Source organism: Scleropages formosus, chromosome 7 (assembly GCF_900964775.1).
Source record: "Scleropages formosus chromosome 7, fSclFor1.1, whole genome shotgun sequence".
NCBI classification, from domain to species: Eukaryota; Metazoa; Chordata; class Actinopteri; order Osteoglossiformes; family Osteoglossidae; genus Scleropages; species Scleropages formosus.
This window is the reverse complement of record NC_041812.1, coordinates 17,019,788-17,274,150: the sequence shown is the minus strand read 5'-3', so window position 1 is coordinate 17,274,150 and position 254,363 is coordinate 17,019,788. Positions and strand designations below refer to the sequence as shown.

The following is a 254,363-nucleotide window of genomic DNA, read 5'->3' as shown; positions in this document are numbered from 1 at the left end:
ACACCGAGGGGAGGAAAAAAAAAAAAAAAAAAAAAAAAAAAAAATCAGAGAACAATATGCAATCATTTCCAGAAAAGACGTCCTACAACACATGATGAACCGTAGCACATGGACCAGACTCTCAGGTCTCCCCCTCTAACACTAAAAAAAAATCTCTGCTAAAAGTTTTGTGTGGAAGAACTACCAGGAGGATGAATAGAACAACCTAACCTTCACATAAGGAATAAACTAGTGACCAATGACAAAAAGATCTGAGAGGGCATTATTCCCACAGTGGATTCTCAAATGGGAAAAGGCTAGAAAATGGACTTCCATGTTTTGCTCCGGGGAGCACTGCATCCATTTTCATGAAAAAAAAGAAAAAAATTGCACTAAAAATCATTGTGTAAATCAAGACATTTATTGCAAACACATTTCATGACAAGACAATTTTTTTAAAATTAAAATTACACACGGAAAAATGTGTACCATTTCCATTCAAGGATGTTTCAGGCTTATTAAGAGAAGAACTATCACTGGATAAAATTAAACGGTTCCAGGGCCCAGGGCTAAGAATTCATCAATTTACTGTAACCAGTGGAACAGCCAGTCATGAAAATACATGAAAATTAAACATACCCATTTCTCATATAACAGGATTATTACTTCAGTAAAACTGCCTGGCCAGATGAATTCCAGTTGCAAGGGGACGGATTGCAATTATTTCTTTAGGAAAATAAATCAGTTCCTGGGTCACCTAAAATTAACTAAAATAACATGTAAAAGCATGTCTTTTAATATTACAATTTTAATCATTATCACTAAGCTTCCTGTTCTACATAAGACTGATAAGGTGTGAAGCAGGGTACTCATGGACATTAATGATATGAAGTTGAAAAGGTCACTGCCCGTCTTTTGCTCTGCAAAGCATGCGGACACTATGCTGTAAGAGGTGCTGTGCTGCATCACTAATAATGTTTGATCCCTGTTCCTACTGTAGCACGGTTCATCAAGGTAGGCTGGTAGATAAAGTGCTGTCGAGTAAAATTCAACTGATACTTGTCATGGTAAAGGAAGGTACGAATGTTGTCCACCATTGCTTTCTCCTGCACATGTCTTTGGGTTGTGAACACAGGGAGAACATACAAACTCTGGGCCAGACTTGAACCTATGCCCATCTAAGAAGATCAGAACCTGTGAGCTGCCAGGGCTACCTGCTGCATCAGCATGCCTTGATCAAGGCACTTACCCTGTGATACTCCATTAAAAACTACCCTGCTGTATAAATGGGTAAATCATTGTAAGACATTTATTAGAAAAGTGTCAGCAAAATAAATAAGTAATGACGATTATGATACTGAATCTGCTATTTTAGTTGCAGTGTTAAACTTTAATCAAGGGCTGTGATTGGTGGAGGCCATCAGCGTGAGGATGTATGACATTGTGTACAGTGGTTGGTTTTGTTATAGAAGAAGTATTGTGTCCTTGTGCTGTACAGAGTGAAGGACATGGCAGGCAATGAATGAAATACCTGTTCTGGAAATCAGATAACTGCACAACCAAGCAAAAACGCTGTGGTAAGCAATAATAAGCCTGCTGTACGAAAAAAAAAAAAAAAAAAAAAAAAAAAAAACTATATTTTCACAAGTTTTTGCACAAATTTCTCATTTTATGGGACACCGTTATACGAGAGATGAGCGCAACTGAAAACCAGTATGTAAGAACATGCAACACAACATCAAGCACTGTATGCCAGTGATGCCCCGTCCACAATTTGGGTGAACATACTGACACAGTTTAGGGAAGAGGAGTCATACAGGCCTCACATTTTAACTAGTTTCCCCAATTTCCTCAAAAGGGACAGACAGGTAACAGTGTAACAACAGCAATTATTTCAGATATTAGTCTTAGGCCGTGTTTTGATCATAAACTGTATGCTTTGTTCTACAGTTCCAATATTCGGTAAACTATACTGTAAGTACCACATAATGTGCAATACATTAACCAAACAATTTAATTACTTGCTGATTTCCTTGTCAACATGGGAGATGCTGTCGGTTCGAGAAGCGTCAAACAACGCAAAACTGCTGAGACACAAACAGATGGGAAAATAAAGTGGATGCAGCAATCTTTGTATCCTCCCTTTAAGTACATATAATTCACTTGGACTTGTTTAAAATCTTATTTGCTCACTCCCAATGTACCTACAAAGTAAAGCAGAATATAAATACCCACCAGCAAATTCACACAGACAAGTCACTGTATCCATTCATCTTTGTAAACATCTGCCAAACCAGTACTTAATCCTACATATTTAAATTATGCTACAACAGCTGAAAGGCGCGAGTTCCTCCTTGCCCGTCGCCGGGCTGACGTAATGTCAGGAAAAGAGTGCGCTTTGTGAACTTTTTCTTTTTAAACATCTGGAGTCTGGAGGTCAGGCAAGCAGCATCCTGCACAACAAGTCAATGGAACAAGAGCGGTGAGCAGGACAGGCTGCTCAGTGCAGCTCAGTGCTCCTCCACCAGAGGGCGCCGCAAATCAGCGATCAAAAGTGCCTTTAGTCAATGACCATTTTCCACGTGGCCTACAGGGTCAACAAAACATTAGGGACGTCCAGACCTACATCAATTCTAAGACAGGGCCGCGGGGTCCTCGGGGGACAGGGACAGGAGGGCCCAAGCCTATCCCCTGCTCGGCGTGGTAGTTTTGCGAGGCAGCCAGGTGAAGCGGTAGTGCTTACGTGACTCCACTAGGTCCAGGTCCAGCTGCGCCTGCTCCTTCTTGCTGTCTACAAGCCGATAGCCCAGCAGGGACATGGCGCCCTTGCAGACCTCCTGAATGCGCTGCACCTTGTCGTGAGGCAGAGTGGTGCGCCAGGCCTGGGCCACATCCTTTGCGTTGCGCGATGTGATCTTGAAGGCCTCCTTCCTGGTGCCCTTGCCCTTGCCATGGGTGATCCGATAAATCCATTCCTGGAGCTGCATGTTCATCTCCAGACCGGCAAAACTGTACATGCTCTCTATTTCATCCAGCGGGTTGAGCACCAAGTCCTCGTAGCGCACCATCTTGTAGCGCCCGCGCAGGAAGTCCGGGGGCTTCAGCGTGGCCGTTTCGTGTATGCGCACGTGGCTGCGGCAGACCTCCTGCATGACGCGGTACTGTGTGTCGATCACCTCAGCGTCGCCCTCCTCCAGCACCAGCGCATTGTCCCTCATGAGGGCCTTGACCGCCTGCTCGCGGGACTTGACCACAGCCCGCGGGTCCCGTATCAGGTGGATGATGCGCAGATCAATGGCGGGATCACGCAAGAGCGGGTAGAGGGAGACCAGATCGAAGAAGCGTACCTCTTTGACCACCACATGGCTGTAGCTGCGGCAGGCGTCCTCCGCCCCCTGCAGGCCGCGCGTATCACAGCGCCGCTTGCACTCGCTCTCGTTGCTGAAGGCCCGCCGAGGCGTGAGGGGGCAAGCAGGCGGCGAGCACAGGGCGCGACTGTGACTCCACATGAAGAGGTTGGAGACGTTGCGATGTTCCGGTGTGTAGGCCTCGAACACGGAGAAGTCGCACTGGAACACGCTCCGCACCAGGTCGCGCACAGCCATACGCAGGGCCCTGGCCCCCGGCTGCTGCAGCGTTGTCCACACGTGCCACGCCGGCTCCATCAGATAGAAGACGTCCGGGTGCTGGCTGAAGACCTGTCCCAGGAAGGAGGAGCCCGAGCGCCAGGACGACAGCAGCAGCACGTGCACTTTGCCCTGTGTCGGCGCCCTGATGGATGGGAGCAGGTTTCCATACCAGCCGACCAGCAGCACCACGGCAACCCCCTGCAGCAACACCAGAAGCACCAGGGCGGGGGGTGTCGGTCTGCAGCGAAGCATGCTGGCAGATTGTTATACCTGACATTGAGAAGAAGGAAGAGCGTCAGAGACCAAATAGGAGAAGAGTTCCTGCATGTAAACACACGTTCTCCTCATGTTCACGTGGGTTTCCTCCAGCTGCTCTGCTTTCCTCACACAGTCCAAAGACATGTGTTTCAGGGACAATGGTGACTCTAAATTGCACATAATGTGTGAACGTGTGAGTGAACGACTGTGTTTGTAACTGGATGAACTGATGTCCAGTATTATATTGTGCCTTTCACCCTGTACTTCTGGGATGCGCTCTGGATCACCGTAAACCTTCTCTGGGCAAGTGGTCATTGGTAATGAATCGATGAATGGACAGTAAATGTGGAGTCTTGCAGAGATTTACGGCTGCTGTCCAGTCACATGGTGTTTTCATGAGACATTTTACCGTGACACTTTGTTAGCAGCCAGTCCAAAACCCATGGTAGCTATGTGAACCTTGAGTGTAAAGATGCTGATAAAATATTAATATATTTAGCTAATATAATTTGAACTATAACTTGTACAGGGGATGTGGTGGCGCAGTGGGTTGGACCACGGTCCTGCTCTCTGGTGGGTCTGGGGTTCGAGTCCTGCTTGGGGTGCCTTGCGATGGACTGGCGTCCCGTCCTGGGTGTGTCCCCTCCCCCTCCAGCCTTACGCCCTGTGTTGCCGGGTAGGCTCCGGTTCCCCGCGACCCCGTAGGGGACAAGCGGTTCCGAAAATGTGTGTGTGTATAACTTGTGCATTTTAGTTAAATTTTGATATAAATGCCACATGTGATTCTTTAATAGCCTCATCTTAATGGATGAAAAGCAGGGATAAATGAACTGCATGGTGGCACAGCGAGTAGTACTGCTGTCTCACAGTCCCTGGGTGGTGTGAGAGGACATGGGTTCGATCCCCACTCAGTCTGTGTGGAGTTTGCATGTTCTCCCCGTGTCTGTGTGGGTTTCCTCCCACAGTCCAAAGACATGCTGTTCAGGTTCCCTCATAGTGTGTGAGTGTCACAGAGTGAGTGTGTTTCACTGATGTATGGATGAGTGACCCATTGTAAGTAGAGTATCTAGCAGTGTAAGTCACCTTGGTGAATAAGGTGTGTGGGCTGATAACTGAATAGAGTTCATTGGAAGTTGCTTTGGAGAAAAGTGTCTGCTAAATTAGTAAATGTAAAAAGACAAGGATTTTCAAAAATGTTTACATTCCAAGTGTGTTGTTTTGTGCTTTCAATCCACTTTCCTGAGCTAAAAATAACAGGAGCAGGACAGACATATTCATTCCAAACAATCATATTTAACAGTGAGCCTTCAGATGGCTTCCGAAACAAAGGATAAATTGCATTACCACAAAAATTCCTTACTACCCTTATTACTTAACATCTAAGCGGTACTGCACAGCCAACGGCTGAAGGTATTTACAGCAATGTTAATAAATAAGTGTCATTTTTACAAAAATTTGCATACGTGTGTACACACACACACAGTTTGAAGCCAGTTGTCCCAAGCAGGGTTGCGGTGAGCCAGAGCCTAACCCGGCAACACAGGGCGCAAGCTGGAGGGGGGAGGGGACACACCCAGGACGGGACGCCAGTCCATCACAGGGCACCCCAAGTGGGACTTGAACCTCAGACCCACTAGAGAGCAAGACCTGGTCCAACCCACTGCGCCACCGCACCCCCTGTATGTGCATATGAAACATTAATTTAACACACTTAAGCACCCACACAGCCAGAGAATCCACAACCACTCAAGAACAGCAGTGACACGCAGCATATGTGGAAGGACACCCAGGTCATCGCCAACCACAGAACAACATTACCTGTTTGTGAGAGTGATGCCTCCCTTCCAGATGCACTGAACGACTTCTATGCTCGGTTTGAGGCGCACAATGACGTGGCGGTGAGGAAGACCACCCCTCCTCCCAACGACCAGGTGCTGTGTCTTATCATGGCTGATGTGAGGAAAACTCTACGCAGGGTTGACCCACGGAAGGCTGCTGGACCAGACAACATTCCTGGCAGAGTGCTCAAAGGATGTACATACCAGCTGGCAGATGTTCTCATTGACATCTTTAACATCTCCCCGAGCAGCGCCGTTGTTCCAGCGTGCTTCAAGGCCACCACCAGAAGTCTTCAGTGTCCTGCCTCAACAACTACCGCCCCGTTGCACTCACATCCATTGTCATGAAGTGCTTCGAGAGGCTTGTCACGAGGCATATTAAGACCCCGTTGCCCTCCTCACTGGACCCCCTACAGTTCGCATACCGTTCCAAGCGCTCAACAGATGACGCCATCGCCACCACCCTCCATCTGGCCCTCACCCAGTTGGACAAAAAGGACACGTACGCTCGAATGCTGTCCATTCAATACAATCATTCCTCAGCACCTGATTGGAAAGCTGAGCCCGCTAGGCCTGGAAACCTCCCTCTGCAACTGGATCCTAGACTCCCTGACTGGGAGACCTCATTCAGTCCAGATCAAGAGCAGCATCTCCATCACCACCACACTGAGCACTGTGCAGCAGTGTGGTGACTCACGACTGTGCAGCAATGCACAGCTCGAACCACATCATCAACTCCGTCGACGACACGACCGTAGTCAGTCGGATCATCATGAACAACGTGTCAGCATACGGAGTGGACGTGCAGCGGCTAACGGACTGGTGCAGAGCCAACAACCTGTCCCTGAACGCGGACAAAACAAAAGAGATGGTTGTTGAGATCAGGAGAGCCCGGATAGACCTCACTCTCCGCTGAACATTGATGGTTCCTCCAAGGAGATTGTCAAGAGCAGAAAATTTCTAGGTGTTCACCTGGCGGAGAACCTTACCTGGTCCCTCAACACCAGCTCCATAGCCAAGAAACTCCAGCAGCGTCTCTTCTTTCTGTGAAGGTTGAGGAAAGCCCATCTCCCACCCCCCATCCTCACCACATCCTACAGAGGGACTATCGAGAACATCCTGAGCTGCTACATTACCGCCTGGTTTGGAAATTGCACCGTGTCGGATTGCAAAACCCCGCAGCGGATAGTGAGGACAGTTGAGAAGATCATCTCTCTCTCCATCACAGACACATCACACGCTGCATCCGCAAGGCCAGCGGTATTGCGGATGACCCCCCACGTACCCCTCACACGAACTCTCGAGTCTTCTGCCATCTGGCAAAAGGTAGCGAAGCATTTGGTCCCTCATGGCCAGACTATGTAAGTGTTTCTTCCTCAAGCCATCAGACCCCTCAATACCTAGAAACTGGACTGACACCAGCCCACACACACACACGCACGCACACACACTCCACTGAACACCATTCCACTCCTTTTGCAATTTTTTGCACTGTTCTACTGTACTGACCAACTGTATTTTTTGCTGCAAATTAGTATGTTTCTATCTATAATATTTATTGTTATATTGTAATATCTTCTGTTTTTTACTGTGTATATTGTTTTTTGTTTAGTAATTACTGTACTGTCTTGTGCTATTTGCACACATCTTGCACACATGCACTTTATGCAGTCCTGTGTCGGTAGCTTTGTGTTGTTTAACGTAGCACCGTGGTCCTGGAGGAACATTGTTTTGTTTCACTGTATGCTGTACCAGCTGTATACGGTTAAAATGACAATAAAGCTGTTAAGTCCACGCCCACAACTGACAACACCTGACTCTGCTCCAGCACCTGATGAACTGCTCACCCTTTAAAAGACCCTCCTCAGCTCCCATACCTTTGCGGAATCTCGTCAGGGACAACCACCCTTCCTTGTGACTCCTTGCTCATATGCATCTCCAGTTCTCAGTTCACGTTCTCTGGTTTTGACCCCTAGCTTTGTTTCTCGACCACGTCCACGGATCTTCGTTTCAATTCCGATCGCCATTCGACCGACTCTTCGCTTCGTCTGCTGACCTCGCCCATGGATTCCCGCTCTGACCCTGACCGTCGATCGACCGACCCTCCGCCTGTCCCCGATACCAAGAACTTGCCTGATCCTCTGACTCCAGACGAACGACTCCGCACTCGGGTCTTTCCGTCCCAGTTCTCTCGGCCTGTCGTGACAAAAGCGTGACAATAAAGCCACCCTGACTAACAACCAACAAAAGCTCATACTGATAGCCTTGAAGAACCTCCGTCGACACAGACATTAGGTTACATCATTTTCAAGTAGATTCACTGTGTCAGAGACAGACACCCGGCTGGAGGGACGCAATAATAGATAATAGTAGACAATAATAATAATAGGAACCCACATCATGAATTAAGGATAAACGACACACAGCCAAAAAACAAATAAATATTGAAAATTTTAAAATATGGTTTTGTCTGAGGAAAAATTAAAACTTCATATTTTAGCTGAATGTAGGATCATTTTTTTTGGAATATAAAATACATTTTATTGACTAGGTCGAAAGAACAGCTGGCATTCGATTTGTGGGACAACTTGGAACTGGACACTACGTCAATATTTAGCAACTTTTTACATAGTGCTACATGACCCGCCCTGCCAAATATAAGTAGTAACCATTTAAGTTATGTACCTGTATGTTTTTGGAATTTGCATTTTCCCAGTATGTTATCTGGTAATGATGATATGAGATCAGATAAGATGAGATAATTTATTGTCATTCCATGCAATGCAACAAAACTTTGTGTGGCAGCCCTCAGAACAGCAGCAGCAGAAAGAAAGAACACTTTAAATAAATAAATAAATAGTTTTGTCTCTATATTGTTATGGCCCAGTTTTTTTGTTGTGCTGTATTGCTATGGAAATATTGTTTTTTTTTTTAAAAAAAGCAAACATTTCAACTGCTTCACTGCAGACTTTACACACAGTTATGTCATGATACTGTAGCATCCCTCCACAAAGCTACTAGAAACAGGTTCACTGTAAAAGAAACATTCTCTTTATTTACAGTATTTTTATTTTTAACGTCAACTTAGTTAGAAAAAAAGTTATTAATATTACAGTTAAAACCCACTTCATTAACAAAAGCAATAGTCGTAACAAAGACACCACATACAACACAAGGGAGCCCCAAAACACCAGAGTGTCCCCTGAAGTCACCCTGAGCCCTCCAACCACGCCTCACGGTTAAGGGGTCACTCCTAGAACTCCCCAGAATTCCCCTCGTGATGAACTGTGCATGAACAACAAACCAACCAATCAAAACGGAACACCAAACTACGTACAAATATAGACATTAATCACAACTATTTGCACTGAGCAGGGGGTGCGGTGGCGCAGTGGGTTGGACCGGGTCCTGCTCACCGGTGGGTTTGGGGTTCGAGTCCCGCTTGGGGTGCCTTGCGACGGACTGGCGTCCCGTCCTGGGTGTGTCCCCTCCCCCTCCGGCCTTACGCCCTGTGTTGCCGGGTTAGGCTCCGGTTCCCCGTGACCCCGTATGGGACAAGCGGTTCTGAAAATGTGTGTGTGTGTGTGTATTTGCACTGAGCTATATCAGCTCTCCTCAGCTCCGTTACAACTGAATGTGGAGCGCGCGCCACAGTGCACCCGCTACCCTTAAACTTAAATGCGTTATAATATGAAGGCGAACTGTGCCGAAATTGGTAAATCGGTTCCGAAAACCTCGCTTCTGTGACCTAAAAGCACTTGAAGAGGTGAGGGGGGACTGGGCTTCACAACTTGCAGCGGCCGTGTCCGTGCGGCGCCCTGCTCTCCGTAATGGCGAATCGAGGTTCTGACACGGCGCTGTGGACACAGACACGAGGCCCCGCACACGGACACAAACACACACAAGTTCCCCGCGGAGGTGGGACTGTCCCCACACACTTTTACAATTATTTCCTCCTAAAACATCCCGATAGTACAAATTGAGGTTCGGTTTCTTAATCTTTGTTTGTCCACACTTCCTGTCACCTTAAGTTAGGGGCCATTTGCCAGCCAATTTGCGCACGTCCCAACTGGGTCCCAAGGTTCAATAAAAGTATCCGAACGGGCTGACAGCGGTGAAAAGTGCCGCAGATGAACGTGCGTTTTACTGCCCTACACGCGTGGGAAGGTGAAGGTGCTGCTCGAAAAAAGAGCCCCGCGCCACAGCGGCGGGATGCGCGGGCTCCTCCTGCGCCCTCCGTTTACACTTCGCACCAACAGGTCGTGCGCTGCCCGCCGCGCAAACCACCACCAGCGGCCCCGCCAACGAACGACCACTTAAAACGGCTTTTTTTCAGTCTCAACGCGTCGTTATGAATTTAAAGCGTTGTAACTGTTTCGTTCAGCTGTTTGCACAAACTTTGTCCCCCATTTGTGAGGCGTTTTGCCACTGCCGCTTGTTCGTCGAACTGTCCGCGCGGGCTGCGAAACGAACGAGCGGCTCTTCACTCACCTCGCTCTTCGCGCGCGCTCGCCTGTGTGTTTTGTTGGACCGCTGCAGGGGGTCCAAGCCGGCGGATCTTCAGAAAAAAAGCCGAGAGAGGAGACGATCGCTCATATAGAATAGAATGCAGCGGAGTCCCGGGTCCGCAGAAGCGCCCGGAGCGGAGGGCGGTGAGCGGCGCGTAGGGACGTGGCTCTGGGTGGCCGTGGGTACCTGCGGGGCGGGCAAGCGTGACGGGGGGGGGGATGGGATGGGATGGGATGGGATGGGGGGGCGTGGAGCTGGTCTCGGGCACGAGCCACAGACATCCAGAAACACGATAAACAGACCAATCTTCCACGTCGGAGACTAAGACTCCCTTAGTGCAACAAAAAGGCAAACAAGTTGCTTTAAGTTTTTGCATCAGGATGTACGTTTTCAGCATAATTAATCTTGTGCGGGTCTGTTAGGTAGGCAAAAGCTAGGTAATCATTAGGCGATGGAGGGTTTTAATCATGTTGAAATATTTGCATAATTGTGCACTTGGGTTTCCGGGGGAAACCTGCGTCTCTGCTCGGGAACAGGGATCAGTTATTAATTTTTTATTTCGGAATGTAAGATTGGATTATAAACATCTGTTAAGGTATTCAAATGCTATAGATATTATTTGAGATACAGTATTACACTCACCAATGTGCCACCTTTAGTAACTAGAGTTGGACTGCCCCACCCAAGCACACTGGACCAATTACAATGTCACTTTAAGCATTCTCATTCTCATTCTCACGTTCTGAATTCTCAGGCTGTCTACTGGTATTATTGTTATTATTTTTACCCTTATTTATTGTTATTGCTATTGCATTACTCACTGTCATTGTTTTGTTTCCTGTAGTATTTCTATTATCTTTGTCGTTGTCCATAGTCTTTGGAGAAGCATTCAAAAAGAATTCCATGATACTTGTACACGTAACACGCCGGTACTTGTACTTATGACAATAAACCTGAAACTGAAACTGAAACTGACAAGATGAGTCAAAATAAAAAGTACAATAACAACAATGAAACACCGCAGTACAAGAGCAGAACACCGGAGCTCCAGTGAAGGTGAAGTGATATAACGCAGCAATACACCGTCACAAGGATCTATTTGACTGCATGATTCTCAGAAGGGTTGTTTTTTTTTGTTGGAACATCTGAGTAGGTGAAAAAGTATGAGTTTAATTTTTCCAACTCCACATAACAAGAAAGGACAAGTCATCATCAAGGACACCACACACCCCGGGCACCTCCCGTTTGAATCTTTGCCGTCTGGCAAACAGTTCAGGACAATAAAATCCCGCACCAACAGACTGAGGAACAGCTTCTTTCCCAGAGCTGTGGCCTCATCACACCCTCCCTGCCCAAAGCTGCCTCCACTATTCCCCCCATCCACCGTCAATGGATGCTAAGGACCGAGGACTCCAAAGTTCAATAGAATTCTTATTTGTTTGTTTGTCTGTCTCAAGTGTTCTTTCTGCTGCTGCTCTTCTGGGGGTTGCCACATGGAATTTTCTTGTATTGGATACGGTGACAAGAAAGTATGTTATCTTATCTTGAAGGACAGAGGTCCAATAAGGTGACTGTTTCTTTTTTCACCAAAGTGGACTTCCTGTGTTTGTTCAATGTGGAACCAACAGGATTGGGGTTGGGGGTGACCAAATTGCTAACAATATAGGGGTGGCATGGTGGCACGGTGGCACAGCAAGTAGTGCTTCTGCCTTACAGGGCCTGGGTGGTGTGAGAGAATGTGGGTTTGATCCCCGCTCAGTCTGTGTGGAGTTTGCATGTTCTCTCCACGTCCATGTGAGTTTCCTCCCACAGTCCAAAGACATGCTGTTCAGGTTCCCCATAGTGTGTGGGTGATGTGGAGAAAGTGTGTTCCACTGATGTATGGATGAGTGACCCAGCGCAAGTGGTGTATCTAGCGGTGTAGTCACCTTGGTGAATTGGGTGTGTGGGCTAGTAACACTACATAGTATCCATTGTAAGTTGCTTTGGAGAAAAGTGTCTGCTAAGAGAATAAATGTAAGTTCATTAATACCTCCGAATTAAAAAACTTTTTTGCAAATGCCTCCCGGGAATGGAGTTACAAACATGGATTTTGTGTAGGTAAGATGCAGTAGTTTCTAGCATAATCATCAGGAGACTGCAGCTGAGAGTCAAGCTGGATAGTGGAGAGAACTGTAGCTGGACCCTGGTAAAATGAGGTAGCCTCAAAGGCTGCCAGGATGACTGAGCTCACTGCTTGGTACAGGACCAGAAAACTAAAGCAACAGCTACGTGTTTCTGTGTGAGCGTGTGGGTGTGTGTCCCTTCAAGCTGCGGGCACAGTAACTAAGCAAGGGCTGTGTGTGATGTGTTTTGGTGCGTGGGATCAGGACAGAGGGCACATTGCCGGACAGTGTGCGTCTGTGATTTGGTAACAGGAACTGAGACCGCAGCTCGAGTGAGTGAGCGCTGTGTGAGCGTGTGAGTTTGTGTCTGGCACTGGACCAAAACAAGGGAAGAACGAGTGCTGCATTAATGGGGTCTCTGTTCCAGAACCCAATTGTATCACTGTGGAAGGCCTTGCCGAAGCACTGGCAGAATGAGAAACAGATGCTTACACATACAGCGGAGCAATGGCAGCGCACTAAAATAGTGTACACTTTACACAGCAATGGCAGCGCACTAAAATAGTGTACACTTTACACAGAGGAGTGTTGTAGAGCAAATGGTTGCTGGAGCAACACAGGGAGGTGCATGAAGATGAGTGTCCCCACCTCTGTATCTCCCAACACAGATGTGGGTGGCTATCAGGCAAAATAAACTTGCTCTGCAGCTGTACAGAAGACGAGGTTAACATGTCTTGAAGTAAACAGATAGGAGTTTCTGTCACTTATGCAAACAGAAGGAATTATGCTTGTCTTAGTTTTACTTGTAGCTGTGGTTAACTGGGCTCAGTCTTTCATTTATTAACTAGTGAGGTCACAAGGCACCTTCAAATATCGTCAGGAGTAACAGCACGTATGAGCTACGAGTGTGTGTGTGTGTGTGTGTGTGTGTGTGTGTGTGTGTGCGCGCACTGTGTCCTCAAGTGAAAGTTTCCATACTTCAGTTAGAGGATTATTACTAGGCTCATTCCTATTTATTAGCAGAAAAAAATACACATACTGTAGCTTCTATGAAAATTATTATCAGGGACAATTGTTCATTTTAGAAATGAATCCCATAATATTTATCTTTCCATTTCTATATGCATGCAAGTAGGTGTGTTTACCTCTGCAGTGTTTTTTGTGATTCTTTCTGACAGTGTGGGTAAGAGAACAACTTGTGTATTGCGTAGATTGTATGGTTCTGTAACTTGAATGGGACAGGATGTCAGATCAGGATTGTGCTTGAAGGTTCTAGAAAACAAAGCTCGGGGCCAGATGAGATCAAGGAGATGATGCGTACTGGTTCAAAATTCTCAAAAGAATTTCAAGGAGAGGGATGGGGGACAGCACATAGGATATAATCATTGTTATAATAAATAATAGAGATATTTTAGAAATTTTTTTGCGGAAAGACATTCCGAACTATGATGTGAAGGACTTCACCTCCTCAGTGACGTATTTGAGGTTGGAATCATTATAATTAGCAGTAAAAATTCCTTTGTTACCTACTAGGGAAAAAAAGTTCTCTTATTATTGTTATTATTTATCGTTCTGTCAGTTCGGACACTGATATATCTAAATCAGTTTGACTTTAAGTAGCCATCCATATTTGTTGCCTTGCCTTAAAGACTAATTACTGAATTTCACAGATCTCTGGACATCAAAATTGTCTAAATCATCAAGGTTCCGGCAAATGTTCACAGCACACCTCTTAGAACTCATCAGACAGAAACTTTCGCATACATATTTAGCATACTTTAACCATTACTAAAAATAATTAACTGAAAAAGGCTAGACAAAAATATTAAACTTTATACTACATAGTTGTAATAGTGTGTAGAAGAGAAAACCCATTTCCTCATGAGAGCAACATTAAGAAAGTGGAAAAACAGACTTTAAATGGCTTCAGTGAATGGCTACTCTGCCCTAACAGAAGGACTTTAGAGATGATACACATATGGAAAACATTCTGTTGTGTTTTAACTGGACTCACTGACAGCAACTGAATGTGACTGAGCGTCACAATGTTTGAGATATTTCTAGGGAGAACTCCTGGCTGAGCATTAGTTGCTTTTGACAATAAATGCCCTAGAACATCTTCACCCATAATGATTATCATCCCCTATGCAACTCCCATTGACAATGAATCAAATAGTCAAATAGTTGTAGAGTATAACCACATTATTTGAGTTATTCAAAACAGTTCTGATAACATGAAATCTCAAACACACAGTCACCTAGGAGGGAAATAATGACGATACAATCAAACAGAAGGCATATTATATAATATTTTGCTGAGCTATTTTACATTTTACATTAACATTTACATTTAATATTCACTTAGTCTTAGCAGACGTTTTTCTCCAAAGCGACTTAACAATGCGTACTTCTAGTCATGCGCCGCTTACAACGTTTCCCTTAATGACTGAACGCACACGACGGTGGTCCCATAGTACCATCATTATAATCATTACAATCTAATGGAAAGAAAACTTCTTATCGAGCAGAGCGTCGCGATGTTGTAGCGCCCTGTTACTCACGCGTCCTGGTGGTGCTGGTGGAAACAAACCTACTGTGCTGCCAGTCGTAAGTAGCACATTCAATTACTTACACTGTGTAACTTACAGTATACTTGGTGATGATAAACATCTAGGTTTATGTACGTTACTGTACTGTAAAACAGTGTGCTGTGTTACACCGGCAACAGCGTCATAAATCTCGTGTTTACCGCGTCACTGTGACTTCACGCAAGGCTATAGGTTTGTATAGTACACTCTGTAATCGAGGCTATACTATAGGGTTGTATAAGTACACTCTGTGATCGAGGCTATACCATATAGGTTTACATAAGTACACTCTGTGATCGAGGCTACACCACCTTGGTTTGTATGTTACTTTGGAGAAAGCGTCTACTAAATGAATAAATGTAAATGTATAAGTACACTCTGTGATTGAGGCTATACCACCTAGATTTGTATAAGTACACTCTATGATCGAGGCTATACCATATAGGTTTGCATAAGTACACTCTATGATCGAGGCTACACCGCCTAGATTTGTATAAGTACACTCTATGATCGAGGCTATACCATCCAGGTTTGTTACACTCTGTGATTTTCGCACAACGACGAAAACGCCTAACAAAGCATTTCTCATTATCTTCATCATTAACTGCGACGCATGTCTGTATAATACAAAGACCGGAAACCTATTATCTGTGGGAGAACATATCCTCCATTGTCCCATGGCATTAACATTGTCCATGTTTCTAGTGTTGGGAGGAGGAAAAAGGTCAGAGAACAGTATTAATTAGATGAACTGATGGTCACATTTACATCCTCAGATATAACATACTATACAGCAATACTGGATTTACCAACAATATCAAATCAAAATTCTACACTTCTTTTTAGAAAAAGGTACAGCAATTTGATGTTTCTCACGTATCTCCAGGAATAAATGTATAAACTTGTGATGTTTCATGCAATACATTGACTGTGGGTGATAATACAAAAATAAAATAGTGTCAACCAACTAACCTATGTCTACAACTGCTTGTCCCAAGTGGGGTTGCTTTGAGCCGGAGCCTAACCCGGCAACACAGGGCACAAGGCCAAGGGTGTGGAGGGGACACACCCAGGACGGGACGCCAGTCTGCCGCAAGGCACCCCTAGCAGGACTCGAGCCCCAGACCCACTACACAGTGGGCACCAGCCAAACCCGTTGCGTCCCCCTAAAATAGTGTATTAGACATAAATTTATATTCAGGATATTTTTAGTCCTCAACCCTAGGCCGAAGCATATTTCATCAGCTGTGAACATGAAAAATTATCAAAAATTTACTGGTGTCGGTGTCAGAATAAAACAATGAATTCAGTTCCTTTGTGGAAAATTAACTGAAAAATACGTGCATGTATATAAAAGATATTAATTAGACATGTAAAAAACAAATAATATATGCACGAGGCTTCATCTGTGCGTTCACTGATATCCCAGTGAAAGAAACTTAAGAATTAATTTTAAATGCTACAATTCCATTCATTGGGTTGCAGGGAGCCAGAGCCTAACTTGGCAACGCAGGGCGAGAGGGGACACACCCAGGATGGGGCGCCAGTCCGTCACAAGACAGTCCAGGCGGGACTCAAACCCCAAACCCACTGGCGAGCAGGACCTGGTCCAACCCACTGCACCACCATGCCCCCCTTCGGAGAACAGTGCCAGCAAAATGAATCAATAACTAAGACTACTTCTAAACAGGGAACAGTAGTAGAAAAGATTCTGTAAAACAGCTCTATAGCATGCTGTGCACATTATACAACACTGCACTTGCTCTACAGCACAGTGTTATCACTTACAACTGAAGCACTATTAAAATATGGCTAAATTTTAACTCACAAGTTTTAAACACATGTGAAGAAAAAGCTAAAAAAAACAGACAGATGTCCAAGAGTCATGATTTATAAAAAACAAGCTGAGGTCTCCTGAAATTCACCAGGTGACCCACAGTTCTGCAGGCTGCAGAGAAACAGCATTTTTGTCTCAGTTAGCATTAAACACAAATCAAATTTCAAGGCAGACATACATTTTTTCAATGTGAAATATCAAATACTGCACCCTGACAGCAGAAAAGATGAATGTTGTGCTATTGGAAAACTATGAGGAGCAGCTCAATTCTACAAAGAAATCAATAAAACTTGCCATAAGTTTAATATATTACAGCTTTCTGGTCCCACCGCTGTTTTACTAGATAACAATCTGCTACAGGTCATACTGAATTACCTAAAACATAACTGGTGAGTAAGAGTATGACTGAGTCAAGATGGAAGTATGCATTCTTTATTTATATACTTGATGGCAGGCAAACAAAAAGTGCGCAACTTCAAATTTTCCCATTTATTCAGCAGTATATGTACCTAAACCCCATAATTAAATTTCACGAACATGTACAACATGTTTCTCAGGCTGAGAAAAACATTAGTCCCAGACTCATTGCATTATTCCCACATGAAGATTTGAGGCACTAAAAGATCATAAAATCTGGGTGGCTTCACGAACAACTCATGGATTCTGGGACACTACTGGTACAATATTAAAAGATATGAGGCTTTTTCTGCTTATAATTAAGCAAAAGGCTACACTGCCATGTTAAAATTTTCTCAGTTCTTTACAAGAAAGTTTTCTGCACCCACAAATGTCAAATAATTTACTTTAAATTGTTATTCCCCTTATAGGAGCAATATACCTACCACAAAAAAATTCTTTAAATTAACATGTTACTTTGTTCTTCAACAGGTTACACGGCATGTATTTACATGTCATTAAAGGAAGCCTACTGTCCCAACTCAAAAACTTAATGGAGTCAATGGTCTGTAAAAACTGAACCAGCATTCTTGTCTCAATCTCCCCATATAATTGCCGTGAGAAAGGTATATTTTTACAATGTATTACACATATCACATGTACAAACTATATGAAAACCAAGCGGCTATGTACCCGTAATATTTGACATACCAGAAAAAAGTTTTTTGCATTCCAGCTTCAGAACCCAAGATTTACTATTACTTTTTTCTGTTTGTTCCAGCAGTAGATATATAAAATGAGAGAGTATCTACACCCACACACAATGGACGTAACCGCTCGTCCCGAACGGGGTCGCGGCGAACCAGAGCCTGACCCGGCAACACAGGGCACAAGGCTGGAGGGGGAGGGGACACACCCAGGACGGGACGCCAGTCCATCACAAGGTACCCCAAGCAGGACTCAAACCCCAGACCTACCACACAGCAGGCCCTGGCCAAACCCCCTGCACCACCATACTCCCAACTATCTATACTCCTTGAAAAAATGTGCGGATAATTTTTCAACTGAAAAATCTGGAAGGCTGTTTTATTAAGATATGCAATAGAGACTCAGGAAAGGAAAATGTCTGTGACTCTATAACAACTGGGTAACATAGCAGATAAGCCTGTCTAGTGTTACTCACAGTGAGTTGGAGTGAAGTTTTCACTGCTGACTGGGCCACATGTCTGGTGTCTGGACATTCTGGCCTGGGGTTTGTGCATTAATATTTACATTTATTTATTTAGCAGATGCTTTTTCCAAAATGACTTCCAATGAACTCTGTGTAGTGTTATCAGCCCACACACCTTATTCACCAAGGTGATTTACACTGCCAGATACACTAGTTACAATGGGTCATTCATCCATACATCAGTGGAACACACACACTCTCTCTGTGACACTCACACACTATGGGGGAACCTGAACAGCATATCTTTGGACTGTGGGAGGAAACCAGAGCACCCAGAGGAAACCCACACAGACACAGGGAGAATATGCAAACTCCACACATTTCACATTCCCTGTACACTAAACAGTACTCATAATGTCACATTTCCAAGGGCATTTGTTAAGTGGGATGTATTATTTCTAAGGGTGTCTGTTAAAGCCAACATGTGATGTATTTTGTGTGGAATACACACACATTTTCAGAACCGCTTGTCCCATACGGGGTCACGGAGCCTACCCGGTAACACAGGGCGTAAGGCCGGAGGGGGAGGGGACACACCCAGGACGGGACGCCAGTCTGTCACAAGGCACCCCAAGCGGGACTCGAACCCCAGATCCACCAGAGAGCAGGACCGTGGCCCAACCCACTGCACCACCGCACCCCCTTGCATGGAATATTTTTTTTTTTTTTTTTTCCAGAACCGCTTGTCCCTTACGGGGTCACGGGGAACCGGAGCCTACCCGGCAACACAGGGCGTAAGGCCGGAGGAGGAAGGGGACACACCCAGGACGGGACGCCAGTCCGCCGCAAGGCACCCCAAGCGGGACTTGAACCCCAGACCCACCGGAGAGCAGGACTGCGGTCCAACCCACTGCACCACCGCACCCCCCTGGAATATTTGAAATCAAAAAGAAAAAGGAAAAAACAGAAAAATTCAGAATGCAGTATGTCTGACTGGTGACCCTAACCCTACACCTTGCTCCTTATGGGTTGCTGTGCGGACAGATTTCCCCGCCCTCTTCAAACCTGTAAGAGGACGAGAGGGAAGGCTAAATTAGCCCAGCTAGAGTAATAATTATTCCAGCTGAGTGCTCAGGTGTGAGACTAAATCTAACACCGGATTCGGTGTGCTACAGACTGCCAAGATCAGGATTAAGACCTACAGATGTATGAGGCTTCATTGTAGTGAATGGTTTCCATATTACTACCTTAGAGACAGGCCAGAGCAGAAAGAAATCAGTGATACTACATTAGTTGGAGCTTAACGTACAAAAAAGAAAAGAAAACTCTTCAGTCACCAGAATATAGACTTTTCCATAATAATTTACTCTATAAACAAATATATGAGGGTAACTGGAAAAACAAATATAAGGGTAAGTCAAACAGTAACTGCAATTATGTCATACAACTTTTTTAATGTATACAGTATATTGCAAATACTTCGTTGACTTGTGTTTGTCTCCAGTTCTCCGGTTCAATTAAATTCAATTAATTTTTATAATCTGGGTTCCCTTTGTGTTTTGTTCGAATCCTATTATTGCTCCTGTACTACTTCTGAATTAATACTTAAGAAGGGCCTGCTGAATAAATCATTGTAAAGTTGTCTATCTGAGTGTGTAAGTCACCTTGGACAGAAGTATTATTATTATTATTATTATTATTATTATTATTATCACTGTGTGTTTTGTTCGTTCTGCGCGAGGCTGTTTACGTCGCTCTCCCTGTGACGGAGGCGTTTCCTCGCGGCCTCGTCAACTTTATGGAACGTACTACCGCTCACTTTTTCACACATGCCCAGAGCTTTGGAAATATTACACATACGCTTTCTGTGTCGCGCATGTCATTGAAATGTAGGTAAAAAAAAAAAAAAAAAAAACAGGTGTGAAGGCGAAGTTAAAACGGAAAAGCGCTGCAGCTGGAACGAGATGGCGCGAGGACGCGCTCGGCACTTGGTACGGCCCGCATGACGTCATCCGCGCCTACGAGTCGGCGCTCTGAGCCTCGTTTTCCGACCTCTCTGCCATAGTCCGTCGGCGTTCCGTTGTTGTTGTTTTTGTGCGCAGTCGAGGAGAGCGTGACTCTGCCGGAGCTTCTGCTTTCGCTGTTCGACTGTGAGCGTCGGCAGGCAGCGCAGGACCCGCAGACATGAAGTGGATGTTCAAGGAGGACCATTCGCTGGGTGGGTGAGCGCTCGGCCGCTGAGGCGACGGCGACGACGACGACGACGTGATCATGATGCGATCGGACAGCTAGTTTTTCACGCTTCTTTCTTTGTTTATCTCTCTCTCCTCCCTCACACACACACACACACACACACAGATAGATACAGGGAGAGACACACACACACACGCCGCACTTTGTACCGGTCCAGTGCCAGGCAGGTTGAGGTTTCAGCGCTAGTGGTTTTTGTAGCGTCGTCCGCGGACGCTGTGTTTACATTATGTGACGCAAAAACTGCAAGTTGTAGCGTCATCCGTTCAGATCGCAGCTCTTGTTTCGCTCAAGGGTTCGTGTTGAGCACATAAATCCGTTTTTTTCCCCTTTGATGAAAAAGGCTCCGCGATAATAAGTGACATCGGTGTTTCCAGAAAGAGCAGAGGGACATGATGATGATGATGATGATGTCACTTACCCACTTGTACCCTGTCACACTTAACACAACACTTTCCGCCTCTTCTCTACATTTTCCTGTAAATCCTTAATAATCTATAGGTATATAAACTGTAAGAACAGAAATTACAGTCCTTGTGGTGAATCTGCTTCAGCTGTGTGGACATCTTGGAAGAAGAAGTCACAAAACGTGATTTTGCGGAGCTGAATATGTCAGTGAATGGCCTGCAGAGGTTTAAGTTTAATTTATGGTGGTTAAAAAAAAAGCAACTATATAAATATATTTGTCCGTAAATGCAAAACAATGTTATTATGATTAACTCACCAGTTAGTGCAAGGAATCAGATTTATTAATGCATTCTTTAAAATGGAGCTATGTAAATACAAGGGTTTCTGCAACTTCCACAGCTCTGGAAAGCTTCAGCCGAAAGGTGGGGCGCAGGTTTGGGAAACTCGTATCGATTCGTTCATTTATTCATTAACGTTTTCTGGCTCGGGCCTCGCGGAAGCCTGGAGGAAAAGATCTGTCTGATGGATTTACAGCATTAACTGAAGTGGATTAAAAAGTAATGATGGACTTGGTGTTGCACTCTATTAGTGAATAATGTGAAAAATGCCTTCTCTTGCTCAACACGATTGTGTTATGACTGCTTCGGTTCACGTAACGCCTGGGCCACCAACGTACACGTCCGCATCCTGCAGACGGCCCGCGCCCTAATGAGCTTCGCACCCTGAAATTAATTTGAATTGAACACGTCCTTGGAGAAGAAAGGCACGGGCGTGTTTTTCTTTAAATAGTGCTCAAATCTGGGCTAATGAAACAAAATGCTGTAGGCTCCCTGTGGAATCCCGTCCACTGGTGACTGTGGGAACGTAGGACACCGAGGAACCGAGACAAACACTAGTGCTCTGTCACCTGGACCTTGCATGACCCCGAATAAAAATCTGTCAGACAAAAAACAGCATTCTAGATATTTTCCAAAAAAAAACTAATGAAAAGCATGAGCTGTTTTTGACCTGCGTTTAATTTAATTCAAACCATTTGTAAATTTGCCTTGATTAGCAAAACTAGTTTGTTGGCATTTTGGTCCGATTGGCACTCTCGCGTATTGCAGGTCATCTACGATGTTCATTTCCTCTTGTATCAAGAGTGTACATCCCCTCCCTTGCATTTAAAATGGTACAAAACCCTGTAACATCTTGTGTCGGAGACCAAACGCCATGGTTCAGGGTTGACGGTAAGAAACCGCAAAAGAAGCAGAACACTTGAGGATTTATGAAAACAAAATTATTAGCATACGTGAAAATATTTAGTTCACTTTACATAAAAGTGCCTTGAGAAAATATGTACACCTGGGGATTTTTTTTTTTATAAATCCTGTGCGTTCATGCTGCCATTTCCAAAATCCTGCTGTCCTCCAGATCATCCCTTTGTATCGGTTCTGTCTTTCACAGACCACAGGTGTGTGGAATCGGCAAAGATCCGCAACAAGTACCCTGACAGGGTTCCGGTGAGTGAGCGAGTGAGTGGGGATTGGGCCTCTTGTGACGCCTCGACGTGTGGCATTTTAATACAACTACAATAACACATAGATGGCAGCCAATCATAGGCAGAAGGATCAAAGATGAAATATCACATACTACATCGAGTGGCAGCACTGACACCAATATTGGCCAGTATCGCTGTGTAACATGTAATGTGGAAAATTGCCACAATTTAACAGCAGGGCATAGAATTGTGTAACATCTCTACATTCGCTGCCAACCACTTATTTATGACATTTTATTTTTATTGGCAATATTTGGTGTGAAATGCAAGAAGTTGAGAATTAAGACATGCTTTTGGAAAATAAAGTTTATTTGAACTCGGTGTGAGTTGCAGGGTGTAATTCTGTATTTTGTTCTTGTTATTAGAACGGTGCTATCAATTTCTAAGCCGTTTTGCTGTTTTAGGTGATCGTGGAGAAGGTGTCTGGCTCACAGATCGTGGACATCGACAAGCGGAAGTACCTGGTTCCGTCTGACATCACTGTGGCGCAATTCATGTGGATCATCAGGAAGCGGATCCAGCTGCCCTCCGAGAAGGCCATCTTCCTGTTTGTCGACAAAACTGTCCCGCAGTCCAGGTCAGAGACCAGGGGGTGGAAACGCTACGTCCTTTTCCGAGACAGATGTATTTTCACTTTCGTGTGGTTTATATGGGATGAATACCTATTGCAGTTAGTATATTACCACTGGATTACTTGGGAATTCCGAGTAAATATGATATATAATGGTGTACATAAGTCTATGTTTAATCATAGATTGATGTCATTATGAATATTATACATCCTGGTAATTACCAGAAGGGAGTGTTTTGTAAGCTTGTCTGAAAAACATTTCCCACTGTGCTGCATTGATTGTGAAAGGCCTCCATGAAGTGAGATGGCTGTGGTGCTACTTGACATAACGGCCACGTTTGATTGTATTTTTGTTACATCACTATATGATGAATAGCAGTTGGCAGGAAAGGGGAAGGTGAGCCCTTGTGTTTCCGATCAGCCGCTTGTCCCACCATCAGTGCTTTCGAACTCTTGGCACTTGGTGGAATAAATAACTTATTCCTCATTTATTTGAGCAGACAATATTTATTTAGTACTTCTAGTGTAAATTATTCAAAATCCACATTTACGTTTATTCATTTAGCCAATGCTTTTCTCCAAAGCAACTTGCAATGTTAAGCTACTTAGTTATTTATGCATTTATACAGTGGATTTTACTGGAGCAATTTAGGGTAAGTATCTCAAGGGTACTGCAGCTGGAGGTGGGATTTCAACCTGCCACCTTTGGGTCCAAACTGCTGTATAGTACCAGCTGCCCCTATATCTGTCATATGTGTTGTGCTGCAGTTAGAAACATCTATTATAATAATCAAGTATTACATCTATAAGTAAATACAGGTACTGGTGCCAGTTTGATATCAATGACAAAGTGTGTTAATGGCACAAAGAGTCATGAGCGGTTACATCGTGGAAGTAGGGTTTTCTTTTGACAGTCATCTGCAGTCAAGCGATTACATAAAATTTAACCTACATGTTTTCAACTTTTGCTATGACCTATATACAAGGTGTCCCGTTCACTTTGTTTTGCCATCCGTTATGAGTTTCATTAGTATGGTAAAGAGATTCATTTGGGATCCAAAGTGTGTCCTTCTAAACACAGACCGCTGTAAATACTGATTCTTAATGCAGCCCTAATTGTGTAGTCAGAGGTAATATTAGACCCAAATTTCTGCATTCCAGAGAAAAGTGATCAGAGACAGAACCACAATTGTTCGTGCGTGTGGATGTCGAAGGGAAGCCGTGGGGAATCGTGCTCCGGGATGACCGCAGCAGTCGTGGTGGTGCCCTGATTTTCCTGAGAGCTGCTGCTATTGTTTGGATAGGAAATAGCCCCTGGGTATTTGCTCGCTAGAAAGTTCTTCAGTCCGTTAATTACTTATACCTGCAAAAGCCAGATTTTTTTTTTTTGTGCAGATTTATTAATTGGCTGACTTGGGATGTAGAGAAGATGGTCCTTCCTAGAGTCCTACTGCCGTACCATGGTGTGCACTGTGTCCCTCACTGCTGCCCCCTTCTATCCTGCAGCCTGACGATGGGACAGCTGTACGAGAAGGAAAGGGATGAGGACGGCTTCCTCTACGTGGCGTACAGCGGAGAGAACACTTTCGGCTTCTAGGCCCGCACGTGACCCTCGCCTGCACCGCTCTGCGCCCCCCGACCCAACGCATCCAAACTTAGTCACTTTATGCTCTCTCACAAGCTTGATGGTACCATATAACTGGTATGTGGAAATGAGAAGAGTAATCACTAGAACGCATTTGTATCTTTGTTCTGCGCTGCTGTGTCAAAGCTGTGTACATTAGATTTCACAACTTCTGTTTAGTAAAAAACCGAGAACAAATAGTGACCCCCCCCCCCCCCCCCCCCCCCCCTCGGATCTTAGTGGTTTTGTTGTAATGCCCCATGTATTGATATTTTTATTTAATATCATTAACTTTTGTTCCACTGTTATTCGGAGACTTAAGAATATATTTCAAAGGACTTAAGTTAAAATATTTGAAAGGTAAGGTAGCTGGATGACCTAACCAATAAAAAAAAATTTAAACCCACTTTAGATTTTTTTTTTTTTTTTTTTTAAAAACAAATGGGACAAAACAGCAGCCTTCAAACACATACACAATACAAGAACAGAGAAGGCATTACACCTCTGCAGTTCTTCCATCAACGATTCCTTGATCATTCTTCCAAGTCTCTCTCCACGTCCTGTGATTTTCCCGACGAACTAAAATTCGTGCATGCACGTTTGTCCTTTTAAACTCACTGTATCAATGCACCTTTATGCCCGTGTGGGTTCTTGTCAGCCCCTCTTGCACCCGTGTCCAGGTGTGCTGCGTTTTACTTGAACTGCAGCAGCTGTCGGGGGCTGCGTGGCCACAGCGGAAAGGCCTGCGTGCGCAGCTGCAGCCAGGCCTCCTGGTACGGCTCTGCGGCCTGCTTGTAGTCCCAGTATGTGTGCAGCTCCTTGCCCCTGCGAGTAAGAGCACAGTCAGCCACGGCCCCTTGGTCCTGCAGTTCCCCGCAGGAAATGAAGGGCTTTGTGTGGAGAAGCGCCGCGATCGTACTCTCCATCGTTCTGAAATGCATTCTCTCTCAGCCAAAGCTGGTCCTCATCAGCATCGCCGCATCTTCGCGTCTCCCTGGGTTAGGATTTCATTTCCTGTGTTCGAGCGATGGCATGTGGGCGACGCTGCACGTGCATCTGTCTTTGTGAGAACAGGACCTTTTGTGCAGACTCGAGTCTGGTGCTGTGCTGTTTATACTGTGTGTGTGCAGGATAGTCTGTGTGTAATAGCCTATGGAAATGGACAGTTAGCAGCTCCTTACAGATGACTGACTAAGCAAAACATTTAGCTCTTATGCAGTTTTAACAGCAGGCGCATTTTTTTTTTTTTTTTTTATAACCTGCTGTAAACACGCTGGCACTTTTCGTATGTGCGGCCCGAGCAATCGATTATTCCGCATCAACACAGTGTCCGTTGTTTTATCACCTTTATCGCTGCTGGCAGGTGGGCTTGGTGCAAGGTTACCATTAAATACCAAGGGGAGGGCAGGAGAAGAATTATGTTACAAGAGGTACAGAACAGGACAGACAACCTTTGTTCGGGCAGAAGGATAGGAGATCAGCCATGTCTCAACTACAAATATTGAATACACAGGGCAGCTATGCTTACATGATGGCTGCGTTTGAAAACCGACCAAGAGAACAAAATATAGCTGAGTAAGAGACGTTATTAAAATCATTCTTCCCCAATCCAAAAAAAAAAAAAAAGGGCAGTAAATAGTAGACAGGGTTAAGAGTACGTGTGGGTCTGGACCAAAAAAAACACATTGAACAAAACATGAAACTCTCACCTGAGGGATGCTGGGATTTGAGAGTCTGGAGTGGCTGCCAGGAGAGCCAAGAAGGCGCGGAAGAGTTCGGCTTTACAGATCAGAGACCTGGAGAGCGACAGGGCGGCAAACGGGACGAGGGTGACGCCGCTGAACGGGAGAAGCCGAGAGGTTGGAGAAAGCCGTGCGCTGCCCTCTAAACCCATCAGACACACGCTCCAGGAAAGAGAATTTATGGCACATTTTTCCATTCGGCAGGCACGCGCTGCAGCGCCTGCATCGTGCCCGGTGCCGTTTCCATTTATGCTCGTAACCCTGTGCTCAAGGAAAACACGTTCCTGTATAAGTTTGGATTTTAGAGCGCCTACCCCTACCTGTACCTTTCTGCTTTCGCCTTTCTCAAGAAGTTTGTCAGGATTGAATACATTTTTGAGTCGCCTTAACTGTGAATAAAAGTGAATTTTAAAACATCTGTGCTAAAACGGAAATTGTAGATACTGTATTTACCTCAACGTTATTACCACATTCATTTGTGCTCGGATATGAGCGGCCAACATTTCCAAAGAGTAACGCTAAGTGGGCGTTTTGTGGCAATCCCCTCTTTTTTGAGATGCCCATTAAATCATTTCCCAGGATGTTTGTATCTAGGTGCCTACTGACTTGATCTGAAGACAATCTAGATGATGATGATGATACGGGTGCACCGGGACGTGCGATTGGGTTCTGTTCCAATGACCTTCCTGTAAGTAGACTCTCGTAAGTCACAAACCCCCTTATAACTGTGCAGTATAAACCATAAGGATATATAAATAACATCCATGAATGCTATAAAAGGTGTTACATTTTTTCCCACTAATTTTGCACAGTATTCATGTTCAAATCATACTAAAATAGAATAATAAAAACACAGTACAGTAACTGCATTTCTCTTTCGTTTCTAAATCAGATTTTTTTTTCCTTTTCAGCACCATTAGAACACACCTTTCCTTTTTCTAACCATTTAAAATCAAAAGTTACTTGAACAGAACTGTAATAGTTTGCACACAAAACTAACAGCCTGTTAAACCCCAGCTCTCCTTAACAATACAGAAGAGAAAACTATCTGGGCCTTTTGGTCCACAAGCTTTCACTCGACTGACAACCGTTTGCCTGAAGTTCTTAAAAGTCCAGTACCTATCGAAGGTGCTCTCCCACTCTGCTGTCATACAAATATGTTGTGCAAAATTGACCCACAGCAGGTGCCATGATTCCAGTTTGGGCCACGGTAGGAAGCAATTCTGACACCCATGGCTAGATAAAGGCAAGATAATTAACATATTCTTATATATGTTAATAATATTGCTTGAGTTCTTCCAGCAAGAACTTCCGTTCGAGGGTTTTAGCTGCTTGACCTACCTGGTGGAAAACTGGTTAGACATCTCGCACAACTCACACACACACTGACTGAAACCACTTATACCAAGTGGGGTCGCAGAAAACCGGAGCTGAACCCAGCAACACAGGGTGCAAGGCTGGAGGGGACACACCCAGGACGGGACGCCAGTCCATCGCAAGGCACCCCAAGCGGGACTCGAACCCCAGACCCACCAGAAAGAAGGCAAAGGCCAAGCTCGCTGCACCACTGCACCCCGTCACACAACTCCGATTCCAAAAAAGTTGGGATAGTATGGAAAATGCTAATAAAAAGGAGCGATTAGTAAATTAACTAGTATTCCAACAACACAGTATAAAAACAAGGTATTTCATATTTTACCTAATCAGCTGCACTGTTTTTTTGAAGATACTCCTTTATTCTGAAATTGATGCCTGCAACACATTCCAAAAAAAGTTGGGACGGGGGGTAGTTCGGGACTAATAACGATGTGACAAGTTGAAGAAAGAAGGTGATGATAAACAGGTGAGGCCATCATGTTACGGTACATACGGAGTCCTTCAAGAGCAAGGATGGGTGGAGACTCGCCAATTTGCCAATAGATGCGGCAGCGAATAATCCAGCATTTGAAAACGACATGCCCCGAAGACAAGTCAGTATTTTTGGCATTTTACTCTCTACGGTGCACAATATAACGAAAAGGTTCGAGGAATCCGGTCAAATCTCGGCGCGTAAAGGGAAATGCCAAAAACCACTCCCGAACGCGCACGATCTCTGAACCGTCAAACGTCACCGTTCTTAAAAACCGTCGCGTGTCTGTAACAGATACCACGACACGGGCTCGGGAATACCGTGGTAAATCTTTGTCGGCCAACGCCGTTCGTTGACGCACCTACGGATACGAGGCGAGGCTTTACTATGCAAAGCAGAAGCTGAACATCGATGTTGTCCAGAAGAACCGCCAACTCCCGCGGGCTCGGTCTCATCCGAGATGGACGGCAGCGCAGCGGCGTCGCGTTTCGCGGGCCGACGAGTCGACGTTTCGAACGGTTTTTGGAAAAAACGGCTGTCGTGTTGCGCGGGCCGAAGAGGAAAAGGACCGTGCGCGTCGTAATCGGCGTCGGGTCCAAAAGTCGGCGTCTGTAATGGTACGAGGGGCGTCGGTGCCCACGGCGTGGGTCGATTGTACATCCGCGAGGGCGGCGTTAATGCAGAAACGTACGTACCAATTTGCTGCCGCCGCCACCCAGATTCCGGCTTTTCCAGGGACGTCCGCGCACCTTCCAGCAGGACGACGCGAAACCACGAACCAACGAAGGCCCTGTACAATTGCACAGCTGAAGACCTTTGTACCGAATGAAGGGGGGAAAATTGCACTTGCCTTCAGTGCCTTTTTTTTTTTTTTTAAAAAGCCTTTTCCATACTGTCCCAACTTTTTTGGAAGTGAGGTTGCGTGCGTCCGTAAAAATGGAAAAATACCTCCAAGTGTGGTTTCCGTGTACTTTAACGTATCGATGGTGCGCGAGTTAAATTACGAACAGATTTTACGGTCTAGTGCTGTGGGGTCTGTTGCCGTAGTAAATTCCAGTATGGCATCTTTGAGTTCCACAGCGGTCGCTTCGGATCCTTGTAACACGAAGTCGTTCTCTGCGTTTCTACACACGAACGCAGCCGTTTCCACGGTGGACTTTCCCTCCGTCTGCGTTACGCGTCCACGCTTGAGCCACCCGCGCGCCGAGCGTGAGCGTCCGCACCCGTCGCGCTCCGTTTGAGCTCCGCCTTCCTACGATGCGTTACGTTCGTTCGCAAACGTCTCAGACACACGTTTAAACAAACGGGACGTCTCCGCGATGGGGGGGAAAAACAAAACCACAGAGTTAATATGTTATAGTTTAAATTTAGTCCAGAATCAAAAGCCCAAAGATTTTCACTTTGGTCTCTCATGTGGTAGAATGACTTCCTTCTCTCTTCAGAACTGCTGGATCCTTCCCGACGTTCAAGAAGGGTCTCGAAACAAATTTCTTCTAGACTCGCTTCTCCCCCGATCTCCTACGTGCTCCGCAAACTCCATACCACGTTAGCTGTACTAAAAAAAAAGCTGCACGTACACATGATACAAGGAAGTCGTACCACGTACGGTTGCAGGATCGAGAATTGCCGCGTCTGCTTGCCCCGCCCAGCTACGCATCCTCGAAACGCAACCCGACACAACACAAAAAAAGGGTCTCCACTTCCTGGCGGATCCATCTCACTCAACAACCTGAGACTTGACTGCCAGCCACCGCTGTGAGAAGAGGGGGACTACAGGGGTTAGGAGGGGGATGGACACCTGCTCTTACCTGGCCTGAGTTGTACCCAGAGCCTTCTTGGTCACCCCCTGCTTGTAGCCATTTGCAGTGACATCCAGCGGCCCGTCGGCGACGGCGCACCAGCTGATGGCTGAAACGGAAAGCATTAGAAAATCAGCGCGGTCGCACGAAGCCCCTACGATAAACACCCTCATCCTCGCTGCAGACTTGATTATAAGCGCGGCAAACGAGCAAAACCAACAACTTTTTCATCTTCTGCAGCATACGGAAATTGCGTCTCGTCATAAATACCATGCCGCAGGTATCATAATTTGTGACGCTTCGATTTGCGAGCAGCGGGCTACCGCTTCCTAACGCTTTTTGTTGCCGAGCTGACGTCTCATCGACACTTTTTAAAAAAAAAAAAAAAAGGGGGGGGGCTACAAAGTGCAGTCTAATCACACACAAAGCACTTAGCTCATACGTTTTCCGCATAATGGCCGGGTTACATTCTACGGGGAGATATTAAACTGCGAGTACAGTTGTGAGGAATCGGCGAGCGGAACCGTAACTGCGGCACGACGGCGCCTGGGAGCGGAATATGTAAACACCGGCTCCCAAAACTCCCAGAATTTACAGAGATGGGACTGGAAATCTGTTTGTAACTCAATTCCTTCGTAACTCCAAAGTCACTTTAACCACACAGTTACAGTCGACTAAGACTACGTAACACAGACAATCCCTCAACTAATTCAAAGGTTGCGCTCTGTAAAAACCTCAGATACAGTGTAATAATAAGTCAAAAAATAAAAACTTGCCCCATCCATAATTAATAAGTACTTAATTTACAGTGCAGGGTAATGGTGGTACAGAGCCTATTCCACAAATAGAGGGCACAAGGCTGAGCACACCCTGGACGGGATGCCATTTCACGAGAGCAACGTGACAAACCCCTGTTCGGCCTCGAATTACGGCTAATAGCGGGTAACGCCGGCGCCTCCCGTTCCCGAGCAAATATTAATGCCCGGTGACGTTCGATTACCGTACCGAGGTGGCCTGTGAAATACTGGCCAAGGAAAGGAAATGCACAGTAAAACTGATGGCGGCGCAGAGAGCGAGGCACATGGGGGCGATGACTTCCTGTACTCTAGTAAATATCGTGACGTAAGCCCTTTGCCGCCGCCGCCGGAGGCTCCGCCGCGACCTCTCACCTGCTCCGCAAGGAGAAACCCTGCCCAGAGAGGGCCGTCCCGCCTGCCGTCGCCCGTGGCCGCGGTCCAACCGCGTGCGGCCGTGCGGAAACTCCAGGCCGGACTGCAGCAGCTGCGGACGCCGCGCGGCGAAGCCGGGGGGCAGGCCGGTCACGTGCGAGCACCTGCCAACGCACACACAGAGGGTTCGCGGGCGTCGCGCGCGCCGAGTCCCCCGCGACGGGCCGGAGTTCTCCTCACCTCGCGATCAGCGCCCTCTCCATGGCCGGCGAGCTGTACGGACACTTTCCCGTCACCACGGCGCTGAAGTAGATCGCCCCCTGCAGGTAGTGGGAGAGCAACGCGCCCTGGCAGCCGAGCACCCCCCACCGAGCCAGCTTGTCGCTGCAGGAGAGGGAGAGCGTGGGATCCCCGCGGCCGGGCTTCACCCGCAGCGCGCCCACGCCGTGGTACCCGAGACCGGGCCCCCGGGGGTCTGCGGGAGCCCCCGGCACGCACTTGGCGCCTGTGCGGCGCACGTCCCGAGGCTCCGCGTTCTCTTCCTCCCGCTGCGCCGCTTTGAGGCGCTTCGCGGTTTCGCCCCCCTGCTCCTCCGCTCGTCGTTTGAGTCTCTTGCCGCCCTCCTCCTCCTCCTTCCCTTCCTCTTGCTCCACCAGAGCACCAGTGATCCCAGTGCTGGAGTGCTGCGCCGCTACAGGCCAGCAGGGCTGAGCCTCGGTGCCCACCATGGGAACGATGGAGGCGTCTCCACCTGCAGAGGGACAGCCGGCTGATCGCGCACGCGGAGACGACGAGCGCATCCCACACGCTCGATCCAGGGTCCGAGCGGAAACCCCCCCCCCACGCGACGCTTTGCCGGAACTACGCTGTCGGCGTCGTGTCCGAATGCACCGGTGTTGTGTCGGCGGGGCCCCGAACTCACAGGGTGTGTGACTGGTGAAGAACAGGAAACGCACGTCCGGCCGCAGCCTCCACTTGCCCTTCTCGTCCGCAGGCTCAAACACTTCGGTGCCCCGGTCACGCACTGCCCTGCGCAGCTGCTCCGTCAGGTACCTGCCGGCAACACGCGCCGGTGAGAGGACGGCAGCCGTACGAACGCACGCCGACACGCGCTCGCACGCAACAGCGCTGCGTTAGCGAGGACTCCTTCCCCCTCACCTGACGAAACCCCTCCGGGCAACGACCTCGGCGTGGCTGTCATTGATCACGTCACCTGCGGGGGCGGGGGGGGGGTGGAGAACAGGTGAGAACTCGGTCCATATTGTGCGCAAGCGAGCGGAGCAGGAGGATCTTCGGGCGACCTCCGGCGAGGGCCAAGGGGCCTCACCTACCCCGGGGACTCATGGCCGACCGACCGATGCATTTGGTGCCGGTTCCTAAGGACACGACCTCCTCGAGGGCTGCGGAGAGAGCAGTCGGCGAGACCGGTCATTTTTATTTACTATTATTAATATTATTTTGAAACAAATAATGCTGTTTTCTGCCATTATGCTGCCTGTCAGGTGTAACCACTGTAAGTACTGCACGGCGTGGTCCAGGAGGAACCGCATTTCACCCTGTCCCGTACACCGCGCTCAGGGCGGAACGGCTTGAACCCGTAGCAACTTAAAAAGCGGGTCATTTAAATACCCCGCTCGGGCTTTTTTCAGTCGGAAGGTGGCAGCTCTAACCGTTACGCCACCTGCTGACCTGGACATCTTTATCCAACGTGACTGTTAGATGATCAATTTTACCGTGATTTACCCCATTTGTACAACAGCAGCAGGATATAATTCCTAGGTTTTCAATTCACAGAAAAGTACCCCTATCAAGTACTAGTACAGCATGAGTGGGAATCGAACCAACAACGTTCAGGCCACAAGGGGACAGCCCTAACTACTGCAACCCCTTGCTCTGCCATGGGGGGGGGGGGTAGGATCCCACCTCCCTCCGCGGACACGCGCACCACGGCGGCCAGGAGGCTCCACTCCCGGTCCGTCTCCGGTTTGCCCCTCTTGGGCAGCTCGCGGTAGCGCTCGAGGCAGAGTCGCGCCACCGCGTCCGCGCTCCACATCGTCACGTGTCCCCCGCCGGCTGCTGCTGCTGCTACTGGCACTGCTGCGTTCGAGTCCCGGCTTTTCGCTACACTGCAGAACCACTCGCGCTCCAGTCCAGTCAGTTCGAGTGCCCAACGTAGCGATCAATCATCAATCAGTGATGTCGGTCACTTCCAGGTCTCACACGCCGCACTGCCCTTCATCTCCATCTCACACACGGCCAACATGAGACAACAAGTGTTCGGAGCTCCTCCGCGTTCATCCACAGCGGTGCATTCGGGCCGTTCCGATCCGGCCTTGTCAACTCATGTCTGTACAGCGCCGCATTTCCGCGTGTCTTCAAACTCCGCGCAAACGTACGGTTGACCTCAACATGGCAGCATTTTCCTCCCTTGAAATTTCACAATAAAAGTCACAAGCGCAATAATAGGTGAGATGCAGCACTGTGGAACTTTCATTGTCAGAGTCCACGGAAATTTAGCTCGATCCATCCAGCAACGTCAAAAACAATTCACTCATCACGAGGAAAAAAAAAAAAACACGAGGGGGAAATCAGATAAACAAATGCAGCCTTACAGAGCTCATTAAAGTGCCAGTGCTTCGAAAAAAAACTGATTTGTAATGTAACCGAGCCGCGTTCTTGCACGGTTCGCCCAGACACTTAGCTTAGGGACTCGAGAAAATAGAAACGTTACCCGTCCAGGTTGGTTTCAAACACCTTCAAAGTTTTTATTGGATGCAACACGTGTGAAACTTACAAGAAGGCTGGCTGAACCTCCCACCTATGGCAAACCCCGAGGGAGAAAAGACTCGTCACACACACATAATGCACCACTACTAGTGAACAGTCTTTGTCACCACATCCAAAATTGAGTCTTTTACAGTAACATTTTCGTAATTGCCCATATAATGTTGTCGAAGTGGTGTTATTAAAAATTAAGTAGAAAAATCGTAACATCATTTAGTAATACATAATATTTACAATTATTGAATACTTTTGTGATTTTTAATAACAGCACTTATTTTCAACGAACACAATATTTATGATGGATATACTACTATCTATGTTGTTCTGAATACGCATCAATGGTCCGATGTTGACACTCGTCAGAATTTCTAAAATAAAAAACCAGCCGTATGGTCTCTACATACAGTATAATATGTGACTCATATGAAGAACGTTTTTGGAAGACTTTTACTGTGAAATTTTTCCTGCGTTAATCATCTAACCGCCGTCATGGAGCGTCGATTCGTCTTTTCGTTTTCCGGCAAGACTTATGGCGCCACCTACTGTGGTGGAGTGTAAGTTTCATAGAATATTCCTTACGCTTTCAAAATTGTCCTGTCATTACGCAACGAAAATACGACATAAACTAAACGTTGTTTCGCTGCACTCCTTTACAGAATCTAAACGTTGCGACGCATTAATTTACAAGCTCCCAAATTTCATTAAGGGAAACAAGACAGTAGTCTATTGAAAATCCATCTCTAAGATTACTGGGCTACAGGCCACTTCCAGTCTCTCGGTTCCCAAGAAAGTCACAGGAATGTCCAGTGTTGAATACAGTATGGCCCAGGGAAACAGCTCTAATCATGGTCTTGGTGCACCGTGAAATGGTGCAGGGTATTTACCACAGTACGGACCGGCCCTAGTTGTGCCAGGAACGTGTCATTAATGACCCCGTGACCCCGATCTCCGCTACACGCCTCACGGCTGCTGTTTCTTCACGTTATTGCAGCACAGGCTGCAGAAAGTGCATCGCGATGCAGTACGGACCGAACGGTGCGGCCCCGAGCATCAGTTCCGGAGGTTTGGCGATTAATCTGAACAGTTAGCAATTAAAAACGCATAAGAGCATTGAAGAGAACTCGAGATTTACTGTAATTAACCTTCCTTTTACTACGAAAGGCCGGAGGGTCGTGCTCTTCACAAGGGCAGCAGGCTGATGTATGCCAATCCAGCCCAGCATTCTTGCAGCAAATCCTATTTTTATTTTTTATGCCAATAAGTCATTTTCAGTTGGAGAACTCTTAAAAATTAATGTACATTTCTTTGTGCACTATCTAGCCCCCCAGTCCTTACAGCATGTTTACTAACCCCACTAGAAAGTTCTTGACAGGGTACCACACACACACACATTTTCAGAACCGCTTGTCCCATATGGGGTCGCAGGGAACCAGAGCCTACCCAGTAACACAGGGCGTAAGGCCAGAGGGGGAGGGGACACACCCAGGACGGGACGCCGGTCCGTCGCAAGGCACCCCAAGCGGGACTCGAACCCCAGACCCACCGGAGAGCAGGACCCGGTCCAACCCACTGCGCCACCACGCCCCCCGACAGGGTACCAGTCGTACAGAAATCAGATTGTGTCTGTTGGCTTTTGACTGGTGGATAATTGAATCATATTTCCACAAAAATGAGTCATGACTTGAAATAACACAAACAATGTGGTTACTGAAAAAAATGTTTGAATAAGCACCTCCCCAAAAAGTTCACATTAAATTAGCTACACTAACAGTGCTGCTGAGCCATCTCCCAGTTTTCCGTATTCCCCCTTTAGTTTCTGCAGCACTGGAAATTATTAATAGCGCATCGATGTATTGATGATTGGGCTCAATGGGAATTATCAATTGCAAAGACTACGCTGCATTGGAAGGTTTCGGGCGGCTAATCTTGTACTGTTATTCCAGCACAGTCCACAAGAGGGCAGTAAATAGCACATTTAAACAGCCCACAAAAAAGGTAGATCACACTACAGCAGGGGTATAGTAAACTTACACGCACCATGGGCTCCACGTAGAAATAGCCCATATAAAACACACAATTTTACACATTGCTCTTCTTCTCATTTATTGATTTATTACATTTACAATGAGACTTTGCATTATGAGAAAAAAAGAAAATTGTTTATTTCAGTAAGATTCCACCTGCTTTTATGAACAATTCTGCTGCCTCAGTTTATTTCTGAAAGATATGAATATATGATACATTAGCTGCAGCTGGGTTATTTGCCGTCAATACAATGGTTTATATTTGCGGAAACTTTGTGTATTGTGCATTTTTACATCTTGGTGAGTAAGGAGGAGCTGTTGCCAGAAAGTGGAGGAAGACAGAGGAAGAGATTGTGTGGGGTGTTGAGTCCAGAGATCACATCCTGATGCTGGAGACCAGTGGGAGGTGAGTTGTGAGGTCCAAACCCTCTGAAAGATTCCAGAGGGACATATGGCTTGTATGTGAGTGCACGCAGTAGCTACTCAACTTATCCCCATCCCTACAGCACCCTCGCTCTCCATCTAACCCTGCCTCCTCCCTCCTGGCCCTGCCTCCCACCCCCTTACTCCTGCCCAAAGCCCTCTGTCTCCTCGATGGCAAACAGCAGCTTCTCTCTTAGTTGCTCCAGGCTCCTGTAGGGTGGCAGGTCCAGACGATTGAAACTGAAACAGAATCAGAGAATTCGAGAGAGGCAGAGAGGAGGAGGAGGAGGAGGGAGGATGACAATTGGCAGAAGGATGGTGAGACATCGACAAACATGATCCATATATGTTCCAAATATTCCCCAGTCAAAGTGAGTCTGTAACCAACAAACCTTATCCAGTCGATGATACTGTAACCTGAGACTGGTGACAAACACTCACCAGGTATGGCTTCTGGGTAGCCAGGTTTCCTTTCCCACCTTATCGATGCAGAACTTCTGTGGCCCATTGCTCCCTGCAGTAAAAACCACGTGGGGGACACCGAGTATGTAACAAGCACAGTTGTGACCACATGGCCTGTTCACAAAGACACTGCTGATGACCACGAAGCAGCGCAACTGGAGTGCTACCACACACCTATGAGCTCCGCAAAACCCCCGACGGGCAGACGGCACGTTCCCGTCACAAACTGCAGCAGCCGGATCCGCTTCTCATTGTCCATCTCCTTCACCACCTGCCACAGCAGAAAGGTCGCATGCAGATGATGTAGGCCGCATGTGTACATCTATCATATGAACAGACTATACAAGTGAGCAACAGGAAGCAGCAAAAGACAATGCAGTTAGTTGTATGACATACGTACACACAAGAATGAGCAAAGGCAACTCAGACATGTAGTTATGTAGGTAAAACTCACAAGAGATGCACGGACACAAACAAGTTGTGCTGTAAAAACACTATTTGGACACATGATGTGGGACAGGTTGGTGTGACAGGTACTACCTGCCAGAACCAGTGGATCTGCTTGCTGTTCTTGGTGTAGTGGCGATAGATGGTGTTCTTCTGCCAGTCGCTGAGATCCACCTCCTGCATTCCGCACAGCATCAGCTGAATAGGAGATGAAACAAGAGTGAGTGGAAGGGCATGCGAGATGTGGTGAGAAAAAGGGAGGGAGTGGGAGAGAGAAAGGTGCAAGGCTTTTGTTCCACCTGTGATATCTATCAGAATGTGTTTGTCACATGTCCACATTGTGTACATCTGCACTGATTGTTGTCACAGAGGACTCCAGAGAAGCTTCCAACACACAGCGTTAGCTGTAGCCCCAGCACCTTGTGCCCATAAGCCTCTCTCACCTCCAGCTCCTTCTCGTCAAAGTAGCGGAGCCACTCCAGAGGCACGACCTCATTGAACCCATCCAGGAAGGCCTTAGTCTGCTCCTCCACCCCGCGGGTGAAACGCCAGTCCGTAAGCAGGCTAAGGAGGGAGGGACAGGGGAGGGACAGAGATGGGTGTATTAACTGGCAACATATCTTCCTGTCGCACTTCTGGGGGGGGGGAAAAAAAAAAACCTGCCTCATGTTCCAGAATTAATGTAAACAGGACAGAAGCCATTATTTTAAAGAGCAATCAGACAAGATCACAAATGGAGCTTGTTCCCATGTTAACTGAATAATTATATTGCGATACAAAGGTATGATGGATTGCTAGCTTTACAGCTGGGTTGATGGACATATCGACTAAAAGAGAGACAGGTTACTAAGAGGTTACCTGATATACTCCTCCTTGTTGTCCTCGGTTACCAGCTCGTTCTCGCCATTGTCCTTCAGCTGGTGCGTGGACACTTTGCCCAGTATCTCCATGTCCTGAGCAAAGTACAGCTCCACTCCACACTCCTCTAGATTGTTCTCCCTGCACAAACATCAGAAACACAGATTATCTATTATGACATGAAGAGAAAAGCAACTTTTAAAAAAAAAAAAAAAAAAACCTAAAGCTAAACCCATTTCTGAATAGTGTACTGATTGCTTGACTTGGTCTTGCCTTCTTTGTCAAAGGGAGGAACAAACATTCCAAAATCTGGATTTATGTGTTCATAAGTGTAATTTTCAGTGTTGTTGAGGAACGATAGATTTATTTAGTAGGATAGCAAATGAGTTCGTGACAGCAGGTTCTCGATATGACTTAAAGAACGCAAAGAAGCCAAACTGGTGCTCGCTGTGCCTGTGTGAACGTATAAAACAAAATGTTATCTCAGCCTGGAAGAAATTAACATGTGCTTAGCTTGCAAACCAATGAAAAGAAAATAATGTGTGGAAACATTTCAAGCAGAAGCGATGTGCGTCGCCGGTGAAGGATTGCAGCGCTTTAGCGGTAACACCCCAGTCTCAGGGGTCATTGAGCGAGGCACCATCCATCTATCTGACAGGAAAATAGCCCAACAAGTGGGCCACTGTGCACTGTGTTTCACACCAATTATGTAATCACAGCAAATGATCAAACTAGTAACTAGCAGCAGCCATTAGAATTATTTCTTTTGCCTTTTCAAGAAAAAATCTAAATGTTTTAGCTGTTTTACAAATTTTTTCCTGCAAATGAGGGAAGGTGCTGACTACTGAAGGCAAAGGTACATTTTTATCATTTGTGGTTTTAAAAACTCACAAACATCAGCCCATTGATACATCACAGTGACAAATTATATACCGTAAGTGATTTGTCACAGACATTATATGCACATTCTCCATTCCACCGCAATGCCTGCACACTGTTCTTGGTGCAGTCACACAGACAGAGTGTGACGGAGAGAGACAGAGGGGAAACACGGGAGAGACGCGCAACAAAAGACAAGACATGCAGAGGTACACAAAAACAAGCTGAGACGGTGTACTTACTTGACCCACATGATGGAGTTATAGAACTCGGGGTCAATTGACTCCAGGTCCTTTAGGGTCGGCTTCTTATTGAGCATACGCTTGTAGAATGGCAAAGTAAAGCCTGTGTCAATGAACTTCCCATGATACAGCGCCTGCAAACGTGTGCCGGTGGGGAATGGGGGTCCGGGTCGGGAAGCAGAAGGAAAAACAAAGGCACTTTGTTAACGACTGTATTTCTCCAATTTATTTTCATTCATTTTATTTTTGGTTTCCATATAATTTTATTTGAAGACCTTTCCGACACACATTCACACCCAGGAACAAACATACCAATGCACTGCCTCTCTCTCTCTCTCTCTCTCTCTCACTTCCAGTAACAGAGACCCAAAACCCCAAACAGCGAGGAGTGTGATTTAGTCAGTACCGGACTGGTGGGGGAAAAATGTGTCTGAAACAGCAGCATAGCAGAGCCCCAGTATAATAGTGTCCAAAAACAACACAGACACCCTCTCTAGGGTGACTCACAGTCTGCTGCTAGACTGGGGAACGGGTCTGTCTTCTGGACAGAGCAACAGAGAAGGGCACAGACAGACAATGAGCGAGAGAAACTGAGAGGATGTCAGGGGACAACTAAAGGGAAAGAAAGAAGAAACAAATTACGAAAAAATAGCTGGTGAAGTATAGTTATAGTTTAACAAAAGGGTAGCAGTGACATGTGGAAGAGTTAATTCGATAGAAGGGTCACTGGTGTGTTATCAAAGTAAGTTAGCAGGACAAAGAAGGGCCTCAGGGAAACTATGAATCACTTCACTTCACTATGTTGTCATAATGAAGAGAGGCACAGAAAGATTAAATAAAAATTAGAAGCAAAACAGTAACGTACACGAAGGCTCCTCATGAGATCTGGGGGCACTGAGAGGGGGCGTGTAAAAGGGGTGTTTTGAGGTACAGTAAAACATTGACCGACTGAGAATAAGGAGAGACTGAGGAGTACATCTGTTGACTAAATATAGCAGGGTGTGGGCTGGGTGGGGCGGTGAAGTCATGGTCCATTGGCCCGGGGGTGTGGGACAAATTAGGCTGAGGGTGGGGGACTGTGTTCGCTGGACAATGTCCCAGAGAGGGTCCAGATGTGTTTCAAGTTGGTACAGGGACAGTTTCCAGTGGGTAAAAACACACACACACACACACACACACACACACACACACACACACACACACACACACACACACTGAAGTGTGGAAAAATACCATCCAGTTCTTGTGCTGACAAAGTGAAGTGATAGCAGTCAACATACCTTGGGAGAACATTGCAGCAATTCCTCCAATCACTTGGCATATCACACAGTGCATCTTAGTTATTTCAGCTTTTATCGTAATGATACCAGAGCTCATTTGGAGCTATTAGTAATAAACAGTACTGGTGCCAGTGAAAGCTATGACTAACAAGTGTGAGAACTGTGCATGTGAATGTGTGTGTCAGACCATGTGTGTCAGGAGGGCTCACCATTGCGATGAATCGTCCAATAAAACGGAAGTATGTGAGGTGGTCGGGGTTGATGGACGAGGCTGGGTTGATCTGCAGGCAGTAGTTGTTCTTTCCGGCATATTCAAAGAGGCAGTACATGGGATTGAGGACCTCGTGAGACAGCAGGAAGAACCATTCTCTATGTGGGGGAAGACAGGGTATAACATTTCTTGTGAGAAATCTGGATGGATGCAGAATGCTGTCTGTATAAGTGGCAGTGGGAGGTTACTATTATGTATGGACAGTAAATGTTGCATAAGAGTTTTTTTGTATGCAAATACTTTGTAGAAGGTGGAGATTAGACCTGCATATTTTCTATGAGCATTTATCTATGTGTGGCAGGACACCAGCAGGAGACAATGCCCGCCCGAGTGGGGCACAGGTACATGGACACACACATACACGCTGCAGTACTGTCAACATGAACGGCAGTTACACAAAACCAATGTGGACACTGCTATATCGAATCTCCATCAAGTGACAAAACAGTACATAGGTTTTAAAAAAAAAAAAAAAAAAAATCAGAAGTCAACAGTAATCAAGAATGGTACATGGTGCTGAAATGCAAACAAACATTCATATTCAAAAAACAAATCAAATACAGCAATAATGTACAAAACAATACAAAATAAACATTTTCACAAATGTCTCATACACGAGAACACACATCAAAAGACCCCATCTATATTTCATTAGGTAAGTATTTATGAGAGTATTTCTATTTTAAAACAAATTTAAAAGAAAAAACAATGATGATAAATAAGATAACAGCACATTTGTCAATTTTTGCAGGAACCATTAATATTCATGTCCATTAAAGCTGTTCATAGTTATACAAACAGGCAAAGATCTATATAGTGGAAGTTTTCAAACCTGGCCCAGTCAAACCCCTGTGCATGATGGCTTTCACTACAACTGAGATCTTTTTAGTTTACTGATGTGTTTGTATGAATTGTCCAACTGAAACATCACTGAATCAAACATGCAGTTGAAGGTCTCAATGACAAGAAAATGAAATTTGTCAAAGAAGCAATCAAACATCCAACACAACTGATGGAGGTGTGCAAATGCAATTTTCAATTATTCTGATCTTTCTTGAAAAAAAATTATTTTGGATAAATAAAGCACTGAATTGTTGAAAAGCATTAAGATCCATTAAACAGGTCACATAATTTTGTTATTTGAAGACATAACCACTATTAAGAAATAACAATATTTACTAGTAATTTTATGATTACAGGTACAGTATTCCTTCAATAATACAAATTTGGTAGAATATAAGTTAAAATGTTACTGTGCACTTTGGCAAATTTGACTGGATTTACATTGCTTTGGTACTAATGTAATGTAATGCATATACAAAATTATACATGTAATATAATGTAATGCATAAATTGTACTTTTGCTGAGATGTACGTCACTTTGATCAAAAGCGTCTGCTAAGCGAATGAATGTAAATACTTTAATCGTGCAGTTCTTCACTTAACAACACAATCAACTGTCATTTTTAAAGCGCTTAGTTGCGACAAAGACCAGGGGTCTGCCAGGACCAGGGTTCAAGACCCCTGACTTCAGCATTGTGAAACATACAGATCATGGGTACAAAAAGAGCAGAAACTGGCTGCACATTCAAGTAAAATCTTCCTTTACATCTAACTGGAACATAAGAGCAGAAAACGCTAAGAATAGTTCCACCACCAGAACAGACAACGAACACATAGTCTGCAAGACACAAACAAACACACAAAGGGGAATATGCAAATGCAGAGAGACATCTACTCAAACATACACAGAAGTACACACGGGTACACAGAGGCATCTATATATGTAGATACGCAGGTAGATACAAACACACAGACAGGCACGCACAGAAATATGTAGCACCTTAGGGGACAGATTACATGTAATGCATAAAGACTATGAACACTATGAAGCTCCGCCCACCACCAACACGCAACTTTGGCCCCCCACCCGGCATGGCAGTCCAGGGATCACGCGGACACCTCCTAACATCCCGTCCGTGGTTCTACCCTGTGGTAGAACAGCATGACGTAACCTACCATAGGGTAAAACCACTGGCGAGACACTGGAGACAGAGACACACGCACACACAGAGACCACCGGGAAGACGAGGAGGAGGGGGAAGAAGGCCCAGGGTCCCATTGATGACACGGCCAAAGCTGGACACGCTGGACAATGTGACTACGGCCCCCAGCACAAACACCCACAATGAGAGACATCTTCATTGACAGAAGAAGATGGGTTAGAGAACAGCTGGACCGATGAAGATATGGTACAGTATATGAGTGATAGTGGGGATACGTAGGAGAGGAATGACGGTCAATGTCATTCACGTGAGGCAGGCAGACAGGTGAAATACACAGTGGAGCTCAGAAAACAGAGACAGATAGGTAAGGCAGATGATAGGTAAAAACATGTAGGAGAGGTCAGACAGGCAAAGGCAGACAAGAGAAATCAGAGTATAATCATGCATGAAATGCCAGAAAGTTAGAGACAGACAGGTAAGGCAAAGGACAGGTAAGTCACACAAGTGTGATGTGAAGGAAGGACAAATGATTTCCCTCACCTGGCAATGCCTCCATAGTCAAGCCCTTCCTCTCCCCTCATTATGATATACAGCCTCCTGCGCAGGTCGTAAGGCTTCATGTTCATGATCTAGGAAGACCACCGTCACACAAACCGAGACATCTGAGTCCTCACATGTTCAGAAGTACCTTTGAAATACACTGAGTTGCAGTACAATGATCCTCTGTTCAGGTCCAGGTGGTCTACCTATCTTACCTGCTGAAACGAGTCTTCAAACAGCGTCTGTCTGGATACACTGATCTTCACGTGGCTGGGCAAGGCATTGGACTGCAGGAACACCAGCATGCAAGGTGTAATCACACATGGCCACTGAAATAAATATTATGCGTGCTGTCTTTTCTTCCAAGCGCACAAACAAAAACTTACATGACACAGGAAGCGGAACTGGTGATATTTCCATCTGAAGCTGCGATCATAGGCTCCAGGTGAGCCACCCTGCCTTGACCTGTAGATGGTAAAACAAGGAAGTATTGCATCAGAAGGTGAAGGGTGTTAAGCAGACCCTTAATCTTAAAATATGAAAACAGTGTACAGAATTATTTCATCATTAACTCAAAGAAATTTAGGCCAATTTTTCTGCATCTACAGAACTCAGTGTCACCTGAACCATGGCCTCACTGACGTACCATTAATTAACAGCGATCAATGATTTCAGGGATTATGTGATCTTTATGATTAATAGCACTGCTTGCTTTCGTCAGAGACTATGACAGGCACCATTTGTGACCGGTGAGTGGTTATATGGCATTTGTGGATGAATGCAACATGCTGAACATTGCAAGAGTAATTTTGGTGGAAGAACCCAAGAGCTGTGCAGTGACGCAAAAAATGATGTGGTGTCATGAAACTAAATGTTACACAAAAGACATTCAACATTTTTTGTCTACAGTGCAGTATAAGCCAGTACATACAGTATATCATTATGGTATACAGCCAAAGAGAACATACATACTACACAACTAACATTTTTTCTAACTTTGTAACTAACACTGAAAATCAAACAGAACCAGAGAAAGGATTTCGAAACGATGCGGTTATTTTCTTGCGTTTGTACCATCAATTTATCCGATACAATAATCCAGTCACAGAGGCACATTATGTTCTTGCTAGTGTATTGGTATATCAATATTAAAGAAACACCACAAACAGGGCAAAGGAAGGCTTTGTGGGTAAGTTGGCGAATGCTGCTCAATTATAAATAAACATAAACATCACAGACAGAGTGGCAAACCAATCAGATCATGAAAGAACAGGACATTGAATGGTGGAACAGCAGGAAATGAGGTTGGGGCCTGAGCCCATGTGTGGGCACAAACTCTGGTCTGGAGCTGCACACTTGAGGACTGGAGCCCGGCCCGGTGGTGGAGGTAAAGCCTGTGGTGCACTGAGGTCTGGGCTGGGCCCAGCAGCGGAGCGAAACTAACTGTGCAGCTGCCTGTGCCCTGTGGTGGGGGGGGCAGGCCTACTGTAGTTCCAAAGTAAAGAAGAGGGCTTTACCCGATGGTGCGGATGAAGCCTTGCCTCCAGCTGTGCAGTAAGGATAGGGATCTGGCCCAAGAGGTGGAGATGAGAGCTTGTCTGCAGCTGTGCGCTAAGAACTATTGGGCTGCACAGTAAGACCCTTTGCATCAGCTGCATATGTGCGTTGTCAGCATAAAGTGTGTAGGGATACAAAGCGGGAGAAGAAGGAGCGAGGGAGGTGGGGAAGAGCTAGTGACCACTAATAACTGGCGGCTGTTCCAGTTGGAAAGTGCCCCTGTCTTAGATGGGATGTCTGGAGCAATGAAGCAGCAGCTCTGATTACAGCTACAAAGTCTGCTCAGCGAGCTCATTTTCTCTGTGTGTCCCTCCCTCCTCCCCCTGTAGCCGCAATATCAAAAATGAAAAGTCAGTCTTGAAACCCCCCCCATAACCACAAAACTAAAAATACAACTGGTGGACCTTAGTGTGTGTGCCTGCACAGGCATGTGGGTCTGGGTGCGCGCACACACACACACACACACACACACACACACACACACACACACACACACACACACACACACAGCATGCACCTTCATGAAAAGGCACATATACTAACACAACGCAAAGTTGGCAGTCTGCTCAGGGCTGTGAAGAGCAGACTTGAAATCAAGACTCCAGCTCTCTTGTGGGAAGGACAGGAAGGCTCTGTGTGTTCCTGTATATATGTGTGTGCTTGTGCTGTGGGACAGTGAGATGAATGTCAGCTCATACAGCAAACTTGCAAAAGTAACAATAAGAGCCTCAGCCTACCACTTACTACCACGCTACTGTTTCCTCGCACTCTCTCTGCTCAGGGGTACTGACAATCCAAGCGTAAAAGACTTGATGTGTCATTGGCCCACAAAAGTAAGGTCCTTTGGGGTGACATTTACGGCACACAAGGATGTCTGAAACCCTAGAAAATACCCTGATTTACCCTGATTCAAACCCTGGTCGAGGGTCTTTGAAAGTAGTGGTGCGGGAATTGTGGTCCACAAAATACCGGACACCCTCTGCGGTGTATTTCATCTCCCAGCCTGGGGGGAGAGGGGGCTCCTGGATCATCCTGCAGAGAGGAGAATGCAGTGAGGAGGGCCCTACATACACCCCTGTAGTGTGTGAAGTGACACAAAAAGGAGTAAAACAAAATATATAAGGTATGTATTTAATAAAAAAAATTAAGACTGATTTAAAAAAAAAAAAAAAAAAAAAAAAAAAAAAATCAAGCAATTAACCGATAAAATGGTTCACATGCATAGAGATGCAGCTAAATGCTGTTTGTTGTGCTCTGGTCAGACTGAGTGTATGGACTCCACCCGCCCAGCCCAAAGAGCTGACCAGAACATTCCACCCACACACAGGCATGCGCCAACACATGCATACAGATGCTCACACACAGACACCAATCCTGCACAGGGCATGAAGGACATGGAGAGGGCTATGTTTTCAGTATACAAATATAAATCGGTATAGCGAAATAATCACAGAACCTGCAGAGTATCCAAAACACGAACAAAAACGTCACCAAACGTTGATTCTGATAACCAACAGTGTCCAACTGAGAAGGATTCGCATGACGTTGGGTGTGTAGGTGTGCCGTATCACACCGAGTGTTAAACTCACCCTTGGGTCCGGGGGTCTTCCCACTGGGTGGTCCGTGTATTGTGGTTGACAAAGTACACGCGCCCATTGTCCTGACGTTTTTCTGCAAGTGAATCAAGAGAAGAGAGCCAGTGAGGAGCAATGTGTGGACTCCCGCTCCTCGCTCGCATCGTCGAGCAAACAGAACCTAGCAGACACACCAGACCCTTAAACCAACAGTCCCATATTCATACAACTGATACTCTGTCCATCTATTACGGAAACGGCACAATATGCAGGGACACACTTTTTTTTTTTCCCTCACTAATTTCATGTGAACAAGTTAATTTCAAGCATTTTCATCTGAGCTGCAAAGCAATGCAGTTCATAATTCAATTCAGTTATTTAGCCGTTACGAACCGTAACATTTATCCCGTACCAATGCTCATTTATTATTTAAAATCTGTGAAGCCTCTCTGTATAAAAACTTCGGCTAACGACCATTCATAACGCAAAACTACATGAACAAAAATAAGAAGTTTCAGCATTAAATACATTTCCCCGACGCAATTATTTTTCATCCTATACTCGGTTGTCTAAGAAGTACGCCGCCGTGGCCATTTTACATCGTAACGGTGGGGACGTAGGGAGACTCGAGGAGGAACAGCTGCGCTCTCCCTGCAGGCTGCAGCAGGCTAAAACACACTGTGAAAACCTTCCCTCATCTGAAAGAAATGGGCATGGGTGCCAAATGATGATATATATGTAGAAAAAGTTGTCTAAAAGTTGTAATTATACATTTATATACAAAAAAAAAATTGGTATCAAAAACATAACTTGTGAAAAACACTTTTTGTTTATGTTTGCCTGCCTCGTGGAATGAAGTTCAACACTGAACATACATACTAAAATATACCACCTGGAGTCCCGGAAGAAAAACAGCACAATGTGATGTTCTTAACGTATGCTTTCTTATTTCACTTCCAAGTTCCACGTTCTGCTGCACAAGAGGATAGTTCACCTTCTACCAATTTTTGTCCCTTCTGCGTTTCTACGGTTTGGGCTGAAATTGAAATGAGGGGCAGGGAACAGTTTGTGGGGGGGAGGGTCAAAGGACGACAAATTTAGCGCCCAAGGTCAAAAACTAATGTTTCCATGAGGCATTTCGCTGGCGCCCACGTAGAAAGAAAAAAAAGAAACTTCCAGAGTATAAGATGCTCTAGTTTGTTGTTGAGTGAGTTATGGGGTAAGAGCAAAACGAGCAGAATTACAAAAAAGGGAGATATAAGGAGAAGAGAGCATGCAGACTTGCATTTAATTTAGGGTTTTTTGCGAGGGGGGATAAATCCCGCACCCGTCTCCCTCCCTCAATTCGCAAACCGAGCTCTGTCTGACATCTTGTTCTCATTAGCGGCCGGGTGGGAAGGGAGCAGGAACGGTAGCGCTTTGACGGCAGAGCTGAGCCAGGTTGCCTCCTCTTCCCTGCCTTTCCTCTCACTCATCCTGTCCTTCTTTCTGCCTCTCCAGCCCCTCCATCGCCCTAATCTCTCCTACAAAGGCACAAACCACAAGTATAAACTTGAGAAAGTGAAAGAAAGACTTTCTGAAAATGTATATCGCATACTAAAGATTTAACCAAAATATATTTTAAATAAATTAAGGTTGCAGTAAAAGTGTGAGCACATACCATTCATATGTATACTGATATAAGACTGTGTGCATTCAGCTGTGTTGCTGTATTTCTTTTGTGGTGTTAAGTATGCGTGCTGTAAAAAAAAAAAAAAAAAAGTGTTTTTTTTTTTTTTTTTAGATACATGAGTATGATCTGGTGCATGTACATTTATAGAAATAATTAGTTACATATGTGGGTGTATCTTTTGTGTTTCCGTTGAAACAATTTTTAATCTTAATAAAGTAAGGATGAGAATAAAAACATAACCGCTGCACTAGGCTTTAAATAGAGACATACCAAAGGTTGTTCTGTGCTCCTCTTTATAACCGTGTTCCATCTATCACTGTCTTACTTTTCCACATGCTGTGTGTCTGTCTTTCCCCCTCTCTTCACCCCTCTTTTTACTCCTTCTCATTTAGACCCTCTGTTTCCAAGTGAGTTTCATGCAGCGAAGGTGTAAAGGGGTCATGCAAAATTTGCATAAACTTGACCGAACGAGATCCCGTTTGCTGACTGTGGACGGAACCGGAGGAACGAGAGCAGTGATCTAAGCAAGAAGTTTTACTTCTGTTGTGCCGTGTGTCTGACGCAGATCAGTGACGTCTCTGAAAGTTAAGGGCCAAATCACTCAAATAACGGTTTGCACAATCAAAAGCCGAAAACATTGTGATCATACCATTGCACATATTATACGGCACCACTTATACATAAGGAATTTGCATCCATATTTAATAATAAGACGACTACCTGCTACAGATTTTAAAAAAAATTATCAAAGTTGTTATCATTATGCAATCAGTTTCACTTTAAAGGCCTTAAATTACAATTTGACTTACATAACAGATCTGCCCCATCCAACGAATCATTTCCCCATTAAGCCAATACTTTTATACCTGCTAGTTGTCCAGTCTTCATCACTCTAAAAATGTTTTGATGTGAATTGACTTTTTTAAAGATACAGTAGCATCCATAAAAATATGGCACTGATTTAAAAACTTAATTACCGCGTTCATCAGAAAACTTCTACACTTTACCTGTGCTCCGAGAGGTATCCACAAAGAAACGTGACGTGAGAGGAATGCGATGTGACAGAAAAATGGTCTTTCCAGGACAACACCATGTGTATGTGAGTGAGCAAGCGGAGTGTCTCAAAGGACCGAAACACAGCTGCAACAAGGTGGCAAACCATTTTGGCATGCTAATCTAACCAGTTACAGAGCACATTTCCCCACCGTCACCCCTGCGGTGGTCAGGCTCAATGCTCGTAGGCGGCAACAGCGAAAGTGGTAATCAGTTACGGATGCAGCAGCGGAGTAACACATTTTTGGCACCAGCAGCAACGATAGAAATGTAATTAGCCATAAACGTGACTCCTGGAGCAATAATGACTTCTGGCCCCGGCCGGACCAACAAAGCGCTAGTTAGCTGTAGAGGTGATTATCGTGCTAATGAGCACAACACTACAAGTGTTAATTAGCCACAGAAGTAACAGTAGCACTTAATCGGGACAGTAGGAGTAGAGTAGTAAATAGCTGTTGAGGTGCAGGCAGTGCCAAAGGCACAAGCAGAGCGAGGGGCACTTACCCCATCCCGAGGGCAGTGGGCCCAGAGGGTCATTTTCCACAAGCACGCCGGAAGACTGAGAGAGGGAGAGAGAGAAAATACGGCTCCCGTTAGACACTTTGGCTGGTTGTGCCATTCACAGCTCACCACCCATCCCGCAGCAGCGCAACGTGAGATGCCCCCGTCCCTACGGCCACGGGATCCGTTCGCCTCCCGTAGCAGCGCAAAAAATGAAAACGAGAAAATGGACCGAAAAAGATGAGGGGGGGAAAAAAAAAAAAAAACACACCAGAGAAGCCAGGCTCTTCCTGCCTTGCTGGGGCGAAGCGGAGCGTCTCTTCTTGCTCTGGGGCCTGGGGTACCGAGGGTCCGCACACCGGGGCTGCAGCAGGCCCCCGGAGGAGGCTGACCCGGCGTCTGCGGCCGACTCGGGCAACTGACACAGGCACACAAACGCACCTCGCACTCCTTTCCAAAAACTACACGCTTAAAAGAAAAAAAAGAGGCCCAGGCGTTCCAATGAGATCACGGGCTGGCCTGCAGCCCCGCCCTGTCTTCCTGCTGCCACCCCCTTGCCACACCGCTCCCCACCCCACTCCACCCCCGCCCACCTAGTAAAAAGCCCTCCCCTTCTACATACGCTGTGAAAGTAGGCAGGGAGGCGCGATGTCTGAGTGAACTAAGAGAACATTCAACGGCGACCCAGACTCTGCAACCCTCCCCCCTCCTGACAAAAGCACCTTTATTCACCGTACTCTGAAGCAGCCTGCGTGGCCACAGACACAGGGGTATTAGTACGCGTTCCATGTGGCGCGACCCGATAGCCGCGCGCACAAATCACGTGTCTGCCTATACCAAGTGTTCACTTCATACGTCTTTGTACGACAGGTAAAACGAACCCATTGCCCGACTCTTTGCGTGCATGTAACGTGTACGCACGCATCGTTCGTGCGTCGCAAGCGTGGACGCACGCGGCCGGAAAACTATCATTTTGTCGCGTCGTAGCAGCTGGTTTACTCGAGCGCTACCTTCTGGGCTCCCGCACGAGGGACCAGTACTGTAACTCGCCACGTGAAGAAACCAGATGATTAAATATTACAGCAGCAGCGCACAGCCTGGAAGTATGAGCCTCTTCTAACACCAGGGTATCTCAGCAGCTCACATACCTCTCTGGGCTGTATCGCCACCTGTGTCAGAGTCCCCCATCTACACACTATCCCTGATTCCTAAACATTCAGCAAATATTTAGTAGTCTCATGTAAGAACTAACGGTACGTAGCACCAGGTTGTCTTACCACACACACACAGACAGTACCTGACTGCACAGCTTCCACGGGCCGTGGACGCAACGGTTCGACAGAAGAGAGCTTCTCTGCTGAACGCGAGGGGAGTCACTGCTGATAAACACAGCCCTCGTAACGTGCGCCTCGCTTTTACGCTCCTGTAAGCTGTAAGTGTTTTAAGCTAAACACATTATCGACCGGAGTTACGTTAATCGTCCTTCATAAAGGAGCGAAAGTGGGGATAAAGGACAAAGTGGCGGGGGGGGGGGAGGCTGAGAGGGCTCGCACCCATCTGCTCTTGAAGAAATTTTCCTTTCACTGCCCACCCGTTCCCCACCCGCCTCCCATCTGTATGTAGCGCCAGTCACTCCTCCCCCTGCCCACATGACATGCCATCCAGTGTTACCGAGACTAAAAAAGGTTAACAAAAATAATGAAATAAAGGCATGACATCACTCCCCGTGCCTGCAGGAGGGGCTGCTGCTGGCGGGGCGGCTTGAGACTGCAGCCGGGAACACGTCACGCTAACTGTGCGTGCACAGCGCACGCACTCACGGGCGCTCTTCCACCAAGAGTTCCAGAAAGCCCGGCGAAGTAGCATAGAGCCGCAAAAGGAGGCAAACGGGAGCCAGGAAGGGCGTGTGTGTGCTGAAGTCATTGCATCTGGGCCACTTCTCAACACAAAGCATGCAGAAGTACCACAAGATGCTCCTGTCTGAAACATGTGCTACATTTTCCACAGAGCGGCATTACAAGCAGTCAAACAGAGATTACCGACTGCTGCGACACAGATGTGGCCACCAATTGCATGGTGTAAACAGTGATAGTAACATTTTCCCTCGCTGTGTAATGACACCATATGCAGGAGAGGTGAGCAGCCAGTTGGCTTTGCCACCCCAGAGCTCTTTTCTCCTATAACAAAGTTGGGAGGTTTGGTTCCTCTCCTCTGGGCCCTTCTGGCTTTCTTACCCACACCGTGTATCGCTGCTCTTGTTTACGCTACACGGCGCATGTCCCTACGTGCTGCATGTGTGATTCTCCGTTAGACACTCTATGACATCTTGATAGGTCGGCGTTATGCAAAAATAAATCAAACTACACTGAGAGTGACACATGGTACTTTTACAGGTTCTCATGGACTCTTCCAGGACTGCATTAAGGAAAGGAAAGTTACAGTAAATCATCTTACACTACCACCTTTGTATTATATATCAATTTTATATGCAGCAAGAAGGCTGGTATTTCATAAACTGACTACTTTGAGAACCGTGTTTGTAACTCTTTCTCTGGTGTGAAATGTACTTTTGTTTACTCAGTGTTGTACATCGTTTTGAAGGACAGCATCTGCTCAATGAATAAATGCAAAAGTAAGGAAACGAGAAAAGGATCTAAGGAGTCAATGAGAACCACACAATGAGCAGAGAACCGAGGAACAAGTAGGCCAGAGTAGTATCTCCAAGAGGAAAGTCAATGCATTAATGCCTCTGGTTGAGTCTGAGCCATGTCAGCGTGGGGGGGGGATGTTGTATGGGGGCGGTGCTCTCTCGGTGGGAATGCAGTGGGGACAGGAGAGGAGAGGAGAGGAGAGGAAGGGGGGGAGAACCGGAAACAGCAGTTAATGACTTTGGGGAAGGTCTCCCAGGAGCAGCTAATGAGGTGCAATTATTGCACACACTCACACACACTGCCTTCTCTTTCATGCAGACAAGTACAAACTCACTCAAGAACACACTCACACATAGCCTTTCGTCTTTCACTTACATATGCAGACACACACTGGCATATTCACTCACAAAATTTTAGACACAGCCCTCATTCGTTCATATAATGTCACTCTCCACCGGACTTTGTTGTCAATAACAACGACATCCACGCGCACGCTAACTCATAAGTGACACACTTTCACACGTCAGCACTTTGTTTTCTTGTATTCGCACTGCTGCTGTCTCAGAGCGTTTTCGCTTTATCATATATTCCCACACACAGCACTCTCCACAATGACATGTACACACATAAATCAGAAACACACACAATGAATGCTTTGACCGTGTGAAAACACACAATGGCCAGCTACGGGGTACGCAGATTTTTTCGCAGGGATGGAGGGAGTGAGGTGTGTGGCAAAGCGCTTCTAACATAGGAAAGTGACTGGGTGCCGCAAGAGGGATCCCACTCAACCACATGAAAAAACGGTCACATCTTCATGACACTCCAAGAGTACAGCAAACTTCTCATGGTAGTCACTAAAAGTCCAATGGATACTGGGATGGCAATTTTGGCAGAGGCCTTTGAGCCTGAGCGTGTCTGTCTTAGATTCATCAGAAGCCTGTGGGTAGGAGTCAATAACATTCAGTGGACGAATATTGTTGCAACAGGAAGCCCAGTATTTTGTACCCATAGTGGGCAGACTGGGCAACGAGGACATCAGGTAATTAGCTGTGGCAAAATTAGCCATATTCCAGTGTATTTTTATAAGCTGTTTATGTATCTGAAGCCATACTTCAGGGCAGTATTTATAGCTTCTAGGTTCTTCCACCTCTGGCCTCCTTCTGGTCCCCCTCCACCTATTTTCTACCTTTTTCCTACTTATATGTCACTTCCGTAGATACTGGAGTACGTGCGCTATAACAATGGCGGTGTCAGACAAACAAGACGTGCTTCAGTAATTGTTTCTGTAGCTAAGCCTTCCCTTTTTTGTGGGATGAATTTATTTTTGGTCTGAGCTGTATGTCGCTTTCCAGAAAAGCGCCTAAAAATGAATGAATGCATATAAATATAACTGTATAGCAATGATGTCTCCGAGTGCATTTTGTAAAGAGCTTTTACTTCCAACATGCATTTATTGAAACGCCTGTGGCAGAAACATTATCATTTGCACATCTAGGTTCCATAATGTATAGATTTGTTAACATTTCATTTGAACCTACAGGGCTGCATCCTAATGTGTGTTATAGAGGGATAGAACCATAGGGGGCTTAAGTAAGAACCATCTTTTTCTTTTTTCCACAATTTTTCTTGCCGTTTAGTTGTATTACATTTACATTTATTCATTTAGCACTTGGACGGCATGGTGGCACTGCGAGTAGTGCTGCTCTCTCACAGCACCTGGGTGGTGCAAGAGGACATGGGTTTAATCCCCGCTCAGTCTGTGTGGAGTTTGCATGTTCTCCCTGTGGGTTTCCTCTGGGTGCTCTGGTTTCCTCCCACAGTCCAAAGACATGCTGTTCAGGTTCCCCCATAGTGTCTGAGTGACAGAGAGTGTGATTCACTGATGTATGGATGAGTGACCCATTGTGGGTAGTGTATCTAGCACTGTAAGTCACCTTGGTGAATAAGGCATGTGGGCTGATAACACTACATAGAGTTCATTGGAAGTCGCTTTGGAGAAAAGTGTCTGCTAAATAAATAAATGTAGCAGATGCTTTTTTCCAAAGTGACATACATCTCAAAGTATTGAGTTAACCCTTTACATAGCCGCTCCTCCAGCACTGTATGTAAATGTTTGTGTACCTTATTATTAAAAAAAAAAAAATGTAGGAGGTTATCAGGATTCATATATCCTGCGTTTTATGTACCTACTCGAGCAATGAACATCGGTGCATCAAGTGGAAAGTAACAAACTAGGTTTACTTAAGAATCACATGTCTGCATCCATGTCTCTTTCTCTTGATGTAATGCACAAATTGTATCTTTGCTGAGATGTGCGTCGCTTTGGAGAAAAGTCTCTCCTAAATGAATAAATGTAAATGTAAATATCTCATCATCAGCTGTACATACTACCCCCTGAGCCCTCTAACAGGCATAACTGATTCATCCAAACCACTTCTATGTCAACTTGGCTCTGTTTTCACACTGCAAGTCAACCGGCACCATGCTGGACGTTTAAGTGCCTGATGGACTGACTTAAGCAGATCCTCGCTCATGATCCACCCTCTACCAGTAGCACAAAGCAGCTCAGTTCTGCTGTTAGGGTTCCCACTTACAAAGACACCGGGATCAGGAGCCCCAAAAAAGCATGTTTTGAAAACAAGGTGGTACCTGCACTATATATGCCAATTAACATCTTGTGCTGTTCCAAAATGTTACTAAGATTAAGAAGCACAATGTCTTCAGGTGAAACTTGTTAAACACAAATATTAAGGCTACATGGATTAAACTTGGGCTGAGAAAAAGTAACTTTTTAAAACTGTTTTGATTCAATGTTGTGCTTGCTTATTTACTTACTAACCATAGCAAAAAAGAAATAAAGGTGTATTAGTGCTTAAGTCATATTACAAGCTGAAAGTGACTTGTCTGAATCCCTCTCCAGTTGGCATACCTTTGAACAAGGTACTTAGTCTGAACCGATACAGTAAGAACACCTACGTTATAAATGGATATGGAATAGAAGCTTAGTACTATACAATGTGGGGGGTGCGGTGGCACAGCGGGCTTGGCTAGGTCCTGTTCTCTGGCAGGTCTGGGGTTCGAGTCCTGCTTGGGGTGCCTTGCGACCGACTGGTGTCCCGTCCTGGGTGTGTCCCGTCCTGGGTGTGTCCCTTCCCCCTTCGGCCTTGCGCCCTGTGTTGCCGGGATAGGCTCAGAATCGCCGTGACCCCACTCGGGACAAGCAATGTCAGACAGCGTGTGTGTGTGTGCTGTACAATGTAATGTTGCAAGTTGCCTTGGAAAAAACATGTCAGCTGAATAAAGGTTAATAACAATGTTGAATGTAAAAAAAGTTAACTTTATTAGCGCTATTTATATCAGTGCTATACACACTGAACACTACAATGGCTTGCCTTTGATCAATGAAGAGTATGCACACATAAGTGGCGTTGCACCATTAAAGCTAGCAGCATAATTATGCTGTTGTTCTGCATCTCTGCAGTTAAAACATATTTATTGTATTGATGTTTTAAACAAAAATACATCTGCAATTCCAGTCCAGTTTTAATAGGAAAAGATGCTGCCGACTGTATAAGACATTACGGCAAAATAGAATTTTTGTGAATGAGCGGAATAAGGTAACACGTAAACGTCTTTCACCTCCATTACCAACGCCCATCTTGCTCCTCCCTGCATATTTTGAGCTCCTGAGTAGTAAATTGCTGCCTGTTTCAGCAAAGTATGGCGAGCTCCCTTCCAAAATGCTTTGTTTGTTTTCATTCAACGCCCTTTAGTTATTTTCGCCATGGTAGACGTTACTCAGCATGCTCTTCAGAGGGGGCAGTATTTCACACACCACAATGCAGAAGAGTGGAAAAATACAGCAGACAATATCGCACGCTTGCAGACGAAAACACACCCTAGACGCAGCCTAAGCGACATTATGTCCACTCTACCCACCTAAAAACATTTCTCAAAAGATAATGACATCCTTAAAATTCCCTGTTGAATAATGTTTCGCATTCCCTGGTACTTCCTGTACCTTCTCAGAAAGGTTTATTTTAGAGTATGATGATAGATTAATATATTTGTGACAAAAGCCATGCCCTGGCCACTCCCCTCTTCCCCACGTTACCTGGTAGAGGAACCTCTGGCTGAACTGATGCATGGCCCCCTGCAGCTGGCTGCGTTGTGACTGCCACTGCTGGTAGTTGCGCACCGACTCAGCCGTGGGCCTCTGCCACGTGGTGGTCCGAGTGTTGTGGTCCACATAGTAGAAGCGTCCGCGCTGGTCAACCCGCTTCTCCCAGCTGGTGAGAAAGAGACATAAGTAACAGCCCAAGTCTTAGACATACACAAACATGTACCCAGGCTGACCTTGGATTTCTTCTGCTTATTGTGAGAAGGCATGACGGAGGGAAAGGAGACGTGCATGGTGGGATGGTGGAGCTGTGAAGGGATGACAATAACATGCTGTTCTAGGTGCTGATTTCAAATTGCTGAGGAGGGGTGGTGGGTGCAAGAGCTGAGACTCAGGCTCAGGCAGCCAGGGCGAAATCTCCAATAAAGGTCAGTTTCCTGTCAGCCCTGGTTTGGTCCAAGTGGAGACCAGACTCCTGGCGCTATTCTTGGAGCGCTTACTCACACTGGGGAGAATGTGGGATAAGAAAACATCCAATTCCCCCCGGAAGAGTTCCCGACGGATGGGCACGGGGCACTCGCTCATGAGCAATACACACACTCACATCCTTTCCTCCCAACACACATTCAACATACTGGCTTACAACATACATAAAGAGCTATGGTCTATAAGTACATAAAGACCTATAAACTTCTGACTGCATTGTTTCAGTCTCCTTAAAGTCAACTTTTCATGATAGATGAGGGTTAAATAACACTCTTTCCTAATGCATTAGTGCTCCTGTAGAAGTCCAAACATTGGGCACTTATGGGACAGATGATGGCGGATGTGGATGGCGGCCCTCCTCATGCCAGGGAAGTAAAGATGAAGACAGTGTGGCACTTGTTTCTGCCTAGTGGTGAACAAACAGACAGGCTTCCACAGTGGGACCGCAAACACCAACTTTACAGCCAGCGGGAAGAAAGCCCAGTGTGTAGCCACCTAAATGACAGGTCCACTGCACGTGTACCTGAGAAAAAAGGGCTTTTGTTCTCCACATCTTTAACCCAGTGGAAAAAATGAGGTGAGGAGGTAAAGAGGGAGGGAGATGGTTTTCTCACTTTCTTAATTGTGGAGGCAGCAGATGTGTGGAGAAATCAAGAGCCATGAAAAAGGCAAACAGGAAGGGTCAACGTGATTGTTACAAGAAGGAGAAATGCTTATTACGCAAATGCAAACAATGCTGAGTTCAGAAGGCTCATTTCAACACTTCTTGGGAGATTCCTCATCTGCTCTTACGTCAGGACAAAGGCACCAACTTACACATCTGACACAGATACTCTTGCAAATGGACAAAAGAGTTTTGTGATGTGAAAATTGGACCCTTGAGAAGTACAAGTGTCTTCAGAACCTGTCTGCTTATTAAGTGAACCATCAACCATTAGAAACAGCTAAAGACAAATATGGACTTGACAACAAGAATGTGTTTCTAGCATGGGATTGGGTTCCACACCCACTGTTAGACTCTTTTCAACCCCATGTGTACTTTCTTTCTTTTGCTGGCAGCCACATGAGTCAAATCTCACCCCCTCCTCAGAAAGCCCTTCAGCACCAACACGAATGCAACCCTGTCTTCCCCCTGGGCTGGACTCTTGGCTGTGTGTCCAGCTATAAGCGGTAGCTAGAACAGGGGGAGGTATGCAGGGAATTTTCACAAGTGAGCAGGAAACCCTGCACATAGTCCTCCCTTCCTCAGCCATATTGGCCATCCCATCCCATCATGCACTGCACTTGCAGTATGCTGTCAAATCTTCAGTGGTGCAGGGCTAGTCAGGACATGTACACATGGAGTTGCAATCAGGGACTGGTACCTGTGTGGAGTTTGCATGTTCTCCCCGTGTCTGCATGGGTTTCTGGTGGGTGCTCCAGTTTCCTCCCACAGTCCAAAGATATGCTGTTCAGGTTCCCCATAGTGTGTGAGTGACAAAGAATGTGTGTGTGTTCCACTGATGTACGGATGAGTGACCCGGTGTAAGCAGTGTAAGTCACCTTGGGGAATAAGGTGTGGGCTGATAACACTACACAGAGTTCACTGGAAGGTGCTTTGGAGAAAAGCATCTGCTAAATAAATTAATGTAGATGTACCACCTCAGCTCACCTTCTAAAACCAGCTTCCCTGAGGGTGGGATGAATAAGGGGGAGCCAGTGGGTAAGGAGGGACACAAAAGGGCAGGAGGGGCAGCAGTGAGTGGTACTAACCCAGGAGGCAGGGGTCTCTCCCAGGTGGTGGTTTTGGTGTTGTGGTCCACATAGTAGACCCTGCCATTGGGCAGGACACGCTGCTCCCAGCTGAGAAAAGAAAAGGACAAGAGGAAGATTAGTTAACTAACCAACCATTGCTACGTGGGTGCAGCGAGTACGTTTTTTTTTTTACAAAAATCATCAGTGTAGCCATGGAAAGTGACTGAAAAAATCTCACTGTTACTTTGCAGTACCATAATAGAACTTCTCCCATTTAGCTAGTTATTTAACATACCAGTAATACCAGAGAAAATGGAACTATTTCATGCCATAGGTATTTGGGCACATAAAACAGATGTTTAATGAAAAACTGATCAGCAGAGCTACACGCATTCTTCGAAGAATTAAAATATATGATATTATCAAGGAGCAAAACATAAAGCAGCGTGTTTTTGTGCGCAGGCAGCAGGTAAAATGCGTACATCTAAGAAACTTTACAGACCGATTCCTGCACCTCGAGAACGTAATTGGCTGTAGACGCAGAAACGCAAATTTTGTTAGATGTTGCCAAAATCTTCTTATTCATACAAATCATTCTTCAAGCTTATCTCTGTCTAGATCTACAACTGGTCTGTGTTACTGAGTCTCCTAATGTACACAGACACACACAAGCACACACTCAATGGCACTATTATAAAAAGACACACACACACACACACACACACACACACACACACACACACACACACACACACACACAAACGTCTACACAATAAAGGTACGGTCACATAAAAAACACACGGACAAACAGAAAGATGGAAGAAGGCAGACAAGACACACGAAAACATGCGGGAGGTGCTCGCACGCAGACGCTCGAGGTGAATGAGTTGAATTGCTGCACATTAAAATGCAGCAGGTCTGGCTGTGTGGAATGATTCCCTGAAAGCTGCCTTCTTTTCCCAGACACAGAAAAGGTGTGTTGGCTCTGCCAGCGTCCCACCCTGCTTCCTGCAGGAACAGACTGGCTTTGTGCTGCAGCCCCTGTAGACACACATAGACCCACTTGAGGGGAATGTGATGGTGCTCTCTCCAGAGCATGGGGAGGACAGAGGGACAGAGAGTGCTGACTGCAACTGCGTGTGTGCGTGTGAGTGTGTGTGTATGCATGCATGCGTGTAAAAAGAGGAAAAAAGTACACTTTATACAGAGAAACTGTGTAGCAGAGGCAGAGGCAGACTGTGAACAGCCCTTTACCCACCCACACGCTACTGAAAACATGTACTGTACATAAAAACTTCCCACCTTCACTTAAACTGACTTTATGATGTTTTTTCCTCCATGTACTCCTCAAATACATATATAAAACAAAGAAAATTCTACAAGTAAAGCAGACACTGCAGTGATTGCGATAAATAACAATGGGAGGAAAAATGTGAAACTGAGAACAGATTAGCTGAGAAGTTTATATTAACATTTATTCATTTACCCATATCTTTTTTCTGAAGAGCCTTACAAATGTTAAGGTACTTATAATTTGTTACCCCACTGTGTACAGTGGGGCAATTTTTAGTGGAGCAATTTAGGGTAAATACCTTTCTTAAAAGTACTACACCAGGAAGTGAAAATCGAACTTGGGTTCTTTGAGTTCAAAAGTGATAACTAACCCTAACTGCTACGCTACCTGCTGCCCCACATTGTGTGGTTTGATACATACACTGCCATACAGTGTTACACACATATATTCTGCTGCTTTATATGGAGCTAAGATGTTCCCATTTACTGGGGCTACCAACAAATGAAGCGTCTTAAAAAACAATATACATTTGATGTTTGCCACTAACTTGTCCGCTAACTTCGAAAGAGCCTAAATGAAGAGGGCAGCTGATAGTGTAGTGGTTACTGCTGCTGTCTTTGGACCCAAAGGTCGCAGTTTTGAATCCCAGCTCCAGCTGTAGTACCCTTGAGCAAAGTACTTACCCTAAATTACTCCAGTAAAAATTACCCAGCTGTATAAATGGATAAATAATTGTAGACAGCTTAACATCGCAAGTTGCTCTGGAGAGAAGTGTCATCTAAACGAATAAATGTTAACTGCAACCATTTTGAACACCTGGCTTAATTTGACATTTGTCAAAAAATGCCTTCATTGTACACCAATGGAAAATAGAGCATTTTTTGTGCATTAAAGTGAATATACTGTTTAAAACATCCTGTATTCAAACATGAAGATAAAAGACAAAAAAAAAAAAAAAAACAAGCTGTCCATCCCTCTGGATTTTCCTTTTCTGACCCCACTGGCTTGGCCAGGATAGTTGCCAAGATTCTCACCCATTTGGCAGAGACTCCTCCCTATTGGTCTGGTCTGTGATGGGTGGTGGGGACTCCTCTGGTGGGGGTGGGGCTCCGCTGTCTGAACTGGGGGTTCCCACTAATGTGGGGGTGTTGGATGAAAGGGCTGTTGTCCTGGACATGGGAGGCACATGGGGACCTGGACTGCTGCGTCCATTCTCCACTCCATTGGAGGTTGGCTCACATTTACCTTAGATTGGAAGGGATGCGAAGTGTGTTGTTGCATTAGTACACATATTTATCACAAATGATAAAATCCATACACCTACATTACTTACATGTATAATGACAGAAGTTTATGAAGATTTGAGAGGATACTGGTGTATGACAGTGTAGGTATATGAGTATCTGGGCAATAGCAATGTGGGAGGAAGAGGATGCAGGTATTTGGGATATGGGTATATAAGGATGTATGCATGATTGTGAAAAATAGAACTGTGTGCATATTAGAATTCGGGTAATTATAGGGGCATTTCTATGACAATATGAGTTTATGGACTGGTTTGAAGATGTGGGTATATGTGGATTGGGATTCATGACAAAGTATGCTGAAGAGGATATGTGTATGTGGGCGAGCTCAGAGGCAACTGGATGGTGTGGGGACTTGCCTGCATTCCCTGGACTACTCTGAGGGTTCTTGGCCTGCCGGTGTTGACTGTGGGGTCCTGGGCTGGGACCTTCATTCTGCGTCATCACTCCGTTGGCTAAAGATCCTCCCCTGGACCCTCCCGCTGACTGTCTCTGACTTCTTTAGGAAAGACCACAGTTACAAAAACATGCATACACATGCATTCAGCATTTGAGGCTCCTTGACAGTGTCTTGGTAAATCGCTAATGCCATACATTCTATGTGAATAGCTGGATTTAAGACCTATGTGTTGTCTCAGCATGATTATGTCAATTTAGCTATATGTGCATTTTAGCAAGTTTGTTAAAAAGCCTATACTGAACACTGAGCTTAAACATTAATGTGTTATTTTTGTTAATGTGTGCATGTTTTGTGTATGAAAAGAAACATACCTGTATTTGTCTGACAGAAACACTCTGTTCTCCTGTGTCCCGATGGCTCATGTTCTAACTTTTCCACCCCAAAACTCCTCATATTTTCCTGCAGCTAAATTTAGATTTTCTTCCCCCCACAGCACAGGATTTCATACAATGAAAAAACATTTCTTTAACTCCCCAGAACAGCAGAATGCTGAGTAAAAGTTTGGCAAGAAATCAATCAAAACCTTAACTGAGGATATCTGAATTTAAACTAGAAGTGAAGTCCAGTTTTACTTCCACATTTGTAAAAACAACTTAATATTAGAATCCATTTTTTTTTTAATAGAAGTTATTCCTTAAAAACAATATCACTCTCAAAGATGTTTGCAATATTGCAAGAGTACCAGTTTTAGCAGTGTATTCAATCAGTGGCCCTATTTCCTCAATCAGCAGAAACCAATGAAACCCCACAAGTCACATTTTGTTAGTAGCCTGCGCGATGATTATTGCACAGAAACAAAGAAGAGGGTTAGAAAAACTTATATCTCAGTTTGTGCTTCTGTCAGTGAAGGAGTATGAATACAAATGCACATGTACATCCTCCACATAAACACGTATATGCCACTGTGTAAGTGTAAATACCTGCGTGTACATGTGGAGAGGAGAAAGAGTCTGTCTGCAAGTGTGAGTGTGTGTAACGAATCCGTGTATGAGAAGAATAATGTGTAAATATTTAAGAGGATGAATGTGCACGAGTAAGTAAGTGGAAGGAAGAGAGAAGTGAGCAAGTGCTCACCTGCCATGGGGGCTGTCTGTGATGCTTATCTCTTCACTCTCAGTCCTCTGTGGGCTCTGCGTGTCAGTCTGTTTATCCGTTTGCAGCATCTCTGGGCAAATCCAAAAAAGAAATCATCAGAAGTACTACTCACCTAATGCTCATTGCTCACAGACATGTTAGGAACCAAACATTAGAGAGCCACATGCTCCTCCAGTGCATTTAGTCATTACTGCACTAAAGCTTAATTATTGCAAACATACTGTGACCATTCATAAAATTTCATTCCTATGACAGTAGCACAACCATCTGCAACGACACTTCCAAAGTGATGTTTTCAACTATGAATGGTTTTTCATTCCAGATTGCTTGCAACACCAAAATTAAACAAAGTATGTACGTTAAATATTAAAATTGAGAAAAACTATTGATTCTTGTCAAACAACAGTCTGAAAGCGCTTGTCCCGAGCAGGGTCGCGGAGAACCGGAGCCTAACCTGGCAACACAGAGCGCAAGGCTGGAGGGGGATGGGACACACCCCGGACGGGGACTTCAAAAGATGTATTTGTAATGTATCTGTATAGCTAAAATGTTAAATGCCATATCACAAGATGATAACAGAAAATTACTAAAGGCACTTACAGTAAAAATCAACTAATGATCCACGATTACAACTAAGAAGATAAAGGTCAACGTTATATAATGAAGCTGCAACAAAAAAGCAAAGTACAACTACTTTTTTTCATCTTGGTTGTATTCCAAACTAGTTTTACACTATAGGACTTTGCCATTTGGGCTTAGTTTTTTAATGTACTTTAACTATCTCACAATAAACTGATTATGACATTGGTTCTTTGCTGAGACTATTGAGCTGAAGTTCCTCGCTCACCAGAGAAACGCCCTGGACCCAAACCACAGTCCAAAATAAGCTTTCCAGGATCCAAAGCTGCTATGTACAGCTATCATAAGGATACCAAACTAGCACAGAAAAACCCTAAAAGTCTGAGTCAATGTAAATTACAAGGATGTTGCATCATGACTCGCTAACCAGAAGAACAGTACAACCCCTGGTAATTGTTAAGGGGGGGAATCGTCTAGGGTGTCAGCATCTGGTCACAAGCAATTCGCTTCACGTGATATTCCAGAATGAAGGCTTACAAAACAGCGGTGAGTTCATCTTTTCTGGTGAAAGGACATCATCCAGCAAGCGTGACGGAGGAGTGACTAATATTTAGGCAATAAGCGTAAATTCCCATATTAAAAGTGGGCAGGATAAATAATGTCGTTTTGAAAGTGGTGGTAGGATCCCCACCATTCTATATGGGAAACAATAAAATGAAGTATAAGATAAACATATATACAAATTATCTTCCAAAAGGTACGTTTTACACCACCTCTATTTTAACCACTGGTCCGTCATTCCTGTAAAGTCTGTGTACCACAAGAGAATGGCTCATAAAGCATTCACTGCCATATTGCTCATGCCGTCTGGAATTCAGCTCCTAATCAGTCTCTTCAGCAGAGGAGATCAACATGCTTCACTACACCATGACCTCACTAGCACAAGAAGCTGAAATTTTCGTAGGTACATACAGACATCTATGCTCTTGATTTCTTACAGTCTCCCTTATTCACTATTTTAGTGTGTCTGTCAGTGGGAGGGCTGATGAGTACAGCACTCACGTCCGTGTAAGGACTGAAAAGGAAAATCTTATGTACATGGCAAAAAGACTATGTCTGATAGATACTTCATGATCAACAGAGAATGTGAATATACATATATATGAGTAAGTCTGTGTGAGAAAACTGACAAGAACAGTGTATGTATACATACAGACTAAGAATGGTGTGTGTGGGCTTATACGTATAAACGAGAAATGAGAAAAAGAACATGTGTACTTATGTATGTATGTGCACATGGAAGAACAGTGTGTTTCTATATATACAGGAGAGCCGATAAATAGTCAGTGTGTGTATTTGTACACATGAGAACTGACTAGGAAATTGTGTATGTGTATATACAAATGGGGACAGATGAAAAGAAAAGTGTGTGTAGCAGGACTGATGTGGAGTGTGTGTGTGTGTGTTTCCAGCATGCAGTGTGGCGGTCTGTCAGCCCCTGGTCGGTTTCCCGGCTTGAGCACAAAGGCCTGTTTATGGGGAGCCGCATGTGTCAGCGTGTTAGAAAAACCACCTGGGAAATGATAGGGAAAAACACTAAACCAACACACGGCCCTCAGAAAGCACACATTGAGAGCCTTAAAACACCTCCCAGCCCCCAACCCACACCCGTCACAGGGCCCGATTGTGCCGCAAAGAGGAGCAGTGCTCAATTACGCAATTCTGAGAAACAAATTACACATAAGAGCTCACCTGAATGCTTGTGTGTGTGTGTGTGTGTGTGTGTGTGTGTGTGTGAGAGAGAGAGACAGACAGACAGAGATCCATGAAAACTAATAATTTCTGAATGGAAACAGGACATTTTGAAGACAGCCGTTCATTCCTGAATGTACAGTAAGAACCTTCATACTGAAAGAGACCCACGTTGACTGATTTACATACACACAAGGTATATGAAGATAAAATGTACAATATAGAAAGACTTAGGTCTATGGTGTTATTGGAACAGTGCATCATAAGGTTTTAGTATTGTTAAATAAATCATATCATGGAAAAATAGGGGTAAATCTTTCGCCTCCGCTTGCCTTTAAGTGTTAAGAGTCATGCTATTTCTGTGCCCAGCAGGCATACAAATCAAACTGATTATGTAAACCTTAACCGTTTAATATATACTTTTTGATATATAGTTTTTAACAACAAAATGAAGTACGGTAGTTGTCATTTCATGACCATCGTCAACCAACTATTGTGTTGCAATATAAATATGTTTTAGATTTTTAGGAATGCTTTTACCAGTGTTGTGCATATTATCGCATTGCTTATAAAATCATTTTGTTATCCTTAAAATTGCAATGACCAATACCTTAATACGTAATTTGTGTTGATTTACTGCATTACTAGTATTTAAAAAGCTCCATTGTTCAGTCAAAGGAATAATTCTTTCAGAGTAAATCAAAGTGGCAATATTAATTCTATAATCTTCTACTTAGGCTAATTTTTTTCCTCTTAACACTAATATCATTAAAAAAGCTGGCCAAATCAATAAACTTTTTAAACTCTTCATAGTCATAACAAAACTCATAACTCCTTCAGCTGCAGTCTGCACAGCACACAGAAGTGTCCAGCCTGGGTAACAGCTGTCCAACCATGAGTGCTGGGACCCTACCTAAACACCCCACCTTGGACACTGTTTCTTCTTAGACCTGTCTCTCTGCTAAACACTACAGATTGCATACTGTGCCTCCTCTTCAGCTCAGCTCTGACAGTATGGACGCTGTGTCTCTGTCTCTTCTTCAATCCAACCTACTACTGAACGCACTTTACGGACATTGCGTCTCTTCTTTAAAGTGATTCTCCACTAAACAGTAATGTGGGGCACTTTGTCTCTTCTTTAACCCATTTCTCCGCTAAAGACTCAGAGAGGACGTTCTCTCGCTTCTGATCTCTCTGCCAGCCAGGACAAAGTTGACAATCATGAGCGTAAAGATATAGAGATCCCTCACATATACAGAGACCCAGTGTGAGTGAGATAAAAAGAAAATGTGCGTGACAAAGCTTGTCGGAGTATGAGAACTTTTACTGTTCTCTGTGCGGGTGTGTTTATATGTGCGAAAGAGGGAGAAAACGAATGTGTTATTTTTGCATATGCCTATGTGGGGCTGTGTGAGGGTCTGTGTGCGCATGTTTGTGTGCGCCCTTGTAGTGCACAGGAAGGCGGGCCTCACTGCCTGTCGCAGCATTGCCATTGGGCAGCGATCCCAGATCAACAGCCAGGCCGTCCAGACAGACGGTCAGCTCTCCTCCAGCTACAACTGCACCTTTGTTCTCTGTCTGCAAGACCAGACTGAGCTGCAGATTCTCCACTGAAAAGTATAGAAAGAGAGAGAGAGAAAAAGAGAGGAACAGAAATTCATACACACAGGCAGATTAAAATCAATTTTGCTGCTCTTTTAACATGTGACCACTCCATTCAGACAAACACCGATGCAACTTTTGAGCAAAAAACTGATCATAACCTTCAGTGTAAGGGCCACACACCTGATAACATTTTGACTAGTCTGCTCTCTAACTACAGAAAACTTTGACACAAACATGTCAACCATACCAGAGACTGATTCATTCTAACAACCACACGAAAGGTTAATTATCTAAGTGCAAAAAGTAAAGGTTTCCTTGTAACAGCCACACCATAGTGTTTCCTCTTCCAATAAACTGTTATCAAGGGAACAAAAGAATGTAGTATAGCTGCTAACATACAGTAGTAGTTAGAGCTGATGTCTCTGGACCCACAGATCACAGGTTTGAACCCCACCTCCAGCTGTAGTACCCCTGAGCAAGAGACTTACCCTGAATTGCTCCAGTAAAATTACCCAGTTGCATGAATGGGTAAATAACTATAAGTACCTTAACACTGTAAGTTGCTTTGGAAAAAAGCATCAAAGAAATTTAGAATGGTTCACATTACTGCCATCTCACTCACTGGCACAGAAATCTAAGCAAACTGTATGCGTTCGTGTTTCTGTACATATGTGTGATGAACGATTCATGTGTGTTTGCTGAATATTCAGTTTCCCTGTTTTGAAAGTGTAGCATCCCCTGCAAAGGCAAGGATAAGGAAATACATAGAGATGTCTGTATGTGAGCACTCACTCTTGCCATCATGAGAGCGCAGGGTATCCAGGAGGTCAATGGTGGCACTGCCCAGTAGTTCCTTTCTCAGCGTGTGGCAGTTCCACACTTTCAAGTCCAACCTGCTCTGAGGAGTCACGTTCCTACACAGAGAACAACACACTGCAAAATTGGGATTCAGAAGTTCACTTAAACATGCAGAATTCCACTAACTCTGTGTTGTAATTAAAAGAAAAAAAAAAAAAAAAGCACCATAAATACACCATTATACTGACACACACACACACACACACACACACACACACACACAGGTTGTCTGAAGCTGCTTATCCCAAGCGGGGTTGCGGCAAGCTAGAGCCTAACCCGGCAGAACAGGGCATGGGGGCTGGACAAGGAGGGGAAACACCCAGGACGGCACGCCAGTCCATCACAAGGCACCCCAAGCGGGACTCGAACCCCAGACCCACCCGAAAGCAGGCACAGGCCAAACCTGCTGCACCACTGCGCCCCCCTACCATTACACACACACACACACACACACACACACACACACACACACACACACACACACAGAGAGTCTGAACCGCTTGTCCCATACGAGGTCGCGGGGAACCGGAGCCTAACCCGGCAACACAGGGCGTAAGGCTGGAGGGGGAGGGGACACACCCAGGACTGGACGCCAGTCCGTCACAAGGCACCCCAAGCGGGACTCGAATCCCAGACCCACCCGAAAGCAGGCACAGGCCAAACCTGCTGCACCACCGCACCCCCCTACCATTATATTCATAAACTGCAAAATTTAGTTTGCAGCAAAAACTTTAATTCAACAAAACACAAGTCAGCAACACAAACTATCAAACAAATTAAAATAAATACAAGAACAAATTGGGAGTAAACAGTTAAAAACTTGTGGGAAGGTAATCAGGGTGGGAAGACAATCAAGGAAAAGTGAAAGACAGTGGTCAGGTGGAGGAGTCAGCGGCCTTACAGAGTGAGGTCCTCGTTCCATTGCAGTTCTGGATGGCCGCTACATTTGCCCGTTTTTTTCGTCTCGCAGGTCAGGCCATCGGCGGTCACCTCCACAAAGGAGCTGAGGCGAGAGTGACGGCTGGGCAGCTTGGGGGACTGAGGCTTTGCAGAGAGCACTGGAGGAAAACAAGTATTTACTCATTTATTTATTACTGATTGCTTACTTGTTGCTTTTATCAAAAGACAGTGTTTTTACCGGGAAAATGTAGTATAAGTAATTTACTCTGGTTTTACAGCAGAAGTAGACGGGCATGTGCCTTGAACCAGGATCCTTCTGGTTATGCTGCCCTGTAGGGGACTGATTCTTTTCTCCCTCCAAACAATGTGTCTGCTCTACTGCCATATGCAGTAACTACATTGGTTGCAACTAGACTCCAGATAGTAACATGTACATTTTTTTTTTTTTTTTTTTAATTGTTTTCCATATCTTCTACCTGAACCTCAACTGTCAATCTAACAGACCTTTGAGTAGAAAAGGGAGCAAGGAATTGCAGCATGTGTCCGAAGGAGATTAAACGCAGGCAGAATATAGCACCTCTGCAATGACAGCAGTTTCACGAAGAGAAAGTAATGCGCTGCTGGGCACTTGGTGAAACAGCCCCTCCTACTGGACCCAGTAAGCAAAAGCAAGGTGATGTGTGAAGGGAAAAGTCTCATTTATTTACAGTCGCGGCCTACATTCATGCCCCTAATTAGACCTTTATAAACTTACAGGAAGACAATAAAACACACATTAAGTCAACGAGACACCAAATAGCAGAGTGACACAAAGGGAGAAGACTGAAAGAGAACAAATGAGAGAGAACTGAAACAGGAGAGGTTAACAATGGAATAATGATGGGAAAAAGGTAGTGGGAATATGATAGGTGTAGGATTGTTGCGTGTGTTGGGGCGTAAAAAAATACAGCCACAGGAACAAATCACAAAGGAAAAGTGCAGAATTAAAACAGGGCAAGAGAAACATATGGAGAAGTGGCACCTTTCAGGGTTAATTGGGATTTTTCTGTGGTCTGGACAATACCAGGTCTGCTCACGCTGGCGGCTGCCATGATGCAAGAGCCCTGAGACAGGTGGGAAACAAAGCATAATTATCTATATGATGACCCTCATCATCTGTTTAAATTCAATTTCTTTAATGTTCTCCTGTACATGTTCATCCCTACAGTCAAAAACAGTGATCAGTACTTCAGTATTTACGCATCACTGTCACAGCAAACACCATCGCAGTCATCATTATTCTTGACCTTTATTTATCAAACAACTTTGCCCAAGGTGACTTACAGTTTCAAAGAATGAACTTTACAGTGATTTACCCATTTTTACAGCGGGGTATTTGTACTGCAACAATTCACAGTGACAGGTACCACTGGTGGGCCTCTCCACCACAAGTCTCTTTACGCAGCATGTTTGGCACCTAATTTAATGTTTAAAGGGGGCAGAAGGTGGTGCAGTGATTAGAGCCGCCGCCTCGTACTCAAAGCCTTTGATGTAGTACCTTTGATCAAGGTTCTTGCCCTGAACTGGCACAATAAAAAAAAAAAATCACCCTGCTGCATAAACCGGTGTTAAATAACTGCAAGTACTTTAAAAACCTACTAAGTAGCTCTGGGGAATCGCGTCCAACAAATTATTTAAGAAATGGAAATGTTTCATGTTCACACTCACACAGTCATTGTTTCTCATGACAGGTGCGGTGACAGAGAGAGTGACATGTAGGCGACTTGTTCGTTGTCACCCTGAACGCTAATCTGTGGCAATGCGGTGACTTTTTTTTTTCCCCCCCCTACATGATCGCAGGTTCGTCTAAACACGCTGGTGCATCCGATCGACATCTGATCTGTCGCGCGCACACACACACACAGTGACAGTCAGTGTGTCACACACTCACTGTCTCCTCGCGAACAGCACAGGCACAATGCGACGATGGTGACACTGACAGCAGGAGGACCCCAACCGCGACCGCTCCGCATTCCCCTTCACGAATGAAATCTGTCAAGTTTTCCTTAAACCGGTCACGTTTGTCTAAAGGAGATTAAATTAAAAGCGGAACTCCGCCGGTGTTTTCTAATCTAACATAAACACAAACACGAGAAGACTGTGCTGCACATTTTAGCTCTGAGTAGTGGACGTCGTTGACAGCGGCGTTTAGTCTGTACAAAATCAAACACCTGCGTGAACGGGAGGTCACGAATATGTAGCGATTTTTTTCTTTTTACAAACGAAAATAAACAGTGCGTTTATTTACTGTACCTTATTTCCGCAGAGGACCGCTGGCTCTATCGAACTTTCATTTCCGCCTCAATGACGCAACTCATGACGTAACGTCGCCGCCGCGGTGCACTGTGGGTCACCAGGAATACCTGGCTCGCAATGGCGTAAATTGGCGGACAGGGCTTCCGCGTGGACGATCCGGGTTTTTCTTAATTATGTCGCTGGTAGCTAAAAAAAAAAGGGACAGGTGGTATCGCAGTGGTTCGAGTCCCACCTCCGCCTGTAGTACCCGCTTGAGCAGGGTACTTATCCTAAATTGCTCCAGTAAAATTACCCAGCTGTATAAATCATGCATGTAAATAATTTATTTTATTATTGTAAAAATACCTAACACGACTGACTGAGTCGCTTAGTTTGCAAAGAATCAATCAGCTAAGCACATTACGACTATACGTTATAGTCACAGTTATTAACAGATTTGTTAATCTTCGTGTGTAAAAAAAAAAAAAAAAAAAAACCCGGAAAAACACAGAATGTCAGAAATTATATGTAAGTGTAAAACCCCTTTAGGTCATAATAATCAAAGCACTTATTAGTGTTAGCTTTAGTGTATCTGATCAATGCCTATGACTCATCATTAAAATATATCTATTTCTCATAAAGAACCCTTCCTCACAGTGAGTTGGATTTGTCCAATAACTTCTATTACAGTAACTTAAAACCCAGTTTTCACATATGTGCGAATGATAATTTTGTTTAATTGCGACTAGACTACGCTGATCAGATGAGTACCTTTGTTCAGATGCTGCCTCAGAAAGGATAATTGACTTTGTAATAAAAAAGGCAATATGAACAATATAAATAAAAGTAACTCAGTTTTATATTTTACTCTTTATATTCCACATTGTACAAACTGTCTTTTTATTTGCCACCCCTCATACCTGCAAACCCACTTACAATTGAGTGGAAGTTGTTTCACCACAGGATAATTTTGACCTTGGCAGATGTAAAAAGCAAGACAGCAGCGCAAAATTCAAAAGGTCTTCAGTCTTCTAATTATCCGAAGAGCATGTTGCATGATATTTAAAAAGAGTTGTCCATGCCCATGGACGTTCCAAGATACAGTACATGCCCTCTGTGGGTTGAAATTGTGAGTACGCAGACCAGAGTAAGAGTACTTTTTCTGTTCAAGTAAAATGGATCCATTCTCACACAAAACACAAACATTGCCCGTTACACTCGATAACTTTCAAATTTACAGTAAATGTGACATTTCCTATTGTCTTTTTTTAGTAATTGCACTGGGCTGGGATAGGGGGCTATAATGATCAATCTCAGTAGTGTACAAAACTGCAGTGATGAGATATACGTTGTTTGGAGAAAAGTGTCTGCTAAATGAATAAATGTAATTATCAGGAAACTTCAGGATAGTGTTGGACTGGGGAGAGGACATCAAATTTAGGCTGGGGAATGGACACCACTGTGAGAAGCAGGCTGGAGTTGGGAAAGTGGCAGTCCAGTGTGCTTTGCTTGGGTCATGCCTCACAGACCTGTTCATTTGTAGAGTCAAGGCTCCTGTAGTGGAATATCCACCGTAATTCCGATCCTAAATGGTCAGTAGAGGGTCCAAGGGGGCTGCCCATGGTGGCTCATGTAATAGTCATGGAAGTAGCACATCACAGCCAGTGGAGGGCCCAGCAGGAGACAGAGCCACACTAGTCCATTGCCGTAGTTACCAGTGAAGTAGTGTCCAAGAAATACAGCCACTAGAAGCTGAAGGAGAGATCAAGGGTTGTAAATTAGAAAGATACCTGCAATAAACCTCATATGTAAGACAGACACTGAAGATGCCTTTTGGACACAGCGAACCACTGTTAGTCTGGGTTGTGTGGAAACACCCTCAGAGTACTACATTAGAACAAGTATGCTAGACGTTCAGGTTCAGCTCCTTAAGTGAGTTTCCAAAGACTGTAGCTGTACAGCCCAAAGTCTTCAAGATCCGTTCTCACAGTAAAACTCACCCAAGGTATGAGCACTTAGAGGGGAAAAAAAAGACCACAAAGAGAACGCTCACCTCCAATATCATGATGGAAAAGATCCAGAAGCGGCAGGTTCGCAGGGACATAGCAAAGACATACTAGATAAGAGAAGGACAGAACAGAGTTCAGGAAAGCAAAACAATAGCAGCACTGGTTGCTTTTCTCACATTTGCTGTTGCACTCCTGGATTTTAACTACATCACTTACCCTCCCTTCCTAAAATCTTTTAGCCATTTATTATACCTACTGTTTTTATATGAAGCAAAATGAATGTGCAACTCTGATGCACAACAACTGTGTGAAATTCAACATACATTTTCATTTTATATTTCTAAACAAGGTATTTCATACGGGGGGCGCGGTGGCGCAGTGGCTTGGACCAGGTCCTGCTCTCTGGTGGGTCTGGGGTTCGAGTCCCGCTTGGGGTGCCTTGCGGCGGACTGGCGTCCCATCCTGGGTGTGTCCCCTCCCCTTCTGGCCATACGCCCCGTGTTACTGGGTAGGCTCCGGCTCCCTGTGACCCGGTATGGGACAAGCGGTTCTGAAAATATGTGTGTGTGTGTGTGTGTGTGTGTGTGTGTGTGTGTGTGTGTGTGTGTGTGTGTGTGTGTGTGTGTGTGTGTGTGTGTGTGTATTTCATACAAGGACAGGTGTCTCTCCAGGCTGTAGGTGCCAGTACTTTCCATGACTGCCAGTATTAACTTAGCTTTCAGGAACTCTGCTGTGGTGACCTTACCTGCATTTCCACTGCTGCTTTCTTTAAATGTATTATTTCTTATTATTGTTATCTTTCTCCTTATTATGCTTAAAAATATCAGTATAATTTTACAAATTTGTAGTTAATATTGAGACATTTCAGGCAAAGTGCAAAATACTGAATATTTTATCGATCAATGTATTACTTCACAATAAATCCACCTTACCTTGGTAAATTGAACAAAAACCTGGAATATTCATGAATAAATGTAATGTAAATATTCAGACTGGAAGCCTTTTTCTAAGCCTTACATTACCTGTTGCTTTTGTTAACACAGAAGTTTTATTTACTGGCACTGATTCTTAAAAAAAAAAAAAAAATGAATTAACCTGTGCCATGAAAGCTTTTTACAGTGAAAATCTGCAATGTGGTGATGTGCTGTAGATTTCTAAAACTCATTAGTTCTTGGTGATGTCTTTCCTCCATCTTCTTTTCCTTAAATAACATGCTCATGTCAGTCAAGTACTTCCCATTGAATTTTAAGAGTTTATATGCTCTAGCTCCCAGTCCAACATTTCAGGGTACTAAAATGTGGAACTGGAAGATACTGAACTGTATAGTTTTATTTTAATGAAATGTACTGTTGTATAGGAATACATTTTTTGCCAACCACATGAGTGGGTCAAGACAGGACAACATATCCGTTATTGTGGGCCAGCAGGGAACACAGCAGTTATTTACCTGTTCCTAGAAAGTTGCTGGTCTAGTTCAAGCGCTGATATGTAACTAATACCCTTGAGCCTGGTACTTTCCCTGAACTGTTGCTGTAAAAACATTCAGCAATATAAACTAGTCATGTACTATAGAAAAGAGTGTCAACTGAACAACAAATGAATAACTTTCGATAGCGTATATTCGGGACAGCTGCTATAACATTTACATTTAGCTAATGCTTTTCTCCAAAGCAACTTACAATATTAGGGTGCTCAAGAGTACTACAACTGGAGGTAGGATTAGAACCTGCAACTCTTGTATCCAAAGGCAGCAGCTCTAACCACTACACTCCCAGATACACCAGAACTTCTTTCTCTGCCTTCTGTGGGCACTATGAAGAGTAAGTGGAGGTTTAGGATGTGTCGGACAGGCCATACCTCAAACACGGCTGCAGACAGTAGGAAGATGAGCACCTCTGCTTGTTGTGGAGCCACTTTCTTCTTCATCAATGGTCTGTACAGGTGTCTAGCATTAAAAGAATGATGGGGAGGAATGTGTGAGAGCTAGAGAGAGGGGTTTGTATTTAACTACTGTATAAGAGACAGCAGACTAGGATGTTTGGGCAGGCGAGGTATGTTACCTATATGTCCATTTGTGAAATGGAACACTCCACTTCCTCCAGAAACTTCTTAGTGTCTCAGCGTTCCTGTAGATGGGACAGACCATACAGGCTGACATATATTGTACTGTGGCGGGCTACGGTCTTGAAGTAGAAGAAGCATCTTAGCCCTCCCACAGACAAGGAACAAGTATTGTTGCTCCATCTCATGGAGATGGTTATTTCTGCAGATTGGGACAAATCCAGAGGAAAGACAAATGTTGCACTGAATGTCCATCATTTTTCACGCAACAAATATCTTATACAAAAGTGTTTTGTAGTTACTTTTTTTCTACTGCCAATCATGGTTTCAGTTATATGTATGTTCTATTTGTATGCCATAATCCGGGGTAAAGTTTCTATAGAAGTCAGATAATTAATTGATCTGCTTCAAAAAACAACAATTCCCAAGTATGGGGAACGTTATTTGTTGGACAAGAAACAAAAATATGTTTCTTGCTCTCCAGTATTCCAAGGTTCTCAATCTGCACAAATTCACGTAGTGACCTTGCTCACCACCAATCCCCGTAGAAGTGGCGATCACCAAAACACAGCAGCTCACCGCTGAAGTTGAGCCAAGAATGAGAAAACAGGAAGAATAGGATGAGCCACAGAAAGTGGCTGGGGGCCTGTAAGGAATGAGGGTCCTGGGTTACCTTTATTTTTCTAATGTTCTCACAGACTCAGGCAGAAGGAGATGGAAACACACTCACCACCAGCTCCACCATGTGCTCAATCCTTGTAGTAACATCCATGTTCTTCACATGGAAATGGAGAGCAAGAGATACAGTCAGCATTCCCTCGTTCTTACTTGCATTTCCTTGAATTCTCCAGCACGGCAACACAATTTCCTCTGCCACCTGACCATGACTAAATCAAGATTCTTCTAGGAAAGAAGACTGCAGAGCTCTTTTTTCGTGTAGGAGGACTGGATCTGCTTTTTTGTTTTAAAAAAAGAATGGGTGTGGACTGGTAATTTTATATGTTCGAGAGCTAAAATAGTTTGGGAACAGCACGATGTCTTACATTTCCACATAGCCATCTATGAGTCTGAAGCGGAACCTAAATTTGGGAGGGAAAATGATTAAAAATGCGACTTTCTGAAATGGAAACATGATGTCACTCACTGAGAAAGGACTCGCTGACCTCTGGAAGATGGGACCGATCCACTGAGAAGACAATCGTAAGAGTTATCACACCTCAGACTGCAGCTTTCAAGGCAGATCAACACAGAGCAGGTCAAACCCAGGATAAACACAGAATAGATTTAACAATAAACAAGTCAGGTTAAACCCAGATAGACAGATCCCCAATCCCAGACAGACCGAAACAGATTAAACTCCAGGACAGGAACAAACAAATGATCTCACCTGCTGCACAATTCCAACCATCAGCTGTGTGAGCATCACCTGAAAAATTAGATAATGAGTTTCATTTACAACATAGACCAAGACTCAACAAGGTAGTTCTTCACATTCTGGCATTTACTTGCATTAAAAAAAAGAAAAATCAGAAGAATTTTTAGCTGCAACAATTTTATCAGTACCTGCGAGCTCTACTGTGAACAAACAACGCTGTAATCATGAGTGCACACTGGGACACGAAGCTCACCATCTCCAGAACCCTCTGCAGTAGGAAGTTGATGCGGATGCTAGAGGTCCGAGGAAAGTCCCACTGGTAACACAGTGTGGGAGCCAGGAGGAAGTAATAGAGGTCTGGCACAAAGCAGAGATCATGGGTCAACACAGGAACTAACTGTTCATTTTCTAACTTCTCCAATAAAGAGAACAACATTTCAGCACCAAATTAACAGCAGTATACAAAGTATAAAACTGATTTTAACAGTAAGCATACCTTTGCACGCACCCCTCAGACTAAGACGAACCACTTTTGCCTTCTTCCCTCGTTCCTGTCGGTACCAGCGTTTAGCGTCCTGATAGGAGTAAAGCTTAAGTCCTAAGGTGATGTAGGTGCAGAGGATGAGTAGGGCACCACCTGGAGGAGACACAGATTCAACACTCTTGAAACCACTTGCTTTTGAATGACTGAAAAACATGCTGTGCTATTTTACCTTATACATACAGTTGTTGCTGCTATATGTTGCACTTTCCTAAACAGACTGCAGCTGTTGTACGTTGCACAGAAAAAGATCCAGATAACTGCATGGCTAAGGTGGTTTCTACCTATTTAAGGTTTGCTAACCTGCAGAGATAGACTTGTCATGGTGCAGGATGACAGCACTAGGGAAAAGCATCAACAGCACCAGGTTCAACAAATGCAGGCAATGACCCATGCCTGGTGAAACTCTTCCCTAAAGCAGATGAAAACATATTGGATCATTCCTCATTCATCTAGAAACATAAGAAAACTAAAAACTAAAAAACAGAACACCTGAAGTGATCTTCTCTCATGTTAACACATACATAGTAGGACCAATAAGCTACTTACTGTGTCATGTATTAATATATCAAGTTAATGTAGAACAAGAGCTTGATGATTCCTACATCTTTTTCCAGAAGTTCATGAGTTTAACGTCAATATAATAATTAACCAAGAAGACAGACAGACAGACAGACAAGAAGAACGTGTCCTTGGCTTAACATATATTATGTGCACAGTGGGTCCTTATGTTTCAAATGCTGGAATTATGAATTTTTCCAAGATAAACATTTTTAAATTACTTTTTTCAAAACATTAGTTTCTTGTTTTCCAATTGCATTGCGCATTTCTGCAACCAGCTGTTACTGGTGTGGGATTAATTCAATATGCTTCCACTTTTTCCTCTGAAATATGTTGCTTTGGAGAAAAGTGTCTGCTAAATGAATAAATAAATGTAAAGGTTGTGCTCTAGTGTTCTTGAGCATGGTTAATAACAAGATGAGAAATACTGCACATTTGTGTGGTGAAATGGTCAACAACTGACATTAAATAGGAATTTTTGGAAACAAAAAAAATTCAGCAATTTAAAAAGTTTTAATTTAAATGTAGCTCAAGGTTAAGAAAGTGGTATTTATTTATTACAATTATATCTAAGGCCTTTATAGAACCTACCTAGCAAATTATTTGAGCTATATCTCCATTCCTACACTTTTACTGTTCATATATTGCACAGGTTTTAAGAGATAACACTGTGTAAAAAAAAAAAAAAAAAAAACCTGCAACGGACTAGGATCATGTGCACAACGTTCCATGTTTCATGCTCAGCATTTGCAGGAAAGCTTTGGAACACAAGAGCAGTTGACAGAGTTGGAATAAAGTTTTACAGTGAATTTTAATTCATTATAATTTTACCTGAGGCTTTTAACAAAACCTAATTCCTGAATAAACTGAAGGATGTCAGTATTAATTTTTTTATTCATTGTGCCATAGTGTTTGGACTTATGAACAACGAGATATGAACAGAATTCAGATTGTATTTATAATTGGAGGACCCAGTGTTTTATAAAAAAATGTCATCAATAGTGTGGTGACAAATATCCACGTAATAAATCACCTTAGTTATTTCTGTCAGAATGTTAATCAGTATCATGAAATCTCAGCACTTTACTGACATAGAACTTTCTGCCATTGAAACAGAGGACTACTTCACCTTGTCCTGACACCTCTCCAGCAGCAGGGCGATGATAGGAAACATGTTGGAAGCTATATGTGGGGGAAAAAATAAAAGCAGAATAGTCATTTCTACCCTGCCAGATAATGAGCTTGTTGACCTGAACCATTATCACCACATTCAGTAAGTTCCCTTTAAAGCTGACACTGCAAGTAGGAAAGATGGTGTCTCAAAACCCTACCCAGGATCAAGTAGACAGAGGACCAATTATAGCTGTCCTTTGTCACATATTCCAGAACTTTCCAAATGTCAATCAAGAAGCCATGCCTGTCAATAAACAGATGAACGTTACCGGTGTTAAAATGCATGTGTGAGTGAGAGAATTCTGGGGAGCATAAAGACCGCACACTTACTGAATGAAGTTTTCAAGGAAGAGATGAGCGTGAGTCAGTACCTGCACGGTAAGACCAAGCAAACAAGACAATGAGTTTACTGAAACCCAGGCTTCCCCCACCACCACCAACATAATGGCACAAATGTGGACCTGTCATCAGAATAAATGCATAAAATAAAATTATTATAGCAGTCCATAAATAGAGAACTAAAGTACACTTATAATCAAATTAATCATGAATATGCTAATAATCAAGATGTGTTTCATGAACCATAACTGTGGCTCATAACTGTTCTATCCCAGTAGCTACTGCATTGTATATACCTTTCACCAAGCACTGAGTTCCCAGTAGGAAGGTAAAACGGACTGAAATACAAAACACACTCCTGTTAATATACACCCATTCCTCACATCACATTCCTTTTTTTAGTTTCATTCTGGATTTTTTTATACTAACGTAAAAACAACAAAGACAACTCTTCCCACCCAACCTAAATCAGATTCCAGGCAGAACTTCAACCAAAAAAAAAACCCAACAAACCAGGCCCAGGACAGTTCAAAATAGCTAAATTGTTAAAATAACTATTAAAAGAAGTACAGACAGAGAGACACACACACACACACACACACACACACACACACACACACAGTCTGAAACCGTAACCCAGCAACACAGGGCATAAGGCTGGAGGGGGAGGGGACGCACCCAGGATGGGATACCATTCCGTCGCAAGGCACCCCAAGCAGGACTCGAACCCCAGACTCAGAGAGCAGGACCCGGTCAAACCCACTGTGTCCCCCATTAAAAGAAGTATACATAAACAAATAAATTGATAGATAAGGAGGGGGTAGAATTGCTAATTATCTCACACTCCTTATTAAAAAAAAAAAAAAATATTCACCCTGTTAGCTCAGTTTCTGTTGTTGGGGTGGGGGATGGTTGAATTTCCCTTATTTTTTATGGAATAAAATACTGGTTCCCAGATTAAGAACATGCAACCTCAATTCATTAAAAGAGAAAAATAAAAAGTTGAGGTCATGTTCAGGAATCACCGGTTTTGTTATTGAAGACGTGTGAATGTTAAAAAACCAAACATCTTCCTGCATCCAGCACTTGCCAATATTAAAAGAGAGGAATCCGAACACCATTCAGACCTAATATATTGTTTCCTGGGTAATTTAGAAGTTAACAAACTACATTTAGCCAGAAGATAGTTATTTTGACACCGCCAAGGGACAAATACCTTTTCGGTTTGAGACATCAACAAGTGTAACCTCTTGTACAAATGCCAATGCAGTTATACAGAATAAAGCACTTGTTGTGGCAACAAAACCATGTTGTAATGGGCAAAAATGGAGAAAGTATATGGAGAAAGTATTCAGATCCCCCCCTCCCCCTTTCATTGTGCTATAGGCATTTCAAAATGTATTTCACCGATTCTTTTCTGGCATCAGTCGGCAAATAACACGCCATAATTACGAAGCGAAAACCCACAGTTGCGGAGACCTAGAAAAAGTTTTTACTATTGGCCTTCAGGTTTTTGGAAGTGCGGTATTCGGCGGCAGTCTTGAGTCTACAAAGAAACGCTTGGCTGGCATGTCGAGAAAAGACTAAATTCATTTGCAGCTGCAAGTCTATTTTGTTTGCAGTAAAACTATCACTTTCCAAAAACAGGAAATGGACACATCAAAATGAGAGGGCAGGGGTTGGCATCAGCAGACCCCAATGATGGAATGAGGAAGGAGACCTCGGTACACCTCACTTATGGACGAAAGAGTGTTGAGGTGTTTGGTTGTTCGCCGAGCTTGGCATTTAGGTTGCGAATGTTTCATCACCAGTCGAACAACCAAACACCTCAATCATCAACCCGAGCTTTGAAGACCACCAATATTCTCTACGATCTTCAACAAAATAGTGTGTTTACACAGTGAGTGAGAGACACAAGCTCACCAGCAGAATGATGATCCAGTTGAGGATCCCTCTGTAGTCTGTGAAGCGGCTATCAGAGCTCAGAAGAGAATCCTGGACACGGTGACAGCTATAGTGACAACATGTGATCACTGGAGTCCGTAATACAATATTAACACACCATCAGAACAATTTACCTTTACATTCATTCATTTAGCAGTTCACTTGTATGGCAAATACCCTCCTGTATTATAATGGGGAACTAACTGTAAGTAGACAGTTATACAAACTGTATCTTATGATGGTAGCTCCTCTTATAATAATAATAAAAAAATAATTTTTCAGCTCTAATGCTCTGGATACCTTTGAAATTACAGGACAAGAGAAGCAAAAAGACTTCAGATCTTATTTTAAGACAAATTCTTATTTATACAGCTGGTCCCCGGCTATTTGCTTCCATCAGCGTTTCAGAGCGCAGACCTGCTGCTGCAAATCTCGAGAAACTAATTTGTGATCCAATTTACTGTTAATCACACAGCATTGTAATAAGCACCAAATAAGGAACAAATAATAATAACTAATAAATCATTATTTTACACATGATTATCAGAGGAACACACGACCGGCGATGTCACTGCCATCCATCTAGATCTCAGACACACTGACTGACTGAGTGAGAGTGTCGCCGGTACTCTGTACCAGAACATGTCCATGTCCACGTCGGAGTCGGGGTCCGTGTCCGTGTCGGCCCCGGTCCCGGTTCCAGACCAAGCGGAGCCCTGGTCCCCTCGTTCAGGACGCGCGACACAGAAAGAGTCGCGCGACGGGGGCGTCGGGCTCCCCGCCGACATCTCGGCGTGCGCGCGCGCCCTTCGCTCCCACGAGCTGCTGACAGCGCAGCGATAACTACATCTGCGCGCGAGAAAGGCAGCAACGGCAAAATGTCAACATGAGAGGAAGATGACGAGCCGATGGTTGAGACACGACGACGTACCTGCGGGGAGAGGTCGGCGGACGAGCAGAACAGCCGGCGACGCTCCGGAACCCGCGTCCCTTTATTCTTTTTTTTTGGATCAATTTCTTACAGTGCGCACCGTGTTTGTCATCATGTCCCCTCTCCAGCACGGCGCCAAATTTGCAAATAAGTGCTCTGTGTACAATAACCGTGAGGAGCACTTTAAATTCACTGTCTATAATGATAGCGAGGACTGCTATTGCGGCGACGCGTCCCCCCCCCCCTCCCCATCGATTCAATGCGTAGCCTAGTCAGTCCGCTCGCACCCGACCGACGCTCCTGGAGAGAAGCGCCAAGGCGTGTAGCATTATTGCATACTGTAAATGTATCTTTCAGGTGCACGGTTAGTTAATCCAAAAAAAATAAAAACGAAAACATCTGATCGAGTCCGTACCTCACTCAGCATCCATTTGCTGCCTTGATTGAATGAATCATTGATTGAATGAATGGAATATGTAGACGGACTCGAGAACGTGGAGCCGGGTAAATACACTAACTATATTGTCGGCGATAAATCTTTCATCGCGTATGGAAGGTAGGCCTACCTCTCTCTCCCAGCGTCGCACATCACTAGATCCATCCCCTCTCCCGTGGCGTGTGCTCCTCATCTTTGACCTTCGACCTGAGCGCATACCTTCACGCGGCTCCGCGCGCTTTCCGTCGTCTGTCGCAACATTCTAACGGTTTATCGACTCAGCAGCTCCACGGTTATAAACTCCTAGTATATACCGTGGCAAAACAGTCTAATCTCTCTCTTGGCCTTCTTTACGCACTATTACTCCTTTCTGGGAGAGCCTACAAACTGAATTGTTGGGGGGAGAGAAACTGATTTTAGCAAAAACTTTTGCATCATGTCACTAAACCATGTAGTGTCTGTGCTTTAGTCAATTGTGACAGACACCATAAACGGTATTTACATGTTCAAGGAGAAATGCAAGAGATACATTTTTCAATTCATTTACTTAGCAGACACTTTTGTCCAAAGCGACTTACAATAGAGACTATGTAGTGTTACCAGCCCACACAACCTTATTCACCAAGGTGACTATACACTAGATACACTACTTACAAGGGATTACTCATCCATGCATCAGTGAAACACACTCACTCTGTGACACTCACACACTATGGGGGAACCTGAACAGCATGTGTTTGGACTGTGGGAGGAAACCTGAGCACCCAGAGGAAACCCACATAGACACAGGGAGAACATGCAAACTCCACAGAGACTGAGCGGGGATCAAACCCATGTTCTCTCGCACCACCCAGGCACTGTGAGACAGCAGCACTATTTGCTGTGCCACCCCATTAATAAAGCTCAACAATACAATAAACAAACATCAGCAATAAGTCAGCACCACTATATGATCAACATTCTTAATTAGTAAAATCTCAGCAAACTTGGATATAGGATATAGCAAAATATCTAATCACTGATTAATAGTGCATAAAGAAACCTATAATTATCAAGGCAACACTACGCACTGATTTTTTGCAAAAACACTACATTTTACAAAAAGATTATTAAAACAAAATTAGAGTTGTTTTCCAGATGTAATTGTGTGTCCACTTGAGGCAGTTTTGACAGAGAAAGACATTGCATAGTGTGAAATGTAAAGTAACAGAAATATATTAACAGCAGCTTCAAGGTTGAATCCATCAATAACAGTCAACAATACACGTACAATACACTCAGTAGGGGTCTGTATTATTTTAGTTTGCTTGTAAGTGCTACTGGAGAGCTGCAAGTAAACATTAATTTTAAAAATGAGAAATTTTAGATGTGGAAATTTTGCAATGGTATAACATTTATTAATACACCAGCCAATATGACTGTTCTACCCAACTCTGGGGGGGGGGGGGGGGGACCTCAGGGAACAAAAGTATAAGAGGTCCCAGCACTGATCCCTGGGTCACATCTGTAAAGTGGACTTGAGGAAATAGAGATTTTCCAGAGACAGAAAAGAACTGATTGAAAAGACTTGAACTAGTCCATTTCTATGCCAGTGGTAAAGAGTTGCTTAGCTGTAGTTAGCTGTGACAACAGGTCAGGAAGAGTTAGGATGAATGAATGATGCAACTTGAGTGGAGTCAAGTGCATTCATCCAAAAGAGCAGAGAGATTTTTCCTGTAAAGAGCCCTCTATGAACAACAGACAGGAGACAATTCTAAAGGTTGTCAAAGAAACGATGAGAGCTGGTTGTGTATTGTTTATTGTACTGTTTTTGGATAAAAAAGGACAAATTAGATGGGCTTATTCAACACCACTGGGGCTTAAGTAACAGGTTTATGAGGTTGTGGATTACATTAACCTTCTTGAAATTTGTACTGAGAGAAACCAAAGGAGAAAGTGATGTACGGCACAATTGTGGGGGATACAGACCGGAGAAATGCGTGTGCTCCTTGTGTAGCAAATTCTATCTCTTCCAGCTAGACAGTTAGGAACCTTCAAGGGATCTGAACTCCTTACAGGTAGTAATTGCATAAGAATACTGCTGATTAAAAGTTCTGCCAAACTACATATATGCTCGATCATGTGATGCCAACTGTTAAAATGTCAGACACGTTTTAAATTGGAAGCCTACTTCGGGTAGGCTTCAGCTAAGATGGTACAGCAGGGTAGCAACTTCTCTATACTGGAACAATATACAAATATACAAATGCCCTACAGGAACTGCCAAAACGTGTGCACCAACACGTGGTTGTGTCTAACAACTAAGGCAGGGTTTAAGCAGTAAGTGTCAGTACTGCACAAAGCAAGAAGCCTCTACATGGGGCCATTAAATGATGCAGATTCCAGCATCTCACAGCCTACAGCTACAATGGATCAGGATGTCACAAATGGTGACCGAACAAGAGTTCAACACAAGTGTAGTACGTTACAGCAGTGTCCTATATGAAATCACTGGCAAGCAAGGACAAAAGGCTGCATCTCTCACTGTACCCCTATGCCTGGCAGTAGAAGTGTCGGACTCAGCCCTGTAAAGTCCTGTCTGAAGCAGTACTGTATACTGTACTTAATCGTAAGGAGAACGTGCTCAGTAATGGTCACATCAAATTTCACCATAAATATTATGTAAATTCTTTGTACAATGTACTGCTATTTAGCCTGAACTTTAACATTAAGATGGAAAAAGGCACTTCTTATAATGAACTGGGAAAAAACTGGAAGCTTGTAATGCAAGTCAGCATGTGAACCTGACCTGTGGACTGCTGAGGAATGATGTGCTAGAACAGTTGGCACAGGACTGTCCAAGTGAAGTGCCTTCGTATCTAGGGGACAAGATGCTCTCCAAGCCCACCTGCTGAAACCACTTCCCTCACAACATGCAGGCTACAGGAGGAAAACCGTGAAACTGTGTGAAGGCCTTTTTTGTGATATACAGACATGCAGCTTGTTATAAGTAACAGTAATGCAAGGAGTACCCCATGAGTATTAACACACATTTATAACATTGAGGTCAAAACTGCATTATACCATCTTATGCTGTAACACTGAAGCACTGTAATGGTGTCACTACAAATAAAGCAAACACCACTTGAACTGAAAAAGGAGTCACAGATTAAGATGTTTTATTTATGTGGCATTAAAAACTGGAAATACTGGATAATTGTAACATAAAATGTGCAACATTCATGCAATACAAACAACGTGACAGTGATTGAAAAATACATTAAGTGTGTCAGCAATTTACTACTGAAAATAAGAAAATGGCTACGAGTGATTAATTCAATAGCCATCATTTGGAAAAGGCACACCCAGTGCTTGCACATCAATTTCCACCTGGCCCTCTACTCACCGCATTTTCTGTGGCCTCATCCTCAAGGACAGATTTTTCTTCAGACCTGAAAAAAGTTCTAAAATCTTTTTATCAGTACTGAAAGTAATTTAACGACCACATAATCCATGTTGTCCATTAATCAATTAACATGGACATTGGCAGTCCTCATTCTCAAACAGAATATGAATGCTGGCAGCAGATACGAGACAAAGCTAAAAAGAGTGAGCTAAAGATAGATAAAAGCACCAGAAAACATGTAAATTATGAGTGTTATAAAGGAACTAACCGCATACTATAATTAACTGTCTTGAATGGGCACAAATATACCTTTGAACTTATATGGGGGTAAAAACGCAGTGACCCCAATATAGGAGGTAGACATGAATCACTCTACAACTGGGTTTTCAGCACTTGTGCTAGGGGACCTCAACACCTTCCAGAGTGTAGTTCAGACCACACACTGAACCAGATGTTTCAAGTACTAATTGTTCTGATAAAACGTTCACTCCCTGTGCAGCATCTGACAGGAACAGAGGTTGACAGAGACAGAAAACATGCAGTACTCTGCCCCACAGATACAAAGTTGATGACCCCTGCTCTACAACTGCATGCAGAATTCAATGGTCTTGAATCTTCATTGATAAAGTTCTACATCTCATCAAAACTTAACAGCCATTGAGCATACCAATAGGGGAAGGTTTGTAGCTCAAAGTCTTCATTCAACATGTTTACTTCTACCCTGTTAACATTTACAAGAAAATTTATTTCAGATTAATACCTTTACTAATAGCATAGTAATTTTGATGGAACTTGCTGTTCTATCAGTTTAACTGTGTTCTGTATGTTCTGCTGGTTATCCATCCACCAAACTCCAGGATCCTCAGTCCTTCTTTATCTCTACCATCCTCAACAATTTCCCCCTTTAAGTCTGCTGTGGCTCTTTCCACATCTCACCAGCTTTTCTTCAATTCACATCCTTCACACTTCCTACCTTGATAATACTGTCATCATAGGTTTTTGCTACTTTGTTCCTTCAACTTAAGGATCCCCCAACCCCTTAGGTATTTTGAGCTCTTTGAAGAATGTTTTTAAGGCATAACATTTTATACCTCACACAATAAATCACAACTGACAATGTTAAGCACTAAGCTAAAAACATTCAAATATAAAAACAGTGGACAGTAAGATAAAGAATTCCCATGATAACAGACTGGGTTTCCACATGCTGTTAAATGGGTTTTAACACTATGACATAATCTAAGGCTTTCAAATAATCCACTCCATAAAAGGGAGAAATAAAGCTAGGTTCATGAACATTCGAGTAGTTTTTCCTTTTTTTTTTTTTTTTTTAACAAATCTCAATAAATAAAAAATAAATACTTGCGTAAATACACAGAGTTAAAAAAAGTTAAAAATTTAAAATATAATTCCAAATAGGAATTACAGGTACTCTGAATACAACAGTGCTATAATGGTACTAAGCCAAGTTGTGAGCTCTGGGGTGGTATGTATGACATCGTGTCTGAGGTAATTGGGATTTCTCCATCAGAACATGTGTAAAGACATTCTGTTCACATGTCCAGAATATGTTCATTATACTCAGTGTTGTGTATCATACTAGTAGGTACATATGTGATGTCAGGCATTTGTATGATATTCAAATGAGCATATGCCATGTTTCTGTAAGATGTTCAGGTGTAACGCAGAGGTATATGATATCCAGGTGACAGCGTGGTCCACCTGCATTCAGAATCCTCAGGGGATGAGTTCTTGGAGTTGTGTGTCATCAAGCTCATTGACTGCAACAATGTGGTCTAGCTGTTGCAGGTACCGTTCCTGGTTCTGCATGAAATGGGGAATTCTTGTCTTCTGAAGAACTGCTAGGCGTCGGAGACGCTCCACATCCTCATATGACACCTAGGGGGCAATGGTTAGATACCTTTTGCTCATCTTCATGACATACATTTTAAGTCAAATAATTTACTATATTTCACAGCACTAGATGGTAAATGCAGTATAATTCCCTCGCAGAAAAATTTGCACTACACACTCTGTACAAAGTATCTTATTGACCCAGTGCCAATTCATCTGTCATTTTATGGAATTCTATGCTTCCTGACACTACAGAAACAGAACTTCTAATATTCTAGGTACAGCCAATGTCATTGATCTACATATTCTGGCTCTACAAATGTATTTCTTGTTTATTGATTTCACAACTGACTGAGGAGTAAACCGACAGGACAGGCAAAGTAATGGAAAGCACTGCAAGCTAAAGCTATTAGCTACTCACCAATAGCTGAGCTCAAGCTATAAATTTAAGAAAAAAAATTATAAAAAAATCATTAACAAGTTAAACAAAACAAATTTAATAAAATTAAAAGCAATTGTCTTGATAACCAAGACCCTAAGACCACCATTAACTGTCTCGACGTATTGACCATGTTTTTCTTCTCTTACAAAGTCTTTACCAAGTTAATATACAATGTTTTTTTAAACCCAGGTTGGGAAGAAATAAATAAAACTTATAAAAGCTCTATTCCTCATTAAATAATTATACCTTTACAAAACATATGAACTATACATTTTGTAAAATCACTTTGTGACTTTGTCAATTTGATCCCAGTTCTCTGGAACAAAGAACTGGGTTCACATGCAGCTCTTATTCAAGCAACAGTCTTGGCACATTAAAAGAAAAGTTCATGTTTGGTGAGGAAGCATACATTGCAATGCATATAAAAGGACCCGACAGCGTGACATTTAAAATAAAAAATTAAAAAAAGAGCTTTAGTGACTACCAAAGCTCTGTTTAGGAGCAGTGCAGACCAAACCAGCACCATGGTTCCATACAGAATATTAGTAAATGTAGCCAAACCTTTTTTAAAGTGGTTGTAGGTGTGATTAGTGCAATTTGTAAACTAATTTCAAGGTATCAAAACCGTCTTAATTGGTTAAATTTCAACTCAGCATATCAAAAATAACTTGTACTGAATACTGATACTAGAAAACTAATAACTGTGGGAGCAACATAAGACCAAAATCAAAGATGTGCTAAGATGCTCCCCAGCACTGAGTACGAATGCAGCACTCACTTTGCCGAGACAGGCGAGCATCTTGAAGTCAATGTTCCTCCGGTGTCGCAGGATCCTCAGAATGCCATCCAGATAGACCTGATCCTTACTGAAACAGCCTGGCACACACGTGGAGAAAGACACATTGATACAGTAGATTAAAAACAAACAAGTTTTACGTGAAGAAACTTGACAGATGTTCCAGTAAAGATATACTCCCTTCTCTGCTGGCAACAGAAGACAAACACTTTGCAATTCCTAACATCTTTCCATAATACTGTGCTGGAAAACAGAGTAATATGTTAATGTAAATTCTGCTGATTCTACTTTCAACATTCAGATTGATGCTACTGTGGTTTGCTCTGAATGTATAGATTTTTACTGTAGAAAGGGGCAACAGTTAATGGAAAGAAAGAAATGTATAACACCCTCCCTCCAACAAGTCAGTTGTGCTGTTATAACCACCTGGCTGGGAGGTGTCAGTTTGACCCCTCTTGGCTCGAATGCAGTATTCCCAGCGCACATCGGGGTCCTGGACAAAGCGTGCGATGTGGGCAAACAGCTGGCTGAAGTTCATGTGGGCAGCATGGTAAACTGTGTAGTAGAGCAGGGCTGCACGCCACAGGAAGGGCTGTCGTCGCAGTAACACACTGTGCAGGCTGGCCAGCCCCTCTTCAGTTGGGTTGGCAGGTTTCAGGCCAAACTGCTTCCGTCCCACAGCACTGGCCCAGGGCTGCAGGCTGTTGTTCACACCCCGCAGGTAGTGCGTGCCTAAAGAGAAGAGAAAGACCTCACTAATATACTATTCATGTCTCTTGGAACTGTGGACCTCCATGCAAAGGATGTGTTTTGGGAAGAAACAATTTTTCTGTATGAATGAGTGGCAGTCCATCCCTGAAAGTATGCTACAGCTACCTTCCTTTATTCAGTCCAAGTTCACTTAAATCTTTTTGCAGCACTTTACATTGTCAACATACAGATCCTTCTTTCTTTACAGCTTGAAATCAAAGGAACATCACTGAAATGGCTTGATTTTAACAAAAGGCTTACTGGGTGGTTTGATGCAACTCTCTATCTGCCTATTTCCACCTATACTGGATCTGTTAGCTCAGTCATTGCCTCTTATGTCTGCACACAATTCATAGCTTTTCCTCTTTTTCCGCAACCCACACATATGTATTGCATTGCTGCATAACTCTCTGACGTCCATCCGGATGACTGACTACAATCTATAACTCACCCTGAGATCCTTGAATCCCAGCAGGTTCACCCACGTGTTGGAAACTATCACACTGGACACCTCCGTCATCTCATCTGCTTTTTTTCAGTCAACAAAATAGCAGTAACAAATGAATGAGGTCTCACCTTTTCCTTGCACATTAAAGCCATAACCCAGTCTTTTAGACACCTCCTCTACAAAATTCACAAAATCTGCCTGTATCTCATTCCTCATTCCACACTCCACACAGCCTGTGGTCCAAGCCATAATGGTTTCCTGCCTGGATTACTGCCAATTCTATCCTGTCTGGTTTTCTGACATCTACCATCAAGCCTCTCCAGCTAATAGCTCATGCTGTGGAATTTTATGTCTTCATCCCCTGACATCCTCCTCTGTCACCATTAGCTGCCTGCAGTATTACGTTTAAGACTCTAGTTACAACCTACGAGACTGTAATGACCATCACCCCTAACCACTCCCTACACCCCAGCAACAGCATTACATGCAGTCATTGGGTTATGAACGTCCAACTTACGTATAACACATAGTTACAAACACCCACCGTAAAGCCTATTATATTAAAAATTATATATTGTAAAAAGTTACATACAACGGTTTGTAATAACAAACGGATGCTACTTTGTGACGCACATCAAAAAATTACACGTCTACAGCAGTTTGTTGGCTAGTGGGCGTGTGAGCCCAAACTAGGACAAAAACTTTTGTTCTTTTCAGTCCGGCTGTCACACCCACGATCTCGCTCTGAACGTCTGCATGTGCCCGAAATCAGAGCAGCTGAGTATAAAGAAGTCGCACCTGCACACCCTGGTTGCGGAATCTCATTTGAGAAACCCATCTCTCCAGTGCTCGAGTGAACCCTTGACACACTACCCATCCTTCTAAGTCCCTCGTTCTCCTCAATCCCTCATTCCCGCTCATGACATCCACGACTTCCGACACTTGCATTGCCTGTGTTACTTCGACATCCGATTCTTCCCAAGAAATACATTTATGCATCGACCGACCCAGGCCTGTCCCTAACTATGAATCTCACCTGCTCGCTTCTATAGCGACAATAAAGATCCTGCGATTGGGTACACCCACACACACCCACACACACCCACCTCAGTCTCCTGCCCGCTCAGTATGACACGGACCACGTTGCGGTTAACAGTGTCTCATGTGTATTACTGTAATTGGCTTTATTTTTCTTTTGTTTTTACACTCTTAACCATGGCACCAAAGTGTAAATGTGATGCAAGTGATCGTAATGCATCAAAGAAAAGGAAAACGATAACGAGTTAAACTAAAGTGGAAATAATAAAGCGATCAGAAAAAGGTGAAACACCAACGAACATTAGAAAAGTGGATGTTAAAGGTAAATGTTTTTTATACCCACACACACGCACACGCACACTCTCTCTCTGTTATAAATACTGCAATTACATTTATCATCATCACATTGTATTATTATTATTACTACTATATTGTTATATTGAAGACGTTTCAGTGTATCCGGAAATCTTTCTTCAATGTTTTTCATGCATCGAAAGGTACACAATATACTATATCTAAGACAAACATTTCACTAACTGACGTTAGACACGAACTGTACCTAACTATTCCGACTTATGTAGAAATCGGACTTACAGTCAGACTTAGGAACGGAACTCATTCGTAATCTGGGGACCGCCTGTACTCTCCTCCACCTCTGGCTGCATTGTGGTGTGACTCTCAAAGCGTCCAAAATCATAAGTCCATCAATTCTCCCCCCTTATTTTTTTTTTTAAAAGCCTCCTCTCTCCCTCAGAACTACTTATTCCCTCTCAGCATTCCAGGAAGGTCAGAAAATCCACCTGTTTAGAATACATTTTTTTCCTGAACTCCTAACAGTTACATAAATTTGTACTACACCACCTGTTATGATCGTCTATGCATTTTGTACTCTCCATATGTATTTTCCAATCCCACTCATTTCTATAAACCGCTACGTGAATAATGTGTGCATGCAAAAAGAAACTAAGAGAAACAAATCATGTGTCTATATCTGAAGCTCTTTATCTCTTGTGTAACATACCTTTGTTTCCAATGAACTGTATGCTACTTTGGAGAAAAGCATTTTGAAGTCTGTGTTAAGTGAGCAAGAGAGAGAAAAGTGTGACAGATCTTGGTGTGCTTGGCATGTTTAAGAGTGAAAGGATGGGGGTAAGGATCATACCAATCTCATGGCGAAGCATGCCTTCCAGCCAGTGCTGGCGTGCTCCGGACAGATTGATAGTGAGAGTTGGCCTACAGCTTTCCACCATCATCACTGCTTGTGACAGCAGCTCCTCAGAAAGACGCACCACCACCTGGGATTAGTGTGGAAGACTCATTTAATAACAGTATAACTCAACCATTCACATTAACCTGCTCCTTACTAAGTCATGTTCTGCTTTTAAGGGCAAGGAGTAGCAGAAAAAACACATGAACAAAAATCACCACAGAATCTAAACACTAAAGTAAAATAAATAAAACTCAGCTTTTCTTCTAGTGTCTGAGTTTATTGCTCCCCTCTTTAAAAATGTTCAACTGAATAGTCTCTGGGGGGCGCGATGGCGCAGCGGGCTTGGCTGGGTCCCGCTCTCTGGTGGGTGTGGGGTTCGAGTCCTGCTTCGGGTGCCTTGCAACGGACTGGCGTCCCATCATGGGTGCGTCCCCTCCCCCTGCAGCCTTGCGCCCTGTGTTGCTGGGTTAGGCTCTGTTTCACTATGACCCCGTTTGGGGACAAGTGGTTTCAGACTGTATGCGTGTGTGTGCGCGTGTGTCTGAATAGTCTCTTCCTAACCACCTTTGTCCACAAAGTCTCACCTCTCCTGCACAGCCCTCCTTCTGCAAGTATTTGCGCACGGCTGCCCAGACTCGGCTCTTTGGGAGCACACAACCCCCTGTTGCCTCCTCAAAGTTCTCATATGTACCGAACTTCCTCAGGACACACTCCATGATCCCTACTGCCTGGAGAGAGAAAGAGGATTAATTGGTCCAGACTCACGTATGGTCACATAGATGACCAGAGAGATGGCCAATATAGACTTACAAACTGGGACAAGTATTCCATGTCTCACCTGGGTGAGAAAGAGGCCAGAGCCTTCTTTGTATTTGTCCAACACAGAATTTGGCTGTTGTGAAGCGTACTGGAACTGTGGCTCGTATTGGAAGTTTGCCCGAAAGAACGCTTCTCGTTCTTCCTCCATGTTAATGGGTCGCAAGGCCACCAATAGGCAGGAGGCCTTGGGTGACGAGGGTACAGCCAGTTGGGTGGTTCCGCTCACTCGGGCGATGTGGGGCAGGGAGGTGGCAGGCCTCATGCGTCCCCTGCTCGATGTGGCACCCAGGCCTCCATTCATGGCAAAGGTACTCTCACTGCGGCGCATCCAGCCTCCAGGGGTGAAGCTAGGGCTGGTCAGGCTCCGGGCAGGAGGGCAGGGTGCCTGGCCACTGCGCCAAGGGGGTTGCTGCAAACGCCTTTCTTCGAGCTCCGCTCCCCGCTGCTGCTGTGGCTTCACATGCATGCTGACGGGTCGCCGTGATTCGAGCCTGTATGCCGTCCCTGTGGAAGCCCGCCGACAGACCCGTCCCTCCCCACTGGGTCCAGCAAGACCTCTGGCTCTGCAATCTGGCTGCCCATTGTAGGGTTTGGCCTCCCCCTTGGTAACACTGCTGGCTCTGGGTCTGGCTGGGGGTCTGTCAGGCTTGTGGTTCGTCTCCAGGGCATCCAGGTCATCTTCAGCGCCACCATCTGCATCTGCCCTTCCGACACAACCTTCCCCTGGGTCCAGCACCATCCCCTCCAGCACTGCACCTCAGCACACCTGCCAGAAATAGCATCATTAAGTTATCAAGTTCACACCTCCAGAACATACATAGTCACGCAAAAGAACAAGGTGACATGCACAAAATGCAGCAAACAATCACACAGCACGATTATACATTGTGATTAAAGTTGAACCTGTTTGTGAGTGCAAGGAAATCTGAGCAAGAAAATCAACAAACACATCATATTTACTGTTCTCCAGAAGTAACTACAACTGAAAGCCAACCTGAGACATTATTATATATTAAGAGCACTATCATACAGCTTCTTACAATGCAACAAATATTACTATGTGCATTTATCTGCAAGAATGAGTTCTTTGTGAATGTGTTCTCAGAGCACCCCGAGAGTTGATGTTCCAGCAAACTGGCATAATCAGATTTAACTCACGTGAGGTTAAAGTAGCCTCCATGAAGATCTGCCACAGCCTCACAGGAGAAAAATTCTGCCGTACACACACGCACGCGCACGGAAACGCACAGAAATATGCGCTACAAATGAAGATTTACGAATAAGAACAAACCAAGAGAGACAGAGAAGAGCATTAAACACCAGAGAGAAAAACGATTAAACAAAATGTTGTGATGAAAGACAGAAAAATCAGCAGAACAAACACAAAATTGAACAGGAATAGAACAAACAAAGGAATACATGCCATATGGAAAAAGGAGAAGTGTGACAGAGGAAGTTAACACGCAGACTTCACACAAGATCGGGCAAACACAGGAGCTAAGGAACCGGTCGAAGGAGGACTAGGTTCCTTACGTTGGACCATCACCAAGGACACTAATATCTTGAAGAATGCACAGCCCACCTCGGCGAATGAAATCTGATTGTTCCCGATTTTCACTCACTACATAAATCTAACGCTGTGTGGTGGCTAGATAAAAGTGTCATAAAACAAAGAACAAAGCAGGAGAGATGTTAAGGACTGGCAGACCGAAACAAGGAACAATACAGTCACTGAGTCAATGTCACGGCAGCACAGCCTAGTTAGTACCGAGTGGGCCTGGTTAGTCCGTCAATTATCATTCTGTCATTAGGCACAAATTCACTAAATGCGCATTTCCAGCAACTGGAAAAAATGTTGCCTTAACTGTTAATTGTACAAATTAAGAACATACACTCCTCATTGTTTCCTTTGTTCCTCTCAAAACACACACTTCCTGGAGAGGGAAAGAAAACAATTAAAGAAGGAAAGAGAAAGAAAAGGACAGAGGTAAAGAAAATGCTGACAAAAAAGGAAAGCATATACTGACATGTTTTGTCTCACTCAGCACTGTAAAAAATGACAAACATCACTACATGACACTGACTATGAAAGAAAGTGGTGTCTGGTATCTCAGAAGAAGAGAAATGTGGAGAAAGGAAGGACCATGTTTGACTCAGTGAAAGATTTTAGCTGTAGAAAAGGGGCAGTGACCAGTCTACCTGGAACAAAACTAAACCATAAATATTTAACATCACGTGTATAAGATTTTATAATGTATGTATATACCAACAAAACGTATATATCGATCATGGACTACTACAACGCTCCCGGACTGTCCTCGCCTCAGTCAGGCATTCGCGTGCGAATCGAATGCCGCCGGACGTCCGCGAGCAGCTCGACACGCGCAGCCATCCCCCCCCATTCCGCACACCCGACCCCGACCGGCCACCGACCATCGGTCTCGCGCGCGCGCGCGCACGCACACGCCCGCCCGGCGGCCAGAAAAGCCCTGTTGTCGCCGTGTTGCGGCACGCACACACACCTGAACGCACACGTGACTTGGGTATCAACATGTGTGTAGCACGCGCTGCACCACCCGACACTGTACGTTATTGTGTAAATAAAGATAATACTTACCGCCCAGTGGTTTTAGAACGGGCTCCCGCTCCGCTATCTGCTTAAAATGAGTGTTCATTCATGCCGACTCGGTGATCGGTAGTCGATACTGTAACCTCGCGCTCGCACACCCGCCTCAAGGCTGTGGGCTGAATCCAAATAGCGGTTACAAAGCGGGTCGAGTTGGAATATCTGACGCGGCGCCGCAAATGATGTAGCGCGCCGTGTGTTCAGCGCCGGCGTCGCTTGCGTGCTGGCCGTTGCGTACTGACGTCATAGGCGCCTCTCTCGAGTGCGGGCGCGGGAGACTCGTGTATGTATGTGTGCCCTGTCGGTTTGAATAATGCAAGAATAACCATCCGTTCATTAATTATCAATATTCCCTTGTCCAGCATAGGGTCGTGGTGCTCCGTTGCCTATTTCGGAAGTACAGGGCGCGAGGCAGAGTCCACCCTGTACGGGACGTAGCTCCATCGCAGACGTCATTCACAACATTCACCTGAAACACGTTACCAACTCACTTGTCTTAGTTACGGCAAAAACAGACAGCCTGTGCGAGGAAACCGGGGCACCTGGAGGAATCCACGTAGCTCAGACTGAAAGCCACAATTCAGGAACTTGTTTACCACTTTCCAGTCTTACATGATACCATAGTATTCATAGAGCATTCTAAGAAATTGTTCCCAACTGCAAAAACTAAAACTAAAAGATTAAAATGGGGCAGCTGGTAGCATAGTGGTTAGAGCTACTGTCTGTTTGGACCCAAAGGTCGCAGGTTTGAGCCTTATCTCCAGCTGCAGTACCCTTGAGCAAGGTACTCACTACATTTCTCCAGTGAAATTATCCAGAGCTATAAATGGATGAATAATTGTAATCCTAACATTGTAAGTATACTTTAAAGAAAAGTGTCAGCTAAATGAGTAAATATGACCTTTTTCTTATGCTTTCCTTAGGACATTTGCCTCACAGAGCATAATTTCCTTTTTCCTACTAGCGTCTTCCTTTGTATATTTTTTCACAAAACATTCATTTTTACTGTACAACCCAACTTTTACTGTTTCCTGTTTATTCATCCTAAAAATCTTCAAAAATTGACCAAATAGAAAAAAAAATGTCAGACCCATAAATTTTGATGTTTTCTATCATTTCTAATACATTATTCTTATTACATCCACAAATTGATGAACAGTAGCAGGTTTGTATAGTAAGCTACTCACATTTTTACTCATGTGCTCAGCTACGTTTTGCTAGTGTATTATCTGAGGGTAAATACAGGCTTCTCTCACATAATGAGCATAATTTGTTTCTGAAGATCTGCTGGTAAAGAGAGTTCTTGTAATAACACTTTTCTGCCATTCATTTAAGGCAACAGCTCTACACACTTTGCTGTCTGCTGGCGATAGTCTGTAGTCAAATTTCTTAAGTACTGCAAAACATACATTTCCAGCACCAAGTAACTTTGCAGGTTTTTAATGAGCATTCTTTACAGTTGCACTGGATAACAATGACAAAGTTGTCAGTAAAGTCAAAAACATTGTGTAAATTGTCACATTTTGGAGCTTGAATTTGTGTGCTCATATTAAACCATGCCGCTCATTTTTAAAGGGAAAATATTACATAATTTATTTTAAAATAAATTTAGCATGGCTTTATATAGCAAATTCCTCAACATCCTTATTGCAGAGCTCTTACCACTGTACAATCATTTAAGAAAAGTGTTTAAGACATGATACATAAGCCAATTAGACCCAGAATTTCACACATAGATACAAATTACAATCAGCACCATATAATGCTTTTGTTCAAAGAAACAATTTCTTGGGATATTACATGGACAAAAAGCTACAAGGGAGGAGGGGAAAGGAAACAAAACTCTTGAGCCTGTTAGGAGACCAAAACTTTTGGATTTCAAGACCAGCTCACTGCACATAATTACTGGTTTGCCAACATTACTTATGTAGAGAAAAAGGTATAAGAGCAAATGCAAGAACGGTCTGTCGGTTTTTTGGACACCCTGTTACAGAGAATCTGAAGTCAGAGAGAGCAGTCAATGACCACTAACAACTATAAAGGCTTCTGGGTCTCACCTACACATCTATTTTTCCATGTACTATCATGAGAACCAGGTCTAAATACCAAAAAAAACATGTGTGGGCAGCCAAACTATTGACTGTGATTATTAACCAATCACAGAGTAACTGCAGTGTTGTAGTTTACATACAACAAACTACATTAATAGGTTATGTGATTAATCAAACATCTTGGTTATATAAAAAGTTGTCATTTTATTTTACAGCTGACAGTAAATAAGTGACCCAAAAAAACCCAAGCCAAACAGCATATACCCACTGAGCTTAATGTTTTACAGCTCTTATTTTATGGCTGCAATAAACAGTTTAACATTTGTGCTTAAACCAGCTCTGTATGCCATCCCCCCCCCCATACAAAAAGTCTAGAAAGAAACATCTGAGAAAAGTGGTAGCAGGGAATTTTTAACCCCAGTTCCCGAGACACTCCAAAAATTAATATTCACACAAAAGTGCGAATGCCATACTGGAATGGATCTCAATGGGGACTGACTGAATACTGAGTTGAGGTGCAGCTTCCCGTACATAGTCAGGGAAAACATCTATCAGTCCAGGTGTCAGTAGATAGATCTATGCTATCACATCTGCAGCACTTCTCAGTTGATGGTGAGCACGTCACTTTGGATCTCATGGCTCAGTTGTGTTTGCAGGTCGCTAAGTTTTTTCTTGAGAACGGCCAAAGCGGACATGACGATGGTCTCCGGTCGCAATGAACCACATGACTCTACATTGTAGTAGAACCTTTGGAAGAATGAAGTTTTCTGTCAATGCCATCATCCATACTCACCACTGTACTTTCATGGGTTTCCCCAAACTTTACAAAGATGCATGCATACAGATACTATATACATGGTAGAAACGGTTAAACATGACTGTTTTGAATCTGTACAAAGAAATAAAAAAATATCAATTTAATGATCTCATGGGTCAACTACTTAGTGACTTCATGTTTCAGAAGTTACGCAATAATTAAATACTGGATAAATGATTTAATTACAGAATATAGTTTCTGTATTAAGCACACACACACTTCAAAAACAAATTCATGAATGACAAAATAAAAAATTTATTCAATAGTTACACTATAAATTACTGCATAAAACTACAAATTATGAATAACCTGTAAATACCATGTTTGCCATTTCAAATAAAGCAAATAGGAACAAATATTTTCAACATGAATGAATGAAGTGCTTAGTATTTGGTACTAAAAAAGTAAAGTGGAATAATATCAATGGGCTAATTTTTTAAATGGACATGACAGAACAGTAAGTTACTTAAAGCAAGTGTTGCCCACCTCTCTGGTTTGCCATTAGGGTCATAGGGTGCCTGAACTTCATCTTCTTCAATTTCTGAATATTCACTCTTGGGCCTGAAACAGTAAGAAGGTGGTCTGACTGTTAGAGACTGTAAGAATTATTCATTGCTGGCAGAAAACTTTAGCCTGATTTAAAGTGTTTTTACAAAAATAACATACAGCACAGAGAAAACCTTTACACTGTTAAATACAAAATGAATTATACATTTCCCTCCCCATCACACTCAGCACATACCATTCTTCTGGGCGTGGGTACACTGTGTGTCTCAGAGCATTGTCTGGGTCATACTCGAAAGACACGCCAGCTGTGGGGTTCCACTTCGCATGCTCTTTGCCAAAACCTTTCTTAGCATAAGCCCTGAGACGCAGCTCTTGACCCTTCCGCAGTTTCACCAGCAAAATGTCTGGAAGGATGACAAATGACAGCATGAGTGTGAAGTACTTACTTACAGTTTAGGACACAAGTAGTATGTTCTAATGTCTAATTTTTTTCTGTACAAGTTTTTATTTTGGCTACCATGTTTCATACATTGTACAAAGAGAGCATACAAGACCCAACAGCTGACCAAAGGAAAGAGAAAGTCAGAAGAAAACAAACAGAGTCACTAAAGTGAAAAGATCAGGAAGCACTTTCGAAACTCACCATCTGGTTCAATATAATCATTAGGATCATTGTCCCGACTCCTGGAGGTCACCTAGGTAAGAGTAGACACAAAATCAAATTTGCTCTTTCACTTGGGTACACACATCTATATCTGTACCAGTGACCATTTAACTATAGGTTTGTGACTGGGACTGGGTGCAAGAATGTGCATGAATGGCCATATAAGGGTACTATATGTGAAAATGTTTTCTCTTTACTTACTGGGATGACCCTGGGATTGTTGGATAGGAGGTCTCTGGAGGTCACATGTCGTGTCTGATCTTCAGTGCAGCGCACATCCAGCGTAAGCTCAACTGAGCACTCGGGACAGAAATCATCACACGTACAGTCCTGAATGGGGGGGGGAGAAAAATGGCCATGTGTAAGAGCGAGAAAAACTGAAGTGTCCAGTGTAGCTCTTCTCCATTGTGAGACACAAAGGTTTGGGAGAATTTACACCATCACTGTAAAGACTTACCCTGGAGTACTGCATTTTATCCACAATATCATCACTGGTCAGGGGGATAAGACCTAAAAAGCAATACTATAATTAGCAGTTATTACCAGCAAGAAGTCAATTACATTATAAAGCCCAAAGAATTACGTTTGTTACTTCATTTAGCAGACACTTTTCTCAAAAGCGATTTCCAATGAACATGTGTGTTATCAGCCCTCACCTCATTCACCAAGGTGACCTACACTGCAACTACATCGTGCTGCTTTAATTTTTTCGGTATTTTAGGGTCCGTAGTGAGGAGTGTCTGAACTCACCAACTCTGTGCGCGATGAACTCATCATGGAGAACAGAAGAATTTGCATCGATTTGAATCCAGTCAATGGCTGAAAAACAGATAACCGAAACAATATTATACTACTAATAATAATTCAAACGTGAACTCCAAAAACAACACAATAAAAAAGACGTAATTTTCAAAAATCACCTATTGTCGGCACTTCTGACATGAATACACGGCGTAGTGAGTTGGCCACCCTGCAACACCAACGTGATACAACCGACATCAGTCACTCACAGTCACTGTCTCTCTCTCTCTCCATCGGACAGACTAGTCAGTGTATCCCAACACGAACTCCACTGCATTTTTCACTGTACTGCTACAGGTAGCATAACAAAATAAACAACATAGTAAACGCTACTCATCAATTATGCAATAATAAATAACCGCATAATCGACGTACAGTAACAGTATGAATATGAACTCACGCTAAGTCGGTGTTCTCAATTACAAACTTGACATTTTCGTCCGTCAGCTCTGTAATTTTCACCGTCGGCTGATTGGCATACGGCATGGCAAAAGCTGACGTAAACACAGATTTCTGGAACCAACAAAAAGAGCCAAAAAAAAATAAATAAAAAAAATTAACCACCAAAACAACACGACCCTGCACCACGAACGGAACTTTTTCCTCCCGCGTTACGTACTGTCGCGTTGATCCTTTAGCTTCCGGGTCATCCTAGAGAACTTCCGGGAACAAATTATTCGAACGGGCTGCGCTGTATGAACAACACACAAAATAGTTTACATACGTCACTGAACACTACTAATGCGTTTAGTATATCTTAATTATGTGTATAATAATTCTTTATAAATACTATAATATACACACATCCTCTGAAACCACTTGTCGCAGGGAGCCGGAGCCTAACCCGGCAACACAGGGTGTAAGGCTGGAAGGGAAGGGAAGGGAAGGGAAGGGAAGGGAAGGGGACACACCCACGGAGCGCCAGTCCGTCGCAGGGCACCCCAAGCGGGACTCGAACCCCAGACCCACTGGAGAGCAGGACCCCTTCTACAATATACGTGCAAATAAAAGTCGCACCTGTGATTGGCTGATGATGCAAAGATTTGAATTTTGCTCCGTGTTGACTGCATGCTCTTTCAATTTGTGTAGGTTTTCTTCAGGTGCTTAAAGTGTTATGGATTGATTGGTGGCTTTAAATTCCTGACAGTGTGTGAGGGTGTCATAGGTTCCATACACCATTCCTGCACTAGGCAAGTGGTTACCCTGGGTCGTCAATGAATATGACTGGGACCGGAGGCCCGTTCGTAACGCGCTTTGTTCACAAATCCAACGAATATGTCTCAGTAAAAGCTTAAAAGTAAAGTTGTAGCACAAAATACTCAAGGACTAGGTTCTGCAAAAACCATGGATAAACGTAGAATGAAGTATTTGTCATTCTTTCAGTTTTCATCAACTGCTTGACCTATGCTCACTGTGGTTCAGAGTATGTCCTGAAAACATTCAGTGTGTGTAAGGCAACCCCATGCATTGGATCAGTGCTGGCACTTGGGGGTCTGAGTGGACATTGTCTCCCAGAATTTTGCTCTGGCCTCAGAACTTATAAGTTTCTTTAATCCTGAAATAACACAACTTTCATCAACATCTGGTTAGGTTAATTTTGATTACTTATGTGCGCAATCAGTAAAACCATAAGAAAATCCACTTGTTTAGGGTGGATTTTGAGGCATCACCAAGGAGAGCATTATAGTACCTATTTGTTACATAGCTTTTCAGCAACAGATATGGAAATATGAGACTGAGCCTGGCAATGTATTTTGGGTGACAAAAGTTAGTTCTGCAGGTATGTATCAAATGTGAAGCAAGGATCAAATAGTACTGCCAGATTTTTAAAATTTCATACACTTCTAGTTAAATGGTTCAGCATTTACATTAAGTGATGGGGAATGCCAAGAAATACAACTTCAGTCTTGTTACCACTAGATGTAGAGAGTTTTAGCCATCCACAACAATATTAGAGACAATTTGATAGTGAGGAGATAGCTACCTCAACATCAAATTTACAATAAATGTAGATTTGAGTATCATTAGCCTGAAAATAATAGCTCAAGCCATGTGACAATCTGTGACCAAGTGAAACATATAGATATCAAAAAGACGACAGCCCAGTACTAAGCATGGAGGAATACTTGACATCAAACAACTTCAGAAGTAAAGTTGAGAAGCATGAAAGCAAAGGTAAGGTACGAGATACTCTGAGACAAATACTGATTTCTAAGAGTTTCAAGACAGGAAATGCTTAACTCAGAACAATATTTCTATTCAACTGTTTAAAACAGTGCTGAAATCTACAAGAACTGAATGGAGAGGGATCCAGAATCAGCTGCCTTTATGAGGTTAAAGTAATGTTTACTAGTGCAGTTTCTGTGCTGTGTAGTTTTCTTGAAGTCACACTGGAAGGAGTGAAAAAGGTTTGTGGCTGTCAATGATCATTAAATTGTTTCTCAACAGGGTTTTCAAAGATTTTTGCACAAATAGGCAAGTTTGAGATAGGATGTCCATTTTTATGTTACCTCAGAGTATTTTTCCTTTTAAAGTTGCACTGTCAATAGGGATTCTATGCAGAAAATAATTTTAACCTAAAGGTGTGTTTGTGTATGGAAACCCAACTGATAGAGTACAAATCAGCCCTGACCCACCTCTAAACAAAAGCTGGTTTCGGTTGTCACTAGAACATTAGCATAGTGACAACTGCTACTTTCTGAATTATTGATGAGCACAAAAATACGGGGAAAAAAATCTTCACTTAATATGCTGGACAAAGAATGTAGACTGGGCCCAATTCCCAGTCTCACTGGGTTTCAAGAGTTGTAGTCTGACTTTAGTCCAAAATAATTTCAGAATTAAGTCAATCAATACTTTTTTCTCGTATATATACATACACACAAGTTCGAGAGAGTGGCTTTCAAGTCATGCTCATGCAGTTTTACTGTATCCTTCACTTCTTTTTTCTGACATGAGGACAAAGTGAGGTCAAACACATAGCAAAGAACACACAGTGTGCGCTTTATTTGCAGTGCTCTCACAGAGCAAGGGAAAACCAAACATCTTAGATATAAACATTTCTATTGCAGCACGCATACCCCAGTTCTTACTGTCTAAAGCAAGAGAGATGGGCATGGGGCCTCTGGGGAAAGACTAAAATTTGGCATCTCTTACTAAAGCTATCTGGAGACAGATGGGCCAGATCTTAAGTCCAATACTCCTTTCAGTACTCCCCTACAGGGGAGGAAGAAAAACAACCACATAACAAAAGCACAGCTATAACTGAAATAACCCTTACAGGCATCAGGAGAGAGAGAGAGAGAGAGATGGTAAGGTAATGGTGATACTGAAAAAAAAAAAAAAAAAAAATATCTTTGAATCTGCTGTATGGGTCGACAGACAGATGAACAGACAGACCAAACCCTACTAGGATGGGAGAGTGCAGCGGTCTGAAGGCATTAGGCCAAAGTCAAGAAGGTCTTTTCCTCGTCTCATCGCCTCTGGTTTAGTCCTGTAAGGTTCTTCAGCTGTGAGAGAGTGAAAAAACAAGAAAAAAAAAAAAAGGGAAGCAAGAAAAATGACAAATTCATGCCAGCACAAACAGTGATTTAAAAATTTTCCAAAATAACTATATGCAAGGACTGCAGAGTACATCACATTTATTGAGGTAATCGCTCCCTTCAAAATGACAGTCTCGAATAGACAGGTTGCCCTTACACTGATAGCCGGCATTAAGACACTTAAAATCCTCCAAAGTGGAAAAAAAAGTAAAGAAGATCTCAAATAATTGGTAATTTTCTTGCAATTTAATTTCCTGCTGGCCTCAAACATATCCATCTTTTTAAAAGAAGACTCATATGAATTTCCATAGGATATGAACAGAAAATAGTCAAGTCCAAACACATCAAAAAAAACTGGCTCAAGAGGGTCAGAGCAGTATCAAAAGATACTATGTGCCATGTAACTTTCAGTATACTTGCACATCATGCTCTCAGAAAAACTCACTGTGACAGCAGCTCCCATGAGCCCCTGCACTACAGCTTCACCAGTTGATTGAACCTGAAAGTCATATACACAAAAAAGTGGGATTACTGAGGTAAGTTTTCACACATGTTACATCTAGGAAGCTCAAACTTTGCACAGATTTTTAATAAACATAACCACAAATATTATACTGTTTGTAAAAATAATTCTATATAGGAGGACTAAGTCAAAAAGTATCCACAACAATATTTTAACTTTAACATACTGTGAATACTTATTTACCCTCCGACATAAACCCATGTAACAAAGGTAATATGTGACTGATGTAATGAAAGTGACTACTAGATCCTAACAGACACAATCTTAGATTTACAGAGCAGATATTTAATAATTTAATGCAACTTGAACACCTATGGTCAACAAGCACCTAGATGTATGGGATTAATTATGGCAATGAATTCCAGTTACCGTCTTGACTGTGTTAGCCATATTAACAACATCTTGGATACGATTGTCGAGGAAGGTCCAGGTGTCCTGGAAATCAGGGGATGAGTCCTGTACCATCACCAGCTCTGTGGTGTTGTAGATCCCAGTCAGAGCAGCACGGCGAGTGTACCAATTCAACTGGCAGTGAGAGAAGCCGACAGGGGGTAGTACAGGATCAGGTTCCACAAATCCTTTCATTCATATCCATTTGGAAACACAATCATAAAATTGCTCACAGACAGCAAGCACCATGAGATAACCTAAAGTTGTCCCATTTGGTTAAGGGAGGGAGACAGGAAGCAAGCAGAGGAACGAGAACCAAGGGCTGGCCCTAGAGATACTGGGTGAGCTGGAGGGTTATTTCCTACAACTTATTTGTTCAATAGGTTACCCAGCCCCAAAAACATTGGGAGAAGTTTTGAGGAAAAGACATGGGATGGCAAGGACTAGAACTCTAAGCTTTTGAGAAGAGGGAGACAGTGCCATGACTGACTGAGAAAGACATAAAGGGAGAAGGTGAGGTAAGGAAGAAGAGCAACAGGGGAGAAAACAATGCGACTAAGGAAATAGGTGGTGGTAGTAGTAACCTGGGCTGAGGCAGGCCGAACAGTAGGAAGGTGGTGATTGAAAGGTGTAAGGAAGAGTTGGGGGGATGGGTTGGACAGGTGAGAGGACCCACTCACATCTGTTGAGCGGTCCCCAGCGTAGTACCAGATGTCATCCACCAGAGTGGACATGTGTTTCAGGCTGTCCGGAATATTGTGAGGAAGCAGCAGGATGCTCATGGCCTGGAGGGTGAAGTTGATACTAAATATTTCTGACTCCAACTAAGCTGAGAAGTTACCCAGAAACAACTATAAATAAATCAAACCACAATATACCTATGTCACATGTTCTATGTCAGCCATCAGCGATGTACCTTTTTTTGTAATGGAGTGGACAGTATGCCACCTACATAAACTTAGAGCACAGGTCATGGTTGAAGAGTGAGCCGTAAATACCTGTGGCCACGTGTTGATGTATGGGACAAGCATCCTTAGTCGGGTCTCCACAGCATCTCTCAGAAACTGTGCAGTTTTCTTTGGTCTGTAATACAGGTGTACATTCAACAGCGGAGGGATTGCATGAACAAAAAAATTTTTCAATTCCAGTCTAAACATTTTGCACGTAAGCAAATTAATTTATGAAACTGTGAATATGCCAGTATGCATGGATACTTTCAATGATTCTGTTGATTGTGCTCCCACACTGTAATTAATAAGCCATACCCCTCTTCCTTGAGCCCAGCACCAGATTATCAATCTCAGGACTCTTATGTACTGCCTTGTCTGTTTCCCCACACCAAGATGCCCTGGCTGAGTGTTGATATGTGTGCACACCCACATGGAAGGGTCACTCACTCAGCCTGGCCCAGCTGCACCTGGTTGTGCTGCTCTGCTAGGATTTCTGTGAGCTGGGCATTACTTTTGGCAACGAAGAAGAGGACCAGGTCGCCGGACCCATTGGTGAACATCTCACTGGAGGCTGAAGACAGACCCAGGGTCTGGCAGACAGGGCAAGGAAAAAACAATGATAGAGCATACTTTATGGCACAGAGGATGCCTCAGATAAGGTATAATACACTACAGCAAGTAAGAAAAGCTCTCTTTGGTTTATTCTATTTTTTGTATTATGTAACAAAGCAGTAACTTTACTTTTATCCGGTATAGGCAAGAACGTATTTTTGTAGCAAAACAAAGAAGTATAAAGGGCTAAAAATGCCCTTAATGTCATACAATGGCCTCATATTATCATACCAGACCGAATTCATCAGCCACCTCACCTTTGTTCCCTCACTCTCCCTCTCTTTTCAATTGCTCACCTCAGCTCCTGCAGCAATAGCCTCTACTGACCAGCCATGCTGTGGGACAAACTCTAGAGCAGCAGCAAGGATGCGTGTCTGCAGCTGCTCCTCTGTCTCGTAATCTTCAGATTGCTCCCCGTCCTGGTTTGCATAGCTTTGGGATAGCACAGGGCATCACAGTGGTGAAGAGGCATGTCAGAATTAGACATTGGGGTACATGGATTCATCAGTTTAACTTTACTTCTTGCACCTCCTTAAATGTTGCTATTACCAAAAGGTCTCACAGTGGAGGTTTGATAAACTGCGATCTACTGTAAATACTGTCATCAAATAAAAGGACTTGGGTTTAAATCCCCACTTCTGCTGTAGTACTCTTGAGAAAGGTACTTTCCATGAACTGTTCAAATGAAAACCTCCCAGCCGTGTAAATAGGTAAATAACTAAAGCTGTGGAAAAAAGTCTGAATTGTTTGAACTTACATGGATTTCTGTATGAATGGCTCCTAAAATGTGATCTGATCTAGACCATATTTTAGGAACCACTGATGCAGAAATTCAGATGATTCCAAAGGGTTTGCAAACTTTTTCCCCTCACAATTGTGAGTCGCTTGATATTCAAAGTTACCATTGTAAGGTGCCTTAGACAAAGATGTTAGCTAAATAATGGTTCAAAGCTATAAAGATGAATCAGTGATTATCCTGTAGCAGGCTTGTAGGGTCTCTGGACTTTTGCTGCATCCCAGAACTTAACTGATCAACCACAGGGATCATTTAGATAGACAACACATTTCATTATCAAAAATCTTTAAAAACTCTCCGTCAGTCAGGATAACATCTGCCTCCATAACACAACACTTTCACAATGTTTCTACAACCCTGCGAGACACCCCCCCGCCAGGCTGGAAACTGACCTGGTGTTTGGCTGTGGACCTTCTGCTTCAGAACCAGGTATCTTTGGTTCCTGCTCAGAGGCATGGGCCTGGTAATGCTGATGGTAGGAAGATGAGGATGATGATGATGTGGAGGATGACGACGTGCTGTCGGGTTTGGAGTAATCTTGTGTGTACAGCACGGCTGCCTGATGAACACGGCGTTGCACTGTCCTGTATCGGGGACCGCCTGCCAGAGGAACGGGCACTGGAGAAGGCATAGCACAGAGTGGGTTTGCATAATCTACAAAAAATATAAACTACCAGAGTGAGAAGGTGAAGTAGTGGTTGGGGCTCTTGTCTTACAATAAGATTTCTAGTTTGCAACCACACTCCTGCTACAGCACCTTTCATAAAGGTACTTACTCTTGATTGATACACTAACAGTACCCTGTTGTATAAACAAATGAATCATTAAAAATCTGATTAATTTTAGTGATCAATTTCAAGGTGCCGAGCAGGAAACAGCTATGAACAGGAATTTCTGAAGAGAAACTATGTGTATTTTCTATTATCCTATTTTTTTATGCACAGCATGAATAAAAATATTAAAATGAAAAAACCGTGAAAAATTGACAAGATTTTCACAGAACTTAACCCTCAGCTAAGAGCCTGTTTTACTAACTTTTTTCTGATAGTGTATAAAAAAAAAAATTTAGTGGAAAGTGGCAATGGTGACAAATGTTGCGCACGCAGAAGAGGATGAACCGGTCAACCAATGGTATTGAATTCAGGGTGGTGTAGGTAACGTTTTCAGTAATTTTAAATTGGTTAATGTCATCCGTAGACATTACAGCCAAATGCTGGGACTCAAAATTAAGGTAATGAGGTTGAAGGGACGGCTGTCGTAAGTTGCATGTCCCAATTCAAAGACCATCAGTAAATATTCTGGTGTTGTGCAAAAAAATACCTTTTATCTTTGTTTTCATTAAACACATTTTTGTTCCAAAATTGTTTTCCCCCCCCACCACAAATAATTGTTATTCAGTCCCTTACAACAGGTATTCATCTAGCAGGGTGATTTCAGGGAATTAATTCAATTCAATTCATTTTTACAGAACACTCTTCTCACACAGTGACACAGAGAGCACTGAACAAAGGATCGGAGCAAATAAAAGGTTGGCAATACATTAAATACGCCAACCAGCCACAGAGGAAAGGAACAATTCAAGGCAAAAAGGGAGGAAAATAAAAACCTCTGGGTCAAAGTGCTAGTGGCTGCCCACCCATCTGAATTCTACAGAACAACACGTAAGTCATTAACTCTTATGTGAGAAACAGGTGCATTTACTTATTATATAAAAAAGGTCTTAATTTTCTCGAAAGAATCATGTACAGACCGAACATGCAAATGAGGGATGTCTGTATTATGTAGCTTTTCCCGGCTAAAAGGTCAAATGACGTTGGCTTTACGAACAATTCGAGTAACGAACAGAATTCCGGTTCCAATGTTGTTGTTCGTAACGCGAGGAATTACAGTACACACAGTCAGACAAAGATTCGCCTGGCGCAAGAAAGTCGCAGCATGACGTGAGTGTTAAACGGCCGTTACGTTTGTGACATGGCTAGTAAAAATGCCACGGAGAGAGAAGCGTGAACTGAAGTGAAAAAGTGTAAAAGAAAGTGACGTGCGCGGGCCGCCGTCCACCATCACATCATCAGTAACTAACTGCCCTTCAATCACCTTGCTTTGCCCCACAAACTCCAAGGTGCCCAATTCGCCCAGTTCAGTGTCCCTCTGCTACACTATAAAACCCCTAGCTTCTCGGCGTCTCGAAGAACGGCTCCCAAAGGAGTCCACTCGGACCCAGGCTCACCACTGCAGAGACCCCGCAGGATACTCCCGGCTCGCAGCCCTCTTAGTAGCGCCGCCATATCAGCCGCGAGCCCGCGACGCTCCGCACAACGTGCGCGTTCGTGACGAGAACGCTCACTGTTTGTGACGTCACTACGTGCGCAGCAGCTCCCCGGAGGGGTGGAGAAATTTGGGAAGGGTTGTTTTTTCACGTCTAAAACCTAAAATTAATTATTCAGCCACGAGTTCACTTGCTGTATTGGATTCAGTTCAACTTTGTGTTTTAATTGTTTGATTTTCATCGCTTTTCTTGTTTGTGTAAGAAGAATTCACAACGAAAATTGGTTCTCACAAGGAAATAAAAAGAAAAATACATGATGATGATGAAGGAAACATACACATAGCCTAAATATCTTAATGGAATTAACCTGAGGAACAATTGATATTGCCAAGAATGTAGTTTGGAACGCTGTTTTTAAATAGTAATAAAAACACAATATGAAGGAAAGAAAGAAATGTAGCTGTTGGCTATTAATATAGAAACAAAACAGTTTGTAAGTCTAAAATAATAATTTGTAAATAATTTGAGAGCACCTCAGCAGTATCAGACACTCAGTGGCCCTGCCCAGTTGCTCTGCTGTGCTGAGAGGGTGACATGATGAACTGGTATCACTGTTACGGAGTTCAGCAAAGATGAAAAATCAACACCAATCCAAAACAACACTCCACAAACGTGGATCTTTCCACATTTATAAACGTACCAGAAAATTAAAGATAATTGACTCCCTTTTAATACATATTTATTGTACATGACTTTTTATGAACAAATGCATACACAAATAAACACAGCACTATTGCAATAGGACCAGAGCTCTTGCTGTTGTACCTTTCCAGTTGCAGTTGCCACACTCTTGGTTTAGTGTGTTTTTTGCAGATTTCTGAGGAAGTTATTTTACATGATGCCCAGCGTCAAAACTCAGAGGCTTGGTTACATGAAAGCGGTCCGCCACATTTCCTCTTCTTATCCCTTAGATAATTTTTAGACTTCTGGAGCGCAAGGAAGAGTAGCAGTGGATGGCGGGGAGGGCAGGAATACAGTGTTCCGTACAGTATGAGTGCAAGACGTATTGGTCAGTATACTTTCAGGCACACTTGGCAGTGGGAAGGCAGAATGGCATGCTCCGTGGTGGGACCGGGATGTCTGAGAACAGAGCACGGTACCCGGGAGGCAGTGGAGGGGCACTCTGTTCCAGCATGTCCAACACTGCAACTCGCACGTCCCGTGGAACGTCCCCCCTTATGTCCAGTAGCACTGATACGTGCTCCGTGCTATGGACACAAACACGCCAAATCATGACAGACTGAACTGATGCTTATAAAAAAAACAGAAAGACATGAAAAAACTGACAGATTGTCGAGGGAGGAGGTGGTTGAGCGTGACGAGGTCGTGAAAATTACCTTTTACGTTTCTCTAGACTTTATACTTACGTGAAAAGATTTTCTTAGCTATTGTGAAAACTGAAAACTTTTTTTTTTTTGGCCATAGAGCATTCAAAAAGTATTAATGTATAATACTGTGCAAAATATACATACTGGACATTTATTTATGAATAAGAACAAGACTCGAGAAAGTTGCTTCTACAAATGATTTATCTGCAAACGGCAGATTTGAGCAATTCCATTCCTTGATGCCACAAATTCTGCAGGCTACTTTTCAGTTACCCCTAAAGTTTGTACCTTTCAAAGCAAGTTTGATTTATTGTCTAAATTTTTAATCTTGTTCTTCTGTATGCAGAGATTATATGTAAACGAGCACTTCCTGCAGCTCTTGAGGGTAAGATCTGCCCTCTTATTTTCACAATGTGGGGAGGTTTACCTGATGTCTGGATACTTGGACGCTAGGCCCGACACCTCCAGGGTCAGCATATTGGGGTCCTTCAGCTGTATGAATTCAGCCAGAACAGGCAGCAGTGCACCGGGTGTAAACCCGGCCACTATTCCCTCCCCCTCCTACACAGACACGCAGGTGCACAGACAATGAGTGGCTATGAAAAATATCAGCCACCTTAGAAGTAACATTGTACTGTTATAGCTATTATACTTCATGTCGTGTCACTTAAGCTATGATAAATGGGATCAAGTGGAAATCATAAGACTCAGAACAGGGAAGCATTGAAATATTATCATTTTTGCAGAGTGCACATAGATCTCTCAGGGGATGGGAGGGGTGTTGCCATGGAGACAGCAATGCACCCCCATGGCTACCGTAATGTGGCTGTGACCTCACCAAACCCTGGAAGAGGTCCCTCAGCAGCTGAGCATCCTGTGTTATGCGCTGGCCCACTTGGACACGCTCGGCCACTCCTTTGCAAACCAGCCGCTTCTGCATCAGTGCCTGCACGTACTCCACCACTATGAGCCACTGACATTCCTCCTGCAGACGCTAAACAGCACAGACAGTGCTTAACTGTGATAATAACAGCCGCAACTCTCATCGGGGATTAGGATCAGATTCAGATTCTAAAATGACTGGAGACATCATTGGGTGACTGACCTGGCGGCAGGGTGGTCGCACGCGGGTGTACAGCTCACAGTGTTGCTCCAGTACCCCACACAGCAGAGGAGTGATCTCACCGTGGGCCAGCCAGGAGCCTGACATCAGCCGCAACAGGAGGGGTTGCAGGTCCAACAGCAGCTCATCCATCACCAGGCGGCAGGCCTTCTTCACTACCCGGTCCAGGGCTGCCAATGGGCCTGGTGGTGTCCAGGGGAACCGGCCTGCAGGACAGGAGCTGCGCTGCTCCTGTAGGCTTTCTGTGGAACTCCTGGATTCATGAAGCATGAGGTGAAACAGTATGTACAAGGAAACACACGTATATGTATACAGAAAAACCTCCCCCCAACAGCACATTACACTCACTTGAGGACAATACAGTTGCAGATGGAAGCCATCAGATAGTGGAGGTAGAACCTGTTGTTGCTGCGGTCCCTGCGATGCTCCTTTCCAAATTCCATCAGAGCTTCTCGAAACCTGATGAAAAGGGAAGCAGCACAGAGGTCTGAGAATAAGGGAGAGCAGCATCAAAATCATAATGTTCTCTTCACAGATTTCACACGTGGCTCTCAATTTGTAGGAACAGAACATGCACGTACTATCATGGAGGACACACCTGTGCTGCGTACCTGTTGAGGAAGCTTTCCAGCTCATAGAGTCCCATCTGTATAATGCGATCCCGTAGAGAGTCACTTATCATCAGGGCCACTCGAGCATTTTCTTGCAGCATCTAACATGTCCCCAAAAGAAGCAGGAGGTAAGTCAAAAAGTCTGTGGGGTATATATATAGGTTCATATGCCTGAACCTCTGTGCTACAAGCACATGTACAAATATTATTCATTTATCTATATTATTAACATGGGACAGCAAGTAGCATAGTGGTTAGATCTGCTCTTTAGACTTGAAGGTTGCAGGTTTGAAACCCCCTGTCACTGCAGTATCCTTGAGCAAGGTTTGTACCCAATCACAATTATCCTGCTGTATAATAACTGTAGGTAGCTTAATACTATAAGTTGCTTATTAATCATCAGCTAAATGAATAAATGAAAATGAATACTTGTGTACCTGTGTGATGATGGTGGGTAAACTAGTTTGGTAGAATCCCTCATGGTCAGTGTCGGGCTCTTGGTCTCGTTGCCAGTCTGTCAACTCTACCTCTAGTGCCTTGTGCATCCACTCTGACACACTGCTCTACACAGACAGAAAAGTCAGCACATCTAGTCCAACAAACTGCTGCACAGCACAAGCTGCAAAAATCAGAATATCCAGTCTGACGCTGTGCTCAAAAGTGGAGGCAACGATATCAGGACTTTGAGGCTGGTGCAATGTTCAACACTAGAAGGTTATTGCCAAAAATTCAAAACATTTAGTCTGAAACATTGCTGCAAAGAGCAGACAGCAAAGTAAATACGATATTCTGCAACACAGTGCACTCACCCGAACACTCTGCACATATTTATTCTGCAGCTGCTCCAAAGCCTCTTGAGAGATGAGGGGTCCTAGTTCTTCAGGGTCAAACTCTGACACCAGGTCTGAGTGGCCCATCATCTCAGGGCTGGGAAACATAACACCAACATACACTCAAGGAAATGAATACACAATCACACAAACATAACCATACAGCACATTGCCAACATGGAGAGAAACAAACACAAGCACTCATATATAGATAAATATGATAGCGCTGGACTGTGTAACCATTGCTTTAAACAGACACACACACACCCATACATTTTCACTGCTTGTTCACATTAGAAAAGTGAATGACTATGTTATCCGTATACTGAGAATCTCATACCTCAAAATCTGATACTGTGCTGGGTGTATACAGATCCCATACCCCTATAGCCCCCTCACCTCCTGTAGACGTGCAGCACCCAGTTGAGCACGGCAAAGATCTCCCCGCTCTCCAGCTCCCAGCTGCTCACCTGGGCCAGGTGGGCCTGCAGGCAACGGTGGCAGGCTCTGAGGTAGGCACGTGCCAGCCGATAGTGGGGTGGCACGCAGTGTTCCAAAAGGTGCTGCACTGTCGCCAAATCTCCCATGATGCTATGCTGCAGGGCAGAGAGGTGACCGGCCAGGCCAGGCCCCCGGGTGTGCAGGTAGGAGACGCTACGGAAGCGGCTCGATATAGACTCTTCCATCACCTTGGGACAGTGAGCATGGAATATAAAAATAAAACTTTACTTATATATTTATTATTTCATAAAATACAGTTCACTTGGCTTCCAAACAACTAACAAAGGGGCTGTTTCTCAAACACAAAAAAGCCAAATATAACCGAGTTGTTGCATGTATTTTGCTGTAATCCCATGTATTTTCCTTTGGGGTTAATAGTTTTCATTCATTCATTCATTCAACAACAATATCTTCATACTGATAAAACATATTCACATGTATAGTACTTAAAAAATTGACACGAAAGCTGACTATGAGATAGAAATGCTGAACTTTTTAAACAGTGTAGGAGTGGAAGAACACACAGTTTATGCAGGGAACCCAAGTTTGGGCCTCTTTGTGCTACTCTTGAACCTAGGTACCTGCCACAAGCTGAATGACAATTCGCTAATACCACTGGGGAAGTCAATATCTCTGAGGCTTTTTTGAAAAACTACCTGGAAGAAGCGCTTCCTCCAACAGCGTGGTCGCCCGCTCGGGAGAGGCCTGGAGGAGCCTGCTGCCTCGCCCCTCTCCTCCAGCAGGGCCCGGTCCAGCGCCTCCTCCCGCTCCACAATTCGAACAACAGACACAAATGGAGTGGGGTTCTGCCGGGCCAGAGTCAGCCCACTGCCCACCACTGCCCAGAGCTCCTTGGCTAGTGCATCCACCAGGCGGCCCACACCAGAGAAGTACTCCCGCACCAGCTCCTCGTCACAGGGGTCCGGGGGTCCAGCCCCATAGAGCTGCCACAGTACCTCATCTTGCCAACGCTCCAACTCCATCAGCCGGGCATGGGCTTCCAGAAGGCGCCGGGACTCCACCAGTCTCTCTGTTTCCAGCACCGCCCCCCGCACTGGAGGAGGAAGAGGAAGCCACAGATCAGGGGTTTGAGGGAGGTGGTTGAATGGTGATACAAAAAGAGTGATGGGGGAGATAACAGGTTTACGTCTCATTTAGGCAGTCTGATGTTGAGGTCAGGAAGAGAGGAGGACATTAGTATGTTGAAATCACTTTCTAAAAGGGAAATGCAATAAAGAGTCTCTTTAGAAGGACAATGTATAAATAATGCAAAAATGAAAGTGGCAGCTGTTAGACTGTATGTTACATGTTAGGGAGCAGACATTAGAAACAATTACCGAAAGAACTGGTACAGGGTGAATACTCAGTCTGAGAAGAGCAGACAAAATATTCAATCAAAATAAAAAAGGCGTGCAATTATGGAATGGAGGGAGAGAATGAGTGGTAAGCCGAGAAGAGCTATGAGGTACTGGAAAAAAACACTGCCAAGGACAGAGTGATGTAGTAGCGATGAATCATGGGCTCACCAGCGTAGAGGTGGGGCAGGTTGCTGGTGGCTGCAAGTAGCTGACGATGATTGACAGAAACCTCTCGCAGAGGGACCAGACCCGCGACCCTCTCTGCATTGCGTGTGGTCTCCAGCCTAACCTCGGCCAATGAACGGGACACCTCCTTCAGCTCCACCCGGGCCTCCCGTAGCTGCTCCAACCCCCAGCCCACCCCCTCCAGGTAGGACTGCACCATCGACTTGTTGGGACAGGTTGGACAGAGCAGTAGGGACATAAAACGCAAGGCATTAAACTACTCAAACATTGTATGTCCAAGTACCAACTGTGTGCATAGGTGTGTAGAGATACCTGTAGCCTTATGTGTATTCATTTCACTTTTTGACTTGTCTTTCACTTCACGTGTTGAACGGGAACATGGGGTACTTTTTGTATAAGAAACACTTACTGGTGATAAATTAAGCCTTTCTTCAATGTCAAGAACATGTTTAGATGAAGGTATGTGTGATCATAGAGAGCACCAGTGGACATTTTTTTGTGTCTTTGTGTGCATGTGGTTGTAGCCAGAAGATGAGTTAAGACCACTCGGGAATGTGTATGACTAGAAAATGGGTCAGGAGTTAGGAGATTTATAAAAAGCAGAGTATATGTCTATTCCTTTACGTCAACCCGAATAAGGGACGATATCTGTGATTAGTAATTACAGTAATGAGTGGACGTCGGTTCATGAGTAGACAGACGTGTGTAGGTACGTGACCAATATTGTGGATCAAGAGCAGACTTGGGTGTGTGTGTGACTGCACTGAGATGTGTCTGTGTGTAATCAGTGCCTTAATGGACATGGATGAGTTTGAATTTACTTTAGATTTACTTACTTAGTAGGCACCTTTCTTCAAAGTGACTTATAATGATTAGTAACCAGTGTTTAGCAGACTTATCCAAGGTGACTTACAGTGTTAGATATACTACACAAAATTACCTATAATCATTTCCCCATCTATTCATTTGAGGAATGTAATACACATACACACATTCCACGGGCAATTTAGAGTCACCGACTGATCTGAAACACATGTGTTAGGACTATGGGAGGATGCTGGAGGACCCAGAGGAAACCCACAGAAACAATGAGAGAACATGCAAATTCCACACAGATTAAATGGCCATTGAACCTATGTCCGATTGTGCAGCACAGATGCTGAGAGGCATCTGTCCGGCTCATGTCGCCTACTAGCATCTAGTTTGCGGTACCTTGAGCCTGGAATGGATGGACTCTGTGCGTTGGCTCTCTCTCTTCCGGTACTGGCTCAGTCTCTCCAGCTGCTCTGGGTGAGAGAACACACCTGAAGCCCACTTCAGGGCTGCACCTCGTGCCAGGCACTCCGCCCTCTCCAGCTCTGGCCACACCTCCATACTGGGAAGGGCGTCTGTAAATCCAGCAGCCAACAAAGTCACTGTCACATATTTGTGCAGAATCATCAAGAAGACGGAGTCATCAGCAATGGTGAGAAATGAAGAGGTGCAAGACCATCGTATGTGTGTGAGAGTGTGATCGTATGAGTCACTCTGGTTATGACACCCTGAGGGATTGCCATATATATCATTGTTAAATATTTATATTTATATTTTCATTTATATTTTTATTTATATTTAGAGCAGAGGGATGCGATGGCGCAGCAGGTTTGGCTGGGTCCTGCTGTCTCGTGGGTCTGGGGTTCAAGTCCTGCTTGGGGCGCCTTGCGACGGACTGGCATCCCGTTCTCCATGTGTCCCATCCCCCTCCAGCCTTACGCCCTGTGTTGCTGGATTAGGCTCCAGCTCTCTTCGGCCGAAGTGTGTGCGTGTGTTTATATTTGTATTTACATTTATATTTATTCAGTCAGCTGATGCTTTTCTTCAAAGTAACTTACAATGTTAACTATTTACTCATTTATACAGCTTGATACTTTTACTGGTGCAATTTAGGGTAAGTACCTTGCTCAAAATGTACTACAGCAGTAGGTGGGATTCAAACCCGTGACCTTCAATAAAGAAAAGCTCTTTTTGAATGATTTCTGCATGACCCATGAAAGCTTGACATTCTTTTATAAAAGCATCTGTAGTTGGTGTGCTGTGATATAAAGCAACCCTTGTATTACTTGTTATTCGAAATAAATAGAATTAGGCCACCATAATAATACTGGTAGGAATCTCAGAACTGAGCACAATCACAGTCTCATAACACATTCTAGGACTATCCACAAGCTCCCATTCATTTTTATAGTCCTCCAACACAAAGTATAGATCCTACTACATTTGTTGAACATGTGCTAGTGTTAATCTGGACAAAGTTTCAGTGTTCCACAAATTAATGACATTTCAGCTGCAAAGATCATGGAGAGTTAACAACAAACAGTAGCTGTAATAATGCCAGGATTTTCACTCTTTCAATTCCTTGACTGTAGAAATGCATGTAATATATTAACAACTGCAGCAGAGACCATTCATAACATTCAAGTTATTGACAGACAAGAAAAACTGTCATTTTTATGGCTTCGGAAATATTTTGTTGTTCGTGATAAAATCAATATGAACGGCAGCAAGAACTGAAAGAAAAAAAAAATTTGGTATAAAGCATTGTTTACTCGTGACATTTTTTATTGTCACTCTATACAGTGTGTGATCATTGATGCTGCTACACAGTTGGTGCTTTTTGCTGGTATACAATGATTGTGTGGAGTGCTGTGAGAATGTATAATTAGGTATGTAGTATATTGTTATTATTGTGAAGTGTCCATGTGCAGCTTGTGCGAATGCCTGGTAGCGAGTGTGGACCGTACCTCCAGAGTTCTCATCGCTGTTGTTGACTCCGGCAGCCGACATTCACTTTCAGTTTGGCTATCCGTCAGCCCGTCACCAAGGGAGACTACAATTCGATCTGAGAGAAGCAGACGCAGCCCAGAAAGCGGCACGGATCGAGGGAGAGAGAGAGACGGAGAAAGAAAGAGAGAGAGCTGGCAAAACATCCACTCGGACGACCCAACTCCCTCACATCCTCTACAGACCAACAGGAAGGGAGGGCGGGGTGGAGTGGGGGCATGAAGAGGAGGTGAACCAAGTGGATGAGGGTATGGGTAATATGGATAAGGCGTCCAACAGGATCTGTTGTCAAAGTGGCTTTTGTCCACAATTTTTTTTCTCTAGTTAAGTCAGCCTTCCTGGGCTGGATATCAGACACAAATATAGGATTCTTGGTCTAAGCACTGTGTTCTGCTACCCCTACGTTAGTTGTGCAGGGACAGGGCAGAGCTAAGTGGAGAAGGAGACATGCTGTGTGGCTCCGTGTCACTGTTGAAAGGCTAATCGAATCCCGGGCAAAAACTGCTGAGTCACCGGTGCATGATCCCATAACCCCTCTGCTCACCCTCAGTGTGATCTTTCCCAGCTGCTATGCATTCTGCAGTGCTGGGGATTTCAAAATCTGTTCCCCCCGTAGGGTATGTTTATAAGAGGCCTCAAAGCTTCGTGGCTGTTTGCTTATGTGTGTGCAAGAGGGCATCGCGGTTCGGGTTTTCGAACTCTCGACCTCTGTCTGAATTCCCTTTCTTTTTCTCATAGGCTGGGAAAGGAAATGAACCGCGTCTTTAATTTCGGTGTGTGTGCGTTCACACCATGATTTGTGGAACACAAATAGAGCCATTGCATTTATTCTTTACAAAAGCACCCCTCCATCCTATGTCTCTGTCGTTTGCACAAAACACACAGACACACACAAACGTGCACACACACTTTGAGAGCGTTGTGGACCAGTGCTACTGACCCTAAAGTCCATCAGAGATATGTGTGATAAGCTGGGGTATCACAGTGAGGGGTTGACAATATTGCCCCTTGGATGAATAGGTAAAACCCCTGCATGGTGCCTACCCCGAACCTTGGCCTGCAGTATTGTATCTGAACTGGACACAGATTATCAAAGAGGGAAACATCCTGCTGTGTTATGGCACACTGACACACTATGCTGTACACATGGGTTTTAAGACGACATCACTGGCACATGTTTATAGCAATAAATGGGTTTAACAACAGGTTGCGTGACTGGACAGAGGTGACAGTTCATACTTCAGAAAACACATCCGGTACACAAACTTTTGTGTATCCCAGTGCAATGATGCTTAACAAGCAGGAATCCGTCGGTCATCAGCCGTGTGAGGTTGGAGGGACTCCTTAAAGGGAGGTCCTTTGCTATACACAGGGGTCACAGGAGTCTGGCCCCCTGAACTGCTTTAGTCCCAATGAACCTGGAACACAGGAAGCTTCTTGGTTATAGAGATGGAGTTCATCACACAGCCTTACCGGTGACACTCTGTGTGCTTGACAGTGGGGTGGAGTCTAAGCAGGCTGGAGAGGACATGTGAGGACATGGAAGTGATAACACCAGTACACTGAGGTTATGAAGTGAAGATTTTGGGATTAGAGTGACACGCCTGGCTTTGGTTCTGGCCACTGGCTGGGCGGGTATCACAGTTCAGGTGCAGGGGATGAGTCAGAAGGTCAGGGAGCTCTACAGAAGACAGAGTGTTGATATGTTGGTCCTGCTGGATGACCTCCAGGTCATCCTGGCACAGCTCGTAGCGCCACAACAGCTCCCAGATGCTAATGTCAGATGGGAAGTGAGGCCAAGGTAGAGGGTAGGGGTGGGGCTGTGGCGATGCCGAGGGGTGGCAATCATACCCCCTGTCCTCCTCACTGTAGCATAGCTCCTGGATGGCAGGAGAGGGGGGCAGTGAGTCACGGGCTGCACGTTCTTGCTCCAATTTCTGGTAAAAGGCTCGGCGCTCTGCCCCTAGAAGGTCAGCAATGCCATAGAGGACAGATTGGCTGTCCAGTGAGAACTTTGCCTCTGAAACACGTTTTAGAAAGTGCTCTTCGCCCTCTGCGTCACTACAGAATTAAGTGACAAAGACAATGATGCATGAGATGTAATATGAACTTTGACCTCAGGCTTACAACCCAAACAGTTCAAGTAGGTCTAGGGTTACCATTGAGAGGACACTAAACCTCAACTGGATCAGTAAATTTAAATGACACTGTAAGTTTCAATCTGTTAATTGGATAAAAAGCTAAATTGTTTTCTGTAAATTAGATTTTAAAAAGCTGCTTTTGTCTCATTCTATGAAAATACTACTAATATCCAGTGTACAGGGGCACAGAACTGGCTATCTTAGGTATTACGAGTGGCTGCTGTAAGACGATGGACTCACCTGAGGACCCTGTTGGTGGAGATGATGAATTCTGGCTGGCTGTCCTTATAGATGATCCGGGCTGTAGAACTCACCCAAATCCAGCGGATATTCTTTGTCAGCAGTCGGAACACAGCCACTCCCAGTTCTCCATTCTTAAGGACTGCACATGGATCACAGACACACGTGCACACGTTCCTCAAAAATAAGGACATTTAGCATCGTTTATATAAAAAAAGTGCTTGGGTGCACAAGAGCATCCTGAGAGCAAAACCAGTCCAACGGATGGCCATTGTACTGCCGACTCTCTAAAAATTATTTTAAACAGTCTTTCTGGAAACACGACATCATGGGGCATCGATTCCCCACAAGTGAATGAGCAATAAAAACACTCCTTTTCTTTTTAAGATGAAATAATATTGCCAGTATTAAAAAAACAGCAGGCTACCTGTTCTTGTATGACACGTTCATTCTGAACTTTGAAGAGCAAGCAGGACGGAACTCAGAACTGAAGGTGTATTTATGTGATGGGAGATTCTAACACAGCTGGGTTTTGCCTTCTTCAGCATGACATGTCAACGGTTGATTAAATCTCATACTGCGGTAAATAGCTCTGCAAGTATTGAGTGCTGTCCTGCTTGTATTTAATTTCTTTCTTCTTGGGAAGATCCAACACCCTTTATAATTACGTTTTTTTTTTCCTTTTGTGGTGAGACTATATTTTTTCTTAAGTGCCATTGTGAACTTTACCCATCTCAGTAGTGCCTGCCATGCACACATGCTCGGTTCAGCTACTTCTCAGTTACGGCCCCCGCGGGCCTCCACCTTACTCCAACACAGGATGTGGCCCCCACCCCCCCCAGAGGAGGCTCTGAGGAACAGGAAGTCTATTTATACGGCTCCCTCCCAATACAGGCCTTCCTTTCTGACATTCCTGGAGTGGGCTGACTTCCCTCCTCTCACTCCCACCTCCCTCTCCCAGTCTTCCATAGACACTCACTTTTCATGTGGTTCTCAGCACAGTAAACCAGGTCGTCTTGATGGATGTAGTAGTAACCAGTTTTACTCTCAAAATCTTCATCACTCCACCCAAGAACTGCCTTTCCTCTAATGAAGAAGCAGAAAGAGAGGGAATGGAAGAAAACATGGTGAGGTGAAAGAGGGAATGAAAACTGGGAAGAGGTACAGGTGAACATGTTCATATTGTTTGCTGATTAACAGCAGGGTGTTGCTGAGATGAGACCCACTTCTTATCCAGAGTGATGGGGTGGAAGTCGATCCTGCTCTTTGTGCGGAAGATAAGACTGCGAGTTCGAATCTCCATGATTGATGCGGTCTGGATGGGCACAGCAATGGCAAAGAGGGCGAGGTCGGCAGGGGCGGGATCCACAGACTCCCCTATTTGTGGCACTGCTTTCAATCTGCCCTGGATCTGCATCAGCTAAGCCGGAACATGCACACAGGACTTAATAACATGCACACATGAAAATGGGCACATACATTTACATTTATTAATTTAGCAAAAGCTTTTCTCCAAAGAGGCATACACCTTGCAGAAAAATACAGCGAGCGCATTTGCATCAACAGAAAGAGAGACTTGGATGTAGACACGTGATTCTAAATCACACTTAATTTGTCACATTCCGCAATATAAACCAACGCACATCACACAATGTGCTGCGTAATGGTTTAACCATAATCTGAGAATTTCTAATCACAGAATTACAGCAAACATTTACATCACAGGAGTGCCTGCATAACGGTTTACCCATTATTCAAGAGTTATAATCAGAAAATTACTTAACATAAGCATTTACATGTTCAGCATCCCTTAAGATGTCATAGGAGAAGTGAATCCAAAAGAGGTGAGTTTTAAGATCCTTCTTAAATGTAGAGAGGGATTCAGCAGTTAGGGGACAGGGGCGCACTTAGGCGCAGATGCATGGTCCTGGATGCAGAAACATCTTCACACACACACACACACACACTTTCTGAACCACTCATCCCATACGGGGTCGCGGGGAACCGGAGCCTAACCCGGCAACTCAGGGCGTAAGGCCGGAGGGGGAGGGGACACACCCAAAACAGGACGCCAGTCCATCGCAAGGCACCCCAAGTGGGACTTGAGCCCCAGACCCACTGGAGAGCAGGACCTGGTCCAACCCACTGCGCCACCGCGCCATCGCGCCCCCCTAATACATCTTAACACACTGACAGTAATACTCTTGGCAAAATACAAACAAGCATAACCTCGCACAGACAAATATGCAGATTGACATTTCCAAACGTTTCTACATTTGAAAAACTGAAATAACTTGTTTTCCTGCTCTATACACATTGCAGAAGCACATTTTCTGAAATACTTAATTCCGTACAACTTAAAAAAAAAAAAACACTTCTGTTCACATCTGGTACCGGCAGAGGGAGCTACAGTATACGGTATACAACCTGTGAGAATCAGAGCCTGTGAAAGCAAAACTTTTTCTGCACCTAGCTATATATTGTGATTCTGAGTGTGTCACTGTGTTCGTCCTTCCTACCAGAAACCCGGAGGAAGAGTCCAGGAGGCAGCGCATCCTGCAGATGAAGCTGCGATTCTGGGACCTAAGGGTGCTGCAGGGCAGGGCTGAGTCGCTTAGGGTGTCATCACTCGGGGTGTCGTCACATGGGGATCCTAATAAAATAAGGCCCTGAGTCACTCTGCCACACACAGTCACATACAAATCCACAATGAAAACTGTCGAACGCAGTGGTTAACCTAGACCTGGGCAGGTCAGAGTCTGCCTGACAAATGGTCAATCAAACCAACTATCAGCCTAATTAAAACAATTTAGCCCTATGTCCTATATATAGTGCCATACATATTTAGCACAATGATTGTCAATTGTTGGAGTTAGGATTATTTTGTGATATTTCTCTGGTCTGAAGCATCCATATACTGGAGAACACTGGCTGGAAAGATATGAGACATTACTGGCCTTCTGAGCTTGTTTGGTCTGGGCTCCACAAGTGCTCATTGCAAATGATAATTAACATTTTTAGATGTCATCTCCATTGAAAATATACAGTTTCCTGTGATGTTCACTTTTCAAACATAGCCAAGGTCTTATCCTTCCTTTGCCCTTTTTGGGGCAACAGCTCTGCTGTATTTAAAGCATTTTAATATTTATTCACTTCAAATGTTTTGTTTCACTTCCTTGAAGTTTGTGTCGTTTCCTTTGTACTCATTTCGACAAGCTCTTGAAGCAAAGTGTTGTGAGAGGTTGGTACCTGAATTTGGCTCCACTCCAAGGTTCTTCCTTAATTATTTAATCAGTTCTGACACTAGAAATCTCATCATTTGGAAATGATAATACATCTGCAGATATTCCTCGATTTGTTCAGGGCAGAGAATATTTCAATATAGTATCCTAAGGTATAGCACTGTCAGTTAATTAGTTAATAACTTGACTATTTAAGGAATGAAGGGGGTGTAGTGGTACAGTGGGTTTGGCCAGGGCCTGCTCTCTAGTGGGTCTAGGGTTTGAATCCCACTTGGGGTGCCTTGTGACAGACTGGCGTCCCGTCCTGGGTGTGTCCCCTCCCCCTCCAGCCTTAAGTCCTGTGTTGCCGGGTTAGGCTCTGGCTTGCCGCGACCCCGCTCAGGAGAACTGGTTTCAGACGATGTGTGTATATTTAAGGAACAAAATTAATCAAATTTATCAGAATAAGTACAATTCTATTTATTCTACCAACCACACCACTGCACTTTATTCCATAGTGTTCTCAGTTTAGTAGTTAGTTATTGTGAATTGTACTGTAGTAGTAATTGTATATGTTGTATACGTTGTCCTCTGTGTCACACCATAGACCAGGAGATATGCTGTTTCACTCCGATGTATGTTCTAAACATATTGTGGAAGTGACAAAGTTGACTTTGCCTTTGAACAGCTGGACATTTAAATATTTTCATATCCCAATTTTAAAGTCAGCTTGAAATCAGCCATGTTCATATTTTTTATTATAGCATAGATAGTTATTAACTCATCTGCAAAACATTTCTCTTCCTCAAAGCAAATGTGGCAATAAATCTGTGTGACGGAGACATGTATACATGTAAAAGCATGGTGATCATTAATCATATTCCAGCTGTGTGTGCCAGAAAGAATTCCTCTTCCAGGGATGTCAGATCCAGCAACAGAATTATGCCAGTAAAGCTTACTGACACATTTGATAGAAGCTGACTGATACATTTAGAAAGATATTTTGGATTTTCAAATAATTCCCCAACTGAAGGCAGGAGTATAGAGATTAGTAATGAATTTTGCTCATGAAGATAGAGATCTGGAACCTGAAAATTATTTGTGAAAATCCAAAACAGTTTGCATTGCTGTATCCTTGGGATGGGAGCCTTGGATGCTCTAGCACAACATTGCACAGCTGAAGGCCCCCGCACATAAAAACTAAATAATAAAAATCACAGAATGCCTTGCCTTCTAGTCAGCACCACTTTCTTATAAATAGATAATTAAGATAATGTGGGATTGGATGATCAAGACAACTAGGCATCTTCTCTATATTTTCACATGAGCCACAGACTAAAACATTTAAGACTGAAACAACTAACAAAATTTCTTTTTTTGCATAATATTCCATCCTCAATACTCTGTTTAGAAGACAGGTCTCAGACATAATGACATATATGCAGGATATTTCTTCAAATTGTTAATTAGCACAACCAACCTGCTGTTTCAGAATATGTGGGACAACGGCAGCACTTGTGCCTTGTGCAAAATAAATACTGTTCAGTTTCAGTGATTTTGATGAATTGGTAAACAACAAACATGATTGGCTACAGGCGGCACGGTGGTGCAGTGGGCTTGGCCGAGTCCTGCTCTCTGGCAGGTCTGGGGTTTGAGTCCTGCTTGGGGTGCCTTGCGATGGACTAGCATCCCATCCTGGGTGTGTCCCCTCCCCCCCTTCGGCCTTGCGCCCCGTGTTACCAGATTAGGCTCCAGTTTGCTGGGACTCCGCTTGGGACAAGCAGTTTCAGACAGTGTGTATGTGCGCGATTAGCTACTTTTTGGACCATTTTTAATTTATTGCAAAGCAGCAAGTTGGAAGAGAATTGGTGAAAATGAAGAAATTTCTCTTGATTACTTAACCTTTCTGGTTTGCTCATACTGTGAAGTGGAAATTTCAGCAAACCTTATAGTGCATTTAGGCCCATTTTCCTGCTGAAATCCTTTTGGTGTTTTGTGTGCCTGTTTGTGTACGTGTATGTAAATATTTGTGTGACTCCATGTGTGTGTGAACTAACTGTCCATATCTGAGTGAGAACGCACATGTGCTTCTGCTTTTTGCACCTATCTATGCAGCATTGTGTGAACATACTCTTTACATCTTGGTACTTTTGCCCACATGTGTATGCATATGCACATCTCCACCCTTGTGTGTGTGTGGGAGTTTGTGTTGCAGGGGTGGTGAACATGCAGCAGCAAAATCTGGGGATCTCTGATGTCTGGAGCAAAACTGGACCAACCTGATCCTTCCTGTTTCACCACCTGTGATAACCAGCCGCAGGAACAATGCTGGCTGCCTTTTACAAGAATGCCTGGCAAACTCATCAAATTCTGACACAAACATGTTGCCGCAGTGTTAAGATAAACTCACGCAACGCATCATCTCATCAATGAATTCACATCAGCTTTTATCCAGTTGGAAGAAAAAAAAAAAAAAAAGTACTGTATACCCTTAAAGACAGCTTTGTAAGACAACCCTTCATCCTTCAGCATCTAAAATGCATTGCCATCTGTAGTCCTGAAAATACCATAGTACGCTTGCTCCTCGTGTTACAAACGTTAGAGTTAAAAATATTTGAAGATTTACATTCAGCTGACACTTTGCTCCAAAGCAACTTCCAATGTTAAGGTAGCTACAACTCTTTACCCATTTGGATAATTTTAACTGGAGTAATTGTAGAGTAATCACCTCGCTCAAGGGTATTACAGTGGGAGATGGGGCTCAAACCTGTAACCTTTAGGTCCAAATGCAGCAGCTCTGACCACTGTGCTACCAGCTGTCCTTAGGATATGGGCATTTGTTCACTTTATAAGTTTTGAATTACATTCTCTAATATTTTGTAAAATTTCTGGCTGTGATGGGGTGAACCTGAGTGGTACTTGTGCAGCCTGCCCACAGCGGGCAGTAAAGGTCATCCAAACAAATGTAGTGTGTGGGAACACCTTAATTCAGCTCAGTTTACAGCTTGTTCCTAGTATTCGTGAGTGTTGAGATGATAAATCCTGCACATGGTAATGACATGGATTGGTCAACAATCACCAAAGAATAGCAGTTTTGGAGAAAATGTATTTTTACTTTCAACCATCTTAGGTTAGTTTTAATTTCAGTGTAGCTTGAAGTTAAAGTAACTTTAAGTAAAAAGCCTTATGAGATATTTTTATTTTTCATTGCTACAACCAAGATTTTCACAGAACCTCACTTGTAAATAAACCAAGGGGCATCTGAATGATTAAGTTTTAATTAATTGTGGCTTAGGGGTGAAAGAAATTTTGGATGTATAAACAAATCATGGTTCAAATTATGTTCATAAGCTTAGGTGCCGGTGTACTCATGTTTTTAGGACACTTTACAGGGCCATGTGTACGAATACTATGCTGATTTATACTAATGTTATGTAATATCAGTTACGTAAATGTTGACTGTCTGTATTGGACTAAATGTTTCATGTCTATTTATGTGGATGGTGGAGGTTCTGAAACGGAGAATTTCTTCTATATTCATTCTGATACATCTCTTAAACCTGCAGTATTCATCATCTTGTTATTGAGCACAACATTCATGAATACCAGTTACGAGCTGTAAGCAGCAACTTTAACGGAAGTTATGATAAATTGAAGTTTGAAGATAAGAATTTCTGAAGCTGTATTTGTACTCCACGTCTCAGTGCACATACCTGTGTCTGTTCTTCCATCTTCTTTGTCTGACAACAGCTCCTCAATGAACCGGGCTCGGTCATTGGTGTGGACTAGGTTGAACACACTCTGGTCGATGACATCGCTCTAAAATGCAAAGGCTCAGCTGTCACTCCCAGCCCTGAGGGGACACTGTACACCCTGGTCATTGCTCTAGCTTCAGCAATGGGTTTACGTTTATGTTACGTATATATTGTCCAGAGAACTGATGCTGAGGGTCCACTCACTGATTTCACACAAGCTAAACTTTTCATAAAGAAAGCTTAGCTGAACTGATGATATTGTTAAGGTCTTGAAGAATCTTAACACTTCGGTAATGTTTTTGGAACTGCTTTGTACGGGTTAAAAAGGAAGAATAAAAATGTTTAAGTTTTTAAGTTCTTGGTTCATTTTTCTTTCTTCAAACAACAGATTTTTTTTTTCCGTAATTGATAAGCTATAATAAATCATTAATGTTCAATACTACTATGTATTATTTGACTGTTATAAATATATATTTGTATATATATCCCTAAGGTAATACAGACACCCCTGGATTTATGGAGAGTGTTCTTCAATCCCTTATGTAAATCAAAAGTTGCATATGTCAGATTCCTTCTCCCCCCCCCTCCGTTCAACATAGGCTAACCTACCTGTTATTATTCTTGTTTTCATGCTAGCTGCTCCTTTCAAATGCTCCCTTATACATACAACATCCTTCACTATCGTATTCACAGTCGATACGGCTAAACCTAGTTCCCATGCTGTAGACAATAATCTCTGTCCTTCTTCATACTTTCTTATTTTTTTCAACTTCATCTCCAAATTGATTGCTGTACGCCTGCGAGACGGTTCTCGTTTTCCTTCAAGTGCACGTTTACCACCAGGCATTGTGAATAATGAAATGGGTAAAAAATATGCGAAAAAAGCCCTACACTAACGAGAAGAGACGTGTTCACGGCTCAAAACACGCAGGAACTGGGAAGATGCAGTGTCCTGCCTTGTTCGGCAACGCCGAATTGCACTTAACGTGTTTCAGATGTTTTGCATAAGCGCTGTCCGTAAATAATGTGTATGCCAGGATTTTTTTTACTTAAATCCGGATTTATGTAAGTCAAATTTACGCAAGTAGAGGGGTGTCTGTACATAAAGATGCGACTGTAACAAAAGCACGTGTGGCTTCACACACACACACACACACACACACACACACACTTTCTGAACCACTTGTCCCATACGGGGTCGCGGGGAACCGGAGCCTACCCGGCAACACAGGGCGTAAGGCCGGAGGGGGAGGGGACACACCCAGGACGGGACGCCAGTCCGTCACAAGGCACCCCAAGCGGGATTCGAACCCCAGACCCGCTGGAGAGCAGGATCCGGTCCAACCCACTGCGCGTGTGGCTTCATTGCTGTGAAATTTAGTTCAACATTTCTTATCACCCTTATGAACTTAATTAATGAGTGCAGGTTATAGAGACATTCAGCATATATGATGGAGCCCTAGAACCAGGATTGAACCAATGCACACTGCGGGGGTGTCGTTTGCTAAAGCCAGGGCGTATGACATGTATTACCTGCTGATACCCCAGGTACTCATGGATGTTTTGAGAAGCGTACAGAACGGTTCCATCTTCTTTAACTATTAGGACAAAGCCATTGAGTGCCTGAAAAAGTGCACACGTGATAAAAAATGAAAAACAAATCTCGACTTTTTAACACCAAAAAGCACATTGACGTATACGTGTAGAATCGCACAGATACAGACACACAAAGTGAAACACTCTTTCGCAGTACCTTAAGCATGAGCTCTCCCTCTGGCACCTCACTGTGCTGTGGGGTCTCCTCCTGCGGGCTGGATGGGAGTGCAGCTGGAAGACACAGAGCAAGCAGTATGTGTGTATGATTATGTTTGTGTGTGCGACAGAAAGGCAGACAGACTTGCCTTTTCCTTTGGGCAAACTTTTTTTAAAAAAAAAAAAAAAAAAATCTGATCACCCTGGTAAATACAAGCAATTCAGCTTGAATACAATAGAGGTGCAAGAGGAAGCAACGGCAACACTAATAACACTCCTTCACTGTCACACACTTCCTCGAGGTGATTTAATTGCCCCACGGAGTGACAGAAAAGAACTCCACCACATCTTTTGTGTCTCCGCCCTGATGCCAAACCCCCCCTACGCCATGACACAACATAGCCAAGCCTCCGCAATCAGGCTGGGCTCGATGTCAACGTCCCCTAAATGTGCGAGTACTGTTCCCACGATATGCTCTTGTAACGCACTGAAACAAAGGATACACATTTTCACATCTGATTAAAGTTTAAAGGAATGTTCTATAGAACGTTCTTGAGTCGAGGCACACTGGTTGCACGGGTAGTCAGACACACCGAGATAGGTCTCATATTTTTATGCACACACATTTTTTACATATTTCGCGCAGTGGCTGCTTATAGACACAAACCATTTAGGCTGCTTTTGGTCATCACAGTAGCTCATTTATTTTCATCTGACCAGCTGGTCAATCAATCATGCTGCGTGCGACTGAACGTTTGACACCTGAAGTCACGTGTTTTTTTTTTGGCTGATTGATCCAAGGATTGCGTGTCACTGGCTCCGTGACCCCAGGGCATGTTCCTGTCTTGTCTGATTTCAGGAAAGTATTTGCAACGGGCAGAGATCTTATCCACTGACGCTAGTGAGAGAGCTCTGTTGTTTTTTTCGTAAAATTCAGAGTGAAAGTTTCTGTGCAAGTAGTAAACTGTGGTTTTGTGGGACAAGGTGAGAGATTTCCGACATTGTGTCTGCGCGTGACTGTATGCATGCGCATGTAGATGCACTATGTACTGTATGTTTTGGCAGGCAAAACAGATTTTGACGAGCGAGATATGCTGCTCTGCTAACTAATAGCTTGCTTTGAATCTTTTTGGAGTAAACAGCTTGGAAATGTTCAGACAGTACACTTTGGCAAGGTACTTACCCTGAATACATACACATACATACACACACACACACACACACACAGGCTGAAGCCACTTGTCTCAAGTGGGGTTGCGGCAAGCCAAAGCCTAACCCGGCAACACAGGGCGAAAGGCTGGAAGGAGAGGGGACACACCCAGGACGGGACACCAGTTCTTCCCAAGGCACCCAAAGCAGGACTCGAACCCCAGACCCACCAGAGAGTAGGACCCGGTCAAGCCCGCTGCGCCACCTCACCCTCTTTCACCCTGAATAATCACCTACAATACAGCAAACATTTTCCAACTGTATAAATGGGTAGATCATAGGTATCTTAACATTGTAAGTCATTTCAGTATGCGGTGGCTAAACACTAACATTGAATTTATCCACTGGACATTGGTCCACACTACTATTAAATGGAAGACTCATTTACTCCATAGACAATGAGCAGTTTTCATACAAGATAGCAGTTATTAAACTGACATTAAAATCTAGCAGGAGTTCCAGTAATTTCAAAGCGTTCTCCTAATGCAAAAAATTATGCATGGACTCTGAGTTCACCGTATGAGAAGTCAGAAATTGCAGTCCAGTTATATTTACATATACTACATGTAACTATATTTACATACAGGTATTTAGGTGATGTTTTTCTCCAGGGCGACTTGCAATGTTAGGCTACCACAATTAGTGACCCATTTATAGAGCTAGGTCATTTTTACTGGAGCAATTCACAGTAAATACACAGCAGAACTATGGCAGGTGTGACATTTGAATCTGATATCTTCAGCTGAAAGGGAGCACTTCTAAACAATACACCACCTACTGCCTCCAGTTTAGAACCAATGACCACGAGATCTCTTTTTGCCCATCTGCTCAAAACCCTTTACTTACTGTCCCACCCACCACTCATTTTCCATTCCTTGCTCACCTATCCCAAAGAGAAAGGGATGCCTGCAGTACCAAGTACTGAGCTCTCAAGGAGGGATCCATAACGAGTAGAGGGTGTATGGCAGTTGGTAAGAGACAGAAAAAGACAGAGATTCTGACTATTGCCAGCAATACAACGGGTCACTGAGAAGGGAGAAATCGTGTGCGGATTTACTCTGAAATACACATGAGAGTAACAAAGGCAAGTACAGGAGGATGGCAAGAAGAGAAGAACAGAGAACTGTAGGCTCCTACCACCCAGGTAGGTCTTGATCCGCAGGTAGCTGACGGTCAGACGCATGATGGACAGCTTGTCTAGACGTGAAGACAGCTGGGGGGGCAGAGGCAGCAGGGCGGCTAGCTGCTCCAGCTCCACGTTGAGCTTGTCACGGTGGCGCTTGGAGGAGTTGATCTCCTCACCACCTCCATCTCCTGGGCCTGATTTCCTGGGTTCAGAGACACTGTCAATACACTACATCTCTGTGGAAAATTCAGAACATCTCTCCATACAACATAACAGCACAGTCCTGTTAATTCTATGATATCATGCAATACAGTTGATATGATTGACCTTTGTCAGATTTTTTTGAAATTTGTTCTGCATCACTTCAGCTCCATCCATTAAAGATAAGGAAGTATTACAGATGAAGGGCAAAAACACATACAAATGAATGAAATAAGTTTCAAATGGACATACAATGCCGTACCAGTAATCTTCGGCGCTGACGCGAAGCTGATTAACTACCGCACGCTCATTGCACAGGCTAGAACATTGCACAGCCTTGTTGCCCTGGAACTATTCCACTTAACACTACCTATGCAATTTTCTTGATCTGACAAAAAACATATTTATTTCATTTAACACATCAGTTCTATGAATCCAGAACACATTGAATTAAGATGAGTCAAGAGAGATCTAGCAGAAGAAAAGCACAACAGGGACACAAACCACACACACACACACACACACACACACACTATGAACTCACAGTTTGAGATGCGGTCGACTCCGCTTCTTTCCTGCGTACACCGATGGCTTCGACATGGTGACAATCTTAATAAATCCAGAGTAAATAAAAAAAAAAAAAAAAAAACAAACACATAGAATAAATTAATCTGTCAGTAAGATTGACTAAAGCGGTTCCGGTCCTCACGTCCTCCTGTCTTCTTTCTATGTAGCACCACGGTCCTGGAAGAACATTGTTTCCACTCACTGTGTACTGTACCAACTGTATGGTTGAATGACAATATAGCCTCTCTTGACTCTTTACAGTACAATTCAGTCAGAAGACACTGAAAGGTGTCAAAACTTAAGAAAATAATAAAAGAGCTGATAAGGCAACAACAACAAGGATGATGATGATGATGATGTTGTGCACACTTACCCGACTCCTAAAGTCACAAGGCATGGACTGGAGTGTTCTTCCTAAAACTGTCACAGCTGAGACAGGTGGCAGTGTTCCTGACAGACATGCAGCACATAGTCCTCATTTTAAATACAGTGCGTACAACAGCTATTGATGGAACAGACCATGTAGAAGATGTGGGGAACAAAATCAGCAGCAATTAAAATCCAGAAGACATGTGAGCATTTGCTGGGACCTTTTCCTGAGCTTTGAATGTTTTGCTCGTTGTGTTCGAACCAGGAAACGCGGGCAGCTCAGGTTACACACCTGTTCAGGTGAGCAGAACGTGATCCGTGAACATGAAGGGGAGAGAGAGAGGAAAAAAAAAACAATCCTTTCCTGTTTTTCCAGGTCAATTGCTATTATTGCAACAACCGGTTAGCTCAATTGTGCAGCTACAATGTCATGAAAGCTGTCACGAAAAGAGTGCGTGCCAGTGTTTGTTTGGGCTTGGTGAAGGTGTCTGGGACAAGGACTCTCATTCTTTTTTTTAGTGCCCTTTATTTACCTCACACCTTTCTCAGAGGTGACAGAAAGACAGCCAAGTGCACAATGATTTGCCCTTTTGTGTAGCATTGTATTATTACTGTATCAGTTCAGGGTAAGTTCTATCATTCATTTAGCAGACACTTTTCTCCAAAGCAACTTCTAGTGAACTCTATGTAGTGTTATGAGCCCACACACCTTATTCACCAAGGTGACTTACACTGCTAGATACACTACTTACACTGGGTCACTCATCCATACATCAGTGGAACACACACACACACACACACACACACACACATTTTCAGAACCGCTTGTCCCATACAGGGTTGCGGGGAACCGGAGCCTACCCGGCAACACAGGGCGTAAGGCCAGAGGGGGAGGGGACACACCCAGGACAGGACGCCAGTCCGTCGCAAGACAACTCAAGTGGGACTTGAACCCCAGACCCACCAGAGAGCAGGACTGCAGTCCAACCCACTGCGCCACCACACCCCCCTGATGAAAGGCAACTCACATAAATTAATTTTCCATTGAAAAGATAGAGAGAGAAATGGAGAGAAATCAAAATCTGCCTTTCAACTTGTTTAAAGATTATGCAACAAATATTTATAGAGTAAAGTGGAGCTGGAAAAAAATGAAAATGGAGTGCAATAAAGTGCAGCCCAAAGAGGTGGGTCTTCCGTTTCCTTTTCTTAAAGCACGAACTCTGCTGTCCTGAGAGAAAACTGAGCTTAACCCTAACCCTAACCCTCCTGCAAATTCAATCTACCTTGCGCATAAGAAATCAGTCAACAATATGATGGCAATGTGTACATTGAAGTAAAAGTCACCAATGAGTTATTTTGCTATTTGCCATACGAATGTGTTTTTGTATTATAGAACATTAACAAAATAATGATTTGTGACAGCCCCAGAGATGAAATAAGAAAAAGAAAATAAAAAGAACAATGACAGTAAATCCTCAATGTTTCTACCTTCTATGCAACTTGTGTTGGTATGAACAAGGCTTGAGATCGTGCTCACAGAGAGGAATACCTCCACAACCAAGATGGTACCAAAAAAACTACTAAACTCCAAGCAATTTTGCTCCAGAGCTGTTCTTCCTGCTGCGGGGCCACTGAAAAATGGACAGAACATCTCACCGCCCAGGCATTTCTACGGTCACTTCAAGCAGAGCATTGGACAAAGAGGAAGCTGGCAAGAGGCGCAATGGTGAGGCTGGCAAAAGCTTTAAAAGCAGAGCAGAGCTCAACAGCTGAGTTGGGAGATGTACATATGCCAACAATTTCATCACTCCATAAAGTGATTTTGTATGACAGGCTGGTAAAATAGAAACCATTTACTAAAAATAATCAGCTCTCCAAGCCCGCATGGAGTTACCGCTACAGCATCTGAGCAATTTAACAAAAATGTAACTAAAAAATATTGCAGTCAGATGTAATTCAGCTGATTTTCTTTTGCTCTAAATGCTAAATGTTATATTTGGTAAAAACCCAAAACTCTTTATCCAGCAGGATCTCAGGATAGGATGGGAAAAAATACAAACAGTAGTCATAGATGCAGTAAAGTAAAACCGCAGTTGAGACAAAGAAAGTAAAAGGGACACTGCAAGTTCAAAGAGTCCTGGTTCTTCAGAGCAGGAAATAGGAGCCTTGGTCAGACAACCTTTACATTGTATTGTTCCTTCGGTAGATCATTTCACGGGATTATTATTATTGTCATTATTGTCATCACACCTTTGTCCAAGGTGACTTACAATGTTGCATCACGGCACTGATGCACAAGCACCGTAGAAAAGGATTTCTGATGACTAGGCATTCAATATTCTGAAGATTTCTTTCAGCGCTACCGTTTCAGTCTGTGTCCCGATGGAGAGGCTCACCAGGAAACAAAAACAAGCTCATTCTTTCGAATATGAGTTAGCCAGACATCTGCTGTCCAGAAAGAACACCCACTCTGTGCAGGGTGGAGGCTTTCTTGGTCATGAACCACTTGATGACATTACGCAATGCGCTGAACAATCAGATCCTGGTTTAAAGTTAAATATAATGGTTAACTGCATGCTTAGAAGAGCAGAGATGTGAAATATGGCATGCAAGCTTGGAGTTTACTGGCTGTTATGCATTGGTTTTGGATCTGGAGGTTAATGACACTAATGTTATTTCATATCCAGATGAAGAGTTTAATCAAATTGGGATTATCCTAGTGGATCTTCCCTCTGGGATTAATGGTTTCTTAATTTATTTGATTGATTGATTGATTGTTTGATTGAGTCACTCAGTTCTTGGTACAGAACAACCTACATCCTTCACCTGGGTTTGACTGCCTACCATGTTCTTTTCCAAAATTATGGAGAAGGCAACCAATATTTAAACATATTGCTCTTTGAAAGGTATTGACAATAATATCATTACTATTTAACAGTTGAATTTAATTGTTAATTGTAGGTTGCAGAAAAACAAAGTGGTGTAAAATGATCATTTCATTTTTCAGCATGCATAGCATAGGGGCAGCCGGTAGTGTAGTCATTAGCAATGCTCTCCTGAAACCTAAAGGTTGCAGGTTTGAATCCTGCCTCTAGCTGTAAAATACTTAAGCAAAGTAGTTGCAACCTGAAGTTGCTCCATTAAGAAATACCCGGCTATATAAATGGATGAATAATTGTAGGTAAAGTAACACTATATGTAGCTTTGGAGAAAAGCGTCACCTACATGAATAAATATAATATTTCCCAGCTGAATAAATAATTGCAGATAGCTGAACATTTTAAGTAGTGTTGGAGAAAGCATTGACGAAATGAATGTAGATGTAACTAGGCATGCTGTTATTTTGACCATTTACTGGATGTAAAGAACCCTTGCAGCTCATTAGCTATGTTGGCTTTAGTCCTCCATCTTTCCGGCACCTTCTCGAACTGAGAGGAACTGAGTGAACTCCTCTCTGGCCCCTATTACTCCCACTAGTAACATATCTGCTGTGTAGCTATCTGCCATCTGTACCACAAGTTGAAATGTGAGAAGAACTTTGAACCAGCGTGGACAATCTCTGTGCTGATCTTTATTAGAACTGATTATTTAGACCACCAGAAGGCAAAAGTTATAATACAATTTAGTATAAAAAAGAAAGGTAAACTAAATTAATTCAGAGAGATAATCACTGGAGGCCATAATATGTTCGTTCTCTCTCCCTATTGGGTAGTTATTATGCCGAGAGACTCTAAAAATGTATTTACTACTTTATCTCTTAGTCGTACTTTCTGACTTATGTACATTTGAGAAGAAGCCAGGGGCATCATGGTCATGTGTTATTTCCAGGACAACAGACCTCAGAAGCAAGCCAGTCTTTACTTGAGTCCATGTGCTACTTTAGTCATCCACTTAAGAGCTATAAGTTATTAATGATGCAGTTTTGATGAGCTCATATTCGTGCCATATATTGTAAATCTATACAAAATATCTTTTTGAAATATTTTATTAAGTTTTCCCCCCGTACTGCCTTATCTGTAATATCAATGTCACAAGTGGCTATGGCATATTCAAAATATATCAAGTAAAAGTATGACATGTGACAGCTGGTTGTGTAGTGGTTACAGCTACTGCCTTTGGACCCACAGGTTGCAGGTTTGATTCTCACCTCCAGCTGTAGTTCCCTTGAGCAAGGTACTTACCCTAAATTGCTCTAGTAAAAAATTGTCCTGTTGTATGAATGGGTCAATAACTATAAATACTCTACTGTTGTAAGTTCCTTTGGTGAAAAGTGTCAGCTAACTGAATAAATATAAAAAGTTGAAAAGAAATTAAAATGTATTGTGATCAAGATGAATGTCTAATTAAATACACTTCAAGTGCAATCTGTTCGTAGTGTTTAAATTTGTTTATAAGTGCTACTAGAGAGTTGCAAGTAAACATTGAACCACAGAACTGAGTTCTGTAAAGTTTCGACAACTTTAATCAATAGGTTTATTAACAATCAGATGCACACGGGGTCTAGAGTTGCCTGGCCTGAGGTGAGCTGGAGCTCAGCCTGGAAGCATAGGGCACAAGGGACACACCCCAGACAGGATACCAGTGCATTGTAGAGCACCCCCACAGGACTTGAACCCCAGACCCACCACACCGTAGCACCACAGCACCCCTTTGAAGGGCACACAAATGACTAATTTTAAAGTAAACTGGTTTGTTTCCATCACTAAATCCCACTGGGACCACCAGATGGATCCACTGTGGATCATCCAGCCTAAAGGATGCACTGACTACACATCAACCTGCACGTCACACTCCGTCTTTGTCTATGTCAGTCTCAGTGTACATGAACTTCAGTTCTAAACAAATGTTTGTCTAGTGTTGCTCTTCTCCTTCTGTTTTGCTAGCTGGCTTCTAATTGTTCACTATTTACATTTATTCATTTAACTGATGCTTTTCTCCAAAGTAACTTATAATGTTAAGCAATTAACCAACCAACTTATTTCAATAACTGCTTGTCCCAAGCAGGAGCTTGGCTGAAGGGGGCACACCCTGGATGGGATGCCAGTCCATCAGAGGGCTGCAACTAGGTACCCAGCCTTACAGCCGGGTAAAGGTACTGGAGCAATCGCCTTACTCAAGGGCACTACAGCTGGAGGCGGGAATTAACCCAGCAACCTTCGGAGCCAAAGGGAGCCACCCCAACCACAATGCCACCAGCCTCCCTGTTAAACAAATACTAATTACAATTATTTACCCATTTACGGAACTGGGCAATTTTACTGGAGCAATTTAGGGTAAATACTTTGCTCAAGGGTACTACAGCTGGAGGTGGGAATTGAAGCTGCAACTTTTGGGGCCAAATGCAGCAGCTCAAACAGCTACAATACCAGCTTCCCCTAATATTATTTAGGCACCAGTCTATGTATGCTTTCTAACCAGAACTTTAATATTAACATTGGCACTGGAACATTTATGAATAGCTAAGTTAAGCAACATTTTGATAGCTGCAGTACCTTGTTTTCAAGCTGCGCAATTCTTGCTCCTATCTGACTTGGAACAATTGCCCTGCGACTTGACAGCATGTGACAAACCAGCTGGGTAGCCAGCAAGCTGTGGTCTTTTCATTTGTATTTATTTCGTTAGTCTAACTGTCAATATTTAATTTTATTGGAAGACCAGGTATTGAAAAGATGCATTTTACCATGAGCTAGAACAACGTTTTGAACCCATTAACATTGCTGGAGGTTCTGAACATTAACAACCCTCATCTGAGTCAGTGTCAGTTTATACTCAATTACTTTTTTGCCTTAATACTTTAAATTTTACTTATTTATCTTTTTTGAATTTTGAAGTTACAGTACGTTTAATTGGGGGGCACAGTGAATTGGACTGGGTCCTGCTCTCCGGTGGGTCTGGGGTTTGAATCCCGTTTGGGGTGCCTTGCGACGGACTGGCATCCTGTCCTGGATGTGTCCCCTCCCCCTCCAGCCTTATGCCCTGTGTTGCCAGGTTAGGCTCTGGCTCCCCATGACTCTGAATGGGACAAGCAGTTCAGGAATGTGAGTACTTTTAATCACTAATTTTTAATCAACTTATAAAACACACAATAATGCAACCCAAGATGTGCAAAATACATTACCTCTAGATGGCACTATTTATCTACCTTAAAAACATTACTTTTGTGTCCTAGCCTGTGTTGCCCGGAGATGTCTTCCAGGACAGCTTTATTCTTCTACAGGGTAAATGGTCTGTTAAAAGGAATGTATATAGCAGAATCATTTGCTACTTAGGCAGAGCTTTTGTTTAAAAAGACATATAAATACACTTTAACAGCTGGGATTTTTATTGGAGCAGTTCTAGTTAAGTACCTTATTACTGGGTAAAACACCAAGGTCCGTCCTGGGACTTGAACTGATATCAGCTGTGTGTCCTTCACTGTTATACTATATTATACCTTCTGCATAAGAATATAGCTGTTCCTCTGATTTGTATGCCTCAGGTAGGAGGCTGAAGAGAAAACCTTGCATTTATCAAATATTAATCATATCTCCACTGTATGCAAAGTCTCATTGTGTCTCATTTTATTTCATAATGTCAAATTTAAAGGTAGCGCTGCAGTTACTCATCAGTGTTGATGCATAAAACATGCATTCGTTGAGCCCTGGCCTAGTTATGGCATGCCACGGGAAATTATTTAATCTTCTGACCCGAGAGATGGGAATTAAGAAGGTTAAGATTAGATGTGGAGCAGGATATTCTAATATGTAGTGCACATACTACAAAGGCATGAATGCTGAAGACATTGTGTAATTTCTAAGAACTGGCTGTTGTATGTAGCCGTGTGATGCTGAAGGTTTGTTAAGCACAATTTCCTGCCTCCTATCTTAGCTGCCAGCCCTGCAGGGCACACATAGTGAACCCGATTAGAGAGGAGTAACATGTGAAGAAGCCGTGATGTAGAGCCGCGTTACGTTTGCATGGGTGTGGGAGGTGCAATCCAGGCCAGAGCCAGTGCCCAAAGGGACTCCAGTCGGCTTAAACACACGGAGCTAATGAGGCAAGGGCAAGACCAGCGAACAGATCTCGTGCTGGCAAAAAAAAAAGAAAAGAAAAAAAAGAAAAAGATGACAAACGAAATTAAAACACAGGAACAAGACAGAGTTCGTCAGGGTCATGGTGCCTAAGACTGTTTGTAAAAATGCAGTGGGGTGGAACAAGCCAGCTGCTTGAGGGGCAGAAGCAGAGGAAGTCAGAGGATTGGATTAGAATGTCTTATCTGCTCTTTGTTGGAGAACAATCCCGTTCTTAAATGCTGGGAGTCGAGACACCCGCATTACAACTTTAGTTTCTGAAACTTGACTAAGGTCTTCAGCTCGTTATGTCCTAAGGGAAGGTCTTTTCTTTCTTTAATTCTATCTGAATCTATTTCTCCCCATGCCAGAAAAAGCTTAATAAAACTGGAAAATGTGCCTTTTAGTAAGATGCAATGTCACAACAAGTTTTACATAAATAATATATGATTAGAGGCATTAATATGCATTTATTCTTGAGCATAAATTAACTTGTGACAGCAGAAACATTTGTATATATGCAAAAAACACGCTCCATGGGGTGTAAACCTATGGGGTATTACACTTTCAGAACATGGAAAGATGGGATTTACCAAAACCAGTGCAGATTTTACCTTCCTCCACCATTATCCTGAGGGTGTCACGGTGGACCGCAATATATCCCAGAAAGTAGACAGCATGTCCTTATGGGAGGAAGGTGCCGGATCATTGCTCACGCACATATCCATATGTGGTGTTGCACAGTAAAGGAGATTTAGAATCAAATACTCGGGTAAACAGCATGTCATCCTAAAAACCTAGAGGAAATCCACAATCACGGAAAACTCAACGCAGTTGTACCGAGGCCAGATTCAAGTCCGCAAGCCTTGAGCTGGGGGGTTGAGCGCATGCCTCAAGAGACATAGTGCTGCCCTAGTTTGTCTTTGAATCTATGTGCTGCTGGGAAGATGCAGGTTACCAAGAAATGTACCGTATCACTCCATACATCAGTGATCACTCTCATCCCTTAACTTCTGAAAACCATAACGGGTTAATCGCCCATTGGCTGGTGTAAATGTTTACTGGTGTGACTTCTGCACTTTGCTTAGCAGCAGGCAGACATATTCCGTAAGTTAAGAATAAACAGAGTGTGGAATAGGTGAAACGTGCATGAAATTCATTAAAGTCAGAAAGAGGCTTGTGCACCATTACGAAATTACTCAAAGCCACTTAATGTATAATGCAGAGTCACCAGATATATTTACTTGTTTGCCGTCTTTGATAGCTGAGTCAAGCATATCAGCATTTATTATACTGATCATGAGAAATATGAAAAGGAAAGTGTTTGCTCCATAAGGTGCACTTGGTTGCGTAAAACAGCTTTGAGGCTTCATTTTATCTGACCGCTATCTGATTACGCAGAGCAATGTTGAATCCATAACACTCCCACTTTATGATTGTTAATAAAACAAGAGACCCAGCATTTCTGACACAGACTTCAGTGGTGAGCATTAGTGACAATAAACCTACAATTTTAGCGCCAATTATTTTCCTTTTTTGGAATTTTATCAGGCATTGCATATCGTTGTTTCTGAAAACACATCTAGCGCAGACTTCCTTTGTTACTGACTATAATGATACTTGGTGAATGACAGGTTTGTGTAACTGCTTTTTTATTGCTATTATAGGTGTATATACACACCGTCCAAAACACCATCCATTCAGGAATTTGGTGCACACGCTGTGCATCTGTAGTGGCAGATTACAGTGGCTGCATGATCTGATGAGTGCACAAGCAGTCATTTGGGTCAGTGCTAGTTGATTTCATGCCCTGAAAAATTTCCTCCATCCACGGTGCCCTTATTCTGAGGTCTCACTTCTGTAGCCCTTTCGGAGATATTTCCTGTACTGTGCCACGTTTGCATCAAATTCCACAAACAACTCAAATTCTTCTATTAAGATCAGTGAGCAGAAAATAGGTATGTAGTTTGTATGGAAAAAAATGATCTGCAGTAACATCTCTTTGACAGGAACAGATTGCTGTTGCTGTTATTATTATTACTGTAGATGCTGAATAACTGAAAATATCAGAAACACACTAATATGTTCAAATACTTCTTTTGCTTGAAAGATTGATGCAGAACAAGCCTATCATGTCAAGATTTGGTTAGGGTCACTAAGCTTTTAGTCTCTCAGTCTGCTTTCTTCTCTCCCTTATTATCTAAGGAAATCCACTCCAGTTTTATTTTTTTCCAGACATCATTTGGCAAGACAGGACTTGATGGCGCCCATCAATCTGCCACCCTTTTTGGTAGAGCCCTCTCATTATCTCCTTGCCTCTGGCTCAATCAACCCCATAACCATCAGCTGACAAGTTGTACATCCCACAGTGGCGAGGAAAGTCATATGTCAGCCTCTGAGGGCAGAGTGGTAAATGTGAACGTTGTCTTACGCGGACTCATGATGTCACTGATGTTGTGCTTGGGCCTCTGCATGCAGCTCTGAGGTCAGCAGTAGGACTTTGCCTCAGAAAAAACAGAGGTAGGAACAAAAGAACAACCAAAGCCTGAAAGAAACCACATGACCTAAAATCAAAATTAAAATGAATGAATCAAAAATAAATGCAAACGTGTGTGTGCTTGTACATAAATGTGTGTGTATACTTTTAGCTGATGCTTTTCTCCAAAGAAACTAACAACGTTGGAATACCCTTTTATACAGCAATTTTTACTGCAGCAATCTAGTGTAAGTACAGCAGCATGGTGGCCCATCATATAGTGCTGCTGTCTCACAGTGCCTAAGCGGTTGGGTGTAGAATTGAATCCAGCTCAGGCTATATAGAGTTTGCATGTTCTCTACATATTTGTGTGGGTTTGTGTTTAGGGGCTTCTGTTTCCCCCCCATCGTCCACATGTTTCAGGTGAACTGGTGACTCCAGTGCTTTCAGTGTGTGAAGGTGTGCACGTGTAGCTGCCTTGCAATGGGCTACCTTCTTATCCAGGATGCACGCACACTAGCCAAGTGTCCTGTGCTTGGACCACAGGTTGGGTGTGAGTGAATTTAGGGCAAGTACCATGCTCAGGAGTATTACAAAAGGAGGTGGGCTTTGAAGCTAGAGCTTTCGGATGTAAAAGTGGCGGATTTAACTCCTGTGTTATCTGCTGCCCCAACATTGTGTTTATTTGTAAGATCCGATGCAGGGCAGAGCCATTGTTGCACAGTTCTTCTTAGGGAGCCTTTCATTACAATAATCCTACACTGCTCACTTTAGAGATTTAGCAATATATATAGTTTTATACAATGCTATATTTCAGGTTTAAAATCTACGTTTTCATTCGGTACAAACTGAGAAGAATAGTTCACTTCCTAAAAGGATTCACGTCAATATTTGTCCTGACAATATCTAACAATAAGGTTGTGACTAAGAAATATATTTTATTTTTTATTTGTTTGAAGCTAGTTACAAAACCATGCTGGACGAGGGGTTTTCAGAAATGGATGGATGGATGGATGGATAACCAAAATTCTTCTGTTTTAAGGTTGGTCCTTGTGTCTGCAGATGGCAGTGTTGAGCTATATCGGTAGGCAGGGTTCACATGGACTGAACCGCTCACCATATTAGGCTCCGCCCACACACTAGCATCTCTGAGAGTGCTGGATGGCAGAGGACAAGCATGTGTTGTACACGCGTGCATATACTTTGAATACCTGAGCAAGAATAAGTGTACGTCACTGATATTAATCTTAGTGGCTCTGAGATTCTCTTAGTACGAATGCTTGCACAATTGTAGAAACAGCTTTCTTGTGTTGGAACAGAGGGATCTAAGGACCTGGCTGTGAACCCTGGGTGCTGGCACCCTTGTTGCACCAGTGGCATTCCACACCTGAACCTCTTCAGAACTACTTGATGAACCTGTGTCTGAAATGGACCTGAAGAGAGCTGAATGCTCTTGAGATACTATGAGCACACAGTGTCATGAGTACCCCTCCTATGGCCTAAGGGTGCACCAGTAGTTCCAGGTGGGGAAACAAAATGAATCCTGATGGTCCTGGGTCACGACTGCAGATTGGGCGTGTATTGATTAAACGTCAGCTCCCCAGGTGAATGTGATTCATAACTGGTGGGAGACAGTAGCGTAGATCCATCATGAGCGGATGCAGTGGAAGATTGAAAAGTTCGTAGTGTGATCAGCAGACTGCTTGCACAGATTGCCAAAGCCAAACATTTCCTTCAATAGAATACCATAAAGACATTCATGTACAGTAGAAAGTTTCCATTATGAGGTTGAATCTGACTGTATTTGCCTGACTCTCATTAATTGCTGAAAAACATGTCTTTAGTACTGACTGAAGTATAAATTGATACTGCACCACGACCCTGGACCGGACAAGCAGTTATTAATAAAGAATGAATGACTGGATGAATAAATTAGTAACGATTATTTTTTAAACGGGGGTGGGGTGGTCCAGCGAGCTTGGCCGAGTCCTGCTCTCTGGTGGGTCTGGGGTTCGAGTCCCGCTTGGGGTGCCTTGTGACGGACTGGCGTCCCATCCTAGGTGTGTCCCCTTCCCCTCCAGCCCTGCGCCCTGCGTTGGCGGGTTAGGCTTCGGTTCGCCGTGACCCCACTCAGGACAAGTGGCTTTAGCCAATGCGTGTGTATTTTTTAAACAGAGTTGCAAAGTTCTAGAACATTCGAAATGTACTAACAGGTTTAGTTAAGTTTTCCACTGCCTGCCCCATGCCATTGTGAAATGAAGACCAACTGCCTCTAGTTAAGTGAACAATGGAAGTTATGATATAAGGCAGCCGGTCAGAAGAGATTGAAAGCCACATGGCAGGAAAAAGATCCAGAGAAGATTAACAACCTGACGAAATGGTGATTATGTGGTTTTGAGCTTGAGACCAGTTCTGATTTTTGTTGGTGGTATTTTTGTGTTGGTGTTTAAACAGGCATGTTCACAATGACTGTTTCATGTGTTAATAAAATTAGCTTTGTTTGAAACTGTGCCCCCACCTGTCCCACATGCCCACCTCCACATCTGAACAATCTACAACATTTTAGGTAATGTGAACATGATCTTTCCTGAACATAGTTAAGCACCGATTACCAGAAATCCTGGCATTCTTTATACTCCTGTCCAAAGCCAAGACTAGTTAATATTGCTGGGCATGTTTTATTGTAAAAAACAGCAAATGTGCTTCACTGTAGAGATACTGTACTCAGGGTTTTTCTCAAAATTAAACATCCAAAGAATAATTTCCTTCAGTTAATATTATTTAGAGCTACTATGGTTTTGAGGTCAACCTGAAAAGATAACTTGTAAATGAACTCACAGTAACAGGCACACGTTGTTTTTAGAGGTTTGTGCTGTTTATTATAACCACGACACTTGACATCAAAATCATTTTGCTTGGCATGCTGTAACCAGAAAGGACAGCAATGTCACATCTCACCCCTGTCAGACTCATCTGATTGGCTAACGCATTTTCTGAGACCCAAGGTTAACTGTGTTTACATCAGCTCTCATCAGTGTGGAGGGGTTGGCATTGTGAGAAGATGCCGCCATGGCCTTGCGCAACTCCTCACTCCTCTTCCTCCGAATGCTGAGTCTTGCTGGGCAGGGCTGGGGGCACAAAGCTTAATGACACATAGTCACACTACCTGGACTCATGGGAAACAACCAGATGTTGAGATGGTTGAGTTGAAGTATAGCCCTGATCCTTAAGGACCCATCAGGAACTCCTGGAGCACATACAGGATAGACTTTGCTTCTAGCTTTGGTGGAGTGTGTGGGTGGCAGGTGGGTTGGAGGGTGCTCATTGGCAGCGCTGGCCTCCATCCTGGCCGCAAGCTATCTGTGACACGTGACCTTGCCCTGTCAGCACCCTCACCAGCGTGTCAAAAGGAATTATCCTGATTGACGTTGACCAAGCCCCTCAGCACCCGCCAGGTTTGAGGCTCTGTATAACCTCCATGGGGTGGAGGGCTAAAAGGAGGACATGTGAAATGGTGGGGATGATGAGGACAGACGCCCTGGCTATCAGCTGCGACCCACATCTTGTGTGCGGCGAAGGGCAGTCGGTGCTGTAAATGCTCGGCCTGAACGCTTTGGAACGAATGTCTGAGCTCAGCAAATCTGCTCTCCTGTTATGAACACCTAGGTGCTTTGACCAGCAGGTTGGTCTCCTCACAATGCGGAGGGACAAGTTCACTCAGCTCCACGTGCAACCGCTTCCCTGTTACCGCTCTTAATCTTGTACACAGGCATCTTAAATACTGTGTTAGGATGCCAGCATTTAGGAATTCCACTTCATACATTTATTTATGAGTCTGGTTTATGTATATTCCTTGCAAGAAGCATCCGAATAAAGTACAAGGATTGCAATGGCTATTTTGGGCAGATAACCCTGAGCAAAGACTGCATTAAACATAAATGAAGATTGGAGGGGGGTAGAGCTGACAGCAAACTCCTCAAACTCCCAGCTATCTGCTATTATAATATCCAGTGACCCGCACAGCATACAGAAATGATATCATGAACATTAAGCTCCGGAGTTAATGTTGTGCAGCCGGCTGTGCAGCAAGCGCTCTAAGAGCATGCTTTTAATGTGCCACACGCACGCCCTCCTTTTCCACGCCCACCACCAACCCCCTGGCTCTTCCTCTGTCCCCTCTATGCCCTGTTGCCCAGCATGGCTTATATCCATCATGCATTGCTGTTTTCAGATTCATCCACAAGACTTCTGTTGAAAATGTTCCAATTTAACACGATCATGCTATTCCATTTCAAGTCAATACAGGATTGCAGGCCCAAGATTTCAGTTACATGTACGGTTGCAACATTTGAAGATGCTACTGTAATATAATGTTACATTAGTGTTCTGTTGGCTGTGATCAAACCCATTACTGGGTAATAGTTAAATAAAAATGGTAAATAATAACGCATTAATATGATGGAGGGGGGCATGGTGGTGCAGTGGGTTGGACCAGGTCTTGCTCTCTGCTGGGTCTGGGGTTCAAGTCCCGCTTGGGGTGCCTTGTGGCGGACTGGTGTCCCGTCCTGGGTGTGTCCCCTCCCCATCCAGCCTTACGCCCTGTGTTGCCAGGTTAGGCTCTGGCTCCCCGCAACCCTGAATGGGACAAGCGGTTCAGAAAATGTGTGTGTGTGTAATATGATGGAGACCTTCATACTAATGTTTTGATTGTTATTGGATAAACATGAACTGTTGGAATTATTTTCAATAAACAAGTAAAATCAACATTTGTTTTGGTAAAAATGCAAGTTGCTAGTTGCTGAAGATTTGACAGAACATGTTTTATTATTTATTTCACTGCCTGAAATAAAAACGGGGGTGTGGTGGTGCAGTGGGTTTGGCCAGGTCCCACTCTCTGGTGGGTTTTGGGTTCGAGTCCTGCTTGGGGTGCCCTGCGAAGGACTTGCGTTCCGTCCTGGGTGTGTCCCCTCCCCCTCCGGCCTTGTGCCCTGTCTTGTTGGGTTAGGCTCCGGTTTGCCGTGACCCTGCTCGGTACAAGCGGTTTCAGGCTGTGTGTGTGTGTGTGTGTGTGTGTGTGTGTGTGTGTGTGTGTGTGAAATGAAAACACCAGCTCATGGTTGGATAGTGCTGCTTGGTGTTTATGTATATAACTGACCACCTCCTCTGCCAATATCACTGCTAAATGATATGGGAAATATAAACGTATGGTACACTGAAATCTTTATGTAATACTGTATACAGTGCTAGAACAATGCTGCATGCATTTCTTTGGATGTAAAGCATGTGGCTGAATGATTGTGACTGAATTACATTTTCCTATGTTAACATAATTATTGCCAGGATCTGAACCAAACATTTCATTCAAGAAACTATCACATTACATTAATTACGGGAAAAGAAAAGCTTGAGATTTAAAGTAAACCTATGAATAAAGAACGGCAGCCCTTAAGTGCAAAGGTAACATGCTCAATTTGAACTTTCTGTGTTTGTTAGAATGGTGAATTATTCAAGAGCAATGGTTGCAAATGGTCAGGCAAAAGTCTTTCATTTTAAATGTGCCAGTTTAGTGAAGTTTGGGGCCTGGGAGTTCAAGGTTGATGGTAATGCCTCACAAAAAAGTTATGAGACATGAGGTGAAAATTACTGAACCTGTAATAGTGTACATTCCCAGCTCAAGTTCAAACTGAAGTCAGAGACATCAGTGGGTTTGTCGTCTGTTTCATAGCATGTGTTTTTCCTCGTGACCTGAGGCGTTTAATACTTAATGCCTCCTGCATTAAGCTGTACTCAGTGAACATCGTTGTCTTAAAAACTGTGACCACTGTCTGACCCCACCAGATTTAACCCTTGATAGCTGCTAATTTAAAGGCCTCACTCGCACATGCATTTCTAAATAAAAATGACTTATTTAGGGGGGCACGGTGGTGCGGTGGGTTGGACCGGGTCCTGCGCTCCAGTGGGTCTGGGGTTCGAGTCCCGCTTGGGGTGCCTTGTGACGGACTGGCGTCCCGTCCTGGGTGTGTCCCCTCCCCCTCTGACCTTACGCCCTATGTTGCTGGGTAGGCTCCGGTTCCCTGCGACCCCGTATGGGACATGCGGGTCAGAAATTACTTATTTAAGGCATAGTTTAGTCAATACAACCTGACTAAATGCATAACAGGAGTAATGGAATCTACCATTACCAACGAATGAGGACTAACACTGGCTCCAAACATGTCCCAATGATAGGCGGATGAAAGTAAGAAGCCGTGTGAGTTTGAGCAGCGTCAACTCAGAGTACTGTATATTGTTAACATTGGGTCTCTGTCATGTCCATGCCCACAGCTCACAACAGCACCTGATTAACTGCTCACCCTTTAAAAGACCCTCCTCAGCTCCCATACCTTTGCGGAATCTCGTCAGAGACAACCGCCCTCCTTCGTGACGTCCAGTGCACACTCAACCCTTGTTCTCAGTTCTCGTCCTCCGGTTTTCGTCCCTTCGCCTTGTTTCTCGACCACGTCCACGGATCTTCGTTTCAACGCCGACCGCCGATTGACCGACTCTTCGCTTCGTCTCCTGACCTCACCCATGGATTCCCGCTCTGACCCCAACCGCTGACCGACCGACCCAAGAACTTGCCTGATCCCCTGAATCCAAATGAACGACTCCACACTTGGGTCCTGCCGTCCCGTTTCTCTCGGCTGCCCGTGACAGTCTCCCTATGCAGTGACCGGTGAAATCAGGCCTGACAGAGTTCAACTAAAAGTTTATTTATTCCTGATAAATGGACAATGTGCAATTTCTGATGTGCCCTGGTGTTTAATTTAAACTGCCACTGATGTTGGATATTGTTGCAAAAAATTTGAGATGAGAAAAAATCTGACTTGAGGAAATTATGGTTGCTGACATTTTAATGTATCCTTTTTTATACCTTTATTACCATTATTTTAAATGTACGTGTTTATTTATAGACACGTGTATCGTTACACAGTACAGCTGCAAGAAATATTGTCACTTTTACAACTCAGAGAGCAATAGAAAGACACACAGTTCACAGCAATATTGACTATTGATAATTGTGTTGGCAGAACAAATGTCCCCACAGAGATCTCTGAATTTCTCTAATTGGCTACACTCAGTCTAGGGCATGAAGCCATAATAAATTTGGCTTTTGGAATTAAATGCAATTTGTTACTTCATTCATTTCAGGACCATCACAAATAACTTGAGACCACTGAGGAGAGTGCCCTCCCAGCAGATACAGGTGAAATAAACTCCTCTCCTTATATGTGATAAGATCAGTTACTCTGGATACATATGAGAAACACAGATTGTGCTCAGTAAGATCCTTACATATACATTACCTAACTGTGCCACTGCAGATAGCTGACATGAGAATACACACTAGAGAACATGAGGAGAGACTGTGTTTTCTTCATCCCACTACCTTCCTACTACCCTCTATACCTAAAAAACTACATACCTAAAATCAACCCACATACCTATATATTTATAAAAGATACCTACAGTTAACTAATAAGCTTGACAGCGCTGGCAAAAGTTAAGAAGCTCTGCTGTTTTTTTGCGTAACGCTGTAAAGATGTATGATTTACATCAAATTTACATTTACTTCTTTTGCAGATTATTAAATCCAGCTCCTGGTGTACAAAAGTGCATTGCGCAATAGACAAAGAGCTGTATACTTTTGCCATGATCGTAAATACAGGGATTCGGTGTGCTACAAAACCAAGCAAATAAATGCCCTGTAAAGCATTCCATACATTGTGAGCCCCCAAAGTTTAAAAACATAGATAGGGGTGGCATGGTGGCACAGCACCTGGGTGGTGTGAGAGAATGTGGGTTCGATCCCAGGTGCTCTGGTTTCCTCCCACAGTCCAAAAACATTCTCTTTGGGTTCCCCCATAGCGTGTAACAGCGAGTGTGTTCCACTGATGTATGGATGAGTGACCCAGTGTAAGTTGTGTATCTAGCAGTGTAAGTCACCTTGGTGAATAAGGTGTGTGGACTAATAACACTACATAGAGTTCATTAGAAGTCATTTTGGAGAAAAGCGTCTGCTAAGTGAATAAATGTAGATAGAACAAACTACCTTCGTGTTTTAATTATGTTTGCTAGTACGGGACATAGTATTGAACAGTGCTTTAAGGTTATTTTTGGCTTTTGCCTTTTATTTTTCACTTTTACCTCTGTGGCCAGCTGCCATAGTGAAACCAAGATTCAGAGGACACAAGAAAGAAAGTTATCGGAGGAGACAGGTAAATACATGTCACCGTACAGGGACACTGGTTAGATACTTACAGCACGAGCTCCCAGAACTGTGGCCCTTCTTCTCTGCCTAAATCCCAAACACTGGCCCGTAGATTGTACCTGAATTAAGCGGGAGAGTGCTTGCTGTGGCTTTTCACCACCTTTGTCTTCTGTCATGGAGATGATTAAAGGCGGGAGACAAAAATAAATGCAAAGCGCTGAGGGCTATGCACTGTCTGCTTCGCTTGAAATGAGGGAAATTCTCGCATGAAGACACTTGCTGCGGATGGCCTTTGCATGAACTATGGGCAAAAAAGTGGGGGTTGAGCTAACGCCTTGTCTGTAGCAGTAAGGGAGTAAATGACTGCAGACGCTGTAATCCCCGATAATATGTCCTCTTCTCCGAGCAGATGAGAAAGCAGTGAGCAAAATCGCAAAATAAGGCAAATTAAGATTATTATTTTGTGTTTTGTGTTAAATTAGCTGGAGGAGAAAATACAATGACGCTTCACATGGACAGTAATTAATTCTCACATGTTTTTATTATATAATCGCTATGTAGACAGGAACATGATTTACCCCTTTCATATAAACTGACCCCTAGAAAAAAAATACTATATATATAAAATCTAAAATACTGTTCATGCTAGAATACATGCGATTAATTTTAGGGCGGTGTAACAGTATGCAAATACACATCTCATCCATATGGGGTGGAATCATTTCATCATATTTAACAACAGCAGTTGCAGTGGGACAATAACATTTACAGCATGAATGCCAACAATATTTACCGAACTTGACATTCCTATTTATCGAAAAAACATGTGCAGCTTCTATAAATACACAGATATAAATGTATCAGTACTTAAATAGAAGCTAAAGGGCAAGCTCACAGGCTATTCCACCACCTTTAAACAAAGTTTAAACTGTACATTTTACTCTATGCACGCTGTATAATGCTGGCCTGCAGTAATACTGGGAGACAACCTGCTTTCAGAGTCAGCCAATTTTCCACGCTTCAGTAGTGTAATACCCTGGTGTAGGGAGTCACCTAGTTAGAACAGCGTAAATAAGAACCGCTCAAAAAATCTTGATGGTCCACATGAACACATGCAGGTCATGTTGCAGGCAGCAGGGTCATAAGCGTGCAGAGTCCAACATACACCTGGAGTTTTGGGACTCTAGGCGAAAGCACCCAATAAACATTTAATGCTGAAGCTGGCATCTCACAGACTAAATGTTGCTGGTTCTTTCACCTGCTACTCTTCACTGGAAATTGGACCCGTTGCACAAGGCACTGAAATAGCCAAACGGGAGCAGCTGCCTCCCTCTTCCGCTCTCATGGCCGCCTCGCAGAGAGACGATGCGGAAAGACAGAATATACTGGGAGTCAAACTGAAGGTTAATTGGAGCCAGAAAAATGTCAAATGACTGAGGCAATTCACCCAGGAGGGCCAGCCAGCCCGTAGTAAAAAACGACCGACAAATTACCATACAGTAAGCTGCAGATCCATAAGGGGCTGAAAGGGAGTGACGCGGCCAGGTTCCGGCACCCCACTATCCGCCCCGCACGTGTATTTTCGCTCTACCTTTAATGTCAGCTCTGCGGTCAGAGCCTCGGCCCGGTGGAGAAGTGTCAGGTGTTGGCAGCCTGTCCTCGACGCTGGAGCAGCCGAGCCGCTTCCCTGCCCCCTCCGGCTGCGGTGCCGTCAAGCACGCCAGCTCCGATGCCAGCTGTGCCCAGTGAGCTCTGGTACTGCAGGTAGGAAGGCAACAAAACCCCACAAGGTGTCTCATCAGTGGAACATTACATGACAGAATTCATGAACATCTTAGTTGAGCCTGCTGCTTTTATTTTTTTTAGCCTCTTTCCTTAGCTTTTTTTTCTGATACTGAGTTAAAAAAGTAAAATAAAGCGTAAGTAAAAAGTGAAATGCTGCATGACTGACTAATTATAGCAGTGTTCTGACAGTGTTCCAATTAAAAGATAATTGGTTATACAGAAAGTGAAAAGGTTCTCAGCAGTAGTAAGCGGTGGTATACATTTTCAAGAACAAAACTGGATGGACAATGGACCTTGTTTGATCATGTGTAAAAAAAATTAGTCTCACTTTAATAATCCTAATTACCATATGTATAACATTGCTTTCAGACTTAATATCTCACTCACTATAAATAACTACTCATCCAAGTCAGGGCTGTGGTCATCGTGAGCCTGTCCTAGAAGCACAGGTTGTGAGGCTAAGTATGAGAAATGTACTAAGTAAACATTTGGAATGCGAAAAAGATTGCTCATATTCAGGGTTAATTGCAGCCAGAAATGTCATAGCATCTAGTGATTCGAAGGAGAGAATTGCTTTGGCCTTTGTTGAGAAATATCCACCGTCACCTCATGTGGCCTGACATGTCGGGCCGGTTGTTTAATTTAGGCAGGGCTTGTTGTTTTGCAACCTGGAATACGCCGTGTGACGTATAATCCGCCACTATACAGACAGGCCTTGTGACCCCCTGCTAGTTTCTGTTCAGATTCATATTTCTGGCTTCCTGGAGAGTAATAACGGCCTTGCATAAGGCTCAACTCTAACCCCCACATTGCCACCTAAACTGTCTCTCTGACATCAGCAACAGGAGCTTTCTTTGAACCAAAGCTTAACATTCGCACCAGAAGTTCCATATCAGCCTTCACTATAGCTATTTGTAGATAAGTGCTTTAATAAATGCTGAATTTAATACCAATTTCCTGTTTATAAACTTGCCTGCAGAGCAGTGCGTATCAGATGTACGTTCCTGTAAAAGCACTTCATTTTCTCTCGATTCATTGTGTCGGGACTTCACGAGAACCTTGGCTCAGAACCAGCGCGTCTATTGTGTCTGGCAATAAAGAGAAGTAAAAATTTATTTTCTCTCAGATGGCTGCAGAGACTAATGATGATAATAATAAAAAGATTACCCGTGTTCCGAGGCACCTATCATGCTGAGTAAAGGTCTGAAGGGGTCTAATTGGTGTGTTCCCTTACAAAGTTGATCAAGTCCTGGGGCGCTCAGTTGGTGAACTGGTCAATTAATCTTTTCTGTCTTAATGAGGTGGGGGATTTGCCTTGGCTGGAGTTTGCCACAAAGACAGTTAAAGTGCCCAGAGGATGTACAAGAACCCAGTGCCGAGTGACCCTCCAATTAAAAATGTATCCCCCTAAAATGCCCCACTCCCCCTTGTCTGCCTCCCCACCCCTCCAGGTGGCAAATTGATATGACCTAGCCTCTGAAAAGGAAAAAGACTTAGCCATGACCCTAACTATACTTTGAGGATTGCTTTTGGTCAGGATTTAATTTACTTCCTTTTTTGTGTAAATTACAAAAAACTTGAATTATCCCTGTTGTGTGACAGGATTTGCCCCAGAGTGAAAAACATGTAACAGTCCGAGTCCAGGCTTAGAAGAGGCTGACGCCAGCATGGAATAAACTGGAAGAATGCAGCTGAATGTATGCATGGGGTGTTAAAGGAGATTCCTGAAGAAAATGTGCTTACACATCGGATCATTAGCGGAGGTCAAAGGGCAGATCTCAAACCAGTCTATTTCTACAGGAGATCTTGACTTTCATTTCTGCTGCGCACCATTCTAAAAAATCTATCTTTCTGACATTTTTTAATGTGTATCAAAAACCTAATGACAGAAAGACACTCTATTGTTAATATATTTTAAAACCTACGCAACCACAAAATCTGAGCGAGGTCAGCCTTGATCTCATTATATTCAGCTGCTTGGTTATGTAAGCAAAAGATAGATGATCGCCATTAGAAATGTGGAGATCAAGCATATTTGCAAAATTTTGTGCACTTCCACTGATAATTATCATTATGCAATTAAAACAGAGAAGAAGGTGTTGTTGATGAGATTGCCCTTTATGGCCTCTTAACCTGTTTAAGCAATGTTCAGGCATGCATCTCGCCTTGACAATCCCTGGGTTTAATTGCTCCATATAACCTGCTATTTGTTGACTTGTCTGATGGCTGGAGATCTTTCCATCCCTTGACCTTCCTCAAAAATGAAGTAGGACGCCATGGAAAGAAGAATACAATGCATCCTTAGACCTTCTGCCAGCTTTCAGGTCAGTGCTCTTCTCCTACACTTTCGTCAGCTGAGCAAGTTGTACTGCTCCCAAGAGATTCCTTTGAACAAGGAGGAGTTCTTTTACCAAATGGCTATATTTTGTACTGAGTAATTTCAGAAAAACCCACCACTGCCTCACTACGACAGGCATGTGTTGTCGGTCAGTGATTCGGCAAAAGGATGTGCTGGGGCCCAATACGGTCACTCGTCCGTCACAAATCTTGAAAGTGTAGGCTGAGCTGGAAGCCCTGAACCGCAGACATCGAGGTCGAACCTTCTCATGTTGACCGCACCTGCATTCAGGTTTGCTGTTATGAAACACGGGGGGCTTTGAGCTTCAGCAGCAATGCCCAGCGATCCAAAGGGCTTCAGCTTGACTTGATTCAGTGCATAACCTTCAGTTTGGGTCTGTGGCGCCACAGGAAAGGAATGCTGAGTATGACAAGAGGTCACTGTGCCCAACCCCACCTGTCGACTCAGGAAATCATGCCAGACACATCTATGCAAAGGCAAAGTCCAATGCAACCCAATCTAATTGTCATCCGTAGTGCTTATTTGTTACTATGGACCCTAATCCTTGCCTGAACTCTAACCCTAACCTTCACCCTGACCCAAAGATATGGTTTTCTGTTCTGTTCTTCAATGAGAACTATCTTTGTTACCAAATCTCTCAGCTATGTTAGACCTGAGAACATGTTATAGCAAGAGCTTACAAAAAACCTTTGCCTGGAAATCTCAAGGACAAGAGAAAAAGTTAACAAAAAGCTCAGATTCTCAGGTCTACACAGTCTTTTCTTGTGGCTCGTTTCTGACAAATACTTCCAATGTGGACAATGCTAGTGCTTACAGAAGTTCTGAAGAGACAATTGGGAGTGTTATTCTACCAGTAGGTGGTAGCTATATTACATCTACTCAATATATTTAAAAAGTTTACATGAGAAAGGGTGACTCTGGAGTACAATCAGTGAACATATATAGAATGCCCTAAAGGGCTTATATTGGTTACTACAAAAAATGACCAGTTCTCGGGTTAAAGACAGCCCAGCTCTCTTTTCTAAGCACATTCTCTTTTACAAAAGCAGTTCAGTTTTGGGCCAGTAAGTTGGACTCCTGTGGTTAACATACATTCTACTGAAGAAATTATGCTTTATTTATATTTTCTTGACCTGTTTTTGTGACTTATTAAGTTTCCTTTCATGCACAAGTGGTGGGCACAGTGCCTGCTTCATGGATAGCTAAAAGCAGATAAAGCAACACGCATTCTGAATGAAATATGTGCGCATAGATGCAATATGGTGAAATGCTTTTTCTTTTTGCTAAATGTTTGGGTGTCATAGACCTAAATGCTGTGCTGAGCTGTCTCCTTGGATAACTGGTACATATGCAATGTGATTGGGCTAGAAAGTGGCTACAAAGTGATGCAAACGCAAAGGATGACATTCAATGTGTATCCAGAAAAGAGGATGCAGCGTGAAACATCTATGAGAGAAACTGTGACAATCACTGTGTAATATTTCATGTCAAAATTCTCATTCAGTAGTGGGTGGCCTGGTGGTTCAAGAAGTAGCACTGTTAGCTCCCAGCACCTGTATAATGTGCGAAGATTTAGTTTGATCCCTGTTCAGTCTGTGAGGTGTTTTGTGAGGTTTTTTGTCTGGCTGCTCCTGTTTCCTCCCACAGCCCAAAGATGTCTTCCAAGAGGATTGGTGATGCTACATTCCCCATAGTGTGTGTGAAAGGGTGTGTTGCTTTGGTGTACAGATAACTGAGTGACTGTTGGTAAGATACTGTTATATATCTAGTACCGTGAGTCATTTTGGATTAAAAGGTTGTTAGTGCAATATAGTGCTCCTTGTAAGCTGTTCTGGAGAAATAGGAGAATTCATATTTGATCATTTAGCTCATTCTTTTCTCAGGTGTCTTGTACTGTTAGCCTACTTAAAATGACTTACCTGTTTACATAGATGGGCAGTTTTTAGCAGGGCAATTCAGGATAAGTCCTTTGCACAAGGGCACTACAGCACTAGGTGGGATTTGAACCAAAAGCCTTCAAAGCCAAAGGCAGCAATACAAATCACTGCGCTGCCCACTGTCTCTTTCAAAGCCATCATTATCCTTTTACTCCTCCATCCACTTCGTTAAACGTAGGCAAACTAGCTTCTGCCTTTGCCAGTGTTGGGACTTGTCTAAACTGGCTCAAAGGTTTCATGTGCTCTGTGGAGCAATTTTGAGAACCCATCTCTATTGTAATGCAGTTATATAATTTTCATTGCTATTTGACGCATTCCAGGTGTGCAACCCCTTATTTAACTTCAATTATTTTTACTGGTGTTCCATCAGAGTGTATTCTTCTGAGCCTCATGATTCCAGGATAGGTTCTGGACCACTGTGACCATGACCAGGGTAAGCAGTTAGTCATTCAGTAGGTGAGTGTTTTTATTTTTTTTTTCAGTTTTTTTCCCTTAAAATCATATCAGTACAGTTTTACATTTGCACCAAAGCGTCAGTGTCCTTTCAAATTTATTGAAGGAAGAATAAGATATATATCTGTAAGTGTAAGAATGTTTTGATTTCCATTTAACCTAGAGCAGTGCCTCTTCTGTGCTGTGCATGGTTTCAAGTTGTGCGGTTGCTGCAGACTGTTTTCTAACTCAAAATAAGCTAGTAGCTGTAATAAAAGATGGCTTCAATGACAAAGATATGTGTGCACATGAAATCCCACAGTTTAGGATGTGAGATTAATATTTTGAGTAAATAAGGGTCAATCTGGATGTCAAGCTTTTTTATTCCCCCTTCTTCCACAGGGTGCGGAGGGCAGCTTCCACTGAGAGTGATTATTGGCCGTGGCTGGAGGGCCCCCAGGGGTCGCAGTGCGGTGAAATGGAAAGCACGCCAGTCTCGCTCGCTGCTGACGCTCAATGGATCTGAAAGGTCATGTCGTGTTTTCTGGCAATTGACTCGATGGGTTTGGAGTCTGCAGCATAAGGCGCGGCTGCTCCCCGCTCACTGCGTTTACAGGGAGGATCGTGCCTTCCGGTTGTTTTCACATTGACCTTATTACCCAGCCCCGGTGATGAGCCGACCGCATACCTCGCCCTCTCTGGCCACTCTTGCACCAACTCCCTGACCTCTCTCTTGGTTACATCTGGCGAAGCTCTCCACTTTACCCCTTCTCGGGTAGTTGGGTGTCAGAATCTTTAATGTCAATTGCAATCTTTTCCTGGTAGGGTTGTAAATGACAGCATCCGGATAGTATGTATAGACTGAATTTGGAGAATTAGAAAAAGTTGGAAAAGTTATCAGATTCAGTCATATGCTTAAAGAATTGCCAGATTTTCTATTAATGTATCAACACTGATTTAAGAAGGGAACATAAAATTATTATCTTAGTTGGCTGTTAAGAGAAAAATAATACACTCTTCCGTCATATCATGGTGTTCCATTTAATGCAATACCTGTTTCCTACGTCCTGTCACACTGACAGTCTCAACCAATCACAGCGATCATAGTAAACCTAACTCACAACTGAGATAGCACATTCAGTAGAAATTTTTACATATAATCCGTATACACGTGTAATGACTCAGTTTCATAAGTCATATAACGTGCTTTTATAACATAAAAACTTTTCCATTATTGTAAATAAAGCATTTCTTTTCTAGTTTATGAGTTAGAGTTCAAATGAGACAAAACAATTTTCACACAATTCATTGTAGCAATTTTAATAAATTGCTGAATATCTGATGAAAATCTATATTTTTTTTACAGTAATTACAAAATATGTCAGTGTTATCAAGATCATGAATAAAAGTACGCGTTTAGTTTATTTTTTATTTTATTATACATATTTTGTCATTTTAATCCCATAAGAAATAATGGTAATTTGATTTTGTAATAATCAGAATTCAGCTAATTCACAGAATCATTTAACCAGTTTGACAAGGGATGTGTGTATGTATATCTATTTATATGTGTGGTAAAGTCAGTAAGTTCTGTGATTGGCTGCCGTGCAAAGGTGTTGCGGTTGCAAGCCATTCATTGGTGCATGCACATTTACATGTACATTTACAATTACATTTGATAGTAAATATTGTTATATTGTTACTCTATCTTAACCAGAATAGTGTTAAATGCTGGCCATTGATAGAACTTATAACCTGTATCACATGAATTCCTACATTTAATTCTCTCCTTAGTTTTCCACTGGCTCAAAGCCTCCAACATAGTGTAACAGCAGTGGAAAATATGTTGCAGATGGATGGGTGTGTGCACAAAACACTGACACACACACACACACACACACACACACACACACACACACACACACACACACACACACACACACACAAACACACATACACACACACTCTTGTCCCTTTCCCAGGAATCTCCACTGGGGAATGTGTTTTACAGATTCTCCTGGATTTTCATGCTATCTGAGCACAGATTGAACATTAGCAATCTAGTGCTTTAAATAAATTAATGAAGGAGGGAATGTTGTCCACTCTAATAGCTATTAATTGGAGCTATGTGCAGCCACTGCATACATGCCCCCAGCACCCTCCTTCTTTATGCACATTCCAGACTCATGTTTTGCAGCCACCATGGTATACCCCCTGCCTTGCAGCCATTTACCCAGTGTGTAATTTACCAGAACAATGTAATTTTAACCTCTCTCCCTTATTCATCTTCAGAGACCCCCGGTCGCCAAGCTCCAAGTGAAGGTACACACTCAGCTATGCCAAAGCTTGGAACTTACTTCATACAGCCAACTATTTCATCCAGTCTACAGCAACTTTTCACACATCTCCAGTTTAAGAAGGTGTCATACCATGATTAGTACTTTTGCCCAACCACTTGTTGGCTGATCAGTCATAGGATGGACTTCAAATTCATTGTCAGATCATAACAAAGTCCTTCAGTGACACGTAGTGATATTACATGGACTGATGCTTAGGAATCCACTTACTATCATAGAAAATGTTTTCAGTATAGTTTCTGAGATATACATGAAGAGACTTGCATAGCTTCTATTGCACACATTTAAGTATATTGCAGATGTATATTGCTAATATATAACTTCTTTTATGGGTTTAAGGGTCCTTTTTGAAAGGAGTGTGATGTACTGTACTTAGCCAGGTCTTTCCTCTTCCTTTCTCCTAAGTACCGTGTACTGTGTGTATGCACTCCATCTGCCCAGTCTCTTCTGCAAAGCCGATTGGTGGCACAACTCCAGAATCACTTAGATCATTTTACCAGGGGCACAGAGGGAACAGAGAGGGACCACCGACCCCCCAGTCGCAGGGCAGAACTTTCCGCTCCGTCGGCTTTCATGGTGTGACATTTCTCTTCTAGTTGCCCTCCCATGTAATCGCCACTGACATACAAAGAAAGAAACGATCGTTGTCGGTGGAGATATAAATCAAATGAACAACAGCCGGGGCCAATCTGCTGTCAGAGTGTTTCCCTCATCGCCCTCACTCCCATGTAAAAACTCAATAATGACAGGTTGTAAAATATATACATCTACACATGTACATGCATGTATTATACATAATACATATTTACAAACATAATACATTACTGAGGTATATTTTCATCATGCCCAGTCGAATACAAAAATATTCATCGTTTCATTGCTTTCAGCTTTTGCAATTGCTCCCGCTGCCCCTTCTGCTTGCTCCTATGATGTTTATATGACTGCAAGCCATGCACCTGCGGGGACAAGCAAAGCCAAAGAGTCACACAGTGGCCATGACATTATTAGGCAAAGAGCTATGCCTTACCACAGTGCCACTCCACTGAAGCAGCACAGTATAGATTTTTCTGGAACATGCTCATGCTTAATACACTGGAACATGCTTAATACACTGGAACATGCTTAATACACTGCACCTGTATTTTTTTCTGAACTTATTGTCATATGGTGCATTTTTGAACTGGAAGGACCTGAGAGACTGTTAACTTACTGTAAATCTGACAGTGATTAGAATGTAAATATTCTGAAATAAAAGCCCTGTGAAGGGTCTCTTTTGTATCTCAGCACACTTCATTATGACTATTTATTGCTCACGATTTACACTGCTGACGTTTACATCGCTGTTTCTTTTGTTGCCGGGCAGTTTGTGCAGTTCATTAGCTGCGCTCCAGCTATCTGTTTGACTCCTTTGCAAAAAGAGCACTCTCTGCTTCAGAAGAGCGGAGCCGCCTCCCGAGCAAACGGTGGAGGGTGAACGTTGCCGACAGAAATCAATTTGGCTGGATGCTTAGTGAGGACTCCTGGGAGGCGAGCGCTAAGTGCACGGCTGAATGTGGCAGAGTTGCACAAAGTGAAGACTTTACATTTCCTCATATTCCACAATGTTGCGGTGCGGGGATCCAGCTGGGGCGGTTACCACAACAAGATCAGGACGACATATTGCAGAGATCAACATGTGTTCCTTGAACCTGGAGAGATTTCCTCAGCTCTAGAACTCACCACCCCAATCCCACATCTCCCACCAATGAGCAAAGACCTCCAGTTAGCACCAGCAAAGGGGGCTGGGCCCATCGACCTGGATGACAGAGAGGCGGTACGGAGCCAGGGGAGGCGGAGTCCCTTGTGAAAGGGAGGAGCATCATTCCTCTCACTTCTCCACTTCCACCGTGGCCTAACACAACAGAACTGCAATGTGCGGAGGCTTTAAAATGTGACACTTTCAATTGGGGTCAAACGGACTCCTTCCTTTGAATATCAAAAGGCAGCACTACCCAGAGGGCATCGGAAGGTGTAGAAAATAACTAGCCAGGCACCACAATGCTGCAGTATTCCAGCAGAGTAGTGACAACAGCAGGGGTCACTGTTGTTCTGCATAAGGCATTGCATCTGTTTTAGAAAGTCTTTTAGACCTATATCACTCCATCGCAGGGCACTCTCCGAAAATAGCTAATCGTCCGTCCTTATGAATCACATCAGCTGGCGGTGGTCCTGTGAACTGTCAATCGAAACAGAGGCACAGGGGTCACTTGTAATGTATTGAATTTGACAACAAAGACGATGAAGGGCCGTTGAAAATGGGGCTGATGGGGAAACAAACAGAGGGGTGAGCAAAGGTCTCGAAGTAATCAGTTCAAACATATTTTATGGATGCTTATTTTGCTCGGTGCTAGTTAGTGTCTTTTGTCTTTTCCGCACATTTAAAAGGAGCTTCAGTACTGTTGCATATTTGCCATTTGAGTAGAGAAGAAAGTAAATTAATGGTGTGCATAAGTCGAGGAAACAAAGTCCAGGCCACCCACTATGCAGGGCTTATCAATTCAGTGGGGTTTCCTCACAATTATTCCACTCATATCTCCCTCTCCCCTTCACTCTCACCCCGTTTTGAACCAGACTAATTATGGCAGAGTTTACTGAGTGTCTCCTTTGCCACCCATAGCTCCTAAGCGGTCTTACAAAACACTGGTGACATAAGGGTCTTGTAATTATCTAATTGTTTCAGCAATGTCTTCCTGTGATTTATGATGCTGTATCAGAGCATGACCCGATTCCTAATGAGGTCCTCCCACTTGTGAAAATCTAAACCTGAATTAGGTGGCAGCAACCCAATTATTCCTTTGTGAGACATCAAGCCCTCACTGAGATTAAGAATATGAATTACAAAGAGTTGCCTTCCTGAATTCAGGTTTGTTGTAGCAGTTTGATTCATTTTTCAGGCAAGGTCTTCTCTCTCCCATCTCCCACGGTAATGCAGTATCGCTCCTTCATTTCCTATTTTACAGTATTTACACATATTACTATGTGCATCAGTTCGCTGGCATTGCATTTGAATCCTTTTATATCACTAGATGCTGACTGCAGTCAAAGTATGTGTCCAAAAGGAATAATAGCATTGCCTGTCCTGGGATTTGTATCAGCAACCATTGGTTCATAAGTTAAATTCCTGCAACTCAGTCAGGCTTCTCATCTTTAATTCCTTGCTTATTTTTATTACAATTAAATATTATTTAAGTCTTGAAATTGCTCAGTGCATGTATGTCCGTTCTTCACATAATGGGATAGAGCATCCATTCACACACTGAGGGTAACTTGGAATCACTAATTTACCTGAACGACATGTCCTTGGAGTAAGAGAGGAGTCCCACAAAGACACAGGGAGACCATGCAAACGCCACACAGAGTATGCCAGATTTAAACCCATGCCCAAACAGCCCAGGTGTTGTGAGGCAGCAGTGCTACTTACTGTGCTGCTATGCTGGCCTGAAGATAACATCCCAAAAAATTAATTAAAAAAGTATTTTTATGCATGATTATAAATGTTTTAGACAAATGATTATTTCTAATAGACAAGCATCCTGTCCAGGGTATACCCTGACTGGTCTTCCATGTTGTGCTTCCAGGATGGGCTCCAGACCTCCATGAGCTTGACTTGGATAAGCGGTTACTGATAGTGACTGAATGAGTGCATAATTATTATTTATAGATTAATTTCTAATGTTGAATATTTATTAATTCATTGACTCATTGATATTAATGACCAGTTGTCCAGTTCAGTGTTGTGGGGGGCTGGGGTCTGACCAAGAAGTATAAGGTATATGACATCCTGAGCAGAGACATTTTGGTAATGGAGGTTTATGATATAAAGAAAATTCACAAGAACACAGCCTAGGTCTTTAGATGATTTTCTTTTGAATGCAAGATTAAGTACCACGCCCACACCATCGGCACAACGCAGAACACCTGCGGACGCAGCAAGGGGAGAGGCATAAAAGGCTACAGAAGAGCAGTAAGCGGAACAACTGTGGAACTTTATTCAGCCAATCTACTCGCTACTGTGCTCTATTGCTTACCATCCCTGTTCTTTTGCCTCGCTCCTGACCTCCCCCTCTTTGTTTAATGTGTTTTGACCAGTGCCTGTACTTCGACAACGACGACTTTGGATTATCCTGATAACGACGTTCACACATCGACGACCTTGCCTGTCTCGAGACCACGATTCTTGGATTCCCCTCAATAAAATCCAGTGCTCTGCAATTGTGTCCGACCCTCTACTTCTGGCTGGGAACGTGGCATTAAGGCTTTATTTATTCAGGGTAGTCATATTATTAAAGCTGTTTGTATGATTTCGTAAACTGCACTAGTAGTTACATTTTTACAATTTATTTCTAAAAAGTCTTGAAGGACCCAGGTTTTTATCCCTATTCTTGCTGTAGTATACTTGAGCAAGGTACTTACCCAGAATTTTACAAGTAATATACAGTAACTGTATTAGTGAGAAAAAACATTGTGCTGAATACTAAGTCTTTTAAATTAAAAAATTGTATGTATTTTCATAAACAGTACCAGTGGTTTTGTATTTTACAGGACCCCAATATACAATAACACTGTGAACAGAGAGAGAGGAAACCCTCCGGGGAAGGCTGGTAGCATCATGATTAGAGCTGTTGCCTTCGGTTCCACAGGCTTCAGGTTTGATCCCACCTCTGGCTGCAGTACCCCTGAGCGAGGCGCTTATCCTAAAATTGCCCCGGGAACATTAACTAGCTGTATGAATAGGTAAATAATCGTTGGTAGATTAGCACTGAAAGTTGCTTTGGAGAAAAGCATCAGCTAAATGAAAAAATCGAAGCCCAAGAGAGGCATATCTCTACTTTGTGTCCGGGGTTTCGAAACAAGTATCTATTTTAGTAAAACGGGGAAAAGGCAACTCAAAGGAGATACGGCACCTTTCAGGGACAAAACACAAGTAAGACAATCTGCCTCTTATAACATCCTAGATTGTCTAACCGGAAGCAGCTGGTCCATATTACTGGAGAAAGCTGGCGTAATGCTCACTCTCCCTCAGAGCTGACTCACCCTATCCTATCATTGATTTCTCATAAGCTTAGAATTAAAAACAATGATAAGCAATGAGCAATTATCACAACCTATCTTGCCTTTTACTGGTCTTTCAGTCTGGACCCCTGTCTGATGCTCGTGTTAAGATGGGGAGGAAGCACCGGGGCGCTCCCCCCCTCCATAAATCCTGCGAGCATCCCATTACCCAGTTCAAGTCAAAGGAGCGGGTGCTAAGTAGAGCACCCCGGCCGGCGCAAGGACACGGCTGACAGGGAAGGCGAGGTCTTTCCCCGCGTTCTGGACGGGGAGGCAGCTGGGAGCGTCACCTTTGAGGGATCGACCATCCGCCACACGGACAAGCCCCTCAAATTAGCGCGGCGTAGAAACGGGGGCTGCGGCGGCGGCTGAGGAGGAGGAGGAGCGGCTGCTACAGTTTGAGCCGCTCAGGCATTCATCAAATTAATTACAGGTGCGCCAGCCACCTCCGACACCTCTTCATTTAGTGTCCTGTAAATGAGGCCTTCCACTAGGCCTGACAGAGACCTAATACAGCTGCAGCTCCTCCGCACATAATTAATTGAAAACTCTGCCGGCTTGACAAATTGGAATGATGAATCTATCTTCTATGAATAGCTTAAGAAAAAAAAAATGCATAATCAGTCAAAAACGGAGACGCAACATCTTTCTCAGGGCTTCCAGCTTGGTGAGATCCATTACAGTGAGCAAACAGGGCTTTGTGCTGCCTCTCCTTCCCTCAGCTCGATTGATAACATTTGTTCTTTCATTTAATGGAACGGCCAAGGTGGATCTGTTCCTTCCGTAGCGTTCCGGAGAAATGAAAAGGGAATGCCATAAATCACACAAAATTATTCTTTTGCCTCAGTGTTTGAACAGGCTGCGATGTCTAATTACTGTGGGATTTTAACAGTGTTTTCGATGATTAACCAAAAGTGTACAGATGCTCGACAAAATGATGCATGTTAAACATTCATTTAATTCTTGAACGGTGGTATTTATACGCGACGCTGTACATCGCTATCTTCTCAATCCACAGGAAAAAGAGCAGCAAAACGGGAGACTTCGGAGCAGTGTTTGCGCTACAAATAGATGTGAAATGTATGAGTGCCCGTTCGCTTCCAAGTATTAGTTTCACATTATGGAGTTAACTAGTAACGTCAAGCTATTTTGAGGAGGAACGCTATGCATCAGTTGATTAATTACATAGTTGTCTTAACTTATAAAAATGATGGCTCTCCCCAGGGTTGCAGGCTGACCTCTTATTAGCTCCACTTACTGGAGTTCAATATAACAGAACCGGGCTAATAGTGCCCAAGCTGAGTGCCTTTCCCCGCTGGAACACACACACCATCTCCAAGCTTGTATGAATCCGTCAATCAAGAAATTCAGGCACAGTGCGTGACATGTGACAAGGCCTGTGCGCCATCAGCGCTTCTGTAAATGTTTCATGTGTTTGTGCTTTGGTACACACACACACACACACACACTCCATTTACTCCACCTTTCACGTTACCTTTGAAAAGAATTCTGTGTAGAGCTTGGGCCAGTCTTATAAAAATTGTCATGAAATAAAACCTGGGAAAGGACAGAGAGAAGCAAATGCATAATAGAATAAATATACATTCATACATTCTGCAGATGCCTTTCTCCAAAGCAAGAAGCAACGATTACTAAGTAGTATTTTAAACCTTTAGCCAAGGCAACTTACTATGCAAAATACTATAGTACAGCATACTAAATCACTGCATTATCAGTATGGTCATTCACTCATTTATACAGCAATGCATCATAACACACACAAAGGGCAATTTTGTGACCACTTTACAAGTTGAGCACCTGGAGCAAAGCCACTTGAACCTAAGGTGAGAACATGGAAACTTCACACAGGCTGAGTGGTGATTGTACCAATGGCACAGCTCAGGTGCTGCCTGGCACCAGTGCTACCTGCTGTGCCACTGTGCTGCACAAATGATTATTAATACTTGTGTATGCCTTATCAGAGTTCAGAAATCCACACAAACACATGGTAGACATGCAAACTCCACACAGACTGATGGAGGGTCAAACAGCTCAGGTGCTGTGAGGTACCGGTGCCACCCACTGAGCCACTGTGCTGCCCACAGAGCAGAAATGTCCTCACTGAGCAGTGTGTGAATGAATGTGCATTAACCAGTGTGTTGGTTGACTCCTATAAGGTAAACTTTAACTTGCTGCTCATTCATAATTCCATGAATGAGAGGCTAATTCCAAAATAAAAGGCCTTTCAGGCCACAGAGGTCCAGTCAATAATTGACTAGGGATTGTTTATTCTCCTACCCTGGAAATATGGTGCACACCTCATCATGATGGCAGGGCAATTTATTTACAAAGTGCTCGGCGATCTTCGATGCTCGAGGTTATAACTCCGGCATGTATCATGGATGGCCTTTGGTCTGTGCTGGGAGGACGGTGGGGGAACCTTGAGCGTAGGACAAAAATGTGCGTGACCAGAGCGCGAGCCCCTGTCGGGGGTAATCAACTTCATCAGCTGACCTCTGCAGGCTTTGGCAGGTGGGCGTGGTGAATAATTGGAGGTGTCACCAAGTTCTCGACTGGGCAGCACGGTGTTAAGGTGTTGCTCTTTAATTAAAGCCCCAATATCGGGAATCCAACACACAAAACTACGTTCACCTTGATGCACTGCGTGGAAAATTTACGGTGGTAGCCGTATTTAAATGTCATCAATTTTTTTTTAAAGAGGGAAAAGAAAATAGAATCTCCATTAAAATAATTTAAAATAAAGGTATTCTCTGGATACTCTTTGTTGCTGGGAAAAAAAAAAATGGCTGATTGTGCGTGAAATAAGTTGTGAAGGGCACACAGGGCTGCAGCTGAACTTGTACACATTTGCTTGTGTCACAGTGTGTGTGTCAAGCAGTGGAAAGGTTGGCTACATGAAGGACACATTATCCTTTTCCATGGTAAGTAGTCATTCTTAATAGGCTTCGGTCTGGCCGTGAAAGATGGGCGTGCCAAACGGGTGTATGACATTACTGTCACCCCCCAGGGAGTGTGGCGCTGTGGAGTGATCTAAGTTCAGAGAAAACTGTGGCAGGACCAGGGGGCTAAATAAAGTCTCAGATGGATGGGATCACAGACCCCCAGTAAAACCTCAAACAATAACATTTGCAGTGCCCTCTAAGAATTGCTTACGTGGGCTTCGCACGAAAATTATTGGCATTTGTAGTGCTCGGAAACATTTGTTTTATTTCGTGGAAAAAGTGTACGATTGTAGTTTGCAAAACCAGACCTAACTGAACTCACCCAGCGAACTTTGTTAAACATTTAATAAAAATATAAATAAACTCGTCATCATTTATTGAAGCATCCTATAAAACACTCCCTGTGTTTCTGCATCATGTCATAGGATGTTTTCTAATTCTATTAATTATTCACATTGTTACCATGTATCTAGTAGTTGCCATATTTAAACACTCACACATACACGCTGAGTCTGAAACTGCTTTTCCTGAGTGGGGTTGCGGTGAGCCGGAGCCGAACCCAGCAGCGCAGGGCTCAGGGCTGGAGGGGAGGGGACACACCGAGGACAGGACGCCACTCTGTCGCAAGGCACCCCAAGCAGGACTCGAACCCGAGACCCACCAGAGAGCAGGACTTAACCAGACCTGCTGCACCACCACGCACCCCCCATATTTAAACAACATCGCTGTATTTTTTCCTATACCTCAGCAAGAAAAGTATACATTCATGGTGTTTACTGAGATAAAATTAGTTTAAATGGAAGAAAAAACAGGAAGCAAGCAGTAATCTTTTTGAAATTATGTTCTAGCTGTTGCTAAAAGAAGTTTTTTGGCTTATCTTAACACAAGCATGTAGTGTATGACTGTAAAATTGCCAGCCCAGCATGATTAATTAAACATCCACAGCTGGGCTCAGAACACAAGGTGAACAAGGTTGAAGAGGGGAGGTGGACATGAGCCCCTCTTCACCACCACATGTCATGTTTTAAGCTCAGTTTTGTCTGGTTGTGCTCCAGTTGCAACCCGAGGGAGGCTGCAGTCGCTGCAATGCTTCGCATTTCCTCCAACCTCCAGCATGATCATTATTCATGAGTTTCTGCCCTGAGCAAGTATAGCCCCTTGCTTGTGTTAACTAAAACTATTTATTCCTCATAATATCAATCTGAAAATGCTCCCGGAGATGGAAAAATAACACATTAGCGGTCCGTGTTTTAACCGGGGAGATGGAGGGGGGGGGGGTCTGAGGGAGTGGGATGTCACTGCAATGGTGTTTGGGAGCTGTGATGCTCTGGTTTTGCATATTTTTAGAAAACAAGTTTCCCCCTCTTCTCGTATTAGTCACGCAGTATTATCTTCTTTTTTGATCTTACATTTTAAATATGCCTTAAGACATATTTAATGAAATACATAAAATGAAAGCTTTTATGTAACCTTGAGGCTTCACTCATATATATAAGTAACTAAAGCCTAATGCACTTGTACTCAGTACCCACACTGTAGTGACAACTGTGGTTCCCTTCTAGATGAAAATTTCTGGCATCTGATCATTCCTCCTTCACAGCTGGGGCAGGTGGGTGTGCAGTGCAGGTGATGGCCAGTCCTGTGGCCATGGTGTGGTACCATGAAAAAGATCTGGCACCAGATGGACAGTGTCAAGGTATTCTGTCTTGGACTGTGTGCTGTGGGCTCCTGTTCCTGTGTCTCAGGCTTATACCCCACCTTGGGAGAAGGTCCATAAAAGGTTCTCTAATTCAAAGCCTGGTAAGCACAGGGCGCAAGGCATGGTACAGACTGAAGGGCATGGATTTCAGATGAACTGGTGCCTCTGAATTGCCCTTAGTGTGTGTGAGAGAGTGTGCACTTGCTGTCCAGTGGACTAGTGTCCACTCCAGTGTGTAGCATGACTGGCGTGGCACCCTGTGCTGCCTGAGCTTCTGACCACCAGGACCCTCCATTGGATAGGAGATTATTGATAATGGATGAAAAATATTAATAAATAAACCCGTGAACTACTCAGAAATAGAAAGTTTTCAAAGTTTTAATGTCTTTGATGGGTCTCGTGAACACGGTTAGTGACTGCAAGAATCACTTTGATATCATACATACTTAGTGCTCCAGAACTTAGGTCTGCCTTTGAGTTCATTCATCTGGATTTCCAGCCTGGTTTTACCCATCACACCAGCTGGCTAAGCTCCTTTCTCAAGTCTCATTCATTACCTTGTCATTAATCTCTATAACGTGAGATGAAGAAATTCTCTAGAAGGTCCTGCAAGACGAAATACAGAATCATAGGTTTGCTTGTCCAGCTTTTCATGAAATCCTATCATTTTTGGAAATGCAGTTTCTGGGTACAGCTGTGCATTGTCCATCCAGTGCTATGCCTTTAATACAACAGTTATATAATATTCCGTGTAAACTGAAGCATTAGAATAGCTTAAAGCACTGCAGGAATGAGGGCTCCGGAGTTCAAAAATGAATGAGAATCTTCAAATGAGTTTGTTGACCTCCTAAACTCCATGAAATTAATATAAGTAGACATCCTGTGTGCTGCAGGCCATTGCAAATCGTAGGAAACGCCGCTTAAGCTTTCAATGGTGCCTAAAACTTTTATAAGCTAACTTTTAAGACACGTTGTTACAACTTACTTCAGGTGACAGCGAGTATCATCGCAGCAAATAAACCTTAGTGACTTCACTTAACCCTATCCTATGGAACAGAGAGTTTGTTGTAAGTTTGGGTGCATCAGAGCACATTTTGTCATTCAGATCACCATGTGGTCCCCAACATTCTCATTGACCCCAATTCCCAGCGCTAGCAGTGCTACCAGTGTTCTAATGTAAACCGGCATATGTCTGGCAGCCATCTGGATTAAACCAAAGTAAATGAAATTGCCTTAAATTGCTTTGAACTGTTTGAATATTCCTTACTCGTGAATAGTGAACATCTCCTCCATGCATTCATATGGATGATCTCTCCAAAATCAAAACCCAAGGCTCTGTGTGCCTAAGAGACAATTTGGAGCTGTTGAACTGGTGCTTATTGGTGGAAAAATTCATGCAGTGCTGGTCCCTGTCCAGTTTGTTTCAAGCACAAATGCAGCAATCTTGTGTCAATTATCGAAGCTCTTACACATTCGCCACTCAGGGCCTCAAGTTTCGCAGCTTTTTTTGGCTCAAAACTGTAGCGCAGGGGGACAAAGATTATCAAAATAAAAAAGACTGCCTTCCATATTCCTCGAAGTGACACAATGTGAATTCTCCAGTGACCGTCGCCTGCATACATTACCATCGCAAAAGAATAATGCTTTGGCAGCGTCATTTCATAGCAAATCAAAACATATCGTCTGTGGTCCCTGCTCTCGACAGGAGGCTCTCTGCCTAAGTCAGCTGGAGGCCACCGCTACATCCTGCGTCCTTCTCTGACCGAGTATAGTGCCGGGTGCTAGGTAAGCTTCCCCCATTTACCAGCATTAACAAATACCATATACTGCTGCATAAATTCCAAAAGATTACTTTGGAATTACTATTTAAAGGGGTCTTGCTGTCTATATTACTGTTGGGCTGTTTCCCTATGTGACAGGAATGATGTCCATGTAACAATCCAGTCCCTTAGGTTTAGCACAACTTTTCTAAAGTTTATTCAAACCATTTAGAATAACAAAAATCAGTAGTCAAGCTGACAACACCTTGGTATGGAAGTGTTATTTCAAATTTTGTCATAAGTTGCTTTCTCAGCTTCCAAAAAACATGCCTTTCCTCAACTACGCTTCTTTATAATTCACTCACTGTCAAGTATTTTCCGGCGTGTTCGTATCAGGTTTAGTCACCCAGGCACCTGAAGCAGGGATCATAATTAAGAATTTCCAAGGTTAATATTAATAGCGGTAATAAACCTCAGCGTATTTGTGCAGTTTAATCTCCCCACAGCCTTTATAAATTATTAAAACTGTCAGAAAAGTTGTTTAACCCAAGGTGTCCCACAGTACAGGATTTGGAGGTGCGACACAGTAGCAGTGTGTGGAAGTGCTGGAGAAGCAATGGATGAGAATGGAGCACGGGAGGAGGGTGACTTGCGTGTGACAAAACAGCCTGCGTGTTGTCAAAAAGAAAAACCAACGATAAAGTTAATGCCAAACCCAGAATATAATGAAGATGAGCGGGGCTCCTCTAACCCTGGTGAAATTGTGCTAATTAGTTTCCCTCTCGTGGTCCTGAGAAGAGATTTGCAGAAATAATCCTGACAAGTTTTGGCTTTGAGCAAGGGGACTGGGGGATTAAGCCAAATGTTGGGAGAGCTGGCTCGCCGCAGACCGCCAAGGGGCCTGGACCCTGCTTAGGCTGTCAGACAATTAGTGCAGGTGCTGAGAGTTGTACCTCGGGGGCCGCTGATGCCCATTACTACGTACGGCGTGAAGGAGCAGCTGAACTGATGAGACAAAGCTGACGCATAGGGTATGGAGAAAAGAGTTTGGGAGAAGTGCATCAATTTCCAACTTTGTTCACTGCTCAAATGTCCAATGTAGGCCTTTCCACGGGAGACGCACAGCTGGGAGAATGAGGCCAGTTCTTTGTTCATTCATAAATACATAATACTTTGTTCTCACACAGTGTAAAACAATTACAGTAACATATCTTAGACCGCTGTAGCTGCTTTGAATGCTGCGGTACAAAGGGATTTGGATGACAAATTTCAGCGTGTGGAACAACGGTAATGATGGTAATTTTGACCCATAATAGATGCAGTGAAGAGGTATGGTAGAAACAGGCTTATACCACTAGATGGCAAACTTATCAAATCATTTTTGGGGCTTAGGCATGGGGAAATTAAATTTCTTATTCCCCAAACTTCTTTAAAACAGGGTTCCCTCTAGTAACCCTCCTTGCGAATAAATCTAATGGACTTCATGCATCTATTGCGAACGCAAAGCTTTTTCGCTAAAATGGTACACGGGTAGGTTTTTACGTGGAATAACATCGCCCGCTTCATTCACCGTTCACGTGAAAATGTGGTTGAGTTAACGAAGGAAACATCCCCAACTAGTAAATGGCCTCAGAATTAAAAAGTATAATCTATTATTTATCTCACTCATTAAAACACAATATTCCGTGAAAAAGCGATAATACGTAAACATAAAAGGTCGGCGGTCAATAAATAATATGCACTTCGCGGACGATTGCTTTTATGAAGTACTTTGTGAGTAAAAACATGCAGATCTGCATCCAATAAATACATTTTGTGACTGTCCAAATAATTTTTGTTTTGTTATTCAGCTGTTCAGACTGATACTTCACAACAGCATCTGCAGTTAAGTACCTGCTTGAGGTACGCACACCACGGCCCCTCCTGGAGTGTTGAACATGCAACATGCAGGTGCCTGTCTGTGTCTTTAATCAATATGCTACCTGCTATTACTAGCTGCACCACCCCTGTATTTCACAAGACCTCACAAGAATGTACTTGAACCGACTGAACTGTATCTTGTCTTTATGTATCTAATGATGTTCACTGATAACGAAGGATGATTGTCTGGGAATGTAATAAGGAAGAGCATCTCATAATTTGGTTAGTGAAGGTGGCAGGCAGTTATTAACCCCCAATTTACCCATAAATGAGGCTGTCACACCCAGATGAGTTCCCAATTAATAAAAAGTGCTAAAAGCGGGCAAGACCTGCATAAGATGCCCAGTGTGCAGCCATCCATGTGATTTTTGACAAGTGATTAAAAATGTACCCATCAACCAGGAATGCAGAATAAAAGTGAACATAAATTGTCAGCTACATCCAAAAATACACAGGTAAACAAAAAAATCCACTATCATTAACACCCTTCCAGGGTTCGTAGTGATGAAGTTCTTCTGCATGTTCTGACAAAATCTACAACCTGTCATTCCGTCAGTTTTTTAACCATTATCCATTTTTATTGATGACAATTTTTAAAGAAATTAGTGGACAATTTACTCTTTTATCAGTAACGTCAATGAACACATTTACTTAGCTGATGCTTTTCAACAAAGCAACTTACAACGTTAAACTACTTATAATTATTTTGCCATTTTTACAGCTCTGTAATTTTACCGGAGCAATTTAGGGTAAGTTCTTTGCACAAGGGTGCGACAGCTAGAAGGGAGGTTTGAACCCGCAACTTTTAGACAACAGGTGCCCAGCTGCCCCAGAACTAACATGTTTTTTGTTGTCACAGTTTAACAGGTCACTTTAGAATTAGTGTGGCATCAGTTTATTTTAAGCCATCTCAGTGTTGTTCTGGCATTTTGTACCAATAGTTTTATTTACTTACACTATGTAAAAAAGAAACAATCAGTGAAAAATTTCTCAGCTTTTGCAGAAAATTCTCAAAGTTGTCATTTGTCCTGTTATTGTTTACTACCCAGGGTGAAATGAAACTGGGAGATGAACAAGCAACAAATAAGGTGGAAATGAACAACAGCTAAGCTAAAACACTCATATGAACTTCCATTCTGTTCACAGGATGTTCCGGTGTGTTCCACACTGGTTGTTTGACATCTTGGTCAGAAAATACTCCCCTGGCTTTCAAAAGCATCACCTTTTGAAAATTACAAAATTGCTCTAAGGTGCCTAGTGTTACTGATATTAATACTGATTAACCCATATTAACTCTAGTCAAATCTCTCATGACATTCAAGTGGAACCCGTTTCCTCATAATTAACCTCAGATTCTAACAATAAAAATGTGGCGCTGACAGAGTTGACAAACTGCACAGTTAATCCAACAAGTTTTAATCCAATAAGTTTTAAGAACAACTGTCTGGACAAAATTTAGCAGGACTGAAAAGGATATGCAGAAAGATTTTAAAAAAAAAAAATCTAAAAAAACAAGATTAAACTTAAAAATTTACAAAAACAAACACAAATAACGAGGATTAAAGTATGCTGCACTCAAAACTGTTATAACCATATATACAACTAATATTATACTAGAATACACACACACAGTCTGAAACTGCTTGGTTCAAGCAGGAGCCTAACCCGGCAACACACAGGGTGTAAGGCTGGAGAGGGAGGGGACATACCCAGGATGGGATGCTAGTCCATTGCAAGGCACCCCAAGCTGGACTCGAACCCCAGATCCATCAGAGAGCAGGACCTGGTCAAACTTGCTGCCTCACCGCACCTCCCTGTACTAGAATACATGTTTTTAAAGTCATTGTATGCTGCTCCTTTTCAGAGGATGCACATATTGGAAGTCATTGTTAAAAGCAGTTTCAAATACAGCCACAGTGAACCTTCAACAGTATTTTATTATCTTTCAAGCTAAATGGTTTAAAATGCAATGTGCAGATAACCTGCAACGTAATGATTCCAAATGCTGAAACAATGAAAGGTGAGCATGAAACATATCCACTGAATTCAGATTGAACAGATATTTAATCTACTACATCAGTTCAAAGAATCCATATCCTTGCCTACACCACAATATACAATAAAAGAACAACAAAATCCATTCATTATGAACACAGGGTCATGACAGTCTAGAGCCTATTTTGGAAGCATAGAGTGTGAGGTAGGTAACATCCTGACTGGGAGAGAAGAATTCACCTCAACATGAACTCATCGAAGCTGGACTCAGTCAAGACTGCCATTGCTACCCAGGGAGAACTACTCAGGACCCATGATGTGCACCTATGCTCTCCTCTCTGAGTTAATAGAGGTGGTGTTACGAATCCTGCAGGGAGCCCCCTGGTCCTGACAGGTGGCCATTCACAACCAACCCCTTCACCGCTTCCTCCAGTTAAAGCTCGATAGAATGGCCATGTGCCATTCCTGACAAGTATGAGGGCTTACCTGAAACTGCAAGGGATTCTTGCATTCTTGCTCCAGTGTTTTTACTATTTGAGAAAGGCCGAAGACTTCAGCACCAATTCATCAAATGTGGCTTTCATGATCTTCGTGTTGATGAGCAAAGCTGAAGTGCCTAACAGCAGCTTGAATTCAGCAGGACCCTGTAAATTTTTCCTACAACACCCTCCTCAGCATAGATCTGAAGTTTTTGATTATTCAGTAGCGGTCAAAGCAGCAGGAGACCTCCTCATGGAGACTACTCAAGGAGGTTAGACTGTAGCAGAATATGCCTTGGAGTTTCAGACCCCAGTCTTCACCAGTGAATACAACCTTGCTGCACTTTTGTCCTCCTATTGTTGGGATTAAATGGAAGACTCCAGGCAGAGTTGCTTACTGAAATGAAGAGTGGACCTTGGATCAACTAATAAAATGTTCTACCTGACTCGACAATCTGATTAGAAAACACTTCAGAACAGCAAGGGGGTGGTTGACCCCTACCAGTTCGTTTTCCCTGGTAGACACCACAGAACCCAAGCAGTTTGGAAGAGTTTCTGCCTGACCTCAGAAGAGAGACAAAAATGCCTGCCCATCTAGACTGGATCATGGTGTTCCAGTTACTGTGTATGTGGTGAGTGGAACACTTTAGTTGGTTTTGTTATTGTACTTGCCCATTTGACATTTACAGGGGTCTCAGTTGTATGAACAAAATCATTTGTTGGTTCAGATGTAGCAGGTAATTTTATGGATATTTCATTAGCTCACTCCTGGAGAGTACTGATTCAACACTGTGGCCCCTGACAAAAAAAAAAATGTGTGCACCTGAAGGACAAATAATAGAGTCTGGGGTTGTTGAATAGATCCTTTAACCTTGCAGGTTGGGTGGTTTTTGTTGTTTATAGTTAAATCCCCTCATAATGAAGTTATCCTTGGATATCCCTGATAATTTGAACCTGACCTGGTGTTCTCTTGGAGGTCAGGGAGGCTAGTTTTTTGGGTACTCAGGTATCGTGATTCTTACTTGATGACTGTTGTCATGCTACTTTGATTGAAAGCCCTAATGCCATGGTTTCATTGGCTATATTGAAATAACATTAGAACTTCCCTGAAGTTTTTTGCAAGTCTAAAGTATCAGAGCTCCCACCTCATTGTTTGTGGGACAGTCCCACTAATCTCCTGCCTGGTACTAGCCTTCCTAGAGAAACCGTACATCAACTCTCCATCTCCAAACAATTTGCTGTTGAGGATTATATTAAAGAGGTGTTAGAGCTGGATATAACTCACTTGTCCACTTCACTGGCTTTGGCTAAGCTCTGCTTTGTGGGAAAGAATGGTTGGGACTCAGACCCTCTATTGATTATAGAGCTTAACTGTTGAAAGAGTCAAGTACCCTCATCTACTACCTCTGATAATTGCTGCTTTAGAACTGATAAGTGGGGCTGCCATTTCTTCCAAATCAGGTCTCTGTAGGGCTCAATAAGAATCTGACAGGGGTACTAGCGGAACTCAGCATTTAGTGTGTCTTCACGCCACTGTGAATGCCTCATCATGTATTACTGTATAGATAAGTGACAGTGGTCACTATGGTCTGGTATATGTGCCTTCTGTATTTCAAGCTTTTGAAAATGAGGCGATGGCAAGCAGAAGCTGAATCCCCCCCCCCTCACTGACTTGACTCATAACCACATCTGGTGTGGGTTTGTTGTAATGAAATGAGCACTAGGTATGGCCTATTTGGTTTAATCAAGAGACACTTTAGCAAAACACTAAAGTGAGAAAGGATCATTTTTTGGGGAGAGAGACTTCATGCATGGATTGGGTATTTACTAAGTTCTTTGGATGTTTAATAGGTTATCCAGTTTCCTTGACTTCCAAAAGTTGCAAGGTGATTTTCTTTCTCATGCCAATTTCTATTTTGATTTTGAGGGTTTGTGCCTTCTGTTGGGAAGAAAAAAAAATCCAGTCCACCCGCCTGTTAATTTCCTGAACCTGACATGCCCCTGGGTGCTACAGAGGTGTTACAAGATACAGTATGATCATTCAGTTCCTTAATGTGTTTCTGGATGACACACTTGTACAAATACAGACATAAACCCACAATGAACAAATTAGAGCCATCAGTTTGCTTTGGACTATTGGAGGAAACAGGAGCACCTGGAGGAAACCCATACAAACACAAGGAGAACATGCAAGCTCCACACAGACTCTACACACTTGCAACTTAACACAAGCTGACCAAACAAGCTTTTGACAGCCTCAGAAACACTTTATGATCCATCGTGCTCTTTGCAGCTGTGGTAGATGTATCTGAGGTGTGGGTTGAGGGTTGTTGTTGTTTTTACACAACTTCACCGCACACCTCTTTGCTTATATCCCTGTTCCTACTTCTGCCGTAAATTATCCAGCTGAGTGTAATTATACTGTGAGCCATATATATTATAGCACTAATAAATTAGATTGTTTTAAAAAAAACTTTTGAGCTACATTAAAATCAAAACTAAGTTAAAAGTACTGAAAATACATTCTTGCCACAAAGCCCTATTCAATACTGTTCACTGACTGATTTATTCCATAAACAAATGCAACATCCATCATCTTGACATCAAATACTGACACTCTGGAATACCAGACACAAGCTGTTGACACTGTGGAAGTAAGTAACACAAAGGCAGTCCTACACTGCCATTCTGTCTACTTTGAAAATTTGTAGCATGGAAAGCCAGTGTACATTGTTCAGAAAATAAAAACCTGAATAGAATCACAGGTGTGACAAGTGGGGAGAAGAAAGTCCTCAAAAAGTTCTAGCAAGCATAATCTCACCCACAGTACTTTTGAATATTAGCCTGGTCTATGCAAGATCGACAGCTTGAAATTTACCAAAAGGGTTTGTTACAATTGATGAACACATTGAATTCATTGAAATACTTGTAATAAGTTTTAATCTGAGTTTTGCTAATTTCATGTACAACCCCTTTTCTATGCTTTGTTTTTTATGTTGTTGCAGACATGAGGCAAATGTCATTTATTTGTTATTTTATACGTGTCACACATGTTATGTCATCATGCTGTTTGGTGCCCTATCTCCCCCACATGAAATGTGGATTTTGTGACAAGGGTGAGGGGCATGTCAGCACCCAGTACAGCACCATAGTAAAGGATATCCCAGCACCGGTTTCATGGCCTGATTCCCTCGTTAACCTTGAAGATAAAGAACTCAAGGGAGGCAGCGCTGGGGAGTCAGACATGAACAGCGGACCAGAACAGACTGCGTCTCTCCCATCTTAAGCAGGTTGCTAAAGACACACCAACATCCCTTGTGGAATCCCTCTGTAAGAGTGGGGATGCAGACAACGAGGGGATGACAGCCAACTTGGGCATGAACTCAAGGGCCAATGGGCCCATAACTTACGGCCCATTTGGAAGAGACCCATTTCTTTTATTTGGTTTCTTTCCTTTCTAGTGCTTGGACATATGACACGGAGTTTTTTTATATCTTTGTCAAAAGAAGGACTCAACACCCTGATCCTGAGGTTGACCACTGAGCTGGTGATCCCATGATTTCATTCTAATTTTTACCCCGCACCACACAAAAGTGGTGGAGAATGCAGGCGGAAGATTTATGAAATCATCCCGGCCCTGCAACAACAGCTGGCGGTCAGTACTGAAGTCCTGGTTGCAGACAGGCCCCTGTAGTGCCCCTCTCTGATGCCATGAGACAAGCAAAAGAAATTTTTTAACAAAATGACATCATAGGACAGTTAAGAGTCTTCTGGTTCACTTTCGATCAGAGTGCTGGGAGCGAGGACTAGTATTCAGCCCTGTGGGTTGACAACTTGGCTCGGTTTCTCACTGGCAAAGGTCAGAAAGCCAGCCTGGTGAGAGGCAAAAATGGCCACATGGGCAGGAATGAGGTGAAGGACAGCACCACATAGCCATGGACAACATGTTTCTGCATAGACAAGCACTTCCCACACCAATGCAAAGAACACTGGAGCAGTTGTCCCCAACCCTGTCCCTGAGGACCCTGACTTCACAGACTGCCATGGCCACCCTACTCCTGACCTGTTCCTTACTCCCTCTCCTGATGCTGTCTTTCACTGCAGCTCTGCCAAGTTCTAATCTCTCGAATTCTGGGTTTCGGGATGCTGATCATTGATATCAAGAAGTAAATGGTTTCAAAATGTTTAGGTCTTCATATCAGCACTAAAGTTCACTGCTGTGACTCTTTTCTTTGCTTTCTGTTTAAATTTTTTAAATAGAATTTTAGGGTCTTTTACAATTAGTGTGTAACGATTGGCGTGTTGAAGACTATTGATATGCTTTTTACTGATTTTGAATGTGTAGTTCTCTTCATCTAGTCCAGCTTGTCTCAGTGCATTCGACGCGGAAGTTAAGGGAGAAGTATGCAGCCTCGTCATTCTCCTGAGCCTGTTGGAAACAATTTTGCCTCTTTAAATTTTGTTTTACCTGTGGCCTCACATCCAGTGTAGAAAATGGTCTTCAGAGTGGTCAGATGTTCCATATTTGAACTTGGTCAACGCAATAAAAAGCCTGGCTGTACTTACTAAAGGCCTTGCTTAACTTTTGGTTTTCTATTTACTACAATGCCTCTGCATGTCCATCCACAGAAGTTCCTCAAAAATGTATTCTGGTAAACACCCTCTCATCAAGACAGTTTGAAGAATTGTATTACAGAGATTTTAATGGTTATAACTTACTAGTAAAAGTAACCGGATTTAAAAACAAAGTTGCATACAGACTTCCAGTCCCAATTGTATTCCTGTGATATCTTGCAATATTTGTCATAATAGTGTAACTCAAATGTTATATCTAATGTATAGCTCAGTAATTTCCTGGTTCATTTACATTTATTCATTTACCAAAATGTTTTCTCCAAAGGCAAGGAGGGTGCAGTGACACAGCGGGTTTAACCTGGTGCCGCTCTCTGGGGGGTCTGAGGTTTGAGTCCGGTGTGGGGTGCCTTGTGATGGACTGGCATCCCACCCAGGGTGTGTCCCTTGTGCCCTGTGTTAGGCTCCGGCTTGCCGTGACTGTGCTCGGGATAAGCGGCTTCAGACAGCGTGTGTGTTTTCTCCAAAGGAATGTACAACATAAATGCATTTTATAAGACTTGAAGAGCTATTGATGCAAACACACGATTCTCAAAGCACAGTGAGTTTGTCCAAGACCACTCTTTTTGACGGTGTGTTACACAAGTGGCTATATATAGAATTAATAGGAAATACAGATGTGACAAAATACTGAGAAAATGCAAATACATACAGATATGCAAATACATACAGACACATAATACAATACAAAGGATGATGTTAGAATATTTTTCTGGGGTGGTATAAAGAAGACTTTAAAAAGCTGTGAAACATTGACTAGATATTCCAGACTTTTCTTTAGGAAGAAAGTTAGGCGCTAGAGTCACCCACATATATGTGGATGGAATTTCTGATGTGGAGCGCAGCAATAAAATACTTTTCCTTTGCAGACGTATAGGGATAATAAGCCTGTGTTCCATACCTTTTCCATATGAGAAACAGAAATTTGAATATTATATACTACAATGTTCCTTCAATCGTTAAGCATGTTGCTCTCTTTTGCCACCTAATGGCAGGTTTACATAAGAATCCTATGAAAGGAAATAGCTGAGGATCACACGTAGACACACATGTATCATACCATAGACAGAAAAGATCTTAGTGATGTGAACTTGAGTTTCAGTGCCTGAAAATCTGCTCATACACTCTGTTTTTTAATAACCGCCGAAACTTTGACCGCTAAATACAAATATGTAAAACTTAGTATTGCATACACACTTTCATGCGTAAATAGTACATATAGTACATCAGTATTACTTTCCATTTAATTATTCTGTGTAAAGTCCAACCCTTTGAATGCTGCCTATCTGTGAAGAGCTTACAAAGGTATGACAAGATGACATTTATTGCAATGCGCTTGATAGCAAGGAGATGGCAGGAATCCTTGTCGCGAGCAAAAAAGGGGTCAGAGACGGTTTATCCTGAGCAATAAACTCAGTTACAAGGGCCGCTAACATCGAAATGTTAAGGTCTGCAAGCTCACCTAGTGTGAGACTGCAGCCTGTATACTGCGGGATGCTGTGAACTCCCCTGTGGCATGATGGATGCGAGACGACACGCTCTTCTTCTCTGTGCCGAATGCTCGCTGAACTTTCCGGCACAGAGGCAGCCTGTAAAGTGGGTTCAGCCAGAGGTTAACATAAACAAACAGCAGAAAACGGGGAGCCAGGAATGCTAAAACACCGGGCAAGCTGACAAACCCCTCGTTGCCATTAGCACTGGGTCTCCACCTATGGCTTTTCATACAAATGCTACAGGGCTCAACACACATGTGTATTGAATGTTTATTAAAGCTTTCATAATATTCTCAAGCAGCCAATAAGTCATTAAAAATGCCAAAAATTATACAGCGGGGTAAAACCCTCCTAACAATTTAAGCTAAGAAAGCATATATCTTGAAATGTGGTCTTTATATGTGGAGATGCTGTCTTTATACTGCCGGGGGCAGAATAGCACCTGTAAAGATATGCTGTCATCATCCAGCCTATACAAAGTGGAGAAAATCTTAGCCTGGGGAGGGGCAGGGGGGGTCTGTCCAAGAAACACTTCCCCCATTTCCTGTATTTCTGCCCTGTACCTGTTTATTGTCCCTATTAGCAGGCATGGGTTGAAATCACAGCACTTCATTTTATTACAGCTCATCATGGCAAGAGCATTAAGCATGCAGAAGATGATGAAATTGCACTCAGTCCCTGTAACGTGGACGGATAGATGGATCGCACATATCAGCACTGTGCCTGTACCGCACGGGCCGGTGATATGAGTACCTGTCTAATGTCACTGCCAATGACTTAAGGTACATTATAGCACAAAATAGCTGAATGAATAATAATGCAAGATAAAGTGCAGGCTTCTCCTGCTTTATATTACTTGAATGAGACACCAGCACCACAAAACATTTACCTTTACATTCTTTGTTTAAGAATGAAATGCGGATTACCACGTGATCAAGTCTAACCCTCCATACTCCAGGTGCCTGGTGTTTTTTACTTTCTAGTGTCAGGGTACAGAGAGTACAGGGGGACATATCACTGTGTTGTTCCCCTAAACATACAGTCCTCAAGCAAATTCCACTATTGGAGGCTTATCAGTTTAAATGTGCTATATCTGCTTTGATTTACAGAGCCTGGGGGTGGGGGGTTGGGGGGTGGGGGGGGGGGGGGTGAAGAGGAATTGCTTTTACTGCCACCTAGTGCTTCATTGTGAGATTTCTTCTGTAGACACTTCTCCCCTAATCTTTGTTCTTCTCCCTAACCATTATAGTCCTTGCCAAGGGACACACCCATCACATGGTACAGATAAAGCCACAAGATTATTATTATTAGTAGGATTAGGAACCACAAGATTACTATTATTTGGCTAGGCGATTGTTGCCTGATTATTTTGATCTTTCGGAATTTACACGTAAAACTCCGGACTGACTTTGCCTTTGACGTGTGCCCTTCTACCCCGATCCCCTGTTTAAAGATTTCTATCCTCTGTTGGCCATGTGCATCTAAAGCACCTGCAGAAATAAGACATCTTGGATCTTAACAACACAGAGGAAGAGTTACACAAGGATGCTCGGAGTCTCTTCCAGCAGGCCAGATTTATCACTGCCAGAACCAGCATGCACGTTTTGTCATGTTGGCTGTGCATTGTTAACAATGATTGTCATCTAATTAAATCGTGGCTCATCACGAGAGATGCATTTTATGCTGAGATAAGCATCGGGCGTCTGCTCAAGCGTTCCCAAGATCAATAAAGATGTTCCCTTCTGGATTACGAATTGTCTTAGGGTTAGACAGGGCACTGGAATTAATTAGGAGGGAACGCTTATATCCCCACCGACTTAACTTTGTAACTAAGTGGAGAGATGTTTAAATTGTTTGATACCAATGTTCATTTCTTTTTTACATTAACTCATCTGGAGGATTGATGTTTTGCAGTGTGTTTTAGTGCATTAAGTCAACCCAATTAAAAGGTGCAATTATGTTTCTTAGCAGGAGCCAGAGTGTTCATACATCACCATTAGCCCTGCCTGGCAGCAGTCAGAAGCCTTATGCATCCTCGGCCTGCAATAGCCACTTTTATTCCCTATTATAATTCCACGCAGAAATACCAGACACTGCAGTAAACACTGCTGTCCAGGTGACACTTTTCATTCAGGTCATCAGAGTTTAAAGAATCCAACCACAAACGCTGATGATGTAAAAGAAAACTTTAGCTTCCTTTTTATCTGAAATGAGGGAAGTTTTTATTATTTTCAATAATATTGCAAGTTTCTGCTGCCTGTCCTCACTTAACTATTTAGGATATTTGGATTTGTATACTAAGTTTCTTGCAGTGATTTACTCATTTAAGCAGCTGGGTAATTTCTGCTGTAACACACACACACATTTTCTGAACCGCTCATCCCATAGGGAGTTGCGGGGAACCGGAGCCTACCCGACAACACAGGGCGTAAGGCCGGAGGGGGAGGGGACACACCCAGGACGGGACGCCAGTCCATCGCAAGGCACCCCAAACAGGACTCGAACCCCAGACTCGCTGGAGAGCAGGACCTGGCTCAACCCCCCCGTGCCCCTGTGCCCCCGTGCCCCCGTGCCCCCGTGCCCCCGCGCCCCCCTTCTGCTGTAACACTTCAGGGTAAATATCTTGATCAAGGGCATTGCAACAAGAAGTGGGATTCGAACCTGGGGTCTGGGAGTGGAAGGCTGTCATGGGTATCAGTTCCAGTAATCAATTAAAGTTAATTTCGTCAAGTGCCCTTCCTGACATGTTTCCTCATATCGGGACAGTATGTTACCCTAATCAAAAACTGAATATTTTATGAATAATGAGTACAGTCTTTCATGTATTTCTTATTTAGCTCAGTGTAGCATAGGTAGTGTGGAAAACAGAGAATGCCATGCAGCATGTGGCATTAGGAACACTAAGTACAGTACAGCATTTGTGCCCTGTACAGTGTCGTAAAGCGATACCAGTGTAATGAATATTTTGTATTTAGAAAATGACTAAGGTGCACAGCCAAGTGCAATAAGTGGAAGCAAAGACATAGTAGTGACAGTGAGCCCTTCCCAGGAAAGAGTCTGGTAAAAGGTAAATAAAATTACAGCATAGCTTTCTGAGGGAGGTCTGTTAACAAGGGTGTGAGACAGATGTGGGCTGAAGAATTGTTAAAGAATTGGACTAGGTTTCAGTTTTTTTGTAATGTTACAGTCACCAGACTGGTGGTTTTTGTGTTGCAGGGGTCCCCGATATGACAGATCTTGTTGTGCATCTCTACAGTTCCAGCTCCTCCAAGGCCACAGCAATGTCACTGACAACATTATGCAGCCAGGGTGTTGCAGAGCAGCAGCGTCACTCGCATGACATTACTTAACATCTGGATAGAGCGGTCGACACGCTGCAAGAGAACCGTAGGGGCTCAACAGCATTTTGTCTTTGTTTCTGGTGTGAGATATTGGGTCAAATACTTCATCTGCAAGGGGTTGCGGTGGTGCAGTGGGTTGGACTGCAGTCTTGCTCTCCGGTGGGTCTGGGGTTCGAGTCCTGCTTGGGGTGCCTTGCGATGGACTGGCGTCCCGTCCTGGGTGTGTCCCCTCCCCCTCCGGCCTTCCGCTCTGTGTTACTGGGTAGGCTCCGGTTCCCCGTGACCCTGTATGGGACAAGCGGTTCTGAAAATGTGTGTGTGTGTGTGTGTGTGTGTGTGTGTACTTCATCTGCCTGTGATGGACTGGTGTCCCGTCCAGGGCGTACCCCCCTTGCCTAGTGCCAGTGATTCCTGCTGTAATCCTGACCCTCACAAGGGTAAATAGTAAACAAAAGTGAGTGAGCGAATGCTTCAGCTGTTCACTTTTTATGCTCTATCTTCTTTTGGTACCCTAACAAGCCACCACCATCCTAGACCACCGGGGTTCTCCAGACCTCAGAATGCAATGTGAGAGGCTTTTGGGCTCTCCGGTGACAGCTTGAGAGGTCTCTGAAATTAAGTGAACAAGCGCTGGACCATTACCTACTCTAAAGTGATCTAATCTAGGCTGATGGTGGTAGGGCAGCGAATTGGCATGGGCCACTGTAACTTGTGTGAACTTGGGTGCTGGGAAACCTTGGCCTCAGATGCATTTTCTCAGGTTTCACGTGAGTCTGGAGTTTTTGTTTTTCTCTCCTCTTTTGTTAACTGGATACTTGATATGAAAGTACATCGTAAGTACGCTGTACACTCCACATAAAGTACTGTACATGAATTGTTAATGACTGTTACACCTTGTATTTACTGAACTATTTCACCATTTCATTATTTATTGGCTTTTGTTCATATTATGGTAATTTTCCCTTTTTTGAAGTAGTTCAAAAACACTCTATTTAAATACTGAAACAGTACATGCATACACCGGTGTTACCTGCTGCACCACCTTGCACCATCATAACACTTATATATGTAAAAGAGTAAAATTGTGAGATGCATGAATATAAGGACATTTGTGGGCTCAGCCTAATTAAAAGCTTACTGTTTTCCCAGGAATAAGCTGAGCTTGCTGCTTATTTATTATTATGGTCATTCTATTAATGGGCATATTTTTGACCCAGGGAGAAGGAATAACAGGTAAGACCTCAAATTTTTAGTTGTCATTTGTATTCCTTTGCCTGGCTTTACTTCTATGACCTCGGTGTTATTACAGTGGTTATGAAGGCCTTATAAAAGGTTATATTCCCCCCTCTGTGCTGGTACACACACACACATTTTCTGAACCGCTTGTCCCATAGGGGGTCGTGGGGAACCGGAGCCTACCCGGCAACACAGGGCGTAAGGCCGGAGGGGGAGAGGACACACCCAGGACGGGACGCCAGTCCGCCGCAAGGCACCCCAACGGGACTCAAACCCCAGACTCACCGGAGAGCAGGACTGTGGTCCAACCCACTGCGCCACCGCACCCTCCTCTGTGCTGGTATAATTGCTTTTTATCTGTTTCTGTCAGTATCCATGGAAACATTAAAATGCTGGACAGAGCACTGTCATTATTACCTTCCTGAATCCTCCCAAAAAAAATTACACTATAAAAGAAATTTCATGTTTGGAGGCAGAACAGTATGAACCCTGTGCACCACTTCCCTGTGGACCCTATTGCTTCCAGCAGACAAAAGAAGAACCCAAGGCCTGTCCCTGTAGCAGAATTTTTCCGTGCATGTCTGGAGCGACACTCATTTGGTCAAGCCCACTATTTTTGGGGGCCTATCAAGCTCATGCTACTGACAGCCCTGTCAGCATGTGAGTACATTTACATTTATTTCTTTAGCAGATGCTTTTCTCCAAAGCGACTTCCAATGGATACTATGTAGTGTTATTAGTCCACACACCTTATTCACCAAGGTGACTTACACTGCTAGATACACTACTTACACTGGGTCACTCATCCATACATCAGTGGAACACACTCTCTCTGTCACTCACACACTAGGGGGAACCTGAACAGCATGTCTTTGGACTGTGGGAGGAAACCAGAGCACCCAGAGGAAACCCACACAGACACGGAGAGAACATGCAAACTCCACACAGACTGAGCGGGGATTGAACCCACATCCTCTCGCACCACCCTGGTTGCCGTGAGACAGCAGCGCTACTGCTGCCTGTAAGTAGAAAGGTAGTAAGAAGGACCACAATTATTTAATCTGATACCAGTATCTGTGAGTACAATTTTATTTCTTTTGCAATTAAATACAGCTGCATGACAGTAAACATGAAATTATATAAATTAATTTCGGATCCCCTACTGAGATTCTGATTGAACAGTAGGGGGCGCTGTCGCCTTGGGAACTAATCAATCCACATACAGTACAGTACAAAACTGAACTGTAGCTAATGTATAAGGTGTGGAAAGCTCAGTTTGCTCTGCATACATGGGTTATATTGACACCTGTCATTGTTATCTGAGATGAAAGCTGTCTGGCTCTACACTTATACTTCCAGCTCTACCCTTTGCGTCCGTTACATACGTACGTACATACATATACATATGCAGTATATATATATATAAGGGGGGTGCGGTGGCGCAGTGGTTTGGACCGGGTCCTGCTCTCCGGTGGGTCTGGGGTGCGAGTCCCACTTGGGGTGCCTTGCGGTGGACTGGCGGCCCGTCCGGGGTGTGTCCCCTCCCCCTCCGGCCTTACGCCCTATGTTGCCGGGTAGGCTCCGGTTCCCCGCGACCCCGTATGGGACAAGCGGTTCTGAAAATGTGTGTGTGTGTGTGTGTGTGTGTGTGTGTGTGTGTGTGTGTGTGTGTGTATATATATATATATATATATAAACACATATATAAAGCATTGCTTTCAGAAGCAGAAGCATTACTAGCTTTAGGACTGAACCTCAGGCTCTTACAATGTGCACTCTTTATCACACCATACAATTTGCAGGTTTTCACTGTCAGCCGACATTCCCTCAAAAATACAGGTCACACAAAATGAACAAAAATGGGAAAGCATCTCAATGTCCATGACCAATATCCGTCTCAATATCTATAATGCTGCGCCCGCAGCACCACTTTTTTTTTTTTACTTTGCTTATTGCATCAGCGTCTATTTCTTTGCATGCCACACTATCGGTGTTCGTTGTCTCTGTTCCTGTATAGCTCCAACGTTCCTTTTTTGTCACCGGGTTGTTATTCTGTTGCTGTGACTGTTGTATGTGTGCTGCTGTAATGTCGTGCAGTTTCCTCCAGGGTCAGTACAGTATCTGTCTATTTTAGACATGCTCCGGTTTAACTATTTATTTTCCCAAGATTATTTTGCTCTTTTGCACCAGCCCCAAAGAAGCGGGCATTGTGCACAGAGACCGCCCTTATTTGAGCATGTGTTCTTCCCCTGTCTTGGAACTGCTGTGTACTGCCAGGCTGTGGACTCTGCAGACTCTTCTTGTGCCCCGCACACCCTACCACCCCCCCAACCCCATCCCACCCCACCCCCCACTCCTCTTCACTCCACTGAAGATGTGGATGGAGGGCAGGGCTGGAGGCTGCATGGGATGGGGTGGGGAGATGGGGGCATCAAAAGTACTTGCTGGACATATCATGCCTGACTGGCCCCTGACCCTCGGGGTTAGACCGATGTCTGGGTCGTCCGCTGCCCTCTAACTAGTTGCAAGTGATGGAACAATGACAGGGCTGTTCCACCCAACTAGAACAAATTTTCATCTTCCCAGAAAGGCATTTCAATGCAGAAAACAAATAAATAAATAAAATAAATGTCCTTTCTTGTGCATGTCTCTCTCTCACACACACACACGCACATGCACACGCACACACACACAAACACACACACACACACACACACACACATATGTATATATTTGCTTCAACAAGCATATTTTTCAGAACAGTGGTAATATATGGTACACAGTCTGTGCATTTACAAACTACTAAAATGGTCAATATGCGACATTTGTTTCTACATGTGCTCATATAAAAGGCCTACATTGACTTCACTGCAGTACAATACTGTTAAAGCCCTGGACACAGAGGCACTCTGCACGTCTTTCATCATGGTGATTTCCAGTCATTAACTCACAGCATGATAACAAGTGTTTGCTTAGAGAACTTGACCTACATCGGCAAATGTGTTCATGACCTAAGCGATGTGACCTCAGAGTTTCTATTTCTGCTCCCAGTCCTGTTGGATGGGAGTCGCTGTGTTGTCAGGAGCTATACATGCAGGGCGAATAATGCATTAAATAAACAGACCCGAGTTGCCTCAAATCTAAGCGCGGCCACAGATTCCCTGAGCATCCTGATGATTTGTGGCTGCAAATCCTCTTAATGACATTGTGGATTCATAGCATGCATATTTTCTTCAAATGAGAGTCCATGTGCAGTATTTTTCCCATACTAGTCCTTCCAAGCTACAGTGACACCTAAAAGGTTGAAATGCCCTTTCGGTTGTCAGAGCTAACTTTTTTGGATTCAGAGGTCGCAGGTTTCAATCTTACCTCCTGTTGTAGTACCCTCGATCAAGGTACTTGTCCTAAATTACCGCAGTAAAAATTACCTAGCTGTATAAATGGGTAAATAATTGTAGGGGGCTCAACACTGTAATTTACTCAGGAAAAAAGCCGCAGCTAAATTAATAAATATAACATATTTACAGAAGTGCTGTTATGTACTAGAAAATGTTCAAGAGAATAAAAGGATAAAAGTGCAACAGTATTTATGCTCTTTTAAATGTGTTTCTGAATGAGGAATATGTTTCGCCATTTTTAATATCAAGCAAAGCAGCCTGATACATAAGTTGGGTTAACAAAAACTCCATTTCCCATGAACCTACAGGATGGAGCAAATCACTTTGTCAGTTACAAACTCCTTGCTCACATACAGTATTAAAACCAAGAAACTGAGGATGTCCTAGAGATGTGCAGACAGGCTGCCTTATAGGCCTATGCTACAAAGATACAGTATGAGGTAGTTTAATTAATATTTAGCAAAACTAAAGCCCAGCGTTGATGTATTTATTCTTGATTTTTGTTTGCTTGTTGCCTTTAAGACAGCACATCACTTCCTGGACTGAGAACCTAGATTGACCAAAGGGTTACTAGCTCAAGTCACATATAAAACCCTGGTGTTCTGTCTCTGATCAAGGCATATAACCTAAACTTCAAATGTAAAATCTGGTGAAAAATGCAAGTGGTGCAAATCACTTTGGATACAATGGATTAGCATAAAAGATTAAGGATTGTATAAAATCCCTCCCTGATAATTTAAGACTGAAAGAGGTTAGGGTAGTGCCCCTAATAAAGTTGCTTTCCTTGATTTATTCTTTTTTATTGCCTTTATGAGCAGCACAGGGTCACAGAAGCATACACGTAGAGACAGTACACTGAGAAATTGCAAATATGCCCACATACATAGAGCACAGACTCAAGGTCAAAATGTTACAGTATATCACAGGTATGGTCATGTAGCCCTTTGTAATAACTTCTGGATATATTCTTTTTATGTTACACCCTAAAATGAGTCATTTAACCCCATATGAGGCTTCACATCGCTCGAGCCATGTGTGGGTGATCTAACCACCTTCTGTAACTCGAATGGTTAAACTGAAGCAGAATGAACAATGTGTACAACTATAGTGGCTCAGATAAGTAGTGATTTAAAAAACTGCATTGATATGGAATGCTACCCTTGAAACATACCATACTGAAAATGAAAAGAGAAGGATGATTCCTTCTTGACAGTTTCTTTGCAACCACTGTTTCCTAAGGCCTTCACAAAGACAGCCTTGACTCAAAATACAAAGAACATTTCAAATCAAGACGGAGCCTAGATATCTTTAAACCAAGGACTTATTTGAATGTAAGAACTGGAGATACATTATTTAAAGCCGCAATGTGTAAATGTCTTTGGAAAATAATAAAAAAGAAAAATAAAATGCTCTTTGTGCTCTAAAGAATGTGTTTCTCATTAACATGACATTCCAATGTTGAACTTCTCTAAATGTTCAGTTTGACATGCAGTTTTGAGAGAATGTATAGAACTGAATTATTTTGTCTTACAAATAATCTTTTATGTTTTATAATGAATAAAATGAAGTTGAAAAAGCTATATAAAGCTCCAGTTTATGCTTTCAAGCACTTAGTGTCTGCATATTTCCAGCTGATACAGAAACTGTCAAAAAATGTATAATGCAGGTGAACAGCAAAGATGCTTCAGACGGCGTTGCTTTAGAAAATTAGAAAAAAGAATGGCACCTTGGAACTTACAATTTTTATAAATTTTTTTGCCTGATGTTGTGAAGGAGCCACGTCTAGATGTGGCTTCTGCAACATGAACTGAGCATTCCCAAAGACACCTGCAAGCTTTGGGGAAGAATAAAATACACTGTTAATGCAAACTACGTTGAAACAGGATTTGTCATTAATTGTGCACCGTGACTCTTACAAAACACATAAAGTGCTGAAAAAGTGATACATAATACATAAATACATAGGATTCTTGTGTCTGTGGAGTTAACTCCAAGGTAATGGCATCTTACAGATCCAACCCAGAATGCTTCTTTATAGTGACTCTAATAACTTGTCATTAGGGAAGGTTTTCAGTGCAGCACTGCCAGTGTGGTGTGCAATTTATTTCTCACAATTATAAAAATCTGATAACGTAACACGGAAATTTAAATATTTATTAAAAATAAGAGTTGGTGCATTTCACACTGCAATTGTCATATTTTTAGAAGTGAGGTGAACTCATCTGCCTTAGCCTAAACACTGGCACCGAACTGCACAGATGCAGGCAGGTACCTCGGATACAACTGCTATGATATTTTTTATGTGTTTGAAGTTTGCTATACTAAAACAGTAGGAAGATTAATAATATGGGACATTTGTTCATTTTCACTCTTAGATACTTTTGCGACCGGATCAGTATGTGTGCCCCTAGAAAATGGAATATTGCTGGTGACCTTGTCATAAAACACATGTTAGTAAGATGCACCATCCTTTATTTTATGAGGAGAACTCCTCTATCTGCGTTAGCACAGAACTCAGCCTGTATGGAGAGGTGAAATGCACACTCATCGGAACTGACAGGGTCTGTCTGGAGGGCGTGCTGGGAGTTGACAAGGTCGTCTAGCCGGGGAGACTTGGAGCGCAGCACCTGCTCCTCTTGCTGCGTTCCTTACCCTGCGAGCCATCAGTGTCCCAGCGCCGCGACACTGCTCTCTGCCCCCACCCCACACCCCGGTTCTGTGGTCCCTCTGCTTCTTGTCCGAACTGACCTAGAACACCGGGTTACACAACGTTCAACAATCCCACAGCTGCCTGTCTCCTTGCACATTAAGGTCAAACCTCCTTTGGAAGATCTTGATGGAGCAACGAACTCATGCCGCTGCAATTAAGATCTTTTTTAATGTCAAAATTTAATTATCTGACCTTGTTTCAGAACTTGCTGAGATTGCCATATGAAGGACCCTGCTGTTATCAGTTGATATGTATTCTTGCTGCAGTGAGAGTAACTGAAATACCTCACATATTTTAACATAATTTAAATAATATTGTTGCGCGCAGCGTCATAGGTTTGGACGGGGCGAAGAAGGACTCAGAGACAGCATTCATTTTGAACGTTTAATTGAACTCTAGCACACAGGGAGATAATGCTCTCGGTCCGAGGACCCCGTTTCCTCCAGGATCTGTGCTTCCAGCCAACCTTCCCAGCCTGCTTAACACCCCCAACACCCTCGTAGACACAGTCACCCCATTATTTCCCCAGAAGTGCTCCCAGCGGTTGTGCACATACGGTCCACATTTTCCCCCATAATGTAACTACTTACATTTACCAAGTTTCCTGCCCAAAACTAACGCTGGTCGTTACAATATGATGAACTGTGAGGAAGTTTGAATCAACAAGAAGGGCAGGAGAGATGAAATTTTAAACACATGGCAGGTACACAATGATGAACAATGAAGAAAAGAAGAAAATGTGAATAAATTCACCCGAGAACAGATTTAGAGCCTCGGTCTTTTAAGGCACAAAAAGTCAAGTGGCTGCCCACAGGTAACACTGAACTGCAGCCAATCCAGAGGCAAAAAATAAATATATGATAAATAAGTCTCTTTCTACATCTTGCTATCGCTTTTTTCTCTCATTCCCAGCCCATCTGTCCCATATAAATTATGAAAAATAAAGAAAAAAAAAAGAAGAAATTACCCTTACCATCCTGTCTTACCCTTATCATTCTGTTTTTTAAATTTTTTTTCTGTGGGTCGAAGAATTTAGATGTCACAACATGACCAATGTACAAAAATGATCTCTGTACAAGACATATGTACTGTAACTATTTGCAAAATATACATGTATGCTAATGAAGGCGTTCTGCCAAAACACACCTGTGTTGTGAAAATTAAAAGCTTGCGTATGCTCTCTTATTGTTTTTTATTAATTTTCTCTCACCGAGGAGATTCAAGCACCCAAGCTTGTTATCTGACCTGGGTATTATGTTGAGCACGTCACCTGGTAACCTCACATAAACTATGACAGTTCATCAAGTTGAACCTGCACCAGCCAGGCAGCAAACAGAGAGCAAACCCTTTGAGGCTCTCCTTTCCCACAAGTCCATGATACAAATAGATGGGCTTTTTCTTCACCACTCAGGTATCCTTGACCGTCTAGAGATACGCACCAGCGCACCTTGCCGTCTGGGTAACGAAGCTTCATCACGACACAGGAATTCGTAAAGGAATTATGACAGAAATGTTCTTACGGCCACCTCAACCAAACAATTTCTTACTTTTAGGAATATGCAAGGGTTCATTTTGAAAAAAAAAACGGGTGATTTCATGTGTATAATAAGCGAGGAGCCTCTCTCAGTAAGTGTATTTCTCTTTGTTTTCAAGATATGGCCTTGAATGTTTGAAACATCGCTGAATTCGTTTTGGATGTCTAGTTCACGGCTAGTTCAGGGCCAGCATTTACGCCCATCCAGCGCTGCCTCACGCAGGAAGTTTGGCTCCGACTTTCACGCTCGTTCCTTTCGGCTGAAGTGTGTTTTTGCAAGGACACTGCGGCTGATCACATAATGTTCTTTTGTGCTGTAGCGGAACGGGGAACTAGTAATGCTCTCCTCAGTTCGTAGTGATTAAAGTCTCGTCGGTCGAGTGGCACCGGTAGCCAATAGGAATTAGTAACTGACATCTTTGTGCCCGAAAACCACATTTACTACACGTTTCAACAAAAACCCGATTGCCAGTTATTGGATTCTGGATTCTCACTGTCTAGAGCCGTGTATATATAATCAGTTTATCTCCATTTATAAGTACCACATTGTTTTGTTAACCAGTAATGCACTTTAACTTGTACTTTTTTTGAGATATGCCTCATCCGGTTTAGTTATTTTTGCCTCTGGGTTAGAGTATTTTCACTAAACATTTTCGTTCCTTCTGTTTCTTAGGCAGAGCGATATCACCAGGCTCGGTTTACATTCCTAAGGGGGCTTGTTTACATTTTTTCCCATTATGTAGAGCATTAGTACAGCGCATACTTGACAAATATATTGCTTGTATGTGAGTATGTTTTTAGCTGAAGACCTATTGGTGAGACTGAGATATGAAAATGACTCAAACGTGCAGTCCAAAAGCAGCATTTCCCTGGGCTCTGGACTCTATTAGCTCATCTTTGTGCTGTAACTCATTTGAGTCTATTACACAGGCAAATTGCCCTGCCCTGTGCTGTGCTGTGCAGCCTGACCAATTACTTCTGATCTTAAAAGGACATGACATTTGTAGGTTTTGCACTCTGAAGTGACTGCACATGCTAAAAGATGCATCATGCCTTTTCCCCTGCAAATTATTTATTGCACCAGCTACTAGGGGATTAAACTTTGAACTTAAAGGGACAGAGTTTAAATGCATCTGTCCTGTGGAATTTGGATCACCGTTACAAGAGATGTTAATGATAACAATGCACTCATGGCAGCTATTCTGAGATGCGTGCCAGGTTTGTTCTATATTTTAGGAATAGCTACACATGCATATATCATCACAGTATATGCATAGGGCATGAAAAACAAAATGAATTGGAAAGGCCCAGGAAATATATCTGTAACAGTGATTTTAAATTCAGGTTGCAAGCTGTGTTGATAATTCAGTTTCTAGTTAAGGTGGTATTACGCTGATATTAATAACCCCATAGCTAAATTAAGGCTAACCATGGCAAGGGTTGTCCCCTATTTTGTGAAGGTAAGCTTTAGTTCACCTTAAAGCTCAGTTTGCCCAATCCAGACTTCAGACCTTTAGAAAAGGTACCAATATATGATGATAAACCGTCACAATGGTCATTTTAATGAAATGAAAGTATTGCCAGTTCTCCATGGTTATAGACAATAATCCTAGAAGGAAGTGCTAGAATTTGTTTTTGCGGAGGAACTTATTGCCTATTAACTATTACCTCTTTCACTGTAACTGTGGAAATTTTACTCTCCTCTCCTTCAAGAGCAGTGGCGTGCAGTATGTTAGACTACAGTGGCTTCGACATCATCCTGCTCGGCAGACTGGGTTTGACATATGCCCTTTCCAAACATGAACAGCTCACTCGGCTGCTGCAGCTGCCACGGTGCCACCGTTACAAAGGGGATTCAAAACAGACCTCTCTGGGGGCAACCAGGGAACACCTTCAATAAAGTCCCTTTCCTGAAGAAGACAGCATAAGACCTGCATGGAACTGGAGTTTTTAGGGAAAGGATGTGCACGAGAACAATTGTAAAATTGATATATATACAGTATACTAAACTTACCATAAATACGAGAAATTCTATTCAACCACATGGTAGTTCAGTTACAGTTAGATACTGTACAGTTACAGTTGAACAGACACTGTTCTTTATAAGATACATTAAATTATTTTTTCATTTTAGCTGTTTGGGACAGCTGGTAGCATAGTGGTTAGAGCTACTGCCTTTGGCTGCAGGTTCAATCCTCCCTCTGGCTGTAGCACACTTGAGAAAGGTACTTACCCTAAATTGCTCCAGTAAAATTACGCAGCTGCATAAATAGGTAAATCATTGTAACCTTAACATTGTAAGTTGCTGTGGAGAAAAGTGTCAGCTAAATAAATAAATGTAACTGTACATTTAAGATTCGGTCAGTTATATGAACTTTACATGTGTTGCCCTCGGACCAGTTCACATTAATGATTGCGGCTCTTTGTCAGAAAAGGTTGGACAGCCGAGGTATAGCTGAGGATCACAGACTTCCTCAGAAATTGCTGATCCCTTGGATAGCTGCAGCGTCAGTTAAACTCTTGGTGCCCAAAACTAATTGGACCCGAAAGTAATATATAAACTTTCAACCACTTAGCAACATAGCAGCCCAACCCCTGCCCCATGTTAACAAGTGTCTTGCCTTAAGGTGGCCTTTAGCACTTTGACTGTTGGCAGTTTGTATTTGATTCTAATTAGCTCATAGATAGTCTCCTGTACTGCTTTATTACAGATATACAGCATTTATGCAGCAGAATTCTCTCAATAAAGCCAAGATTACGTGAAACAAATGAGAAAGGGAGGCTCCTTGACCCCAACGCTGCAGTCAGATTATCTGGCTAATGGGCTAAAGAGCAGTGGGGAAACTGTGATGTGAGTAAAAAAGATCAGTTGACTAGGAGGTCCAATGTCCAGTTACTGTAAGTGGTGTCATGTAGTGGTATCATGTAGTTGGACAGCATGTAGGCGGTAGTCACATCTGGAGTGACTGGCTCTTTTAGAGGGATGCTGGGCACAGCCCACAACCAGAGGACAAATTAACCTAATATAGGTCAAAAAGGAGATGAATAGTGGAGACATAACATAGGCAGATGTGTGCTGGTGATTTCTGTATATCAGACATCCAGGAATTTTCTACAACAGCCCTTGTGATGGCGGCATTAGTTAGTGTAATCCTTCAAAAGGGTACACTAGGTCTTCAACATATGACCACAACTGGGACTGAAAGTCAGAAGTGCCATTTTTCGTAACTCAGACGTTGCTTTTTCCATGTCTCACCAGGAAAAGATGAATAATACATATGTCCGTCCACTTTTTAACGCCTGCATTTTCCAAAAACCTCAGACAAAGGCATGACAGATTAAACATACTCTGCAACACTTTCATCCATATGTTATCAAAACCCACTTGTTCAGGGCAGTGTCTGCAGTCTATTTGGGAAGAATGGAGTCACTACTGTTGACTGATTCATCTCATGAACATGTCAGATGTTCAGCAGCTACAGGGTACTTTCAAAGTTATCATCTACACATTCAATAAAAGTTTAATGAAACAGATGTCCCTTGCTTTATTTACGGGTACATCTCGGTAAAAATCTTGGATATAGCTGTAGACATTAAATATAGTAATAAATGTAAGACTTCATTTCAACATTTTTACAAACGTCTACATTAAAATAAAAACTAACTTAAAAAAATCTGAAACAAAAAACATTCTCTTCACAAACCCCTATTCAGTGAAGATTGTTGGCTAATTCATCCTAGAAATGATTTCCACTTTTGCATTTTGCTGCTATAACTAATGGAGACAACCATAAATGTAATTAATTTTCGCTCCACAACACAGAGAAAATAGAAAATAAAATAGGAAAGAGAATGCAATGAAAAATGAATAAAAGGGGGAATGTTGGTACCTTTGAAAAGTCATAACTTGAATGTTCATGATAGGAAGCCCACAGTCTAACACCACTGACTAAGCATCTACGCATTGTATTGCCCTTATTATTATTTATATTATTGAGGCAATGGACTCCGAACCAAAAAATACATTTTAACTTTCTGCCTGTGTTTATAAGAAAAAAAGATTCTTTAAACAATCAACTGTTTCTCTGTACATTATGCATAAGGGCAAATTTTATATCGTTGGTCAGAACATCTGATAAAACAAAAAGAAACTTGTAACATCAGATTAAATCTGTTCAAAATCAGATATCAGTAGGTATATGCAGCAAACCTGTAGGCTTTTCATGAAATTATTAAAAGCAACTTTTACTCATTCCCTGCTGATTATCTCTCTTCCCTTTTGGCAGCAAAATTAATCTTATAAAATTTGAAAACGTTACTTGCTCTGCGATCACCAATGAATAAATATGTCAGTATTTGAGATTGTACTCCGAGGAATCCATTTGTATGTTTGATTTTTTATAAAAACAGCTGAATTCAAGGGTCCATGGCAACCATTTTGAAACCTGGAGGGAAAAAACAACACTATGAATAACCTTTTCCTACATTTTCTGATTTTGGAATTTTGACTAATTTAGAAAGTTTGACTTTTTCTTCTGTTTAGTTTAAATCTGGTACAGTCCTTGAAACTTGCTCCTTTACTTGTTGTAGGTGATTGTGTAAAATTGAGTAAAAACGTTCCACTTCTGCAACCATTACATAGGCGATATGTAATTATGTACTGTTTTGCCAACAGAATCAGACTGCATTAAAATATTTCATCCTGATCTGACTTGTTTGTGCGTTGTACAACATTTTGTCCATCTATTTTTGGTCACTACTTCTCCATTTTAAGGGTCATGGGGGTCCAGAGCCTATACCACGCTTTGCACTGCTGCCAGAGCAGTGTCTTGCTGAAGTGAACTGAATAATCAGTAACTTTGTGTTGTTCTGGGAAGGCCATGGTTAGTCCCCTTGGTCAGCCTTTATACCCACCAGATTTTACTCCAGTTGGTCACACACATTTTCTCTTGTCATCTGCTCTCCCTGCTCTGCCTCTGTTTGTTGCCAGAATCTAGATAATTTTTATTTACTGCAACATATTTTCATTATTTTTTTTTAAATGTCAGGCATTATGCAACATTCAGTCTGCAGCAAGGATTTATATTTGTATACAGCTGTTTCAAAGATGATCTTAGGCAAACTACACAGAATTTCAATTTCAGTTTCATTAAATCTGGCATTCCTCTCTGTAAATTATGCAGAGTAGCTGCCCAGCATATATCACACATAAGAATGAACTTGATAAGTTAAGCATGTAGGAAATGTAGCTTTTTCTACAATCCCTATGAATTCTATATCACAGCTCCTGCAGCTGATTTGAACACAATCCATTCTTTCCTGAGAAATCTGCTATTTTTTTTTTTTCCTGGTAAAATATTTCTGAGAAGTTGGTGTTTTAAAGTCAGATTTCTTCATCCCACTTTTAATGCCAGGCTGCCATTGAGAGATTTGTGTTATTGTGCCACGATCTCTTCTCATTCAACAGTTTACTCATAAAGGAGGAAGATGTTGGCCATGAGTTAGAAGTGTCTGGTAAATCACAGACCATGTTCCCCATAACTAAGCTGATTCCTTTCCTATAGGCATCTTGCAATGTTAGCAGTGTATATTAAACACACACACATTTTCTGAACCGCTTGTCCCATACGGGGTCACAGAGCCTACCCGGCAACACAGGGCATAAGGCCGGAGGGGGAGGGGACACACCCAGGACGGGACGCCAGTCCGTCGCAAGGCACCCCAAGCGGGACTCGAACCCCAGACCCACTGGAGAGCAGGACCCGGTTCAACCCACTGCGCCACCACGCCCCCTGTATATTAAACAATTTATAAATATTCTGTTTGCCCATTTGTACTGTTTAGAAACTTACATGTGAATTTTTCACAAATGTTTTTACTGTAAGGGGGTGTGGTGGCGCAGTGGGTTGGACAACAGTCCTGCTCTCCAGTGGGTCTGGGGTTCGAATCCTGCTTGGGGTGCCGTCCTGGGTGTGTCCCCTTCCCCCTCCGGCCTTACACCCTGTGTTGCCGGGTAGGCTCCGGTTCCCTGTGACCCCGTATGGGACAAGCGGTTCTGAAAATGTGTGTGTGTGTGTGTGTGTGTGTGTGTGTGTGTGTGTGTTTTTACTGTTTGTAATTTTTACCATTATTACTATTAAAAACGGTTTCAGCAGCACTCTGAATACACTGCCTTGCCTTTTGGAAAGTAATATAACTGTATGTAGAAAGAAAGCTGCTTGGCAAAAGTTTACAGTGTTCTTCTTGGAGAGAAGAGACTTCATGTATGCCTCTATTTGGACACTGAAACTTACCTAACATGTAATGGGTTTGTACACATGTTGGTTTGGTTCTATCTTATGCTGAACCACAATAACTGCAGATTATCAGAATACCACTCTTTTGCTTTCAATTTTAGATTTTTTTTTTAAATTCACTGAGGCTGAAAAAGTGAAAAAAGTGCCCCCTGCTGGTGATATTATTACCCAGGAGAAGAGACATTCATTGAATTGTGTTGATTTTTTCCTCTCAGGTAGCAAGCTGAACATTTAGGCTTATAGTTTGCACAGACATATAACCTGGTGGCTAATGAAAAAGGCAGCATAAAAGCATAAGCTGCCGCAGGGCAACACAAACAAACAAACATGACATTGGTTGTTCTGGGCAGATGGTTTACGTATAGAATTTCTATGTAGAGGTCAATGTGGGAAATTGAGATCGAGCAATAATCCCATCAGCAGAGCTACACTCCCCTAATGAGAAATTAATAACATGAGTGTGCTCTCAGATTAAACGGAGCAGTCAGGCCCGCCCCATTAGATCGTTTTCACTGCTGGCGTTGGGGTCGCAGATCAGGATTTTGCCCTGCAAATCCTGTAAAATAGGTCAGTGATTACTGGGTATTAGTGCCCTGGCTGGGATCCTGTTGTTCTAGCTGCAGGCTTATGATTTAACCCTGTGGCCCTGATGTGGGTCAGAGCGAGGGTTGATGCTTGTTCACCAGGTTCACATGGTGAAAAGGACCAGGCCTATTTCTGGGGAGACCCCAGCAGCTGAAATAGCCCCTTTCATTTTCCCGACATGACGTGAGAGCTGTGACTTTGGCCTTTCCCGAACACCTCGCCAGCCACACCTCACTCACACAATCCAGGTTTCGCTGGAAACATAATAACTCCAGCGCAGAATCAGACTGTATTAAAGGCAGGCACAATCACAGTTCAGATTAAACTCTAGAAATGATCTCATGAAAGCTTAAGCAGTTTCTATTTAAACCCACTTCTATTTAAACACAACGCTTCCACAGTGTTTCCTCTTTCTGTGCTTTTGGAGTAGCTCTTATAAATAGCATATTCATAAACTCTAATACAGCCATGAAGCACACTGCAGTTGTAAGTATAACCTCCGCAGCAGTGGTGCAATAATTGCAATGCAACTGAGCACCCAGCCCTGTCATTTCTTGTGATCTATCCTGATTGAGAAACAGGATATTGGAATAGACATGGTGAGTCTTTCAAAGGAAATAACTTTGGAGGTAGATATTCATGTCAAATTACGGCTGCAGTCTGAAATAAATCAAACGGTTCCCTCTTCTTTTGGTTCAGGGAAAGGCATGTAGGTTATTCAAGGAATCTACAGCAAGGCTGTAACATAACAAAACAGCACTAGTGCATTTTACACACTCATAAAGTGGTGTTGCTTACATGTGAATGAGCTTTGGAAATGATGGACATACAGTAGGGACTGTCCAACCACTGGATGAGACTAGTAAATAAATCTTCAGGTTCTGAAGGTGGAGCTTTTTTTTTCAACTTATTATGATTTTTCACATCATTGGTAGCCAGGGGCGGGACTCTTGTGGTTTCCCAGGTTTGATTGAGGTTCTTCTTCTTCACACAGCTGGCCTGTAAATAATACAGGGTTCACACCGGCAGGAACAATCAAGATCAATGTCCTTAGCAACGGCACCCTGGATTTCACCACAGGTGGAGGCTATGAGCGTGGGTCACGAGCCAGGTCAGATCAGTACAGCTCCTGCTGCTCGCGTGGAAGTATTGCCTTGTCTCTTCAGAACCCGATGTGCCTCAACGGTCAAAAAAAAACACTCACAGAGAACAAGGAGGAGTACTGTATAATTAAGGGACACAGAAAGGAATCAATTAGAAATTACTAGGTCAAACATAAATTGTCTTGACACGCTTCCAAGTGAAATGTGTGAAACTGAGCATGTATAATTTCTTCGGAAGGGACACTGATGTTTCATTTTATTTTCATTGACTGTGTATCATTATAAAAAGGTAAATATCTAATCAACACTCCCAGTAAATGAAAAATTACACTGATTGTAATATTGTACTGGGTGGCAGGTAGTGTCAGCTTACACTTGAATGGCTCAGGTTCAAGTGCCACCTCCTTCTGTCATGTCCCTAAGCAAAGTACTCACCCTGAATTGACACAGTAAAAATTACCCAGCTTTTTAAACGAGTAAATAGATGATAGTCGCTATGGGCAAAAGCATCAGCTAAAAAAAATACAACGTAAATGTACTACTATTAATTGAGTACGATAGGTCGGTACTGAAAAAAACAGAAGCACGGAGGGCCATGTATGACAGCGGCACTGTAAGTTCTAGATAAGATGTCATCGATGTGATCCTGCCCATTTTAGATGGAAAATGAGCTGCATATATACATGAGTGAGAAGGAGGCGCCCAGCAGAATAAGGCTGGTGGCAGTGTGCGTTCTGTGCAGGACAGGCTGAGGCCTCGTGCACTGCGACTCTGCCCTTCCTGTTGCCTCGGAATGCATAGCCCCGGAGCCACAGCCCCACCGCAGCCTGTAATGTCATTAAAAGTGACAGCAGCTGCTCCGTCTGGCAGTGTACAGGCTGTCTCCCTGATCCCCCTGCCACCTCTTAAAGGGCCAGGTCACATTTTTGCCCCAGGCTATTGCCAGCTACCCAGTGTGCCAAAGAGGAGGTTCTGTAACAATAATCTCTCTAACAGGGCACCGGTTTTGTGCTCTTGTCTAACGCTCACAGATGTAACAAGCTGACTAATCTATCATGTGAAAATATACAATATGGGGGCGCACAGTTGCTTGGCCAGGAAAATTTGCTTCTAAGTCGCCAACCCTCTGCTGCGTTCCAGGATCAGATCTCTACAAACTGCTTTGACAGCATGGAGAAAATAGAGGCAACTTTTCTTTATATAAAAAAAAAAAAAATCTTCCCATGTTTTAACCCTTTTTCACAGATGATGAAGATCAACCTTCCCAGTTTGGATTTCCCTCTGGAATTGTTGGTGGTTCCAGCAGCCCGCATTTTAAAGAGGTAAAGCAAAGTTCAGCAGCACAAGAGTTAATGCAGGATAGTCCCCATTCCCGGGTTCAGCCTGTAAAAGCTGCCTGGGGTAAAATCCCACGTGGAGCAAAATGCACACAGTACACTGTGATATTAAACAGCACACGGAGTTCCTGTCTCAGCTGATGGACACCGAGGTTGCAAACCTCTCTGCAGAAAATAAAGGGCTTCAAAAAGCCTTTTTGAGCTCACTGTGTGCATTACAATGTGTCCTGTGAACGAATCAATACTACGAAACAGTAGTTTAAATGTGCAATGATTTGCTGAAAACATGGTGTTGCGTGTGTATGTCTTGTGTCCGTCGATAGATCAAAGAGCAGCAACACATAATGGTCATGCATGAACAGACTGGCTCTGCTGACTGGCCCACAGACAGAGGGATGGGTAAATAGCCATGTAAAGAACAAATAACCAAGACTCAGTGCCAAGATATACCAGGTGATCCATGTTACTGAAGTGTTCAAGGACCAAAATGTACTGAAATATTCAAAAGTATGGTTCTGTAGTCAAAACAAGCAAACAAATCCATAAATACACACACTGGTTGAAGCCACTTGTCCCGAGCAGGGTCGCGAGGCTGGAGGGGGAGGAGACACACCCGGGATGGGATGCCAATCCATCGCAAGGAACCCCAAGCGGGACTTGAACCCCAGACCAGTCGGAGAGCAGGACCTGGTCAAGCCCGCTGCGCCACTGCCCCCCCAATACATAAACAAATAAAAGAAAGAGAATGTTATGGAAAATTCAGAAAGACAAAAAGCTGATGTGTTCTTAATGGAATAAATAAATAAATTCACATCAAGAATGAAAGTATTTCTGTTTTGCTATACATTCCACTCCTTGTGAAGATGAACATGAGCTAAATATCAAGAGTGGCACTGAGAAAAATACTAGAAACAACAAACGCCGCAATAATCCTAGCCGGAGTAACGACTCATTGCTTTAGTATCAGAGACAGGCTTAATTAGATCCATGGCCACTATCTGCCATCCAGTCAGCAAAAACTAATTGGACTAGGCATTTTTAGCTCGATAGCAACATTATGGCTTAATGGTTCTCGCCAAAGTCATACAATAAGCAAACTCTACGAGAAGCTCAGGCTCATATCATCTGTGGTTTAATGTCGACTTCTGTAAAATGAGGGATTAGTTTCCATGGTAACTTCAAAGGGATTGTTAAGAGGGGACAGCAGTGAGTGTGTTCACATGCGTGTGTTTGCACGCGAGTATTTGTCGGAGGTGGGGAGAGTGGATTTTGTTGACCACAGTTTAGGATGAATAAAACCCTGCTTCTGGGAAAACAAATAATTTGCATAATTACATACAGTGTTTCTGCAGCTAATACATTCGCCTAAGATCACTGAGAAATATCAAAAATGGGAACCTGAACTGGTCTGTCCTCTTAGAATATACAGTGTATGTCTGTGTGAAAAATCAGATGGTTGAAAGAACAGTTGTTACTTTTGGCTTGAAATGTTTTATTGGTTTTGTTGCCATTTATAGAAAATTCAGATTAACTCATGTGCCATTCCTTTGTTAAACATCTAGCATGTTTAATATTGTTAGCTGTTACTTTTTAAAAATCAAAGTTTTTCACCATCTCATTCATCAGTGGCCTTAATCCACAGAATTGCATCCTGCTGAGCAACTGTTAATGTAAGTAAATTTGTACAATAACTTCTTCCCTGGCAGAGGTCAAAAGACAGGGAATAGAGGTGGAAAGGTGCAAAGGAGGATAATCCCTTTCAATTTATAACACTTTTTGTTTTTTAAAAAAGAACATTTCAGGTTAAATTTCTGAGATCAATGAACATGCAATAGACAATCTAACTTATATGGTCATTTACTTACTTTACTTATAAATGTTTTATGCTTCCCAGGAATGTATTTTTGTAGAGTATACTGATATGTTACTCTATATGTTAGAAGTATTTTAAATTTTTAAGCATATTTTAATTTGCCATTGCTGCATTTTTTTTGGTATCAATGTGCTTTTGCCCATTCCTGATTTTTATCTGAATAATCATCTTGCCAGGGATCACACCTTTAAGTGTAATAAAATTACTTAAATTAGCTCTAATGACCTTTTGCATAATTTCACTCCTTCTAGTACCATGTTAACAGTAAAAATAGAAATAGTAATCAGGTAGAGGCCACAAGAAAACTCAAAGCGCAGGACATACAGTATACATAATACACATATAGCATGGAACTGAAGAACATGATAGAGCAAGAAAAGAACAACAATAACAATCTCCAAAGAGTAATTTGTTTTGTGAGTTGCAGGACTGTGCTCATCAGCAGGGTCATTGTTGGGTTTTCATGAACACAGCCTACTATTTGGGAAAAAAGGAAAAAAAAAATCCAGGTATTATTCACACATCATTTTAGCACATTTTCCTTCTGCCTGTAGAGAGCAGTGGAGTCACATAGTAAAGGGGGTTCGAGAGCGACATCTCCATTTCTCAGAGCGAAAGGGCCTCTTACCATTAGTGTCCATTCTCCCCGCTACTTCTAGGAGCAGAAAACAAACAAAACATGCAGTTCAAACAAAACATAATGTGAAAAAATTAATATGTTTTGATTTTTTTTTCTCAGCCGGTGAAAATAAAATGTCTACCCATTACTTCATAAAATCAGCATGCGATATTCAAAAGACCCTCCAGCATTCATAGCTGTAAATATGTTATGCTTTTCATTTTTGATTTCATTTAAATTCAAATGCTTTGAAATAGTTGCAAACAAATTATAGAGCGCGATAAAATGTAATTTGCAAATTCACTCAAATCTCTATTGACTGTCCGGGAAATTGAATTACGCTAAGCTGACTAACACAGATTTAGTATTTTTTAATGGCGTTAGCTTGAGGTGTTAGCGCTCCTACCAAAACCACGTTGTGTTCTGGAGATTAAAGATTTAAAAAGAAAAAAAACAAAAAAAAAAAAAAGTTATGGATACGAAGAACGCAAGTGACAGAGAGAAAGTGCTGGTGTTCGAAGAGCTGATCTCAAGAAGCTTCAAGCCCACTAAACCAAACCAGCAGACCTCCCTGTCATGCTTCAGGCGGGCGCCAGTCAAATTCCTGCTCTGGTTTAGGTTGCAAACACACACTGCTCCGCTCAGCCCCCGGCGGCGGGAGCTTTCGCGCGCCACCCCCGGACAGAAGGTCGCAGGATCAAATCGCCCTCGGTGCTTCAGATTGCCTGAACAGCTCGACTCGTCCCGAGCAGCATAACAACACGAGATTAGAGACTGATGACTCTGACTGTACATTAATGGGATGCAGGGCTAATTTGTCTCCTGCAAACTGACCAGCTTCTGCGCATATGCAACTACAGGATGTGAGGCTTTCTCAATTGGGCATGTACAGATGTCCCTGCTGATGGAAATACAGATCACGTGATGCTGCTCTAAGTGTTTCGCTGATATCCGTTACAGTCTGCTGCCCAGGGATGCTCTATAACATGCACTGCTAATGTGATCACAGCCAAGCCTCATTTATACGGCTACGTTTTACATTTTGAGCTAAACTCCCATATTTAATGCATTATTCTAAGTCACGTAATGAAACGTCCTTAGTGAATTCATAATGTGCGCCGCACATAATCCTCTTTTTGGGCGTCTTGGCTGGTAACGTGCGCTGTTTTACGCGGCTGCCGCTCAATGTAATGTGACCCAATTTGATCGCACTTGTGAGTTTATGGAAAAGCCTTTGCTCATTCTTCTGTGCACAATGGGGGCTCGCTGACTCCAAATATATTAGACTGACAAACCGCACATTTGAAAACAAGGTGTTGCGTCATATAATGAGGTGTTGAAAGTGAAAGATACGGCACAGACATAGGTTGTCATGGCAATTTTCCAAAGCCCCTTTTAAATGGTGTTCAGTAATTGATAAGAAACATCGCCCCTGCTTTATAGAGTATGTTGGCAATATAAACAGCACCTTTCTGCATAATTACTCCTCTGTCTTTTAGCATTTTTATAATGTGCATATCCAGTGCTATTGTAAAGTGAACCAGTACATCATATTAAGCCATACTGTACATAATGTGCCAGTACAATCAATTAATTAATGCGTGCTGCCTCCTCTCTCCTCTTTCTTGCACTGCTTTATATTGAAATATGTCAGCAGTTATTGATGCACCTCTTAAACAGTCACATATCAAATGCATTATTAATGTACCCCTGCTTACACTTACTTTGAACAAAAAAACAGACTTTTATGCATCTTTATCGTAAGAACATTTGAAGTTTGCAACAGAATCGATTTAGACTGACTAAGTAAAATGTGTTGTGAGGGATAAATAGACTCTTGTATGTTAAATTGTCAAGGAGCATCGTGTTGCTTAAGTGTGCCTATGCTTTATAACTGAACGTATCTACAGTCTTCCGGCAGAAGTGCTGCACAAACTCGCAAGGTAAAAAAGTAACTGGATTAATCTCAAGATATGTGATTATTAGTTTTTAAATCTGCAACGCAAGCCATGGATACCGCATCTGAAGTAAAAGTTTAATAATTGTAATTAATTTGTATTATTTCTGATAACACACAAATATGTGCCTTTAGTAGTGTTCATGGAAGTAGTTAGTATCCACAAAAGAGTGAAATTAAATAAAAATAAGAACAGATAAGCTATGACACATTTTGCACTGTAGATAATTTATAAGGTTACTTGAAAAAAGTTGTTAATGTATTGTTCCCCTGAACCTTTATTATATTTAATGAATATAATAAACAGGACATATGTGGAGTAAGTGCTATAATAGAGAAGCATCTATAATTGCGAATAATCTACAATCCTTGATTTTGCTTGATTCCAGTTTTATTCCACCTTTGTGCAGGATGAAATCTGCTGCTTGTTGTCTCCTCCAAGCAGAAGTTAGGTACACCATATGGATAAACCTGGTGTGACTAATTATTGTGTATTTGCCTGTGATTATTATCATTTATAATGGGGAAAAAGTGCTTCTGAGGCTTGGAATAGAGCCATAAAATGCACACAAGGTCTATAAGTGTCAGAGACGGAGGAAAGTACAGCTAAATAAAAACAGAAAGCACGGCACTGGAGCACTTCACAGAGAGGGGATGCAGTGTTCAGAAAATCCCACAAGATAACATCATCAGGATCTCATTCTCCCATGTCCTCTTACACTTTATTGTTGTACTTTGTCATTTGACTGTATTTTGCATTAAAATAGAGTAAAAAGTAATGTAAATTAAAGAAATGATATGTTCACATTTGTTAGACCTTGAAACTGATTTATTTTAAAATATTTTGAATTATAGAATATTTTTGTGTAAAATTCATTGGATATTCTGTATTTTTTTATTTTGTCATTTCTGTACAATCTATTTAGCCACTATATACTGCAACAATAATATTAATTAGGTATGGAAGAAACCTGCAGAGACTGTTGGAAAATTATTTAAGATGCTGTTGGAAGGACCAGTAGTATCTGGTAGAGTCCCACGCTTAAACAATGTAGATAAAGTAAAAATGCACAGAAATGTACAGAGCAGAGCTGCTCCCATGGGAAGAGAAGCTGTACAGAAGCAAATGAAGGGTGTGAGTTTATTAAAAATGTTAAGATAGATGTACTGCACTTGTAATTATGAAGAAAATTGGACATTGTCAACTTCTATTAGAAGTCAGAATATTGACTTGTGTCTCTACTCCAAGGTGCGAACAGCATGGTGTTGAATGGGCCTTTCCGCATCACAGAACACACTATTATAAATGTCCTTTATCTTTTCTGTGAATCTCCAATGTGTTGATAGTTGAGAATAATTTAGGAATTGCTTCCCTAGCCCTGCAAAACACACGGTCCCAGTCGAAAGTTCGAGTACATGTGCTGGATTCCATCCATCCATCCATCCATCCATCCATCCATCATCTGAAACCACTTTTCCCATATGGGGTTGCGGGGAGCCAGAGCCTAACCCGGTAACACAGGGCAAAAGGCTGGAGGGGGAGGGGACACACCCAGGACAGGACGCCAGTCCGTCGCAAGGCACCCCAAGCGGGACTCAAACCCCAGACCCACCGGAGAGCAGGACCCGCTCCAACCCACTGCACCTGCTGGATTCTAGTTTTATTTTATTTTATTTTATAATGCTGAGGAGTTTGGTCCGGCAATCAATTGAAATGTCTTCTCTGCCCATCTGCAGCACTTCCCAGACATTTTGAGAACTTGTGAATTCTCCAGCTCGTCCCTAACATTAATTTTTACACCAGTGTCTCTTCCTTCAGTGACATTGTATTTTCCACTTTCTTGACAAGATGTCTATCATCCACTGAGACACATTCTCAGTTCCCAAAGTTACTTGCCTTCCTTGTTGGATAGTTCCCAGGAAGTTTCACTATCCACAGTCCTGACAACATATCAGCTCCAGTTGGCTCACTTGGGTTTGGGGTAAATTCTGCACTTCTATGAAACGGATAGCATGGATGGCTTGTTTCAAAGCTCAGACACAACTTCTTGAAATGTATCACTCTGGCCTCAGACCCACTGCTCTCCAGTTTCCAGGTTTTCCAAATCCAACATTAAAAAATATATCAGGTGAAGACTTCGACATAAGGCTAGCTGTTTCTTCTAAGCTGAAATGCTAGTTCACCAGGGCTTTTGAACATGCTTCCATTTTTTTCTTCTAGATAATGCTCAGATTTTTTGGAAGATCAAAGACACAGCAAAGTAGACTCCTGAATTTTGGCAAAAAATATCCAAAAGAGACATTCATGCCCTTCATGGGGCCCCATGTAGTTTCCAATTAAATGTTTTAAAGTATATACAGTGGATGTTCTTTAAATGCTATATCTAAAAGAAAATTCCTTTATGGATATATAAATGGATATATATTCTGTATGCGGTCTTTTTGTGACGGTTATTTATGGCCACTGGTGACTGAGCCCACAAAGGAAAAAAACAGGACTTTGTTTATGCATGCGGTACAGCAGAGTCCATAACGCAGTGAAACAGATATTACAGTGTCATGCAACATATGCAGAAGCCAGTAATGCAGTGAAATGAAATAGTCAGCCCTTCTCTACCACAGCTCCTGCTGATATAGAGCCACGGATGCAACCTTGAACTGGGAATGCTCTCCACACATGCATGTTGTAAACTGCATTCAGAGATATCATTAATGATGTGATGTTAAGGCTTTGAGGGTCTGAAAACTCAGATTCATTCTTCTCCACTGAGATGGACACAATCCCTTAGAAGGTACATAGCCTGGACATGCTTTTTACTAGTTAACCTTCACTTTTTTTCTCCAAGGCCTCATGAAAGGTCTTGATGATAAACACTGACAAGAACTTGAATCATTCAGGTGCACAATGCATTCCTGTTAATTTTCTTTGAGATATTTCTGAGATTGGCTTTGCAACGCTGTATAGATGACACTTCATCTGTAACCCGAGGCTGCAAATTTTAAACTTCTTTCAGTGTTAAAAAGTGGAAATAAATTATGGTACCTGTTCATCTAATTAATAGTAATTTTTCAGGAAAGAAAGCAGGTATAGATTTTACTTTGTTTCTGTCACAGTTTTCAGCCATTTGCTAATAAGAGCAGTATGTGTCAGTATCTTTTATTATTATCCATCCAATTTCAATAACCGTTTTTCCTTAGCTGGGTCCTGGTGATCTGGAGCTTATCCCATAAACATTGGACCATGAGTCTTTGCTATGATTATCTTATCTGGCCTGGGGCAGAAACAGAAGATTAACTGCAGAAAGTTATTTGTCTTTCACCACTTATTACATGATGTCTCTTGCACCACCTCAGTCCATGGCATTGTTAGTCAATAAATATGTGTTTTTTGGTTACATGAAATCTTCATATCAAACCAGAATTTACCCCTGAACTTATACTAACAAGAGACTTCTTTGCAGCAACTCTCTTTTCCCACAACTGACTTGTGTGCTAGAATAGATGTGTTAATGACAGAGCTCTGGAAATGTCAGCATTTCAACAAGGATGCCGATGTATTTGTGCTTAAAATTATGTCCAAGCGTCATCGCAGATTAACATGTCGCAATTTTTTTGCAATCGGCAGGTATTTCTGCAGTCCCTGCGTTTTCCTCCTTTTTTGGAGGTTTCACTGTTCTCTTTTAATAAATAAGAGATGTTGTCTTTGATGGCTGCTCAACAAAGAACGAGCTGTCTTCAGCTGTAACCTCTCCGCACTGGAGTCTGGAACATGACACATGTCGGGCTATGATAAATGGCGCAGAGTCTCAGTAATTTCACCAGCAATGCCCTTGGGATGTCCAAGACCCTGATCGCAAATGCTATTGTTAAATTAAACCATAAAAAGAAATCCCTTTTTTTTCCACGACCTGATAGAAAACACACCAAAAAAGATAATAAAGTCCCCCCCCCTTCTCTTTCCCTCATCTTTTGTGAGTGTGTGCATGTGTGTGTTTGTGCGAAAACTTTACACGTATAAGTCTCTGGCAGCGCTGGCTTTAACTGCTTTAATTGGGCACAGGGATCTGAGCTGCACCACACACAGCCGTTGTTTATGATCCACTGTCGCTCTCGCATGTCTTCACAGATTTCAGCACTGTTCTCAGATTGTGTAATGCAGGTAGACGGTGGTGTGTGTGTGTGTCTGAGTGTGTGTGATGGTGTGCAGGAGGGGGGGATTTTTATGCAAGGGTTGTTGCAATCCCACAGAAATAACTGCGTCACACCGCTTAGCTTAGAAGAGCTTCAATAATGCAAACACGATTAACTAATTGAAATAATTAGGAAATACATTTAAATAACTGTGCTATGCGTTTTCTCCATGGGAAGGAAAGAAAAAGTTTGTAATGCAAGTTTAAGTAATTGTACTTTTGGGATACTTCATTCTTAAATTGGTTACATCTCTCTTCTGCGCTCTATAATACCTGCCTTGCAATCGCATGCTGCATAACAAACAGTAACACTTACCACTAGTTTTACACTTGGCCACATCCACAATACTCATTCCAACTGGAGGTGATTTGCATGGCAATTATTATAAAACAAACGCTAAACTGTCCTAGCCTGCCCCTCTGTCCTTTGACAAATAGACAACGGAGCCTTTTAATTGGATCATGGGCCCGTGGGTCTGTTGGGGGGCTTGGTGAGAAACGGATGGGGCCGTCATATGGCCCGGCGGGGAGTGCCGGCGCTAACTCCCCCATTAGCTGGCCCCATCCATAACCCGTGGGCAGGCCTCATGCTTGTGCTGTCAGGCTGTGAGACCCCATCCTGCTACCGGGGAGTAACAGCACCCTGTCCCTCCAGTGATGCCCAGGAGCAAAAAAGAAAAGGTCATGGTGCAGAGGTAGGCTTCAGAGGCAGTGCGTTGTAGTACACATGAATGCTTAATTAATCACTCTATATCAGTTATAAAAAGTTTTCGGTTATATCGGTTATGAAAAATTTTATAAAAAAAGATGCATATCGGAGGACTTGTGCGACTATGTTCACCCCTCTTTTGTGCGGGCAATGGCTGTCATGCACCGTTGAACAGAAACTCTGAGAGTTTGCGATGACTTCGTAAAAGTTGCCTTAGTCAAAAAAAAAAAAAAAAAAAAAATCTGGTAACTAGAATATTGTTGTGTCTAAAATGAAAATCTGGACACCTGTAGTTTTCATAAATATTTAATAAGTAATATTTTTGTTTTCTCATAAACACTGCCATATGTCTGGAAAATATTTCTGCTAGCCAAAAATACAAGTGAAGGGAATAGGCAAACTCTGTGGTCCATTTTAAGCTGATAAAGTTCGCTTTGCGCAGAAATATGTACTCTGAGTTGAATGAAAATTAAAGGTAATATATAAAACTGAATCACATTGGCCATATTTTTAAGAAGGGGATTCTAAGAGTCTTTATCTTTTTAGTTTCATACCAGAATTGTTAGGGCAAGTGGGAATTCAAGAGGACTATGGTCAATTCCACTGAAAAACTCAAAATATGTATTCATATTAAAATAATCACACTGTATTAAATAACTGTTCTTATTACTGTCACTGACATCAACTGCAAAAACAATACCGGACAAGTTCAACTTTATCAAACCTGTTAATTACAAAATAAATACTCATTTGTGTCATTGTGCTGTACATCATTTATTTCTTTATATTGCCTATGTTTCTTTAGTTAGTAAATATTTTCATTTCAGCTTGTGACATTTCTCATTTTCACCTACAGTTAGGTATCGTATTAAAGGTTTTTTTTTACTAGGTCAGCCAGAGCTTAACAATCAAATATAAAACACATCACTGCAGAAAACTACACACTTTCACAGTTAAATCCTGATGATAATAAGCATATTTTATAGACACAACATATGAAAACTGGTATGCTCTGCATCGCAGAACTACAAAATAAGAAAAATTACCTTTCAGTCCAGAACCATATTTTTCTGGGATCATGCGTGTTTGCACCAATGCATTTACGCACATACTTTGGCACATTCATAACATAACATGTGGCATGCAGTCGGTCAGAACATGTGACCTATTTAAAGCCTTGCAATAATAATAATAATAATAATAATAATAATAATAATAATAATAAACAGGAAACCTGAAGGTCTATCTGGGAGATGGGGCTTTTGCTAAGGCTCATACAGAAAGTGCAAGGTCTCAGTTACCATTCTTACGTGTGCTCAGTGACACATTGGCTTCTGCTCCCATCATTTCAGAGACTGGTGAAATATATGCTAAAAGCAGCAATAGAGTATTCAGCAATTCCTTTTCTATGTAGATACAGTATAGGTGCATATATGTAGTATTACATTTGTTCCTTTACTTTGCTTGCAATGTTATTGCCCATTATTTACCGATTTATACAGCAGGGTAATTTAAATTCACAGTAAGCACCTGGGCATTACAGTAGGAGTAGAGATTCAAACCTACAACATCCAAGGCCAAAAGCAGTGGCTCTAACTGTATGTACAGTATGTATGTATCCAGTTGATTTTAAACACAACCTACCAACTGAAGGGACCTGGTAAATATGGGCAGCGGAAGTGTACGTTTCAGATACACGAACAGAGAGATTTTTTTTCTAACAATGAACAGTTTGCGCACGTCATGTAATTGATAGCGGACCATGTCGTACCGGTGTGAAGCCTTGTGTCTTGCTCTCTTTTCCAAGCTGGTCAAAATGGTCTTGAAAATAGCCCGACTTCTGCACTGCTTGTTCTATTGGCTGCTTTCAATTTTAGATGTGCAAAAATTCAATCTAGCCAGTCCCACCTCCTTTAACATTGAGTCCACCCCCCAGCCACCTTTTCCTTTTCAGACTTACTCTTAGAGACCACTCTCTTGTTGTTATTTCCAACCCTAGTGGACTGAGGGTTCGCTGTGTGTTCTGGAAACACATCAAAGAAAGCAAAAAGGCAGCAATTTTCTGCTTGAATATCCTTCTGACTAAATCCATTGATCATCCTCCGGGTTCCGGGGAGGGAGAGGGAGAGGGAGAGCAGCGGAGAGGTGTGTTTTATCCTCTAATAACTCCTACCTTCACCCTTCCTGCCGCTTTGTGGCTGTGTTGTTGTTGTCGGTCGCACCTCTGCACCGCTCCTTGGAGGACTGGCGAGATTGAAGTTATTTTATGCTTCAGATCCCCTGGCTCCAATCTGAAAACTCTCTGTGTCGGTTTTCACACGTTGCTGTCATGTACCACGGCACAATGCCAAATTTGTTTTTTTTTTTTTTTTTTTTTCCCCCCCCCTACTCTCTCTCTCTCCCTCAGTGCTATTTCTGAAGGCATCTGGCGGAGGATTCCTCGCACTCCGATGGTCGAGGAAGCGACCGCTTTTGGATCATATGTGAACGGTGCGCTCTGCAGCCCGGCCATTAACAAGACACTTACAACCTCAGATGCATGTTAGCAGAGCAGTGCTGTTCTCTTTCATTAAACATGCTTGTAATAATAATAATACTAATAATAATAATATATTGTTTTAAGGACATGTTGTGGAAAATCTAATTAAAAAAATAAACTTTGGTAAAAAGTATGAAATACAGTGAACGAAACTGATAATGCTTTAAACTAATCGGAACCACAATCTATCTACTGATTAATGTATGATGAAACCAGGTACATGTTTGTTTGTTTGTTTGTTTATTTCCTTGTCCCCCCCCCACCCCCCCCACTGCCTCTCTGTGCTGGAGAACAGAGCTGTATTGTTTTCCATGGAAATGGTGCAGAGTTTCACAACATGCTGCTCTCAGACTTTTCAAGGTTACTTGTATCTGCTCACTTTTTCTTTGATTGCTTGACAAGCTGGCGGGGGTGTGGTGGAGGTGGGAGCGTGGGGGGGAGGGGGCTGCCGGGCGTTCGGTGGTCCCAGCCAGGCCGGCAGGTTGGCACTGGCACGTCAGACAGCTCTCCTCACCTGCTGACGTGCGCTGTCTCCGGCAGACTCAATAAACCGCACCTAATTGGGAGGTGATGACAGACAGGCCAGGCTCCATTTGCAGCCTATTGCCCAACCTCCCTACAGCCCCAACCATGACGGGGAAAGCTGATCGCTGGCCCCGGGGCCCTGCGGTGGCTGCTGGCTCGCCGCTCAACACGGTTCGGCTTCCAGCTCCGCTGCAAAGCGACCTAACAAGGCAACACTCGGCCAACAACAGAGACACGAAACACGCCAGGAGCATTCTGCGGGGAAACAATGGTGGGCCGAGGCCTGGCCTTGTCTCACCCTAACGGCGGCTGCACCGAGAGAGACTTTGCCATCGCTTTGTTGTGCGCTTCAGGCGTTGGACAGTGCAACATATTGCTGACAAAGCTTTTTTCCTTCCGCGGAGCTCCTTTGCATATGCGTGAACATGTGCTGGTGTTTTTCTTTGATATCCTGCAGAATGACTGGCAAAGTTCACAAGCTGAGGGGCTTATGAGAGATGTCTCAGCAGCCCTACTGATGGACTATGGTGTGACGGTGCACGTGTTTGGCACCAGAAAGGTGATGCATAGCTTTTTCGTGTTATCTGTGAAAAAAATATCCTGCGTATAATTGCAATTCACAGCAGAGGCATCCAACCTTTTTAGGTTGAGAGCCACATAATTGCCGACTGGTCCATGGGCCAAATATGTCGAAATCATAGAGGACATACTGAATCTTAAATGTCTAAAAAGAAAAAATATTATTTTAAACTATATATATATATATATATATATATATATATATACACATATTCAATGAAATATATTTCTACTGATAAATTATTGTTTTTTTTGGTTCTGTGCGTCTTCAAAAGTGTGTTTCTAATTATAACTATAACTATTATCATGGGAATCAACAGAATGCATAGTGTGTATGGCAGGTATTGTATATTTCAATAATTTTACAAATGTCCTTATGGGTTGTATTTCTTGAAGCACATGCAGTCCTTGAGCCACACGGTGGACATCACTGATTTAAGGATTTCAGGTAAGGTGCACTAGTTTGGTTATGATGACCACAGACAGAGCTCTGATATTACGATTTTTGTAAAACAATGATAATAATACAAAACTAAAGTATATAAATTGCTTTTGTTTTTCCGAATTTCCCATTTATCCACATCGCGTGGACCTACGTGGAGTATCTTGGCAGGAGTTGAGGTTCTGCTGCTAGCACCATCACATGAGAGGGTCAGTGCCTCCCTTCAAAAGGCTGTAATGCGGCACCTCAGACTGCAATCATTAAAAGGTCAATGTAATTATAAAATTAATTAATTATCTTATTATCCTGGATATGATCAATATATACTGGACTTCAGTGTCTCTGTAAGGTGAGTTTAACTTTTGAAGGAGAAAGCGATAATGCGGCTAAAGATATTGACGAACATCGATAACAGACTTACTAGACAACACGGAAATAGTTCAGCAAGACAGTAACATGAGGGCAAACCCGGAGTCGTTGTCTTGACAAGCAGTTCATAGCGTGTAATGATCTTTATCTAGAGTGGCAAATGAAAACGTTCTCCCATTACAGTTTTTGTACCGTACGGAGCACTAAAAGTAAACACATCCTATGCCATTCCATATCCCGGTCTTAAATGTTCAATAATTTCCCTGAAGTGTGTAGTTTGAAATGGCCTGAATGCTGTTGAACGGGGTGATTGAACAGGCTGATGATGGATCTTCTTTGGAATGCATTTTCAGTACAGTGCGCTGCATGAGGGCAGACTAATACATATGCTGACACAAGTCTGCCAACTGAAATGAGAACATAAATCTTTTCACCTTAATACCAGAATTATAGGGCAAGTGCGAGTTCAAGAGTACAAAGGTTTATTAACGTTAAGTTGCTTAAACACACTATCTGGTAAAATAACAGCAGCAATCGCTGCAGGTATTTCTTTCAGTGCAGCATAATTGTTTTTTCTCTTTCAATTTATTTTTTCTTACATTATTTAGCACAAAGGTGAATTTCAAAGCATTTCTGAAGTACATTGAAGATTAAAAATATCCTAATTATTAATTGTTTTGCCCAGTTTCTAGAAATAATATCCGAGCGGATATACGGATAGCATGGGGTGTGATCGTTGCTCGGCAATTCAAATACTCATCTTGAAAACACGAACGTGCTTTAACTCGAAATGAGAGGACCTCCTCGATAAGAATGCTTACATATATTTGTTTCCGCTGGAGCAGAGGAAGGGAAAGACGTTCACCAATGCACAATACACTTGTAAATGGTCCGCAACCTGTATGCGCTAGTGTAGATCCAATAGCTCCGTGGCCTAAAATTATACCGTGCTTTTAGTGTGCTATTGTTAAACTAAGACTAAACAACTACGTGAAGAGCGGTGCAAAAACAGCGGCTGTTTGTGAACCGCTCGTCTAAGATTTAACACGTTAGCTGAGCTTTATACCCTCTGCAGGCTCATGCTATGCCTTTCCCACTTTTCACAGCCTGTTCTGACATAGGAACTACTTGTGTGACTCTCTGCTTTTCTTCTTCCCATTCCACATTTATTTTGTCATAAAAAGCCCAAAATCATTTATGTGAAAATAATAACTTTTTTGCTGCTTGATTGCTAAAGCATGAGCCTTGACACTTGTGATGTGCTCTGCCAAGAACATTAAGTACCCAAAAGTGATAAAGCTTCAATTTGCTAGACCATTAGACTAATTACTGCAATAATTAAGTAACTACTTGATTAGAACTAATGGGTACCTAATTATCCAGGAAGGAAGGATCAGGTGGTAATTAATAGAGTCGAGCTGACGTCTTGTGACTTACCATCCCTGATACCAGACATCAGGGATCCAAACTGGTTAGAACAAACAATGTCTTTTGTTTGCCTCAGGCAAACAAACTGCTCATTTGAAGCATAAAGACATAAATGATATACTATACTGCATCCAGGCACAAATGACAAATCCTACAAGTGTTTATTTTGTAACTAATGGGTTGGATAAAGTTTACCTTACTCAGCATTCTTTTTTGTATTGTTGTTGATATCATTAATAACATAATTACTTAATATTTCATTATTTTTTAACTGTAAATGCACATTTAGCATTTTACATAGGAAATGACCATGTGATTTTTCACCTGTTCCTGGAGTCGACCATTATAATTCATACCTATAACTTATGAGAGGTGCAATGGACAGGACTGGGGTTTCACGGTGCCTAGGGTGTAAAATTGGGTGTGGGTTAAATCCCTGCTTAGTTTGGCTAGAGTTTTATTGTTCTCCCTATGTTTATGCAGGTTTCTCCTTCAGCCCACAGACACATTTTAGGGGAACTGGTAATTCTAAATTGCTCTTAGCATGTATATGTGTGCGTTACACCGTTTTGCTGTATAGATGGGTGAATGATTGCAAATGCACTATGCTGGTGTAGTGTATCTATCACTGTAAGTCACCTTGGATAAAGCTGTCAGATAAATACTTCACAGTAATCACTATGCAGTGCTTTGGAGAAGAGTGTCTGCCAAATGAATAAATGAAAATATCTATAAACGTAAAGTGCTATATAGTTAAAGCAGGAATGAGGATGGACTGAAGAATATGAGTTTATGCAAAATATCCACCTTTTCCGTTATGTTTCTTCTGGATTATATATGTTTCAAGAAACAATATACACTGACATAAGCTAAAAAGCTGCATGATTTAGCAGGGTGAATTACTGGATGAGTAATCTTGCAGTCTTTTTCCAGGCATGACACAGACCTGATTTTCCAGTCCGTACGAAAGGTTTTCAAACATTTCATCAATCCGCCTCTGAGCAGACCAGCACTAGTAAAGGCCAACATTATTCATTTCTAATGTGGGGGAAAAAAAAAAAAAAAACATACCTTTCTGTTTTTGGAAGCATTTCCTCCTTAAAATTGTGCAATATATAATAAATCTGAGTTTTAATACCTTTGCAGAATAGAGCTGTTTTGGAATGTCAGAAACAAAAAGATGAATTGGGACAAATCTAAAATTTATAGAATTAAAGCATTTGCATAAACTATTATCTAAACATATAAGACTTTAAGTAAGGATGACGAAAAGGTCATTAAAATTTAACCATATCTAATACGAAACCCTCAAGATTTATGACATGAGCCATTAATCCATGTGTTATTCAATGTATAATTGTTATAAGATGGGCAACTGGCAGTCCTGCACACATATATATATATATATATATATATATATATATATATATATACAATATGCATGAATATGAACAGAAGGCATGTGAAACCTGAAGTTTTTTTTTAATGTATTGGTCTTTTATTAATGCTTGAATAATATGTGCCTGGAGGAGGGGGTGGAGCAGTGATATAAATTAGAAGGTAGAATTGAGATATAAATTTTTATGAGTAGCCCTTGTACATTTCCATTACTTGTTTCAAAATGAAAAAATTACCTTGATTCTGATTAAGTTAGCAGTTGCACAAATCCTTGGTGTTGTTTAAAGATAAAGACAATGAACCTTAAGGGAAGAGAGTCAATTAGAAAAGTGCATGAAATTTCTTTGACAGATTTATTGCATATTTATAGTATTACTTACACTAGACTCAGTCCAGTAAACATTCATTGTAATGTAATAATATAAATTGTAATATCAATTGTAATTTACAGTCATGCCCTGTAAAACACTTTGGTTTATATCTTTATGATGTCATTAGGATGAACTGAATTCATTAACAGGTAAATACATCATCACTGGAACCACATAAAGCATAGTAAGGCTGAATTCTCTCAAACTTCATAACTTCATAACTGCAAAAGTGTGCACATAACTACACATCACTTCAGCAGGAGGACAACAAATCTCAGGTGAATTTATTCAAGAATATTTAGACCAACTTGGCTGTCTATTGGCTGCCCATAAGAACATTTCATCACCTGCCACGGAACAACATTTTGAATTCATTTTGACAGGAGTTAGTTGCTTCTAGAATTAATAAAAGAAGCACCATCTCTTTTCTACTGCCACTTTACAGATGTAGCCATTCTTCAATACAAGGTGCGCTGGTATTACATGGTAATCTTTCTATCTCCTTGATATAGGCTAATAAGGGAAGGTGGGTTTAACTTCTGGATTTCATCCTGTGAATGTCAGAATAAGAAGATTTTGGTCAGCAGGGGACACATTCTACACATTGTGAAAGAACACTGGTAACTTTGGAATGGTATGCTTCCAAAGCTCAGGTACAGTAGGCTTCAGCATGTTTCCCATGTAAGGAGGGTGGTGCACGAGGGGGCTGAGGGCTTCCTGCCGAGGTTGAACTGAAGGACTCACTTATGTGGTTTCCACACCACATCCCAATACCTGGAGATGAGAAACTGCCAGTGACAAGAGGGTGTCATCTTTTTCCTCAATAAATTTTTTTTTTTTTCCCAGTAGGAGGAATTCAGACTCACGTGACTCACAGTAGGCATGGCAACTATTACTAACTATTATTCAACCGTCCACTGACCCCACTCTTTGGAAAGTGTGCTCTTGTTTATTTATATATTTATTTCCAGAATGGTGTATGATTTGCCTTGTCAGTCACTGCTGCTTTCTAAAAGAATTATATGGAATTTGACAATGGACCCAGTGAAAATTGACAATTCAAGCTGCTGCATAAAATGCAAATACAAGAACAAATGAAAAGCATGCTGAGTCAGAATCAGTAGTAGGTAACTCAAATGGTTTTTGTAGTAATTTCATATCAGCTGTACTGTATTTGCATTCTTAACTTTTGAATGATGACATTTTGCACTAATGGCAACATTTTATTTTATACCCTTCCAGAGCTATATATATACATACATACATACTTACAACACAGCGACAGAGACACTGCAATAACATTATATATTGCAGGAAGTGTATTTAAATGACAGAAATAACAGGGTAAAATATTTTTACACAGCAGAAACAAGTCTACATACAAGTCAGTAAGACAACCGAGAAGAGTCAGAGATAGCTAATTAATTCTGGACCTCTTGTTTATGTATATGTTTATATGTATAAAAATACAAAACCATAAATTCCAGAAACTCTGTAATAAACTTAATTAGTCAATCTCAGTTTATTGGAACATTTGGTAAGTGCATTGTGAATGATTTCTATCTAGTTCAGTAACCTTTGTCTCAGCTGATAATATATTGACATTCTGTTACATAAAATGTTTGTGTATCTTTATATGGAATAATTTCTTCACGAAAATATGTCAATTTGAGGATGTACAGCAATTCCCAGAATGAGCCAAAACATTTTTACAATAATGACATTCTCATCTGTTTTGACGGTGCATTTTTTGTAAGCATCTAAATCCAGTGACAACCTTCAAAACATACAATGAATGTAATGTTGTAAACTTAAGTGCTTTCATTGGAGAATTATTATAAATCATCAATAAAAGCAAAGCTGCAGTTTCAAGTTGTACAAAACTAAATGTTCCTCAACTTTACTTTGAAAACTGCACATCTCTGCACTCAGACAATTAAATTGCCATGAGGCTGCCTGCAAACTCCTAAGAAATCCAGTATAATTCTTTACAGCATTAAGGTAAAAAATTTTAAAAGGGGCCAAAGGTGAATAAACAAATGAATGAATAAATAACCATCTACTGCTTGACTGTAAGTTTTTATCTGTCAGTCAAGTCTGTATGAGTCAAGTTGTATATCAGTGCCTTCTAAAGATCAGTGCCTGAAAAGCAATATACCCTGACATTAAATAGTCCTGTCCATCATACACAACTTATCCTCTGTTATTCGCATAAAATGGAGTCGGTGGAAGGCAATGGTCAGTGCTCTTTCATTCTATATATCACTTTTGAGGAGAGGTGAATAAGCCCTGGAAGGTGATGGTCAATCACTGCCACTTACATTACATCCAATATTCTAAGAAAGCACAACAGAAATGAGCTTTGATGAGAAAACACAGGTGCATCATCTCAGTATTTTTTTCTAAACAACTGAAGGTGAAGCACAACTATTGTACATCAGAAAGGATTGTTATGTCACACACACATTGTCTGAACCGCTTGTCCCATTCAGGGTCTTGGGGAGCCAGAGCCTAACCCAGCAACACAGGGCATAAGGGACACACCCAGGACAAGACGCCAGTCCATCGCAAGGCACCCCAAGCAGGACTCAAACCCCAGACCCCCTGGAGAGCAGGACCCAGTTCAACCCACTGCACCACCACATCCCCCTAGCTTATTGTGTCTTGTTCTTAAAAGTAAAGTCTGTAGAATGAGCTCCCTCTCTCACCCAGAGCTGCTGAATCCCTCTCAATATTCAAGAAAAGTCTCAAAACACATCTCTTTCAGACTCACTTCTCTCTAGACCTCCAATGTACTCCATACATTTACATTACATTATTTGTCACAAATGCCCTTCCTATCAGTTCTACATGCTGCCAGTGATGCAATAATGTTACTGTTAATATTATCTGTTTTAAAAATTTTGTGCTCTACCAGTTCTATATGCAGCTACACGTATGCTGCATATGTATGCTGGTTTAAATGCTAACAAACTGACTGTACTTCAAGAATCTTATGGCTGAATCTATATCTTTCTCTTGGTGAAATGCACTTTTGTTTTTTCTGAGATGTATGTCACTGTGGAGTAAAGCATTTGCTAACAATAAATATCTAAATATAAAAGTAAGATTTTGTAGTTGTGGAAATATTGAGATTGATACAGACCTTAGAAACAGTACAAAATGATTCTAAATTTGATAATTATTGATCAGTCCCTATTTACACACTGAGGAGGACTTCTCTTTGATTTGGTTTTACAAAGTGAAGATCCTCCATAATTAAAAAAATATTTTTTCATCTGCATGTATGTTCATCTGCATATATCTATATATGTCAATGACTCATTTTTCAGATGTTTTCAATTTCTTCCATGCTAGGCTTTGTCAAATATCTGCATCAACTGAACATTTCTGTAGAAAATTTTCCAGGCTATGTTTTCCACCAGTTTAACAACTCTTCATGTACCAGATTGCAATAAATATTGAACTACATGGATTATTCAGGATTAGAACAGCAGAACCAGGTTATCTATCTAGTTTGTGGCTTAGCTTCAAATTTCCTTTTTTTCCCAAGATACAGAAGCTACATTCTAGTTACTGAACAAAAATCTGGTTAATCAGACATAATTCATTGAATTCCGTAGAAATATTTTTTCTGCATTGAGACATGCTTAACATTGTGAGCCAACGAGTTTCCAAATGAAGCATACCTGCAAAAGAAGTATGAAGTTAACAATCTAAAATCAAGGATAGTGGCCAGCTTTTGGGTGCATGTAGTGTTTCTTACTAAATTAAATCTGTACAGGCAACCAAAGGCTACTAATACAGATTATAGATTACAGACGTATATAGATGATTCACATAACGCTTCTGCATTATGCACACATTTCTATTAATGGCAGGGAGATGACTTTGGGGTTGAATGTTTAAAGACAATGGTTGGAAAACTGACTCTTTAAAAGTAAGTTATTTGTCAAATGAAATGACAAAATCATTTGTTTGCTGTTTGCTCAAGCACAGCCAGTGTTCTACCAAATAATGGTAATTGCAGAGATTTAATGAAGTCATTTTCAGGAACCTTAGAGTGCATCAAATGCAGTGGTCTTGAACTACGGGCCTCTATGCAGCACTCCTGTGTGTGCTTTCACAGGTGAGAATGTTTCTTCCCTGCTGGGACATTCGTGTAATTCTCTCTTCATGCAGACGAGGCGTACTTGAATTCAAATTAATCACTAAACATTGGTTTATGACTATTCTGCATTGTGGCCTCATTTTGTCATCGAATAGCTGGACTATAAATGGATCTAATAAAGATTCTAAACATTCTTGTTGATTTCACTTATTTTTACCTTCTGATGAAATAAATAAATGGTATCTATTTTTACAAAATGTGCTATGCGCTGCACTGAATACGGCAGTGGCCACATTAGCTGAGTAAAGTGTTTTGTCTGGTTGACACTGCTAAAGACTGAAATCTATTACTGCTCCCCAGGTGAGGAAGCAATAGATTGAACATTCCTGTTTTACTCCACACCGTTTAACTGGAGCAGACCAAAGGATGAAATGTATAACTACCTGTAAAATGTAGCTGTTCTATTTATTGAAGAAATGCTCATGGGCTGCAGAATAATAGCCTGTACATTGGAGCACCCTGTGAATTTCCAGAGGGATGTCATTTTGAATTGGACAGGTTGACACAGTCTGCTGAAGATTTGGCTTCATAAAAGAAATGTGACATTGCACTTTTTTAAACTGTCTTCACAGACCTTACAAAAGTAATGAGTTCCTGAAAAATCCTCTGTAAGATGAATTCTCATAACTTCATTATCATTGTTTTAAGTGGTAAAGTTTTTTTTCTTTTTTTGCATTCCTGAGCTCCAAAACTAACATTATCTCACACACACACACACACACACACACACACACACACACACACACAGTCTGAAACCACTTGTCCGAACCAGAGCCTAACTCGGCAACACAGGGCGTAAGGCTGGAGGGGGAGGGGACACACCCAGGACGGGACGCCAGTCCACTGCTAGGTAACCCAAGCAGGACTTGAACCCCAAACCTGCCAGAGAGCGGGACTCGGCCAAGCCCACTGCGCCACTGCACCCCCAAGTAGCATTATTTCTGGCTAAAGTATCACAAAATTCCATTACAGTAAACACAGTTACTTCAATAGTTAACACTGGCTATCAGACCAGGGCAATTTCCCTTTATTAATTACTCCATAATACTGTATGGTTGTCTACCTCTGTTCGTTCTCTCTGGTAGAGGTTATGTACCATATGCTTACTAAAGAGGCAGTTTCATCCAGACTCTAAATTACCCTTATTGTGTGAATGTGTGCTTGTGTGTGTTGCTCTGCTGTTGACATTGTGAGCAAAGCAAAAAACCTGTCTAACCCTGTCACCACATAAACCACCTATGCTACAATAAATTATTCCTTAGACAAAAATCGATAAAACATATAATTATGAACATGTTTATAAACTTATAAGAAAGAAACCATAAAAACAATTGTATAAACAGAATAAAAGCACAAAGAAACGCCCACACAAATAGATCTGCCACGATGTCTCCATGGGTTGATGTGGGTTTCCTCCAGGGCGCTCCATTTCCTCCCATAGTCAAAAGATGTGTTTCAGGTGAGTTTGTGTATCTGAATAGCCCTCTCTGGGTGTATGTGTGTGTGTGTGTGAAAGACTTTGTTATATTCCTCTATCATACAAATAGATGAATGATTGTAGGAACTTCACTGCTTCACCGTGGATATTGTTGTAAAATACTAGTTAAAATAATAGTGACTGTATGTTGATTTGGAGAAAAGTGCCTTCTCAGTGAACAACTTTCAATGTAAATGAGCTGAGCTCCTCAGCTGTTTCGAGATGCACAAAGTCCAAATTCAGGTGTGACTAACTTTTATTTATTTCTATAAAAGCTGGTGGGCAGGGGGTGGGATTTATCTTGATGGACAGCTCTCCACTACCCACCCCTGATTTACCAGAGTAATGATGACCAGCTGCTGGCAATGGAGAAAAGATTAGTTAGGGATTTTATGCATCTGGTCTGAATGGGAGATTTTTGCGGAGTGGTAGCAGGGTGCCTGGTGCATACCAGGCTCTTGAACATTTGTTGCCTGCTTCTGTTTGCCTATTTTGTTTGGGGTTTTGCTGATCAATAAAACCTTGTTTCAGTGAAAACCTGTTGTCCTGCACCTCAGCCTGGCCCCTGTGGCCAACTCACCCCACTCCAGGCCATAATATAATAAAATTTTTATAGTATATGCAAACATAAGTACTTATCATAATATACATCCAAGGAAGAAAAAAAAAAAAACTGAACACCTGACTGGTCTAGAAGCAGACTGTATGTAGACAGTTATTCTGCTGGACAGTTACTTTCCCAGAAACCCCCTTTGTGGTGTAATTATGAAAGGCCTTTTCCTTTCCCTCTTGCTCCTGCTAAGAAAGCACTCAGGCCCCAGCCAAATGATATACGTGCGATCGTCCTGTAGGAGCTGGTTTGATGTAAATTAAACTAATTAGGAAAATGTCAAACATAATTAATAAAACAGGTTTAAGTTGTGAAAACACTGTCAGCAGAATGAATGAGGATGCTGCTGCCGCTTCGCCTCACTTTTCAGCACTGTTCAATTAGGTCGTGGATCGTTTCTCGGCTCCTGGGCCCCCCCCCCCCCCACCTCAGCCCAAATCCCCCCATCCCACATCCCGTCCCACCTCTCTGTATAAAGTCCCGAGGAAAGGGGGAGGGCAGTCTGAGGAAGGGAAATAAATTTGCCTGTCCGTCTGTGGTGTGGAAAAAATTAATTGCAGACTCCTCATCCTGTCCAAGTACAACAGGGCATTAACATAAGCAATTTGCCTCCGACTTCTTCCTCTGGCTGCTTAATAGAGCATCGGACCTGGCCGATAAGACTTGAGGTCCCTGACGCATTAGCATTTTCATAATATCAAAATGTTATAGCGCTGTGATTCGCCCAAGCCCATTCATTATTGATAAGAACAAAAGGTTTTATAAATTACAAAGGGGGGGCATGACCTATAATTACGGCAAGCAAATTAGGGTATGCAGTGGAGTCAGTTACATTTTGAAGGGGAATAATGATGTTGAGGACCTTTTCCTTCTCATGGGAATTGGAAAAATAATAGATTCCCCCCTCATCCGCAGATGTTGCGGGGCTACGAACGTATACTGTCATTCCGGACAGGGGCGGTACAAGCTGGGGCATGTGTGCCTTTGGCCTCCACAGCTGGAACGCATGGGCAATGCATTCCAACACCTGAATGGGGTCTGCGTGTCGATGTCCTTGAAGGCCTAGGAAAGCACGAGATCTGGTAGCAGAACAAAGCACTCAGCAGACTGTCCCCATCCGGAATCACACACGTAAGCTCTTGTTCTCAGACGTGCACACGCACATGCCGCAGCACACACGCACCAGAGGCTGTCTGCACTGCGCAGTGGTGGTAAAAAGAGGCATACCTCTAGGTTCCATGGGCAGTTTGTATTCCTAGAGCACAGCAATCCAGATGAGCTTGATTCTCAGGTGAGCGTTCACATCAGGTGGCACAGATGCTTCTGCAGACGTTGAGGGGATGTAAATGAAGATAATTAGGTTAGGACTCTCGAGACAGCTACCTTCATCAGCCACTGATTGTTGCTATTTGAAGTCCGTCCCAGATGTCTTGCAGCCCCTTAGATGCACCGGCCAAGGCTGCATTTCTCAGGATCTGTTGCATCATGGGAAAAAGCCTTTTGCGATGACCTCTACTGTGTGAAGTTCCCTGCCTATGGCGATAACGGCAAGAAAAACATCATGCCCCCTTGGGTCTCTGAAAGATACATCATGAATGGTGTTCTTTTTAACTTGTATGGTATGTGACTTTAGACTCGGAGCAGTAGTGAGCTGAGCAGGTTTGCTGAATGAATCGTTGCTCTTTGAGTCCATCCTAAGTCTGAGCTCAATTATTCATGTGGTTCATGCTCTCCCAAGCTGGACCTTATTAAGCATCGCACTACACATCCAATGGTTGGAAAAAGGGCCAGAGGTGTTCAACTGGGCCCAAAGATGGCATAATAAAGAACTTAACACTTGGCTTAGACCAAGAGGCATTTTGCTCCGGTGGAATGATGCTGAGTGACTTGGCAGTGTGTGCTCCTAACATTCATCATGTGAAGCAGCACTGAGTGCCAGATGGACTGGCATTAGCATGGAAAACTTCAAGTATTTTGAGTTGCATTTTATTGTGCTTTTTTTTTGTAGACTGTGTCTGGACACTCTCTCCTAGCTCCTGACTTTCAAAGAACAAGAAGCTATTACTTTTCTAGAGCTGCTCACAGTAAATACCTTCTCTATGATACAACAGCAACCAGTCGTCATTATTCCAATTAGAAATGATGTCATTACTTAGTAAAGTTTAGTACTAATAGCATATTTTTTCACTCATACTACAAATTTAAAGATCAGCTGTCGCTGGCACTGAAGTTATATTATGAAAAGTGGATGTAAAAGAGTAATTTTATGAAGTTATTCAATGCACATTGGCATTATCAAAAATACCACTGCAAACATTTTGACTTTCAATTACATTTATTCCCTCAACAGATGCTTTTTTCTAAAGAAATGTATATCTTGCAATAAATAAAAATGCATTGCACCAACAGGGAGATAGAGATGCAAATATGTAATTCATGAAGTACCCAATTAATCGAATGCCACCGTTTTTGCCAGGAAAAATTACACTGATGCTTGTACATAGAATTCCTATGAAGTATGTTTTAAATGAATAACGTTGTGAAAGTGTGTAGAGCAGATTGGGGACAGAAGTGGGTCTGCAAGAGATGTGTTTTGAGACTCTTCTTGAATGCTGAAAGGGATTCAACAGTTCTGAGTGAAAAGGGGAGCTCATCCCACCACACTGGAGCCAGAACTGAGAACCTTCGAGCTTTTGTTTTTGGACCTCTTATGTGTGCGACCACCAATAAGTCAAAAATCAAGGCAAACAGCAGTTTAGTTTGGTTGTAGTGAGAGATCATGTCCTGCAGATGTCAGGGAGCAGGTCCTTTAATTGTGTTTTAGGCCATAACTAGAGTACTGGACTTGATTTAGGACAGGAAGCCAATGAAAAGAGACAAGGAAGGAAGATATATGGGAAGGCTTTTGCAGGTTAAACACAACTTGTAAAGAAGCATTCTGCATAATAAAGGTTTTAATAATAAATAAAAGTTTTGTACCTTCAGAGTTTAAATTGAACAGGAAACAGATTGCCTTGAAAATGAATTATACCACACAATATTCCATCTCTCATGTAGAATACAGAGAAGAAATTAATATGTATGTATACCCCTGTCAAACTTCCCTCGTCAAGGATTCTCAGAGGCTCCAAACAAATGATAACAAAATGAAAAAATAATCTGCCTTGGGTAACACACACAAATATAACTCAGCAAGTCATATCTGCGCAATGAGTGCCACTCCGTGTGCTCAGCTTGAATTGTGCTAATTGGAACACAAATCTGTACTAGGGTGAAGACTCGTCCCTTGTGATGGCATGTTTGATTACTGGGGATGTGAATGTAATTCCTTGCACCATGGTTGGAGCAAAACATTTCTTTGCTGTTCATATAAATATATATATATATATATATACAGCATATATGCCATGCTTCAATCTTACTAAGAAGCAGAATGTACAGTATGTATGAAAAAAGGCCAAAATGCTGACGCTCATGAAAATGTGAAAGTGCCTTATATTCCGACTCCTCTCAACACAGGTGCATATAAAAGTTCTGAAAGTTTTTTAGTTAATTATGTTAAGGGACTGAACATTCTACATGACCATGCAACCCTTAGTATAATTACTTCTTCTCAAAAGCAAGAGGAAATTAATTTAGGCTAGCTACATTCATTTGAAGATGCATTATCATTCACAGATTCACACATCTTGGTGTGAGTGTGGATGTGGCATGTTTTGCCGTAACAAAAAATGTTGTCAGTTGTTGCCAACAAAATGCTAAGCTGAAATCAGTTATAACTGCTGCACAAATAAAGATACAGTATAAGGGAACACATAGAGAAGCATACAAAATACAATGTCCTGGATATATATTTCAGACTCTTTGCTCTGCAGTTTTGTCTGTCATTTTTGGTTCACAAAGAAAGCTTTTATTTTAAACAGTTATTCTGAAAATAGTAAGTTTGCGTACACATGGAGACATCTGATAACACACAACAAGACATAATGATAATAAAAACCTCTTTAATTTTAATGTACTAAAAATTACTTTAGTCATTTATGAATTAGTTATTGGTGAATAAAAAGAGAGAGAAATCAGAAAATCAATTTAATTATATAGGCATTTTTTTCTGCACTTAGTAAAAATTAGACTTTTACTGTATAATTTTCTTCTGTAGCCCGAGTGACATTGCTTGCACTATTATAATTTGGATTTAATTAAAAAATGGATTGACCAAAATGTTTCACTCAGTTGTAGCTCTTTGAATTTTTGGCCCCCAGTAATTAACATTTTTAAATACATTTTCGGAAAAGGGTTGGTCTGCTTCTACTTCCCGTCTTAATCATTCATTGCCCTCTAACTGTATTTTTCCCCTGTCTTCCCCTCATTTCCCCTACTGCTGAAGCCATAAAACATGTCCCTTCACCAAAATGATGTTCAGATGCATTAATATATTGGAAGTCTTATACCCAGCCAAAGGTGATATCGTTTATTTTTCTGTCCATTTATCTAATTGCCCTGTGCTGATAAGAATTAATTAGCCTGCTTATTTTTCTTGGGTTTTGGACAGCTTCCCCATCTGGAGGGAAGACATTCCTCTGCGCCTCTGATTAATTGCTCCGACAGTTGCTTTGGCGCGTTCACGCCAACAATGGCTTGTGTGCTGGTCTGGGTCAGAACCCGCCCCGAATCGTGTGGTGTGAGTGCATTCTGAAAGCCTGGAGCTCAGGGTGCACCTTCAGACATTTCCGTTTCAATGCTGAGAGTTTGTCAGCAACTCCACACAACAACAGAAGCGATTCTTTCAGCAATTATATTCTAATTAATGCATTCAGATGCCATCAATCAAAAAGGCGAGGAGGATAAAGAGGGTTCACCTTTATCTGACTTTGAAAGAAACAACTATCAAACAAAAAAGTTTATACTAGGAGCCAACAATACACATAGAGAAGGAGGGGTAAAAACTACACAAGACACAACAAATAGTTGCTCATTATCGTTAAATTACAAAGTTTACTTAAGCTGTAAAGTGTATTCTTCCTTGAGGCAAAGCTATTTTTTTGAATTTCCTTATATTTTGGATGGATGTGGATGAATTTAAATTCATCAGCACTCAGTGGTAAAGCAGTACAGTTCCCCTAGGATCTAGAGTCACGAGTGTTCAGGGTACAAGTCCGTTTTCTTGAAAGATAAGAAATATATTACCTTTAATATCACCACATCCTTCTTAGAGTATTCGCTTGAATTTAAAATACGGTATAAGATGGATTTATTAACAACACAACTAGAAAAAATGCTTTCACTGACCACAACTGCGTTTAGAAACCCTAAACTGAAGGATGTGTTGCAATAAAAATGTAAGCTCCTGCTCCTGCACTGCTGGAGAAAACCTGCCGACTTTCCCACCAGTTGCCCGAAGAGGGGGCCTAAGGACTTTATAGGCCTTTGACTTCATGCCTCATTTGTCTGTGACATGTCAAAGGGAAGATGGCAGCCACGGTCCTTTGCAGAGACATCCTTCAGCTTGCCCGGCACCCCAAAGTAATAAATGTTTACCTTAAAGAAAGTGGGCCGTGAGGTGATCTTCCCTCCGAGGGGCCCATTGCGCTGCAGGCCCCTGCATTCCCACCCTCTCACTCACTCTGTCAAACAGAAATAGATTAATGGCACAATTTGTTCAACAAATCATATTAGTGGAAAACACACAGAGGCAGAGGACAGTTCTTTTTTTCACCACCCATTTGCAGCAGCGGTATCTGTTCAAATAAAATGTATCCCTGTCTGACATTTACTGAGGTGCGCAATGAAAGGCAGAAACATAATGACTTTGGGCAGCTGAGAAATGGCTCAGCCCAGACAAGTGTATTCAAAAAGGGGAATGGAATACAGTTACCTTTCATGTCTGCTCCCTAAGCGGTTTATAGTGGAATCATGCCGTACCCTGGAGCTGGCTTGGTCCCAAAAAAAGTAGATACATGTGAAATAAACTGCTTTATCAAACAATAACATGACCAGATTTTATTAAATTCCACCAAAAGCTATTCCTACAGGTCTCTTGCGCAGTAACTGTTTTCGAACCTTCTGGAGTATGTTTCAAATGCAGCTTGATGAAGGACAAAAATGGATCCTTAGGAAATGTTGCTCATCTTAACTTTGCTTTTCTGGTGTTCCATATGCAACCGAGGAGTTCAGTACTGAAATTCGTTTGGAGCCACCAACCACCATCTGGAATTAGGCCGCAGGAATCCAGCACTATTTTTCGATAAGGAATTTCTTCAGGCATCTTTGGTCTATCTGGGAATGAGTTCTGGTGGTGGGCCATGGAACATTATTACCTTTCTCTGGGGGCACCTCAAACATCCCTTTGAAAAATATATCCCATTTCATTCTGTTTCAGCTTTTTAGTGTAGGAACCAAGAAGTTGGGATGTTCCTTGGGATACCAGACATGTTTGTGAACAATCTGGAGGATTCCAGAAGGGTTATTGCCATTCCACCACACAACTTGTGTATGCCCCTTGCACTGCTATGCCCATAAACAGGCATGTCTTTAATGAGGTAGTGTACATGGCTTATACAACTCAGCGATGGTGTCCAGTAACTTTTCTTCCTGTTTCTTACCGCATCAATCTTCTGTTGGCATATGTTGCTTAGGATTTGAGATCTTAGTTTGCTCAGCATTACTTGTTCTGTAGTGCTGGTAAATACCATGTAAGGTACATTTGTGAACAATGTGCTTTTGCCCACTAATGAAAACACTTATGATGAAGATACCTTTCCTTTCTCTTCCAGAAGGGCACTTGATGGCATGTTAACATATTTTACAGCTTTTGTCAATGGGCACCTGTCATGGAGACAAATAAAATGGACACTGCCCATTCTGTCATGCTTTATTTCTAGGCCTCATTTGCTAGGAGCCATAAAACAAATTTCGGAGAAATTTAACCTTGCTTGAATTGGCAACTCAAAACTTTGTTGTGTTTAATTAAAAAAAGAAATAAAAAAAAAACCTCAGAGACAATTATATATATATGTCAAGATAAATTGAGAAGCACAAGCACAAAAAAATCCCTGATTCAGGCAGGCAACCTTACAAACATTTAGTAAAACATTCAACATCTATTTGTTGCCACACATTCCCTGTAAAACTTGGAGAAGCAAGTCCTTGAAGAATCCCTTCTGACAAATCTAAGAATGCTCAAAGAGCTTCACTGCTTGAACAGATAAAAGGGTGCATCTAGGGAGATTCTCTCAAAAGGACTTTGAATATGAGAATGCAGTCCTTGGAGGCTACTTTTCTGCAGATCATTCTGAAGCTCGATTAGATCTGAATGGGAGAGAGCAGCTTATGGAATAGACTGTACAAGAGCACTGGGGGAAGAGGAGCTCAGGTCTACTCCAATTACAGCTCTGACTCCTGAGAAGACATGAGGGTCTTGAAGTGAGCAAAGGGCTTTGAAATGTCAGGCTGCTGCTTGTGCAACAGTAATGGCCCAAGTGGAGCTGAGAACTGGTCTTTATTGATCTTTTTAGGAGTTGGACATTCCCTCTTTTTAATATTCCAGACTTTCCAGAACGAGCACATCCCAACAATCGATTACAGGATTAGGTGATATGCTGGAAAGACGATGTGACTAATATAAAGAGACTATCTGTTTTTTTTTGTATCTTTCCCTTAAGAATGCCTGCGAAGAGGTCAACACTTAAGCTCACTTGAAGTGAACATGTTGGAGAAGGCTACACTGAAACCAAGCAGGCCAGGTGGACAGAAGGTCAGATGGGATGCTGATGAGGGGAGGGTTGAGTTGAGAAGGGTCACATATGTCATGTTTGAGGAGGGTGGAGGGTTGCAGTACAGTGGTGGCGTGTCCGATGTGCAAGCGTAGGTTGTTATCTGCTGATCCCAGAACTTCCCCTACAGTGGGCCAGAGTCTCTGGCTATCCCTCGTGTTGCACCCTACCACCAGCCCACAGGAAAGCCCCATCAGAAGGCCACAAAGGCCAGTGCACGGGAACACTTCCCCAGTCGGGGAGGTGCCACCGGACAGCGCAGCTTTCCGGGACAGGGGGAGGTGACAGCAGCAGCGCTTGCTTGTCTAGCAGAGGAAACAGGTTTACGGATATGGGACCGCTGCTTGCGCACACTTACATGTGCTTATTAAGGCCAAACAGGAATGCAAAACTAAATGCAATGCTGGCATTCTGAGATGGTATTTTAGCAAAGCCTGTTCACAACTCCTCATGAGAAGCAGATGCGGTTTTCCGTTTGACAATTATTTTTCAAATGTGTTTGTCATAAATATCCAGAATAAACAAAAAACTGATTTCTTAAGCAAAAAACGATTGTTTACCCATGTAATAAAGTATTTAACATTATAAAAACCATTGTAAAAAAAATGGAAAACCAGAAAAGCCTATGAAATTATTTCAGTACAGTGTGGCTGAGGCCCAGGTTACCCTCTTCCTCATTGTGAGACCTAGCTGTTTTATTGATCTGTAAGGTCATGAACTGGGACTTTTCAGGAGGATGTTGGCTCCCTTCCAGGCCATGAGATGAACAGCCTGGCGCGTGCTACCAGAAGGGTGGACAATAGGATGAACGTGGACCTGGGCCAGGCCAGGGAAAGGAGACAGCACAGGTGGGAGGGGGCAGCAGCGAGGAGAACCGTACTGCTGTGGGGCCTCGTCTCGGGACCCCATTGTCCCAGACAGGAAGGGCACAACAACAGTGACTTCCAACTGGACAAGGTTAAAAAACACGTGACTGTGCTGATATGATTGCAAGGAGAACAATCAAGCGTGCTGTATGTCCTGGTGGAGTCACTGAAGGGTCTTTAGTGAGATCTGATACAGAGATGAAGAAGAAGGAAGAAAGTTCAAGGTGAAAATATGTTTCACTGTTAATTCAGTGAGATATGGAAGGGCCCTTATTTAGAGTTTCTCAAAAAACTTTGCCCTAATTTTATTACTGCGACTGTTATATACACTGCAACTAAAAAGAGCACACAGTGACAAGAAAATAACCATGTCATTTATAATTTGCTCAATAGCTTCACTATATAGTTACAACATCCAGTACAACCTGGACACTAAATTTGTTGCATAAAACACTGAACACTGATGCCACCGATAAATTCTGATGGAAGAATATCATGTTCTTCAGAGTATTAATTTGTCACCCTCCACCAGATCACATAAATTATCACTAATCTTCTTTAAAACTTTCTAAAGAGACCTTACAACACATGAGGACCACACAGGTTGTTTTTAAAAGCTGTAGTTTTCAGACATGTCCTGAAATTAGATAGTTAGTCCTCAGATTGCAGAGATTAGACTGTGTTTCTTTAAAGACATACTTATGCTCATAGTACTGGGTGGTGGGTTTCCCTAACCTCTGGGTCACGCACCTGTTGCATATCTGAACCAATCTTTAAAATCCTCTTAGAGGATGGGTGTATGAAGACATCTGCCATCCATGGTGTAACGATGCAAAAGAGGATTTAAATCTTAACTAATCAAGGGTCTTCACACTGTAACTCCATGAAATATGATCAGTGGGAGACAGTCACTTTAACAAACCCTGTGGTAGGACATAACCCATTGAGAATTACTGTATCTATGCCTGCCCCTGTGAACTTTTTATGACACATTTTCAAAGGTGATACCATCATGTGCCAGCTGAACGTGTTAATTACATTTGTAGGAACACACATTTATATTATGGATGTACCTTCAGAAACAAGAAACCGTTCCGCAGGAAATTTAATTGGACTTTCTAACATAAAAACCTAATTGATCCCAAATAAAAGGTTGGAGGATTTCTTTTAAAAAATCTTGACTTGTAATGTCACACCACAACTTGAAGTTTCATCTTCAGCCCTTTCATGTTTTAGATTATAGCTTATGAAATGTAATAAATAACGCTACATATAATCCCCAAAGCTCAGCAAAATAATTCACATCAGAAAAAAGTTTTGTGCTGTTGTGCTATTTATAAAATTCTTGCAATAATATTCCAATGATTTTATTTCAATGGGACTAGACGGTTATCTGGCTTTTCACAAGTGGAATACAGTATGACAAGCTGTTTTCTTCCACTTACTTTAAGGTTTGCAAAGTGGGCCTGGGTGTCAGGGCAGAGTGCCCCCAGTCTGCTGTTCTCAAAGGCAGGTTCATGTAACGCCAGCTCATGGTGGGGGTGCGGAAACGGCAGATTAATGGAGGCGATTGTTGGGGCCCTTTGGCCTTGCAAAGCCGGTGGTCGCCTGCAATCTCAATGAAGCTACTGACACCAGAACAGGAACCTTTTGCATTGGTGCGAATAGAAGAGAAAGGTCTTTGGATCTGAATTCAGAGTGTTTTACGTAATATGCCGTTAAGAGGGAAAGAAACGAGGGAAAGGAATGAATGGAGATTGTTTTCCATTGGATGAACTGGCGCTAACCCTAAGCCCTGCCATCTGAAGGCTGGTTTCTGTTTCCTCTGCTCTTTGAGGTTCCTGCCCTCAGTCTCGGTTGCATATTGTAACTAACAGCACTCATCTGAATGACCACCTTCGGTGTAATTTGTATAGACTGCTGCAATACATTTAAACTGTTAAGCATTTAAATTTTCACAACTTAATTTTTTCCCGGAACTCAAGACCTTCTATTTGAAAGCTAAGACATATATGAATAAGTTAATAAAAACATGCTGCACATCAGTAGTTTGTAGGCTATGTTTTCTTAGTTTCTTTAACTTTTGCATGGTGTAACATAAACCTAGGTTTAACCACTGCTAGCTTTTTCTCACTTTTATTGCCTGTTTTATTTTTTCACCATTTTCCTTCCAAAACCAAACGGTGACTCTGGGTCAGAACACTTGGAAGGCACCAATATCGAATTGACTTTTCCCACTGCTGAGCTGTGTCCCTTTAACACGTGACATTTCCTGGTGGCATATGGCAGAGAGCTCACTGTAGAGCTGCCTTTTTGATGAATATTTTTGAGTACAAAACTAAAGGATAGAGGCAGGCATATGTCACCTTCTGTTTCTGTCCTGTGAAATGATAATGCGACAGTCTTTTAGCCATACACTGTAGCTGTGGTCTCAGACAATCATTAACTCCTTAAGGAATTCTTTCAGTGCCAGGGAACACAAAGAGAAATGGCCACCTAAATGGTTTTCTCCCAAAGGTGTGAAACACCTCCCACAATCAAAAGGTTCAATATCAAAAACATGAAGGTTTTTGGTTCTGGTTCCGGTGTGGTGGAACGACCTCTCTTGCTCACTCACAACTGCTGAATCTCTCTCAGCATTCAAGACTGGTCTCAAAACACATCTCTTTCAGGCTCACTTCTCCCGTGATTTCCTATGTGCTCTGTTAATACGTACTATGTTACCATTTAAAAAAATCTTAAAAATTATATACAGTTACTTATGCAATGTATACTGATTTATATGGTGTATATGGTGGTATGAGACAAATTGACTGTACTCAAGAATCATGTGTTTGCCTCTAGATCGCTCCTTTTGTTGGTGTAATGCAATTTTGTATTGCTTTCTGAGAAGTATCTTGCTACGGAGAAAAAGTGCCTGCTAAATGAATGAAGATAAATGTAAATTCGTACGTCCAAAAACATCACCAAGACTTAAACGTCAGAAATCATTCACATTGTCTGTGGTGACTGGTGACAAATGTGACCGGAAGGCATGACAACGACGGAACTGCTCTGTTTGCATGGGATTGAACGCGCTTTCACGCTGCCATTGGCGAGCACAGAATCAGTGAGGCCCACACGCACGCCCTCCCACATGTGTGCTGATATTTAATCCCTGCTCAGCATTTTTAACCGTCATTGTTTGTAAAAAAACGAAATAACGAGACTTTTATTTGCCACCCCCTTTCTCCGTTTTAGCACACACAGAGAGCAAACATTTGTATTCAGCAGCATCTGCAAACAAATGCAAACTGAAAAGGGTAAAGTCAAGAATTAATTATCCATCGGCAGCCAATGTGCTGGAAAATGTAATTTATTGCACAATTACGAAAATGATGTGCTTAGATTAAGAACACAATAATTAAATTAATATTTTATTTAAATATGCATCTAGTTTTTAATCCAAACTAAGTATGCAGTGGCACTTTCAGTCCGACTGGGCAGTTTTTTCCACACACTGCAAAGAAAAGCAAACTACAATAGATGCGTTTGGACAGCGATTAATGGATTTGTCATTGATTAAAATAAGTGACCTAGACTTGCCGATTTCTCCGGTAATGGAGCAAATTGCTATTTCTCTGTACATTTTTGACAATGGAAGCTATGTGTGATGTAAGGAACACACACCTCTTCTGCCTTCTCGGCTCAGTTGCAACCGTAGTTTTCTGCACACAGTACCTCTTTATTCTGCGGACAATTTTCCCCTGTCTCTGTCACCGGTCCACTGGGAACACTTCTCTCACTGCATTCTCATTGGCTTGCTAAAGAGCCCTGATATTTCTGTCTGACATATTAAAGAAGGAATTAAGTCCAACTATTGAGGGCTTATGTCCTGAGTATTTTAACTTTTTTCCCCATGACACTAATTTGAAATCCAGCCAAACAGATTTGAAAAGCTGGGGAGGGGGGAGAATAGAGAGAGGGGTTATTGACAGTGCTACGCCTGGTACTTTGAGGGACAAGCGGAAACAAAGTGCTGACTGTTAGCCAAGTGGCAGCTTTACTGTAGAGCAAGGGGGAAATAAGTGTCCTGTCTGTGTATTTTTTTTTCTTCTTAAGGTTTTTTTCTTTCCCAAGGAAGCTGCTACAATGAAACCGACTCCAAAGCAGCAATTTGTAAGTCAAGAGGCTGGCAAAGTGGGTGCTGGTGGTGAGCGGCGGGTGGCGTGTCAAAACCAGGAGCGGGCAAAAGTGGCTGGGTGGCAGAAGTGGGCTGCTGCAAGAGATGGGCTGTGCTGCTGCCACTTATAGTCATAGTTTCTGTCAGGCCGAAATCCATTCCACACCATGCTGTGTCTGGTGTCACCCAGGCAGCTACAGCACGCAAACACTCCGCACAGCAGTAACCAGCTTGTGGTCAGATCCTGGTCCCACACCATCTCACCATTGTTTCATATATCACCAGATATTTCAAATTGCCCTGATCCTTCTCAGTATTGACTGTATGAAAGAACTATTCAAAAAAAAAAAAAAAGAAAAAAAAAAATCGACATCCGTATCTTATTTGTGTAATCATAATAACCACTTTAACGCGAACCGCAGTGGACAGATATATACCAAGACTTACAGCTGCTGGAACGCTTACAATAGCTGGCAAGGAAATGTCTTGGTGGTAGTATCAGGATGCTACTGTGTGGCTGACAGCTTGGGCTGGAACGTCTGCCGTAACAGCCGCGCTCCAGAAGATGTCCTGGGACTGTGGGCAGGAGGTGTGCCTCCCCATCTGGGCAGCCATTTACGTCGGGGCTCTGAAGACACAGAGCGATTACCGGAGCTGCGGGCCGTCGGCGGAATGAGCCCACTGACACGTTGACACAGTCCCTGCTCCGTGTTTATGTGGCTTTTGTAGGAAATCAGAAAAGGTAATCATGTATGGAAGCCGGGTTAAGAAGCAATGTAACAGCCTATTAACTTTAATATAGATCGGTGGCATAAGCACATGCGCGGGGCCATTAGCATAAATCTCGGTCGCATGGGGAGCGGTGTGTGCGTGTGGCTCCCTCTGACTGAATGGAGCTTGCCTGTTGGGTCCACGTTTGAGCTCTCAATTAACTGTGCTGCTGTTCACCCGGGATCTCGCTCCAGTCTCTTCTCTTAACGACCCGGCGGCCAACCCAAAGGTGCTTTAAGGCACCATTACTGAACTGCAGACGAACACATCTCTCTGGTTAATGCTTTAGAAGTTATAATTACAGCATATTTAAACAATCATTATTATCATTATTAACTTTTACAGTCATTATCGTTAGGGAAAAAGTAATTTTAAATGGTTTTACATTGAACCTGTAATTATTAGCAGCACTAAATACATCCTCCTGGAAGGTTTAAGGTAGAATCTGTGAGTGGTTCTAATGAGAATGTAACTTTTTAAAACTGGTTCTGTTAACCCTGAACCCATCGCTAACCCCAACCCTATCCCTAACCCTAACCCTTACTGTAATCCTTAGCCTACCATAGCCCTAACAAGGTCTTAGAAATAATCAGAGAAATTTTTACCAAGTTTAAGTTTATTTTTATATTCTAGTTCTAATGCTCTGTTGGTGTATCAAATATAACATACTTAGTGTGAGAATATGCATGTAATGACTCTGCCCAACTTCTCGTCTAGGCCATGTTGACATCCCATCTGGACTATGGCAACTCACTCTTGTTTGGCCTTCCTGCTACCGCCATCAGACCTCTGCAGCTGATACAGAATGCAACTGCACGATTTGTGTTTGACTTGCCAAAGCTTTCGCATCTATCTCTCTTACTCATTTCTCTGCACTGGCTTCCTATCGCTGCCCGGGTCAAATTCAAGACCCTGATTATCGCCTACAAATGCATTCATAGAACTGCTCCCACCTGCTTACAAGACTTGATCATCTGCTACACCCCAACCAGACCCTCTGCAAAATGAATAAATGTAAACGTAAATGTAAATATGTAAAAAATTATTAGAAGTACAAAGACTGTTTTGAACAAGTTTCATTTTTCAAGGGATCTTTACTTGCTGTCACCATTTATCTATCAATATATATAGTATGTGCGTGTATGTGCATCAGATACACGAACGAATGAGTCACTGTAGGACCCATGCTGGAGCTACTTCTGCTGAAAAACCCATTTAATTGAGGTTAAGTGTATGTCACAAACAAACAGCTGCTGGTGGACAGGTAAACGAGCACATGATGTGATGTAGAAATGGAGTACGGCTTTTTGTCTTCCTCATACGCATTAACCGGTTGGTAAAGTTATGGCATTTACTCTCTTAAATGTCCCTCTGTAACTCTTTGTCAATCTCCAGCTTCACAACAGAGTTGATGGCCCACATTGAAGTGTATGGAAAACAAGATTCACCACAGCAACTCTAGACACATCCACAGCAAACAGTAACAGGTCTGAAATTATATCAAAATGCACAGTGATACTGTCAACCTCAGGATGATCTAGAGAAGGTTGAACAGAAAACATCCTGTTTTGATCTGGTTTTCGTGGAGATACACTCATTAGGTTTTTTTACTGGAAGACATTTTCACTATACCCGGTATCCATATTACATTGATATATTCAGGAAAATGGACACCATGAGCATCCTCCTGTTCCCTGCATTCCAGAAATCTGCACCTGAACATCTTCAATACCTGCACTCCGAACTGCTGAATCCCTTTCAACATTCAAGAAGGGTTTCAAAACAAATCTGTTTTGGACCCACTTCTCTCTGGACCTCCTAACTGTTCCATAACTTTACATGACACCACCTATCACAATCACTTTTGTTTTTTCTGAGTTCTATAGGAATGTACTTGTGTAATGTGCACAATGGCTGTAGTGGACAAAGTAGATTCTTTGAGAATCAAGTGTCTGAATATCTCTCTGTTGGTGAAATGCACTTTTGTTTTCTTTGAGTTGTAGGTCACATTGGAAATAATGGAATGAATATAAATGTAAAAGTACAGTTTCCCCTTTTCGCAGGGTTTCTGGCTGAGACTCAGTCACAGTTAGCTACATCAACATTTCACATACCTGCAACCATGGGACATGCCTCTAGCCTTTTTTTTTCCCCACAGGAAAACTTTGTAAAACAACTGTTCTCTTTTTGAATCATTACCACACACACACGCTGTCTGAAACCACTTGCCCTGAGCGGGATTACGGCGAACCGGAGCCTAACGTGGCAACAGAGGGTGCAAGGCTAGAGGGGGAAGGGACACACCCAGATGGGACCCCAGTCTATCACAAGGCACCCCAAGCAGAAGTTGAACCCCAGTCCCACCAGAGAGCGTGCACAGGCCAAACCCACTGCACCACCGCACCCCCAGAATCATTTCCATAAATGTATTATTTAGGCAAAAAATAATATAAATAGGATTAAAATTCTTGGAAAAGTTTTGTGCCTGAGAGCTTGGCCCGCTACCACAGCAACCCTCACCAGAGAAAGTGGGTGGAAAATGAACTGAACTGTGTTATATTGCAATCTGCACCTTCCAACAGTACACGTGACTTACAATATGGTAAATTACCATTATTAAAGCTAGATTAATCTATGAGTGAAATAAGGACTCTTGCATTTGAATTGTCCTCTGACATATATTTCATGTCCATGTATCATAACCTGGGGGGTGTGGTGGCGCAGCAGGTTGGACCGGGTCCCACCCTCTGGTGAGTCTGGGGTTCAAGTCCTGCTTGGGGTGCCTTGTGATGGACTGGCATCCCATCCTGTGTGTGTTTCCTCCTCCTCCAGCCCTGCACCCTGTGCTGCCGGGCTAGGCTCTGGTTTGCCAAGACCCCGTTTGGGAAAACCTGAAGACATCTCCATAAGTTTTGTTATTATGGTATTGACTCATTTCCACAAGAAAATAACATTATGTCATGTTCAAAAAATCCAGCAGACCTACTTTGTTTCATAATCATTTGATAGGAAAACATGGCGTTGTATTAATTAGCAAAGCCATTCTTTATTTAATTATGTGCTTTTAATGCTTGCCGACTCACCTTGGCATCTTTGAACTTCTATAAACTTTAGTCCTACCTCTGGCATCACACTGTACATGTGCAATGGAGTCCACACCACTTGAAAGGTTACCCAAGCCTCAGCTGAGCTGGGAACTGTTGTCACTTCCTCAGGGGCTAATTGAATCGGTGTTTAGCAAGACCTTAGTAAGATACTTGCATGGCAACCATGCATAAAATTGTCTTTGTTACTCCCTTTTGCCCGCATTCTCCACCCTCCGGTGCCTTTTCCACTCTCAGTGACTTGCAGTGCAAAGAAGGGGGCCCTATTAGCACACCACCGTGGTGGTGAGGAGAAGAAATGATCTGGCATTAAATTTCAATAACACATTTTCCCTGGGTCCTCCGGAGTACAAGCAATCAAGGGTTAAATTGGATCTGTAACGTATGTTTGGTGACCCACAAATCGCTTACCCATCAAACAGACTCATTACGAGAGCTCAAGCAGATGAGTGTTTGTGAGTCGGGCCTCTGAGCTGCGGGGATTGTGTGTATTACCGCTAACACGGCCGAGGTATTTAAATTTTGATTTTTTTGTAATGGGTTTTGACATGTTTCATTTCCTCCGGGGGAAGCGCGCGAGACCTCTGAAAGTAAATGTTGCTAAAAAGTCATCAAGGCAGAATATTAAAATGCCATCAAATAAGAATTTTGCTAATGTGATCGGGCTGGGGCTTCAGGTATGCTGAGCTGGGGTCAGAGGGGCCTGGTTCGGGGAGAAACGCTATTTGTTCCCCTTGGCTGCCTCCCCCCCTCATAGATAAATTATTTAAGGACTTATTTCTCTCCCCCATAGCCTCCCCCCCCCCCCCCAGCTCTGCCTCACAAAGTTCAGCAGCACAATCTGAAATTAAAAAAAAAAGTCTGAGAAAAGGAAAGTGAGCTGATGTAGACCAGGCGGCAGGATTGCAGACTCCTATTTCCCCCCTGAATTGCAGAAGTATTGCATTCTAAGAAGGAAGATTTCAGATGTTAGGACCACCTGACCCCATCCATGCCAGTACATGGAATACAGGGACCTCACACAAATTACCAGGGTTTATTGACAAGACTACCAAGAGAGTAAAGTGGAAAAGATACATAATATAACATCATAAAACATACTTTACATGCATAAAACATATTTTGCTGTGTCAAACTGCTTTTTCCTTTCGATTTCCAATGTTCAGTTTTTAAAGAAAGCATCTGCTCAAGCATTTGAAGAGCGCCTTGGAAAATTCACTTACAGAGCCCAAGATTCCAGATTTCCCGAGCCCGGTAAGCGCTGTTTGACGGGATGTTTGTTTGTTTGTTCGTCTCCTCGCTGTGCTCTTGTCATGGTTTTCAGTATTCTGGAGGTATCGTTTTGTGGTCATTACCACCCTGACAACCCACCAGCTGTCACTAATTGCCCACTAATGGGTTACAGTCATGTGACAGAGCTCTGTGAGGGGCATTCCAAATCTACATTTAAGGTCTTTCTGGCCTGCCACTTCTAAGCTGAGTCACTTAAGAGACTTGTCGTGTTCCTGCGTTGAATCTCTTTAGCGCGAGGCATTGTTATTCTCTAACGTAACGTATGCTGCAACTTCGCCAGTCTCATGGATATTTACATAGCATGCTAAACCTAAAGCCAAGCGCACACTTAAGGTATCTAATGACTCTGTGCTGCCCGCTGCATCTTTTACACTTTTTCGGTGGCTTTAAAACAGTGATGCTCCGCTGGCCTGATGCATTGATTGTGAACACTGATATCGGTGTAATGATTTTCATAATAATATGCAGTAACACGCTTAACATTCATATCGAACTCCTTTGTTGTCGGGATTTGCAGCAGGCACGTGTCCGCCCTTAGCGTCAGCCCCGCTAATAGATGTGAAAAGGTCATCTGGCATTAGCGAGAGGGGTGCGTTAGCATTTGTGCTGAGAATCTCCTGCCAGACTGTGTGCATGTCCAAGGCATTTGGACAAGCGGGCCCCTTCACTGTGATGAATGGCTTTTTTCAAGCGTTCTGCTCCCTAGTTATGAGAAGGGTGACCTGGTCACTGGACGACTTTATGAAGCTATAAAAAATGTATGTCATTCTCCAGTCTCTAATGCCATCCCAAACAGAGGGGGGAGGGGGAAGGAGGGCCCCCATGGTAAAAAGGCCATTTTCCGCTGCTCTAAATAGCTCTCCGACTGGCGCTCCCCACTTATCTGACAATGTCCTTGTCATCTGTTTTATACTGTTTTTTCCCTTTTCACCTCTTTTATGGGACACATTTGAAATGACAGCAGACGGCTCTGTTTCATATTTCTTGTGTTTTGGTCTACGTAGTCTGCTGGCCCAGGAAAAAAAAAATGTCTTGATGTTCAGAATCTCGCCAGTAGCAAGCGACAGCATGAAATATGGATGTCTCGTAATGTGGATTTGAATAGTGATGTTTTCGATGTACACTGAGCTCACTGTCACAGTAATCTGAAGGAAGCTCCGGTATCTGTGCACCTAGTAAGTCATCCACTGACATTGGACTGCAGAGCAAGATAGCTTCAAAGCAATTCAGAAATCTATCAGGAAATCACTATCGAAAATAGTGCATTGCTGTGATCTGCCAGCCCAATTTGACAATTCAATTTCAGTGTGTGTTTGTTGGCTAGACGCAAAGAAGCCACTGAGTCAATAGCAGGTTGCTATTTCGAAACCTTACAGACTGATGTTGTTATTTCAGACTAGTACTTAACATCATATGAAACTGAATAAACGATGTAAATACCTGGAAGCCAAAACAGACAGGATTTCAAATAAATGTATATATTGTATATGCCCTGTAAACTACAGGAGCCTAATACTAAAATAAGTGATGGATTGTACTAATTATGTGACATTACTTATTATGCTCTTTGGATTTCAGCTGTGGAGTATTTGTACAGCACTCATGCCTCCTTATAAGTGATGAGAGATAATTATTTATTGCATAGTTCTTACGTATTATAATCTGAATTAATAACAGCAGTTGGCCCATCATCCTGCAAATACTTAGACTCAGCTTTGACTTTTATTCAGAAAAACTGAAAAGACCAAGATCTCACCTACTGCTTGATTCTCTCTTTAGCATGTAACAAGAGTGTATCTCATTAATCACAAATGTCGTCTTTTTAATAAATATGCAAATTTCCAGTTGCCGATTGGTGTTACTCCTAATGTTCCATTAATAAAACATGAACCTTCCCATTGCAAATTTGCCAAAAAACAGCATCTTGCTTGCAGACACTGAACTGGGAACATCCACTGAGAAAGTATTGACAAAAAAAGACAAACAAAACAAAAACTACACCAAAAAGCAAAATGTCTGTGTTTAGTTTTAGCAGCTGAATAGAATCTGCTTTTTGAATACTGTATGTGTTCAAGTGGTAACTGACATATACTTTAATGTGACCTCAGATCATAAGCACAGCATGTGACGTTAAATTGAAAAGTGTAATAATTTATTTATGAGAGTAATTAGGTCATGATGCCTGACAAGTGCAATCTGTGCTTTTTGAGACCTCTTAGAGCAGGAAGTAGATTGTGATGATGTTTTATTTAAAAACTCTATGCAGCACAATTGTTGTAGGCTTATTACAGCATTTTTAACCCATCCAGTGACCTTCACTGCCTTTCCTGCATCTAAAAAAAATCTGGCTATCAAGGCTAACTGTTTCGTTTTGTTTATGACAGTTTGATCCACACTTGTTTAAAAGGATCACCCATTCAATAAAAAGCACTGTCCATACTCCTATCACCTTGATACCCTTATCCAGTTCTCAACCACTCTGAAATTTACCCTCTTATACACATCTTACTGATGTTCTCACAAATGGGGCATCCAAAAGGCATACAATCATCGTTTGAAAAGATAGCGGCACAAGTTCTTCACGAGATTTTAAAGAAAATCTTTAACTTGCATCCCAAAATCAGTTGGCAACAAGACAGGGTGTAGATTAATTAATATTACATATTTGGCAAAGAAATTAATTTTATTGCTATGGCTGCTATTGATTTGCAGTGTCTTGGTATATTGTTTCTCTTTATGTTTCTGTGCCCTAGTTCTGCACTGTTGTTGAGAAGAACAAATGGATTAAAACATCTTTCGTTATAAGCTAAGTGCATATCTATTAAAAAATCTACAAAAATATTGTTTTATGTAGCTTATTAGGAAAGGGTAACTGTGCATTGCCACTGGGTCACATGTTAGTTTTCATACCTTTTCGCTTGGCATTTAGGCTTGTAGGAAATAACAGAGATGTGCTTCATAAACAAGCATGTGGTTTACAATGTAAAATGACATCCGCTGTAATTTCATTAATCAGGGTTTCATATGGTATAATTCAAGCTGTCACTGACAATATTATGTTAATATAAATACATCTATATTCTGATATATTTTGCAGACTGATCTAAGAAACATTATTGTGGTTGTGAATTTTTTTAAAAAACAGCCCAAGTTGAAGAAAAACAAATGCAGTTCAATAGTTTAATGCTTCTGTTAGGCTGAGGAAACGGGTAATATCAACAAATGCTACTTCAAGCTGCTTAACTTAATTTCAGCAATTCCAGACAGCAAATTTTATGTATTGCAAGCTCTTATATTATGAAGTTTTGATGCATGAAATATAAGAATGAAAACTATATACACACACATATATTATATACATATGCATAAAGATATACACATATGTAATATGCAACACTGTATATATGGTATATATAGAGAAAGTATTCCATTTAAACTTCAAAAATATTTGTTAGAAATTTTACATTCTTTTGAAGATTGCGATTTGGGGGACCACCTATTTATGAATTTACTTGTTGAGAGGACCATTATGCCATTTAAGAGTCATTCTACAAATTTACATCACGAATTCACCCCAAGGAAGAGGATAGCAAATAAAGAGATTACTCCAGTATCAGAAGAGGTAGGACTGGGGCGGCTAGGGCCAAATTGCCCGCCTCTGTCTCTCGGAACGTAATCAATCATCGACTCCTCATGAGCCACTGCGATTCCGAAACAGCTGTAATCTGTGGTCATTGTCGCCAGAGTAGATTGTTTGCCAAACTATTACCATAACTGTCAGCCCAAATCAGAAAAATAATCTCATCTCTCCAGACAGAGGCCTTTTCCTGCATTATTGATACGGCCATCTCAGAGTACGGGGCGAATTATAAAACATGGTTCTATTTACAAAGGGAGATTGGCTGAGTCCTTGAGAGTGAGTGAGAGGGACAGCCACTTTCAGGAAGTGAGATATAGCCAGTTCAGGAGGGAGGGGAAAACAAATTTCCTGGCTGCGGGGTCATGTAACCCCACAGGCCTACTTCTTCACTGAAAATGAATCACTTAAATATACCTGGACATGGGGGCTTTCACTCGCACCTGTGTTCCGATACTCAGAACTCAATATTAGATTTCACTTGCTTTGTTGTTGCAAACGGTGTGGCCAAGTTTGACCTTCAGCAGAAGGCGACTGATGTATTTACTCTAAAAAGTAATAGCATATTAGCATACCCACATTATGCTTGCTGCTTTCTGCTGGTCTTTCTGTGGAGAGTAAGTGGATTTTTCAAATTCTGAATAACAGGAGAAAGCCAATATAAAAGTAATTTACGCACTTGTTGTAAAAGCACACCAAAACAAGGAAGACAGTTACCTAGAATTTTAAGGTTTGCAATTCCTTTCAGAAAGGTCTAAGGTCACAAAAGATGTTTTCGCCGTGTTTCTTTTTTGAGTTGTTGTACCTTGCGGAGTGTCGAAAACAAACGATGCTCCTCTCCTGAGAAGCAGGTGTCAATCTGATGCCCAGCAGCTCTGTTGCATTCTTCCTAAAGACAAGGAAAGACCTTCCGGAACCGCGATGCCTCGATTGCCTCCCCTAAAATCTTTCCTTGGCTGATGCCAGGCCAAAAGGTGCTTGGAGAGTTCTGCATACCTACATGATCAGTTGACTTGTTGCCAGGGCCGTCCTTCCAGAAACACGTGTCTTTTACTGGCACAGGGCAGCGTTTGGCATGACGGAGCAGCTTACAAGATCCAGCATATGGAAGGATAAACAGTTCCCTAAGTGCTGCATCAGGTTGGCGCCATATTCTGCCTGTACAGAAACATGATGGATGCACCAAAATGATCACTGGGAAAGAGCCAGACAGACAACTGGCCAACAGGAACAGCAGTGGGGTCAGCGTGGACATGGCCTCTGGCTGAGAAAAGTATGATACTGTTTAAACTGCCAAAGTGTGGCTTGGCATCCCGCAAGTGGCCTGTTACCTTTCATATGAATATATGATGACACCCTTTGAGGAACCTTTAATCATTGCGGTGTAGGGGTCTTACTCTTAAGGTCCAGATATTAAACAAAATACATATGTACATAATTTTTTTGTGCGACTTCAGACATTCTTTCCATTTTTCGGACATTAACTTCTCTTACTTATGTCTGCACTTTTACATTGCTTATACATTCCCTGTGAGGTTTGTATTTGTAATTCTACAGAGGAACGCAGAGAGCAGCAGGATGGTCCTACGATAATATGAGACAACCTCTATATCCTGTAAGTTAGAAGTGGGGGGAGTCATGAAGGAGGAGGAAGAAGCTGAAAGCCCTTCAGATCGAATTGCCAAATTGATTTTCCTAATGAAATGTGTCACAATAATTTGCAGCGATTATAATACATTTATAATTAAGAGGCTGTCTTGGGTCAATGCGGTGTCACATCGCGTGATCGCAGCTGAAGATGACTGACAGCCAAACTGAAAATCTTGCATGGGAAAAGTGCATTCGGTCTCGAGATTTAAAACCGTAATGCAGATCAGATTTAATTTATCAGATATTATGCATAATTTATGGATTCCATGAGTTATTCAAACGATGTTTTTGCACACTAACAGCACTGATCTGACAGTAAAATGCATTATCTTAGATCTGAATAATCAATAACAATTGTCATACGATGGTCATATTTGGATTACACATTCTTCTCACACCTTATGTTTTGCCGAAGCAGATGCCCCCTTTCTCGGGCTTGCACACAGGTTATGTCAACCACTGTCAGTCAGACCTCCTCGAAGTCAAGGTCAGGCTCCTGTTTCTGTCGTTTGGGAAATCAACTTCCTTCAGGCAATGGTGACCGTTTAAAGCTCATTCTGTCAAACTGGCCACTTGGCCCATTCGCAACCAACTGAATCGTTTACTTGCAACACAAAACCCAAAATCAGAAATGTTAATTTAACAATTTATAAGGAGGAACTCATCTCTAATCTTGCTTCGTCGAAAATGAGACACCGACCGCTTGAGAAGGCAAAGTGAATGCAGATGGGGCAATTTTACTTTTTATCCCTTCTCTCTACGTGATGAAGAATGTGGCTTTCTCCTTGAAAGCAGCCATTGCAGAAATAAATGTACCATGTCACAAGCCATCATCCGCAGAGGGAGAAGAATGTCTAAATCAATTGAATCCGGGTCTGGGCAGGCTACCCGGGACAGTGTTAGGCTTCGGAGAGAGCTAGGCCTGGGCTTGATAAATTTGTCCTTATTATCCCTATTGATGTTTGAATTTCTTGGGGGCCGTTGCTACACAGGCGTCAGGCTGTGACAGAGGTACTGTGACCTCCTTCGATCCATAATTTACACCTGTTAGTTGACTCCCTCATCGTTTGTGAGTACACTCTGGCTTAAAGGTTAACAAAAGAGAAGCAGGCTGGCTTGTGCTGCCGTGGCAACGGATCAATGTCAAGTAAATAACCTTTTCTACCTTATTTCCCCGTGCAGTATTGATCCCCTGCTTTTTTTCTTCTCTACACCCTCTCGTTCTTTGTCATGTCTTCTTGTCTCTTAACTGGTAAGGCAGAATTGTTTCATATTGTATGTCCTAAGTGTGACAATATGACAGGTACATCTAACATGATTTATGTTTTTATTGTGTCTTTTTACATGAATGAATGTTTTTAAGTTTACTGAAAACTATATATTCAAAGGGAATTACAATAAATACATCCGTTCCTTAAATAACGAAGTTTAATTCTATCTGAGAAATCACCTCACTGGGTGAATTTCCATTGTGAGGGGTTGAATTATCATTCGTTATTATTGAGAAAATAAGTGGTTGTGGGAGAAAAATACATAGCCTCAAATGAAAATTCAAAAATAAAAGTAATTTTTATTCATGTCAGTAACCCTGATACATTTTGGATTTTATACATATTTTTAGAAAACACACACGCTTTCTAAACCACTTGTCCCATATGGGGTCGCAGGGAACCAGATCCTAACCCGGCAACTCATGGCGTAAGGCTGGAGGGGACACACCCAGGACGGGACACCACTCCGTCACAAGGCACCCAAGGAGGGCATGAACCCCAGACCCACCAGAGAGCAGGACCAGGTCCAACCCACTGCACCACTGCGCCACCGCACCCCCCTTAGAAAAAGACTATTTCTGGTTAGTTTTCTAATGCAACATTTTCATTCATTCATTATCAACAACCATTTTTCCAAATGTAGGTCACAGGAACCCATATACACACACACACACATTTTCAGAACCGCTTGTCCCATACGGGGTCACGGAGCCTACCTGGCAACACAGGGTGGAAGGCCAAAGGGACACACCCAGGACAGGACGCCAGTCCGCCGCAAGGCACCCCAAGCAGGACTCGAACCCCAGACCCACCCGAGAGCAGGACCCAGTCCAACCCACTGCGCCACCGCGCCCCCATGGAACCCATATAGCTCTGTTTTAAATATTTTATATTTAATATTTACGTTTTATGTGTTGTGAATGACAGCTGAAGAAACAATTACGGAGAGACCCTATGCTAACAACGGACGAAAGTAATGTCTTTTATTATGTTTTTTAGATGAAACCTGTTGTTTTACCCTATTCCTGGAGAGCTAGGGGAATTGAATTGTACCATTTTTAATTTGAAGAAGAACTTCACCTCTGTGTATTGTCCTCCTTCAGCTAAAACACACAGCAAGTAAAAGGCTTCTTTTTTAGTACTTTTTTACTCCTTTACTAATGCTGAAATAATTTATAAAAAGTTGTTCAATACTTTGTTTCAATCTGCTTACAGGAAGCTATTTCATATTAGATTGAATACTAACTGGTAAACTGTTTGAATTTTATTTCTGTTGTCTTGGTTGTTTTCTTCTAGCCTTCATTAATATTTCTGGCTAAGTATTACAGTTACTTGACAATAATTCCAGCATGAAAGTGCATTTAATTTACTGTATCATATAACATTCTTCATTTACTTAGAAGACATCTCCGCTAAGTAAATGATGACTAAGCTAATTATATTGTGTGCTATGGCTTTTTATTAATTATGTGAATGCAATGGATAATGTGTTAAATATGCATTATAATTTACACAGAGTTATTGATGCTTTAATGTGTTGAAGGAAAATGCTTTCCTGCACAGTGAACTGTGTGCCAACATTAAAAAAAACTGATGATTTCTCTTTTGAGGTGTGACAAATGAATCATTCTAAAGGGTCTTGACTTACCATAATTTACTTCATATTATCATCACTCTCCCTTTTTGCTGCTTGTATGCTCTATAACTTTACTTTCTTATAATTCAGTACATCACAAGTTATAACATGTTTAACTGGAACTTTGAGTAGAAAGAACTGATTGTACACTAAATAAATATGTTTAAGAAAGGGTTGCTGGAAAAATAAATGTAAATCAGAATGTCAGCCAAATTGTAGAAATGTGTTTTGCTCTTTTTGTTAACATCACACAGGCAGTGACAGACAGTACCGGCAAATGGATTTAGCTCTGGTTTGCTCCACTAAGTCTGTGAAAGGTGCCTAGTATGACTAAAACTGCCTGGTGAGGATTTATTTGTTTTTGTTGCTTTTGTGAAGCGAAGGTAAGTTGAATGGGAGAGTAATGTATTTTTCCTCAAGTGAGATTCAACATTATGCAAGGTCAAGCACAACTTCAGAGCTGCAAAATCCTCTCTACGTTACATTAGCCTGGTCTCGTGCATTAAACACAGCATGGTTTATAATTGCAATGTGCACTTGAGGTGCAATATTCCTTAAAGTGTAATGTTTTAAATAGGCAAACCAAACTCCTTTCAGATGAAATCTGTGAAGGGCTCTTAAGAGCCACTGTAAAGGGTGGGAAACCCTCTGACCTCAAATACCCACTGTATTTTAAAATGTACTTCATTCTGTAATATTTGAATCTGTGTTGACAAAATATAGATAAATATAAATAAGAGTGGAATTCTGGCATTGATTAATTCATGCATTTATATGTTTTTGTCTTCATACTCAATGCGCCATAAAGATTTTTGAGTATTTGCCCCTTTCGGATTTTTGTTTTTTCGTCTTGGTCACAACCCCAGGGGGTGAAATCCCCAATATTCACTAGAGGCACCACCTGTGATCTACATAACTAACCCAACGTAACCGTTTTCATTTAACCTCATCACCAGTCCCCAACCCTATAAAAGGGGGTAAAGGTACATCACTAGTTTGTGGATTCTTGATCAGCTTTTTACTGTGTTTCCTGTGATTGTTTAGGGATTCCTGTTCACTGACCTGCTGCTCTACCAGTTTGTTTCTGTTCCATTTCTGAGCTACTGTTCTGTCCTGTCCTTTGTGATGCTGTCCAGGTTCTGTGTACCACACCATCGCTGTTGTGTCTCTTTGTTTTAACTCTGTGCATGCAGCACAGTCTTATTTACTGGAAGAACATTTAGTGTGTCTCTGTTATTCCGTGTCACTCATGCATTTTATCTCTAGGTTTACACTTGGCACTTTTATATACACCTGCTGTTGAGATCCTTGCACTTTGCATTACATTTACATGTATTTATTTAGCAGACGCTTTTCTCCAAAGACTTCCAATGAACTCTAGTGTTATCAGCCCACACACCTTATTCACCAAGATGACTTACACTGCTATATACACTTACAATGTGTCACTCATCCATACATCAGTGAAACACACTCTCTCTGTGTCACTCACGCACTATGAGGAACCTGAACAGCGTGTCTTTGGGCTGTGGGAGGAAACCACGCGGACATGGGGAGAACATACAAACTCCACACAGACTGAGCAGGGATTGAACTCACATCTTCTCTGCACCACCCAGGCTCTGGGAGACAGCAGTGTTATGTGCTGTGCCACCCACATTTTGATGGGTGACAAATTAATCAACCTCTTTAAGGGAATGATTACAGTTAGCTCTCTGAGA

General features: G+C 42.7%; 10 protein-coding genes across 18 annotated transcripts; 1 reads left to right on the top strand and 9 right to left on the bottom strand.

The window, feature by feature from the left end:
• Window positions 1-494: 494 nt before the first annotated feature.
• Window positions 495-10,409, bottom strand: chst6 (carbohydrate sulfotransferase 6). Of its 2 annotated transcripts, none has more exons than XM_018739236.2 (2): window positions 10,196-10,409; window positions 495-3,878 (listed from the first exon to the last, which is right to left on the bottom strand). In XM_018739236.2, exon 2 carries the CDS (start codon window positions 3,858-3,860, stop codon window positions 2,664-2,666), a length of 1,197 nt encoding a protein of 398 aa, XP_018594752.1. In that variant the 5' UTR covers window positions 3,861-3,878; window positions 10,196-10,409; the 3' UTR covers window positions 495-2,663. The 2 variants fall into 2 exon arrangements, with proteins under 2 accessions (XP_018594752.1, XP_018594751.1); XM_018739235.2 differs by lacking the exon at window positions 10,196-10,409 and adding an exon at window positions 7,838-8,596.
• A 9,896-nt stretch (window positions 10,410-20,305) lies between these two features.
• Window positions 20,306-25,104, top strand: gabarapl2 (GABA(A) receptor-associated protein like 2). The gene is made up of 4 exons (XM_018739240.2): window positions 20,306-20,528; window positions 22,415-22,470; window positions 22,913-23,085; window positions 24,586-25,104. The coding sequence occupies exons 1-4, from the start codon at window positions 20,495-20,497 to the stop codon at window positions 24,674-24,676; spliced, it is 354 nt and encodes a 117-aa protein (XP_018594756.1). The 5' UTR covers window positions 20,306-20,494; the 3' UTR covers window positions 24,677-25,104.
• Window positions 25,105-25,157: 53 nt separating this feature from the next.
• adat1 (adenosine deaminase tRNA specific 1) lies at window positions 25,158-33,680 on the bottom strand. Of its 2 annotated transcripts, XM_029253827.1 has the most exons (9): window positions 33,186-33,680; window positions 32,594-32,662; window positions 32,421-32,475; window positions 32,185-32,315; window positions 31,503-32,013; window positions 31,263-31,426; window positions 30,103-30,202; window positions 26,413-26,499; window positions 25,158-25,528 (listed from the first exon to the last, which is right to left on the bottom strand). In XM_029253827.1, the coding sequence occupies exons 1-9, from the start codon at window positions 33,313-33,315 to the stop codon at window positions 25,396-25,398; spliced, it is 1,380 nt and encodes a 459-aa protein (XP_029109660.1). In that variant the 5' UTR covers window positions 33,316-33,680; the 3' UTR covers window positions 25,158-25,395. The 2 variants fall into 2 exon arrangements, with proteins under 2 accessions (XP_029109660.1, XP_029109661.1); XM_029253828.1 differs by lacking the exon at window positions 26,413-26,499.
• A 2,677-nt stretch (window positions 33,681-36,357) lies between these two features.
• On the bottom strand, window positions 36,358-71,059 carry wwp2 (WW domain containing E3 ubiquitin protein ligase 2). Of its 4 annotated transcripts, none has more exons than XM_018739410.2 (24): window positions 70,969-71,059; window positions 69,698-69,779; window positions 68,678-68,834; window positions 67,711-67,832; window positions 66,786-66,923; window positions 62,962-63,052; window positions 61,787-61,926; window positions 61,158-61,368; window positions 58,848-58,937; window positions 56,604-56,778; window positions 49,839-49,893; window positions 46,625-46,706; window positions 45,939-46,067; window positions 43,865-43,943; window positions 43,694-43,765; window positions 43,479-43,567; window positions 40,871-41,030; window positions 39,382-39,515; window positions 38,261-38,401; window positions 37,846-37,966; window positions 37,496-37,600; window positions 37,130-37,226; window positions 36,935-37,007; window positions 36,358-36,733 (listed from the first exon to the last, which is right to left on the bottom strand). In XM_018739410.2, exons 2-24 carry the CDS (start codon window positions 69,765-69,767, stop codon window positions 36,634-36,636), a joined length of 2,631 nt encoding a protein of 876 aa, XP_018594926.2. In that variant the 5' UTR covers window positions 69,768-69,779; window positions 70,969-71,059; the 3' UTR covers window positions 36,358-36,633. The 4 variants fall into 4 exon arrangements, with proteins under 4 accessions (XP_018594926.2, XP_018594927.2, XP_018594928.2 ...); XM_018739411.2 differs by having other exon boundaries at window positions 61,787-61,923; XM_018739412.2 differs by lacking the exon at window positions 45,939-46,067.
• An 805-nt stretch (window positions 71,060-71,864) lies between these two features.
• Window positions 71,865-82,490, bottom strand: LOC108926542 (diacylglycerol O-acyltransferase 1-like). Of its 3 annotated transcripts, none has more exons than XM_029253329.1 (17): window positions 82,451-82,490; window positions 81,590-81,802; window positions 80,933-81,020; window positions 79,001-79,041; window positions 78,829-78,914; window positions 78,627-78,679; window positions 77,240-77,348; window positions 76,892-77,032; window positions 76,649-76,752; window positions 76,408-76,446; window positions 76,165-76,206; window positions 75,751-75,795; window positions 75,554-75,666; window positions 75,020-75,085; window positions 74,817-74,904; window positions 73,004-73,066; window positions 71,865-72,702 (listed from the first exon to the last, which is right to left on the bottom strand). In XM_029253329.1, the coding sequence occupies exons 1-17, from the start codon at window positions 82,483-82,485 to the stop codon at window positions 72,544-72,546; spliced, it is 1,485 nt and encodes a 494-aa protein (XP_029109162.1). In that variant the 5' UTR covers window positions 82,486-82,490; the 3' UTR covers window positions 71,865-72,543. The 3 variants fall into 3 exon arrangements, with proteins under 3 accessions (XP_029109162.1, XP_018594792.2, XP_029109163.1); XM_018739276.2 differs by lacking the exon at window positions 82,451-82,490 and adding an exon at window positions 81,885-82,121; XM_029253330.1 differs by lacking the exons at window positions 71,865-72,702; window positions 73,004-73,066 and adding an exon at window positions 74,098-74,489.
• A 4,582-nt stretch (window positions 82,491-87,072) lies between these two features.
• kiaa0895l lies at window positions 87,073-95,894 on the bottom strand. The gene is made up of 7 exons (XM_018739257.1): window positions 95,680-95,894; window positions 93,082-93,828; window positions 92,828-92,971; window positions 92,196-92,328; window positions 89,224-89,529; window positions 88,780-88,877; window positions 87,073-87,604 (listed from the first exon to the last, which is right to left on the bottom strand). The coding sequence occupies exons 2-7, from the start codon at window positions 93,799-93,801 to the stop codon at window positions 87,443-87,445; spliced, it is 1,563 nt and encodes a 520-aa protein (XP_018594773.1). The 5' UTR covers window positions 93,802-93,828; window positions 95,680-95,894; the 3' UTR covers window positions 87,073-87,442.
• Window positions 95,895-97,100: 1,206 nt separating this feature from the next.
• polr2c (RNA polymerase II subunit C) lies at window positions 97,101-101,156 on the bottom strand. Its single transcript, XM_018739298.1, has 9 exons — window positions 100,929-101,156; window positions 100,648-100,697; window positions 100,478-100,546; window positions 100,185-100,237; window positions 99,929-100,057; window positions 99,707-99,758; window positions 99,299-99,467; window positions 99,043-99,117; window positions 97,101-98,486 (listed from the first exon to the last, which is right to left on the bottom strand). The coding sequence occupies exons 1-9, from the start codon at window positions 101,012-101,014 to the stop codon at window positions 98,342-98,344; spliced, it is 828 nt and encodes a 275-aa protein (XP_018594814.1). The 5' UTR covers window positions 101,015-101,156; the 3' UTR covers window positions 97,101-98,341.
• Window positions 101,157-103,510: 2,354 nt separating this feature from the next.
• On the bottom strand, window positions 103,511-109,674 carry coq9 (coenzyme Q9 homolog (S. cerevisiae)). 2 transcript variants are annotated; one of them, XM_018739254.2, is made up of 9 exons: window positions 109,569-109,674; window positions 107,734-107,959; window positions 106,842-106,977; window positions 106,381-106,523; window positions 105,982-106,066; window positions 105,664-105,768; window positions 104,963-105,118; window positions 104,516-104,569; window positions 103,511-104,037 (listed from the first exon to the last, which is right to left on the bottom strand). In XM_018739254.2, exons 1-9 carry the CDS (start codon window positions 109,624-109,626, stop codon window positions 104,002-104,004), a joined length of 999 nt encoding a protein of 332 aa, XP_018594770.1. In that variant the 5' UTR covers window positions 109,627-109,674; the 3' UTR covers window positions 103,511-104,001. The 2 variants fall into 2 exon arrangements, with proteins under 2 accessions (XP_018594770.1, XP_018594771.1); XM_018739255.2 differs by having other exon boundaries at window positions 107,734-107,941.
• A 746-nt stretch (window positions 109,675-110,420) lies between these two features.
• Window positions 110,421-118,459, bottom strand: exoc3l1 (exocyst complex component 3-like 1). The gene is made up of 13 exons (XM_018739336.2): window positions 118,385-118,459; window positions 116,817-116,992; window positions 115,587-115,806; window positions 114,717-115,114; window positions 113,959-114,248; window positions 113,539-113,656; window positions 113,167-113,292; window positions 112,730-112,830; window positions 112,467-112,577; window positions 112,101-112,371; window positions 111,834-111,989; window positions 111,423-111,556; window positions 110,421-110,875 (listed from the first exon to the last, which is right to left on the bottom strand). The coding sequence occupies exons 1-13, from the start codon at window positions 118,425-118,427 to the stop codon at window positions 110,689-110,691; spliced, it is 2,331 nt and encodes a 776-aa protein (XP_018594852.1). The 5' UTR covers window positions 118,428-118,459; the 3' UTR covers window positions 110,421-110,688.
• A 1,459-nt stretch (window positions 118,460-119,918) lies between these two features.
• On the bottom strand, window positions 119,919-145,874 carry LOC108926552 (aryl hydrocarbon receptor-like). The gene is made up of 14 exons (XM_018739286.2): window positions 145,791-145,874; window positions 145,551-145,658; window positions 136,425-136,512; window positions 133,010-133,086; window positions 132,614-132,678; window positions 131,880-132,070; window positions 129,535-129,608; window positions 129,315-129,404; window positions 127,740-127,845; window positions 123,325-123,458; window positions 122,032-122,225; window positions 121,785-121,891; window positions 120,806-120,947; window positions 119,919-120,485 (listed from the first exon to the last, which is right to left on the bottom strand). The coding sequence occupies exons 1-14, from the start codon at window positions 145,872-145,874 to the stop codon at window positions 119,993-119,995; spliced, it is 1,953 nt and encodes a 650-aa protein (XP_018594802.2). The 3' UTR covers window positions 119,919-119,992.
• Between the last annotated feature and the right edge of the window lie 108,489 nt (window positions 145,875-254,363).

What these genes read in the sequence shown, in the direction of transcription:
- chst6 (XM_018739236.2), bottom strand. Translation starts at nt 3,860, where the DNA reads ATGCTTCGCTGCAGACCGACACCCCCCGCCCTGGTGCTTCTGGTGTTG.
- gabarapl2 (XM_018739240.2), top strand. Translation starts at nt 20,495, where the DNA reads ATGAAGTGGATGTTCAAGGAGGACCATTCGCTGG. An exon ending in CAAGGAGGACCATTCGCTGG is followed by an intron (nt 20,529 to 22,414) that starts GTGGGTGAGCGC and finishes TGTCTTTCACAG; the next exon opens with ACCACAGGTGTGTGGAATCG. An exon ending in AGTACCCTGACAGGGTTCCG is followed by an intron (nt 22,471 to 22,912) that starts GTGAGTGAGCGA and finishes TTGCTGTTTTAG; the next exon opens with GTGATCGTGGAGAAGGTGTC.
- adat1 (XM_029253827.1), bottom strand. Translation starts at nt 33,315, where the DNA reads ATGTGGAGCGCGGACGCGGTGGCGCGACTCTGCCTCGAGCGCTACCGC. An exon ending in GCGCGTGTCCGCGGAGGGAG is followed by an intron (nt 32,663 to 33,185) that starts GTGGGATCCTAC and finishes CTCTCTCCGCAG; the next exon opens with CCCTCGAGGAGGTCGTGTCC. An exon ending in CTGGGTACAACTCAGGCCAG is followed by an intron (nt 26,500 to 30,102) that starts GTAAGAGCAGGT and finishes GTCGCTCTCCAG; the next exon opens with GTCTCTGATCTGTAAAGCCG.
- wwp2 (XM_018739410.2), bottom strand. Translation starts at nt 69,767, where the DNA reads ATGGCAGCCGCCAGCGTGAGCAGACCTGGTATTGTCCAGACCACAGAA. An exon ending in GAGTAGTCCAGGGAATGCAG is followed by an intron (nt 61,369 to 61,786) that starts GCAAGTCCCCAC and finishes TTCCAATCTAAG; the next exon opens with GTAAATGTGAGCCAACCTCC. An exon ending in GAGAGACCCCTGCCTCCTGG is followed by an intron (nt 56,779 to 58,847) that starts GTTAGTACCACT and finishes CTTTCTCACCAG; the next exon opens with CTGGGAGAAGCGGGTTGACC.
- LOC108926542 (XM_029253329.1), bottom strand. Translation starts at nt 82,485, where the DNA reads ATGGATCTAGTGATGTGCGACGCTGGGAGAGAGAG. An exon ending in TGCGACGCTGGGAGAGAGAG is followed by an intron (nt 81,803 to 82,450) that starts GTAGGCCTACCT and finishes TCTCGCGCGCAG; the next exon opens with ATGTAGTTATCGCTGCGCTG. An exon ending in GGTCAGCGAGTCCTTTCTCA is followed by an intron (nt 75,796 to 76,164) that starts GTGAGTGACATC and finishes TTCCATGTGAAG; the next exon opens with AACATGGATGTTACTACAAG.
- kiaa0895l (XM_018739257.1), bottom strand. Translation starts at nt 93,801, where the DNA reads ATGGTGCTGGACCCAGGGGAAGGTTGTGTCGGAAGGGCAGATGCAGAT. An exon ending in CATGCTTCGCCATGAGATTG is followed by an intron (nt 89,530 to 92,195) that starts GTATGATCCTTA and finishes TCTTCTCTTTAG; the next exon opens with GCACGCACTACCTGCGGGGT. An exon ending in AACTGACACCTCCCAGCCAG is followed by an intron (nt 88,878 to 89,223) that starts GTGGTTATAACA and finishes CGTGTGTGCCAG; the next exon opens with GCTGTTTCAGTAAGGATCAG.
- polr2c (XM_018739298.1), bottom strand. Translation starts at nt 101,014, where the DNA reads ATGCCGTATGCCAATCAGCCGACGGTGAAAATTACAGAGCTGACGGAC. An exon ending in ATAAAATGCAGTACTCCAGG is followed by an intron (nt 100,058 to 100,184) that starts GTAAGTCTTTAC and finishes CCCCCCATTCAG; the next exon opens with GACTGTACGTGTGATGATTT. An exon ending in CCTAATGGCAAACCAGAGAG is followed by an intron (nt 98,487 to 99,042) that starts GTGGGCAACACT and finishes ATTCTTCCAAAG; the next exon opens with GTTCTACTACAATGTAGAGT.
- coq9 (XM_018739254.2), bottom strand. Translation starts at nt 109,626, where the DNA reads ATGGCGGCGCTACTAAGAGGGCTGCGAGCCGGGAGTATCCTGCGGGGT. An exon ending in CCTGCGGGGTCTCTGCAGTG is followed by an intron (nt 107,960 to 109,568) that starts GTGAGCCTGGGT and finishes TGCCTTCTCCAG; the next exon opens with TGCCCGTTCCTCTGGCAGGC. An exon ending in TGGCTAACACAGTCAAGACG is followed by an intron (nt 104,570 to 104,962) that starts GTAACTGGAATT and finishes TATGACTTTCAG; the next exon opens with GTTCAATCAACTGGTGAAGC.
- exoc3l1 (XM_018739336.2), bottom strand. Translation starts at nt 118,427, where the DNA reads ATGTCGGCTGCCGGAGTCAACAACAGCGATGAGAACTCTGGAG. An exon ending in GGAGGAAGCGCTTCTTCCAG is followed by an intron (nt 114,249 to 114,716) that starts GTAGTTTTTCAA and finishes CACTGTCCCAAG; the next exon opens with GTGATGGAAGAGTCTATATC. An exon ending in CTGGAAAGCTTCCTCAACAG is followed by an intron (nt 112,578 to 112,729) that starts GTACGCAGCACA and finishes CCTTTTCATCAG; the next exon opens with GTTTCGAGAAGCTCTGATGG.
- LOC108926552 (XM_018739286.2), bottom strand. Translation starts at nt 145,874, where the DNA reads ATGGAGGCCAGCGCTGCCAATGAGCACCCTCCAACCCACCTGCCACCC. An exon ending in GATCAAGACCTACCTGGGTG is followed by an intron (nt 129,609 to 131,879) that starts GTAGGAGCCTAC and finishes TGTGTCTTCCAG; the next exon opens with CTGCACTCCCATCCAGCCCG. An exon ending in AGATGGAAGAACAGACACAG is followed by an intron (nt 123,459 to 127,739) that starts GTATGTGCACTG and finishes TTATTTTATTAG; the next exon opens with GATCCCCATGTGACGACACC.